This window comes from Dermochelys coriacea, chromosome 16 (assembly GCF_009764565.3).
Source record: "Dermochelys coriacea isolate rDerCor1 chromosome 16, rDerCor1.pri.v4, whole genome shotgun sequence".
NCBI lineage: Eukaryota > Metazoa > Chordata > Testudines > Dermochelyidae > Dermochelys > Dermochelys coriacea.
In genome coordinates this window covers 22212668-22501025 of record NC_050083.1, presented here as the reverse complement: position 1 = coordinate 22501025, position 288358 = coordinate 22212668, and the positions used below count along the sequence as shown (strand labels likewise).

General features: G+C 41.1%; 7 protein-coding genes, 2 long non-coding RNA genes and 1 other non-coding gene across 39 annotated transcripts in view; 6 read left to right on the top strand and 4 right to left on the bottom strand.

The window, feature by feature from the left end:
* The window catches only part of LOC119844411 (spermatid perinuclear RNA binding protein), a 93047-nt gene extending 39647 nt beyond the window's left edge, over nt 1-53400 (top strand). For 4 of the 6 annotated variants that reach the window (XM_038375193.2, XM_038375192.2, XM_038375191.2 and 1 more), the window contains exons 2-18: nt 9766-9947; nt 13234-13451; nt 18728-18893; nt 20974-21118; nt 26804-26898; nt 27308-27403; nt 27961-28072; nt 28696-28793; nt 29269-29380; nt 31870-31962; nt 32730-32929; nt 35969-36127; nt 40277-40411; nt 41653-41793; nt 44987-45110; nt 47649-47693; nt 50595-51037. In XM_038375193.2, the coding sequence (XP_038231121.1) occupies nt 9945-9947; nt 13234-13451; nt 18728-18893; nt 20974-21118; nt 26804-26898; nt 27308-27403; nt 27961-28072; nt 28696-28793; nt 29269-29380; nt 31870-31962; nt 32730-32929; nt 35969-36127; nt 40277-40411; nt 41653-41793; nt 44987-45110; nt 47649-47693; nt 50595-50671 (2019 nt within the window). In that variant the 5' untranslated portion in view covers nt 9766-9944 and the 3' untranslated portion in view covers nt 50672-51037. Of the gene's footprint in view, nt 1-9765; nt 9948-13233; nt 13452-18727; nt 18894-20973; nt 21119-26803; nt 26899-27307; nt 27404-27960; nt 28073-28695; nt 28794-29268; nt 29381-31869; nt 31963-32729; nt 32930-35968; nt 36128-40276; nt 40412-41652; nt 41794-44986; nt 45111-47648; nt 47694-50594; nt 51038-53236 lie in introns of those variants that run through there. The other 2 variants (XM_038375201.2, XM_038375196.2) reach the window with 2 other exon arrangements.
* LOC122456904 lies at nt 49369-53244 on the bottom strand. Its single transcript, XR_006276069.1, has 2 exons — nt 51275-53244; nt 49369-50588 (listed from the first exon to the last, which is right to left on the bottom strand). It is a non-coding gene; the product is annotated as an uncharacterized LOC122456904 (long non-coding RNA).
* A 28081-nt stretch (nt 53401-81481) lies between the features above and the next one.
* On the bottom strand, nt 81482-215428 carry RABGAP1 (RAB GTPase activating protein 1). 7 transcript variants are annotated; one of them, XM_038374151.2, is made up of 27 exons: nt 215290-215424; nt 214576-214669; nt 206164-206363; nt 197883-198117; nt 195315-195519; nt 194197-194371; nt 189826-189983; nt 185651-185761; nt 184482-184548; nt 179086-179188; nt 177338-177507; nt 174462-174636; nt 172414-172507; nt 169215-169365; nt 118943-119056; nt 114617-114691; nt 112079-112204; nt 111608-111751; nt 105461-105502; nt 105014-105142; nt 98808-98900; nt 97544-97654; nt 88406-88510; nt 87809-87892; nt 86819-86890; nt 85229-85426; nt 81482-83137 (listed from the first exon to the last, which is right to left on the bottom strand). In XM_038374151.2, exons 3-27 carry the CDS (start codon nt 206311-206313, stop codon nt 83015-83017), a joined length of 3210 nt encoding a protein of 1069 aa, XP_038230079.1. In that variant the 5' UTR covers nt 206314-206363; nt 214576-214669; nt 215290-215424; the 3' UTR covers nt 81482-83014. The 7 variants fall into 7 exon arrangements, with proteins under 7 accessions (XP_038230079.1, XP_038230078.1, XP_043355036.1 ...); XM_038374150.2 differs by lacking the exon at nt 214576-214669 and having other exon boundaries at nt 215290-215428; XM_043499101.1 differs by lacking the exon at nt 214576-214669 and having other exon boundaries at nt 206164-206362; nt 215266-215399.
* GPR21 (G protein-coupled receptor 21) lies at nt 136106-144231 on the bottom strand. The gene is made up of 2 exons (XM_043499107.1): nt 143895-144231; nt 136106-143413 (listed from the first exon to the last, which is right to left on the bottom strand). The coding sequence occupies exon 2, from the start codon at nt 143053-143055 to the stop codon at nt 142006-142008; it is 1050 nt and encodes a 349-aa protein (XP_043355042.1). The 5' UTR covers nt 143056-143413; nt 143895-144231; the 3' UTR covers nt 136106-142005.
* Nucleotides 215429-215484: 56 nt separating the features above from the next.
* Nucleotides 215485-223223, top strand: ZBTB26 (zinc finger and BTB domain containing 26). Of its 5 annotated transcripts, none has more exons than XM_043499104.1 (3): nt 215485-215615; nt 216517-216602; nt 221359-223223. In XM_043499104.1, exon 3 carries the CDS (start codon nt 221369-221371, stop codon nt 222686-222688), a length of 1320 nt encoding a protein of 439 aa, XP_043355039.1. In that variant the 5' UTR covers nt 215485-215615; nt 216517-216602; nt 221359-221368; the 3' UTR covers nt 222689-223223. The 5 variants fall into 5 exon arrangements, with proteins under 5 accessions (XP_043355039.1, XP_038230089.1, XP_038230087.1 ...); XM_038374161.2 differs by having other exon boundaries at nt 215535-215611; XM_038374159.2 differs by having other exon boundaries at nt 215558-215692.
* A 5922-nt stretch (nt 223224-229145) lies between these two features.
* On the top strand, nt 229146-234049 carry ZBTB6 (zinc finger and BTB domain containing 6). Of its 3 annotated transcripts, none has more exons than XM_043499080.1 (2): nt 229146-229260; nt 229796-234049. In XM_043499080.1, the coding sequence occupies exon 2, from the start codon at nt 229810-229812 to the stop codon at nt 231091-231093; it is 1284 nt and encodes a 427-aa protein (XP_043355015.1). In that variant the 5' UTR covers nt 229146-229260; nt 229796-229809; the 3' UTR covers nt 231094-234049. The 3 variants fall into 3 exon arrangements, with proteins under 3 accessions (XP_043355015.1, XP_038230927.1, XP_038230928.1); XM_038374999.2 differs by having other exon boundaries at nt 229171-229235; nt 229801-234049; XM_038375000.2 differs by lacking the exon at nt 229146-229260 and adding an exon at nt 229403-229672 and having other exon boundaries at nt 229801-234049.
* Nucleotides 234050-235383: 1334 nt separating this feature from the next.
* On the top strand, nt 235384-272379 carry RC3H2 (ring finger and CCCH-type domains 2). Of its 11 annotated transcripts, XR_005289182.2 has the most exons (23): nt 235386-235523; nt 241846-242117; nt 242842-243139; nt 244854-244971; nt 245788-246021; nt 246986-247161; nt 250184-250384; nt 250824-250956; nt 251204-251322; nt 257034-257146; nt 257748-258056; nt 259206-259420; nt 260858-261285; nt 262592-262762; nt 264031-264186; nt 265793-266006; nt 266153-266237; nt 267826-267907; nt 268347-268481; nt 269115-269222; nt 270221-270369; nt 270991-271696; nt 272036-272379. XR_005289182.2 is itself a non-coding variant. In XM_038374557.2 (22 exons), exons 3-22 carry the CDS (start codon nt 242909-242911, stop codon nt 272064-272066), a joined length of 3408 nt encoding a protein of 1135 aa, XP_038230485.1. In that variant the 5' UTR covers nt 235386-235523; nt 241846-242117; nt 242842-242908; the 3' UTR covers nt 272067-272379. The 11 variants fall into 11 exon arrangements, 10 of the variants coding, with proteins under 10 accessions (XP_043355013.1, XP_038230483.1, XP_038230485.1 ...); XM_038374557.2 differs by lacking the exon at nt 270991-271696; XM_043499079.1 differs by lacking the exon at nt 270991-271696 and having other exon boundaries at nt 241846-242294; nt 270221-270350.
* Nucleotides 250608-250722, top strand: LOC119844432. Its single transcript, XR_005289261.1, has one exon. It is a non-coding gene; the product is annotated as a small nucleolar RNA SNORD90 (small nucleolar RNA).
* LOC122456935 lies at nt 258899-270291 on the bottom strand. Its single transcript, XR_006276113.1, has 2 exons — nt 270171-270291; nt 258899-262509 (listed from the first exon to the last, which is right to left on the bottom strand). It is a non-coding gene; the product is annotated as an uncharacterized LOC122456935 (long non-coding RNA).
* A 5080-nt stretch (nt 272380-277459) lies between the features above and the next one.
* On the top strand, nt 277460-287280 carry PDCL (phosducin like). 3 transcript variants are annotated; one of them, XM_038374564.2, is made up of 5 exons: nt 277460-277554; nt 278391-278454; nt 284117-284288; nt 284832-285013; nt 286505-287280. In XM_038374564.2, exons 3-5 carry the CDS (start codon nt 284123-284125, stop codon nt 287054-287056), a joined length of 900 nt encoding a protein of 299 aa, XP_038230492.1. In that variant the 5' UTR covers nt 277460-277554; nt 278391-278454; nt 284117-284122; the 3' UTR covers nt 287057-287280. The 3 variants fall into 3 exon arrangements, with proteins under 3 accessions (XP_038230492.1, XP_038230493.1, XP_043355016.1); XM_038374565.2 differs by lacking the exon at nt 277460-277554 and adding an exon at nt 277555-277592; XM_043499081.1 differs by lacking the exon at nt 277460-277554 and adding an exon at nt 278226-278320.
* The last annotated feature ends 1078 nt before the right edge of the window (nt 287281-288358 follow it).

Genomic DNA, 288358 nt, shown 5'->3' with positions numbered 1-288358 from the left:
CTATTGAAGTCCTAAAATCATGGTTTAAGTATTTATGTAGAGTCTAATGTGTGCCTTAGAGACCATAATAAGACAAGCCCCTGCCCAAAAGTGTTTTACGTCACTTACATGTTCTGCTTTCTGTTGTGTTGAGCCCTATAGAGAGTTCTCTTTCATGGGCCCGTAAAGACTTGAAGCAGGCTGCATTGCACACTGAGCTCCTTTTATTTATCCACTTGTCACTTAGGAGCCAGTTTTGAATTCGTTCACCCTGCTTGGTCTGTCTTCAGTCTCAAGTCCAGGCATCCACCCTTAGACCTGAATGGATTTTCATGGCAGTTTCACAGCAAGTCTCAGTGTTAGTTTTCAGAGTAGCAGCCGTGATAGTCTGTATTCGCAAAAAGAAAAGGAGTACTTGTGGAACCTTAGAGACTAACAAATTTATTAGAGCATAAGCTTTCGTGAGCTACAGCTCACTTCATCGGATGCATTCAGTGTTAGTTGTCACTGATGTGTTGGGTTGCATGTAGTGCGGGTGCTGAGATACTATGGTGATGGATCTAAGAATCTAGCTAATGCTGGTATTTGGAATGCCTTTAAAACTGAGCTGGGACTGTTCCATTTCTTGTTCTGAAGACCACAGGCACTAGTCTGTTAAACTTTCTGTTTTTGGGAGCAGGAGGAAGCTAAGATTTTGATAAAGCTAGTAATGTAAACTGGTTAATTTAATTAATTAATTACATACTCTGAGTAATTTATTGTAACCTGAGTCCTCTTGAATTGCAATGTTTGTGGCAGGTGTAAGGTTTTCCATAACAAGTGTCATAGTACTCTGGTAATTACATTTCTTCTGGTCTTTATAATCTTACGTTTCTTCAGCTTTTGATCTCTCAGCTGATGCAAATTGCAATTGGTTGAAGTTCAGGCTGTAAGGGTTGATGGTTGTGTGGCCAAATCACAGCATTGGGGATTTTAGATAGGCAAAGATTTTTCAAAACCACCCAGTGGCTTTTGGGTTTTTCAGTTTTTCAGGGGACAACTTGAGTCTCCCTAAAGAGCCCTGATTTTCAGAAAGTGCTAAATAGCCAACCACTGAAAATCAGGCTCCTTAAAGATGCGCCAAGAGGGAGCCCAAAATTGGAGGTACCCAGATTCATTAGTCACTTTTGAAAATCATGACCATGACTTCTGTGCCTCAAATATCTCAGTTTACAAAATGAGGCACAGAAATCATGGTTTTGATTTTCAAAAGTGATTAGTGAGTCTGGATACCTCCTTGAAGGAGCCTAACTAGTTATTTGTAAAGTACTTCGAGATCCACAGGAGCTACAGCTGGCTGAAAACTCCTGAATTTTGAATTTTCTGTGAAAAATAATTAATTTTAACTAAAATCTTTGCCCTGAACATTTTCCAGTTTTTCAATCAGCTTTAGTAAGAACATAGGCCTTGGCAGAGTGGATCAGACCTAGAGTCCATCTAGTCCAGTAGCCTGTCTGACACTGGCGAGGACTAGATACTTCAGACGAAAGTGCAAGAAACCCCTTAGTGGGCATAGTCTACCCTTCGGGAAATTTCCTAACCCATAATAGAGATAGGGTTAAATCCCAAAGGAGGATTTAGCTCTCTTCCAAAAAAAGGTTTAGTATCTACTGTTATAACTCTAGATATTCAGGTTATCCCTGCAAATAGCCAGTCTGCCATGGTTGGAAGGGGAGGTATGAGGTGAAAACATGTTTCTGTGTGTATGTATATTGTTGCTCTGCTTGTTGCCACAGAACAGCAGTGACAACTCCCATGTATTTCCACATTGTCTTCATTTTCATCTTCGCTTCCCCTGCCCCTTCCATATCAGAACCTCGTTACGCCTTGTTGCCGTGCAGGAAAGGTGATGAGCCTCAACCGCTTTATGCATCAGGAATGGGCAATAAAAGGCAGTGATGCCAGTGTCCGGGCTGTAGAGGGGGAATGGAATCATTGCCTTGGCAGCATCTGCTGCTTCTCTAGGAGTCTTTCGTGCTGGCTGTAACACCCAGGTGGCTTGGTAACAGCCAACCTTTGGTCCCTTACATAACAGTGAGGAGTATTTACTGCAGTGTATGCTGCAAAATTTACAGCTCTATTTAATTGTAACTTTGGAAGAGAAAAGCGTTATTTGCTAGTATATAGGGGAACTGTTGGTCTTGCCTGGAGGCTGGGTACCTTAATCCTGATTTAGCTCTTGCTTCTCCTTTTATGGGAAAGTTACATAGGGGAAGGATGATCCAGTGGCTTCGGATGTTAGCCTGGGACTCAATTTTCTATTCCCTGCTCTGCCACAGCCTCCTTGTATGACCTTGGGCAAGTCACTTAGTCTCTCTGTCTCAGTTTCCTACCAGTACAGTGGGGATAATAGCACAGCCCTAGTTCACTTGAATGTTCTTGAGGCTAAATACATTAGACTGAGGCACTTGGATACTGTGGTAACAGGGGCCAGGTAAGGGCCTAACGTAGTCTGTAGAAAGATTACTTTCTCGTACATTTGTTTTTAAAGGTCTCTTATAGATTTAATAGACACTTTTCTTCAATAGAATTCTTTAGGATGCTTAGAAACCTACAGGAAGGATATTGCCCTTGTTAAATTCTGATGGGCTTTAGAGTAATTTCTGTAGAAATCCTATTACATTTCTATAGAAATGTATTTATTTCAACCCTGTTAAAATCTATAATGCTTTTCCCATTGGTATAATGTACACTTGTTCGTATGGTGGATTTGGCTTATCTGTGTGTCCCTGATTATTGTCAAATTGGGGCCGGCCCATCCCTCAGTTGGGTTATAGATGCAAAGTAGCTAACCTGTGGCTGAGATGCAAACCTTAACTTTTTGAATTTCGTCACATGTATGTTAAAATCTCAACTGTAAAATTGTTTTAAAATAAAAAGTGATACATGAAATTTTGTGAGCATTGAGGCAGTGTTCCTCGTCATCAGAAGGGAAAGGAGAGATCCAGAGAGTCAATTAAATGCACTGTTTTTGTGTTTGAACATATGACCATTAGTGTAAATGCAGCTGATTCACTGTGCATCGTTCAAGTACTGGGTATGACCTGCACTTTCATATGTTAAAAAGTTATTTGGAACTTGTGTACTGAGCATGTTCTATGAAGCTTTAAAAGTCTCCAACTTTAGATTTTCTTCATGCAGATACAAGGCACAATTCTGCACTAGGGGTTTGGAGATTAGAAAGAAGCAATTTTTTGTTCATCAGAATCTGCTCGCACAAATGGGGCTGGGGGCTAGGGGGGCGAGAGAAATGGAATTTAACCACTATCCCCAAAATCTCCTTTGGGTGGGAAGCGAGCAGGAGAAATGTTACTCAAGAGTTTTTTGGATTTTTTAAATTAAATTTAAGAACTTGGAATGGAAGTACCTGCCTAGCCGTAACTCTAGCATTGCTCTGCACACGTTCACTTGGATGGAAAATTCCAGGCTTCTCAGGGTTAACGCAGGTTTTTCTGAGAAATTGCATCCCTGGAAAATAAACTTGCATGACTTGACTAACTTAGTTGACTCCAGGCATATTATTGGTAGCCGCAAGAGCTTTACCAGTCAGTGGTATATCCCAGTGCTACAATTGCATTCCCTTTGAGGATGCTCATGTGTCTACATTGTAATTAAAAACCCATAGCTGGCCCGTGCCGGCCGACTCAGGCTCACGGGGGTCTGGCTAAGGGGCTGGGTCCGCCAAAAGTCCATCTAGCCCAGTATTCTGTCTTCTGACCATGGCCAATGCCAGGTGCTTCAGAGGGAATGAACAGAGCAGGTAATCATCAAGTGATCCATCCCCTGTCACCCATTCCCAGATCTGGGACCCTCCCACCTTGCAAGGTCCTATAGCCCAGAATCCAGCCCAAGCCCGAATGTCCACACTGCAATTAAACAGCCCTTTAGCACAACCCTGAGTCAGTGGGCATGGGCCAGCCACAGGTTTTTAATGCAGTGTAGACATACCCAGGATGTGAGAGATTTCCGCTTTTGCATGCTGTTGTAGAAGGGAGAAACCAGAGTTTCTGTGCCATTCTTTTAGGAATTAGGACTTAAAATCTTAATCATCCACAGAAGAGAAGGGTCAGAACGAGTTAGAAGATTTTCCCGTGCTGAAACCTCCTGAATTGTTGTTGTTCCCCTCAGCATGTTGATGCTTTTAAAACCAGGAGAAACTGTTTTGCTGTTTCTCCGTCAGTTATTTTGACGCTAATTAGTGCTGCGGATCTTGTTTTGATTGGTGTCTTGATGCATCATAAAAAGAGTTGCTGAAAGAGTTGAATTATAATATCAGCAGTTCTGCCAAGTGTATTGAGCTGTTCTGAAAAGCAACTTGTCTTTCCTGACCCAGATACACAGTTTCCCACTGTGGTAGATGCTGCCAGAAAGACTCTTGGCAGAAAGCCAGAAATAAAATTATACTGCAGAATTCTATTCCTTTCCTGATCCAAGCAGCGTTGTGTGTGTCGTGATGAAAAATTACCTGCCTTTTTCATGCAGAGCAGAAATTAAAACTAACTCACAATTAAAGCTCCAGGACTCTTATTTTGATATTAATCCTTGCCCTTAATTTCACTGAACATAATTTTTTTTTTTCCCCTTGTATGCTGCATAAACTGCAGCATTTTTGCTGCTGGGTCTGATCCTACCTGCAAACCCCAACCTACTTTGGGAACCTCCCTTCCTACTCTCTTCAGCATTAGTTCTCTCTCCAGTACCGGTGCTCTCAACTCTGTTGAGGTCAACTTGGATCATTTCAGGATTATTTGTGTTGCCCTTCAACCTGCTGTTTACGCTACAGTGCCTCACCTGCTGATGCTGGAGTGAAGGAAAGATTAGAAGGGCAGAGGGTGCTTTAGTGCCCCAGAAAAGCACTGCTGGCTTGTCGAGTCTTGCTGTAGCATTGAAGTAGTCGTCATGGACCCTGGACTCTCCCGACAGCCTGGCCAGACGCCCAAGCAGAAGAGAAGTGGGCATTTAGATAACTAAAGAGTTCAATGTACTGTGATCCTGTTTCCGTTCCCCAGTTATTCCAGCAGCGTTTCTCTGCACAAAGCGCTGCTTTGGGCGGCTGGGTTGGTAACAGGTACCCAAGGCGCCCTTTTCTAAGGCTAAAATGGAGTCTTAGCTGCCTTGTTCATTTCAGGCCCTGTGGAGTTTGCAGACCTGTCGCTCCTGCCTGCCGCCTTGCCAATCAGAAGTATCTAAAGACAGCTAAAGGGCTGCATGTTGGTATGTCCAAAACTATTTAAATGAGCATCTTTAAGTCCAGGAAGCACAACTGACAGCTGCAGGAATAAACCCTATTATTAAGGCCACATATTAAACTCTTCATTCATCTCATGCCCACACCAAAAGTTCCTTGTGAAGGATGGGATGTTTAATGGAAACATTTCTGGGCCCTCTGTGGCCATCCTGCTGGGCGTGGAGGCCCAGGCATGGTGCAGCCACTTCTAAATTGGCTACATTAGGATTAAGATGAGCCTCAAGAGCCCATTTCCTGTTGTGTTTTAGTTCTGTTGAGAAACTGTGTTTTTTTTGAACATCTGTGTTCTGGTTGTTCCAGACCTGCTGTGGAGACAGTTTAGAGAGACCATGAGTTACCTCGTTTAGTGCTGGTGTGTAATAACACTTCACATTGCTCTAGTGCCTTTGGTCTGAGGATTTAAAAAATCACATCAATCCTCCTCACCTGGCCCCAATTAGGTGAGGAAGTATGATGCCCATTTTACAGGTGAGGAGTGAGGCACAGAGACGGTAAATGACTTTCCCAAGGTCACTCATGGCTTTGTTTACCCTAGAGGCTTTTCCTGGAAAATTCATTGCAAGCTGTAGTGGCACTTGCTGTGGGGTAGCCCAGGAACAAGTGGCTTTTACCATCATGTTCTCTAGGGCGTAGGCCACCCCTTAGGAACGCCAACCATCCGGATGGAGCTGTCTCGGGTGGGGGTTGGTCCTAGCATAGATGCTCTGTGGTGAGTTGGTGGCAGAACAAAGCTGCTGGATTAGAAGGATTGCAGTCCGTTTTTCTGAATCCCTTCTGATGGGCCTGGTAACAAGCACAGTGCTCAATCCAGATGGCTGGGGCTGCTCTAATCTTGGCTTCTGTTTATTTTCCACTCTGTGCCTTGTTCTTAAAGTAGCATCTGAAATTTTAGAAAGCAGGCTCCATTCTGTTTAGTGGTTTTATTAAACGTTCTCTCCTGGGGCCTGAACCGCATCAAGTTTTTCTTTGTGCGGACACTTCTGAGGAGTACTGTTGGGCAATTAATAATTTGAAAGGACAAACTGTAGGACAGCTCCAACTAGAATTGTGTGGTGATTTTTCTTCTTCTTCTTCTCGAATAATATCGATAAAGATGCTGTCGTCTGTAACTCCCTCCCTAATCGGAGCACAGTGCAGCCATTTCCCCAGACCTCAATTGCTCACTTTTGGGGAAAAGGACAGGTAGAACTGGATTAATGGTGACTCTTGCCTGACTTGTTTTGCTTGTTAATGCAACTAGGAGCCTCTCTGAAAAGCTGCATTGTTCTACCCCTCTCAAGGATAGCATTGAAAGGTGTTGATGCTGCATAACATGTCCACTGTGCAGCAGAGAGAAAATAGCCCTGATCACAGCTGTAAACATTTGCTTTGAAGCTATTTCAGGTTTTCAGAGAGTATACAAGAAAGAGCTCAGTGCATGCAGAATTGCACCTTGAGGTACATTTGTTCTCGGAGCTCAAGAGGTGGATTGCAGGCTTGGCCTCTAGACAGTACTATCTGCCCAGCAATTTAGTGAAGCACCAGAATTTGCTCAGTCAGCCATTTCCATCCATCTGTTTTCAGTGTGTTGTCACCTATAACATGTAGCTTATAGCAGTCCTGGAAGGGAATCCAGGCTGGAGCGTAGCTTGGCGTCTAAAGACTGGGATGATGGGCACATTTGCTAAATCCAGATAGAGGCCTTCCTGTGTTTTTAAGCCCGTCGGCTGCTCTGGTGAAGAACATTTGACGCAATATTGCCATGCTGAGAAGTGGCAGAAAACTGCAGACTGGGCCCTGGCTGACACCCCTGTGCAGCTGAAAGTGTTGGGTGGAGGGTGTGGCACTCGCATGTTTCCCATTAGCCAAAGGACAATTTGGCTTTTTCAGAAAGTAACAAGAATCCCGACTGCAATGGGCTCTGTTTCCATACCTGGGACACTGTCTGGGGCCTCAGCAGCTGCTCGTCGCAGGGAGGAGGTGTACGAATGCCAGGGAAGTCCAAGGGTGTTCGTGAGGCCTGAGAGTTTGCTGCCTAGTGTCCCAATCTGCAATCATTTAAATGTGTATAACTCTACTCATGTGAGGTGACCATTGACATCAGTGGGGCTACACAAGTGAGTAGTTATCTGCATATGGGAGCATTTGCAAGGATTGGGTCTGTGCAAAGTAAGTCTGAGACTTCAAAAGCTGCCCCAGGGTTTGGACCCCAGTTCCCGTTGGGATTTTAATGGCAACTTTGGCATTTCAGCCTGCAGTGGGAGGGCAGGATTGGAATTTTCCGAGGCTGGAGAGCCGAGCAGTTCGTGAGTGTGTGCTATGGGGAGGCTGCATTGGTGGAGAGGAAGTCTTAGCCTGGTTGTGTGGTAGTCCCTGTTGGCCCTGCCATGGAAATAGGAACTCTAATTTGGTTGTGTTTGTGCAAATATACCTGTGTTTATTGTCCAAGCTCTGTCCCTGTTGGGCTTTCAGGGCCCTTTCTTGGCAGAGGCTCATCTCAATCCATCTCTCTCCCTGTGAACCTGTCCCGCCCAACCCTTCTTGCCCCCAAAAAGCATTTACTGTAATCACATCTGACCCCTTCATTATTTATATTCTCCTTCAACCCGTCCCCATATTTAACCATAAGTGGGGCCCGCATACCAAACCCTTTCACTGGCTGGTTGGTTGGTTGGTTGTTACACTGTACTGTATCCCAAGTACAGTAGTCTGGAGTTTGCAGAGACTCCTTTATAGACAACAAATTGCTCCCAAAGCTATTAGTCCTGTAAATCTGCTTCACTTCTCAAATAGGGGCACAGTGAAGTGGAATGTATTGCTCCCTTTCTAGGTGTGTGCGAATCTGTACGGGATGCAACATTTCAATAATTTTGTCACACCTCTGTAGTTAAAGCACCTACTATGCTTTCAAGTGACTTCTCCAGTCTCTATGCTGTTGGCAAAAGCAGGTTCTGACGTTTAACAATGTCAGGATTGTTTGATAGACAATATGCAACATATTGTTTGATGTGCAGGATTGAAAGACACAAGAAAAAGAGAGCACGTGTCAGCTGGCAGGATTTTACCAACTGGCTTTCAACCCACTGCAAATGTGTCTGAAAAGTTCACGTGGTGGTATACGAAATGAGAGGGAAACAGGAGTTCTTTGCAAGGACTGGGATTCCATAGTGCGCACTGAACTAGTTTCCTCTCCTTTCTGTCACATGGTACTTGCCCCATCACTGTGTCCTCCTGTTCTCGCCAAGCACCTATTTGCAGTTGCATCGTGGTGCCCCCCAGTAGTGGTGCCTGTTGCTCTGGGATAGGGGAAGGAGCTTTATGCTTTTATTTCAATGTTTTTCTTTTTAGCTTTGCCAATATGCACGGAACAGAAAATGTGCCAGACGGCGGTTGTTGATGAAGGTTCTGCATAGTGCTCGGCACCCAGGGGGTACAGGCCCTAGCCTTCCAGTGTGTGAGTGGGACACCAGTACATGAAGTGCTGGGGTAGTACAATGGGTTTTCAGAAAATAGCCTAGAACAGAGCCCAGCTTGGATTGTTGTGTGTTTCCCTTCTCTGAGCCTGCTGCAGTTTCCTGTCAGCTCCTAACACTGCACTTTTGGAGACTGATTTCTCCATTTACACCACCACCCAACCCCACCTCCGCCAAAGAGAGAAACTCCCTGGCTTTTGGTCTTCCCTGACATGAAATATCATGTTCCATTACAAACAGCAGACACGAGTGAAGGCTTTTTTCAGGTGCAGAGAGGGGTAACTGTTCTGTTGTAACACGGTTCAGAGGAGAAATGACTGGTATTCCCCAGTTCTGCCAAGGCTTGCTGTCCATGGGTTCTCTTGCCTGTCTGGTGCTGTGGAAAGCAGCACAGAGATCCACAGTGTCAGCTAGGGGGCTCAGACGTCATGGGTGATGTTTTCAGAGTGGCGCCAGGTGACTTAGCCATGCATTCTCCTGTGAATTTCACCTTCCATTCGATTTGGACTAAATCCCCTGCCCTGCTTTGAAAACCTCCCTGCCACAAACAGGTACAGGTTGACTCTTTCTTACTATATTTGTACAGCACCTGGCACACTTGGGGCCATCATCCTGATCAGGGTCTTGGGACACTAATGAAGTACAAATAATAAATTAAAAGTAATTCAGTGCCCAAGAATGTGATATATGGATAAAAATGGCACACCAGTTTTGTGGCTGGCTTCATTCAACTGTACTAAATACCCTGGAATTCAGAACTTCCTGGTATCAGAGCTTTTTGAATGCCAGTTGCTTCTCGGCTGATGAATCCAGATGAGGATGGCACAGGAAAGCGGTAACATGTATATGGGCATGTTTAAAAAAAAAAAAGTTGCTTTCTATAGGGACATCTGCTTTTTGTTCAGCATTGATGATTTCCTCCCCCCTCCTTTTGAAGCCTGCTGCTTTAATCAGTGGCTTGGTTTACCGTGCTGCTTTGAAAAGCAATCAGAATTAGCATGTGGTTTCTTCTCTCCAAGTTGTTTCTCTCTCTCTCTCTATTTGCAGGTGTTGTATTGCAGAAAGCGACTCCTGGAGCATCTCGCCTGTATGAACTCTTGAGCTGGCAGGGGATTGAGAGGCTTATGAGGAGGTTCTGTCAGGCAAAAACAGTGCCTAGCAAAGATACCGAGGAGGAGGGAAAAGGAGAAGGGGGAGGGGGAGCGGAGCTGAGTCTCTAGCAAACCATGGTAGGTAACTGTCTTCATTAATATGGCTGCATTAAAATTATTATCCACCCCTAGCCCGTTACGGAATCTGTTAAACCAACAGCGGAAGGATTTTCTGACTCGACTGCATTAAAGATGTCTCCACATGGTTTAAGCAAAGCAAATGAGCTTTGATTTATTGCTGGGGCTTTTTCTAACCGGAAAATTGAGCCTTGTGAGCCTGCAGCACGTGAATTATTAAACACAAATGAAGGGGATGCTCATAAATAACCTTTTCTAATAAAACTGGCATTAGCAAGCTGTTGCAGTGTGTGTGTGTGTGTGTGTGTGTGTGTGTGTGTGTGTGTGTGTGTGTGACCTTGAACTGTGGATTGCATAACAAACACTGACACTCCCCACCCACCCCTTCCTCACAAGATCAGATGTTGGCGCTCTCTATATTTTAATGTTAAAAATTAAAAGCCTGAGCTCTGTGCACACCTATTAATAGCATAGATATGATACATATGTAACCAGTACCCATCTGGGCATATTTGATGACTAAGTGAGGAGTCGCTTCCAATCTGCCTGCTTGTATCTGTTACAAATTGCAAGAGTCAGAGATGCATTGAATTTGCAAAGCTGTGCAAATGTGAAGGTCTTGGAATGGTTAGTTTTTCTAAAATGCATTCAAGGAATCCACCCAATTAACTAATTCCTGAGAGCCAGCTGTTATGAGTAATTTCAGCCTATTGATTTTTTTTTTAAGTCCTCTAAATGTTATTGCTGTGAGACAGAGAGGAGTGAATAGACGCATTATATTTACAATAAAGTACCGTATTCAGATTTGAGTAGACGATTGCTAATGAAATCCATTAAACAATAACCCAGCCAAACACAAATTATGATTTCACCCTCTGTGGTGAGAAGAACGCTAAGGGGGAAAAGGGACATCAGGGAACACAGGGCACCGATTGGACTTTAAATGGAAGCTTGCTGGGTCCAATGAATTCTTGACCCAGGTTCTCTTGCCTAGTACTTATTTTGCCATTGCCTGTTAATGAGGTAACCATGTGTTTCTAATACACAAGTTACAGGCTTATCAGTTTGCCGCTGATGGAGTATTTTCTATAATATGTGTTCACAAGAAGGGAGATTTGGGGAGAAGGGGTCATTCTTTGGGTGGACATGAATTAACAAATCCATCTCACCGATTGACGACTGAGCTGCAGCACCCTTTACCTGCGTCTTGTAACTGAGGTGAACGACAGCAGGGACCTTTGGGATGGAATTCTAGTGTGAGAGTACTGGGCAGGGCGTAGGGGGAGCACTCCTTACCTGTGAACCAATGCACTTCTCCCTGAACATGTACATTGCCTGTGGGATAGGAGAACTAAATGCAGATTCAGCAATGAGACTGCTTGGATCCATTACAGGCCCTGCTGTCTCTGAGCTCAGGCATGGTTACAAGCTGTGAAGTAGGGGGAAAGATTCCCCTTCACTGCAGGATAAATGCAGTTTATGGAAGTAAATGATTAGCAAGAGTGCACCAGTCTGCTGAGCGGCAGGGGAAGGCCCTGTGATCCACGTACTGGGAATATTTTTGATTCTCTCCCGTTTGTAGGGAACAGAGTAAAGAGTTCCCTGACACTGCATCACATTGGTCTTTGAGCACCAGGGTTGCATATGGCTGAAGGAAAAACATCTGTAGACGAGTGGCTGCCCATGCTGACTCACTAACTTTTCAGATCATACATGTCTCACCTGGATGGCATGGCAACCAGACATCTCCAATCAGGTCACAAGTCTCTGTGCCACCTATCCCCATCATGGAACTCCATGAGCCCTCCTTACAAACCCTTCTTAATTTGGGATCCTTTAACCCCTTGTTTTTTCTATTTGATGACTTTAATCTTTCCCCACAAGCTTAACCCTTCCCTTCCCGCCTCCTTTCTAGCCATTTTTCATGCTCTTTGCTGAATTCCCTCCTGTCTGTCAGGATTTTCCTGGTGATGTGTAGATGCAATATCTCAGGCTTGGCAGCACCAAACGCATAGAGCGAGAGGCTAGTGGGCTGCCTCTGTACCCAGCCCAGCATGAGAGGAAAGCTGCAGCTCTTGGCATGTCTAGCCAGGCAGAGTTGTTCTCCCAGATTGTCAAAGCCCTGTATAAAGTGCAGCTTCTCTCAGCCTCCTCCCCAGGACACCTCTTTCCAGATTACCTGCCCCAAAATAAGATGACTTCCTAGCACTTCCTTGATGTGCATGGAGCCCTTGAATTTCCTCTTTGGAACCAGATCAGCTGACCCCTTGGAGCCACTCAGCTGCTGAGGGTCTGAACAAAGGGACAGAGTACTCCAGAATGCACTATGAATTTAGTGAAGAGCCAGGAGCCCCTTTCCTTCATAGTTACTATTTACTGTTTGTATTTCAGTGGGGACTAGAGACCCCAACCAAGCTCAGGGCCTGTTTGTCCAAGGTGCTGCATGGACATAAACATGGGCACAGTCCCTGCCTAGAAAAGCTTAGACAAAAAGAGGGAGGAGGAACCAGGCACAGAGGGAAAGTGACTTTCCCAAGGTTACACAGCAGGTCAGTGGCAGTGGCAGAGACAGGAACAGAACCCAGGTTTCCTGCCGCCTCATTCACCCCCCTGCCCACTAGATCTCCCTGGCTCTTTATGCTTCATCAGAACCATGGCTGTTTTCCCAAAGTGAAACTTTCTTGGCGAAGTTATGCAAGGCAAGTACCCAAAAATACCTTTAATAACCATTGCAGGTTGGATTAGCTAGGACAGTGCTTGACTGGTATTCATACCAGCCATTGCTGTGCATGGGTACGTCTCATGCAGATAAGAGACTGCATTGTCCCTGTCCTTAGGAGCTTACAGTTGCTATTGGGTGAAGCTGATAAACAATATGGGGAATAGCAGAAGAGACTGAAAAGACTAGTTGTGGAGTAAAGGAGACGAGAAATTTCTCCTCCTTGCATTTTTGTAGCTCTGGACCCGAGTTTTTCTGCCTCTAGTTTGGGAGCTGGTACAGAGAACATTACAACCTACATTTATGATGGCCAAGTCACAGGCACAATGTGCTGTTGCACTTACCAGTTTATGCCGGTTGGCTTTTTTCAGTGCTTCACATTTAATTGGCTGGGTCTCTCTACTTCAGACAGAGAAGAGATGAACGTTCTGCCGTGATTCTAGACCTTTTTTATCCTAAAATACTCCCCCATCTATATTGGGGAGGATTCCCTTTCAAATAACGCCCTTCTCTTGATAAGCCAGTAACTCTTCTTTTTTTCCCTACTCTTTCCCACCTCTGTAACAGAGATCTATCCGATCTTTTGCTAATGATGACCGCCATGTTATGGTGAAACATTCAACCATTTATCCATCTCCAGAGGAACTTGAAGCTGTCCAGAACATGGTGTCGACAGTCGAATGTGCCCTTAAACATGTCTCCGATTGGATGGATGAATTGAACAAGTCTGTGAAAATCGAGGGAGATGGGGAAGCAAAAGAGGAAGCTGCAGAAAGTAATGCCAAGTGAGTTAGTTAAGCCTCATAATGAGCCACTGTACTACTATGAATGGATTTCTCTCCTGCTAAATAAGGGCCACAGTGTTCTTTGGCTTTGCTGGTTATGAATGTTCATAGCAGGAAGTAGATGTGTCTGGACTCCTTCTGAGATACGAACACATTGCGTGAGTGCAGGGAATGAGTAATGAATAGGAACCTCGTCAGGGGCTGTTCTCGCTTTTAAGATGAAAAGTTTGAAACTTGCAGTTAACAAATTTAAGAAACAAATGCATCTCCCTATAACTCACAAATCTGAATCCAAAACCACAACCATGTGGCGTCTGAGCTGTTTCAGTTTAATAGGCAACAATGAATTTATAAATGTGAATCGTTTATTCAACAGGCTGACTGCTCCAAAGGAGCCATTACTGTACATTGTGTCATTCTGTACTGCATCAAACATCTGTCACTGCACATCTCTCTCTATTCCCTGACATGGTGTCAGATTTTACTCTTCTAGTTTAACTCCAGCAATTTAGGAAACAGCTGGAACAACTGGCCCCTTTTCAGGCTTTTATGGTTAAAGATCTCTAACTCAGGCATTCTTGGCTCTCTAGAGCCATACAGATAATTGAGCTTCACACCCTTAGCCAGGTATGTATTATGGCCAGTTTAGAGATGAGGGAACTGAGGCACAGAGAGGCTGTTTTATCCAAAGCCACATAGCAAATCAGTGGCAGGACCTACAGGACCTGACTTCCAGTCCTGTGCTCTCATCAAACCATACTTTCTCCAGTATAATGACCTTCTTGAGACAAAATCTGATTGGATCATTAACATAACATGGTCTGAGAGCCAGTTCCTGGATTTTGCCTCTAACTCTCCTTGGTACAAGTGGTGGATTATTAATGTGGGTTGCTACTGGGTGAGTTTTGCGCAGTGAGTTCTGATCTGGTTTTAAGATTGGTGTGGAATGGTATATTGGGTAATGCCCACAGGGTCAAGTGCTAGTACTCCACACTAGATAATATATTTTGATGGCCAAATTCTGCTACCTGCCCTTGTGGTGAATATCGCTTTACTCTATCAGTAAGCTCATTGAAATCCAGGATGACTAATTCTGGAGTAAGGTACTTCTCAGCATGAGGTGAAGGTGGCAGACATTTGGCTCTGAGTCAGCAAGACTGTATCCTTAAGTGCTGCTGTATTTGTTTATGTGGGCTGAAGATTTCATTTACTGGTTCAATGTGAAGGAAGCAGTGATTATCAATCTGTCATAAAAATTGTCATAATGAACCCTGATGTGCATTGACAAATCTTAAATCTGACCATTCCCTATCATGCTGGTAACAGTAACAAAGTCTTTAGTTATTTCCAGGTCTCACCTTAAGTGTCAGTATAAGAGTGAGAGAACTGGGAAACAAAGCTCAGTTTTCCCTACTAGCTGGACAGTTTTCCCTACTAGCTCCAGTTTAGAAACAAGAAATGTTCCATGTTAGTTGAGGAAAGCTCTGTATGCGAGAGCTCCCACGATCTGCTTAAAAATCCCAACAAATATGGTGAAATGGTAGAAAGTCCCTTCCCTTCCCTTCCCTTCCCTTCACCAACATTGCTAGTCAAAAGTTTCTCCTTTATCTGGATTTGCTTGATTCTGTCCTATGCACATTTAAAGGGCTTGGGATCTCTGGGAAGAAATCTGCTTACTCAGAGTGAAGTTTCAAAGGGAAGCCCTGCTAACAGGGGCACCATTTGAATAGACTACAGTGAGCTAACTGAGATGCACTTACCAGTGTCCAGGTCAGCGCATAATGTTCTGGGCAAAGCAAACTCCCCACAAGTGGGCCTGCAATTTAGTTGCCTGTTTTCTGAGCACCCTTTTTTGACTAATAAATATTTCTCATATCCATTTCTGATCTTCTCAACATTCTTGTGCTTGTCACTTTTTGGCGCAAAATGTATGCGGAGAATAGAAATGGCAAAATATTTAAATTTCATGACTTTTTTTACATAAATTAACTGATAAATTGGTTTAAGGGTGTAGGATTGTGTGGACTCCAGGGAATAATAGCAGCAGATTGATATGCTATTTCCCTGGAGATGGGCAGTTAAGCTGTGTCATCTTCTGTGGAAGATAAATAACTTCAGGTTTCTGCTGAGCGGTGGACCTTCTTGACTCTCTGACTCTTTAGGTGGGATGCGGTGCACATTGTGTCAGTAATTTCCAAGTGTTATTGGCAGCATTTTACTTTCTGCCATGGATAAAATAAGTGCAGAATGTTTTTTTTTGTTTTTGTTTTTGTTTTTTTAATGGTTTTGATGAAAGTCTTGGCTTGTTTTAAGTGCTGTTGGCATAATCAAACAGCCTGACTTCAATTTCATGATTTTGTGTGCAGGATGTTTTATGATCTTGCTGAGTTCTAAATTTAGAGTGCATTTTTGTAAGTGCCCAGGTCCTCTCTCCAGTAAATCTCCTGTCTACAGATGTTCTGACAAAAAGTCAGCTGGCTGGAGAATAGCAGGTGTCAAGTGTCAAAGCAGAGACATGGAGGGGTTGGGCTATTTCTCTTCCTTCCTCCTCTCTCCAGCTGGTTTTTATAAATCAAAAAGTCGAGAATAATTTCTGTAGAATTTTGCATCAAAGCCAGCCGTTTGCACAGATCAGTGAGTGTTGCCTGCTGGCCTTAAAGGGATGGAGAATTTATATCCATCCCTCCTCCTACAGAGGAGGGAACGTGGTGATTGGAAGGATTCTTACAAGCAGCAAAGCAGGGCAAAACTGTGATGGAAACTAGGGCAAAGAATAATCCGGGCTGCTAGCTGCATGAATCTCCCCTTCTAGCTATAACTGGTGTCATTTCTCCTTCACACTGCTGACCCCCAGTGAACTGACATGGTGACTAGCTGGCTGCCAGCACTAGCACTGTCTGGGGGAAATGTGGGCATGTCAGGACCGTTGGGCTTGCCTGAATGCCTTTCCTTTACAGAAAGAAATCACAGTTGCGGTAGGTCTCTTTTCCACTAGTCTGGGCACAAGAATCCAGGGGGTAGCTCTGAAACCACCCTTTAGTCGGGGATTAACAAACTGACATAACGCTGGCTCTGGGACTTCTTCCCAAAATTTAGCAGATTGCAGCGGGGAAAAGTTTACATGAAAACAAGCAACCTGATTATTATTAATTGTAAAAATTTACAGTGCAGTATGCATCTTCAACATGCTGTGCAAAACATTACCAAACAGTTCCTCCTGCTCCAGAGAGAAAGGCAGGTGTTTGCCCTGTCATCTCGTATTAAACAAATGCTGTCCGGTCAGCTTAGGCTTTGTGAAAACAAACGAAGCCTAGCAGTCATAACAATGTTTCTGTGAACTTTGAAACTCATCAGTGGAAATACTTTTTTTTAGTATGTGGTGGATTATTTTAGAAATTCCCATGCAGGTTGACAAGAATAAAAGAAACAATTAAAGCTAACCCCATCACACTCTGCAAAATAGTAAGTTGGTCATTCACAAACTATTTTAAAAAGAATTACCGTATATACTCGTTCATTAGCTCTTTCGTTTATAAGCCGATCCCCCTAGATGGATAGGTAAAAATAGTAAAAACTGTATGAGCCTTTCATAAGCCAACCCTATATTTCAGGGGTTTGCAAATTTTGGCTCCCGGTCCATCAGGGTAAGCCGCTGGCAGGTCGGGACGTTCTGTTTACCTGGAACGTTCACAGGCACGGAGCCACTCAGCTCCCAGTGGCCGTGGTTTGCTGTGCCTGCAGACGCTACAGGTAAACAAAACAACAGTGTATTAGATATTCAATTCAATGATTTCATAGAGTTTAAAATCATCAAATTTTGGTGTAGATCCATTTATAAGCCAACCCCCGCTCTTTGATGTGTCACATTTTTACCAAAAATATTCAGCTTATGAATGAGTATATACGGTATACTTGTCTGCCAGATTCGCTGCTGAATGTTGCAGCATCTGGCTAATTTTCTAGAACCAGCAAGTGAAAGGGATTTAGAACCTCGGTGACATGGGCTAATGACTTGGACTCTGCAGTGGGAGTCAGGAGACCCGAGCTCTGTCCCCAGCTCTGCCACTGACCATCTGGTGTGACCTTGAGAGTGAGAGTGTCACTTTCCTCTCTCTGCCTCCTCTCTTCCCACTCTGTGTGTCTCTGCTCTGTTTAGGTAATAGGAGACAGTCCTTGTCCACCCCTTTTAAGTATATCGAGTTGTGCCCATGTAGGTGAAGGTAAACACAGGAGAGAGGCTCAGGGTGCATTATCTGATTATGGATCTCGGAGCATGTCTGATCAGATCCTGTCAGTTCAAGTGCCACTAACTGCACAGCTGCCTCTGTAGCTGAGGCTGTTTTCACCACTCCAATGCTTACAACCCTTTCCATGGGTTATGGAGCACAGTGATATGCCACTAGCTAGTGCTGCAGCGTCCAAGAGGCATCTCTGAGGAGTGCCTGTGTGTGAATGTCAGTAGGTGTGAGTGCTCCTCTTCCGTTTCCCGTGGATTCCTGCTGGTTTGTGCACTCTTGGGCTGCTCAGTTACGTTTTTGTCTGTTTTCAGCACTCAAAGCTGAAGTGTCGTTTATCTTGCTTTGAAACTTATGACATTTACTGTGGCTCTTGAGTCTCCAGAGAAAACCAGGAGAACATTTAAGTCTGATTCCCCAGCCTCTGATTCTTCTAGTTTTCAGTGGTGAAAATTTTAAAGGGCTCCTACAGAGAAGATTGCTTGAAATGGGGAGCCTTCCTAAAGTATCTAGTGTTTGCAGTATTCACAAAAACTACAGAAATGGTTTGCACAATATTTTGAAGTTACAAGCTTCAAAAAATACATGTAAAAGGAGGGATAGGCCCCCACTGTCAGGTGTGCTGGGGCCCTCAGGAGCATAAGTCTCATTGAAAGACAGTTGGGCTTAGGCTCATAAGAGTCCAAGTCACTTTTGAAAATGGGTCTGAGGCTTCTGAAAACTTGACACCAGGCTCATTTGCACTCTCCTTCTCCTGCAGTTAGGCAGTGAACTGCTTGGAGCTTCATAACTTAATCCAAATCTTTGATTCACAATTTGGTGACTACAGAAGCATTACATTCATGTTCACATTAGCTTCCATCATTTTCCTGTTGGCTACTTGCAGAAAAGCTGTCAGTGCTTTTCATGATCCTGTCACTGATGCATTGCAGAAATGCTGGAATTGTTTCCATCAGTCTCTGTTCCCTGGCTACACTTGGGGGGGGGGGGGTTTAGGCGTGAAAATATCACTGTAATTTTTCAGACATGTTTCATTTCCAGGAATCAAGGTGGTCGGACCTTATGTGGTGTGATGAGAATTGGTTTGGTTGCAAAGGGCTTGCTGATAAAGGATGACATGGATTTGGAGCTAGTTCTCATGTGCAAAGAAAAACCCACAAAGACCTTGTTATATACAGTCAAAGACAATCTCCCAATCCAAGTTCAGGTAAGTTAATTTGGGTAAGTCCTCCAGCTCTGATTGATAGTATTGCAAGACATATTCAGCTAAAAGCTGCACTGGGTAAAAGCTGAAATTTGATACCAAGAAAAATACAAGTGGTAAAGGTACAGAGAGCAAAGACTGTACTTAAAATCTAGGACAGCGGCTAGAGCCTGTGATACCTTAACCAGATGGGTAGAAAGGCTATCCTCAAAGCCTTCTTCCCTAGTCCTTGTTCCTGACATCAGTCCTGCTATGCCCTCCAGCTAACCTTCCTATTGGAGAATTCACCCATCTGGACTCTTCCCTGCTCTCACTCCTAACACAGAAACTAAATGGGATCTTAGATCTCCCTTCTCCTGAGCATGTCAGCCTGGCTCATTCTGCCCTGTGTGTTGAACTTCCCCATTACTGAAGCTTTGTCCCTCAGCTCTGTTTCAGTCTAAACTCCCCTGTGATTCTTAAGTGACAATAGGTAAGGTTCAGAGTTTGTCATGGTTTATTTTTAGAAAAAGTCACCAACGGGTCGCGGGCAATAAACAGAAATTCACAAGAGCCTGTAATCTGTCTGACTTGACTAAAAATAACTGGGTGGGGCAGGGGCTGGTGGGGAAGGAATGACAGCTGGAGCCCCACCCCACCACCAGGGGCAGGCACACAGTCCTGATTCTGGCCACAGCTACAGGGGCGATTGGGGGGTGGGGATGCACAGCCCCAGTTCCAGCTGCAGGGGTGGTAGAGGGAGGAACGCAGTGTGCCAGCCACAGTCATGGGGGTGGGGAGCGCACAACCCCGGCTTCGGTTCCAGCTGCAGGGAAGGGGTGCACAACTCTGGCTCCAGCCCCAGCTTCAGCTGCTAACAGCTGAAACTGAAGAAGTCACGGAGGTCCAGTAAAGTCACGGAATCCTGAATCATACCCTTAACAAGAGGCCATTCTGAGCGGTCAGTGGTCCCGGATCACGATGAGCCCTTGATACGTACTTAGTACTAATTTGTACCTTTTTGTTTTGGTGTGTAAAAAAAGCATCCTGTGAACAGATGCAGCCGCTACCACCTCTTTTTAAGGGAACTCAGGGTTATAGCTTCCTTTGACACATCCCTAGGCCTGAATAATTAGTCCAGCCTGAAGCTCATGGCATGCACTATTGCCTAGAGACTGTGCCACAACAAATACGTCTCGCAAGTAGCTCTTTCTAAAATAGGTGATGAAACTCATTCTCCCTCCTTTCTGGTTTGCTTTCTTGTCTCATGTTTATTTCCACATACAGCGTACACGTTTCTTCCTTTCCTGGGAACTGTACTTCCCATTGTTCATTTGTTTGCACACAAGTGTTCAGCTTATATGGAGGGAAAGTCCTACTCTGCAGACACAGCCGTGTCCAGAGCTGGGGCCTGGTGGGGACATGTGGGGTAGTGGAGAGGGTATGTTGCTTGCCTGTAACTGTTTTTTTCTGGAGGAAGCAAGTGCCCTAGATTTATCTTACTATTTGTAAAGATGTGGTGATTAGAAAGGGTAACTCTTACATGCTCTCTGTGGTTCCAGTTCTCTAAACTGGTCCATGTGGATGGACCTCATCTCCTACAGAGTCCCATTGAAGTCAGTGCGGCTCCATGTAGGTGCCGAGGTCTTGTCCAGGCAGATTGGCTGGTAGGACTGAAGCCATTTATTCGCTTGTATCCGCTGCTAATTGTCAGGATGGTGGTAGACTGCCAGGGGGTTTGCATTTAGAGGCAGCACTGCTGAGAGTTAGATACTGTAAGAGCTACAATTGCTGGCAAATAATTCACCCTTCGGCAGCTTCAAAAGACGACTGATCACTGTCTGCACAGTGAGTGGGACACTGTAGTGCATTTATGCGGCCACCATTTAGCATTTTTCTGGTGAACAGCTGTTTGCGTTTTTAAAAATTATTTACGACTTATCAACTCTTAGCTGAGGGTGGAGGGGCAGTGCTTAGCAGAGCCTGTGTATTATAGCATTGCAAGTTCACGGGTCGTCTGCAAGGGGCAAATGTTTCTTTAGGAGGTGCTGCCTTTACCATGGTTGAGTGGGGATTTTTGAAAGTGTTTCTTGATGCCTTTCAGAAACTTACAGAAGAGAAGTACCAGGTGGAGCAGTGTGTGAACGAGGCAGCTATTATTATTCGTCACACAAAGGAGCCCACCCTAACACTGAAGGTGATACTTACATCCCCTCTCATTCGTGAGGAAACGGAGAAGAAGGACGGAGGTATAGAGAGAGAGAGAGTCGTTTTTCTGCTTCCCTCAGAGTTTTCTCCTAAATGCTTTCTGACCGTGTAGCATAGGGTTCATTAGCGAGTGAGGTCTCATTTTTGTGTACTGTGTCATCACTAGCGTGGCTCACCTTGATAAGTTACGATTGTTCTTTAAACAGTCAGCAACCATTTAATTTTCACATAAATGTATGTAAAATTCCATTTGCTGTGCAGAAACAGCATTATTATAGCCTTGACTCAGACACCTATTAGATCTTGTCTGAAAGAAAGCAGAACTAGTTATTAGTTAATAATTAAATGGTGCCTCGACAGTCCTGTTTTTAAATTAAATCAGTCATAAAATTGGTTTATAAAATTATTCCTATTGTATAAAAACTGCTCTCTTAAAATGCAGTTCCTACAAAGCTGTCTCTCTTCCTGGCACACAGATTTTGCTAATTATTGATGTGTATGTATATTTCTGTCTTTAAGGTAAGAACTTCTTAACTAGGATACAGTTGAAGTTAAAGCTAAAATACTGCACTTCACTTCTGAAGTTAATGTTGTACCTACTGTCCTGAATGTAAAAATATATTTGGAAAATTATGCATCCTAATTCCTCCCCATCCATTCTTCCCTCTCTGCTGGGGACTTGCAACTTGGCCACAAGAAACTCTTAAGAAGCGTTGACTCTTAACATCTATGAGACTGGAAAGAAACCAAGAGTAACACAGAGCGAATGTAGCCATGTTTTATTTTATTGTAATCTTCTTGTCAATAATTTCTGCTTCCGCTTCCCAAACCTATGCCTAGAAACTTTCCACTGGATGATGTCAGACCTTTGACCAACTGGCCACTCTCTGTCATGACAACTGAGGCAGCTGGGCCCATGTGGGCTAGGGAACTCCCTGTTGCTCTTTTCCCATTTCTAGACTTGCCACAAGTCCCTTTGCTTATTTCCCCTTCCCACATGAAATACCAATACACTGAGAAATGTTGGTCAGTTTCTCTTCATTTTGTGGGGAGAGGGCAGGAAGGATAGATTTTTCAAGTGAAATACAGAACTTAGACAGCAGTTGGAAGTGCAAGAATCTTGCAGTAGAGATGAATAGCAGAGATTCAATAATAAAAATGTCCCAGAATTCCCAAATCATTAATGGGGCTCTTACGCAGAAACACAATTGTTTTTCTTTAAAACAAAAGCCAGATATTTGCAGACTGCTGCACTTTTTCTTCAACTTCCCGGCAAGTGCTGCATTGAGGTTTGTTTCCATTGCAACAGATACACACTCGTGAGACCGAGCACAAAAATTTATGGGAAGGTATTTTTAACATCACTATGTACATGCTCTTTTGCACAAATGTTTCTTCCTGTGTGATCCCTTACGGGAAAGGATGGTGCCTTCATCTGCTGGAATAGAAACCTGGACTTCATTAATTTGGGACTTGTCTGCTAAGCTGCATGAGGACATGAATTTTCATGCTTTCTTGTTTTATTATATTTGTCGTTTTGTTACTGATTTAGAATCTTAAAATATTTTTTTCAAAATTTTGTTCAAAAACCTTGCAGTTCAACTTCTAAGTATAAAGATAGTCTCTGCAAATTTGTGATAGTGTTGGAAATATGAGCTGTTGTTAGATCCACCCTTACCATAAAACTGATGATGGTAGACTGGTTAACACACCTGTTTCTGAAGTCCAGATTCTTTTGTAGTTGGCTTCAATTTCTGTGACGTTCACTCCCTAGTTTATCTGAACAAAGAAAACTTGTAATATTCCCCTTCATAAGTTAATCAAACATTTTTTCTTACTGTATTAGGTAACCAGCTAGAGGGGGAAAAGTGAAATTTTTTCAGCTGTCTGCAACCACTTCTAGTCACTTTGAGCCATTTTAGATTTACTAAGTGAATAAAGTTTCAAATCTAATATCAAGGGGAAATATTTAGAAAAGCTATTCAGGAAAAATAATTTAATATAAAGGGAAAATATTGCAACCCTTCTTTTGATGCTCCTGGACAAATCCCATCAAATACAGGTGTATTTCATATGCCATTTTAAAAACTATTCCTCGCTTTTCTTATTTACTTTTTTCTGATAGAAAAGCTTTTCAAGTTCTTCATAATTTGCTTTTCATCTTGCTAGTAAGAATAGCCATTCTATTCCGGCTGCTGCTTTTCTCTTTGTTCCTTAGTGGGCAGCAGACTAGTAGTATGCTAAGAGGCTGGGTGAAACTGACCAAGATTTCCAGCAGTATGGTTTGATTACAGTCACTAATCTATCCCCTAACCAAATAAGCAAGATTAGGTGCAATGGAATTCTTTCAGTGCTTCCATTTGTTCTGTAGGAATGTCGTGTGTACCTTCATGCCCTGATGTCAGAATGCAGAGAACAAACATTCCTGGGGTTCTCTTTAGTCTCCCCCCCTTTTTTGGAGAAGTGTTAATGCTTAAAATCTGGTGTTTGTTCTATTTGTTTTTGCTGCATGGTAGTAAAAACAAATACAGACCAGTGTGTGTGCATTTCAGTATTCCTTCCAAGCGATCCCCTTAGAGCCATTGTACAAGCTCTGTTTTCTCCTTGTTAATGGAGAGGTCAAACATTTGAATCTGGTGCATTCTGCGTCAGAGTGAAATTTATGTCCTCGGCAAGTTTAATATCACTCGTGTCCACCAAAGAACAGGATCTCTGTGAATTAGGCTTTCTCAGTGCCACTCTGCTAATAGTTGCAGTTACTGAACATGTACATTCAAAATAAGAAGCAACTTCGGCCACCCAAATAAGATGGTGCTGAAAACAAATGAGTTCAGTAACTGAGCAACTGCTTCATAATCAGTCTGACACCCAGGACCTCAGTGGGCAGAGAGTCCACAAGTGCCCTTGAAGGACCTGCAGCGCAAGCCACAGATTTGCCTCCTCTCCAGAAAGTAGCCATGGTAGCTATAAACTAACAATATTGGCAGGGGAGATTATTGAAGGACTCGTTCTATATATGTTGCAGGCTCTGAATTAATGGCTGGTTTTTATTTTTTTTTAACAAACTCCTCAGTGCTGAGTGTCATTTTTTAGAACTAAAAAAGGAAAAGAGCTCCTCATACATGTTGAAAACTTTGATTGGGTCTCACTTTCCTGACTAGCAGAGCATGAAGAAACATGCCATTCTAATGAGGATGTCAAAAAGGAGTGTGCTGCAAGTCGCTCACCCCTCTTCATTGCCTGTTCTCTCCATCTTTCTGTTTAACAGAATCTTGCAGCAAATGTTGACTGCCTGCAACATCTGCAAAAGCTGCCCTGGAAACTCAAGGGTTAATGTAATGAATGCACTATTTTCAACGGCATCAGTGACTCTAGCTTCTTTAAATAACCTCTAATGAGCGTCAACATGCCACTGCAGAAGTAGGCTGTTTGTTGTATTTATGCTGAGTTACACTGAAGCCTATTTAGTCATCTGTACAGTAATAGACAATACACCATGTTCTGGTTTATAAGTTAGGGTAAAATTTAGTTTGCTTCATTAACAGTTGTAACATACTCTAGCAAAATTTTGTACAATCTCAATTAGAAATAGGACTTAATGGACTTGCAAATTCACCTTAATTACTAAAATTGAACAATTTTGCAGTCAGTCAACCTTTGCCATTTCTAATTTTTAAAGAAGATTCTAATCACTCATTGACAGTAGCTGTTTTAAGCTTTAAGCAGATGTTTATATTGTCCACAGTAAAGGGTTTTGTTACAGAAACATTTAAAGATTTGTAACAAATGTTGCACTTTCGTAAGCATAAAACATAATTTTCTTCTTGTAAATGAAGATGCAGAGGAAATTTGAAAGTAAGTCTTAAATTCCAGAGACATGTGATGCAAAGTGACCTTTTGTGCTTGTAAACGAATACCTGCTAATCCCGTAGAAGACTTTGCAGCTCTGATTGGGAGAACAGGAGTGGAGATGAATCTTAGCAATACGATTATGTTGATGAGGGTAACAAGAAACAATGCAAATATCTGCTGCAAAGTTCATCAGGGTCAGAAAATAAGCATATCGCACTTCAGTCTTTCGCTGGGAGCAGAACCAACAGATACAAACTAAACCCACAAGCTATCAGGCAAGATGTCTGTTTCTGTTGAGCTTTACACTCTCTTGTTTTTCATTACCTTTTATCCGTTATGATGTAATGGCTACAGCTTTGCTAGAGCAGTCTTCCTAGCCAACTGCATAGGAAGTGAGGCCGTTTTAATATTAAAATAGCAATACCATGCAGCATAACCTGTAAAAACAAATGGCAGCTGAGACATTAGCTGTAGGGGTGTGGGTGGGTATACAGTGTATATAGTAGTATAAATTTTTCCCCTGCTTCTCCTAAGTAAAATTAAATGTTTTGCTAGATACTGATCTGGCATTCATCTACAAGCTGGTTTAGGTTCTGTATTTCAGTCAGCCCCAAACAGCTATCTCTGTACAAATCCACATGAATTAGCTGTTATGAATGATGGAAAAACAGTATTTTTCTACATTACTGCCAATTTCAAGAGAAGCAATAGAATAGATTCCTAAGAACAGTCAGTGTATTTATTCAAAGGGTTATTTTGAACTATGGGTTGGTTTGGTTCCCAGTACGTGCTCATATGTCAGCTAAATGCTATTGACTAAGGAAGTTAGCCCTTGATCCTGCAGAGATACTTAGATGTGTGTAATTCTACTCATGAGGTAGTATAATCACATGAATGAAGTTAGGCATGGGGTTTATGAGTTTACAGAATCAGGGTTTTAATAATTTGTTCCTTTAAAAAACAAGAAAAATAATTTCTTATAGAACTAGATGTGATTGCTAGAAGCACTTGGTAGCATGTTGGATTTAAAAAAGTGGGGGGAGTGTAAAACTTAACAGAAGATTTCAGTCTTTTGTGTGTCAACTCCTACTTTAGTTTAGTTAGACAACTTCTATTGCTGTTGGGAAGAGAAGATTTTTATGAAAGAAAAAAATCTTGAAATTGTTAACAGGATCTAGAAGTTTTAAAACTTCTTAGCTGCTTTCATTTGTTACCTGGTTACACACAATACTACAGTCAGAATGCAAGAACTTGTGTATCAAAATGTAAAGTGCACATTAACACAAGTTCTTTTTTTCTCCAATTCATTTATATTGGGTTAATATTGAAGAGAAATATACTTTTCCACTGTTAATTGCTGTGGTTTTGATAAAGATAAACTGGAAGTATCTTCAAATTCTCAAAAGGCACCCCGAAATCATTCCTTAATGCTTCCTGCCTCTGAGGCAAACTTTCTCCTTCTAGAAAATCTTCCCCTTGTTTAGAAGGTTGCTGTCAGTTAGTAATTCTGTGATCATTTTATGCACTTGGAATAAAACCACAAACGGGAGGGAGGAACGAAAGAAGGAAAAGTGCTACATAGCTATTTTCTGCCCTGAAATGTGTTCTACATTTTTAATAAGATCCCAGATTGTCTGTAGAGCGGCCATCGATTTTGTATAAGAAGTGAATGCCTTTTGCTTCTGTTGCACATGTGCACATTTACTACCTTTTTAATGGCTTGTTTGAATTAAATAACACCGTGCACTTAAAAAAAAAAATAATTTTTTTTCTGGGAGTCTTATTAGCTCATTGAGATGCTGCCACTCGTTATGTACTGTGACAGAAACCCCTTGGTCAAATTGTATCTGTCTCTTTTTATCCCATTTTACCAGTAGACAATGTTGCGATGAAAGATCCTCCGGACTTATTGGACAGGCAGAAATGCCTGGAGGCCTTGGCCTCTCTGCGGCACGCCAAATGGTTTCAGGTTGGCTATTTGTTCTTATCTTGTTGTTGTTGTAGCCTTATGAGGGTTAATTTGACACACTTCTAATTTTAATGCCTTTTTTTTAATTTCTGTGTAGCCCCTCTAGAATTTTGAATTCTGAGTGCTGTTCTGTAAAAGCAACGATGCTAGGTAGCTAGCCAACTGGTCTATAGTTGTCATGAGGCTACAAAAGCAATTTTAACATTATGCTTCTTTTTTACTGTTAAGCCTGCCTTTCTATAAAACGCAGTATTTTGCTTTTATGTAACTTAATTTGTTTTGCATGAAATCAATTAAGTGCTAATTAGTAATCATGTTAAAGAACCTATGCCAGGACTCTGTACATTTAAAAAGCAAAATTGAAGGCTGGATTTCAGCAGGTGTATTGGAACCATTTTGTTTGTTTTAGGCCAGGGCAAATGGACTAAAATCATGTGTAATTGTTCTACGTATTCTCCGTGATTTGTGCAACAGAGTCCCCACGTGGGCACCGCTAAAAGGATGGGTAAGTGTGGAACAAGAGTCAGATGGCAACTAGGTTTGAAAAGTCAGACCTTCACGAAATGGCCACGGTGTCTTATGAGTGCTATAGAGTGGGCATGTGGAACCCAGCTCCCTGCTTCCCTTTCCCTCATCACGCCCATTAAAACAATCTTTGGTTAAAAAACATGCCTGTGGAGCTGGGGAGGGAGAGGGGCAGCTTGTGTCCATTTCAGTAACTCTGTATGGTGCCGGGAAACCATGGTGATGGACGGTGTCAGCAGGGCCTCGTGTGTGCTTCGGAATCCACCCCTTGCCATAGAAATTTGACACTTTTAAAAGAGTCTCACTGCCATGGCTGGTGCAGGTGTAACCTTGGAAATGTGAGCTCAGTGTAAGCTGACGCAGTGGAGTTGGTGGTACCCTCCTGCTGGGAAAAGCTGCGCACTGCAGAAATCCCCAGGTTAACAAACGCCCTAGGGTCACTAGGAGCAGCACCTCATCCCCATTTGAAATGACTTCTCGTGTTTAACTGCTGCCACGCTCCAGCACCTATACTAATTCTAATTTAATGTCTTTTAGCCACTAGAGCTTATATGTGAAAAATCTATAGGTACTTGTAATAGACCCTTGGGCGCTGGGGAGGCCTTAAGACGAGTGATGGAGTGTTTGGCATCTGGAATTCTGCTTCCTGGTAAGGCCCACAATAAGTTCAGACGCACCAAAGATGGATCATGCCTCTGTTTTGAAATGTACATGTTTTCAATTCCTGCATGTTTTCAAATGCTTGTTCTCAGGAGCAGCAAGCAGGAGGCTTAGCATGTGGATTGTTTGCAAGACATTGAGAAGCTCCATGGTTAACGTAAAAATATATTGTCCCTATTAATAGTTGTGACGTTCCTGTGCTGTGGTACTAATGGTGTTACAGTGCCTGCTGGGGGTGGAGTGTTCACATGAGAATGACTATGGGGAGTTAGAGAGAAGACTATGGGCCGGACGCTCAGCTAGTATATATGAGTGTTTTGAAATCAGTAGTTCTCTCAGGTTTTAAAACTCCACTGCCAAATTCTTACCTGTTGGTGCCTCTGTCTTGTGTGCAGTGTTGACAACAACAATTTAAATGGCCCTTCTCATTTAGAGAGTAAAACCTTAGGATTAGCTTGTTCCTAAGGCTGTTTGAGTCCCCACTGAGATAGATGGGGGCTCTGCACACTCATCGGAGAGAAGAATTTAGCTCTTGTGACTTCTATTTGACTCCAGCAGTCTTTTGGTTGGTGTTTCTGATGTGTTCTGAACTGTCTATTTTCCCCCTTGTAGGTGGCCCTGGCCTACATGATCCCTGTGAGCGGGAGCCAACAGATGCTTTGTCCTATATGACAGTGCAGCAAAAAGAAGCCATTACACACAGTGCTCAGGTAGAAAACCTCTTCTTCCAGGAACCTAAGTGTCATTTCTGCTGAAGAACATCTGATTCACAGCATTCAGTTTACCCCTTTGCTCAGGATGACTTCTTTCTTGCAGTAGAATCATGGCAGCTGTTCTCATGCCCTGCACGGGAAGGATTAAATAAAGGTTTTGAGAATATAGGAGTTCTATTATGAATGAAATTTTCTCCTGGAGAAGGCCAGCTCAAAGCCTGTACTTCATGTAGGTCCCGCTTTAAGCACCTGTGGCGCATAGGTCTGTGCTGGTGCTCTGAACAGGGGTGAATTTCATACAGTGTATCCCAGAAATGGCTGTTTCTATTATCTCTCTCTAATTAACCCTTTCCATAGAGATTTGAGACCTTCCTCATAGGAGAGATGTTGATCCTGTGTCTAGAGTTTTAATCAGAAGTTCAGATACCTGGGCAGAGCATTGCAGTGATGTCTCGTTTCTATTCTTCCCTAGCACGCGCTCAGGCTATCAGCCTTTGGTCAGATCTATAAGGTGCTCGAAATGGACCCTCTCCCATCAAATAAATCCTTTCAGAAATATTCCTGGTCAGTTACTGACAAAGAAGGTGAGTGCAGACTGTCTCTTGGGGAAATGTTATTAAAAACACAAACAGGATGTAACCTGGGTGCTAAACTGAGTCTTTGGAATGTAGCTTGGTGAAATTCTGGGTTATGTGCTGTGTGTGTCAGAAGAATTTTTCTTTTTAAAAAAAAATGATTATATTATTAGAGGAAAATCTATTGGCAGTCTCTAGTCACTAAATAATAGAACATACAAAAGAACATGGAAAATATAACCGCTGCATTGTAGCATGTGGTTTTCTTCTGATGTATGTCCTCCTTGCGGCCTGGGGAGTGAAAGTAATGCATGTCTCTTATGTTAGGGGAGTAAGAACCTTTAGACAAGCCAAAATGAGCAATATTAGATCAGTGTCCTTGCTCAGATTCACTGCAAAGAATCCCTTAGAGAAAATAGTAAAGTAAAATAAAATTGTCCTAAAAAACTCTCTCTAAGCACAGTATTGTTACAGTTTTTATCTTGGACTATATTATTTTTTTTAAAAAAAAAAAGTAGATTTCCATAGTCTGAACCAGTGGTGGTCCAAATACCCAAACAATACATCAGGCAATCCTTGTAGCTCCATCTGTCTCACCCACTCTTAGACCCTGAAATGAATGTTAAGGATATTTTCTAACCAGAGTTAAAATGGTGTAGTGGTTCAATTAGGTTTTCTGGGAGGCCGAATAAGGCATTACTCAAATCTTGGCAGGCCAGAGGGCTCTTCCAGTGTTTGCTCTCTAGGGAAAGCATGTCAATTCTTTGCCTGGCTGGAAGGGGTTAGCAGCCTGTGGCGTGTGCGCTGAAGATGGCACGTTAGCTGATTTTTTTTTTGAATGGCACACAGAGTGCTAGTCCAATTAAGAGCGGTTCATTTTCCCTCTCTTTACAATCATGCCATTTTACAAGTAAAGTCTGTTTATCCAAATTTCAGTTCACCAAAAATCCTGAGTCTCTGAATGAGTAGTGTTTCCCCAAGGGTAGAGAGAAGGGAGTAGCTGCCGAAGACAGGAGCCTCCTTAATACTACTTGAGTGCAGGGAGCTGGGAAAAGGGGGGGCTGTGGGGGAGCTGGGAGAAACCCGGGGAGCAGGGAGTGACTCCCTCCCCGAGCCTGTCCCATCCCTGCCTCTTGCTTCCAGATGATGGGGACCCTGCTGTGGGAATGGCCTACTACCTGGCTCCAGCGATGGCCCTGATACTCTGTTCTGGCTCCTGCGCTCCCTACCTGATCCCAGCTGCAGTGTCCCCATGCTGACCTGCCTCTCCCCTGGGCAGGCACCTGCTGGTGTGGAGGATGCTGTGTAGCTGGAGAGGAAAAGGGATCTCCTGGCAGGGGAGCCCAGGGGCTGGAGCCCAGGAGCCAGGTAGTGGGACTGCCCTTACAGCGGAGCCCCTAGCAGGGAGCAGGATGAAACAGCTGACACCAAGCAGGCTAACCAGAAGGACGTTGTGTGCCAGATGTGGCCAATATGCTGCTAACTGAAGAACACTGCTATAGAGGTTTAGATATCAGAGATTTTAGAACAGGCAGTTCGGATCCAGGTGAGTGGAACAAGCCAAAGGACTTGCTCCCTGTCATAAAGTTGCTAAAGTCCACATTAAGGATTAATTCTAAAGCATTTTTAAAAATTATTCCCCTTTTCCACCCTCTTTGGCATTTCCGTTTCACTGGTTATGTTAGCATAATTCCTTTAGTTGGATCTGATTATTGCATCCTGTTAGACCATTTGCTCAATTCAGGCCATTTTATAATTAAGAGATCATGTCTTTGGAGTTGGAGCACTGTCACAGAAACAATAGTTTCGTGTCACTTGATAATGGTGAGGCCAGTCCTAGCCATTTATTTTTAAAGTGAGAACATTGATCCAGTGACACTATTACAGGGACTTTATTTCTATTACGGCAAATGATGGATGTAGAGAGACTTTTTTTTCCTATCTGATGGATGCTGAGCTCAGGAGAAATATTGACATACTGTATTCTGATAGATCTGTTGTGTATTTCAGCTGGAGTTAGCCTATCAATAAAAACACAATGAGATTGAATGAGGAAGACAGGTTTGTTTTGTTTGTTGTTTTTGGTCCCACAACTTCAACTGTTGGACTTAAGAAATCTCTTGCAGAGATTTCAAGATATTTACGATGATGATTAGAATAAATGTAGCAATATCTATAGGCCTTACTATTGATATTTGAGCTGGTAAGGAAGTGGAGGTTTGAATGTGATTTGACTGGCTAATGTTGTCAAGTTCAGTACTGTGGACCTCTGCAGGCAACAGTGGAAACATAAGGACTCCCCACATGACCTTCTGCTGCCAGTTATAAGCGAATGCTTTCTTCTGTATAGAAATCTTAAATACGGACCTTGTGATTGTTAATTATAAGGTTAACATCAAAGCAGAAAGTAATGGGACTAAGCAGACAGGTGCTATGGGATTGTTGCCTTGTTTTCCGCTATCTATTAAATCCATATTACAAGGAGAACTATCTTTTAGGTGCAGGCTCCTCTGCTCTGAAAAGGCCATTTGAAGATGGATTAGGGGATGATAAAGATCCAAATAAAAAGATGAAGCGCAACTTGAGGAAAAGTGAGTGCAGCTTTTATCTGTTCTGACTTCAAGGAGCCATTGTTGGTTATAGTTGGAGCTGAGACAAAAACTTCTTGGTTTTTGTGTGGAATGGCATGTGAAAGAGCTTCTGGAATGAAGTGTGTGTTCTCAATCCCACTGTGCTCAGAACTTCAAACTCCTCTGCTTAAAGGAGGGATTCAATTTCTTTGCACACATTTGACTGGCTGACTGACTCACGTCACTGATGAGGTTACTCAAGCAGGTGATATTAAAACTTAAGTTGTCCAAAGAATTCAGGTATTTTATTTGTAATGTCTGGCAGTTGTCTCAAACAGCCTCAGACCAAGACCTCAAATATGTAGAACTGATTGTTCACATCCCACATTTGGGACAGGAGATAGGTGCTGATTCCATTGACAGATCACCTATATTGTATATACAAATCAGGAGTTTTTTCTGGATTGTTGTGAACAAATCGCTCCTGGTGCCTAGTTTCATGTGGGATCCGGCTGCAGGTAGCACTCGCAGTACCGTTTGACCTATGAAATTTCATATCAAGTTGTAGCAGCCAGGAAGAACCTGACTGATTGGTACAGAACTCTGAGCTCTAAAAGGATTGAGTAGTAATAGTCATGATCCACTGGGGGAGTGGATGGCTGGAGGCCATATTGCACCAGGAGCGCACTTAACTGCTCAGATGGATGGTGCTTTAGAAATGCAAAATGTTTCCCTTCTCCATTTCTTTTGTTAATCTTTTTTTTCCTTCCCACCCTCTCCCACAATAGTCCTAGACAGTAAAGCAATCGATCTCATGAACGCTCTGATGAGACTGAACCAGATCAGGCCAGGGCTTCAGTATAAGCTTCTGTCGCAGTCGGGTCCAGTCCATGCCCCAGTCTTCACAATGTCTGTAGATGTTGATGGTACGACCTATGAAGCATCAGGACCTTCTAAGAAAACAGCTAAGCTCCATGTGGCAGTGAAGGTAAGGCGGAAATTTAAATATGAATTAAGTTGATAATTCCAGCCCCAGATCCTGGAAAACACAGAACGAATATGATCAGAACTATCAATGGGCAAACCCTCTAAGGAGAGGCAGTGTGGATCAAACCTGCTATCTTGTGCCTTTTCAAAGTTCTCTGGCACTTCCAGATCCCAGGGTGAACAGGTAAGAGGGGAAAAGAGAACTGAGCTGTCCAAGCCTCCAGAGGTCTGTGAGTGAGTGTGAGTGGGTTCTGTGTTTTGGTTTTTTTGGTTGCCCTTGATAGTTACTCGTATGATGGCTCATCCTTCTGTTGTTCCCATTCCCCTCACCTCTGCCTGTCCCTGTCCTTGGGTTGTGAGCTCCTTGGAGCAGGGACCATCTCATCTTGAGTGTTTGGAAATCACCTAACACATCTTGGGTGCAACAGTAAATAGAGGATGGTGAATCTCAATAGTCTATCGGTATGAGGCAGCCTGAGCTATACCCCATTGTTCCCCTTTCCAGAGGCTCCGTGGGAGAAAGCTGGAGTTGGTAAAAGAGTGAGACTTGAGTTAGTGTCTAGTAAATAAAAATGGCCACCACAGTCATCCCCATATAAATTCGTAGATAGATTAGGCTCTGCTGTACCAGACATTCCCTGTGTGCATTGCTGAGAAGGGAGGAAAAGTTGTCTGCAAACTGCAAAAACAAAATGAGAATTTGAGTGCGCAGAGCTACAATTACAAGAACAAACCCATCTGTCATTATCTGTGCTTCCTTTCAAGTATGTTGAGTGAACTTTCTTTTCAGAAGGTTCATCTGGCAACTTTCAGTTTTCCTTTGATTTAGGAGTTTGAAAATCCCATTGTTCCTTTTGCTTTCATGCTCAAAGCGCCCAAAATATTTGACAGAATGTAACATTCTGCAGGAGATGTGGCTTTGTATGTGTCCTCCCATCCCGTCGTCCTCACACCTACATTTTGCCCCAATAATTATTCTCTTTTCTTAATACCATTAAGAATTCTGCCTTGAAAATCAGGATCTTATTTCTGCCCTCCTCCTGCAGGGCCCCCTGTGGTTCCTGGCTGGAGCCTCTCATAGCCCCATTTTCCCAAATTTACCCACCCACCCTCTGGGTTATGCTTTGAAACCACCCTCTTTCAAGCTGAGGACCAGCTGGCAGGCCAGCCCTGCAGAGCCCAGCATTGCTGCTCGCTCGCACACCAAGAGATTGTAGGGCTAAATTAGGATGTTTCCATTTTTAGGGTTCACTGTTTATATACTTAAAGCTCTAAATCTGCAGCTGTCTTTGACAGGCAAGTGATGGTATTGCACCCCCAAACGGGGCGGGGAGGAAAGGAGCTGTCTGTGAATGCATTACTTGCCCCCGACCAACCTTCGGGGCAGGGAAAAGGGGGCTGGAGCTGCCTGGCCCTTCGATTGGAGGGGAATGCTTATGCTATTTCCAGTTCTGTGTTCAGGTTTGGCACCTGTAGGCATGTTTGCAAGCTTTGCTTTTGAGATCAAACTTTCAGGAGGGGCCTCAACTTGGCCTCAGAGTCCGTTCACACCTACATTTTTGTGCCCACTGAACACATCTGCATAGATAGATCAGGGAGTCAGTCACAGAACTGCCTGACCTGCTGTATCATTGTGTCGTGGGGGAGAGTGCCCCCTGTCTTCTGGAGACCCCTTGGGGAAAGTGTTTGGCTGGGACAAAAACAGGTTCTGTGCGTCTCTCCTACAAAGTGGCTGATTGTAAGCAGCATGGGGACAGCCCAGGAGGTTTGAAGTACTTCATGTTCATGTCCAGATAAAATAGCCAATTACTCCCTTACATCTCCATTAGCCTGGGTCTCCTTTACTGATTCACTGCCAGGCACACCTCAGATCAGGCCACCCCTACAGCACTGAAAGGGAGGTGCATCTTTCGTTATGTTTGTCAGCTGATGACCTTGGACCAGCTGTAGATGGGAAATCTTTTCAGTCCTAGATTCCAGCAGTGCTGTGTTCTAGCCAAGATTTTTATCTTTAGGCTGCACGTTAACATTTGCTTAGGGTTACCATATTTCAGCTTCCCAAAAACCTGAACACTGCAGGGGGAGGGAAGTACAGTTAGGGATGCTGGAGGGCGAACTTGTGGCAGGGGTGCTCACTGGAGGTGGGGGGCAGCGTCGTTCCCTGTCACAATAGCAGGGCCCAGCCATCAGTCAGTGCCCAGGGCACAAGGCCAGGATGCTGCAACAGTCATCGGTCAGTGCCTCCCTGCAGGATCCCTTCCCCAAGGTTGAGAGCTGGGGCCTGGGTGAGCAGGATCCGGCCGCCCTGACTTGCAGGGGAATGGTCCCATCGGGAGTCTTTCTGAGCTGCAACTTGTCTGCTCTGCAAAAACCCAGGACATTGCCTGTTGTTTGAAAACCCTGCCTGGACAGAGAAGAAAGCAAGCTCAAAAAAGACGTTCTATCTGGGAAAACTCAGGCATACGGTAATTCCTGCATTTGTTTTCACCTTGGAAACTGAAAACAGTTAACATCTGGGCTTGATGCTACATGTATAGCATCCTATATTGCAGATGGCCTGGTGCCTCAGTTCCTATTAGATGCTTTGTCCTTGCTCTGCAAACTTGTATATGCTGAGCTCAAAGGAACTTAAGATGCAAAACAGAATGTCTTGGTCACGCTGTCAAGTAGTATTACATAGTGGATGTGGTCTAACTGGAGTTGTAAATAGTTAACTACTTTACATATAGATCCTGTATTTTATAGGTTGAATTTTAATCCCATATTATACATGGGAGCCTCAGTTTGGAAAAAGGTATTTATGAACTGCTGGTTCATTTGACACTGGAAACTCTCAATTATATTTTGCAGCTTAGGAAGGTTGGGGCCCATTTTCCCATTAGTACTTGATTTTTGCTGTTTTTAACTTGGTGAAAAATGAACTTCAAAGTGAGTTACCTCCTGAAGTGTATGTGGCCTTTTTACTGCTGTATAATCAGCCTTGCATTCACTTCCAAACCCCAAACTGGTTTTACATCTTGTTTAATGTCGTTTGGTGTAGGTATTACAAGCAATGGGCTACCCAACTGGCTTTGATGCAGATATTGAGTGCATGAGCTCTGATGAAAAATCAGATACCGAAGGCAAAAATGAGACTGTTTCTTCAAACTCAAGCAATAATACTGGAAATTCTACAATTGACACCTCCTCTACCTTAGAGGTGGGTATTCACTGGAAAACACAGTGACAGAGAGCTTTCCATGCGGATAATGGCCTTGTGTAGTTAAGGCACTGGATTGGGAATCAAGAGATCTGGTTTCAATTCCCATCTCTGCCACAGACTGCCAGTGAGACCATGGGCAAATCTCTTCCATCTCTCTGTGCCTCTGTTCCTAAGCTGTAATGTGAGGATCTCTCTCTCTCTCTCTCTCTCGCCCTATTTAGACTGAGCTCCTCAGGGTAAGACAGTCTTACTATGCACCTAGCATGCTGAGGCCTCAATCTTGGCACGCTTGTAAGACAAATAAGTAACAAGTGTAACGTTTTTCTATTTTATAACATAATTCATTGTTTGGAGCTGTTTTTACATTAAAAGTACCTATAGATTGATAGAAGTACAGAAAAGTAACACAATGAATAGGGATGCATTTAAATAATGTGAAAGGCATTATCATGTCTTTAAATGTGTACTTATGAATTGACTAGAAAAATGCTACAGTCTAAAGTTACGCTAGCTTAATTTTGGGACTTGTAGCTTAATTAAGGAACTCTAAAGAGCAAATTGTGCTTCTGTTTTCCCACTGAATTTGTGGGAAATGTAGTATTTCCTGAAGGACCAAATGCCTTAACTTGACCAGTCTATGCTGAATGTTTCCAAGAGTCCAGTTGGAAGGGGTCTGCAGTATGTTATTAATTAAATATTTTCTTAAACCATTTCCATTATTTACATAGTTGTCATGAGCTGACAAACCAAGCAATTCAGAGTTCTCTCTTAGGGTGTGTCTGTACTGCGATTAAAAACCTGCGGGCGCAGAGTCTCTGGTCAGTTGACTCAGGCTAGTGGGGCTTGGGCCGCAGTGTAGGTATTTGGGCTCAGGCTGGAGCCCAGGCTCTGAGACCCAATGAGCCCGGGCCCAAGTGTCTACACTGCAATTTTATAGCTCCATAAACTAAGTCCACTGTCCCTGGCCAGCCGCAGCCATGCCGTGGGTCTTTTATTGCAGTATAGACATACTCTTAGACTCTATTCTTCCCATCTCCATTTGTACCACCATTCTTCACAATCATCTCCAGGATTCTAGAAGCATGTTTTAAGCATGGAAGCGAGAGCTTTAATTTGAATTTTCATTGCTGTAGCTGATATTTGTGATGCACTCAGGAGATTGTGCAGATAAATAGATATAGAATCTTGCCTTATTTTTAGATTATAATGCTCCTTTCAAATGTAAGTGCTTTTTTGCTATACATATAAATTTAAGTATTCTGCCTGCTCTATAGATACTTTTCAATACATTGAAATGTGGATTTCTTCATAACTTAACCAATTTAGATAATGTGACTTCAAACTTAGAGCCAGACAATGTGTAATCGCTGAGGCTGAGATTTTGTCAGTTATTTTTAGAGAAAGTCACAGACAGGACATGGGCAATAAACAGTAAATCGTGTAAGCCCGAGGTGCCCCTCCTCGGTGATGAAGTCTTGGAGGACATGTAAAATTCCGGACTTCTGAGACCAACTCATAGCCTTAATAATCATTGTGAGCCAAGGTGCCTAGCGTAGCCCTCACTGGAAATGCCAAGGTCAGGGCAGGTTGCAAAAAGGAGAGCAGAAACTCCCGAGACTGGTGGGTAACACAGAAGTTATACTCCCCAACCAGTCACAAACTGCTTCTGATCCCTACCCTGGTTACCAAGAAGAAGAAGGGGGAAAAAAAAAAATAAACCACACAGCGCCTTTATTGCATTCCAGTTTCAGGCTCCCAGTCAGCACTTAGGTGCAGTAAGGTGCGAAGTTATTTTAAAAATTCTGTTCAGTATACAAAATGTTCTTCTGACCCCAAAGGGCCAGCCACATTGTCAGGTCATAGAGTAGCAGCTGTGTTAGTCTGTATCCGCAAAAAGAAAAGGAGTACTTGTGGTACCTTTAGAGACTAACAAATTTATTTGAGCATTAAATATAAATAAATTTGTTAGTCTCTAAGGTGCCACAAGTCCTCCTTTTCTTATTGCCAGGTCAGTATTAGGTTGGATCTTTCCCAAAATCCCATGCTGCCAGCCAATCCTTTAGCATCTAAAAGTACAGGTTTACTATGAAGAAAAAAGGACAAGAAGAGTTGTTAAATGATAAAAGAATTACATACATGCAGAGACTTCAGAGTCCACGTATCAGGTTCTTAGCAGTGTTGGTGAGTTTGCTGGCTTGAAAGTCCCTCTGGAATACATCCGCAGCTTGGATGGGTCATTCAGTCCTTTGTTTAGAGCTTCAGTTTGTAGAAAAGTTACTCCAGAGGTAAGAAGGAGGAATGAAGACAAAATGGAGAAGATGCAGCTGCCTTTTGTAGTCTTTTGCCATGTGGCTTGTCTTTCCTTTGTTTCAAACACAAGCTGCCCAGCATTGCTTGGAGTGCCTTAGAGTTCTGTCCATAGGCATGCCCCTGCATGCCTTTCTGAGTCATAAGATGTAGCCTGACCCTTTCAGTTGCAAAAAGAAAAGGAGTACTTGTGGCACCTTAGAGTCTAACAAATTTATTTTATGTTATTCAAATGCATCCGATGAAGTGAGCTGTAGCTCACAAAAGCTTATGCTCAAATTTTAGTCTCTAAGGTGCCACAAGTACTCCTTTTCTTTTTGCGGATACAGACTAACACGGCTGCTACTCTGGAACAATGTACAATTGATGTCCCTTGATGAGCCATCAAGCAGGCTGGGCAGTGTTGATGCCAGTCTGTCTGGGGGTGTCACCCAGATGCACAGCACAAGTTCGGAAATACGGATATACCCTAAATATCTAAACTTACAACATAAAAATAATACAAACATATAAACAAGATTACCGTATCTAGTGAATTATAACTTTTCCGATGATACCTTACATGGTATATCTAAGGTTCATTGCACTTTTATAATATTGGTATCAACAATATTATAGGTTTCAGAGCAGCAGCCATGTTAGTCTGTATTCGCAAAAAGAAAAGGAGTACTTGTGGCACCTTAGAGACTAACAAATTTATTAGAGCATAAGCTTTCGTGAGCTACAGCATCCGATGAAGTGAGCTGTAGCTTATGCTCTAATAAATTTGTTAGTCTCTAAGGTGTAACAATGTCTCCCATATTCCATACAGCATCACAATCATACTAGCCTTTTTAACCCTGTTTTAAAAAGAACTAGAATCATTTAGATCATTTTTAACTAAAGGCAAATCGTAACTGTTTTTCATGTAAAAAGTTAGAAATGTTTACAAGTGCCAAGGTTTTCAAAAGTGACTCAGGATTTTGGGTGCCTAAATTGAGATGCCTTAAAGGGACCTTATTTTCAGAGGGCAGGTGCCTCGAGTTGGGTACTTGACACTTCTGAAAATCTTGGCCTGGCTCTCCTAATTTTCTGTGGTGTTCTCACTTTTCAGTATCTGCTTTGGTGCCTCCAGCACAGCAGACTGTAATGCAGTATGCTATACTGGTGTACTGGCTCTCTGTCTCTGCATTTCTAACCCAAGATAACAGCTATATCTACTGTGATGTAGGACCTACACTCTGTGGTTTCCCCAGTCAGAGATTGGAAGTGCCAAAGGGATGGTTAGATGAGGCAGTAGAGATGTGCGGAGCTGGGAAAGCCAATCTCCTTCTGTTTAGTAGCAGAGAGTTGCTTTCAAGAAACTTGACACCTTGATGGTCTGTCCTTCAGCCTGGGTGCCCTTTGAGTCTAGGCTCCCGGGGCAGCCAGCAGCATGACGCTCCATGCTGTGATGTGAAGGTGATCGCGATTGGTCATGGAGACACTGACTGCCTGGCTAGCTGCCTGCTGAGCTTGAAATGAGCGGGTGGCAGTATTTTATTTTATTTTTTAAATGGTTCATCCCTCAGCTTTCTTTGGGGGCAGGGCTTCATATCTGCTGTTCTGGTGCAGCAGGTTGTGCTGAAGCTCTGACAATGCTGTATCCCTGTTGCCGGTCCGTCCCTAGAGAGCCTGCTAAGGCGGATGTATCAGGAAGAACTGGCTGTTGCAGAAACACAAAAGGAAGATGATTAATACTGGCGTTTTCCAGGTGGGCAGCCAGACTGTCCAGGTGGGCAGCTGTTATAGGCAGACATGCTGTAGATGTGTGTCTGCCATTCAGAGTTGTTACGGTTATAATATATCTTGTCTCTGTAGGTAAGAACTCAGGGCCCTATCCTCACAGCAAGTGGCAAAAACCCAGTGATGGAGCTAAATGAAAAAAGAAGAGGTCTTAAGTATGAGCTCATCTCTGAGACAGGTGGGAGCCATGATAAGCGCTTTGTAATGGAGGTGAGTGAAGCAGTGCTCAGAAATCTGCAGGTGGTTTTGCTGACAATGCTTCAGTCCTCTTGGTAGCTTTCTGTTGCCACTTAATGTTATTCCAGAGCCTTACCGTTCATTCTTTTCCACAAGAGGGACGGTAACCTTTTCAGGTTTCTGTATCTCTCAGTGCCAGGATGACTGTGGGGATGGCAGGGGAATGTTCTCCTTGCCCTAAGTAATTCAGCAAGGAGGATTTGGTTATGAAAGCCCCTAAACACATCACATCCCTACCCTGCCATGGGGAGAGGGCAGCTGAGTAAACAAAACTGTGTGTCATGGACGGGTCCTGGCAGCCCTGTATGAGTGCCCTGATTTGATCCTCTTGTTGCCAGCCTAGCAGGGGTTAGGAATAATGTAACGGAGGGAGCCCATTCAGTCTCTGGTTCATTTTACTCTGCAGCAGCAGGTTCTTGGGCTGACATAGAATCAGCATTGATGGTCTCTAAAGAGAGTACGAGGCAGCTCTCTTTAGCCAAAGGGTAGCCATAATGCAGGTTCTCGAAGATGATGGGGGTGCAAAGCTGATTGATTAGGGTCGTAGGTGCCCCAAAAATGTTGTGGGGTTTGGGGATCATTTAAAAGTACAATTTTGGGTGAGATATAAAGCTAAGGTGGTCCTGCCAACCAAAGACTTCATGGCAACCTTCCCAAATGACAGTGAGTTAATCCCTGTCAAATTCCATCCCAAGTAAATGTATTTTACCTCTTTAAATTCCCTGTTCAGTTTCAAGTTGATATGGGATTCCTAACTTCTGTCCTGTTAATCGGCTGTATTTCAGTAGTGGTTAGTGGCTCAAGTGATCACTACCTATCACATGGAGCTACTGAGTTTAATTAAAAAGAAAAGGAGGACTTGTGACAGCTTAGAGACTAACAAATTTATTTGAGCATAAGCTTTCGTGAGCTACAGCTCACTTCATCGGATGCATTTGGTGGAAAATACAGAGGGGAGATTTATATACACACACAGAGAACATGAAACAATGGGTTTTATCATACACACTGTAAGGAGAGTGATCACTTCTTGATTGTGGAGTGCTTTGAACTCACTGGAGGAAATACAAGTTAGTTTCACCCATAACTGGACTTACTTGTTGTTGAAGTTTTTTTATAAATGGCTCATGATTCCAGCTGGGATCTGGTTGTAAATATGAGTTGTCGTTCCCACCAGGAAAAGTACAGACTCTAAATTAACCTCTTGGCTTTAGGTAGAAGTAGACGGGCAGAAGTTCAGAGGCGCAGGTCCAAATAAGAAGGTGGCAAAAGCGAGTGCTGCTTTAGCAGCACTTGAGAAACTCTTTTCTGGGCCTAATGCAGCCAACAATAAGAAAAAGAAGATTCTCCCTCAGGTAAGAATCCCCAGTTGCCTTTTGTAGTTAGCACCATTATCTATGTCAACACCGCCCTGGGTTAGCATTAGATAATGGCGGCAGCAGAGAGACCACATGACTTCAGTCTGTTGTTTTTCAGCAGGTCCATTGGAAGCATTGTCTTTTGGTTTTATTACTCTGTTGTTGTTAGTAATTTGTCAATTGGACTGAGAGGGCTGAGCTGATGTGAGGGCCTCAGTGTGTTAGGGCTGTACAAATACACAGAACAGTCTATGCCCCAAAGTGCTTACTATCTTACACAAAGAAGACAGAGAGAGGGGAAGTGACTTTGCCCAAGGTCACACAGTTGGTCAGTGCGGGAGTCAGTTATAGAACTCGGGTCTCCTGAGTTCAAGTCCAGTGCAATACCCTAGGCTGCACTACCTCTCTTATAGTAACAGAGGTAGACTTAAAGAATACCTTGTTTATAGCCTGGTGATAGACACAACCTCTAGCTTCTAGACTAAGTTGAATTTTGAGCCTAAATTGTTTGAGGGGTATCCCTTTTCAAATGCAGCATGTCATTGGATGAGGAGGATTTGTTTTATAAAAACTTCACTTCAATCTTCTTTTTATATTAGATTCTAATAATTCAATCATTAAAATGGTTACTGAGAGCCACAGTGATCTGTCCAGTCTATATTATCAGTGTACTGCTTCCAGAAAGCCACACACGGAAAAAGTCCTAACAGTTACGGCTTTGATCTGCATTGTGCAGATTAACTAGAATTAGGATTTCTTTTCCAGTCTTTGCAAAAATGAATTTTGTTCCATCCTGCTACAGCATAAAATATATTCAGAGAAATTATCAGCCACGTGTATTCGTTAAGTTCTGTACCTAACGATTATGTTTATAGAATTCTCCTGGGCGCACTGAGACCTCTAGTTCCTGCATCATGGAAGTTCTTCAGCTTCCATTATTATTTTAAAATCCAATTCCTGAAGAATGTTATTCCACACAAAGATGTCAGTTAAGAATATGACTCTGAGTTTTAGTCATATTCTGATCTTATTTCTTTGCAATAAGCCATATCAATACTACTCTTCTAAAGCTCTCTGATCTGCTACATGAGGTTGCCAGTTAGCCTGCAGCTGCTGACTATGCTTGGGGAACGATGCGATTTGATGCACACATGCAGACTCTCTCCCTTTATTTAAAAAGAAGGAAAAATCAGAGTTTCTAAAGGAGATTTGGCCAGCGCAATCTAGGGTTAGAACAACGGAGCTGTCTACACAAGTGTAGCTATTGTGCACTTTGAGAAAAAAAAATTAAGAAATGGCGCTTACTGAGTAGGATAAGCAGCCGGAGCCAGAAGGTAATTAAGGAAAAAGATAATTATAACAAAATGAAAAGAGAGAAGGCAAGGAATTTATTCAGACATGTAAGAGGGGAATAGATCTTACAGTGGGCCAGAAAATAAAAATTAACCAGGAAGGATGTATTCTTAACACTAGAGACACTCAGCATTTAAAATGGATAGGATCCTAATAGCCAGGTATGAAAATGGCCCATTACATCAAGTACATAAAAGGTTGTTACAAGGTGGATGGAGAAAAATTGTTCTCCTTAACCTGTGAGGATACGACAAGAAGCAACGGGCTTCAATTGCAGCAAGGGCGGTTTAGGTTGGACGTTAGGAAAAACTTCCTGTCAGGGTAGTAAAGCAATTAATTCCAGTGTTTAGGGAGATTGTGGAATCTCCATAACTGGAGATTTGTAAGAACAGGTTAGACAAACACCTGTCAGGGATGAGTGCAGGGTACTGGAGCAGATGACGTCTCGAGGTCACTTCCAGTCCTATGATTCTATGCAAATCTATCTTCATGTGAGGGCATGGGAAAAGATCTATCAGATTGAATGGATACTGCACATACTAGTCCAAAGGAAGTGTAACTCTGTGTTTCAAGTTTAATTCCTATCTAACGAGTCTAACTGTAAGCAGCCAAGGTTTCTAAAAGTCAAAATCAGTGGCCAAATTTTGAAATGTGCCAGTCGTCTGACAGCTGCCAACCCAACCTACAGGAGCTGAGTGGCCAACACTTCTGAAAATCTGGCAACCCAGTTTAATGATGCCTAAGGGCTTGTCTACACAAACAGTTAGTGGCAAGCTGAGGTGTGAATCTACCCTGAACTAGCTGGCCACAGACTAACTGTCGTTCTTAGTTAGCCTAGTCTTTTTTGAAATGGGACCAGATCAGCATGCATTAGGTGTTAATGTGTGTCAGCAGGGTCCACACGGAAACTTAGTGCATGGCAAGCTGGTGCGGGGTAGATTTACAGCCCCGCTTGCTGTGAACTAAATGTTGTGTAGAAGCCCTAAGCGTGACTTTAGGAGCATAAGGATAGGTTGGTATTTTTGAAAAATCTTACCCAGGTTTTCTTGCTTCATTTGGGGTAGAATCCTGGTCCTCTTGAAGTTAATAAGGCTGAGATTTCACCTTTGATATGTTACAGAGAAATATTACAATAAAAATACCAATGCTTCTGTCCTCATTTCTCTCTCTCTCTCCCTCCCCCTCCTTGCCCCCAACTTGACTGCTCCAGCTCTTAGCTCAGCACTTCATGGGGGAGGGCAGAGCCGGCAAGCCAGAGAGGAGAGGTGGGAAGAAATAGGGTCAATATCCTCCCCCTCTCCTCTGGGCACTTCACTCTCTCAAAAAGTGTCAAGGATTTCTGATGATGTAAAAAATCCAGCTTTGCAGCAGTGACCCCACATCCCTGCAGCTCCCCACAGGCAAGCGAGATGGAGATCAGTAGCAGAGTATAGTAGCACATTGGTGCCCTATCAGAGTCGCATCGCGCATGTGACAAAAAGATAGCTCATCCCTGCCCCAAAGAGCTTTCAGGTGAAGTAAGAGAGCTGATTACTGTGGCGTTTGAATGAACCACAGATGCCGGTTGGCACAGCTGCCAGTGCTCCACTCATTCTGTCCAGGGAAGGGGATTCTTTAAATTGAGAACTAGTGAGCTCACATATAGGTCTGTGCCACAGTCCCCAAGTCTGCAAAGCTACACTTCAGAATGGGATGAGTGAGTGTGTATTGCCTTTAACAAGCCTGGCGGGTTGAATATAGCATTAGAGGTAATTCATACAGAACATTTAGCTGGGTTTAACATGGATTGTCTTGTGTAGCATGTTCTGAATCATGCCATTTTTATTATTCTGCACAGACTAAAGGAGTTGTAAATACAGCTGTGTCTGCAGCAGTCCAGGTTGCTCGAGGCAGAGGACGAGGCGCTTTAACACGAGGGGCATTTGTTGGGGCAGCCGCCGCTACTGGATACATAACACCAGGTACGTCATAGCATTAACAGCTAAGGGTCTGTCGAGCCCAACTGTCCATGGATGAACTATGGCTGCTGACGTTCACCTCTCTATGGGTCAGACTCATCCATGCTGGTGACCTGTTTAGTTTTGTAGCATTTGAGAAGAGCCACAGGGGGAAATGCATGGGGGTTTAAATGAAGGGAAAAGTCAGAGAGTCTAAAGCTGGAAATGTATCTCGCTTGCGGTTTATTGTGCATGGAAGATGAGCACATCACTATCCAGCTCTTTCCCTGGGGCTTTGTAATTCTGATATCTGCCTTTCTCATAACTCTCATCATGGCATGATTCCCACAACTCTGTGCCTAGTTGTGAAGTCTCCTGGAAGATGCCTGTTAGTATTACGATTGGCTTTACCAAGAGTTTCTCATTCTAGATAATGCTACAGGATTATCATTAATAAGAGCAGAGGGGTATTGTTTGTGCATGCAAAATGAAAATACTGTCCTGTGCGCGTTGCTTCCCGTAAGAAGTGCTTTGCCGCCTGATGAATCTCCTCTAGGAGCAGTCTGAGTCACAGTAAGAGAGACCCTTTGCTCCTCTTGGGGAACGGCTATTGGAATGGAACTTGCTGCCATGCTGGAATGCATTCCAGAGTAGCGAACTGTAGGGATTATGCTGGCAGATTTGGAAGTCGTTGTGCTCTCGGGAGCACCCTGCACAATCTGGGGCTGTGAGCAGAGATGCCTATTAACAGCTGTCATGTTGGGAGAAATGAAGGAAGGAAATTCACATTCATATTCTGACTGATGATGCTCTGTAATGTTGGCTGCATTGCTTTGAGCAGCAAAACTGCAGGTCCAAATTAAAAGGCTTTTTGGTTCCCATTTATGCTTGGGCCCCTTCACGCAGAATTCACATCGCTGGTCAGACTGTTTTAGTGTTGATTCCCATTGGCAGGTTAGCAGCCACAATAAACAAAACTGTAGCTACAGAGACAATGAAGTGCATAGCAACTTCTGGGTTTCCTCTATATTTCACTTCATCTAAAACACTGTATCTCACCTGGTGGGTCACAACACCCGCGGAGCAGGTGGTCGTGAGGCATTGAAAATCATACTACAATCTAAAACAAAGAATATCTTGCTCCCCCATTCCCTGCATACTGTTATCCTTCAAGGTGAGGTATTCTCTGTGAACCTCTCCTGCTACACAAACAAATTACATAGGGTAATCATTGTCTATTCATTTTATGGTGTGGAATCACAAAAATTTGAGTTTGAATATGGGGTTGTCAATCCGAAGAGGTTGAACCACACTGGTGTAGAAGATAATGCGCAAGAGTTGGGGGTGGGAGGGGAATCTCCTCCATTTCTGTGTATTTTATTTTATTCTTTGGTCTCTGTGCCTCCAAAGTTCCATGGCCAACGTTCACTAGCTTCCAAAGAGTAAAACCCTGATCATTAGTGCTCAAGGTTCTTTAGGATATAGTATAGACTCCAGTTTACACCCTTCATCAGTTCCCAAACGTTAATAGTGCAGCCTGTAGTTGGATATATTTACCTCCTGGCACAGTCAGCAATGTGGTGCCTTCATTGTTCCTGTATATTGATGTAATCATAAATATTAAAAACCAGTAATTCATTTTTAATGGCCTTGAACATTGTTTCTGAAACTGCTTTTCTGCCTGAGGAGTCGTTTGAGACATTGTAACCTGCTAGAGGCACAGTCCTTGCCAGCATGGAATTCTTCCAGAAATAGGTTTAATTTCCCAGCCATCATACTTGTTAAGCATTTATTTTTCTTGGCCTACATACCTTTTTCCTCTTCAGCCTTTCCCACACCAACCTAACCCCCCCTCAGAAAAAGCTTTACCAGACATGAATAGTACTGCTTGTTATTTCAATAAGACTTAGTAATAACCAAGAACAATGCTGTCACCATTCCTTTTTATTCAGCAACTGTATGTATCCTCTAACTTTGCATGCCTCCTATCCCCATGATGGTTTGGTTTACTTTTTTTAAGCTGCTATCAGTGGCTACTTACTATCCAGCCATTCAGATGTCTTCTGTGGAATAAGTTTGGACTCTGCGGAAACCAAATGCCAGTATTCTTAATCGCCAAAAATATTTGCTGATGATTTGGACCTTTACCACAGGCCTCCAGGTTTCCCTTTTCCTAACTGGGGGATTGAGGACAATGACTATTTTGTGCATTAAGTCATATCAGTATTTTATTAAGAGAGTCTGTAAACTGGGCCTTGCCAACTCTTGCAGTGCGACAGTATTGACTGGAAAGTTTCAACCAAGAGAGACTATTAAGGAAAATAGAAAGAAAGGTGGAGCTTCTATGCTGAAGCTTCCAAAAAAGGCGGAAGATGGCTTGTTTGGGTTTTTTTGCAGACAGAATCTGGAACGATTACACCCAAATGCAGCTTGAGTATTTTAACTTAACTGAGAATGGATTTTCTGTTTTGTGTATGGCCCGTGTATTAAGTTTGCGACCTTTGATGATTCTTCATATGCTGGGGGGAATAAAGCCAAACGCTTGTTCTGTTTGTATTGTAGGCTATGGGGCACCTTATGGGTACAGCCCAGCTGCGCCAGCCTATGGTATGTATGACCTATTAATTAACTGCACTAGAAACGGTATTGAAATTATCATGGCAGTCCAAAAACAGAGATTGCCCTAGAGTTTGCAAGAGTGATCCAAGAAAATCAGAGCTCACTTTAAATATGACAATGAGGACATTTAAATTGATGCCATAACCTTGTGGTTCTTGTTTTGGTTGGAGTAGCTTTTTGCCTATGCTTTGCCTGATTGTGGAAGGACTGCTTGTTCTGACTGCCTGTTCCCTTTCATAGTGAAATTGAATATTTTTAAGTAGTTCTCCTACTTTTTACGGTCAGCTTGTGCTCCATTCAAAGAATACCTAAGGGCCAAATCTAACATCCTTGAATATTACTCTAATGCCCCTTGGCTAAACACTGGTAAAATGATAGTCCATAAGTTAGACTTGTGGGCATTTCCTCTTACTGCAATCAGTTGTTTGAAATGCCCACTGCCACAAACATCTCATAACCAGTCCAGACACATTGTATATAGTTGCAGGCTAAATATTGCTGTTTGGGTCAAGCTAACTGAGTTTCTGTAGGTTACTTAGAGAGCTGTAGCTCACGAAAGCTTATGCTCTAATAAATTTGTTAGTCTCTAAGGTGCCACAAGTCCTCCTTTTCTTTTTTCAAGCCTGCTAAGGCACCATAACTTGCACTGCACCTTTCTGCTAAGAAACCCAGTGAAATCTAAGAGGGCAGTGCAATATATTTCATATGGACTAAAATAAATGTAGGGCCTCTCTCATAGCTCTAGAGTTCTTTCTCCTGCCCACCCCCCAGCTTTTTTAAATACTAGATTAATAAAGCCTGTTTATCTCCAACTGGCCTTTTGGTTACTTTGAATGAGGTTTATGTGGCAATGGGGGCAAAACAGTTTGGAGTCAGTGATATGTTCCGACACGCTAGAGTAAAACAAGGCGCTGTCTCTCAGAACCAGTTCTGATCTTCTGTGTGTACAGAACCTGTCTTCTATTACGGGGTAAAATTCTGTAGCTCTCAAATGGCAAAACCACCTGAGTAAGCTCCAGCAGCCTTTTGTTATTTTTCAAAGGGGAAACCTAATCCTCACTGAACCAACCATTCCTGTGCAGTATTATTTTCCTAATGCTTGCTTCCATATCGAATCTGAATGAAATTGGGGGCTAACAGTAACGCCATCTGATAACACTACAGGTGTAGAAACCTTATCTGACCAGGGAAGAAATATGGAACTGGGTCACTTGATTTCTACACCTTGGGAAAGAACCGTTACCATTCTATGATGCACGCTATAAATACAGCTATCGCCTCTTGTGCTGTACCCTGATGATGAAAATTCTACGGCTCTAGTATTGGTGGTGTCTAGGAGTATCTGCCACGCAGAACTAGCTGCTACTACTCTATGCTTCCTTCTGTGGAGCAGGGCAAGGGAATTGGCCAATGAGGTGCCTTTACTCAGATAAGGAATTTCCTCTGATTTAAAGAAGCTTTTCTTATCTTAGTAGAAAGATATGAATTGGCCCTCTGTTTTCACATTGCAGCAGGTGATACTAGCATTTCCCATAAAGCATATTCTGTATTCTTGATTATCTTTCTTGCACTGTTACTGATAACAAAGGGAACCTCTACCCACTCACCCAGCAGGAAATTAACATATTTAGTTTAGGACCTGTTTCATCAGTGGCTTATTTTAAACAATCCCTTTTGTACCCTTCAACTTTATATGAAACATTAAGAAGTGGGTATTGAATATGACCCTGAGATGGTCTAAGATGGCTGATACTTGACTATCGGTATCTCTCATTGGTGGATAGGTTATATATAAGAATATGGGGTGAAGTCCTGGCCCCACTGAAGTAAGTGGTAAAACTCTCATTGACTTCAGCGGGGCTGGGAGTTTTACCTACAATCCTTTTTTCTCTTGGTTTGTTTTTTCCTTCCCCTCCATCTTCTCATGACATCTGTGTTGGAGCCTAAATTGTAATCGCTTAGATATTTACGTGTGGCATATCGCTGACTTCAAAGTCTTGTGAAATCTGCTGCCCCCATTTTTCGCATAAAGAGTTTTTCTGTTTTAATGTCTTATTGTGATGCAAAATACTGAAATAATGCTTTTCTGGCTGTAAGGTAAATATGTCTCTTTGCCTTTGTAAGCTGTTGCATGTTGGGAAGTTTCACTCTGATCATCTGGTGCTCTGGACTACCTGCTGTTGCTGCTTTGTGATTTCTAAATGGATATGTAGGTTAAATAATAGAATTTAAATAGGAACCATTTAAAAAAAAAGGATTTAAGTATGCAGAAGTTTGTGAGGCCACAAGAACGCTATAATAATTCTGAGATTAGGCAGATATTAATCTTTCCAGATTTGCCACTTCAGTACAATATGAATAAATGCAGAAAGTCTAAATGGATATAGAACTTGATTGAGTTATCAGTGCCTGGGTTGGACAGATACAAATGGAGGTTTGTCAAACCTGTGCTGTACCATTTTTTAAAGAACTTCTGGTTATGCACAGCAGCATTTACTGTCTCAAATCTTTGCAGTTGTAGTTGGCCTGTCGAATTACTTTAGGACACTGAACAAGATAGATTATCCCCACTATCTTCACAAGAATGTAAATTAACTTTCCAAATCCAGTCTGGTTCAGTGTAACATAGTATTGACTACTTCTAGAACATATTGCTCATGCTAAATTAATAAACATCAGAATGATAATAAAATCTAATATGTTATATTAAAACTCCTGTTTAAAGCATTACAAAATGTTGAAATGTTTTGCTTATGGGGTTCAATGTCCTCAAAATTCATTGACTGACTCATCTGGAAAGGGTTAATGAGAAAATTACTGTAAGCTTTTACATGAATTTATTGGATCATTGAACTTATTTGGAGTCCTCTCCGTTTCTTCTCTCTGTAGGTATACCCAAGAGAATGGTTCTGTTACCAGTTATGAAATTCCCAACATATCCTGTTCCCCACTACTCATTCTTTTAGCAAATGGCAGAAGCTAATTCCTATTGATTGAACAACACAGTACAGTACAGAATGTTAGAAGAAAAAAAGCCTTTTTATCCTGTTTTCTTTGAACACATACTTGAGCAAAGTCATTTGTAAAGAAACATCTTTTCCTACTTTTTGATTTTAACAAAATGCAAATTTAGTTCTCTAAAACTTGAAAAAAAAAATGTTCTGTGAAATGTTACCTCATTTTCAAATAACTTATACCAGCCTTCTGTTATAGGGAAGAACTAGAAGCTTAAACCTTACGTTTTAAATGAAGTATCCGATTATGTAAAATTAAATTTGTGAAGGATGTATAGAATATAAAACACTGATCACAAATAAACTGTTTTGTCGTAACACAGAGTACTGCCTGTTTCCTAATGCAGTCATACAGAATCTCAGTTAATGACCTGTATTTGTTGTAGGGCTGCTTAAGTCAGAGTATAGTTATTTTAAAAAAAACAAACCAGTAATACAATAGAAACTTTTCAATTAAAATTTAACTTTGAAAATATTAAGATGAATAAAGCTAGTAAAATATGGGTTTAAGTATTGTCTTAGCTTATTATTTTTGATGTATCTTAGCATCAGTACCTTGAAAGGATTCCCTTAGCATCTTTAAAACCAAGGAAATTAGCATATCATAAGGCTCAGTAATGTAGACCATCTTCGTTTTCCAAGAAGCCTCTTCATTTGTATGCAAAATGCTGAAAAAGAAAACAAAGGGAATTATTAACACTAGTTGGTCTCTTTGTATTCAGTTATATTTTGTGAAACCTGTGTTAAACAAGGGAAATTTCCGTGCAAAGACTTTTGTTTTGTAATTGGGGGAATACATAGTTAAGTTTGTATTGCCCAGAGAAAGGACAATCATAACGTTATGCTTAAGTTCTTCAGTGTTCCAAAGATGTTTTTACAATGCCCCCCCACAACCCCCCAAAAAGAATAAATTGCACTTGTTCTTGTGGCCTTCTTCACTCTGTAAGATTGTCTGCCCACCCTTGATTTTCCATGTAGCATTTTTACAGTTATTTCAGTAGTCAGTCTCTAATTAAAAAAAGGGTTCTCCTTTTCCCCTTACAATTATAAGAATCTAAAGCAGCAACAAGGTCCCCATGAAAACTTGCTATTTAATGGTCCCAGTTCTTGTTGAGTGCTGCTGTGAAAAGTGACACATTTCAGCCATAGGCCAGTATTCATTTTTTGATACGAGTTGGTGCCCAAGTAAGGCGACATCTATAATGTGAGGACTGCATGCGCCCTCTGAGAGCATAGAGCAGAGGACATGCTCTGTACTGTTGCCAGGATATTTCCAGGCTTGTGTATAAAGCTATTGTGCTTTGGACTCTCAGACGAAGGAATAAAGTGCTTTTTATTAAGGTATCACCCTCACAAAATAAGCAGTGTTGTTGGTTGCACTTCCTCATTCAGAGGTCACCGGTTCCTTTTCAGTAGGTTTGTTCTGTTTTGTGATGTCTTGAAGATGCCTTTATACACTCTGCTCTCTTTCAGACTCTATTCTTGGGGGAGGGTGGGGTTTTTTTAGATGACGTGGTAAGAATGGGGCTTAACGCAATGTATGTTTCTCATAGCAGGGAGAGTAACTATAGAACAGCATGATAAGGGGGTGAAGTGTATAACAAGCTGCTTTCCTTGGAATTAACTACAGCAGTTGTTCTTAAACCAAGCATTTGTGCTTAGGAATGAGCTTAAATCTTTTCATAAACATTTCTCTTCCTGCTGTAGCTCTTGCTTTCATTTGGTGGTGGTGATACTTTAATAAAGTATGTAGCCTTTATTGACAGTAGCAGTGAGTCTGACATTAGCATCCCTTGAATTAGCACTGAGAGATAAACAGCAGGGTTGGGGGTGCCTTCAAATTGAGAAGTGTTGATAAATCATTGACTTGTTTTGCTGGCCTATGGATGAAAGGGAGCCATCACGGAGCAGAAAAAGCATGGCTGATGAGAGCCCATTTTTGGGTAATACAATATTCATTAAAAGTTCCCTGCCTTTTTTGGAGTGTTCTTGATTGGCAACTGCTAATAATAAAGTTTTTGTTTGTTTGGTTTTTTTAATCCATGAATTTCTGAGACTTTAAATTTTAAACTACAATTTGTTCTGAAAGTATTTATTTATTGAAAATTTACTTGCCCAATAACTTATTCCTCCCCAGCTCATTAAACAGAGGGAGCTATGCTCTTTTCCAACATGATGGCCGTCATTTCAGATGATTTATATGAAGTCATTTTTTCATTTTTTGTCATTTGTTGGGAGTTACTAACCACATTGTAAACTTGCCCCGTTGCTGCATATTTTACATTTCTCTGCTTTACTGAAAATATGAATGAGCGGTTGGTTCTTTGTTTAAAAAGTGATCACCTTGGAAGTTTAGATGTTTTGATAGTTTTAAAAGTGCCCACGTGTGTCCCTTTTACAATGAAAATTCCACTTACAGCTGAAGGAGCAGAGAAATTTAAATGGAGCTTTAGCTTCAGCCAATCCCTTTGAAATTAACATGAAGTTTTTGCTTCTCTGCTCTTTTCTCCACTGTAGGTGGTTTTTTCATTGACAGTCCCTATTGCCAGCCTCTCAGCATCGCACCTTTTATTGTTCACTTGGGCCCTCAAGATTTCTTCTCTGACTTCTAGAACCATCAGGTTGTCTGGCTCGAAATGGCTATTGTAGATGTCTTAAAAGCAAGAACAAATGTGACTCGTTTTGAGGGGGTCTCAGCTTCAAATATGGAACTCTGAGCTTTTCCTTTTTGAAAAGATATTTTCCCTGAACTCAGACCTTTTAAATAAAAGCAATACTTATTGCAAGCCACAGTTCTCCTTTGGGATACATAGCAATAAATGTGCATACATGTCTCTTGGTTATTTCTTCACGCCAGAAAGAAGAGACCAATGTATAAAACTTGGACTTCATTAAAAATTGGTGGGGCTCCCAATTTAATCAGTTAACTCCGCCTTAGCTTTCACCACTTAAATCAGAATTTTAACTGAACAATTGTGCTCAGCTCTTTAGTATCAAAGTTCACCTAGAAACTGCCACCGTGACTTACAGTGGCCATTATTGAACCCAGAGCTGCTACATGCCAGAAGACATGAAAGGCAGCAAACATTCCACCTTTTCTCCCAAGTATAACTGAACTAATGTGTCTCAACCATGCCTCACAATAATATGGTGAAACGGTGGAAGGATTAGGTCACTTCACTTCTTAAATGGATATTTTTCCCTAAAATCCTCATAAAATAACGGATATTCTAGAATCTGGCAAATTTCAGAAAAAATTCGCTGTTCTAAGTTCACATTTTTTGTTTTGTTTGTTTGTTTTTTCGTTAAACTGTTTGGGTTAATGTTTGAGGTGTTGAATCAATTATCTGTATTGTTAACTGAAGTCAGAGATGCCTCTGTATGAAACTCTTTTATTTAAATGGTGTTGGAACCTCTATATATTGCAGGATAAGAGTTTTAACCAGTTTTCAGCAGGTTAATATCATTTTATTCTCATTCTCTCCGAACCTTCGTAGCCATATGCACTTGTATAAAATAAGCTGAAATGTAATGACTGTAAGCAGAGATCATGGTATAAAAAGGTAAGAATTTTTATTCAGCTTGAAGAATATGTTAATTACTGTTTTTCAACTCCCATATACATATGATGAATCATATATATGACATGAGCTTTTATTATGCCTTTATTTAATTTCAAAATCTAACTGTTTAAGGAAAAAAATCAACTGGTCTTATTTTCAATCTTTTGTGTTTTTTAAAGGCCACTGAAATTATTTTAGTTTAAGATAAACTATTAATGTTTAAAAGATATTAGTTTATAAGAAAAAAGGAATCCATTAGTCTTGCCAATAAATCATTCTGCTCCAAACATCTCTTCTTGTGTAGTCTGAAAAGTTAATCATATTGATAATCTTGAGTATCAAGCACTGCATTCTTTCCTTTCTAGTGGAAAAATTTAGCTGTGTACCAAAGCCAAAATGTCTGCTAACCAACATGGTTTGTACACAAAGCCATAACATGGCTTTCTATAGGTGTATAGAATAGAAATGTACTGTTGACTACATGATATTGTCTAATTAATAAGAAAGTAATCTTTTCCCAAAACTATTAATGCTAATCTCCAAAGGAAGGAAGAAAAGCTTTGGTAATATTTGGAATATTGAAGTTAAAATGTACGGAGACCAAATTATATTAGGCCAAATTAATTCATAAAGGGAAGTTCGGGGGGGGGCCGTGCTAGTGATTAACTCAGCATGAATAAATTGCTTGGTCATAGTTTTGTAACACTAGGAATTAAGACAGAACCATTAATAAGTAATTCTGTATTTTAAGTTTACCTTACAAAAATTTACTTGGATTAAAATGATTCTGGATTGAGGCTTAAGTGTATGTAATGTGTATAAATTTTTTTGAATAGTCATTTTAAAATTTATTTTACATATTCTTGCATATTATAGCAATGTACTGTAATATAAAGTTGCTGAGAACTCTTTTCATATAAAAATTGTACTTAAAATGTGACTTTTAAATGCAGAATAATATTGGCCCCATAGTCACTCTTAATACGCAGACGTGAAAGGTACAAAAGACTTGATTTACCACTATTCTACTGCTGTAAAACTGGTAAGCAAATTGAATAATGTAGTGGTAAACCAGGCTCAGAGTATAGTATTTTTTGTAGTAAGCAGGTAAGTCACCACACTATATAAACTAAATGCATTTGATTTAACAACTGAAAAAAATCACAATTTCAGAAAATGTAATCTTAGATATAGGTAGGTATAGATTACCCTTAGTAACTCAGTCCAGCAAAGATCTGGATAGAATTAATAGTCTGTTACTGGACAAATTACTAACTATAAACTCCACCAATGTCAATGGGAGAGCCTGGTTTGACAAGTGGCATCTAATTTTGCAACTGGAAAAAACTTCAGACTCAATTTTGCAAAAAAGTTGTACATTATAGCACTTTAACCTCTAACTACATTGTGGGTGCAATCAGTGAGCTGTTGAAATGCTGTAAAATGCTCACACAGTTATTACATAGTGCAGATTTGGATCTACAGTTATCGTTAGGCTCAAATTTGGGACTCCTTCCCCTGAGACCCTCTTAAAGTCAAGGTCTGAATCTTTCACTAGCAGAGGATTGCTTAGTCTTGTATTGAGAATGGGCAGCAATAGCAGGCTGCTCTGTTAGGCTTTGGAGGAGGAATGTTATATACATTTCACATCCGAGATAAGGTATATTATAATTAACTGCTCTTCAGGTTTCCTCTGAATAGCTCAGGTGGTGATAGGCACTGTCCAGGTCAGGTACTGATTAATAAAATGCCTGGCTGCTTCTCACTCATTGAGAGAGTTTGATTTTAAATGGCCTTATTTGGCAGTTTATTCCATTTATTGACTGCTCTTCAACAAAATAGTTAAGCCTGAATTTCCTTATTTGTCCATGGTTACCCCCATTTAATTGCTCCAGTCCCTTATTCGGTTCCACTGATGCCCTTCTGAAATGTTCACCACTTAGGAGCCTACTTCTCACTGAAAGTCGGTGGAACTTAAAGTAAAACTTTCAAAAGTGCTTAAGTGACCAAAGATCCTAAGTCCCACCGATTTTCATTGAGACGTAGGCTCCTCCTCTTACTTTTGAAAATGGGACTTAGGAGCCAAAGTCACATAGGCACTTCTGAAAATTTTCTTTTACGCTCTCATTCACAGTTCTTAAACTAGTTGGAATGTCAGATCACTCGACCACTAGCATGGGTTCCATCTACCTGATATGCAGTTGGGACAGGCAGTAGTCTGCAAGGGGAAGTAGAAAGTGCTCTCTTCTGCATCCATATCTACATGGTGTTTAAATCACAGGTAAGTCAGCAGAGGAGAGGGGTATACATTGCCCTTAGCCTGCAATTCTAATGTTGCTGAGTTTCTTAGCTTGGAATGCATTTAAACAGGCCTAGATGCAAAGTTGACTCCATAAGCGTTACTGTGTAGCTGCTATTCTGTTGGATCTTTAAGAACAAGAGAGAAATACTGTTATTTGTAGCTTGGATTTCTGGCTCAGAGTTCTGAGGAAGTCCCTTTCGATTAGCGACAGACAAGGAGACACACAGTTTGGTGTGTTCCCTTCCTTCATTAACCCCTGGAGCTAGTTGATTTGATTCGAATGTGTGCTTTAGAAATTACTCCTAGCACCAAGAGATTAAGATACCAAATCCCCCAGATAATTGACTGGCCCATTAGCGTGTTCTCTAGATTGGAGATGGGTGGGACTGACACTGACTCTGGCAGGATTACTGGGCAGTTTGGACATTGGGTAGATTCTTGACTGAATTAGAGAATAAGTGACAACTCCTACAGAAAGAGAGGTTAAGATATGGGTAGAAATAATTCCCTCGGGGATATTTCTTTGGTATAATAGCATAAGCCTGCCTTTTGCTGCACCTCCATACAGGATGGTGATCAGCTAAGACACTACTGAGTCAGTCTGTAGTTTACTGTCTTCTCCATATGTCCCCAAAATGACATTTAATCCCAGGAAAGGGAGAACAGAACATGGTATTGGCTTGGTGGTCTGCTGGTGACCTGAAAGTGTGTCTGAAAGCCATGCAGAAGCTTTGCAGTATGTCACACCTATGCTCCAGAGAACAAACAGGCTTCCACTTCATTTCCAGCATTTGTCTATAATTTGCTGTAATTCCTAGCATTTGTCTATTTGGTCTGGATCTACAAAGCTCTGTATGGTTTAGATCCTGGATACCTTAAAGTCTCTACCTTTTTCATCATATTCCCTGCTAGTGGTTGAGATCAGTAGTAGTGCTTGGGTTAATGTCTGTGGTGTAGGATATTTGAAGGACTCTGTGACTTGCTTCCCCAACCACCAGAGATTTGTTCAGTCAGGCTCTTTCTGAGAGGATGTTGTAAGGGAGTTGGCTTAGTTTGAAGGGCAACTGTTGTCTGTCAGTCATCTTGTATTAATGCTGTTGTACGTGCTGGGGATATATAATTTTTTTTAAAAGCTGCCTGTGCCTTTTGAGGTGTAGGTCGCACCCCATCACGGTGCTAAACTGCTTGTGTCCAGTAGCAGTATAAAGAGTTGTAAAGGGCCATTCTCTTAGCTAACAGAAAAGTTGTGATCCTGCCATTACATTATCTCTGTGCCAGTTCTAGCGATCTGTGTTCTTCTTTTAACATGCATTCAGCATTTGGAACAGGGCAACCTTATTCCTGGGCATTGTGCAGTTCAGATGGAGAGTGCCTCCTGTGGACATGCAGTGAATGTGTAGCAAGCAGCTTCTTGCTGCAAGTGATTCCTGTACTCCTTTTCTTTCTGTCGGATGGAGTACACAATCCAGCCTGCACCAAAAAAAGGCAATTTAGTGCCTGTGTAGGTGGTTCCTAATTTGTCTAATTTGCTGTCATGCAGCCAGCAGGAGTTAATTACATGATTCCAGCAATCATGATGGCTCCCATTTAATGTTCTGTTAGTCCTGCTGCCAAGAGTTGCACTGGAGTTAAATACCTTTTGCTTTTATGAGATTCTCTGTGAAGGAGCTTGGGAGGAGCAATCTATTTCAACATCCTAGTAAATAACTGAATGGGGGTTTTTTAAGCTGTGGAATCTTTACAGCAGTAGGTTTGTAGGCACTTTCTGGCATCACATTCTAATGGCCTTGATTAATCTTTTGAAAAGCTTTAAGAAAATGGTGAATTTTGATGGAGAATTTTAATTTATCATTCAGGCAGTTGTGACTATTGCTCCCATCGCACGCAGATACCCAGCTCAGCTGTCTTCAAGCTGTGGAGAGAAAAGGGATCCTTGCACTTGCCTTCTAGCAGAAGGGTGAGGACCTTAGATAGGTAAAGGCCTATAACACACAAAAAACCACTCTGAGTCTGCGGTTTTCCTAACAACCACTGAGTGAAAAAAATCATTGACCACAATTCCCCTCTTGGGCAGGACAGAAGAATAGGGCATCAACACGAAGAGATTTCCAAATGGGCTAGGAAGAAAGCTTTCCCTATGGGCTGGCTGTTCTGTAATGGTACATTCATTTCTTGTGCCTTCTGAAGTGTGTGGCGCTGGCCACAACCTAAGACTAGATGGAGTATTGATCTGATCCAGTCTGGCAATTCCTACGGACAAAGAGGACAACATATGGTACCAAGTTCTGCAGCTGTCATTGTACCTTCTCATTCACAACTCCTCTGATGTGGAGGGAGCGTGAACATATGCTCCACCCACTTGTATCACTTATGGAGCGTTCGAGTCTGGAGGAACTTCTCCAGAATGTCTGTTACTTCACTTCAGACAGTGACACTTTCAATTAGTTTCCCAGACCTGAAGAAGAGGTATGCGTAAGCTCGAAAGCTTGTCTTTTTCACCAACAGAAGTTGGTCAAATAAAAGATATATTACTTCACCCACTTTGTATCTTTAACTACAGGCACTGAGGGGATATGTCACAGGATTCAAACTTAGTCCTCAAGTGGTATCCAGAGTCCTTGTTGACCACTCTCTAGCAAAAGTGATCTTTCCTCTCTAGGGCACTGGCTTAATAGTTACTCTTTGCCTCCAGGTACCAATAACCAAAGGGTGAGATTCTGCTAGATAGCAGCCTGCGCTAAATTCAGATTAATCAGGCTTCTTCTGTGGAGGAAAGAAACCCTAAAATTTCAGACTGGTTCAAATGAGGTCTCAGAGACAGCTCATGCAGAGAAATCCAGTATGTGTGCCTGAGCTAAACAGCTCAAGGGCAGTGTCGCTTAAAAGCAAAAAATACTGACTTTCTTGGATACATGATAATTTGCAAACACAAGGTAAGTGTTGCTGTTTCCAGGCAGGGGAGGACCTGTGTCTCTGACATCAGGAGATTGAAAACTACCTACCTTCCGGACTCAAATGAAGACTATTGATATGTGCAGTCCTTTTGCCTTAAAAATCCAGTAGCAGCAGTTTTAGTATTCAGGGGGCACCTATCCTTCTTTAATCTCATCACTGAATAAATCTCTTGAAAAAACATGTTTACAATCTCTAATAGGTACAGCTGGCTTGTCTTAACTGCCCAGTGATTTCATTTTTGTGCTCTTTTAGCAAATCTAGTTTGTTGTGAAACTGATCTCTGTAATAAAGTGGAAATTTTATTATAGCCATTTCAGAGCAATTCTCAGGGGAAACTCTTGCTGTCAGCCACACGGAAATCCACGCCCAAGGATTGTGGCATCTGTTTTCATCCTTAGTTTCTTGACAGATCACATTTTGGATGGTAACCATAGAGTCTGGTAAGTTAATTGACACTGCGTGTTGTCATAGGACAGAAATCTGATCAGGAATGTTCTCTGCCATTGTTCTACTACTTATCCACACCTGTTAATGCTTCATACCTTGGTATATCTCAGCTCAGTGCATAGTTTCATTAATGACCATGAAACCCCTCTTTTTTTCCCCCAAGCACTGGAACAGGAGCACCTCAGCATACAGGTAAGTGGTTCACTTTGTAACTGATTCTTAGTGGAAAGCAAAACCAGGTGTGAAGGTCAAGAATGTCCATCTCTATGATCTGGGGCTTTTTGCTAAGAGAGTTGGTGCTGTCTATTACTATGTGACACTGTGCAGTGTTTTGCAAAATGTAGCTGCATCAGCTCTAAGAGCCCAGTTCATCTCAGCAGAAGTTTAAATTCAGTGACTGCATGAAATATTCAGATAAAATCTTTAGCTTGGGAGTCTAATTGGAATTGAATGATTACAGGAAATAAATAGGAATCTCCACGCCCAAAATCTATTTTGGATTATTTTATTCTGTTGTATTTGGTGTCCTGCTCTTTACATTTTAGTACCATATATTGTGAGGCATAGGGAGGGTAATTTAATGCTTCTTTAAGTATATTTTTTTAAAAAATTAAATGAATAGTCTAAAAGGAGTCTGCAGAAAAATTGGCAAAGTCTGAAGGCCTTTTCTCAGCCATGGAATTCTGAGCCATCTTATTATTAATGGCTGAATTATCAACAAGATTTGTAAGAAACAAGGCATCTGAAATATGTAATAACTGCAGAGCCACATATCACATTATGTAATACTCGACCTAAATGCCTGTGGCAATTTGACTGTTAAAGGTGCAATCCTCTGTATGTTGTGGTGAAGGTTAAGAACACTCAGATGTTTCATGATTGATGGGCTAGAAGTGGGTGTGTGTGAAAATAGCTGGGCTGATGTGTCTGCAGGAAGATGCAAACCCAACCACTGCTAAAGGGAACTAAGCAGCTGCAAACTGGCTGGAATGAGTCAGACCTTTTTTTAATTTAAAAAAAAAAAAAACTGTGTGGACATGGGAGAAAAGGACCCCAGTCCCTGCCCCTCTAGCATGGTTCTGTTGCTTTTGAGTTCTTACCACTTCTGATGGACACAGTTTCTAGCTGCATGCTCATCCACTTACAGAAAGCACCAGGTTCCCTGTTCAGCATTAGAATGAACTGAGGGCAGGAAGAGGCCCGGTGGCAGAAATGGACACTGAACCTCCCTTCTCCACCCTTGAGTGGTAAGGCATATTAGCAGGAAGTTGGAGGGAGGCCTGCACTACCTCTGCTATAAATGTTGTAAAAACAGGGAGTCAGCCTCTATGGCTGCAAATCTGGTATCTGTCACCAGAACTATTTCTCTTCCCTCTCCCCCTGCCCCCATTCTCCTCACACCCAGTATAGTGTGTCAAGGCTCATCTACACTACCTGCCAGATCAGCGAGCAGCGATCGATCCTGTGGGGGTCGATTTATCGCGCCTAGTATAGACGTGATAAATCAACTGCTGAGCGCGCTCCTGTCGATTCCGGTACTCCACCAGACCAAGAAGCACAAGCCAAGTCAATGGGAGAGGGTCAGCTGTCAACTTACCATAGCTGAAGTTGCATAACTTAGATCGACCCCACGCAGTAGTGCAGACAAGCCCTCAGTATTTGTCAGTGCCTCAACTCAAGACTTTAAAATATCCAGGGTAGTGAGGCTAAAGACTTCTGGGTACATCATTGCAGCAGATTAGATTATAAAGCTGGAGGCATGCTTTAGGGTTGAGCACACAGAGACAGAATGGAAAGATTTCAGAAGTCAGTGTGTGAGATCCCATGAGAAGATGAAATTCCCCAGTGCGTTCTATGCACTGTTACCATGAAAATGAATTTTGAATTAACAGCAGAACCCTGTTAATCTGGATAGTGCTCAAGAGTGGGACACTTTGCTTATACTCTGAACTCTTGCCATAGAACCTGGCTGTAAAAGCAGAGGGGGTACTGTTGTAACAAACTGCAGTTGCATGGTGAGAGGCACACTCTTTCAGTATAACTAATAGTGACAAAACCACAATAGCTTCATCTGATCAGTATTGAATGGAATGTCAAAATATTCCTGTCTAATTCTCTCCTAAATCAACAAGGAAGTTAGAGATAAAACAATACCATAATTAATGGAGTAAAGCACAAAGTGATTTTCAGCTTCGCTCCTCAGAATTGCCATGCAGGGAAATTTCATATGAACACTGTGTCTGATTCTTTTTTTTCCCCTTTAGTTCTGACTTTTCTGTTCTCAAAAGCACAAGGTTGTGTAAGCATAAGCAATACAGAATTACTCAGGGCCACACAGGGTCAGCTTTGCAGTGGACAGCAACTGCATCTTTAAGATAATAGGCACAATTCAGAGTGCTGGTGAGACCTGCAACACTGTATTACTGAATGAAGGGCTGCAGAGTGGACAAAGGTAGCCAGCCTAGCACTGTTAATCTAATGCTGTTTGCATGTGAAAAATTTCATGTTGGAAAAACCTGCATTCTCAATCATTAATCTTGCAGCTTGATAGGTATTTTAGAAACTGACCTCAAAAAAGTAGAATTAACCAATGTATGTTGCTTATTCAACATTTCTTGCAAAGAGCCTCCTATTTTCCAACCAGAAGAAAGACTATTGCACGTGACACAAAGCAAAATAATGCAGGGTGGTACTCAGTTGTGCTGCTTTTAAAAAGTGGGATTGAATAGTGAATATGAATACTGTTTGTTACAACTCTTTCTAGTGATTATTTCTGTGCATCTGAGCATCGTGATAAAGGCTGGTGCAGATTTCTAATTACATCTATTGTCTAGGAAAAACATTTTAAATTGGTAAGGTGGTAAATCTGCCCTCAAAGCCAAAGCAATTCAGAACAGCTACAGAAAAAACTCTGAAGTTTTGTCCAGTTATCTGCCCTGTTGGGGACAGAGAGATCCTTAAACACCTGGCTAAAAAACTAAATAGTGGAAAACATGACAGTCCTTAAGGACAAATAGTTTAAAGTTTAAACTATTGCCCTGCTGGAAAAGAATGGGGAAGCTGCCTCAGTGTTTTCTGCTTCTGAAAGTACAGTGTCAAGATTTGTGATCCTATCCCTAATCAATATTTGACCAAACTGAAGATTATCTTGGATCAACAAATTCTCCTATTGCATGAAGATGATGGATTCCACCTAATCTAGGCAGAGACCAAACTCTGGTCCCTCATTTCTTTCTCTTGCTAAAGGGTCATCTGATTTCCACCTAGACCAGAATTTTGGGATACTCAGGAACATTCACATTCTAAACGGGAATTCTGACACTGGCAGTGGGTGGGATTTTCAAAAACACCCAAGTAACTGACACACATGTTTGTCCCATGGCTCCCTCTCACGCCTTTTAACTTAGCAGAGCATTTCTGGGAGAAGGAGACCAAGATTTTCAAAAGTGGCCAATGTTTCAGGTGCCCAACTTGAGACCTGCTCTCCAAGCTGTCTCAAGGTGAACAATCTTGGCTACGCTATCCAAAGCATGGCATGAACTGTCAGCTACAATTCTAGCTGCAGGATCTTTGGTGAAGATTTAGGAGGCAGAAACTCAGCTGGAGGAGTTACACTGAGCAAATTCAGGATTTGGAAGTCAGAAAAATTCTGGAAGCCCAGTTGTGATTTTAGTCAAACGTATTACAACTCCACTTGCAGAATGTAAGAGAAAGATGGAGGGGAAACTTTAAACCAGCATTTCATGCTCAGGCAGGCCCCACTTTCTCTCTCTCCATTTTAGTTTGGAAACCTCTTTGATTTAGCTGCATGTCCGAGGAATCTGACAACTCTGTATTGTTTGCTTTTTCATTTAAATTAATTTGCTAAACTCATTGCTCCTGTCTCCTAAGGAGTGAGTTGCACTGGAGAATCCATGGCTTAGAGAGGCGCAGAAGCCAGTTCAAAATAACAAAACCTAAGTCACTGACTCAGTCTGGCCATGCCCATGTTTAGAACTGAACTGAATTAAATGAAAATTAATTTATTATTGGGGGGAGAGCTCTCTGGAGTTGGTGCCACTATGACCCCACCCCATTGTTGCAGTCTCCAGCAAATGGGGGTCTGTACAGGATTATTTTGCCTCTAGATAGGAGCTAGTCTCTAGTGTTTATAGGGAGGTTCCGGTTCTCTTCCTTTAGCCTTTGTGTAAACAATATGCACACATACTGGAGATAGAGAATGTAATCCTATAAATCACTTGTGTACTTCTCTTTCTAGACTTCAATGACTGTTTTTCTTTGTGGGTCAGGATAGTAAACAAAAGATCTATTCTCCAATGCCCCTTTTCATCCATAGAGATCTGACCTTTGGCTGACAGATGCACTTATTCATGCACTGAGGCTAGAGCATTTATTTTTACCCTAAGATTGGATCTAGCATTGATTTATAAAGATCTAAACTTTTGCTATTCAATCCATGAACACTTTCAGTAACATGCACAATAGATAACACACTGGACAAATCCATCTATTTTTTCCAGTAATTTGCTCTATTAAAAGAAACTGCTGAGAGAGAAACTTCTGAATAAAGTACATGAGATCCCTGTGGCTTAATTATAGAATGCATTACAAAATATACGATTTCTCCTAGTTCACATAAAGGACACTGATGTTGAAACTTTTCCTGAATATTATATTGTAAATAGTGCAAATTTGAAGTAGGAAGTAACTTGGCAATAACCTTAGCTGTGTATATTGTAAAAAGTGTAATGTGAATACTCCAAATGGTGTTTTAATTTGGGGGCAGAGTAACTGCACACTGAATTTAAAAATAGGGTATGTTTACCCACGGCAAAGTAAATAGAATGCTTTTATATGTTAAGTTGCCTCATTATCTGTAATGCTGTATCTACACTACTTGATTTCAGCTGGCTTCTCTGTGTGTGGTTTGTGTGTTAACTGTAGAGAGCACTGATATTTGCACTGTAATCTTGTCTCACCTGCCCCTGAATGTAACCTGGCACTGCTGCATTCTTGGTATGTAAAGCCCTCACATGTTTCATTTGCTCCCAACAAAGTACAATAAAAAGCTTCTCTCTGCAAACAGGATCTGTGTTGCTGTGACTAATTTGTGTGTCCAACTCTGTTAGTAAACCTTGCTGACAGGTCTAATTTCCAATGGGAAACTATTTTTGCTTTTTAGAGCATGAAGCGTGGGAGACTAAAACAAGGAAGAGGCCAGTCTCCTTTGAATAGTGAGGCCATTGTCTGGGCAGACAGGTGTGACACAGCTTTTCAGAGGCTGCTGGCAGCCTCCTTGTGTTGGGGATGGGAGCATATACATGGTACAGAATGAGTGTGGACTGTAACGCGTTTGCAAAGGCAACACTATGTTGTGTGCATGTGACTGAATCCAACACAAACTAGCCACAGGGGCTCTCTGAAGATTATCACAAATGTATGTGTAAAAAAACCCTGTTTCTGGCAGGGAAGCTGGCACCTTTTATGGCCTATTAGGAATGGCCACACTAAGCTCAAACAGTAAAGCCAAATGCAGAGGGGGCTGTTTGTAGCTGTGATAGGATCCTAAACCCCAAGCTGGAATTTCCTGCTACACTGTTGCATATTTAGATTTTTTATTAAAAATTGGGAAATATCTTTGAAGGTCTAAGGCGAGGTATTCTGCTCAAAAACACACTCCTCAGTAGAAGAGGAGCAAGCACCTCCATTTCCTGAGGGTGGCAGCCTGGTGACTACTGTAGTTAGTTTCAAATTAAATGCCCAACCTCCTCCTCTTAACTGATTTTTTTCTATGTTTAATATTGGAAAGGTTAAGCCAAAATTGTGGCTCTGTTTTGAATTGAGGGTGATAAGTGCAGAAGTCTTTCTACAGTAAAAGCAGTACATGTACTCAGAGGTGAACATTACTAATTACCTTGAAAGTTTCAGTGTGTTTGCGACTACAGAGAGGAATCTTTTTTATATTTTTAGATGTGAGGTAATAAAACAAATGCTACAGGTTGAATGTTCAAATAGGTATGTAGGGAAGTTGTTTCTCACAGTAACTCCCCTCCATTTTAGAGCCTTGTGAATTCCTAGTCAAACTGTTAATATGGGCCAGTACCTGTCCTCTGAGGTCATGCAGTAGACTTCAGTGTCCAGAGAAATCTAAGACAAAACTATGCCTTGTGATTAAGGTTCTTTGAGAACTTTTGTATCTTTTCATGTGTTTAAGGTTACAACTTTAAAACTTAGTCTAGTGCAATATATTAATAGCATAATCTGCAAGGTAGTTCCTTTCAGAGGCTCTGGTTGGCTCAAGGTATGTTGGAGAGATTCCTATGCTAGATGGCTATGCTGGAAAGTCACTGCCCTCCATGCCTCCCTGCTAAATTAACAGGAAAAACCTTCTTTTCTTTGAAGTGCTTTTCTGATCCTGCTGTTCAGCCTTTTCATTTCAGGAGGTTTGAGTGGTGAGCTTGCCAATCAAATTCAGAGGCTACCAACCTGAAAAAGGATTAAAATGCAGCATGATCTGACTGCATTTGAGTCTGAGTTAAATAAAATTACCTCCCTGATAACAGTACCCAGGAACCCAGGGCTCAGCATGTGAGACAAACATTGCACCTGACCATTTCACAGAAATAACTTTTATTCTCAAACACTGCAAGACTGGAATTCACAGGAGCAAGGGGGTGAAGATACGACACATGGTCAATGGTGGCTGAACTGAAGCATTCTGAAAGGATTATTAACTACTGTACCTACAAATTAGCCTCTTTGTGCTTCACCTTGATGCTGACATCTGTGAGCAGGAGCTTTAGCGATGGGCCCTATTTTAACAGTCCTTTGTCTATCAGCATTGATAGCATCTGGGGGTCAATTCAGTTATTTGTTTACAGGGAAGCCAATAAAGTGATGCAGAGAGAGAATCTCATATGGTGGAAGTGGGCAAAGGTACAGGATGTTGCAGGCTGCAGAAAGGAATTAATTACAGTCTGTGTGTGGTTTTCCATGTGGGACTGGTAGTGGCAGAGAAAAGCTCTCCTACTTCAAAGGGGGTGTATGATTGATGGATATTTGTGTTAAATCAATGTGCAAAGATCACAGCCAGACAACTGGTTGGTGACCAGTGTGGAAGAAGCCAGGCTCACTGCAGATCCTAGTGAAGATCATGTATCCCCTGTGTGCTCCTACAGGGATCCAGCTGACAATCATTCATCCATATTTATTCCCCTATTTTAAAAGGAGCTTTACAGGGTTCAGAAGGGTTAATAAGATAGAACAGACAGGCAAAAAGGTGGGGTGGGGAGAATTTGCAGGCTTCATTTTTTAAAGTATTGCTGAGTTAGAATAACATACCGTGGATGTTTTATCTGCTCTGGGGGAAGCTGTTTCAGTCAGAGCCTGCTCTGTCATCCTATCTGGTCAGTCACATGGCACCTGACTACCCATACCCCAGCTTGCTTAGAGCAGGGTATGACAGGTTGGATCACAGAAACCCCCTTGGAGGCTGCCAACTTATGTGCCAAGACTACTTCTGCTCCTGCCCTGTCAGCTTTGGACTTCAGGGCCCTGCCTGGTTTGAGCCAGACCTGCTAGCCTGCTGCAAACCCAGACCCAGGTCTGAATCACATCCCCTAACAGCTGTAGGCTTAACTAAAAGCAGCTTACAGAAGTGTTCCTGTCCTTGACACTCAGATGCCCAACTCCCAATAAATCCATTTTACCCATATAAAGCTTATACAGGGTAAACTTATAAAGTGTTTGCCCTCTGTAACACTGATAGGCACAGTTGTTTGCCTCCCCTTCCAAGTATTAATACATACTCTGGGTTAATTAATACAGAAAGTAGGATTTAATTGGTTCCAAGTAGTAACAGAACAAAGTGAATTATCAAGCAAAATAAAATAAAAACACAGAAGTGTATGTCTAGTACAGTAACAAAACTGAATACAGATAAAAACCGCCCCATTCCAGCAAGCTCTCTCTCACAGACTAATCTCCTTCTATTCTGGGTCCAGCAATCACTCACACCCCCTGTAGTTACTGTCCTTCGTTCCAGTTTCTTTCAGATATCTTTGGGGGTGGAGAGGCCCTCTCTTTAGCCAGCTGAAGACAAAATGTAGGGGTCTCCCAAGGGTTTAAATAGACATTGTCTTGTGGGTGCATAGGAGGGGATCTCTAAAGTCCAGCTACAAAATGGAGTTTTGGAGTCACCTGGGCAAGTCACATGTCCAAGCATGGCTGAGTTCCTTACCAGCCAAGTCCAGATGTGGATTGGCATCTCCAAGTTCATTGTTGGCTTAAGGGCTTCTTGATTGGGCACTTACTGAGAATAGTCTTTTCTCAGGAAGTTGACCAACTGCTTCACTAAAACCTACTCAGACTCAAACGAAGTATATAGCTAATATTCATAACTTCAAATACAAAAATGATACATGCATACAAATAGGATTAATAGATTCAGTAGATCATAACCTCTACAGAGATATGGCATATGTAGCATAAAACATATTCCAGTTATGTCATATACAAATTCATAAGCATATCTCCATCAAGCCTTATGAGGGCACTGTCACACAGGGTTTCTCAACCTGGGGATCTTGATCCTCCGAGGGGTCATAGGACAGGTTTAGGGAGGTCATGGGCTCAGGCTGTCAGCCCTGGGAGGCTTCAGCCCCCTACCTTTTCAAGTCTTGGGGGGATGTGTCAAGACAAACAGGTTGAGAAACACTGGCTTAGAGCTCAGGAAGCAGCCATTTATAGACCGGTTGGAACATAAGAAACCATAGAAAAGAAATTAAAATGTTCCCCCTTAGTCCCTTCTCTGGCTCCTGGTCTCTCCTTGCTGTACCTGAGCGCCCTGCCATATACTTCTATGCCCGGTCAAACCTTGAAATCAAAAGGTTTGTGATGAGCTGTACAAAGAACGGACATTCCTATCAGTCACTCCTCCCACGCCCCCAACTGGACATGTGACTGTCACGTCACTTATTAAAGCTGCTATTAAAACGACCAAAAGATTCAGGTTGAGGCATCAGGGCTGCATGCTATCTTCTCTGGAAAGCAGGGAGCCCAGCTTTCTCCCACTGCAAATGCCAACACCTTGGAGAAGTGTGCACTTAATTACAGAGAAATCAGAAGGAACTGATGTGTTAGCTGTGTGCACCTCAGTCAGTAAACCAGCCCTTCATTTCCACAAGTAACGGAGCAACGCATCTACAAGCCAGGCTGAGACTCTAGAGACAGCTGACCTGCAGCCTCCGCGTACTTTATTAATGAGGGATCTGTACAACAGCAAATAAGGTGACTTCTGCTCCTTATCTTCCCTAAAGCTTTGCAGCCCGGATTCACCAAGGGCTGAGCTCCTCTTTCTTGCCAATATACAGCACTTGTCAAATGAGCTAGTGGGTGGTTTACTGTCCCCACAGACACTAAGGACAGACAAAGGCCCCTGTTCACTCAGCGTCCATACAGCACGCACCAGCCCATTCCTTCCTCTTGTCTAGTTTAAGAGATTTGCTAAATCTCTTAAAGAGATAAGCCAAAGGGGAAAGCAGGGCTGAGGATCACCCCCAGAAGAGACAAGGAAGCACAAAAAGGCGCAATAAATGCATAGGGATCTGTACAGCTATTTTCTTTTTAATTGTCCCACCCTACAGCAAACTCTCTTGTCAGGTGTAATTCACCCAAGTAGTCAGCAGGAAGCTTTTCAATCCCATTACAGCACACTCTGCCTTTTCTAGATAATACTGTTCATACAAAAAGAAAAGGAGTACTTGTGGCACCTTAGAGACTAACAAATGTATTTGAGCATAAGCTTTCGTGAGCTACAGCTCACTTCATCGGATGCATTCAGAATGCATCCGATGAAGTGAGCTATAGCTCACGAAAGCTTATGCTCAAATAAATTTGTTAGTCTCTAAGGTGCCACAAATACTCCATTTTTTTTTTTTTTTTTTTGGCAAATACAGACTAACACGGCTGCTACTCTGAAAACTGTTCAGACAGGCACTGCCTATGCTCACCATTCAAGGCAACTCCAAGCGGGAGCTTACTCTTGCTGTGAGAGGGTTAGTAGAGATCCCTTCAGGCAGCACTTCACCCCTCCATCTCACCTCACTCAGTTGCTGGGTCTGAAATGCTGATTAGTCCTTCGCTGCAGGCCTGAGTGTGAGCAAATCAGCTAGAGAGAGAGAAAGTTCATCCCCTCCCCATTTACTGAGCTGGAAATCACCCCCTTCCCTTTGTCACCAAGATCCTCCCTGTGTGCAACAGCAAGAAATTCAAGCTCCTGCCACCTTTAAGGCATTGGATGAGTTTTTACTCCACCTTACACCTCCCTTTATTTATAACACTGTTTAAAGGCAGTGTGGGTTTCCCTTTCAATAACATCTAAGACTCTTCCACATCCCAGGTGAAGATGAGGAACCAGGTAGGCTGGGCAGAGAACAGGAAGTTTCGCAAGCTGTTGGAGGGGATTCCCTTTAGAGATCTTGGGGAAAGGTCACCTACCTCCTTCCTAACCCAGAGTCTGTGCCACTTGCCCAGCTCCCTGTGTGCATACAGGGGGGAGCAATTCCCCACTCAGAGAAAGAGGAGAATCCATCTATGTTTAGTTTTAATTAATTGGACAGACTTTTGCTTGGAGAGGAGAGTAGATGTTGCAGAAGGAGGGCAGATATGGGGTGAGTAGAGGGGCAATCCCGAACTAAACTGGACCGAGGTAACCTGCAATGCTGATCCAACACATACTCCTACAGTAGTGACGCTGCAGGCTGGGGGCAATTACTGAATTTTCATAGAGGGTGTAAGGGGAGCACATGGGAGGGGACCTGGAGACACATGGGTAGGATTACCTTGGGTCAGTTATGTTAGTGTGAAGAGTCTGGTTCACACTCTGTATGGCGCCTCCACATCAAAGAGAAAGACACACAACTTCCTGCATCTGTCTAAACCAAGGAGTGTGACAAGACCCTGCTCACCAAGATCGGGCGTGGGGTGGCTCAGCATGGGCCGTGAATAATTATAAATTTACCAGGTGAGGAAAGAGACCGGATCCCTGTGACTGGGGGTGGTGTGAAAGGGTTCTCTCTCCTAAAGCCTTTATAAATACAACTGCTCCAAAATCCTCCTGCCTGGCTTAGATGAAAGGCCTCAAAACCCAGAAAATAAAGCCAGCTGCAGGAAGCTCTGATCCCAGCTGTACTTTGGGGATTTTATTTCCAGACAGCATCTCAGCAGAAAGCTGCTCCTGCAGAGACCCCCAGGAGCTCAGCCTGCCAGCCCCAGCTACAATGACTGGTCTTATTCAAGAGCATTTCATTTCAACTTGACAAAAGCCTTGGCTTCTGAATTCAGAGGGATGCACTGCACCCCTGTTAAAAGAGAGAGATTGTTCCTACAGATCACAGTGTTTCGAGATGGAAAGCACACAGATCAGTCAGCCCTTCGCTGCTGCCCATGATTAAAATTGGATCTATACCTTGCAGCTCTCTCTAGCTGACCTTTAGGGAGAAGGGCAGATCACAGCTCCTTTGCTATTATACCATCACTTGCTGGAAAACGTGCCTTCTATATGCAGATGAAAAAAACAGAGCTACTCAGCAAAAAAAAAAAAAAAAAAAAAATTCACAGACATCTGTCTTGCAAAGGAAGCACAGCAGAATTAATCCAGGAATCCTGGACCGCATGAATTGATTCTTAGTATATTACATGGGGGTGATGAGAACAATGAAATGGCTGCTTTATTAACCTGAGCAAAGAGAAAAAAAAATCCACACCACATTTAAAACACAAACTAGGCTGCATACTCACGATAGGAAAGTCCAGAAACTGTTCAGAAGAAAAAGAAGCCTAGTGAGAAATACCCCAATTCAATGGGGGGTAGGGGGTGCCTCATACTGGAAATTATAATGGTTGGAAGCTTTTGCAGTCTCTGAACTTTACTGCTGAAACAGCTATTACTGGACACCTCTTTCCATGCTGTCTAATCACTGATATGAGCAACATCTGCAGTCTTCAGACACAGTAAGAACATGGGGCCAGGCTACAGAGCAGCTAGTGATTACTCAAAGAGACATTTTAGTATCATAACCAACAAAGGTGCCTAGAGGCTGCAGTTTGTGCTGCACATGTCTGTGCTAGAAGCAGAAAGCTCATCCATAATTCAGAGGAGGTCAGCATGGGCTTCCACAGTGCCCCACACGCACACCAGGGCTTTCACCACATCACACAGAGTGCCTCCAGGATGCCTGGATGTGCACTGATACCATCCCTTTCAAACACCGTCGAAAGCATCCATTCAGAGTCCTTTCAGCTGGGCATGCTGTGCTCCCAACAGGACTCTCTGGGGGGCAGAATTATGGGTGGCTCTTGATCACCCCACAATTTGCCTTTTAAAGCTCAAAACAGTACTTTATAAGTAGCCACCCATCATCTTCCTCCCCCACCCTTTGGACAGGAGAGGAGAGTTGTTAAATACCAGTATTTCCACTTCCTCCTTTAAAGGCTATTGGGCTCCACAGTGCAGAAATGCACCTCGCCCTGTTTCCATACCCACAGTCTAGGTTCCCAGACTTACACCATCAGTATTCCTGACAGAAGGGCTTGCAGAGGACCTTTTCGCCAAGTCCTGAACGCTGCCATAGGCACAGCACTCTCTGTCCCCACCTCACCCCGGTGTACCTCTCTCCCTCCCTCTTATGGACCCAAATTGGGAGGAATCTGCATTGCTGTCTTCCTTGCTCTACCTCATGCTTGCCAGAGAGTAGATTTTTCTCTTCCCTCTGAGACACCCTTTCCAGCTACACCAAGGTCACAAGTCATTCTAGTTTCACCTTCTGAAGTTACCTGTGCAAGAGACTTGGAGCTTGTCCTTCACCTTGGATCATACACACAGAGGCTCCTGCCCATCAGCAGTAGGGGGTTTAATGCTCATGCCATGTGCTCACAGCTAGGGCTTCTGCTTCATAACTAGCAGGCTGCAATTCTCACCACCTTTCCACTTGTTACTATGCTGTCATCTCTAATCTTTACTGGGACCCAGAGATTCTCTATCCCTGGGCAAGCTCAGCAAGGGCCCTTTCATGCCAGCATTGCTCCAGATCCTCTCATCACAGAGTGCTCTATAAATACCCGAGGCAGATAGTTTAATGGGGCTGTGATCACACTAGTTCAGGGGTCGGCACCTTTCAGAAGTGGTGTGCCTAGTCTTCATTCATTCACTCTAATTTAAGGTTTAAAGTATCTAATTTAAGATAAATTGCAAGAGCTGGGATAGAGGCTCAGGACTGGGATAACAGGAGCTACTCATGGTCAGGAGTGAGGTGCACCAGCCAGTGAGTAGGGCAAAGTACCCTGCTCAGGACATATCATGGTGCCTATTGCTGGAAAAAAGTTTTGCACATGCAAGAAATGGCCCTTGCCTCTTTTGGATTAACATATTGGGAAGCCTGGCTTTCAGACTCCAGGCTGGATCCCCTCCTCTCTTCTGGGTATCAGTGAATTTCTGAAGGGGCAGCTGACAGCATCCCTCACTTGACCCAATAGCTGCATAAGGTTGGCTCTCTCCAGATGTGACATTCTATGATTCTGCCAATCCTTCTCCAGCAGCTTTTAAAAGCTGACTGCATGGACTGTCATCTTCTTTAACTATCTGTCCTAAACTGATTTTCATGCACCGTGAATACATTGGCAGCTGCCTACTAAGCCTTCCCCTCACCCAGAAAACCTCCCTCTGCTCCCAGCAGCTGAAGCCTGGTGCAAACACTTGGGAATAACTCTGTGCTTTAAATAGTGATTCACTCTTAGGCTTGACAAACTCTCTGGCTGTATTCATCATTTAAAGAGAAGCCAAGCTACTTCTCCCTAATGAACCAATGAAAAATGCATAATTCTAGCAGTTCTGGAGCTCAGACTGGCAGCATTTCTATGCTGGGGGGTTTAGGATCTTGCTCATTAGAAATCCCACCCCCTGACACTTAGACTGTTGACTCAGAAGGGCTTGGCAATGGTACAAACAGAACATTGCCACAGCACCTTCCGTAAAAAGATCTCAGCTTCCTTTACAAAGACCTCTCAGCTCCTGGGAGATGGTATTATCACCCCCCATTTTGCAGACTGGGGTAGGGGGAGAGGGAGAGTGAGGCACAGATTTAAGTTACTTGCCCAGGGCCATGCAGGGAGTCTGTGGTAGGGGCTCTTCCATCTTCTCTTTTTTGCTCTATTCACTAGACAACAACCCCCCCACCCACATTTGGGTTTAGAAACATGGGTATTTATAATATTTTCCTTGCCACAGCAATTTCCACCCCATTCTGATAAAAGAATTTTCCAACTTTCAGGAAAGTCTGGCCCCGCTCCTCACCCCTTGCGAAATAGGCACGAGTCACTGCAATCATTTTGCAGGTGGGTAAAATGAAGCACAGCAAGGTTATGTGACTAGAGAGAGGCAGTATTGTCAAGTGGCCTAAGTACTGGACTGGGAGCCCTAAGTTGTAGCTCAGGCCACTAGAGCTGGTCAAAAAATGCAACATCTTTCCACCAGTGCTTGTGTGGATAGGACACAAATCAGGGGCAACAGTTGAGTTAACTTTGCAGTAAAACCAAGCCTTTAGTGCAGTCTAGTGGGCCACCATAGATGGGTCCAAATTATGTGTTTAAAAAATGGTTTGGCCCCTGCAACACGGTTTAGGAAACCATGTTTAAAACAAAGCAGTTTCAGGTAACCCAGCTTAAAAACAAAAAACAAAACAAAAACAAACATGCAGATGGCTCATACTCATTAGCACAATTTAGAGCTGGCTCTGACTAGCTCATCGGTCTCCTTTGCATTTTCTGACCCACTATTTTAGTAGGTGAAGATGCAGCATAAAGGGACAGATTTTCATGAAATCTCAACTTCTACATGTCATGATATTTTCAAAAGATTTTAGCATATGGGGGCTGAGCTGTTTTGAAAATCTGCCCACAATGTCACCAAGGGGAGCTGATGGATACACTTTGAAAATCTGGCCCTTGTTTATGATGCCTAAGTAGGAGTTGAAAATCTGGCCCAGCTTATGGGTGATGAACATTTCAAAATCTGACTCTACTTGTCCCCCACTGATGCTAGCAGGCAAACACAAGAGGGAAACCCACAGAATTAGGAACTGAAAGAGCCTCGAAGCTTGTGTGTTCAGCTGAACCTTCTACAGTCTTCAGAAGCAGAGACCACAAATTACATTCTCTCTCTCACAATGGGAATGGGAATCAACAAAGCTTTCACGCCACAAGATGAAATATACAATATGCATGTGTGTGCACGTGTGTATATACATGTGTGTGATTATTTACACTGTACACATACATACACAGGTTTGAGCCCAGAAATGGAATCCTCCTGCACATATATGCAAGCACTATACAAATGAGTCTCTTCGCTATCACTCTGACAAGAGTGGAAGTTTTCTCTTGTTCCGAGCCCTATTTACCCTTCGCATCAGGGCAATGGCAATATTCAGCAGATCCTATGGGAGGCAGAAGAAAGCCAGCGACTGCCTTAATCTTTTCAGCAGTTAGTGCTATGATTGGTTTCTTATTGTACTGGGCCTCTGACAGGAAGAATGGGACCAGACAGCCACTCATCAAATTACAGATCAAAAAAGTCTAATGAGTTGTGTGTTATTTTTCACATCCTATATTACAGCTTTTAATTTCAGGAGGCCTCACTGCCCCACAACAAAGGAGGAGCAGAGTAACAAGCCAGTCCTGTGACAAGACAGGAAGATGGTACAATCTGGGCCCCTAAAAGGGAATGGTGGGGGTATTAAGTAGAAATTCTCTAGAAATTTCATTGTCATTCAGGGCAAAATTCACCCCATTCAGAGGGCCTGCTCGAGGCCAAAGCATGATTTAAGCCCCACTGATCTCAGGGGTGAATTTTGCCTTATCCCCTGCCAAAGTAAAGCATTTAAAGCACTGCCAGGTGCCAGCTATTTAAAAGCACAATTCCCGCCTCCATTACTAACACCCAACAGACATTATTAACAAAACCATTTTTGTTTTAAATCCCAGAATTTCCTTTTCCCTGCTGGTACTATCCAAGCACTATTGCTCACCTTGGAGACGGAGAGCAGAGCAGTTCACCAGTCTGGATCCCCAGGCGGTTCTGTAGGACAAGAAGAAGAATGTCAGGTCCCAGGGCGCTCACCAGTGCCCTATTCTCTTTAACACATGCTCCTGGATGCTGAGCAGAGCTGGTGAACAGACCCTAATGCTGATGCCACCTTGGCTGGCCCCAAGGACACCCAACAAGGAAACTACCTCCAGGGTCCCCCGACCCATCTCCACTGCCCTCCCATTTCCGGCTCCACTCCAGCCCCCCCCAAAGTGCCCCATCCCAGTCTTCCCACCCCGCTTTATCCCTGTCCCCCCAGCCCCGCAGCTCTGTCCCTACCCCCCCAAAGGTTCATCATCCCCATTCCACAACCCCCCAGACCATCCTCCCACCCTACTCAGTCCCTGTCCCCCTCTGTGCACCTGCCCCCTCCTCCCCAAGATCCCCCAGCCCCATCCTGCCCCCGCACTCCAGCCCCATCCCCACAGGGCCCCTCGCTCCACCTCCAGGTGCCTCCCGGTGCCCCAGCCCCCAATGTCCCCCCACCCCCAGCTCCCTCCCTCACCTGGGTGGGGGCAGCACCTGCTGCAGCCCTGCTTCCCTCAGTCAGGCCGAGCCGCCCAGCAAGGGCCCAGCCAGCTGAGCAGAGCTGCCCCAGCTGCCCGGCCAGCCCCGGCAGGGGGACGGAGCGGTGCCTAGCGGCAGGAGACCACAGTGCAGCAGGCTCAGCTCCCCCTTGCCTGTGCCTGGCCCGGGCCCATCTCCCACTGCAGCCCAGCTGCCCCAGCGCTACTGCCCTGGGCATGGAGCCTGGGCTCCCCGAGAGCTCAGCTTCTGAGGAGACAAAAGGATAGAGCCCTGTCAGACCCCAGGGCCCTGGCCCCCCAGCCAAGCCCCCACCACAGCGCGGTTCTCGCCCCGCTACGCTGGAGCATCAGCAGGGGCAGGCGCCAGGTTACTGGCAGGGCTCAGGTACCTCGGGCAGTAGCCCATGTTAGCGGCCTGGGACCGGCTGAACTGAGGCCAGAGCTCAGCCCGGTGCCCCAAAGTTGCTTCTTTGGCTTGAACCTTAGACCGAGTCTGGTCCTGTTCACCAAGTCTTCAGGCCATGCCCCGGACCGGGGTTCACACAGCCCGTGGCCACACACGGATCAACGACTTGTGCACAGTGGCTCAGTCGAGTTAGCCCCCAGCTCCGGCATGCTAGGTGTGGATGTAGAACGTCCTCTTATGGAGGTGCTCATGCGACCAGAGTATTCAGTTGGTTCAATGGACTAAAATGGAACCAGGATTTGCGCTGTCCAGAGCCAGTTCAATTTGGAAATCAGGCTGAGCCAGTTTAGGATACACACATTAATTATACAAGGGATGAAAAAAAGAATTAGCTGCACTGGGATGAGAGGTTTCTTATTACACTACTCGTGTCTTACCATCCAAATCACAATAGCAGAGAAAATATGAGCTAAAAATACAGTTTACACTTGCAGGATTATTTAGAGGCTCTGTTCTCCTTTCAGCCAGTTGGCCGGATGAACACTTGCTGGTGTCTGAAATTGCGAAGTCTGGAGTTCACTTCTACTATGGGAAAAAAGTGTTCTACAAGAGCGTGTGGTAGTGCATTAGAACACCTGTCACTGTCAAAGTCAGCACTGGGTAACCAATGGAGATTCAAACTTTCTCTCTCCCTCTCTAGTCCACAGAACAGGTACAGTTGGGCACAAACAGTGCATGCTTCCTCACCAATGACCTAGCCACACCACCCTCTTCAAAGGGTACAGGAAATTGAGCCCTGGCCTCTCACACGCTAAAGATATGAAAACTTCTACAGTGGGCATGGAATATAGGGTACAATGATTTAGGGCTTCAAGCTGGACTTTAATTCTGATGCCAGAACCAAAAATAGTCAATCTAATAATTAACTCAATTCTTTTAATCAAAAAGAAAAGGAGTACTTGTGGCACCTTAGAGACTAACAAATTTATTAGAGCATAAGCTTTCGTGAGCTACAGCTCACTTCATCGGATGCATTTGATGAATGCATCCGATGAAGTGAGCTGTAGCTCACGAAAGCTTATGCTCTAATAAATTTGTTAGTCTCTAAGGTGCCACAAGTACTCCTTTTCTTTTTGCGAATACAGACTAACACGGCTGCTACTCTGAAACCTCTTTTAATCAAAGATCTCAATCACTGGCATCCAAGGCTCTAGTTCCCAAACTGGTGCAAAATGATGCACCAAAAACTGGTGGCTGGTCACAGATTCTAAATTAACGTTTGTAATGTTAGTTTTCCATGTAAGCAATAGCTGTAGCTGTCACAGGGGCCGTCATGCGATTGCCAAGAGGGGAGGCAGTGCATGAGGTTCTCTCTCAAGCCATGGAGATGACTGCTCCCAGGTGTAAAGTGAGCACAGCTGATCAATATTGTTTAAAAATTCATTAACATCTAGGTACAACTAGAGCTGGAGCTTTACAGTCTGCTTAGTTTTACTGCACCGACAATGTTTTCTGATAGCAAGTGTGAATCTAATTTAAGAATATGAGCAAGGAAGGCAATTTACATTGCTGGCAGAATAAAAGCAGCAACACCTGAATCACCTCAACACCACAGACTTAAGTTGGATGTAGTAGAAGATTACGAACAGTTTAGCTGTGAAATCCACCACCATTAATGTCCTTCAAAAGCTGATGTAATGGTATCATGGAAACTGCAACTGTACTCCAACTTCTTTCCTAATTGTGACAGGTACCTGCCAGCCCCTAGAAGCTGAAGCAAAATATGAACTTGCAGTTAAGGGAGTGAAGCCAGCCTAATTCATGCAAATTGGAACTTTTACTAGGATTATAATGTTATTATGAGATCATTGAGACTTTGCACTTTCACTGAGAGGACCAAAGTACTTCACAAACATTAGGCCTTGATATACACATGAATTTTATTCCCTTTTTACAGACAAAAGCTGAGCCAATGGAATTGTTACTTTCCTAAGGACACACTTCAGAATCCAAGTGTTCTGACCCTAGCTATTAGACCACTCTTCCTCTGGTTTTCTGCCAGGATGAAGGAAGTGTAAGGTGTAGGGGAAAACCCAGAGGAGAGGTGGCAGAGCTGTTTCCCCCCCCCCGATCTCTCCCCCTCCTTTTCCCTAGAGTTATGTTCTAAATTCCATCTATTAATTTTTCAAAGGGGAAAATCAGACAATTCTTACCTAGCCAGGCATTGATCACAATAGCATCTGAGTGTATTCCCCTTACTATCCTAGGATAATGCTTTCAACAGGAGCATGACCCTATCACTAGAAAAGATTGAGTTATTTCAGATTTGACTAATGTCAAAAAACCACCAGCTCAGGCAGGAGTGAATCCTCATTCCTTTTACTCAGCACAAATCTGTTACAAACTCTGTATGCACTTTAAAGGTGCTTGTTTGTAAAATCTCAGATTTCTCAGGGCACTAGACAAAGGAAGCACTGAGCACCAAGTGACAGCGTACAATTTAGAATGAAAAGCAAGAGTGAGTGTTTGTCACATTTTGAACGAGATTTTATATATTTTTAAGACAAGCTGAACAGATGGAGTGAAATCTTCCTCCAAATGGCAAGAACTTTACATCAGCAAACCAGATGGAAGGTCAATCAAAAATCTTTGAGAGACCGATTTAAAAAAAAAAAAAAAATCAGTTTCTCAAAAGGAGGCATGGAAGATATACTTAGAGATGGGCAAACTTATGGGTGAACCTCTGGAATGTTCATTTAAGATTAAGGCATCTGAAGACGCTGAATAGCTAAGCAGTTAAAGACAAAGTCATATGATTCGGTGTTACCATGCTGCAAAGAACAGAAACGTTAAATTGCAGACTATAGAACCTGCACATCATAGACAGTGGCAAGCACTAAGAGGCTCATATATGGAGTACATAAGATTCTTACATAAGAAGCAGAAGAGTTGAACTTATTTTACATTTAATGCACAAAACTAGCTGAGAGACTGAGTGAATAGGACAGAGAGGATTCCCCATTAGGCAGGTAATTAACAGCTCATTAAAGCCACAAAAATTACTATTCTCACTGCTTTTACTACCGCAGGTCTGTAAAGTTAATTTTCATTGCAGAAACTCCGGCAAATGAAAATTAAAATGTTTCTTCTTTGGTTCACTTGTTCCCATCACCTTGTAGGCATGTGTAGTCAGCTTCCCTAAGTCTAAAAACAATCTGCTTTCTTGTCATATTTTATATATAACCTAGTGTCAGAAAATTTGGATCTCAGCATGGGACCCAAGTTTTTGAAATGCTGTGCATATTTTGCATGAGAGTGGATTCAGGACTGCACTGGGAATTGGGTAATATTTCACTCCCACATTAAACTTTAAAATACATCAGTGTGATTGGAAAATGTGCCTTTCCCGTAAAATGTGTCATGGGAAATGTGTGAGGAGCTTAGTGTACCTATTGTGCAGGTTTTCCTGTGTTGATACAAAAACAAGTAGTATTGTTTCATGCAATCCCCGATGCAATAATTACCTGGAGCAATAAAGCAAAGTTTTTTCCTGAATAGTCAGTTATTTTTTAACCTTTTCTTGAAGGGATGGGAGAAGTTGCATTATTTTCCTCTCACTGGGAAGGTGGGAGTATGAGAGGAAATTTTTACTGGTTACCTTCAAACCTTATCCAAATTACACTGACAATTATTGATAAATTGCAGATCTGAATTCATTCAGGAAGGCATTTCTGTAAAACAGAAAGCAGCAAAGTCTGCACATGGTTAAGAACCTCACGATGTTACTCCCTGAAAGCACGCCTACTGTCAGAAAAGTCGCTATGCAATACGTTTCTAGATTAGGTGTGCTTTCAGAGTTTGCCTTTACTCACTTCAGTGACAAAAATACGTTTACTTCTGCTATTTCTGCAGAACTAATAGCGGTGGGAGCCTGAGATGTACTGTGATCTAGTTCATATAGTCATGCAGTTGCAATTAAATTTTGTCCTCCGTTATAAGTGGGCATCCCCCAGTGAAGATAGCATGAGTAGAATTTGGCCCAAGAATTCTTGTTACCGATGATGATGTACAAACCATAGAACATAAGTCTGTTTCTCAGATATAACTGGAATTTGGAGGGGTGACAAAAAAAACATTTTACTTGTAAACTGAGCACATTTGATATGAAAAATATTCAGACCCAAGCATGGAGCCCCAGGAGACCATTTTTATAGTCACTTTTCAGAGCAGAGCCATACTTTTACAATATAGATGGGCCTTCTGCCACACCAGGAAAATCCAGTATCTTTTACATGTCCTTTATGTATTAATGATTTTGACCTTGGGGAGTTTGCAGATGCTAAAACTGTGTTTTAAGAAGAGAACTGTTTTTTTATTGCAAAATATTTAATTCACTGTTAAAATGAAATGAAACAACAAAATAGTAATACAATTTTACTAGGTTATATTTCAATTCATGAAGTATACACACTAGCAACTATCCTACCACCATGTCCACACATCTAATATTGATGATGTTACAGCATTTTTTGGTATTAAACAATAAAGATAATGTATGCAGTTAACAAAAAAGGCTTAAGCATAGCATGTTATACCCCATAGTTGCAGATTACATCAGCTAGCATTAGTACAGTAAACAAGAAGAAGGTAGAAATATAAAATAAACCAAATATCTTTATATACAAACCAGTGCCTCTTATGGTAACCAGCTTATACTCACACTGCACACAAAATTTATCCACTGATGCAATAGATACTTCAGCATAACACAAACCATTATAAATTAAAAAAATTACAAGGTGCAAAACCTCCATTCTACAGCTTTCTGGTGAGAACTTCAGGACAATCCAGAGGCGGCGAAATCCAAGCACGTTTAGCACCTATTAGTGCAACTGCACTGAGCATGGAAAAAGACCTACAGAACCTCTGAACGTATTACCAGGAAAGACAGTTAGGACACACAGCAATAGATGCTCGCTGCTATACTCACGCAGTGATTTTTGCCTCTGAAATATCTCAGTTTATTGTTTCTTTGTCTCATTCATACCTATGTGCAAAACTAAATCCTGGAAGCTCTCACAGAACTTCACAGACGACTACAGCCAGGTAAAAAAAACAAAGACTTAATTAAATGTCAAACATTCACATAATTAGTACACATTAGCAGTCCTGGTGTGGGGATTGAAACGCTGTCGACGCGTGTGGCTCAAAATATATGACACAGAAGTAAAACAGAATTTGCCAAGAATTCTGATTATTCTTATCCATCTCTCCGACAAGCCTCCCTACCTCAGCTTGTGAATTCATTTGGCAGCCCATGCTAAAAAACCCAGAGTTGCATAGAATTGATTAGTAACACAGAAAGAAATGGTGAACACAGAGCGATGGATAGGGTATGTATTAAAACAAAATGGGGTTGCTCCAACCGGAACTCTAACCATCCCCCTTCATAAAGCAAAGCCTACCATCTCCTTCTCTCCAAATCCTCCTACCTTTGGGGACTGCTTTCTGGCACTGATGTAGTTCTTGCTAAGAGTCATTTTCTTTTTTGTTAGTGACACTTTCTTTTCAAATAAAATATCAAAAAATATTCTAACTGTAAAAAAAAAAAATCTATCGTATGTAAACTTAACAATTAGGATTTGATAAGTTCTCGTACCTAGTCTGTGAAAAGCCTCCAGCCAGACCGCAGAATGGAGTGTTTCTTTGAAGAGCATCAATCTAGCTACATCACCTGTTAAATATCAGTAGTATGAAGATCCCGTGTCTAGCAATAAAGCCTCTTTTTGTGTTTCCATCCACTTTACCACTGACCTATTGAAATCCTGACATGCTGTGTTTCTATTTTATGTACATTCTGGTCCTCTCACATGTCACAGATTTAAACATCTGGCCACGGAAGGCAACAAAAGGTATTGTGTTTAAGAAAACTGTGTTTGACGGAGTTTTGCTTTTCAACAAGTCTCTTTCCCTTGGACACCAGTCACTGTTTTTATAGAACTTATTGTTCTGTTGAACCAAGTCTTCTTTGCTGCTTGTACCTCGTTCAGCGCCAGGCCCAAATGGTGCTCCAGATCCTGCAAAGAGAAGTGTCAACACCTGTGATCTGCTGTCTAGTACAAAATGGTTTCTATAAGGCTCAGAGGGAACCAGGAATTCTCTAGTCTGTTGGCAACTTTGCTTCTGAAGAGCTTTTCTATGTATAAAACCATCAGTACAGCATGCAGATTTTCTATCTGAATGCACTTTTTAGAGAGCATAGTGATTCTTGTATCATTGCCATGCAGACTCCTCCAGGTTTCTTATTAGTGCATTCACACACACTAATTCAGCACAGACAATGAATGAGTGAGGAATTCTCCCTCCAGGAACTGGACTTTTCCTTACTAACTTTTGGCAAAAAGTGCTCTGAAATCACTAGATTAAAAATAACCTAAAACCCAATAATTGCCCCAAACATAACCCCTAGCCCTTTGGTTTTAATCAATTCTATGTGCAGTCTGCAAAAGAAAAGTTAGTATAAACTCGTATGTCTAGATTTGCTGAGTTAAGAATGAGGGACATGTATTGGAAGAGATTACACATATTGGTAGGGCCCTACCAAATTCAGGGCCATGAAAAACATGTCACAGACTGTGAAATCTGATTTCCCCCTGTGAAATCTGGTCTTGTGTGTGCTTTTACCCTATCCTATATAGATTTCATGGGGCAGACCAGCATTTTTCAAATTGGGGGTCCTGACCCAAAAGGGAGTTGCAGGGGGGTCACCACGTTAATTTGGGGGGGGGGGGTATCATGGTATTGCCACCCTCACTTCTGCATTGACTTCAGAGCTGGGTGGCTGGAGAGCATGGCTGTTGGCCTGGCGCCCAACTCTGAAGGCAGCACCCCTCCAGCAGCAGTGCAGAAATAAGGGTGGCAATGCCATATCATGCCATCCTTACTTCTGCACTGCTGCTCTCGGTGGCTCTGCCTTCAGAGCTGAACTCCCAGCCAGTAGCTGCCGTTCTCCAGCTTCCCAACTCTGAAGGCAGTGCTGTTGCACAGAAGTAAGGGTAGCAGTACTGCAACCCCCACACCACACACCTTGTGACCCCCACTCCCAATTCCTTTTTTGGGTCAGGACTCCTACAATTACAACACTGTGAAATTTCAGATTTAAATAGCTGAAATCATGAAATTTACAATTTTTAAAATCCTATGACCATGAAATTGAACAAAATGGATCGTGAATTTGTTGGGGCTCTACATATCAGAAATGCATAAACGCAAAGGAGGGAGAGGAATTTTGGTTGGTTCATGGGCAGAAAAATGAGCAAAATAAAATTTAGGCTAAACATCAGGAAGACTTTCCTCACCGTTAAACTATGGAACAGATTCTCAAGGGAAGCAGTGGAAGCCTTCTTGCTTGGTACATTTGAAAACAGACTGGACAAAGAACTGGAGAATACATGGAGGGAAACAATCATCCCCACTGAGCCAGTGCAGGGTCTACAGGAATCTTGTATTTCTGACTGCTAAAAATCCATGATAATCAAGAATGAAGAGCAAGGTAGCTAAAAGTCTAAGCCACATTCTTTAGTAAATGCAGCTTCTATAAAAACCACTTCTATTTAGGGTTATATTTATGGGGTTTTTTCCCTCCGTGCTTTAATTTTAATCCCTTCAGATTTAAATCAAATGGCTATTGAACAGCATCCCTGTGGCAACTATTGCAATGAATGCTTTAGTATCTGAAAGCCTTCCGTTAGTGTTTTAAGCAATATGACCAACATCTGTCATATGGTATTCATTCTATCAGCAACTACAGTATTGTACAATAAAGGAAGAATATATGATTCATCACTTGGTCAGAGTTAAAAAGGGAAGCAAGGGGTTTACTTTTCCCACCCGGGCAGTCACATCAGATCAGCCTGAAAAGGCTAAGAAGCAACTGGGCAGATGTCTGGATTTTGTGACAACAGACAAAAAGGGGCTCATATGATTTTAATTATTTTATCTGCATCAGCTGCATTTTCCAAACTAAATGTTTTGTTAAATCTCCCACACAGGAAATAGCAGATTACAGTTTCAGCCAACAGTATCTGCTCTAGTCTCCCCATTTGAAATACATTTTTCTACAAATATAGGGCAGCTCTGCTGAGTAACAAATAACCCCCAAGTATTACCTGTATTTTACACTCTGCTTCGACTAACTGCAGTTTGGTTTGGGCCAGCTCAAGCTCCATTTCTCTGAGCTGGTTTTTCAGACTCTCCTTTTCCTCATCCGTGTCCTCATCAGAAGCCTCCTTGGCAGAGTTGGCGACCTTCACACGTCCTTCTTTATTGAAGAACTCTCGGCAGTGTTCACAGTCATCCACTTTTTGCTAAAATCAAAAACATATGACTGTGCATTTCTGTTAAGGATGCTGGTAAACTTACCAGAGACATTTCCTGCCCCTGCACTGGAGTAGTAGGACAGGGGTGAGGGTGGAGAATCAATGACACACACACATTTAGGCAACCCCCTTTATTCACCTGTGTGGGCAGACAAAATAGCGCAGGCAAATAAGAGCTTGTGTCACCCATTCATCCCCATTCCTGCTGTGGTTTGTAAACTACAGATTTACTCATACCATTGCCATGGATGAAGAATGGGCACTACCACAGCACAGCTGTATAGATCTTTCTGAGAAAGATGTCAGTGATAACAGAAAGCACCCAACTCAGGCCAGGTTCACCGAGTGGAGCTTTCTGTGAAGTGTTTTGTAACACACACATCACTTTTAAAGCAGCAGTAATGGGAGCGAACAAGCAGGTGGCGCACTCTATACTCAACATCCATCCCCATTGGAAAGGTCTCTGTGGTATAACTCCTCCCACCAACATAAAAGTCAGGTTCAGGATAAGAAGATAGATGCAATTGAGCAGGCACTAAGAACCAGGGAATCAGAGATCTACTCCCAGCTCTGCCACTGATGTACTGTGTGATCCTGAACAAATCACTTAGCCATTCTATGCCTCAACTTCAGAGGCCCATTCTACAAATGGGGGGATTGATACTTATCTTACCCCTGAAGGAATTCTGCACCAAAAAAAAGTAAAAATCCATACACAATATTTTAAAATTCTGAAAAATTCTGCATATTTTGTCAATAAATAAATGTGAAAGATCCAGCATGGTAGTGGGGTGTACAGGCTGATCTGTGCTGAAACGCAATCAGCTTTATCAAGGGGGGAAATTTTCTGTGGAAACTCCCTATTGTTTAGATTTGACAGACACGAGGCAAACAAAATACTAAAACACACACTGAATAGTCGGATGACCACAGGACCATTGGCTGCACAGGGTGACTGTACTAAGCACAGAGTCCAAGGGCTTGTTATTGGTAAAACTCTTCTTGGGATAATTATTTCTGCCTTTCCCTCAATGTTACATTGTGGTCAAAGCAAGCTGGTGGTGCCTTCTCCTGCTACAGCAAGAAATCCCTCTTGACAGCTAACATCAGTTATTGAACAGTAACAGCATGTTACAGGATGGTATGATAGGGGGAGCTGAACTAATTGTCCCTTCCTGAAGCCATACAGAGCCAAAGAATGCTGTAGGTGCCATTTATTTAATCTGTACTTGTGCCAACAGTGAAACATGGAAGGTGCTGAGTGCAACACATCATTCTAGCTAATTCTTTAAAGAATTTTTAAAAAGATCATAAATGCACTGATTCATTGGGCCGATAATGTTTAAACAGTGAAGATCCTGGTAACATGCAACCTCTTACCCGTATTTTCTCAATTTCAGCTTTATTTGCTGTTTGTTGCTTCTCCAATCGCTCGCTCAGCTGGGAGCAAATCTAACAAAGCAAAATTCTGTTACCACGCAGCAGTTCCTTAATAAATATTAAAAACCAAACTCCTGTGCTACAGCAGCATTAAAGTGGAAATTTTAAGGGCCCCAGAAAAGTCAGGAAATTCAGAGTCAAGGTTTCTGAAACAACCTGGACCCTGCTGCAGGCACATAGGCATTACACCAGGGTTTTTCACTGCAATCACACAACATACATGCAGTAATGCGTGGAATTACATATGTGCCTCTAAAACTGTAGCCAAAGGTGCAGTTTAAGCAAGTAAGTTCATAGTTCAGCCTCTCTGGGAGGAGTCAAGACAAATTGAGAGGAAGCACAGTTCCTTCCATTGCCTTGGGAATCAAGTAAACAACCACAACAGTGCGTGTGGCTACCCACACCTACCCCTTGAGGTTTGTTTGATGCGGCCTAAGGATATCTTTAGGCTAAATTCCTAGTAAATTGAGCTATGGGTTGGATACCATGCACTGCAGGATTGTGAATCCAAACCCAACATTCTGAAACAGTATCATAAGGCTGAGTCAAGCTAAAGGGCTTCTTTATCATCACCATCTGGTGGGAGAAGGGAAGATGGGGGAGAAAAATTTTGGAATGAAGTGAACAGCCAAGCCTTCAGATTGAAAGACCATAGCCCGTTCAAATAACTTTATACTCTTCATAATGGATACGATGGGTAATTGGCACCTTATAAAGATTTAAGTCAGAGATAAATAGAACATCGTGATCTCAGCCAAAAAAGCATAAAAACCACCACAGCTAATCCACTTAAATATCTCAGAAGTCCCAGAAAATGCATGGCAAATATTGTACTTTATATGGGGATGTCTGGAAAATAAATCCTAAATACCAGAGAATTCCCTGGCATGTGAGAGCAGTATGTCCATTCCCTATCCAAGCTGCACTTACCTGCTTATAGTCACCAATAATAGAGCTGTTCTTTTTAATCTCTGACTCTGCCTTGTCTAATTCCCTACGACACATTTCCTTCAGCTGCAGTAAAATAAAAGAGAAAGGTTACATATTTACAATACCTTAAAAAATAATCTGACAGCATCTGCAGAAGACAACCCACCTTCACTCCTCTAACTCATAACCCTTCAGAGATGACCAGCCTTGAACTCTGAGGAGCAATGGGCTAGTCCAGCCCCACTGCAATCTAAGGTGTAGCTATGAAGCTAGTTTGAGACACTGATGGGCAGGCATATCAGGAAAATTGGGTTGGTTTGTGGCAGGATATGTACGAGGAATTCACTGGGGTAAATGGTGACAGTTTGAATCCTATGTTGCTTCCATCTGTAGTAACACTGTCTGCATGCATCCATGCTTCCAAGTTAGTTAAATATTAAATTACAGTAAGCAACAGCTTTCCTCTGCTTCTCTGTGCTCTTTACACTGCATGAGAGTGTAAGGATAACTTGGAAAGATAAGCCCTTCCTATACAGGTCTCGTTTTCTTAATTTCCATGCTGTACAGAAATGTGAAAGCAACAGAAATGCCCCTAACCTGAGCAGACTCCTCTTCCAGTCGCCTTTTTTCTTCTTCTGCATCAATTAACTTCTGTTTGGTCATTAGCAATTCCTTATTCAGAGCATCTGCCTTTTCCTCTGCCTGAAACACACACCGCAGAGCACAGGATTTCTCATCACTGAAGAACTGTATGTGCCATTGTGCCTATGCTTCTTGGCATCCAATGGCACATCAGACCCACGGGACTCTCCCAAGGCAGCAGCCTCATTCTACACTTCGTTTTCATTACAAGTACCATCAAAGGAGATAAAGGGACCATTTTTGATATCAGTTCATTACAAGAACAAATTTATTATCTGTCATTTTTGGTGCTTCCTACAGCTTCGATATGAAAAAAAGAGTTCCCCTGGAAACTGCATGCCTGCTGCACAATTATCCTTATTCCCATCAAGCAGACCTCAGTAGCACTCCCCACCCTGACCACTCTCACAGGAGACCCTGATCCCCACTTCTTAACCATCATTTAACAGAAGAAACACCGCAAAATCGAGACCTTATTACAAAGACTCGGTGACTGTTCCTAGTATATTTTGAGAGTCTGTGTAAACCATGGAGGTGAAAATTAAAACGAAATTACCTTTGCTAAAATACATGAGCAAAATACATTGGGAGACTTTCTATTTGCATCTATTCACTTGATAACCAACAAAACTCAGTAAACCACAACTGGTCTCCTAATAAAAAAAAGAAAAGGAGTACTTGTGGCACCTTAGAGACTAACAAATTTATTTGAGCATAAGCTTTCATGAGCTACATGCGATGAAGTGAGCTGTAGCTCATGAAAGCTTATGCTCAAATAAATTTGTTAGTCTCTAAGGTGCCACAAGTACTCCTTTTCTTTTTTGCGAATACAGACTAACACGGCTGCTACTCTGAAATCTGGTCTCCTAATGTGAGTGAATGGACAAGTCCTATAGTCTTATTCTTATGAAGGGGGAAATAGCACCTGACAGATGATTAATCGCATCAATATAAAGGCAAAAATTAATCATTTCTGGGGGGTGGGAGAGTGAAAAGAAGAAAGTCCTTAATGATTTAGCTTTCTGGGCCATATAACATGGGAACAGGGGAGAGACTGCAGAATAGCACCATCACCAGGAAAAGGCAGGTCTATGTGATCGGGGACTCTTTATTGAGAAAAACAGACAGGCCTGTAACTAGAGCTGATCCAGAGAATAGAAGGGTGTGCTGTCTTCCGGGTGCTAAGATACGGGATGTAGACCCGAGGTTGAAAAGGATCCTAAAGGGAGCGGGAAAGAATCCCCTAATTATCCTTCATGTGGGAACAAATGATACGGCTAGATTCTCGCTGGAAAGTATTAAGGGAGACTATGCTAGGCTGGGGAAGACGCTTAAGGAAATTGAGGCTCAGGTGATCTTTAGCGGGATCCTTCCTGTTCCTAGAGAAGGGCAACAAAGGTGTGACAAGATTATGACTGTCAACAGATGGCTTAGGCAGTGGTGCTATAAGGAGGGCTTTGGGATGTATGGCCACTGGGAGGCATTCACGGACAGAGGACAGTTCTCTCGGGATGGACTTCATCTGAGTAGGGAAGGAAATAGACTTCTAGGATCGAGGCTGGCACAACTGATAAAGAGAGCTTTAAACTAGGAATTAGGGGGAGATGGTTGGGAGATGTCCATGAAATCTCCAAGCCAGATTTTAGCATTGAGAGAAAAGAAGACGAAGTAAGAAAGGATACAGCCGTGGGTAGGAGAATGTATATAAGGAGCGAGGGCGGTGTGGATACTAGTCTAATAGGTAATACTGGCTGTAGAATGACTGTGCCTAATAGGGTACAAAATGTGAGCGAGGCCAAATAGCAAAAATTAAGATGTTTGTACACCAATGCGAGGAGCCTAGGTAACAAAATGGAGGAACTAGAGCTACTGGTGCAAGAAGTGAAACCAGATATTATAGGAAAAAGAAAAGGAGTACTTGTGGCACCTTAGAGACTAACAAATTTATTAGAGCATAAGCTTTCGTGAGCTACAGCTCACTTCATCGGATGCATCCTCTGTATTTTCCACCAAATGCATCCGATGAAGTGAGCTGTAGCTCACGAAAGCTTATGCTCTAATAAATTTGTTAGTCTCTAAGGTGCCACAAGTACTCCTTTTCTTTTTGCGAATACAGACTAACACGGCTGCTACTCTGAAACAGATATTATAGGGATAACAGAAACATGGTGGAATAGTAGTCATGACTGGATTACAGGTATTGAAGGGTATGTGCTGTTTAGGAATGACAGAAACAAAGGTAAAGGTGGTGGAGTAGCATTGTATATCAATGATGAGGTAGAATGTACAGAAATAAGAAGCGATGCAATGGATAAGACAGAGTCCGTCTGGGCAAAAATTACATTGGGGAAGAAAACTAGTAAACCCTCTCCTACGATAGTGCTTGGGGTGTGCTATAGACCTCCGGGATCTAAGTTGGATATGGATAGAGCCCTTTTTAATGTCTTTAATAAAGTAAATACTAATGGAAACTGCGTGATCATGGGAGACTTTAACTTCCCAGATATAGACTGGAGGACCAGTGCTAGTAATAATAATAGGGCTCAGATTTTCCTAGATGCGATAGCTGATGGATTCCTTCATCAAATAGTTGCTGAACCGACTAGAGGAAATGCCATTTTAGATTTAATTTTGGTGAGTAGTGAGGACCTCATAGAAGAAATGGTTGTAGGGGACAATCTTGGCTCAAGTGATCATGAGCTAATTCAGTTCAAACTAAATGGAAGGATTAACAAAAATAAATCTGCAACTAGGGTTTTTGATTTCAAAAGGGCTGACTTTCAAAAATTAACGAAATTAGTTAGGGAAGTGGATTGGACTGAAGAACTTATGGATCTAAAGGTAGAGGAGGCCTGGGATTACTTTAAATCAAAGCTGCAGAAGCTATCGGAAGCCTGTATCCCAAGAAAGGGGAAAAAATTCATAGGAAGGAGTTGTAGACCAAGCTGGATGAGCAAGCATCTTAGAGAGGTGATTAAGAAGAAGCAGAAAGCATACAGGGAGTGGAAGATGGGAGGGATCAGCAAGGAAAGCTACCTAATTGAGATCAGAACATGTAGGGATAAAGTGAGACAGGCTAAAAGTTGAGTAGAGTTGGACCTTGCAAAGGGAATTAAAACCAATAGTAAAAGGTTCTATAGCCATATAAATAAGAAGAAAACTAAGAAAGAAGAAGTGGGGCCGCTTAACACTGAGGATGGAGTGGAGGTTAAAGATAATCTAGGCATGGCCCAATATCTAAACAAATACCTTGCCTCAGTCTTTAATAAGGCTAAAGAGGATCTTAGGGATAATGGTAGCATGACAAATGGGAATGAGGATATGGAGGTAGATATTACCATATCTGAGGTAGAAGCAAAACTGAAACAGCTTAATGGGACTAAATCGGAGGGCCCAGATAATCTTCATCCAAGAATATTAAAGGAATTGGCACCTGAAATTGCAAGCCCATTAGCAAGAATTTTTAATGAATCTGTAAACTCAGGAGTAGTACCGAATGATTGGAGAATTGCTAATATAGTTCCTATTTTTAAGAAAGGAAAAAAAAGTGATCCGGGTAACTACAGGCCAGTTAGTTAGACATCTGTAGTATGCAAGGTCCTGGAAAAAATTTTGAAGGAGAAATTAGTTATGAACATTGAAGTCAACAGTAAATGGGACAAAATACAACATGGTTTTACAAAAGGTAGATTGTGCCAAACCAACCTAATCTCCTTTTTTGAAAAGGTAACAGATTTTTTAGATAAAGGAAATGCAGTGGATCTAATTTACCTAGATTTCAGTAAGGCATTTGATACCGTGCCACATGGGGTATTAGTTAAATTGGAGAAGATGGGGATCAGTATGAACATCAAAAGGTGGATAAGGAATTGGTTAAAGGGGAGACTGCAACGGGTCCTACTGAAAGGCGAACTGTCAGGTTGGAGGGAGGTTACCAGTGGAGTTCCTCAGGGATTGGTTTTGGGACCAATCTTATTTAATCTTTTTATTACTGACCGTGGCACAAAAAGTGGGAGTGTGCTAATAAAGTTTGCAGATGATACAAAGCTGGGAGGTATTGCCAATTCGGAGAAGGATCGGGATATTATACAGGAGGATCTGGATGACCTTATAAACTGGAGTAATAGTAATAGTATGAAATTTAATAGTGAGAAGTATAAGGTTATTCATTTAGGGATTAATAACAAGAATTTTAGTTATAAGTTGGGGACGCATCAATTAGAAGTAACGGAAGAGGAGAAGGACCTTGGAGTATTGGTTGATCATAGGATGACTATGAGCTGCCAATGTGATATGGCTGTGAAAAAAGATAATGCAGTTTTGGGATGCATCAGGAGAGGCATTTCCAGTAGGGATAAGGAGGTTTTAGTACCATTATACAAGACACTGGTGAGACCTCACCTAGAATACTGTGTGCAGTTCTGGTCTCCCATGTTTAAAAAGTACGAATTCAAACTGGAGCAGGTACAGAGAAGGGCTACTAGGATGATCCGAGGAATGGAAAACTTGTCTTATGAAAGGAGACTTAAGGAGCTTGGCTTGTTTAGCCTAACTAAAAGAAGGTTGAGGGGAGATATGATTGCTCTCTATAAATATATCAGAGGGATAAATATAGGAGAGGGAGAGGAATTATTTTAGCTCAGCACCAATGTGGACACAAGAACAAATGGGTATAAACTGGCCACCAGGAAGTTTAGACTTGAAATCAGACGAAGGTTTTTAACCATCAGAGGAGTGAAGTTTTGGAATAGCCTTCCAAGGGAAGCAGTGGGGGCAAAAATTCTATCTGGTTTTAAGATTCTACTTGATAAGTTTATGGAGGAGATGGTTTGATGGGATAATGGGATTTTGGTAAGTAACTGATCTTTAAATATTCAGGGTAAATAGGCCAAATCCCCTGAGATGGGATATTAGATGGATGGGATCTGAGTTACCCAGGAAAGAATTTTCTGTAGTATGTGGCTGGTGAATCTTGCCCATATGCTCAGGGTTTAGCTGATTGCCATATTTGGGGTCAGGAAGGAATTTTCCTCCAGGGCAGATTGGAGAGGCCCTGGAGGTTTTTCACCTTCCTCTGTAGCATGGGGCATGGTTGACTTGAGGGAGGCTTCTCTGCTCCTTGAAGTCTTTAAACCATGATTTAAGGACTTAAATAGCTCAGACATGGGTGAGGTTTTTCATAGGAGTGGGTGGGTGAAATTCTGGGGCCTGCGCTGTGCAGGAGGTCGGACTAGATGATCAGAATGGTCCCTTCTGACCTTAGTATCTATGGAACATGTCTTCTTTCATGTCCTATGTACTGCCAGGCACACTGCACATGCTTCACAAATAGCTAATAGTGGTTAATGTAGAAGACTGGGAGTCAGTGTGGCATCTCTGTTCTGCATAGATAACCCTCCCTCCAAAAGCTCTTCTTTAATTTCAGTGACCAGCCTCAGCAAAGTCAGCATCTGAATGATTGCTCCCAGGAAGAAATCCAATTAGAGAAATAATTACTCCCTTTTCACTTGGGCCTGGGACCAGAATAGTAAACTAAAGGACAATGGAAGACATAGAACAGATAACTATTTGAAAGAAGATCTGTAATAAAATACTTTAACAATCCAAATCTCATGTTCACTTTGCAAATGTCCAAGCTGTGGTGGGAATACATTCATTGAGAAAGCCCCAGGAGAGCTTCACCAAATCAAAATAGACATGACACCTGCCCATGAAGGCAGTTACTCCCCTCATTTCTTAAGCCACCCAGAAGAGTATGTATTAAAAACAGCATCTAACACAAGAAAATGAGAACAGTCCAATGAAAATCTGCTCTACTAAGTACTCAATACTCAGGCAGAAAATGTGTACGTTGAACAGAAAATTGAAATGATCTTGGAGTACAGTACTCCTTGCTCCCATGAAGAAGGTACTGAGTTCCCTTCTATCTGAGCCCAAGGGACCAGTGCGGTACTATGCCAAACCACTTCACCATAGCTGTACATTAACTCAACTTTCTGATCAGGTAAGACAGAACACATTTCTTCACTTTCCTTCCGAGATCTGCTTTGATGATGAGTCTGACCTTGATAAATACATTTTGGCGATGTAAAAATACGAAGGATAAATTAAACTGGAAAAGACCAGAACTGACAACAGCCTTGAAAAGCTCCTTAGGTTGATTTAAAAAAATCACATAAGATAAATCACTCAATACCATTATTGCTAAGGTATGCGTCTTTTCCAGCGTTGCTGTTTAAATACAATAACTCAGGCCTCAGTTAGATTTACTGATATCTATATATGATATGATATATATATATGATCAATAACTCAAAAGGTTTAAAGACTTTAGAAAGCAACTGTCTCAATCCCTTTCAAAGGAAGAAAATCAAAGTGAATTTTAGTCCACTAAAGTTTTGATGATCCTTAAAAATAGGGGCACAATCCTAAGAGACTGACTTGTCGATATCCATTGGCTCCTAATTGTTTTGAAGTTGAAGAAAACTGGACATCTGACTAACAAAAGAAGACTGAAGCTTAATTTCTGGACTAGTATACAGGAAATGAAGGAAGCTGCTTAATTTCCACTCTTTGCTTTGATCTATCTAGAGATTGCTATCTATGAGATTGCGAATGTGCCTTTAAGGTATAAGAAAAGGTGTATTACACAATGTCTTTTAGTATTTTTCTTCCAGGTCAGCTGACTAGTTGAAATGGAACATGATCTCAGGGCCCAATTAGAAGAATTAATCCAGGGTCCTAGAGTTTAAGATCAAATCACGTTAGTCCCCTCAAGGGCAATTCTGTCAACTTCATTTAGCCATTTTTGGAGGAAGGACAGATTATAACAAAATCCAATGGGCTACCTCAGAGGTTTGGCTTAATTCTGCTTTGTATAATCAAGTCAACATTAGAGCACAGCTAAGTCTCATCTGGGTTCAAGTGGTCACAAGGGAGTTACTAGAGAATATCAAATGCAACAAAAGATGATCCCTTCAGTGCATTTTATGTTGGGGCCCATCCTTTGAACACAACTGCTCAGCTGTCCTCATATTCCTCTATTATGTCTTTGCTGAAATGGAAAAGGGTGTAACAAGGTTAACATGCTGGTATTTTGTGAAGTCCCTGCTCAGAACAAAAGGGTAATGGAATTTATTACTCATTTATAGCAGGTTTTAATAACATTCATCCACTGGTATAAATTCTCACTGTGAAACAGTAAGAACTTCTAATATTTTTCCTGAAGAAACTTTCCCAGTAAAGAGTGGGAATCCTTATTCACTTAGGTTGCTAAGATGAAACACTTTAAAGTCGGTCAAATCCTGCTTATACAATTTCCAAATGCCAGCTTCCGCTGGGATTCACAAATGCATGTATCTTCATACAGAATGAGAATGGTATGACACAAGCACTTTCTCTCTTTCTCACATATTTCCACGTGGATTGGTAATATCTACGTCAGTTCAGAGGCAGCAGCAGAAATGCCAGGTCATTTTGCCCTACTATGTGTGCTGTCTAAGGCAGTGTTTCAGTCCTTCTGTGTTTCTGCAAAAGTATATCCTCGCAAAACATCCCCAATGTGATTATCTAAATATGACATGAAGGGAAGAGACAGCAAAGAAAAATTCAAGTAACAATTGGAATCGAAGCACCTGTGCAAAATGAACATGGAACAAGAAGACAACTGAGTTTTATAAGAATCTTTGAAGATGTTAATTTTTAGCATCAAGGATATTCTCTCATCTTAACACACACGTAAATACTTGATCAGTACAAGAATGTACCCTCCAGTGCATTTGCCTTTAGAAAACTATTGATATGGAAATGACCAATGTGACTGCAAATACATTGGGGGGCGGGGGGAAGGGAAGAGTCATAATAAATTCAATCCATATTGGCAGACTTCAGCAAGCCAAAACACACAGGATGAAATTTTGAAAAGCACCTAAGAGACTTAAGAGTCTAAGTCCCATTGAAAGTCAAAGGGACTTAGGGGTTCTTAAGTGCTTTGGTGACAGCGAAATGATATACACAGACTAAACGACTGCCAGGAAGTCAGAATACAGAAACCACCATAATTTCATGACGGATCAGAAAATGGGCTTTCTAGACTCCAGCTACATACGGTCTCTTATCCAACATAGTGGCAAAAACAATAAAGAGCGAGAAGCACCTGCATCCTGCAAGACCAAGATGGGCTTTACCGTCTATACATATAGCAATTGCTCAGCCATGCCTGTGGTAAACACAGAAGCCATCTTGCACCAGTTACACTACACAACATGAGGGGAAGAACAACGTTGCCGATTTACACGCGAGGGGATATCTAGGAAGTCAGAATGCAACTTTCCAAGTAGGAATTTGGCTCCATGAAGGAGCCAATACCTCTTCTCTCCCTCAGATGATCTTGGGCTCTTTTCATAACCATAAAAAGAAAAGGAGTACTTGTGGCACCTTAGAGACTAACAAATTTATTAGAGCATAAGCTTTCGTGAGCTACAGCTCATCACGAAAGCTTATGCTCTAATAAATTTGTTAGTCTCTAAGGTGCCACAAGTACTCCTTTTCTTTTTGCGAATACAGACTAACACGGCTGCTACTCTGAAACCTTTCATAACCATGCGTGTTAGAGCCTCAGTTTTAGGTATCCTTCAGATGGGACCTTCAGCACCATAGTGCAGCCTAGTACCACGCTGGGATAATCATCTAGTAATGACTTGGAAAGAAGAATCGCGCTTACATCAATCAACACCACCACTTGTTGAATGTCCTTTAAGGGTCTCCAATTCAATAAATGGCCAAACCTGCCCCTGCTTAACTCGTGAGACCTGACAGGATCCTGGCTACGGTAGTAGGCTTTCCGTTATAAATGTATAAGCAATCCATAGGCCCGAAGGCAAAAGATAAATGGAAAAATATCCCAAGGTAAAGAAATAATGAGAGATTTATCAATCTCATACGTGGAAAATGCAGGTTTACAAAGTAATTGTAAGAGCATGATCCATCTATGGACACCAGCAATGAGACATTAAGAATTAAATGAGAGGAGTAAATAGAAATTAAGTTTTGCATTATCTGCACCCAAAAGCAGAGGGAAATGTTTTGCCTTACATTATCTAAATCCTTTCGCAGTGCAATCTTGCTGGTGACCAATTCGTGTGCAAGATCATCATTTTCTTGTTCAAGCCTCATATTTGCTTCTTGCAGTCGCCGGTTCTCTCGCTATTGGAAACAAAAAACCTGAGTTTAAAAAAAGCTCTCTCAAGGAGTTTTGTACCATTTTGAGTGCCTCTCAGCTCACAAAAAGAAAAGGAGGACTTGTGGCATCTTAGAGACTAACAAATTTATTTGAGCATAAGCTTCATCGATGAAGTGAGCTGTAGCTCACAAAAGCTTATGCTCAAATAAATTTGTTAGTCTCTAAGGTGCCACAAGTCCTCCTTTTCTTTTTGCGGATACAGACTAACACGGCTGCTACTCTAAAACCTGTCATCTCAGCTCACACATTCACACTATAAGACCAGCCTGGAAATCCAATTCTGGCTGCATGTATTTTAGCTAACCATATTATGAATATAAAATAGTTAGTTAAGCAAAAAATGACCTTTGAGAAGCAGCTATTTATTAGCAACTCTGCTTAGCCATTGCTGGGAAGCTCACTGAGCCGTAGAAAAGCTTCGGGCAGCGGAGAGGTGGGGGTGAGAGTCCACTGCCAATATTCCCACACACATTCCCCTCCAAGGCTTGGGATAAACGTCGTGTGCTGTGAAAGGATGGGTGAGGGGGGTGCTGCAGAGAACAGGGTGGGGGGGGAGTATGTGGAGACTGCTCAGCTGTTTTCTCGCTTAAACAAAACTGCTCTGTCACAACCATAATCGAGAAGGGAGGCTACAGCTCCTGGCAAACACATGGATAGAAACTTCACTTGAAATGTTTATACCCTGAAAAATAGACTCAGTATTTCACAGCATACAACATGTGTCACTGGGGGAGGAGAGCGAAGACTTTATAGCAGTGAGCCGGCTTATACCCACCAGAATTGATTGATTGATTGTTTGAATATCTGGCACTTGGTGCAATCAGCACATTACACAAATGGACTCTTCTGAGGCAGTTTTATGAACCCAAGTGCAAAAGTATGTATCTGCACTATCCTGCCCTTCTATTTAATGGAAACATTTTATGAAGGGGCTTGCCCTGGAACGTCCCTGCTGATCAACACAAATAGGCATTTCCTTCATGTTCATTTGGCAGAATTAACCTGTCCTATCAAAATCTCTGCATGCTGGCAAATAAAGAGAAACAACTGAAAAACAGAATTTGGAGCAGGACTCTCCTGAGAGGCTTCAACTGACCTACGTGTGCAGGGTGTTACCTCAAATCTTTCTATAGGATCCTCCTGTTGTGCTTGTTGCTCTCTTATGGTATGATATTCCTTTTCATATTTCTTCAACTTCTTCTGACCAATCTAAATTAAACAAAACATGTTAGTTCCTTGCCAGTTCCATTCTTCTCTCAGGGGAAACAATACACATTTCACAAAGTGTCAGTGGTGCAAACCTCAGGCAACACCTGTCTGCCACAAAATATGATTAAAATGTTTCCCATCTATTCTGAGAGTGAAGTAATTAGAACTGGCCAAAGAATTCTGACTTATTCAGTGTATTCAAATAAATATTCTCTCTCTTCCTGCCTTCTTCAGGGCACAGGGCGTTTATTTGATGAGGTTGAGGTTTTAAGGCTGCCTCTTCAGCTGTAATTTTTAACCTCGTGTGTAACATTTTCTTTGCTTTTTATGAAACTGCTAAAAGGGGAATGGCCTGAGCAAGGTTCATCACACAGCTCTGCTAGCTTGTACCAGACTTAAAAAATCTCCAGTCCCAGGGTTGCCTGTGCATCTCAGTCAAGCCACAACACACTACATCAGCACCAAAGGGAGAGGAGGACAGAGAAAAATGATGGTCTGGTAACAAGCAGGTAAGGCACCATTCTGGAACTCAGCAGATCTGAGTTCTCCCCCCAGCTCTGTCAGACATTCCCTCCCTTTGTGACCTTGAGCAAACGAGAATCACTGCCCCAGTATTCCCATCTGTAAAACGGAGGTCAGAATCCTCCTCTTCCTCACAGAGGTGTTGATAAATTCATTAATGCATACATGGTGCTCAGACACTACAATTACAGAAGACACAGAAAAATCTTTAAACAAAACCCACTCCACCAGAGCCTCTCCTTGTGTTGAGGCCCCGAGACATGCCAAGCACTGTAGTGGATTAGCAATACAGCCTATGTTGAGACCACCAGACTCACTTCACTTGTGGACTAGCACTGATTTACAATGGGTCTCCAATGATTAAAGGCTGCTGGGCCTTACTATTATCTCAGTAAGCCAGCTAAATGATAAACAGGGATGGCTAACTTTTTTTAAAGTACTTGTTTGACAAGATTTTAATGTTTAACAAACAAATATTTTGCAAAAGAATAAGAAACATATGAAAATTGGTTTATGGTTATTTCCTACTTTGACAAAGCTCTGTCCTTGCCTCCATGGGTCCCGCGTTTCCTGGTGGATTTCGCTAGCCTCAGAGGCTCACTGTGACCCTCCACGTCACCCTTCTCTCTCTAGAGGCAAGGGTCACAGTCTACTGAGCCATTTTCATTATAAGCCAGTGAGGGAGAAGTTATCCTTCCTTGCACAGTCTCTGTTGTCTCCCAGTCTCAGTGATTAATCGGGGGCAAAGGTGGGGGGGAGCCCGGGCCCACTCTCTACTCCGGGCTCCAGCCCAGGGACCCTAATAGTATCAGCTATGGTAGCTGACCTTTTAGAAACATGACATGTACAATTCCCTGGGCTACTTCCCCCACAGCAGCCCTCACTTCCTCAAGCTCCATTTCACCCTTACCTCAGGGCCTCCTTCCTTGTGCCTGATATGGTGTGTACTACTCAGCTTCTCCAACAGCGCAACTTCCTCCCACAGCTCCTGACATGCCCCCCCACCTGACTGACTGGGAAGCTTTTAACTAACTAGTTTCAGCCAGCCCCTGATTGGCTTCAGGTGTCCCAATCAACCTAGCCTTCTCCCTGCCTTCTGGAAAGTTCTTAATTGGCACCAGGTGTCTTAATTGACCTGGAGCAGCTGCCATTTCACTTATCCTGGTACCAGGGATTTGTTTAGCCTGGAGCTAATATATCTATCTCCCACTACTTTTCTATAGCCATCTGGCCTTGCCCCGTCACACTACTTTATCATTAACAGTCTTGCCCGAGATGAACAAACTGCAGAAAACTGAGAGCTAGGCTCCCTCTAGTGAGATTCATATAGAAATGTTTTAGCCAGATTTCAATTGAAATTTTTCAACTTCCTTAGCTGGCATCTCTGAATAGTACAATTACAGTTATTAGAGTTAATCAGGAAAAATACAGAGTAAACAGCTTAATAAACACAAGGAATCTTTAGGAACTAGCTTCATTCTCAGGAAAGGGTTAAAATCTTAATAAGTAGTTTGTTTCACTGTATTAGGACTTATTGAAACATGTCCTGGCTTTTAAATGCTGAATGTCACATTAGTGAGAATGTTAAACATTGAGGAGGGAGGCACCCAGCAACACGAAAAGGAAGGAAATAAGCACACACCCCATGTATTCAACTCACCACACTTCTGAGTGTATCAGAACCAATCTTCGCTCTAGATATGAGCTACTGGGTGATCACAAGGATCTTTTTGTGATGATCACCAATATATTTCATAACAGCCCCAGTGGGAACAGCGCAAGGGGAACGGCAATAAAAATCTTGGAATTTGCATTGTGAGACACAGAGGAGGCAGGAATCCCAAATTCTAGTTTTTCTGGGGCAGGGAAGGTAGCAGTGGCTCTTTTTACATTTCACTGTAACAATGAAGTGGGACCTTAAGAATCTAGCATTACTTCACGCTCATCATTTGCTGACCTCCTTTTCAGCAGAATGCTGTTGTAATCACAATGCCTCAGCCAGGCTACATCCTATAAATGATTCAGCTTGATATCAGGGCCTTTTCTGTTCAAAAGCATTTTCAGGTAAAAAGCAAGAGATTTTTTTTTTTTTTTTTTTTTTGACAGCAATGGGCTTATATTTTAAGTCAAACCAATTACATGCAGCATTCCAATTAAAAAAAGAAAAGAAAAGTGTGTGTGGGGGTGAGAGCTGCACGCATTGGGCTGTTGCTCAGAGGCCAGTGTTGCAACCTGCATTCTCTCCAGCAGCCTTCCATATTCTGTTAACCCTTTCAATGCAGATTGCATTTGGGAAGACTCTACAGTACATCATATATGCTGTGCCATTAGTTCATGGTGCACTGGAAACAACGGGAACCTAGGCAGCAGTGGGAAGAGGAAAACGAATGAAGTTCTTGCTGTGAAAAGTGAAAGGTAAAATGTGTGAACGCACTTTTGGCAATGCAAGTGGTGCACATGATATTAGCCAGATGCATATTTAATGTCAATGCTGTCTGTAATCAGCAAGACTGGGTCATCTTCATCCTGCTTATTCCCTTTTCTTACATAGGTTTTTGATCAGAACTGAGTACAAACCCATTAATTGCCATTTTGAGGTCTATGTAGAGACCCTGCAATGGAGTTGGCAAATGTGGAGCAAAGAGCTCTGGAAAACCCAAATGCCCAGGAACGTTTACATACTATGCTTAGACTCTAGCAGCATACTAAGCTCCTTTAGCCATGTTTTAAGTATAAAGAAGTTTTGTGCCAACACCAGTGGTTTTGCCCAAGAACTTGGCATATATAGTTAAATTATATATATAAATATATATCTAAAACTGTCATAAGAAGTTAGAAAGTTTCCTTTAAAAACATAAGACAGCTCTATTTCAGAAACGAATGATCACAGCTATAAAGGGGACACTACAGAAGAGGTTTTTTGGGAATCTAGTTTAAACGTCTCTTTTAAAGTGGTGGTTTAAAGGTTTAGTTGCAATATTCACAGTTTGATTTGATTAAAGAGAAGCTGTTGACTTTCACTGTGAATTAATGCAGAGTTCATTACCAGTAACTGCCAGGATATCCTTATTCCCAGTGTCAAAGGCTACATCCATTTTACATAATTACATTTAAGTAATAGTGTCTGGTGGACAATTTCTATCGAGACATTTTTGTTCACCTCAAGTGATAGAACTGTTTGAAATATCTCCTAGAGAAGCACTTTGTCATACAGCTATTATTAAATAGGAATTATTAATTAATACAAAGGATACATTAATAGTAAGGCAATTACATTTGCGGACCAGAGCCTCCTTTATAATGACAGAGTTGGAATCAATTTGCAGCACAGTATTTGATCCCCTAGCAAACCTTGATGATGCTACAGTTAACTAAATGGGAGTGTGATGGATCTCAATGTGGTTCTATGGCAGAGACCAATTCTAAGTTCTGGGTTTCAGAATTTGGTATCTTTGCTATTTTTATTTAGAGTGTTGTTCTGATTGGAAGGACCTTCTCTAATGAGTCACATAGTTCCCTTTTTGCATTGTGGCAGTACAAATTTCATTATTCACAAAGCATCCCTGATAACTGGTGTCTATGCAGGTTTGAATCAAATTTTGGCTGAATGCTTTTTAAAACTAATTTTCTTTCAACTCTTTTCTGGAATTTTAAAGCCAAAAAAAAAAAAAAAGTGAAATTCTCAAGGTTTTAGCTGTGCCTTTTACACTAAGGTAAACTGGCTTTGTCTTAAATTACTGAGTAAAAAAAAGGCAGAGGTTGTTTATCAAATTGAGCCACTTAGTTGAAACTTAGCAATGTTAAATTATTTTAAATGCAAAAGTTTGATGAGGAGTTAGTCTCCAGTACAGTCAGAAAGTACAAGCCTAGGTCAGCATTGTGGGTTTTTAATAATGATGCAAGCTCCTTGTCACTTGAAAGGAAAGCAGGGCTTCAGTTTTCTGTCAATGTAAGCAATCGGTTTTTAAAAAGCTACTAAATAGTGTTTATGTTAATCCTCCTGGCTTTTAAACACACAAAACTTTTCACTTGGGCTGGTTGTTGTACAGGCCCTGAGGGCTCCACAATCTTCTATCAGGGAGCTCAATATTAGGTGGCTATTACATACCATTCAGACTTCAGGGTCTAGGCCCATGTGGCTAGAATTGATGGTGTTCCATAGAACCTCCTTGGTTATGTTTGATACAGTATTTGGGTGTTCCATCTTAATGAGACAAGGTGGGTGAGAGAATCTCTCTCTCACCAACAGAAGTTGGTCCAATAAAAGATTATTACCTTGCCCACCTTGTCTGTTTAATATCCTGGGACCAACATGGCTTCAACTGCATTCCATCTTCATGTTATTGTAACCCCTACAACTCTTTGGATAGTTCAGCTCAGCCTACTTAATGTTAAATAATTTTCCATTAGTGCTTTCACAACTAACCATAAGTGCAAGCATCAAGTCTGGCCACCCTCAGTATTTCCCAAACTTTTGATAACATTGTATGTCAAGTGCAATCTTATTAGCTTATGCAGCAACTCTGGGGAGAAGACAAACAATAACTACACTCGCGATAAGAGAAACCTTAGGTTAGATGGTTACTCCACAGAGAACAGCACTCTTTTTAAACTATAAGGCACTTATGAAAGATTCAGAAATACCTACACACAAAACATGTGTGGTACATGCCAGAGCACTGGTTTTAAACAGCATGTCTTATACACTCAGTTAACAGTCTACAAATGAAGAGCCAAAAGGAAGAGTGATACTGTGAGCCTCCCACTTGGGTTGCTCAGAGAAAAACAAAGCTTTCTACATTATTTAAGAGTTTCAAACGAGCTGCAGTGCAGGTGCAGCAATTTCTGCAGACAGCACCACACACAGTTTTGCCAGCACTTAGGTTAATTTCACTATAGAGGAGACCTTTTTAAGAGTACAAAAGAGCATAAACTCAATGCTTATAGTGTAAAACTTCCCTCCCATTACCCTGCTACTAGCCCACTATAGTCTCAGGTTTAAAACAGTTTCAAGCACGCAACTTGCGAAGGATTTTTAACAGAAGCTAAAAAAAATTAACATTAGGAACATAAAAGCTTCAGGATCACTTGGCCAATCTTGATTAATTTGGGAAATTTTAAATGCAGGGTCATCTTCCATTTACCTCCCAAGTAGATATACAGAATTTATAGTACCTATCAATGCATTTTTAATGAGATCCTTGCTGTAGTATACAATTAAATATAGCTCTGTTCCATCCAAAAGGACCATATTTTCTGCCTCTGCACTGTTTACTTTGTTTCAATGTGTTATTCCCAGTTGTTTCCAGGAGAGATGCTGCTGGCCATTTAGCAGAAATCACTGGAGAAAGACTTGAGCAAATAAATGCTTTTCTGCATATGCAATATGTGTAGTTTTACGCAGATTTTAAACTTTATTGGAGTGGTTTTAGTCAGTCACTTAAGCTCTATTTGTTTCATTGCAAAGCATCTAGAATATTTGCATTTAGGGGTAGATAAATCAAAATTATATGTGAACTCCCCCCCCCCCCCCGCCAATATATATGGGATAGACAAGTGCTGAGAACAACTTGCTGGCCTCACACGTTTACCTTCATATTGCAAGCTAACTCCATCAGCTTTTTTGCATTTTCCTCTGACCGATATCTCTTGGGCAATTGTACACGGAAGAACTTTAAAGCTCCTTCAAAGTCTGTCAATAATAGGTCATCCTTGGTAGTCTAGAAACATACAGAACGGAAACAATATTTGCAAAACGGATTTTGAAAAACAGTTTCAATAATAGATGCTAATAAAATGAAACAGCTATTTTGTTAAGATCAAGAGAAAGCATCTTTTAACCTTCTTAAAATAGCAATATGCGTTTCCATTTGCACAATAGGACATTTTCCACATGGCACAGCCGCAGAGGCAGTGCATGCCAAACAGCAACGAGAACAATATTGAAGAATCAGAAGATTTCTGATTATAGTATTTTTGTAACACAGCCAGTATATGGAAATATATTAAATGAAAAAATTTTAAAGTTGGATACTCACTTTTAATAATCCCAGTGCAACATTAAAAATAACACTTATTCCCTAAAGAGAGAAGAAAGAAAAACAGGAATAAGTCAACGTTTTCAATATTTACAAGCCAGGCTATTACTTTATTCCCACACCTTACATTTACATATTTTTACTTGTTCGTATTAAAATGGCAATGTAGCATAAAAATGTAAGCAGTATCTTCATCAGATCAAAGCCCTGGAGACTAAACTCACAAACAATAAGGCAAAAATCCTCTGTGCATGGTACTTTGCAGATAGCAAAAGGATCTGCCTCAAACACACACTCCAGCCTCTCCTCGCTAAGCTTCCCTTTGCCTGATGGAGAAAAGAATTCTTCCAAACTTCCTTTGTCTTTATGGTTCAGTCTAATAATAAAAGATCCTTTTAGGAAAACTACATAGTTCAGTGGATTGTGGGGAGCTCAGGGAAGGGCTCCAAATGCAATTCATGCATTTAGCAACATAAAATAGTAACCAACAACAAAGCTTCAGGTCCCACCAAAAGCTGCTGTAAATTAATAGCCGGTAAGAAGCTGACTATCTTCATATAATGTGGAGTTGTGTCACCTTAGTACATTGAATTCCGCAGGTGGCAGAGCCACTGGCTAAAGGGGACCTAAACCACACAAGAAACATGTCTTTCACTTGTCTAAAACTCAGTCAGGAAAACATTCCTCCTGTTACATCCTCCCTTTCACTTCAAAGAGGGGAGAAGGGAGGACAGGCAGACACTACTACGTGGTACCTGGCGTATAGCTTGGAATTCTGTGATCTCTGAGGGATGGAAGGACTCCATATGACCTAGGAACCTCTTTGTGCCAACTGACAGAGTGCACAGAGTTTTACAGGGATCCCTTGAGTCAAGTATATGCACAAGTTCACCAAAGGGTGGCATGTAAGGTCTCTACCAAGAGCCAGTAGCCCACTGGTCATCCTAAGCACTGCAAAATGTAAATATGTAAGAACGGCTATACTGGGTCAGACCAATGGTCCATCTAGCCCAGAATCCTGTTTTTCAACAGTCACCAATGCCAGATGCTTCAGAGGGAATGGACAGAACAGGGCAGTCAGCAAGTGATCCATCCAGTCGTCCACTCCCAGCTTCTGGCAGCTAGGGACATCCAAAGCATGGAGTTGCATCCCTAACATCTTGGCTAATAGTCATTGATGGACCTATCCTCCAGGAACTTACCTAATTCTTTTTTGAACCCCGTTATAATTTTGCCCTTCACAACATCCCCTAGCAACAAGTTCTGTAGGTTGACTGTACGTTGTGTGAAGAAGTTTGTTTTAAATCTGCTGCCTATTCATTTAGTTAACTCACCCTTGGTTTTTATAGTCCTCTATCATATCCCCATTAGTCATCTCTTTTCCAGCTGAAAAGTCCCAGTCTTTTTAATCTCTCGGTATATGGAAGCCATTCCACACCCTTAATCATTTTTGTTGCCCTACTCTGTACCGTTTCCAATTCTAATATATCTGTTTTTGAGATGGGTTGACCAGAACTGCACGCAGTATTCAAGGAGTGGGTCTACCACGGATTTATCGTGTGGCATTATGATATTTTCTGTCTTATTATCTCTTTCTTAAAAGTTCCTAAAATTGTTAGCTTTTTTGATTGCTACTTTACATTGAGAGGATGTTTTCAGAGAACTATCCACAATGACTCCAAGATCTCTTTCTTGAGTGGTAATAGCTATTTTAGACCCCATCACTTTGTATGTACAGTTGGGATTATGTTTTACTTTGTTAAATAAACTCTTGCTTGTTTTCATTATGAACATGTCTAAGTGCCGTGTGTTAAACCAAGCAGTGATCTGACGTGAAGCTAGTAAACTAGAGCGCACTGCTTCTTTGGGAACAGCGAATCTGTGAATGCTGTGTGCCCAGTGGAGCAGGGGCTAGACCCTCCAGGGAGTCGCTTGGAGGACTCCTGGGTTGGATTGCACCTATTGCTACCTTGCAGAGGGACAGCGGAGCCTGCGCATGCTGAGTGCTTGTGTTGTCTGTGGCCAGTGGAGTCAGGGAGCTGACCCCTAGCAGGCACAGACAAGGCTTCCTCACAAGGGCAAGTGATAGCGAGGAGCCTCAACCCCAGGTACCATTGAGAAGTATAAGACTCCCCCCTCTGTATTTTGTAATGTCCTCAGTCTAGGGACACATCTTTAGTGCAGTTTCTTTCCATCAGGATGGTTTGGGAGCCAGTTCTCTTTAAAGAGTAAGCATCTCTCCACCTCAATCTGGTACACATTTATATTCTCCCATTTGCTTATATTTTAGAAAAGTAGTTTTTCTGCTGTACAGCTTCCCCTGACAAAATACTTGTTACGCTGTATTTGATTGTACTGTCCCCCTGTTCCAGCACACACACACACACACACACACACACACACACACACACTGCAGCGGCTGTTCTGCTGTTGTCAGCTCTGCTCTAAAGTCTCTGAGGGGGAGTTAGTTTAGACAGAAACAGTCAACATTTTACAATAATTTTGTGTTAATGAGAGTTGCTATATTGACAGTCCAATGAGCTTTCCCTACACACCACTCAGGAAACATGACTCTAGCCTCACTAGGAGGGATCACCTCTATGGCCTATGCAATCTCTGGCCTCTTGGGTGATAGTACCATCAATGGGTGTAATCGGTGCCATCTGCTGTTGTGAGACCTCCGACACACTTGATACTGGACATACAGATGGCAATCATTTTTGGTCACTATGGTCAGGGCCTAGTTGTTTCAGAAGCTCTGGAATTTGCAGCAGAATCCACTTCTAGCCAAAGAATCATGCTCTAGATTCTAAGCTTTTATGTAAGAAGAATTAAATCTCTAGCTCATTCAATGGCAAAGACAACCTTCAAACTTTCAAAAACCAAATCTAAGTCAATGCAATGTTGCCTTCCTGAGTCTGCAGATAACACTCCATGTTTATTGTTTGAGGCTAACTCCAATACATAAAGACGACAGCTTAAATAGCAACATAGTCAAGTCGTTCACTGGTGATCATTTTAGCATAAACAGCCAGCTAGAGTGCTTATAGCCCAAACACCAAGCCACCTTTCCAGCCCTCCTTGGGTGCCAGAAGCCATAACTGCTCTCTACTCAGGTGCCAAAAACTCCAACTTTCCCCAGGCAATTTCTACAAGGCACACTGTCAGGACAAAAATCTGCAGCCTCCTGGAAAATTAAAATGTGGGGCTAATGTATTGAATTCAATACTTTTTTTTTTTTTATAATTTAGAGGAGGCTGGCGGTGTGACATCAGAGTGCCCAAGAAACCAGGAGACCTTGCTATGGAATTCAAGTTCAGCTTGAAACCCAGCCTTGAGTACAGGACTGTCTTGATTTTATTTTTACGAATGTATTGGGCTACCTGCCACAAATGGGTGCTCTCCAATCAGTACTATGTGCTGTAGCAAATTTTATAGTCTGCTACAATCAGAGTATCAAATGATCAAGATAAAAAGTGTTCAGTATGTATCATCAGCTCTTCTGATCAGCTGTCAGTATCACCAGATTTTATTATAGTTGGTTGATTGGATATTTTCCCTTCTTGTGCCCTCTCTCAAACAGAAATCTATAACCACTCTATGCTGTACACACAGCAATACACCAACGTGCTTTTTAGCTCCAGGAGTGATGCTCAGCTTGGAGGAGACATTTTTTTGTCTTCAATGGGAGGTGTTCTAGGAGGGTTCCTATACTAGCTGGGACTTGCACTTATTGTTCAAAGAAAAAACCCTTGATACATGTCTACACTAGAAACCTCAGAATGGCAAAACTCAGCATTATTCTGATGCATTTTAATTTTTATTTCCTACCTGGTCAATTCAAGGCTGTTTAACATCTCAATATAGTAACCTCCCAAAAGCATCAGATTCAAATATAGCAACAAGAAAAGGAGTACTTGTGGCACCTTAGAGACTAACAAATTTATTAGAGCATAAGCTTTCGTGAGCTACAGCTCACTTCATCAGATGCATTTAGCAACGTAATAGTTCCTTTGGCCAATGTAATATGTTTGTTTTCTATCTAAACAGGAATTACCCACTCTGCTGATCTGTGTGTAAAACATCTTATTTATATGTATAGAACACCCCCCCCGCTAACATCCTTTAATAAACCCCAAAGGCAAGCTGCCATTCTCCCTACTAAAAAACGAACAAAAACTATGAACTTTTAAGGTCAGACACTACAGATGAGGTGGTGTTATGGATAGTTAATACTTCCTCAATGTCAATACTCCCTTTGCCATAATGAATAGTACACAAAGAAATACAAAGTTGAATCCTTTCCCTTTTGTTAACAAGGCTCATTTAGCCACTTTATCCTAAGGGGCAAGGGACTTTTTTTCTTAGACCCTTTTCTGATATTGGAAAAATTTTATAATTCCTCTAGTGGGAAAGGAGGGCAAAGATGTGATGACTGAGAAAGTCAATCCCCATGCACTTCTCCCCAACCCCCCCAACCCCAAATGGCTACAGCATAAAAAAAGATTACAGATACTGAAGACTGGAAAAGGAAAATATCAGTTATGCATGGGGGCGTGCAATATTCTGGCCAACAGTTTAAGCACGTATGCAAGATTTCAATTTGTCCTTCCACTCATTATTCAATGCCACATCTTTTATGGATCCTCTCTTATTCTAGATTATATAAAAGGGGGAACCTACTCACAAGCTCAATACTAGAGGATCTGGCAGCTCCACCTCCTATATGTAGACTTTTATTGACATTACCGGTTAAGGGCTTGGTTTTCTCTCCATCCCTTAGGTCTTTGAGTTTTGACTTTAACAGCAAAAAATGAAGACTAAACTTGGTTCTATCACTTCTCTTAGCAGTAGAGCTAGCGTTGTGGTACAGTGGTGCTCTGGATTTAATATCTGATTAACTTTCTCACTTTTAAAAGCCTGGGAAATTTTTGCTATGGAGAAAAAATGACTAGCTCTTGAAGGCGGTTCTATGTCAATTATTTGGCTACTCATTAATTGAACTGCAAAAGGTTTATTAAAATAACTGATTAATTATTTAAGTGTCCCTTATATTCAACAGTAGAATCTACTTCCGCTTTATAGGATATCTTCGCTCCACATGCAGAGATCACTTTTCTGCCATCTGTTGCTTTTTTTATACTAGTATCTAGGCAAAGCAAGCAGCAGGTTCCAAAGAAGCATAGCTACATAGGGGCAAAACACTGACCAAGAGATTTATGAATGCAGCAATCTTAAACGAAAGAAAGAGAGCAGAACTTTACTATTTCACACTAATGACTAGGAGATCCATTGAGAAATCAGGCATTTTAGTAGTTATCAAGTAAGCAAACAAATGATTAAAAAACTCCAAGGGCACTGCATTGCAAAACGTACTCTGTTCATTCATGTTTACAAAGGTAGTTTAGATTTAATTTAAATTACTTCCTAACTTACTGCTAAGTATACTGTTATAAAAAACAACTAAGTCGTCTTAATACAAGATTTCACTACAAAGAATTTTGTTATTAAATATATGTGGAGAAATTGAATGAGACCTCAGTATCTTTGGAGGGAGAGTTATCGGGCCTATGAAATTACCAAAGTGAAAATTAGCGTATTCGGGCTGTAAATGCAGAGTACTTCAGTACTCTAGGGATGCTCTAATATTGTCTATCATTACATGGTTCTTACACATAAAAGTGGCAAAAAAACCCAAAAAAAGTTACTTGGTTAAATCTAAAAAACTAGAAACATAAAATTATTTCCTCCATAATGCTGTGTTCTTTTTATATAGGATTTACAACTGTTAAGAGATTACATGCACAAAATTAACCTCTTTAGCCTGTAACTAATATACAGAATGACAAAAGACAATAATGATGCTCTAAGAAATACGAGACTTCAATCTAAAACCAAAAAATGCCATCAACTTTAGTTTTAGAATGTAACATCTGAAAAATGCTGAAAAAACACTTCCATTGCTGCATAACAGTTTTTATGTAACAGTTTACATTTTTATATGGGAAATTGTCCGTCAAGCCTCAGTTGTCCAGCACTCAAAAAACAGACATGAACAAAGAATGCAAACAAGCTAGACTTGACAGGAAGCGTCCATCAGGAGTTGCTGCAGATACAAAGTTGTATAATTATATGTGTAATACATACCTCACATAACAGTAAGTCAATAATATGGAAGACCATGTAGAGGGGGAATTTTGCAGTGAACAGGGTTAGAAACCACTGGGAGGCATACATGTGGGCTTCAAGGCTGATGTCCAGAAAGTGATTGTAGAGGTCAGGAATGCACTCCTTAAAAAAAGGATGCTCATTAGTTTTGGCTTAAAAGCAGCTGTTTATATCATACTTATAATTCTCAAATCTACATGAAAACAGTATAGTAGAAGAAATATTTAATGTTATCCTATGGCATTTTACAAGTAGCAACTGGAATAATTATGCTAAAGGAAGTTCTTTCTCTGGAACAATGTTGGTGCATAGCTATCCTCTATCTCAATCAAGGGTATAATAAGATTGTGCAAAAACTATTCACTTGTGATCAAATGCTGCTCTCAAGCAACTAAATCTTGGGTTTTGCAAGCCCTGACCTGTTCACCTCAAAGCAACCTGGATGCTTACCTGCATGAGGCGCTCCAACTGATAAAACTTGCAGTGCAAATCTTCAAAGTTTTGTTTGAAAAGTTCCCTGAGTCCATAGTCAAACATGATTTTGACCAGAACACTAAACGCCTGCTCTTCAGGCATCTGTCAAAGAGAACAAATCTTGTTGACGTTTTTATATTATTCTATTTCCTTCATTCATCTTGCTCTTAGCATCAAGATACCAACCATTTTTCATAACAGATAAGGATAATTGCACACATCATAACAACTGGATGATGTGTGACAAATTCCCTCTTAGTTCCCCAATTTAGAAACACACCATTAACCTTAAAGATCCCCAAGGGTTCTATTTCATGCAGTAGCTGTCCCAGATCTGGTCAATGACTTCAGAATCAAATTATACTCCTACAGATTGTGAGCCCAACCTGTCCAGGTCCTCAGTGTAGTCAGCTAACACAGTTCAGATATGACCAGTACTTTTACAGTATTACTACAAGATGCTAACCACACAGTAGCATTTTTTTATTTTACTTTTTAAAAATGCTGTTACTACATTTGATGGTCTTTTATTCAAACTGATTAAAAAGGGAGAGAGTCCGTTATTACTACCCAAAGTTCAGATTTGGCAGCTCTCTACACTGTTGTGGGACACTTCGCTCTCCCCCTTCTGCCAGCAGTTGGAGACAAAAACATCATTACTTGTCAGTATTTATACATCTTTCATTGGCATCATAAAGCAGTTCTGTTCTTTCCACAGCAGTAAAGACTGACTCTTCAGGTCAATTACTTGTTCCTGTAAAGGTCAAAATATCTAACTCAAGCACTCTATTATTCATCCACAGATGCAGTCAGTGAACTCTGAAAAATTTTCAGAGATGTTCCCATACTGGCAGTGAGGGACTTGCAGAAACTACATTTCACTTTATTGCTCAAGGACTGCAGGGTGTATGCAGCAGTACCTTCTCCAATAAGACAAGGTAACATGAATTCCGTCACAGCCCGTAATAGTCACACTCCAAAGACTGCCTTTCAGGAGGCTCAAAAAATGAGAGAGAAACAAAAACTGAGATTTTAAGTTGCAGCCTTCAGTTTAACAGAGCTCATTCTCAGAAGCAACAACTAACATTAAAGAATGATCTCTAAGAAAATGTATGAATGATCTTTTCTTGTCTCTATGAGTCTCCTTAATCCAGCGGGTGCCAAAAAGGTAGGCAGATAGCATTTTGGCAGCTAAAAGAAAGCATATCTATTGGTGAGCAGAGTTCGGTCCCCTTACTAGCAGAAACAATAAACCTTTATTACTGATTGGGTTCAGAACAGTGCTGAAGAATTAAATTTCTCCATCAGTTAATAGTTTTATTATACAGGTTACAGAGAATCAAAGCATTACAGTTAGATACTATCAGTCCATTTGACTTCTGTTTATAAAGAGTGTAGTTTATAATATATTTCTGTGTCCTCACAGAATTATGGAAAAATATTGCTCTGAAAACCACACATACTGTCAGCTGGACAGAGACGCACAAAAATCTTTATATTTAGGTCTGCATGGTAGCAGCAATCACTCAAAATTGGCTGGAGGGGTAGGGGAGATCACCACAAAATCCTACAGGGCTTAGGAACTGCAGTTTCAAATATGGACTTATGACAAAAAGCAGATGACATTCTTCCAATAAATAAATAAATAAATAAATAAATCTAAAAATAGCACGTAGCTGCAGAAATTTTTATTTTTTCACACAAGATAAGATGTTTCACACAAACATGAGTAAGTCTCAAAACTTTCTACTCAGATGTACTTAAAGTATAAAACAGATAGCAACAGCTGTCGTAAGTTCAGACCACTCAATGCCTTGATAGAGAAGGGATCATTACACTAAGCACAGTGCTAATAATTGAAAAATAATACATTTGAGATTCAATCTATTTTAATCTTTGGTCATTGACTAACATATAAACCACAAAAAACAAGGCCTAGAATATACTGCCCCAAATAAACACATTGCAATGTTCAAACCATTAAGACTTAAATTCCCACACTACTAACATGCTGCAGATTGTGTTCTGTTTAATTCAAAGGCCACGGCAGCCCTGGTTTGTCCTTATGATCAATACCAATAAAAGCTCTTCTAGATGCTTAAATTGAATCAAAAATGCCCTCCCCCTGCCCGGGTACCTTTACAAGGAGTTCCATAGGTAGCCTAAACCCTAAAGTAATTTCTATCCACATAGCCTACTTTGCATAAAGAAAGCAAGAGAGTCTGATTTGAACTTAAGACAGCTTGAGGTAGAAAGGAAGATAGAACCCAAAGGAAAATGAAGTGAACACTGACCACAAACTCATTATTGATGCTGCAGTGAACTTTAAATGGAACATGCTCCTCTTTCCCCCAAAGTCATAATTATGGAAAAACAAGCATTTGAGTAAATAAGCATGGGACTTGCTACTGCACTAATATGAGTGAATCTGAAATGAATTATTCTGAATAAACTTGAGCATTGTTTTGTCTGAGGCTTACAATAAATTGGAATGTGGGGAGAGAGGGGACTTACATGCAGAAGCAGCACAGCGGCAAGAAATGACTGGCCTTGACAATAGCCAATCTCTTCATCATAGACTGAATAGGCCTGAAAAGAGAATCAGTATTTTAAGATTAATTTTTAACTCTGAAACCTATTTTAAGATGTACACTCTACCTAGAGCAGAACTGCATGAGAAAAAAAAAACTAAGTACTGAAGTGCTAACCTTCAGTCATGACTGAACTGTGATTCCAGGATATGCTTTAGCTTCTATGTTACTGCACAATGATTAAACCAAAAAAAAAAAAAAACCTGTTTGCAGAGCAATTGTTGGTGGCCAGCAGATATGTGGTTGGTCACATGGTGTTTCCAGCTCCTAACTCACACTGAAGGCTACTTAAAATACATGAAACCACTTTCCTAAGATTACTTTTACAGAGCAACACTTGCTGTAGTTGCAATCAGGATGTCAGGAGATTATGAATCACATGAACCCAAGTGAGGAAGGAGTAAGACAACCTCTCTATTAAAACACAACCTGTACTATGAAAAAATTTGAAAACCTTTGGATTAGCCTAAAATTTCTTCAGTAGCCTCAGGGACTACACACAAAAAATGACCCATTAATTTTCAATATGGGTCCTATGCAAGAAAAAAAAAATGGCAAGCAAGTAGTATTTCATATTGTATAGGAATGCCATGGACACATTCTGTATGTAGTGTAGTAGCCATATCAGTCCCAGGATATTAGAGACATGGTGGGTGAGGTAATATCTTCTATTGGACCAACTTCTATTGGCGAGAGACACAAGCTTTCGAGCCACACACAGCTCATCTTTCAAGTCATTTTAAAATGGAAACATTTTAGTCTGTATCAAATCTCAAATGCGTGGAATACCCTCAACCATTATTGTGCTGGAGACAATGCAAACTCATCATTAGATAGCAATTCTAAAATATTTTAGATCAACACAGTACACAGTGCTGTCCCACCTTTGGATTCAGTATCATGGTCATCTCAACTAGGGATGTGTGAAGTAGTGGCTTTTATGGACAAATCAAGGCCCTGTTGGGGGCCTCTTTAAATTATTACTGCCACAAGTCTCTAACAAAAGTAAGGCAAGGAAGAAAGATATCTAATTGTGCAGGTGAACTTTATAGAATAGATTTACCCTCCATTTCCTAAGCGCAGTGTGTGGGCACATGATGTTCCTCAAGGTTACAGAGTTCAAAGTCTATGGAGAGTTCTTCCCTTGGATATATATACATGGCTCCAACTGACTGCAGTGGGAATGGGGGCATGCATATGTACACAGTATTTGGCCTTGCAATTACAGCATGCACCAATTTTGTTGGCTGACAACCCCCCACATGGAGATGTCTCATATACTTTAAGGTCAGAAGGGACTATCATGATCATCTAGTCCCCACTTATCTCTTCTTATGCCCCATGCCCGCCTCTAGATAGTCCTGATTCCAGTCAAATTTGGACCCAAATACTTTTTCATAGCCTTTAGCCCAGGGATTGACTTTCATCTACCAATCAAGAATCATTAAATATTTTCCCCACTTAATCTTTAGTTCATTATTTTATAGTTATTTTTATACCATAGACCCATCTGTTCAGGAGGGGTCCCTTTACAATGAAATGCACTACAATCCTCTTTTGCCTTTGTTGCAGCATAAGATGCTTAAGTTCTAAAATGACAGCATTACAGTGGCAGGAACTCCTCTTGCACATGATACCATGTCAATGTGCTCGGCAGTCACATATACAAAAGGAGCTACGGAGCTACCAACAGACAAAGGCACATCTGAAACCCCAATTGAAAAAGGAGAGCTGCTGGACCTAACGTGGATAAAAGTAATGTCATAAAACAGAGTTGTTGCTGAGGAGAGAGATACTGCAAGGTACAAGACTAAAGAGAGTGTTTGGGTGAGGATGATTTTGAGCACCGTAGTCTGCTTCCAAAATAAAGATCACATGGAAAACTATCACCACTAAGGAACAGGAGAACAATTTCACATTGACTCTGAAGTTATGGAACGGGTGCAAAGACTGTCAGTCCAGTTCCTATGCTAGCTTAAGAGTGATCTTGCTGGTATGTTACTGTTGCAAAATATACTGGATAAACCATCAAGATCAGACAGATGTAACCAAAGGATTATATTTCCAAAGCATTTTTTACAGCAACATTTGAGATTTTTGGGTGCTATTTCAAATTACTGGGTTTGTGCAGCTGTACAGAAAAAAAAAATCTTTTAACTGGTTACCAAGTGTTTGATTTTAGGTTTAATTATACACAAGAAATGCACAAGCATTTCCTTCTGCGCAGGACAGTCCCCTGTGCAAAGCACATAATTTTTAAATGATATCCTAAATGAAAAACTATGTGCCAGGAATTTAAGCTTCAAAATGCAGAAACGTCTCCTGCAGGATAGAACACATGAAAAATTTCTAAATGCAGAATCAGAGTGCTGAAAACTTGAGATACTCTGGTCAAACAAGGTAATTGGATCAAACAGAAAACAGTCATTTGTACCTGATAATTATCTTCTGCATTTTAATGAGCACTTAAATGGGTGCCTGCTGGTTTATAATGCTAATGAGAGATGCATAATTATCTTCAACTTTACAGATACTTAGATCTTTTGCAAGATCTTTACTCTTTATTAGACTAATTTCAGAGTAGCAGCCATGTTAGTCTGTATCCACAAAAAGAAAGGGAGTACTTGTGGCACCTTAGAGACTAAAATTTATTTGAATATAAGCTTTTGTGAGCTACAGCGCACTTCATCGGATGCCACAAGTACTCCCTTTCTTTTTGTTAGACTAATGTAGCTCTTATGAAAGTTCCACAAGTATTTGTTGTAGTTTGAGAACACATTTTAAAAAAACACTTTAATTTAGCATTGTTTAGGGTTGTATCTCAATCTTTAGATGTGATGGACAGAAATGAGGTCATCCCCATTTGCAGTGTTCTGATATCAATGGAAATAAAATATCAAAACCGTGCAGAAATATTTGCATCATTTAACAGATCAAAGATTTCTAAAGTTTTTGAGAGGAATAAAAACGAGATGTCCCTCTTTATTCTTCACACTTTGCTGTACCTTCCTCTGTTTAGTGTGTTGCCAGTGATCCTATAAAAACTGAGTCTCTAATAGCACTGGCCACAGACAGGTCAAGCTTCCCACTATGCAGCTCTATCACCACACAATAACTCTGATCAGCAGCCTCCCTGCTATTCCAGAGGTAGGCCCCTCTAGACTATTCTGCTGATGCACCTTAACCGTCACCTGCAGCTTCAATCCCTTCCTTTATATTCCTTTCTTCAGCAGAGACTACAAGTTTTAACAACTCAACTGCAGTTTGGTTTAGTTTTCTGTATCTCACTGGAACCAAAACTCCAGACATTTTAGCACAGAACAGACAGACAACATGAAAAAGGTTCCAACCCAGTGAGCTCATTTATGAGATTCTTGGTCATTGTTTCTCTCTGAAGTGTGGGCACCTGGCCACATAAAGCATCACGTCTCTCGGCAGGAGCAGAGCAAAAGACTACACAGAAATAAAGGGACAATCGATCTCTCGGCTTAGTTTGCTCATGTTGTGCCCCAACTTCCTCCACTTCAGTTTCCAAACTAGCCATGAAAAATTTGTAGAAAGTTGAACCAATGAAGAAATAATCATTTATTTCTGGCACCTAACAAATTTATTTGAGCATAATAAAGTCTTTAAGGTGCCACAAGTCCTCCTTTTCTTTTTGCAAATACAGACTAACACGGCTGCTACTCTGAAACCATTTATTTCTATTTGCATAATTCCCTATAAACATTCAGTTTTCACAGTTTACAATGACAACATAATTCACAGGGGTGGATCTAAATCAGACATAGAAACCTCTCCCTTTGAAGAGGACACTACAACGTTATCTGCAGTAGGTTTACTCCTACATAATTTATTTTCCTGTGTGTGAGAGAGAGAGAGAGAGACAGAGAGACAGACACACACACATAAGCTTTCCCCCACATGACCTATCCAACATGCCCTGGGTTTTAGGTTTCTATCCCCATTCAGTCCTGGCCTCACTGCTGAGATGGCCATCAAGGATGCTAATACCCAGTCTGAGGGTGGTTGTAGTGTTGTGGACCCCAGTCCACTAGGAACTGGATTAAACTGAAGTTATTTTGTATGAGCCGAAACAACCTTTGCACTGTGGCAACTTTTCAATTCAACTGAGCTTACAGAAAAAATAAGCAAACAGGAAAAATGACCAATTTAAATCCAACATAATTATTGCAAACATAAAAAGTGTGTGTTGACCAAGACCACTACACACAAGGTTATAAAATACCTTGCATATTTTGTACAAGGAGTCCTGGCCATCTCCCCCAGTATCCTTAAAGTAATCATGAGCTGGGAATGTGCGATTGATGTCCCGAGTGATTGCACTGTCCTGGGGAGACTCCTGTTAAAACAAGAACATGAGAGAAAAATCTGTATGTTAAAAGTGATGCAGTTTAAAAATCAGCACAAATTACAATGTGCTGGAATGAATGGCTGATAGTCTATCAGTGTATGCTGTGCACTTCACTCAATATAGACTAGGGTAGACAGCCTGCAGCCCAACCACCTCAGGTCACAATATGGTAACCTAAGCAGGTCTGGGCATGGTCAGCACTTAGCTAGGAGACTGCCAAGGAAAATATAATCAAGTGTTACAGGATGTGGTTGGTGGTGATTCACTAGACAAAAAACCCTACCCTTTCAGTCTGTATTGAACCCAACTGCCACTACACAAATTCTACTTCCTCTTAGGTAAACTGAGGGTGCCAGGCAAATAATCTTTGGTCATTGTAGTCTGCCACACTAAAATTCACCCCCAGGTTAGACTGGAGAAGTCATTTTTCACCTCCCATCAAAAGGCAAGACACAATAAGGGTGAAAACAGACAGGAAATGGGATCCAAGCCAGAGCAGGACATGATTTCACAAAAAAGAAAAGCCATACTCTACTGGCTGCATACACAGAGGCATCACATCCTGGCTCAAGGAGGTGGCAGTGCTGTGTGTATATGGCTCTGGTGCAACCACCTTTAGAACACTGTGTGCAGGAGGAGATAGAGCGAGGCTACAAACAGCAGGAGTAGCTGGAAATGAAGAAATCCAGTCCAAGAAAGGAACTGATCCTACTTGAGAAGGCCCTGAACAAATCCACCCTGGAAAAGGGGGTGTCTAAGATCAAGAAGGTGGAGGTAGCAGAGGCTTTTTCCAATATCTGTGTTTGCACCAAGAACGGGACCACAGGATCTTGGGGTAGGGAAAGAAGGGCCAGGTATTACAATGGGCTCAGGAGGGGCTGTTGAACTGGCTGATATCAGTATGTCAGACATATCAGTATGTCAGTATGACACTTGCCTTGTAAGAGAAACCAGGGCCAGTGCACCTGTGCCCCATCTACTGACCCAGATTAGGCTTCAAAAGAGGGCATCGGAGGGGAGGGGAGGCAGGAGGGCCAGTGAGTCAGAGGTCGGAAGCTACAGGAAGCGGTCAGAGCCTAAAATGTAAAGGGTGAGCTGAGGAGCTGTTTTAAGTTTGGACACCCCCCCAACCCCAAAAATCTGCCTGAGAAAGACCGTGGGTGCGCCAGCAAATCACCAGGAAGTGGGGGAGAAGCCCTGTCTTGTTACAAAGCGTTTCTCTTTCTAGAAAAGCTGTGGAAATGCTATGCTAGCACCTTTCGTTTTCATCTAACATGTATAGATCTACTTCAAACACACCTCCCTCAGGAGATCTAGACTCAGAATGCTTTCCCCTCTAGCCTCTCATCTGAGGGTGCTGGAGTAGCTGGCAAACAAAACTAAGCTTCACAACTACTTCATTGGCAGCAGATGCTGTACCCTCTGTCTAGCAATTAAAGCACAAGGGCAGAAGGCAGGATTCCTGCATTCTGCTGCCTCTCATATTGACCCTATTGTCTTATTGTTTCCTTGTGCTCCTCCGGTCGGTTGGCTGGCCTGTATCCACCTGCTGTCTCTTGTTTTAAACTTAGATAATACGCTCTTTGGGAGCGAGGACTATCTCTTTGTTCTGTGTTTGTACAACGCCTAGCACGATGGGGTCCAGATCTATGACTAGAGCCTACATAAATACAAACAACAGTTGTGGGCATTTCAATACCAGAAAGATGACAAATGGGATGAAATTCAGGAAGAGCAACAAACATGATAAAAGGACTCATAGAAATGATCTGAGGAAGTACACAGTGAATATGTATATCTTGTTGAGCAAGTGAGTATATGACCACTGTAGATGCAATGAATCAGTATTTGAAGAGTGTCACCAGCTAGAAAGGAAAGGAATTTGACAAAGTATAAAACTAGGAGTAATGGGATAAAACTAAAGGGAAAACCTGAGATGAACATCAGGATATTTTTTTCTAGCAGTGCGATCTATTAAACTGTAAATATCCCTGTAAAAGGCCGGCAGTGACTGCCTGAAACACCCCACTCTGTTACCAAGTGTTGATCTTACCGGTAAAGGGTTAGGAGGATTTTGCTCATTCCCTGAGGCTGGTGACTTGTTACCTCACCTGAATTTAAGGGAGGTGATGGGGATGTCTGGGGAGAGAGGATCTAGGACAGGGGTTCTCAAACTGGGGGTCGGGACCCCTCAGGGGGTTGCAAGGTTATTACATGGAGGTTGACCAGCTGTCAACCTCCACCCCAAACATCGCTTGCCTCCAGCATTTATAATGTTGTTAAATATATAAAAAGTGTGTTTAATTTATTGGGGGGGGGGTCACACTCAGAGGCTTGCTGTGTGAAAGGGGTCACCAGAAAAAAGTTTGAGACCCACTGATCTAGGCTTGAGGGAGGAATCATAGGAGCAGCCAAGCCTGGGAGGTGGTGTGATCTGACCTGTTAAAATGTATTATTTATTAATAAAGCCCAACACCAGAAAGGGGTGAATTTGTATTCTACATACTGGTTCAGCATTCCTCATAGAGCAGATTGGGATTGGCACCTGCACATACTCCCAAACTATAGTGGTCAGTATTCCCAAGTGCAAAGACAGCTGAACTTCTTAAGTTGTTTTGCGGGCTCCCTCTACCACCTCATTCTGCAAACCATTCCTACTGTATAAGCTCAAGATAGAGCAAACAACACTGAAAAGCTGAATATGGTTTTCAAACAGGGAAGCCATGCAAAAGTATGCTTTGGTTTTTATGTATTGGTAATTAGGGTATTTTATTTAAGGAGTTATTAGAAATGGCTCAACTTACATATGCTTTGCTTTGCACAGAAAGTGGCAGTAAAACATTTTTATTTTTTTAAAAGAAACATGCATGGAAGAGAAGAATAAATGAGGGCAGGTGGAGAATGAGGTTAGAAGCACAGTGGGTTGAAGAGAATTCTTGGCTCCCCAAATCCTCAGATCAGAAAAATGGGAAGCTTTTCTTGCAATAGACACCAATATGACTTGGAAGGCCAATTAGCTAGTGCTTTGTGGATGGAGTAAACAGTAGTAAAAACAATGAGGAGTCCTTGTGACACAATTTATTTGGGCATAAGCTTTTGTGGGATATAATCCACTTCAACAGATATGAAGTGGGTTATATCTCATGAAAGTTTATGCCCAAATAAATTTGTTAGTCTCTACAGTGCCACAAGGATTCCTCGCTGTTTTTACTGATACAGACTAACACAGCTACCCCTCTGAAACCTGTAAACAGTAGTAGTACCCAGAAGCTGAATGCATCCTCTCAGCAGAACCATGTGAACCTACACTGCAATTAGACAATGAGAATCGAGCTCGCTTCAAAATGCTTTACATTGCATAATAAGCTAACAGCAGTTTTATTCCCTCTTCTGAATCTGTACTTGTGACTCTCTCACTGATTTTGATGTTTCCTAAAGGGAATTCCAAAATCTTTGTTTGATCTCAACTTTGGTTTAAAGTAGGAAGGTTGCTAATTCTGCCCAGTTTGTCTCTGTGTAGAGATGATGTATTTTGTGAACTTCTCTTGCTGATATTAGTTCAATCAGATAAAGATCAAAATCTTTTAAATATGTACTCATTTAAAATATAATAGCTTACATCAGTAGTCATATTTGTTCACCCTCAGTCTTGTATACGACTTTATTGCTCTGTAATCCCATTGAAACAAGAAGGATGCCATGAAATCCACTGAGCTCAGTGCAGTACATAGTAGTAAAGATCAGCAGTGCAATTGTTAAAGGAAGTTAGATATAGACATAAGGACCAACCCGTTCATTCAATCTCACGTGATAACTAGCACATCATAAGCCTTTAGACACCCTCTCCAAAATAGAAACAAGTGTGCTAAAAATGTCACAGTAAGAGTCTGAATTGAATCAGAGGCAAGGGGGTTAGGCTAATGATACCATATGCAAGTCTCCAGAGGAGAGCACATTCTCCATATCCAGGTTTTTATATGGGCACTCATCATATGGTATCTTAGCACCTGTTGGGGGTAGTCATGTCCTAGCATTTATTTAGCTAAATACCATGACTAGTATCACTAAAATGCATGAGACTAAACATATGTTCTTATTCTTGGTTGATTTCCATTTGACTATATAAATTGTCTCATTTCGGAACTGGAACAAGGGGCTTCATAGGCAGCTAATGAGATCAGATTTCCTCACTAGTAAATGAGGCCTCTGAATAGAGGCTTCTGAATTCATTAGGCAGCTTGTGCTACTGAAAGCATCAAGTGCTCCCTTCATCAGGTGCTACTGTGTCAATGACTGAGGTGCAATTAAAAGATTATGTCCTTTTTACATCTAAGTTACGGAATTTTGCTCCACGTAAAGGCTGCAGCATGAGAGCAAGATGTAGTGTGGAACCACAAGGGAAGAGAGCTTGTTTCCAAACAGGATATTTTTAAAATAATCACTTTTGCTAGAGAGACAAAAAACAAACAAAAAAACCCAACAGGAGGCTCTTCTAAACACGTGAAACCTCAAGTGCTCTACAAAAGTGATGCTTATACATTAGGCTGTGCTACCAGCCCTGCCTATATTACATTAAAGTATAATTTCACTTGATCTTTTGCTCTGGAAAAATCCCCTTGATAAAAAATGGGGACAAAAATTCTCATTCTGTATTTGATCCTCGCTTGTGATTTTAATCCAAGTTTAACACTCTTCTCTGTGGCTTGTCACAACCATATCATTACAAAGGCAATTAAACTATCAGTATCAAGTTATTGGATTGTCTTGCAAATGATCCGTGTACCATACATCGCTGCAAATCTGTAACAATTTAATGTGTCTAAAGAGTCTATCACATCATTAGGAAAACAGAAGCAATCATAATGCAAAACTAAAGAATTTTAGCATACGAATAAGCTTTTTAAGTTAACAAAGGCAAGTAAGGACAAGTGCAGAGTCCTGCACTTAGGACAGAAGAATCCCATCTACCGCTACAGACTAGGGACTGAATGGCTCGGCAGCAGTGCTGCAGAAAAGGACCTACAGGTTACAGTGGACGAGAAGCTGGATATGAGTCAACAGTGTGCCCTTGTTGCCAAGAAGGCTAAAGGTATTTTGATCTGTATAAGTAGGGGCATTGCCAGCAGATCGAGGGACATGATCGTTGCCCTCTATTTGACATTGGTGAGGCCTCATCTGGAGTACTGTGTCCAGTTTTGGGCCCCACACTACAAGAAGGATGTGGAAAAATTGGAAAGCATCCAGCGGAGGGCAACAAAAATGATTAGGGGACTGGAACACATGACTTATGAGGAGAGGCTGAGGGAACTGGGATTGTTTAGTCTGCGGAAGAGAAGAATGAGGGGGGATTTGAAAGCTGCTTTCAACTACCTGAAAGGGGGTTCCAAAGAGGATGGATCTAGACTGTTCTCAGTGGTAGCAGATGACAGAATGAGGAGTAATGGTCTTAAGTTGCAGTGGGGGAGGTTGAGGTTGGATATTAGGAAAAACTTTTTCACTAGGAGGGTGGTGAAGCACTGGAATGGCTTACCTAGGGAGGTGGTGGAATCTCCTTCCTTTGAGGTTTTTAAGGTCAGGCTTGACAAAGCCCTGGATGGGATGATTTAGTTGGGGATCAGTCCTGCTTTGAGCAGGGGGTTGGACTAGATGACCTCCTGAGGTCCCTTCCAACCTTGATATTCTATGATAAGGAGGGTATTTATTGCCTTTAATTAGTAGATGAGGTAACCAGAGAAATGTATTGCTTAACGGCCCAATCATGCAAACATTTAAGCACATAAGTAACTGTTTATTCATGCAAGTAATCCCATTGATTTGACTATGTGCTTACCTGTTTGCATCACTGAGATATAATAGCATAGCCAGCTTTTTTTTGGGGGGGGGGGAGAATTACACTTAAAAAAATGATCTGTTCTGGTATCGAAGAGGTCACCGATGTCCTAAGTACGAAATACTAAGTACTTTGTCCTGTTGCAGAGACAGAGCAGGGAGGTAGTGAAAGTAAGGCTAAATTCAAAAGGAACAAATCTCCCATTTAAGCCACATATTTAATAGTAATTGCAAAGGCATCTATTTAGAAATTATCATAGATACATCTTTCAGGCCATCATTTCCACCCCTGTCAAAAAAGTGGGATTGGACATAGAGTTGGTCTCTCCCTGGATTTGCGTGACTCTTCATCCCTCAGCTCCTTATGTTTTGGTGCAATTCAAGTATCACTAAAGTTGGTTCCTGCTGCTAGAACAGTTTGGGGAGAGAAAAATATACGGAAGTGATAAAGCTTTAAAAATGTTTTTCAAAAAACACAGCTTTGAAAGCTACCCGTTAGTACAAACTGTTGCAACTCAAGCATTGTGTAACCTTTCCTTTACTACTATTTTTATACCTTGCTGTGAGAATTGGCTCACTGGGCAATTTCTCATGCTTTCAGGGGACTGGGAACTGAAGGAAGCCCTTCTGAGTACACACCCTTCACAAACCGGGATTGAAAAAATAGAAAGCTAAGAATGACAGGAAGAAAAAGAAAGTAATAGAGTGGAAAACTGCCATGAGAACTGGAGCAAGTATTGTAAAGATAAGAATTCCCATAACAGCTCATTGCACTGACTAACAAGGAGGAAAGTTTGGAAGCTGGAACAAATCAGTCTTTTTTAAACAGGGGAAAAAAATTCTAAAAAACTGAACGAATAGCGAAATACCACCAGTATAGATGATTTGTCAGTTTTTAAAAAAAGCAAAATAATAAACAATGGAAACCAATTTTCAAGCTAGTAAATACAAAATTATCTATGCAGATAAATACAACATGCAGGCTTCAGCATTAACTGAACTGTACATAATGTCTTACACCCTTGTGCCATGTTTCCCCCCAAATATAGCATATCTGCCAAAAATGTTCATCGGGTTGGGCCATCTTTGTGCAGTTACAGTCCTGACCAGTGTTCCAGAGAATGAGGCAGGTGCAACCTGAAACATTTTTGCTACAACGCAGGATTTAGGGCTGCCATGCAGAGAACGTAGGACACTGACAAGTGGTCTCTCTCCCCATGTTGTTGATCTTCTTGCAGAGCTCAGTAGGCCCAAGTCCTGACACAGGACTTAAGGAACATAAAAAGAGAGAGAGAGAATTAATGCAAGAAGGAAGGTGATGCCAAAGGATGAAATGGGCACCCCTCACAAGGGTAGAGAAAGTGAGGGAGAAGGTGGCTAGTAGGGCTTGAAAGAAGCCTTCCTGAACCCAGGGAGCCACTGGGCACCACTCCAAGAATGCAATTACAGGTACAAAGGTAGGAGGGAAAGCTGGGAAAGGCCCTTTAAAGGAAAGGAGGATCTTTGGGTCTCATGGAAGCTCTATTTCCAGACCAGCACCAAAATTCTGAAGGCTTCTCTGAACTCCAAACATTTTGAGGTTCTCTCAGGACTGCTCCAAAGACATTTGAAAGACATGACAAATTTTATGGTTTTTTTTTTTTGTTTTTTTTTGAGGCAGGACAGTCATTAAGAGTCATTAAAAATAAACTTCATCAGAATGTGCACACAGACTCTGGTTAGCCCCCTAGTCCTCCAACTCATTTGGAAAAATATCCATCCCTGGAGAACTTTATGATGCAGATTTGAAAGGGGGAAAACAAAACAAAAAACAAAACAAAAAACCACCACCATCAAAAACTTTTGATATCACAAGAAGGTTGAAGTAGAAACAAAGATACAAAACAAACAAATAGCATACAGAAGCATATGGACTTTAAAAATGACAGTGCATTCCTTTTAACAGACTGGTGAGACCCAAACAATGCAAACATTTTTCAGTTGCTAGTAAAGACACGTATACATGATTTTTCAGACTACAAGAATGCAAACTATAGAACCTTTTTTTTTTTTTGGCTTTTGACTTTATTTCAGATCCTGAAAGCTCATTCACTTGTTAAATTATCTTACATACTCAGTACACCAGGGATTCAACTTGCAAAATAATCAAAAAGCTTTACCAAAGCAAAACACTTGAAGGGCTAAAGCACAACAAGCTTACAAATGCCAAACAAGGTAAGCGTAGGGTAATTAAAATGAGACATGTAATCTACATTAATTTTTGCACATTTTAAAATGTACTTTTTATATCTGTAATTCCAAATACTATGTTTAAGATTATTTTTCTTAGAGTTTAATAAAAAACTGTCTCTATGGCTAGTATTAAAAGGTTAGGGGAGTCTGCAGCCTGCTTGCACATCATTGGCTGCTCTTTCTACTACTTGGTGAAAATGTTTGTTTAAATTATTTTTTGTCCTGGAAACTGCTTTTTGGAAAAAGGTCTGATCCTGAGAGCGCCACTTCTAACTGGGCAAGACAAACAGTCAAGGATGTCGTACAAACAGTCAGTACACGAACAATAGAGGTGGTCAGAGCTTAGGTCAAAGGGTGCAAGAGGTGTCAGCAACACACAGAATTGTTTTATTAGCAGAGAAGTATCAGAGATGTCAGCAACTGAGCAACTTAACAGCACACAGATCCCTGCTGAAATAAGTGTGGCAACAAATATACTGAATACTGCCACGATCTACAATACTATCCTCAGGAAGGCATGAAGAGCAAAGTGAACACACAGGATAAACTGGAAGTGTCAGGAGGAAGCGCCCATCATATTGTAACCATTTGCAAAGGTCAGGTGTTTTTGTTTAGATCAGACAAAACGTGAAGTTCTTGTATGTCTGCCCAGAACAGTACACTTATTCCTATCAAGAGACTGCTACATCAGCTCTGTGAGAACTTCATGTTCCTCAAGGACCAACAAGCACCTGTTCTTTCTTAAATTTGTAACGCTTTGGTCCAAAGATTGTGAACAATAGCTGTCCCATCATTTCATGATCTCTTGGAATACTTCAGGTTTAATTTATGAAGTGATAAAGGGAAGGAAGGCAATTTTCAGTATAATAAAACTCAGACAACTTTCCAATCAGGTTTTGTAAAATCCGGAATTTTCTGCTAATATAGATCTCCAAATATCAACTTCGCACCTCATGGAAAGTTTTCATAGCCTATTTTTCCTCAAGAAAAACATTTAAACTAAAAGTAAAATAAAATTTGTTTCAAAGCAGTAAGTGTAACAATTCAATATGTAGAACATATCCAAAATAATGTACTTAAACTTAGGGTGAATATTAAAAAGATAATTGTAGTATATTGTTGAATATTTTGCATGTTGCACATTCTTGGTATCCCATTTTCTGTTCACCTGGTCTGTATTTTACATTTAATTAAACTCAATCTCTCAGTGAAAAAGAATGCAGCCTTAGAAATAGTGTCATTTCACATATCATGGGATTTGTCCCAGAAATGTGTTGGGGAGAGAAGAGAATATTGAGAATATTTTAAAATTACATTTTTATATTGTGCAAACAGTTTGATGTTTATCAAAACATCTTTAATACAAGAAGGTTTTCTACAATATTAGCCTCAGCTATAATTTAAATGCAGTGGACAAGTGCAAAAACATCACAGAATTTTGAGGTAACCTAATGTTCGTGATAGGTTATCTTGTTTTTCATTCGTTCTCTTAAGTTCCATTCATATTTGCATACAAAAAGGCGTAGGTGCCATTTACATTAGAAATTCCTTTTTATTTCTGTGTTAAAACTATTAAGTCCATCAGAGCTTGAGTTTACCTCTGGAAGTGATTGTCCAAAGTCAGGCTAAGAACTTCTGGCTATTTACCGGTTGCGACGAATTACAGTAAATTATATTTCTTAAACAATAATTCTGTATGACCATATATATGAATTCCCTTGGTTCCCACTGCCATCATAACAAATCCATACCTTACACTGATATTACTTCCCACAGAGGTGCAACTGCTTTTACAAAGATTTTGTAACACAATTCATGAAAAAGATTACTATGAAAGAATATGAAAGTATGAGGGTGTAAAGCAAAGATCCAAAGCAATCAATGGGATTTTTATATGCTATTCAGACTTTGCACAGAACATGTGGCATGTAGTTGGAATGCACATGTAACATGTAAGAAAGAAGCCACTTTCATGTCAAGTTTCAGCCTTTTAAAATGAGTGAAATAGGGTTACTAGCAGAAACACTGGCAGACTAGTGACTTCAATACTATTATGTGCCACTGGTAAGGTAAATTATTTTGGACAGACCTTCACATTTTAAACACATGCCAGCATACTAAACATTTCTGTGTTAATATAAAATAGTTATTCTTTGTTAGCAGGATGCCCTGTTAAACTACTGCCAGATTTATCCTGTAGTGTCCAAATTCAGTGGCACTCCCAAGTTTCTTTTCTATACATTAAATTCTAACTTTTCATTGTCTTTGATGTTGAGCACATTTCCTAGATTTGTCTTGGACCAAACCTATATTTTTAGTAAGAAAAATTACACCTGTTGCTGAGATCTCAGTGACTAGTATAAATCTCAGCTTTCACAGCTAATATTTACTAATGAGAAATATTACGTTCAGACACAGTATACAAGGGTTATTTGGTACTAGCATTTGCTAAACACATTTGCAGAACAAATATTCTTTTTCACACATTTCATTGACTACTTACTGCAAGTTGATTGAGACCAATTAAGAATGGGTGGACAGCTGCAATATGATACAATAATTCAGTGATATTGCATATTTTCCACCCAAATATGGCAATATAGTAGTACAATTCTAAAAATAAAAGTGAATCCCTTGTGGTAGCCAGCCCCTTTTGCAGTGTTCATTTCCTTTTAGGGCTCAAGTTTCCCACAGGAAAATTATAAAGATGAGTTTGGCAAAAATGTCATACATCATGAGTATAAACAAAAATTGCTTGGTCAAGGTTTTCTTGCCTTGGTCAAGTACACACAAACTAGTCTCCCTGTAAGGCATTAAAGACAGGAGGAAAAACATCCACCGTGCAAGAGAAACACACTTACCAGCACAGAGTCACATACAAAGTCACCCAAGACAAAAATGAAACAATGAACTGTAATTTATTTTTTAAATGTATTTTATGAGCTACTCAGACCTTTGAAATAAAGTGTGCAAGTGCATTTAAGAATAAAAACTACACTCTTAACAAGGCTCTGTTGGAATACTACATTAAAGAGATCAAGAAATTCTGAAGCAAAAAACCTTCCAGTATCACCATCCATACAACTTCTGGCTAAAACATCTCTGATTGACAAACAGGCTATTGAGTTCTGAATGTCCTTTTGGAAGAGAAGAAATACCTTGTCACAATATCTCCTTTAAAACTACCTTGTACAAGTGATTATATTGTGCACCAAACCTAGCATCCCTTCAAAGAACAGTGTTATACAAGTTAGGTTTCAGGCAAACAGTATGGTTATTTTATATTGTTAATACATGATCTGTATATTAAGAGAACAGACAATCCTAAACTGCCATGTCAATAGTTTGAAATGCTTCAATAGCCCTTTAAATTGTAATATGTATCAAGATTACATTAATCCAAAGTAAACAGCAAACAAAAAATGTAACCCAGTGGAAAAATGATTGAAATTTCTGCAGTTTTCTCAGGAAGGAAAATGTTGGTAATGGATTCTCCAAGTACCGTATCAACATACTTAAAATTACATGTCCTACTGCAGCTCCACATTTTATATTGGTGCTTTGATTTCCTTTTGTGTTTTGTTTCTTTCTTTAAAAAAAAACCCCCAGCATACATGCACTGATAAAAAAAGTTAACAGGCTAAGAGATGCTTTCCACTGCAGCAGCACAGAGCATCTGAGTGTGAAAGATACATTTGTTTCTGAGTTCTCTCAGTAGCAGATATAATTCACTTTTGGAAATACATAAGGAATTAGGATCAAGTATTTTACATGCTTCAGTTTATTCTATTCCCATTTAATATCTGAAAATATTTGTACTATTTTAAAATCAGTAATATTTGTAGCTTTGCCTAAAATCTTAAGGTGTCCTATTATTAGCCTTAGTTGAAAAGTCAGCTACAGAAATCCCGATTGAAATAATAGGTTAAAGTACTCTTAGGGTGGTTTTTTTTTTTTTTTTTTTTTTTTTTGAGTAGTTTCAACTTGGCACAAAATACACACACACACACACACACACACATATATATTTAGAGTCACAACAAATCTTTAGCTGTCTCCTTAGATACCAAATGTCCCATTTCGGCACACAAAATGGGACAAAACCAGGGAAAGATTAAGAATGAAAGATCCAGGGCTGAAACTAAAACCATGTCTACACTAATGAGCTTACAGCGGCACAGCTGTACTGGTGCAGCTGTGCTACTGTAAGATCACTCATGTACCCACTCTATGACGATGGGAGAGAGCTCTCCCATCGACATAATAAAACCACCTCCACAAGCAGTGGTAGCTCTCCCGCAGACATAGCACTCTGCACAATACCACTTATGCTGGTGAAACTTGCATCGCTCAAGATGGTGGTTTTTTTCCCCCCACACTCCTCAGTGGAATAAATTTTACCAACATTAAGTGGTAGTGTAGACATGGCCTAAAACCTTTACACTGCATCACAATCAAAACACTGCACCTTAGGAAAGTCTCAAACACAGGGATTGGACTGATCCCAAAATCCACTTGTGTGTTTTTCACCTCAATGTTTAAACTGCATTGGTTTTGGTTTTTTTTCCACATCAAGGCTCTTTTTCTCCCTTTTATGTTAACTATTTTCCAGCACCTAAAAAAGTATGCAAAATGCTTTACAAAACACATTTAATCTATTCTTTGCCTTGCTCTTCACACTTTAAAAAAAGAGTGCCAATTGTGACAGCTTTTGTGAGGTTAACACCTGTCCCCAGGGAACCGGACTCAGACCCAAACGAAATTCCACATGAAGACACTAAACCGATACCAGATGGCAATTCTCCACAAAACATACTAAAGTTTGCCTTGCCCACTACTACCTTGAAGGGAGCAGATAGGTAAACCAAGAGGCCTTTAAAATAATGCTTTATCTACTGTATTTTCCTCAGCAAAGCATCCTGAATGGGCATACATGAGAAGTCATTCATGCTTGTAGTTTAACAGTATGCGAAAAATCCATTTTTAAGTTACTTTTAAAATTTCTGAACCCATGCAGAAAGAAAACATCACCGGTATTAAGAGCCAGACGGAAGCACAAGGTTAGAAACTGCAAACTAGTTTCCATTCACTGTCAGAATAAGGAGGATGAATACTCAATTTTTACCCTACAGAGTTTAGATGGAAGCTGAATTTCAAAGGTAATACATGGAGAGCAACTTATCAGCCCAGCAACTTGCAGAATGCTGTACAGCATTCTTTTTAAATATGGAATTCTGGAATGACAATATACATGTATTTTGCAAATCCTTCCAGGTAGACTAGGACTGAGGCTGAAGGCAACATTGCTTTCTGTTATCTGAAAGGACCAACCGTGCCATTTCTTTCAGTGAGCCTGACTAAGATTCTTAAGTGATGCAGCATTTTATCTTCAAGAAATACCATATCCCACCAAATGGGCAAGAGCAGGAAAATAAATGTTTCTTAGACGGCTAGCATGCTCAGAACATTAATCTATGTATTTTTTCTTTCCCTGTGCACTAGACAAGTTCTTTCTTGACAATTGCTACGGAAAACATTTTAACAGGTCTTTTAACAGAATACTTGTAATAGTATGTGATGAAAATATCTATTAATTTTTCACATTGTAGTACTTTCACAACCTTATGAAATTAGCAATTTTAAAGTCAGCTAAAGATCAAAGCCTTACTTCATATTCAAACAAAAGATTTCACAAAGAAAATCACTAGCACTATATACTAATGCCACTCTAGCAGAATGTTTATTTATACTTCCCCTGATGAATCGCTTTATACTCTTGCCAACTAAAGATTTGGTCTTCCATTCATCTAATTATTTATTTTCATGGATCCATTAAAAAGCTGAAATCCCAAAAGAAAAGTTTTGTTTTCCATTTTGGTAAAAGTAGTGACTTATTTTGATTAAGCATATGTTTTCTCTTTGTATCATGTGAAACTTGCAATATTTAAGAATAACTCGTATGTGTATGGATATATCTGTACATATTCATCTCATCTTTACATGGGCTTTGCATTATATGCACTTCTCTAACCTATTCCATCTAAGGATATCAAATATTCATTTAATTGCCTCCATTTCCCTCTGAACTGGAAATATTATCCTCATCTCACAAATGGGTAAAAAAAAACAGAAGTGAAAGAATACAGAATCCAGATTCCCTTCCCCAACTTTAACCACTGAGCCACACTCCCACATCATACCAAACAGGCACCTTAATGAAAAGGAAAGACTGAGATGCAGTACAGTACATAAACACAGTTAATGATCAGTATATTCAAATATTTTGTTGAATCAAAATCTAGGATTTTAAGTTTAATATAACAATATGCATCTGTTTGGAATTTCAAAGTTATTTAAAAGAGCAAAAGTTTGATAAAGTGTTGACCAGCACAAATACTAGAAACTGAAGATTGAATAAAGCTAATAGGTCAGATCAATGCAAGACAGTTTCCTATCAACGTCCCTTTGCAAGTACAGATCCCTGTTGCAGCTTCCTAGACCTGCTCAGATTTTGTCACCTGTTGAGAATTCCTGACATTGCTCTTCAAATTCTCAGACCAAGACAATGAAAATTTTAACAAAGTGTCTGGTCTAAATTGATTCTTTAGATATTTAGTCAGTTAAATTAGCAAACAGATTAATAAAGTGCCCCAGGCTGAGGCACCAAGTTAAATCTGGTTGCAAGCACACAACTGATTATAATTTAAATGCTTTAATTCAATTTCAAAACTCAAGAGGTTTAATATTTAATTAAATACTGATTACATGGCCAAATTAACAGACACCTTGAATACACATCTACAGAAATGTTTCTATTTGCCACTATCATTAAACAAACAATAATGCAGATGTGGACCACAACTTAATTTACATTTAAGTAATACTTTACTCTCAACAAATAAAGACTCTTAAGTGCCCTAGGAGAAGGGGGAGAAGGGGAGAAAGGAGGGGGAAGCAAGTATTTCCTTATAGCAAAAGAATTCAAAATCAAACTGGGAATTTGTCAAGTCAAAAGAAACAAGCTACGTTCAATAAGAGAGGTGGCCTCAAATCATACAGATGAGGAAATAAGAGTAGAGATGGGAAAAAAATCACCAATGAGTCAAGTACTGGTATAAGCTACCTCCCATACGCTTAGCTGACAAAGATTTGCTCATCAAGGGAAACATAACAGATTAATTGAGAACAGAAGTGCTAGATCTATCTAGGGTCTTATATAAACCCCCCTTTACCCTAATAATCATAGTAACTGAACACTTCACAATCATTAATTACCCCCCTTTTACTGGGGGCAAAGAAAGGTCACACGGTGCCAGGAAATTAATGTAGATTTCTTGAGCCCCTTTTCAGTGTCTTAACTACAAGTCTATCTTTCCAAGTCACACAAAAGTTGCTACCAGAGGGGTTTCACAGTTCAAAATTTTTGCAGAGTAAGCATGTAGACACTAAAACACACAAAGGCAAAGCGCAAATTAACAAAGAAGGATGTTCAGAACTGCATGGGAAACGATGACATTTAGGGAATGGAGTACAGATGGGGAGGCTCTGGGGTGGAATAGGGAACTAGCTTGCTATTTGGGATTTGACTGTGGCTGGATTTTGTTCACAAGTGAGCTGACTGGGGTCTGCACACTACATGCATGGAGGACACCCAGAGCTTCTGGATGGGCATCTTTGTAATGTCATAAATCCAAAATGAAAAGAGTAGATGTCATCTTACAAGAATTAGTATATGGTATACAAGACAAATTCTACAACAGAAAGAACTTTCCTGTCATTCACCCCACTCCAAATGAACTATTTCATGGCACTGATGTAACTGCATATTTTATATCCATTCTAGCATAATATCTTTCCAGTAATTACTTAATTATAAACAGGTTTCAGAGTAGCAGCCGTGTTAGTCTGTATTTTCATATGCATCCAATGAAGTGAGCTGTAGCTCACGAAAGCTTATGCTCTAATTAATTTGTTAGTCTCTAAGGTGCCACAAGTACTCCTTTTCTTTTTAATTATAAACATATTTTATTTTGCTAGCTGGTCATGTCCTTTAGTTTCTTTCTTTAAATCCTTTCTGCATACATGTGTATAAACAATAGGTTTTAAATTTAGACAGCTTTCATCTCACAAAATTATGCGGACATAATTTCAGCACCATCCTGCATTTGCTCATCTGCTGATATGGAGGTCTCTCCAAAATGATCACAGTGAAGTGCTAGCACAGACCAGGTACACAGAGCACAAACACGGAGGCACCATAATTTATGCATCTGTGGTGTTACTAAGGCTCATGCTTAAAAAGGGGATTACGTGAGAATTATTATTTGTACCTATGCAGACTAAGCTAAGGGAAACTGGATCTCATGCAATAGGAGAATAGTCTATAACAGTCAGGAAACACTCCCTCTCTACACTTAAAAGTTTGTGGCTGATACCAAACTGGGAGGCGTTGCAAGTGCTTTGGAGGATAGGATTAAAATTCAAAATGATCTGGACAAACTGGAGAAATGGTCTGAAGAAAAGATGATGAAATTTAATAAGGACAAATGCAAAGTACTCCACTTAGGAAGGAACAATCAGTTGCACACATACAAAATGGGAAATGACTGCCTAGGCAGGAGTACTGTGGAAAGGGATCTGGAGGTCACACTGGATCACAAGCCAAATATGAATCAACAGTGTAACACTGTTACAAAAAAAGCAAACATAATTCTGGGATGTATTAGTAGGAGTGTTGTAAGCAGGACACAAGAAGTAATTCTTCTGCTCTACTCCGCACTGATTAGGCCTCAACAGCAGTACTGTGTCCAGTTCTGGGCACCACATTTCAGGAAGGATGTGGATAACTTGGAGAAAGTCTAGAGAAGAGCAACAAAAATGATAAAAGGTCTAGAAAAACATGACCTATGAGGGAAGATTGAAAAAAATTGGGTTTGTTTAGTCTGGAGAAGAAACAGCCGAGGGACATAGTAACAGTTTTCAAGTATATAAAAAGTTGTTACAAGAAGGAGGGAGAAAAGTTATTCTCCTTAACCTCTGAAGATAGGACAAGAAACAATGGGCTTAAATTGCAGCAATAACAGTTTAGGTTGGACATTAGGAAAACCTTCCTAATTGTCAGGATGGTTCAGCACTGGAATAAATTGCTCAGAGAGGTTGTGGAATCTCCATCAATGGAGATTTTTAAGACCAAGTTAGACAAAAACCTGTCAGTGATGGTCTAGATAATACTTAGTCCTGCCATGAGTGCAGGGGACTGGACTAGATGACCTCTCAAGATCCCTTCCAGTTGTATGATTCTATGTACAGCACTGCACAACTGGTTAGGCGCACTACACGGGATTTTCACTTTCCTCTAAAGGACAAAGTATTGTTCTTGTTGGAGTCAACCTATGACACTTGATGGCACAGCGATCTGATCAGCTATAACTAAGGCTGAGGAGCTATAATCTGTGCTCAGTCAAACCTCATGTAAATCACCTAACATTGACACAAAGAACTGGAGAATCTCTGAAATGAATACCAGATTGTAGCACGCTTGGCTTCTCTGAGGTCATTTATGAGCAATACTAGCGCCTGGAACCTAAAACCAGCCATGTGATGGTTGTTCCCTAGAGACCTACTGGATTTCTGGAGACACACTGTTCATTGATGTGTATGGAAAAGTAGTGCAGTGTACAGGTTAGGAGCCACAGGCATACCAAGCAAGTGGGAACAGGCACTAATTCTATGCTGAAAACACAAAGGTAGAGTTTCTGTTCTTCTCCTAGTATGCAGATGGCTCTGACTCTAAACAGCAGTTTACTGGGGAAAGGGTTTGCAGAAGATCTTAGTTTCACAAAGTTGCCTAAGAAGGGAAGATTCCTACTTATCTCCCTGTTTCTAATATTAGAAATAGTGATGGCCTTTACAATCTCTTGTACTTCAGTAGAAGTGGGGTTCATAATTTTTCATATGGCACAGGGTATAGCAATATACATCAAGTCGTTGTGATTTTTTTTTTAATTGAAATCAGGTTGAGGTTTTGTAAAACTAATTTGAAAATGTGTTACTGCCTCTTTAGATCAAAATTTATATTTAACTAAATTATAAGTGCTGTTTTTATTTAAAAAGCCACTACTGTAGTGTAGTTTACTGAATTTTGCAAAACTGTTTAGTGTGAAAAATAAAATATTGAAAATTAAGACTCTGAACCTGCAAACCTCACCTGGTATGTAACTTTACTTGCATAAACAGCCCGATTGATTTCAATGGATCTATGCACATGCATAAGTGTTTTCAGCATCAGGATCTAAAAGTTTTTATTAAACTTCTTGGTGACAAAGTCTTTGTAATTCCAAAACAAAATGGCCTTGGGGTTTACAATAATTAATTCAGACTTTCAATACATTAAACAAAACTATTAACTTTTAGAGACATGGGCCAAAGTGTTCAAAAACGAAAGCTTAAAGCTAATCGCATAAACCCAAACAAACAGTCTCCTGAGGGCTGGATTCTCAAAAGCACTTTAGTCACTTCGGAGCACCAGTCCCAGTGACTTCAACCTGCAAACTCTGATGGTGGAGTACTGCTGAAGCACTTCAGCTTTTCTCGACTTGTGGAAGTTCAATGTATCAGATAGTGTGGCTGTCTGCAAATACAGCAAGGGATATTTGCTTATCAGTGTTGGGTATTGAGTTGGTGGTGTTCTCACAGGAAGGATGTTAATTGGGGCCCTGTGTTTGTCATTTTCCGAGTAGATGAGCATCTTACCTGTGAAACTTTCTACTATTTTTTTTTAAATGACAATGCCATGGTTAGGGTCTGGGAGTTGGGAGACCCAGGTTCAATTCTTTGCTCCTCCAGCTTGGCATTACGTAGGTCATTTATTTTCTCTGGGTCTGAAGTCTCCATCTGTAAAATGGATTATTTCCCTATCTCACAAAGGTGGTGTGAGGATATTAAAGATTGTGAGGTGCTCAGATACTATAGTAATGGAAGCCAAGTACCTACGGAAGGTATAAGTCTGAAATTCTACTAAACAATTAGGACCCTAAAGTACAAAACATGCACTAGTAAATTAAGACTATAAAATGGGGAGTGAAGAAATATCAACATGTAAATGCAAAATTTGATAGCACAAAGCTATCATCCTCTTTTTACCTCCCCTAGAAAGGAACTCTCCATTATAAACAAAATTGTCACTGGATTTGAATTAGAAGATTAACAATTTGCACATTTTCTCCCTTCAAAACTATTTTAAAATAGCAATACACTACAACCTCAACCTCCAATAATTTAAGTCTTTTCTTTTTCAGTATGAGAATACTGGATGAGCTACATAAATTATGTCACTTTCTGAAAAGCTATGCATGTGAAAATGCTTCCCCATGGGACTCAAAAATGCCAAGTGAATTCCATCCAGTAATTAAACAAGTTATAAACCCTCACCCGGCTGGATCTGAAAATGAGTCAGATAACCTATAAAAAATAGAATTTATAGCCCCAGATACAAATTTGAAATTAAAGTGAATTCATTTAACCACTTAAACTCATGGAAGTTTCATAGAAGACTTAATATTTTTATGAAAATACAAATAACGTTTACATCTATGCTCTCTTCATCACATTTGTTCGTGCAATGGTCCTGGTCAGTATTTACTAATTTGTAAAGTATTATGGGAACTCAAACAAGTATAGCCAAGCACAAGGACTAACTTTCAAATGTAGCGATGAAAACCATCTGACTATGAAGTCTGCCGTGTAACAGTTCCTAGCATCAATAGAGCTGACAGTCCCTGAAAACAAGCACTGTGCTTCATGTCAACTACATACCAAAGGTTAAGTGAACTTCTGACAAAACAAGGTAATAGAGTGTAAAATTATTTCTTCCTCACTTGGTCTCAAGCACACTGGGACCGATTCATCTCTGATGTAACTTCACTAAAGTCTAGTTATGTGTGATATGAATGTGGTGCAGCAGCTTTTAAACTAAATACAAATCTACCATTGTGTCAAATGAAAGGAGTATATGAAAGATATTTAAAAACAAAAATTTTAAATACTAGATGCAATTGAGACAAGACCAGCCTAATGCTAACCATGCAGCCGGAGACTGCTTCACCTTTCAGAAGCATATGTGAAAGATATTGCATATGAAACTAAGATGCATCTAAAATTTGTTCTGATTTTTAATTCCCTAGAAGTCCAGGTTCCGCTTCCTGTGTCTCATCAAAAGCAACTTAACTGACAAAGATTTTGAGATAAAATGAAACTGATGGTGTATTTGAATATGGTAATTCATAGGGAGCAAAAGCCTAGTTTTTAATAACCTCTTTGTAAGTGAATCTCACAGCTGTAAGACACAGCTGCGCTACCTTCCTTCTAGCCATCAGAATAATGTTGTTCAGCTGTTCCCAAGTTAAGTTTTAAAAATATCCACAGCTGTAAACTGTTGTATTTTGAATACAGCTCTGGGCCAGCTGGGTATAGCTGGCATCTGCTCCAATATAAGCTAAATACTAATGTCAGCATTTAGGCTCCCCACTTTTGCTAAATTCACGTATTTCCAAATATATTGTACACTAAGTCACATTCAACTGCTTCTTCCTGGTGCACAAACTGAAAGATGCAGCAATATTTGCCCTCAGACCTCCACTTACGCCTAAAACCTTACTGTGATGGATTTTAGGAACCAGTGGGCAAATCTGATATAAATCATCTTGATGTTAAATGCTATTTTAATGCTTAGATTATATCTGCTCAAACACTTTGAACTTTAACTACAGCTTAGAACCATAGAAAAACAGGGGTGTTTTGCATGAAAGGGTATTTCAATAATACTGAGCATAAATGCTAAATATGACTGACTTCAAGCTTTAAATCTCTCCTTAAAAACCACCTATGCTATAATGCTTACAAAACACTTGAGAACGATGAGCCAGCTGGTGCAACCCTTGCTTATTACATCTTTCATAACTGTCTCACTGTTACCCTCAGCTCCCCACTGCTGTCAGTCATATCCACCTGTTGTCTTTAGCCTTAAATTTAGATATAATGCTCTTTAGAGGTAGGGACGGTCTCTGTTTTATATTTGCACAGTGCCAAGCAAAAGGGGCCCTGGTCTCTAGGTGCGCCACAATGCAAATAATTATTAATAAAGTGGCCATGAAGGCATCTGGATAACAACAGCCTTTGTTCTTACATTTTGGAGGATCTACAGAAGGAAGTTATCTTTATAAGTTTTTATCATGGATGACATACTATGGTAGAAAACCAAGATCTGATTTAAATATATTTTATAACACAAACTGTGATTTTTCCCTTGAGCTGGAGAGACTTCTCCAGGTCTTAGGATTCCTACAGTCCCTCTGTGCACTGAGAGCACACACTGACTGCAACTCCTACACATGTGGAGAGCTCAGAGAATTCCCCAGAACCCATTCCTATTGCACACAGAGATTGGGTGCATGCTGAAAACAATGAGCTGTAGACAGGTTGTGGTATGTATTATATTGGGAGGGGGGGGAAATCCCTGTATTGAGGACACTGAGATGGAAAAATATAATCCATTACTGTTAAGAATTTATACTTTGCAGACACTTTAGCTACTAAAATAGCACACCATGCATCAATAAAGAGTTAATGGCATTTTTAAAGAGAATTAATTAAGTTGAGGGCCACAGTGCATTCCTGATGACATTACAGAACACAAAAAACCTCCATTCTAAATCAGCCCTAAAAAGTTGTAGTCACTGAAACTTTGTTTTTCAGATAGTGTACTTTGATCAGTTTAGGACAGATGCTTGCCAAAAGGAATTAGCTCCTGCTATATTCAAACCTTCTTTAAGCTTCATGGGATTAAAGATAAATGCCTGATTTAGCTGTGTGTTCAGTTATCTATAACTCAAATGCTGTAGTTAAATTTAAAACATAGTTTCCTTAGCTGATTAGACAACAAATTTTCTCTTTTCCCCCTTAAGTTCCAGTATGTGAAATAACAGAACAATTCAGATAAAAACGTGTCCGTTTTTTTAGTTGTTCTTGAGTAATTTCCAAACAGAAGTGGCTTTTCTCTAGTGTTTTGAGAATAATTTTCACAATTAGGCATCATCTTCAAACCATTGCCACAATTCTGATGTCATAAAACAGCAACTATTTTTTCTTAGCTTATAAAAAATGTTTTATTAAACCGCTAAATTTGGTCTGATCCAAGTTGTTCTTGTTACTACACAAACAAAAAGTAAAATGCCAATACTGTACTCCAATCACATACAAGTATTCTACTGGTAAAATGGGGCACAGAGACCAGATCAGTTTTCACAACTGTCTCACTGTTTTGATCACATTCCTGCATTCATGGCTCATTACAAGTTTAAGTTAATGTTAAAGTATTCACATTATTCACTATATTCTAGAGCTCTGTCTACTAGAGCTGAAAGACAAACCATTTGGCCCCTTATATTGCGGTGTAAGAACACACAGAGTCAATATGCTTTGGCATACACAAAAAAATCCCTGTAATATACCATTATACTATAACACTTCCACTTGAGAGAAATCATTTCTATGTGATGCATAAATCTTGAAACAGCCTCGTAAAGCTGCAAGAAAAAAATTAAACCATTTTTGCTGAAGCTCACACACCCACTACATTCAGTCATGCCGGAAAAAGTGTCAGGATACAGCTTTATTCTTAAAATGAACATGGAGGTCACACGCCACATACCCTAACACCACGATGAAATTTTAAAGTGAAAACAATAATACCCGCTCCTGATTTTTTGTCAGCAGCATTTCTCAGAAACCCTTTTGCTAACCTGGACATCTTAAAACAGTATAACTTATTTTGCAATTTACATGACTGCCTGCATTTCCCAGTCACTGCGATCTGCTCCTTAGACATGGAATCCATTGGAAGGTCTTTTGCTCCTAGAGGTTGAGGAGTCCTTAGCTACCCTCTGTCTTGCACAGGAGGTACAAATAACCCCCGACAGGTGCTTGAGCCCCTTCTGAAAAACACTGTTGGAGAGACTGTAAATGACACAGTTGCAGAAACTGTTGCTAATGGCAAGCCAAGTGGTCAAAAAGGATGCAGTGTGGTTTCTATAGACAGCAGAGCTCTCCAGCAAAAAATAGATGATGTAGGGCAACCAGAGGATGTAGAAAACACTGGTGATGCGGAAGAGAACCATGGCATAGCGCTTATCAGGGCAATGCTGTGCCTCCCCAGCCTCCCCATCCTGGGAGCTGAAGCGCACTCGCCTTTCATTGATTTCCTTGGTGTGCTGCTGGCAGATGCGGAAGATATTGAAGTATGTGAAGCAGACGATGAAAGCAGCAGGAGCGTAGAGCATCATCACGATGAAGAGAGTGAAATAGCGATCAGTGTACCAGGAGTTGGCGCACCACTGAAACACATCCCCATGATATCCAGGCTTTCCCCAGTGAAAGAAGGCAGGTAAGAAGACTACACAGGAGTACAGCCAAATGATCAGGATGCAGATGCGGAGTCTCCAAGGGGTGACCAGAATATTGTAGGTCAGTGGTTTGGTGATGGCAATGTATCTATCAACGCTAATGCAAGCCAGAGAGGCCATGGAGACGCTCTTGAGCACAGATACCACATAACCAAAGACCTGGCAGACCAAGGACTCTCTCAAAACAATTGGATAGTGGAGTAAGGACAAAGAAGGCACCAGACAGCTCACACCCACCAGCAGGTCAGCATATGCCATCGTCTGGATGAAGTAGCTGGTGGTGTGGTGGTTCAGTAAAGGTGCACAGTGAAAGACAAATATCACTATAATATTGCCTGAAATGATCAGCACAGTGAGAAACACTATTATAATCACTTCCAGGAGGCAAAAATTGACAGTCTCCAAGTAGCTAATGGCCAGGAGGCAGAATGGCTGCCCGCTCTGGTTGCCAATCAAGGTGGAGTTCATCTTGAGCACTGCAGTGATCCCTTCACTTCATGCTCCCCGCCTGCTGCCGGCAGCCACTCCAGGCAGCTGTTGTCATTGTGCCTGGCTATGTGTGTAGCAATGTGTAGCTGGGTCCCCAGAGCTGCTCCAGATGCTGCTGCTGAGCATTGTCTGCAGCACAATTCCCCTTTAAATCCAGCTCAATCGACAGCCTCCTTCCTGCTGCTGCTGCCCTGGGTCCCAGCAGCAGCCATGCCAGCAAGTTCACACACAGGCAACAGAGCTGGTTAACACTAATACTCCAGCTGGCTAAACATCTGGGCAGAGGATGCGGCGCGGGGGGAAGAGGGAGAAGCTTCGGCAGGAGTCAGAACTCGAGCTGACAGAAGAAAAGGGGAAAGTGTTTTGCAGCATCTCTCCGGCCACTGGGCTTCCTGCCAGGCAGCCCATGCCACCAACTCCATCACTCTTTCATTCCCCACCCCTGAGTGCAGCCTGCCTCTCTCACAGTGCAGCCCCTCCTCTATACAGCCTTATTCCCCCTTCCACACCCCACCACCCATGGTCTGTGGACACCCCTTCTCACAGAGCTGGGCTCTCAGCAGCAGGAGGGGAGGTTTAGATGCATTTCATGGGCTTCCCAAGCAATTCCGCCTGCAGGTCCCTGGGGGCAGGGGATATTGGGGGGAGAGGGGGTGTTTGCAGCCCTCCTCCTGGCTCCATTTTGCAGGAAGCTTTGTTGATTATTTCACTTTATCTGCACTGATCCAGCGGTCCGGGTGCTTGGCTCGCCCCCAGCTCCCCTGACACAGCAGGGGAGCGTCTGACCCAGCCCCAGCTAACACCCCCCCCCCACTCACCTGCCCCTGTGCCTGGCGCAATGGGAAACAAAAGCCCGGGCGCATCCTCAGCCCCGAGAGCCTGCGAAGCCGGCGTGTGCTTCAGCCCCAACTGCTGCAGAACTGCGAGGGGGAGGGGAAAGCCGGAGGGGGAGGAAGGGGGGGGAGCGGGAGATGGGGAGGGGAGGAAGGTGGGCGGAGAAGGGAAGGGAAGGCAGAGCGCAGGGGCAGCTGCAGCACCATGGCCGGAGCTCCGGGGACGAGGTGGATCCAGCTCTGAGCCTGCAATGGGGGCGCGCCCCCTCCCTGCTAGCCTACCCCCATTCCAGCAGCCGCCCGGAGGACCTGCCCTCTCCAGATGTTCAGCAGCAGCTGCTCCTTATTTGGGGGAGGAGCCCCCGAGTCAGACAACACTTGCACGAGCTGCGGTGAAACACGTGGCCAGCAATCTGGCTGTGTGATGAACCGCTCTGAGCTCCCCCAGCATCTCAGCCGCCTTCCCGGGGCGAAATGCAACACGCCAGGTCCCAGCAAACAGTAACCGAACCCTGCGAAGGCAAGGAATGTAAAGGGCAGCAGCACAACAGGTTCTGAGGAGGATGCTGGAAGTGGATGGCAGTTCACCGTGCCTGTGCCAGGTTTCTCACTTCCTCTCCTTGGGAGCCCTATTCTAACACAAGCATCATGACGCCACATTACCACACACAGACCGGCTCAAAGCACTGACGTTGACGTTCTCTTCCAAAAAGGTTAGAGGATCAGTACAGAAATGAGAAAAGTAAGAGGCTTCCCTATAGCTGAATGCTGGGGTGTACTTAGTTCCGTTTAGTTTAAAGATACAAAACACTTGGTTAGAGAGATTCCAGTACAAGGCCCTTCTGACAACTCAACTGGTATTAAAATCAGATGGAAAGCAGATCAGGGTCTGAAAACACTAAACTCCCCCCTATACTCTTACAGTTTGTTTGCACACGAAACTTAATCTGGAATAATGTAGGGTGCATATTTAAAACAGATTAACTATTCCTGATTAACTCTCTGTATTGATGCCTTTACACTGGAACAGGAGTGGCTTATTCTGAATTAGTTCTCCATGTGGTCAGTGTGATAAACACTGGTTTTTAGCAACCCTACCCCCTGAAAGCCTCAGAAATGCAGATTGGTATTAAAAACATTAATTTGAAACCTATTTCACCGTTTGCACATGACAAGAAGTGCTTCTCCTCCTATGAACACCATGAACTCCTTGTAAAACAGATTTCAGAGTAGCAGCCGTGTTAGTCTGTATCCACAAAAAGAAAAGGAGGACTTGTGGCACCTTAGAGACTAACGAATGCTCAAATAAATTTGTTAGTCTCTAAGGTGCCACAGGTCCTCCTTTTCTTTTTGTAAAACAGATTGACTCCCTTATACTGTTACACGCAGCTTACTGTCCATATCCAGTATATGATCTTGCTCAGCAAGCATAAATACACATTCACATGCTAAAGGCTTGACTACATGGGAAAGTTACAGCAGTATAAATTAGGGTGTGAATTTAAAGCACTACCGTTATACTAGTATAACTGCCCATATTCTGGTATAAGAGAGAGCCTTTTTCCAGGTTAGTTTATGTCCCTTTGGAAGTGGTTTAAGCTAAACTGAAGAAAAACAAAAACATTCTTATCTGTGAATAAGAGAGAGTGTCCACATGAGGGAGTTACACCAGTATAACTAGAGTGGTTTAATTATACTGGGACAGCCGGAAATATCTCCCACATAGACAAGCCCTAAAATGTCATACCAGAACTCCAGCACATCACTGGGTATGGGATTTAGGAATGAAAACAAAAGTGTTTTTCCCCAGGGCAGACTCTAGATTTTTGCCACCCCAAGCAGAATGCCGCCAAAGCAAAAAAGGCTGGAGTGCCGCTCCTTGAAAAGTGCCACCCCAAGCACGTGCTTGATTTGCTGGTGCCCAGAGCCGGCCCTGCTTTTCCCCTTTTCCTCACTCAGCCACACTGAATGCATCCGATGAAGTGAGCTGTAGCTCACGAAAGCTTATGCTCAAATAAATTTATTAGTCTCTACGGTGCCACAAGTACTCCTTTTCTTTTTGCGAATACAGACTAACACGGCTGCCACTCTGTAAACTGAATACTTACATATTCTAAATCCAACAGCACAATTCATATCTTGAGATATCAGGCTCCTGTTCCAGAACAACAACTTGTGACATGAGATTTGCCAGCTACCAAAGAACAGTCTTTAAACTGATATAGTTAAGCCAATGTAAAAGGCTTTTTGGCTATTTTTATTTGATATAAGAATGACTTATTTCAATTTAAAAAAAGAAAAGGAGTACTTGTGGCACTTTAGAGACTAAAATTTATTTGAGCATAAGCTTTCGTGAGCTACAGCTCACTTCATTGGATGCATTTGGTGGAAAATACAGAGGGGAGATTTATATACACGTACAGAGAACATGAAACAATGGGTTTTATCATACACACTATAAGGAGAGTGATCACTTAAGATGAGCCATCACCAGCAGCGGGGCGGGGGGGGGGGGGGGGGGGAGGAAAACCTTTCATGGTGACAAGCAAGGTAGGCTATTTTCAGCAGTTAACAAGAACATCTGAGGAACACTGGGGGATGGAGTGGGGGGGAGAAATAACATGGGGAAATAGTTTTACTTTGTGTAATGATTCATCCATTCCCAGTCTCTATTCAAGCCTAAGTTAACTGTAGCCAGTTAACTTGTGTGGATCAGTCCACACAAGAGATCCACTTCCTGGACACTACGCTGCTAATAAGCGATGGTCACATAAACACCACCCTATACCGGAAACCTACTGACCGCTATTCCTACCTACATGCCTCCGGCTTTCATCCAGATCACACCACACGATCCATTGTCTACAGCCAAGCTCTACGATACAACCGCATTTGCTCCAACCCCTCAGACAGAGACAAACATCTACAAGATCTCTATCATGCATTCCTACAACTACAATACCCACCTGCTGAAGTGAAGAAACAGACTGACAGAGCCAGAAGAGTACCCAGAAGTCACCTACTACAGGACAAGCCCAACAAAGAAAATAACGGAACGCCACTAGCCATCACCTTCAGCCCCCAACTAAAACCTCTCCAACGCATCATCAAGGATCTACAACCTATCCTGAAGGACGACCCATCGCTCTCACAGATCTTGGGAGACAGGCCAGTCCTTGCTTACAGACAGCCCCCCCAATCTGAAGCAAATACTCACCAGCAACCACACACCACACAACAGAACCACTAACCCAGGAACCTATCCTTGCAACAAAGCCCGTTGCCAGCTCTGTCCACATATCTATTCAGGGGATACCATCATAGAGCCTAATCACATCAGCCACACTATCAGAGGCTCCTTCACCTGCGCATCTACCAATGTGATATATGCCTTCATGTGCCAGCAATGCCCCTCTGCCATGTACATTGGCCAAACTGGACAGTCTTTACGTAAAAGAATAAATGGACACAAATCAGACGTCAAGAATTATAACATTCAAAAACCAGTCAGAGAACACTTCAATCTCTTTGGTCACTCGATTACAGACCTAAAAGTGGCAATTCTTCAACAAAAACAGACTTCAACGAGAGACTGCTGAATTGGAATTAATTTGCAAACTGGATACAATTAACTTAGGCTTGAATAGAGACTGGGAGTGGATGAGTCATTACACGAAGTAAAACTATTTCCCCATATTATTTCTCCCCCCCCCCACTGTTCCTCATATGTTCTTGTTAACTGCTGAAAATAGCCTACCTTGCTTGTCACCATGAAAGGTTTTCCTCCTTCCCCCCCCGCCCTGCTGCTGGTGATGGCTCATCTTAAGTGATCACTCTCCTTACAGTTTTCAGAGTAGCAGCCGTGTTAGTCTGTATTCGCAAAAAGAAAAGGAGTACTTGTGGCACCTTAGAGACTAACAAATTTATTAGAGCATAAGCTTTCGTGAGCTACAGCTCACTTCATCGGATGCATTTGGTGGAAAAAGCAGAGGAGAGATTTATATACACACACACAGAGAACATGAAACAATGGGTTTATCATACACACTGTAAGGAGAGTGATCACTTAAGATGAGCCATCACCAGCAGCAGGGGGGGGAAGGAGGAAAACCTTTCATGGTGACAAGCAGGTAGGCTAATTCCAGCAGTTAACAAGAATATCAGAGGAACAGTGGGGGGTGGGGTGGGAGGGAGAAATACCATGGGGAAATAGTTTTACTTTGTGTAATGACTCATCCATTCCCAGTCTCTATTCAAGCCTAAGTTAATTGTATCCAGTTTGCAAATTAATTCCAATTCAGCAGTCTCTCGTTGGAGTCTGTTTTTGAAGCTTTTTTGTTGAAGTATAGCCACTCTTAGGTCTGTGATCGAGTGACCAGAGAGATTGAAGTGTTCTCCAACTGGTTTTTGAATGTTATAATTCTTGACGTCTGATTTGTGTCCATTCATTCTTTTACGTAGAGACTGTCCAGTTTGGCCAATGTACATGGCAGAGGGGCATTGCTGGCACATGATGGCATATATCACATTGGTAGATGCACAGGTGAACGAGCCTCTGATGGTGTGGCTGATGTGATTAGGCCCTATGATGGTATCCCCTGAATAGATATGTGGACAGAGTTGGCAACGGGCTTTGTTGCAAGGATAGGTTCCTGGGTTAGTGGTTCTGTTGTGTGGTGTGTGGTTGCTGGTGAGTATTTGCTTCAGATTGGGGGGCTGTCTGTAAGCAAGGACTGGTCTGTCTCCCAAGATCTGAGAGAGCGATGGCTCGTCCTTCAGGATAGGTTGTAGATCCTTGATGATGCGTTGGAGGGGTTTTAGTTGGGGGCTGAAGGTGATGGCTAGTGGCGTTCTGTTGTTTTCTTTGTTGGGCCTGTCCTGTAGTAGGTGACTTCTGGGTACTCTTCTGGCTCTGTCAATCTGTTTCTTCACTTCAGCAGGTGGGTACTGTAGTTGTAGGAATGCATGATAGAGATCTTGTAGGTGTTTGTCTCTGTCTGAGGGGTTGGAGCAAATGCGGTTATATCGTAGCGCTTGGCTGTAGACAATGGATCGAGTGGTATGATCTGGATGAAAGCTAGAGGCATGTAGGTAGGAATAGCGGTCAGTAGGTTTCCGATATAGGGTGGTGTTTATGTGACCATCGCTTATTAGCACCGTAGTGTCCAGGAAGTGGATCTCTTGTGTGGACTGGTCCAGGCTGAGGTTGATGGTGGGATGGAAATTGTTGAAATCATGGTGGAATTCCTCAAGAGCTTCTTTTCCATGGGTCCAGATGATGAAGATGTCATCAATGTAGCGCAAGTAGAGTAGGGGCATTAGGGAACGAGAGCTGAGGAAGCGTTGTTCTAAGTCAGCCATAAAAATGTTGGCATACTGTGGGGCCATGCGGGTACCCATCGCAGTGCCGCTGATTTGAAGGTATACATTGTCACCAAATGTGAAATAGTTATGGGTCAGGACAAAGTCACAAAGTTCTGCCACCAGGTTAGCCGTGACAGTATCGGGGATACTGTTCCTGACGGCTTGTAGTCCATCTTTGTGTGGAATGTTGGTGTAGAGGGCTTCTACATCCATAGTGGCTAGGATGGTGTTTTTAGGAAGATCACCAATGGACTGTAGTTTCCTCAGGAAATCGGTGGTGTCTCGAAGATAGCTGGGAGTGCTGGTAACGAAGGGCCTGAGGAGGGAGTCTACATAGCCAGACAATCCTGCTGTCAGGGTGCCAATGCCTGAGATGATGGGGCGTCCAGGATTTCCAGGTTTATGGATCTTGGGTAGCAGATAGAATACCCCAGGTCCTGGCTCCAGGGGTGTGTCTGTGCGGATTTGTTCTTGTGCTTTTTCAGGGAGTTTCTTGAGCAAATGCTGTAGTTTCTTTTGGTAACTCTCAGTGGGATCAGAGGGTAATGGCTTGTAGAAAGTGGTGTTGGAGAGCTGCCTAGTAGCCTCTTGTTCATACTCTGACCTATTCATGATGACGACAGCTAAAGCACAAGAACAAATCCGCACAGACACACCCCTGGAGCCAGGACCTGGGGTATTCTATCTGCTACCCAAGATCCATAAACCTGGAAATCCTGGACGCCCCATCATCTCAGGCATTGGCACCCTGACAGCAGGATTGTCTGGCTATGTAGACTCCCTCCTCAGGCCCTTCGTTACCAGCACTCCCAGCTATCTTCGAGACACCACCGATTTCCTGAGGAAACTACAGTCCATTGGTGATCTTCCTAAAAACACCATCCTAGCCACTATGGATGTAGAAGCCCTCTACACCAACATTCCACACAAAGATGGACTACAAGCCGTCAGGAACAGTATCCCCGATACTGTCACGGCTAACCTGGTGGCAGAACTTTGTGACTTTGTCCTGACCCATAACTATTTCACATTTGGTGACAATGTATACCTTCAAATCAGCGGCACTGCGATGGGTACCCGCATGGCCCCACAGTATGCCAACATTTTTATGGCTGACTTAGAACAACGCTTCCTCAGCTCTCGTTCCCTAATGCCCCTACTCTACTTGCGCTACATTGATGACATCTTCATCATCTGGACCCATGGAAAAGAAGCTCTTGAGGAATTCCACCATGATTTCAACAATTTCCATCCCACCATCAACCTCAGCCTGGACCAGTCCACACAAGAGATCCACTTCCTGGACACTACGGTGCTAATAAGCGATGGTCACATAAACACCACCCTATATCGGAAACCTACTGACCGCTATTCCTACCTACATGCCTCTAGCTTTCATCCAGATCATACCACTCGATCCATTGTCTACAGCCAAGCGCTACGATATAACCGCATTTGCTCCAACCCCTCAGACAGAGACAAACACCTACAAGATCTCTATCATGCATTCCTACAACTACAGTACCCACCTGCTGAAGTGAAGAAACAGATTGACAGAGCCAGAAGAGTACCCAGAAGTCACCTACTACAGGACAGGCCCAACAAAGAAAACAACAGAACGCCACTAGCCATCACCTTCAGCCCCCAACTAAAACCCCTCCAACGCATCATCAAGGATCTACAACCTATCCTGAAGGACGAGCCATCGCTCTCTCAGATCTTGGGAGACAGACCAGTCCTTGCTTACAGACAGCCCCCCAATCTGAAGCAAATACTCACCAGCAACCACACACCACACAACAGAACCACTAACCCAGGAACCTATCCTTGCAACAAAGCCCGTTGCCAACTCTGTCCACATATCTATTCAGGGGATACCATCATAGGGCCTAATCACATCAGCCACACCATCAGAGGCTCGTTCACCTGTGCATCTACCAATGTGATATATGCCATCATGTGCCAGCAATGCCCCTCTGCCATGTACATTGGCCAAACTGGACAGTCTCTACGTAAAAGAATGAATGGACACAAATCAGACGTCAAGAATTATAACATTCAAAAACCAGTTGGAGAACACTTCAATCTCTCTGGTCACTCGATCACAGACCTAAGAGTGGCTATACTTCAACAAAAAAGCTTCAAAAACAGACTCCAACGAGAGACTGCTGAATTGGAATTAATTTGCAAACTGGATACAATTAACTTAGGCTTGAATAGAGACTGGGAATGGATGAGTCATTACACAAAGTAAAACTATTTCCCCATGGTATTTCTCCCTCCCACCCCACCCCCCACTGTTCCTCTGATATTCTTGTTAACTGCTGGAATTAGCCTACCTGCTTGTCACCATGAAAGGTTTTCCTCCTTCCCCCCCCTGCTGCTGGTGATGGCTCATCTTAAGTGATCACTCTCCTTACAGTGTGTATGATAAACCCATTGTTTCATGTTCTCTGTGTGTGTGTATATAAATCTCTCCTCTGCTTTTTCCACCAAATGCATCCGATGAAGTGAGCTGTAGCTCACGAAAGCTTATGCTCTAATAAATTTGTTAGTCTCTAAGGTGCCACAAGTACTCCTTTTCTCCTTACAGTGTGTATGATAAACCCATTGTTTCATGTTCTCTGTATGTGTATATAAATCTCTCCTCTGTATTTTCCACCAAATGCATCCAATGAAGTGAGCTGTAGCTCACGAAAGCTCATGCTCAAATAAATTTGTTAGTCTCGAAGGTGCCACAAGTACTCCTTTTCTTTTTGCGAATACAGACTAACACGGCTGCTACTCTGAAACCTGTCATTATTTCAATTTAGTTATTCCTGCTCTTAATTGACTAAAGCTAACCCAAAATAAGGTATTCTTTACAAAAATAAGAGTGTCCAAACAGCCGTTTGAACTGGTTTAACTATATGGATTTAAATTCACTCAACTTAAATCAATGCACCTTTCTTGGAAAGACAAGTCCTAAAACAACAGAAACTAAAATGTTATGCCAAACTCAGGTGTATTTAATGAAATATGAATCGCAGCTGGAAAGCGTATAGCCCAAAGCAGTCATAGTGCAATGCTTACAATTTATAGTGACCTTGAAAAAAAAGCTGGTTAAAATTCCAAGACGGATGTTTGCCATAATTTAAAACCTTCTGGCTCAAGCTGCCATATAATCCCTGAAAAACACAAACTTGATTTTTTTTCTACTTTCTTCTAGGAAGATTGATTTAATATTATTATTGATTTGTACAATAACTGATGGAATTTCTACTCAAGTGGAGAAGAATACTAAAACTATGGCTAAGAAATGTTATAAACCTTCACATTAAAGTTAGGCACTCACACAAATGTAACACAAGTTACACAGAAATAAGGCTAATGTCAAATTACAATGGGGAACTGATCCCAGCAAATTGTTAAGTTCTTTTTTCTAAAGGAAAACAGTTTTAGTGGTATCAAAATAGCACCCGATTAATAAAATACACGATGCCTGACAACTGACAATATTAACAAATTTCAAAGATAAAGCCAATAAAATAAATACAAAACCTTTCAAGGATATTTTCAGCTCAGTTCAACACTCCTGCCCCCCCACTGTTTATGCATAATTGATATATATACTTCCCAAGACCCAACTTTCAGAAACATTGCTACACAATGATCAGAGAAACACTTGTGTGGTTCACTCTCATATGCCAGTGTTCACCTTGATTGAGAAAAGTACAATCATCAAAATATTTTCCTTAAAAAAATATAATTCTTTTCATTAACATGCATTTTAATTTACCACCAAAACACCAATGAATGCTCTTACTAGGTCAGTTTTAGTAAAAAAAACAAAAAACAAAAACAAAAACAAACAACCCAGCCTGAAGTCATAAAGGTTTTCAACCCTCTTCAAATAAGTTTGAGCTGGGATTTATTGTATAGCCAACCCACCCAGCTGAAAACAAGGCCTGTGGCAATGACACTCAAAGAACTTGACAGGATTTTAGCAGACTGCCACTTGGCAGATTTGATGTTTTCATCACACTAAAACCAACCGTTTCTTATCACTCAGGAACCTTGCTTCCAAAAAGTGAGCTAGAATTTTTGAGTGTTGAATATAATGAATTTCATACAGAGTGGAAAAATCCCCACTCACTTCGTAAATCAGTTTGAAAAATGCTATGGATCATCCCAGATGCATGGTGCTATATATATATATATGTATATGTATATGTACATGTATATGTATATGGCCACCTTTTGTCCAGACATTTGGATCTGTAATTCTACCTTCAGATAAATACCCAAACATGAAGTGCGGAGATGAGAATATTAGGAAAACAACCTCAAAACAGTATTTTTCATAGAAATTAACTTCTTTTTCTGAAGCAGAGAAGAATTCAGATACCAAAAGAGTCCAGTGGTGTTTGTAGATCCTGAGGGAATATTTACTACTGTGCCATTCAGTCCTAAGAAAAACAGCAATGCATCAAACTTTTAATATTTCAGATATTTAAAAACAAGTTAGGTTCTCTCAGGATTTCTAATACTAGGCCTCAATAACAACTGGTTAATAAAATTTCAGGACAGAGCAAATAGCTACAGCCAAAAACGTACAGATTTTTAATAGAAATACAAAAAACTTAACTCCAGCACAGAGAGAGACAGATTCCACTATAATAATGGAAGAGAATTCAATTCCACCCACCTTAATTTTCTAATTTGTATTCTATTTTTTCTGAGTTAATGAATTTAGAACAGAATTACTGCTCATGAATTTGACATTACACAAACTCTGTCAATGCACTTCAGTCCCATTCTACAGCATCCTCCACTCCCCCAGATCTCCCAATGCGTCCTAGTCCAAAACAGCAGCAACCCATGCTATCAGCGTCCTAAACCCCTCTTCATCAGAAACCATCAATCATCATCACGGTTTTGTGATGTGCACAAACTGGGATCAAACTGATATTCCAGCAGGATTTAAACTAGTTTTCCCACAGGTGAAAGGTCAATGCACTAATTGACTATAGCACCAACCTTCCATCAAGAATCAGAACCATTAAAAACTTTAATTAGAACCATATACTGAATTACACCTGCTCTCAAACAGCTGAATTAGATTAAATACCCTGAAATGAAAACTTCTGTTTTAAAATGTTGTCTTTCCTTTTCAGATCTAGGGTGTAAATTATTACAAGAAATGATTAATAAAAAACTCTAAATTTCTGTCCATCCAATAAAAGTAGTATATTCCTGTAGACAGTACCAATAAATGATTCACTTGCTAATTTTTTGAATTTTATAAACAGTATTTGTATAAATGTATATACCAGTATAATTGCAAGTGCCTATCTCATGCTGCTTGGAAGGGTTTTTAAGAAGCTATCCCTATAGCTAAGGCATATCTATTAGGAATAATATTCTCCATAAATCTTATTGTCCACCATAACCACAGTGAAACTGTGTAACACAGAAATAGAAAATCGGAGCACACAGTCACAAGTATGTAGATCACAGCCTCACAGGCCTCAATACCACTTCCATACTTATTACAATCAGATTTGCATATATGTATCTAAATTAATATTTACGTACTTAATTTTCAGGAATGCTGAGGATCCACAATTCATAACTAATTACATGAAAAACCACAATGAAGACCTATATACAGATGGAGGACAGTGAAACACCACGAGTGCAGAGGAACAGGGGTTCCAGCTCCAGCCATGCAGCAGTAATAGTGGACTGGGGGAGCATCAACCCACAGGCTATTATAACCTCGGCTAGGAGCACGAAGAGACACATGCTGCATGTGTGAATCAATGGACATGGCTACAAAAATCTTCTGGATCCAACACCTGGCACGCATGCACACCCCCACGATAGGAATACATATGGGGGCCATCACTCGAAGAAGATCCCACAATTCCAGATGAAGTCATTGAGTTGTGGTGTTAGGCGCTCTTGAAAATTAGACATATACACCTAGTTTAGATGCGTGTATGCAAATCTAATTGTCATGTATATAGAGAGGGAAATCAAATGAGGCCCATGCCACGTTTTGCTACTGTACGAGTCCGTCTTCCCACCTCAGAAGTACTTTTATATTATGAGACTAAACACATTTATTCAGTCAAATACTCTTACAAAAAACTTTTTCATCTAGCTTTTTAGTGAAATTATTATAACATTTGCACATGCTACTCTGAAATGGAATCCTTCCTGCACTGTCAGATGTCACTTAGGGCACAAAAAAGCCTTCACCATCCCTATCTACCGATGAGAGGTTGGTGGCCTCACTCAGCCACCACCCTGGAGGGGTGGACTTCTTTTCATGTGGTTCCTACCCTATGATCTGTTCAGCCTGGGTGGCCCTACCAGGAATTAAAGCTTCCACCAGCCTAACTCCCAGGATCATTGGAGCACACAAGCCTTCTCACCATGTCAAGATGTAGTCGCCAGGGAATGCACACGCTATTAAGTTTTACATTTGACAAAGCCCTTTATCGACAAAGTTATTGCTCTCATGGGGAGAAACACACGCCTTACAACAGTGGTGGGCAACCTGCGGCCCATCAGAGTAATATGCTGGCGGGCCACGAGAGAGTGTGTTTACATCAACTGTCCACAGGCATGGCCACCCGCAGCTCCCAGTGGCTGGGAACAGCGAACTGCAGCCACTGGGAGCTGCAGGCGGCCAGGCCTGCGGACAGTCAATGTAAACAAACTGTCTCACGGCCCACCAGTGGATTACCCTGATGAGCCATGTGCGGGCCGCAGGTTGCCCATCACTGCTTTACAGGGAAAAGAGAAAGTAACTAGAGAGAATCCTGCATTTAAAGATTTCTAAAAATAGTTGATGCTGATATATTTGTTTAAATTGGGAACTGCCTTAAGGAGTAATGAACGTAGGATTACTCTTGTAGAGCATGCAAGGGACACCTGTGCAGCTACTGGATTTTTCTGATGTGCCCCCAAGATATCCCTGTTGTGCCAAATATATTTTTTTGATAATGCAATTATCTGGTACACACTAATGCTATAAGCCACCTCCCCACACATAGTCCCACATAAACTAACCTCTCCCCTTCCTAATCCTCTACTTTCCCTTCAACATTATGAATGCTTGATTCTTAATCTTTTGTTTTATGAACCACTAAAACACAAGCCACAGCCTGAGACCTATTGACTGATGTTATATAGTAGTCCTTTAGAAAAGCTTGATTGGGAAGTGCTAATTGCGTGTTTTCAAGAAGTTTTATTAAAACAGTTCTTCCCCTTCACTGGCAAGGATGTTTGTAGGTTACTTTTTAGAAGTATCTCAGCTCACAGAGTGCTACAGCAACAGAAATAAATGTACATAAAAAATACAAAATTGTTCCACAGCCTGATATTAAGGTTAGCTGTGATCTCCTAAAACAGAAGGCTTCAAAAAGATGGGGGTCTGCATTAGGCAATTCTTAGCCATAAAAACAATGTAAAATCATCTCTCTTCTCGCTGAATGGGAAATGATGTGGGGTCCCATACTGCATAGTTTTGCAGCACAAAAGCTGCATTGATCAGAGATATTCCTATTCCACAACACTAGTGTTCAGGAATATCTGAGAACCTATGACCATGCAAAATGCATTCTTATGGAGGTTCAACAAGAAACATGCAACTCCCATTATTGTATCATTAATCTAAAAACCAGAAGCACTTTACCTGTAAAGTAGTGTAGCCCCCACTGAAATCAATTGGAATTTTGGGTACTCAGTGCCTCTGAAATTCACAGCTCTGTTAGAGGGGCATTTCTATGAAGTCTAAATAAAATAGGGTTCTCTGAAAAGTGTTTTAACCTGTCCACTGAAAGCAAGGATCATTTTTACTCCAGGAGAAAAAGCTAATCTTATATTATCTTAAAACAAATCAATGTCTTGATTTAACTAGTTCCTAAAGTCAGGATTAATTGTTTTCCAACTGTTCATTATTTACTGAATAGAATCAGTGTTCACAGCAGAGTATAAAAATAAAGGAACAATTCTAAAAGCAAGATAGTACAAAATAGGCAATTTTCTACTTGCTAGTTTCCTATGTGACATCTGATCATGACCTTGCTCCTTGTAGATTGGACTATACAGCCACAAGAGATGTCGAGACATCATCGGATACAAGAGACAGCCTTTAGTTTCCTATGCACTGAGCACTTGTTCTATTGGGACCAATGCATATGGCTTATAAAAAAGGCAAAATTTTGTATCCGCTTATCCATTGCTTAGAAATAACTGAAAGAGTACTTGCTCCCTGCCACTTGCTACCAGTTGCTATGGAAACTATTGCTTTTTTCCATTCAACCTAACTTTATTGCTGAAGGCATTTCACAGTTATTAAAATAACTTATGGAATGCTTAATGGGAAATCAACGCTATCTAGGACACTACAAATGTTATGTACCAATAGTTTCAGCTAGCCACTATATTTTATAAATTACTTTTTGTCACCCATACACAACTCCCAGGAAGAAAACAAACTTTCCAGTTTTGATTGTTTAGCACCCTAAGAAGTCACAGTCATCTTCTTCCCCAATTGAACTTATGAAATAATTTATCACAGGAACCTGGGCTAACGGAATGATCTCTTTAGATTGTTTTAAGTCCAGTATGATAGACAAAGTTTTGTTGGCATAACAATATCAGTCAGGGGTGTAAAAACTCCACAACCACTACCCAACAGAGCTATGCCATCAAAACCCCCAGCACAGATGCAGCTATGCTGACAGAAGAGTGCTTCTATTGGCGTAGCTAATGTCATGTGAGGCAGTGGTGTTACTATGCCGATAGAAAAACTTCTGTTGTCATAAATCAAGTCTACACTGTGGGCTTTGCTGGGATAGCTATACAAGCAAAGCATTTGTAGACAAAGCCTAAGAGTGGGAGACACAGTACAACCAAGCCCTAGACTTCTGTCCCTAACAGTTGAGCAAGCAGCGATAAGGCTGCGTTTGGAAAATTGTTTACAAAATGCTTTGCAAACAAAAGTTCACTCAAGGCAAGTCAATAGGAGTCTTTCTGGTTATATCCATGGGCTTTTGATTATGCACAAAAAATGTTACCTACAATAATCACCATTAAAGAATAATTTACTGCGTTGTCATCTCCAGCGATTTTATATCGAATCTTGCAAGAACGGTAGTTTTCTTAAAGGCCCAATTGCTGAAATTGTGGGAATAACTGAAAATCGCAGTATTCATGAAAAAAAACTTATATCTAATCATTGCACAGAAAAGTTTGAAAACAAGAATAAAAAGAATCTCCTGATTTTTAAGCCAATCTCATGATTTTTTAGTAAGTGACTCACTATTTTTTAAACCTTTGGGGCTGCCAATACTCTATTCACCAACAGCTTCCATAACACAGAATTTCTCTGTCCAAGGGTGACCCCCCAAAAGTGTTGAATAATGTTTCTTAAGGTACCCAATAGTGTCTTCTCCCTTAGATTTCAGAATGCAGCTGAGAGCAGACTAATTTCATGCAGGTGCCTCTGTCTTCCCCTCCAGGGGCTGGAGTCCTGTAGAGAAGTTACCAGCCATTGCTACCACTGCCAAAGTGATAGAGATTTCTCTTTATCCCAAAGACCAGGGCTACCACATTTGAAGCAAGAAGTCCCTCTTTTGAAGTTCCAGCAGAAACAGATGCTTCTCATAATTGTCTGGATCTTTTGATCTAGAGTTCCATTTCTGTCCCCAACAGTGATATGACCTTAATTCTTCTGGCTGGCTTTCTTCCATATACCCCCATGAGCGTAACAATCTGGGATTGCTAATAGCTTTGGAGATTCATGCAGATGGTGCGCAAATTCCCGACCAAAAGTAATTTGGAGAAGTGGGTAAAATCTAGACATTACTCACATAATGAAAGAACAGTATACAATGCTGGCCAATATTTACCAAAGGCAATAAACCAAAGGGTGTACACCTCAAGGCATGGTTTTCAAGTATCTCCAATGTCACAATGTAGATTCAAGGGAAAGGAAAAAAAAACAAGGTCTCCATTTGGAAAACAGTGGAAGACATTTTGATTTCACTGTTCAGCAGCCACATGGAATCAGGCACGTAGCGGCAACAAGCCAGGGGCTGCTCTTACAGAGATGTTTAACAAGTAGAAGAAAGCAAAACACAGCTTCTGAAACCATAAAGGGTCTGAAGCGCACTGGGAAGTAAACTTGAATATCAAAGACTATTGATGCAGCTCATGTCCACCACTCTGCTCACAAGAAACAATCCACTGAAAGAGGCCAAAGACTTCCAATGCAGCTGTCAACACAGATCCGTATTAACACAGGGCCTCGCTGCCATTTGGGGGTCACGAAAAGACTGATGGAAATCAAATGCTGTTACTGAAACAAAGAGGTCAACATCAAGACAGAAGAGGGGGCACAGACTTACTATGAATACTTAAACAGGCCTATTGCATTACCAGCTTTGCACTGGAGAGCTGGGGATTGCATTAACTCCTTTTGCAGCTCTGCTATAATGAGATTACTCACTCCTGGATACACCACCTTCAGAAAACTGCAGTGCCACCGATTTGGCATTTCCATTAGCAGCACTGCTAGCAATAGTCTTGCAAAAGCAGTACTTCTAGGAATGGCTTGTAAAACATGGCACAGCATTATCAGGAAGGTAAAACCATGGCAGTCAGAGTGCCAGGCCTCTCAGATGATTAGCAGACACTTGTGTATTGGGAAGTATGACTACTTGGGGAATCTAGCAGTGCAATTTATGAATTCTCTGTGAGATTATAAACTCGCTGTATGTATCTTTATCAAGCTGAAAACTCTATTTTGAAAGAGAAGGCACACGGCTGCACAGTGGTCCCTTTACCTCCAAGTTGGACTAAAATTCCAAAGGGTAAGATGCAGGGCTGACAACAGAAAGTTATTAAATTGGGATGATCCTCTATTAAAACACAGACATTCTAGGCAATAGGCTAGCTCCCACCCAGAAAAACTGGTTGTCAGGGGAGAAGTAATAGAACCTGATAGAGGTCTGTGATCACCTGAGGGGCCAGATCCTGAAGTCACCTGAGAGGGACTGGAAGGTTATAAAAGGGCAGGAGTTGACCTATTTAGGGTCTTTGGCCTTTTTCACCAGCTTGAGCACAGGGAAGCTGATACAGGAGTCTGAAGAGGCCAAGGAAACCCTGCCTACCTGAACAGAGAGGGCCTCCCAGGGACTCCAGGGAAGAGTGAACAAGAGGGAGGGGCACTGCAGCCAAAATATTTCTTATTTTCTAAATTATCTATATTCTCTCATGCTATTAAGTAAAGAGCAGTTGGTGTTTTAGAATCCTATGCAAAGTGAGACAGTGACGTGTTAGACCTATCCAGTTGCCCTGAAGAGTAAAGCGGAGAAAGACCCAGACAGCTAGAGTTGTGGGAGAGGGTATGTTTAAGCAACAGGGGAGGAAGCAGCACTCAGCAGCACCCAGGAGCTGGGCAGTTGGACTGTGAGATCTACACTCTCCAGATGGGATGTTAGGCAGAGGATCTGCACCCTAACAGTGTGCTTAGGCACCCCCAGTTTTGGGCAGTGCCTGGTCTCCTTTCACCCTCTGGAGCCTTAACACACATGGGATCACAGCAGTCTGGCAAGCACTAAGTAGGTGGAGTTCAACTAAGTTTGCGGAGATCTGAATTCCTTCTGTCCTTCCAGTCTGCCTAAGACATCTGACCAGTTCTCTTCAGAACAGTTAAAACAGCTTATGTCAGAACTCCATGTATAGTTGTCAGAGTTAATCAGGAATAATGAAAACCAAACACAGACCAAAACGCAGTCCACCTCTACTATAAATCTACTCACTCATGCCCTTTCGCTTAGCAAGCATATGATAGAATTGCAGATGTCTTGCTGGGTCAGTGGAGCAATTACTCATTTGGAAGGAGAAGCAGAAGTGCCAGCTGCTATTTGTGTGTGCTGCACTGAACAATCTCCAAATGTTATTTTTTAAAAGCGTCAGCATGAAAGAAGTTGATCTAGTCACTTAACCAAAGCAGTTGATTGAAATCTCAGTGAGAAACCTACCTTTTTTCTCTGCCCTGAAGCAAAAGACAAGGCCAAAAGACTACAGTGAACAATGCAGTCTGATGCAGTGACTAGAAATTATAGTTCACTGCTCACAGCTCTCTGGCAAAGAGGAGCATACCTGAAAGGCTGCAGTATTCTTGATCACGAGGAAAGCATTTAAGTCATTCTTTGGTTTTAAAATAATTTTTGGTAAAAGGCTGAACACCAGTAACTAACACATCCTCTCTGTTTATCATTTTTTGCCACTACTAAGTGGAACTGACGCTTCTGCAGATGCACATCCACCACATGAGATGAAGTGTTCTGAAGTGTCACATGTTGCTTTACAGAGAAGGCAAGGCTTGATGTCAGCCAGCACAGCACTTGATTTTCTATACTGCTCGGTCAGGAAGCAATATTGCCAAGCATTTGACAGGTACATCAGTACTATGAGTTGATTTGAGCAGCTACACTGCACCATTTTCAAAGATATTGGTAAGTGCTGCAAAGGCCAAAGTAGTGAACTTGCTGCCTTAGGGTGCTGAAGTCCTCAAATAAGAAGCATGCTGATTAGAGCAAACTGCATGTAAACCTGAGATTTCTTCAATCTGTTATCATTGTTTCCTTTTGCAAAACAAGTCTGATGATTATATGCCAGCAGCCAGCTGAGCTCCCTGTAGGATGGACTGTGCCCAAAAGATTAAGGGTATGTCTACACTACAAAAATAGGTCAAATTTATAGAAGTCGGTTTTGTAGAAAGCGTTTTTATACAGTCGATTGTGTGTGTCCCCACAGAAATGCTCTAAGTGCGTGTAGTTGGCGGAGTGTGTCCACAGTACCGAGGCAACCATCAACTTCCGGAGCGTTGCACTGTGGGTAGCTATCCCACAGTTCCCGCAGTCTCCGCCGCCCATTTGAATTCTGGGTAGAAATCCCAGTACCTGATGGGGCTAAAACATTGTCGCGGGTGGTTCTGGGTTCATATCGTCAGGCCCCCCCTTCCCTCCCTCCTTCCATGAAAGGAAGGGTAGACAATCGTTTTGCGCTTTTTCTTGAGTTACCTGTGCAGACGCTATACCACGGCAAGCATGGAGACCGCTCAGTTAACTGTCACCATATGTCTCCTGGGTGCTGGCAGATGTGGTACCGCATTGCTACACAGCAGCAGTTTATTGCCTTTTGGCAGCAGACAGTGAAGTATGACTGATAGCCATCATCGACGTAGTCCTGGGTGCTCTTTTAACCAACCTCGATGAGGTCAGCGGTGCCTGGGGCAAACATGGCAGTGACTCAGCCAGGTCATTTCCCTTTTAAGTTTCGTCTCATGGCGATTGAGTCCTACCAGCAGGGCACTGTCTTTTAATCAGCAGCCAGCAGAAGATGATGGCCAGCCGTCATACTGCACCGTCTTCTGCTGAGCACCCATGAGATGATGATGGCTAGCGGTCATACTGCATAGTCTGCTGCCAGCAAGATGTATAAAGATAGATGAAGTGGCTCAAAACAAGAAATATACCAGATTTGTTTTGTATTCATTTTCTCCTCCCTCCCTCCGTGAAATCAACGGCCTGCTAAACCCAGTTTTGAGTTCTATTCCTGAGGTTTTGAATTCTATCCTTGAGGGGGCCATTCTGTTTCTTGCAAAGCCACCCCCTTTGTTGATTTTAATTCCCTGTAAGCCATGTCATCAGTCGCCCCTCCCTCCATCAGGACAACGGCAGACAATCGTTCCGTGCCTTTTTTCTGTGCAGATGCCATACCACGGCAAGCATGGAGCCCGCTCAGATCACTTTGGTAATTAGGAGCACATTAAACACCACACGCATTATCCAGCAGTATATGCAGCACCAGAACCTGGCAAAGCAAAACCATGCAAGCAGGCGACGTCAGCGTGGTGACGAGAGTGATGAGGACATGGACACAGACTTCTCTCCAAGCACGGGCCCTGGCAATGTGGGCATCATGGTGCTAATGGGGCAGGTTCATGCGGTGGAACTCCGATTCTGGGCTCGGGAACAAGCACAGACTGGGGGACTGCATAGTGTTGCAGGTCTGGGATGATTCCCAGTGGCTGCGAAACTTTCGCATGCGTAAGGGCACTTTCATGGAACGTTGTGACTTGCTTTCCCCTGCCCTGAGGCGCAAGAATACCAAGATGAGAGCAGCCCTCACAGTTGAGAAGCGAGTGACAATAGCCCTGTGGAAGCTTGCAATGCCAGACAGCTACCGGTCAGTTGGGAATCAATTTGGAGTGGGCAAATTACTGTGGGGGCTGCTGTGATGCTAGTAACAAACGCAATCAAAGATCTGCTGATATCAAGGGTAGTGACCCTGGGAAGTGTGCAGGTCATAGTGGATGGCTTTGCTGCAATGGGATTCCCTAACTGTGGTGGGGCCAGAGACTGAACCCATATCCCTATCTTGGCACCGGAGCACCAAGCTGGCGAGTACATAAACCTCAAGGGGTATTTTTCAATAGTGCTGCAAGCACTGGTGGATCACAAGGGACATTTCACCAACATCAACATGGGATGGCCGGGAAAGGTACATGATGCTTGCATCTTCAGGAACTCTGGTCTGTTTCAAAAGCTGCAGGAAGGCACTTTATTCCCAGACTAGAAAATAACCGTTGAGGATGTTGAAATGCCTATAGTTATCCTTGAGGACCCAGCCTACCCCTTAATGCCATGGCTCATGAAGTCATACACAGGCAGCCTGGAGAGTAGTCAGGAGCTGTTCAGCTACAGGCTGAGCAAGTGCAGAATGGTGGTAGAATGTGCATTTGGATGTTTAAAAGCGCGCTGGCGCAGTTTACCGACTCGGTTAGACCTCAGCGAAACCAATATTCCCACTGTTATTACTGCTTGCTGTGCACTTCACAATATCCGTGAGAGTAAGAGGGAGACGTTTATGGTGGGGTGGGAGGTTGAGGCAAATCGCCTGGCTGCTGGTTATACATAGCCAGACACCAGGGCGATTAGAAGAGTACAGGAGGGTGCGGTGCGCATCAGAGAAGCTTTGAAAATCAGCTTCATAACTGGCCAGGCTACGGTGTAAAAGTTCTGTTTGTTTCTCCTTGATGAAACCTCTCGCCCCTTGGTTCACTCTACCTCCCTGTAAGCTAACCACCCTCCCCTTCTCCCTTCGATCACCGCTTGCAGAGGCAATAAAGTCATTGTTGCTTCACATTCATGCATTCTTTATTAATTCATCACACAAATAGGGGGATAACTACCAAGGTAGCCCAGGAGAGGTGGTGGAGGAGAGAAGCACTAGGAGAGGTGGTGGAGGAGGGAAGGACAAGGCCACACAGCACTTTAAAGGTTTAAAACTTTAAAACTTATTGAATGCCAGCCTTCTGTTGCTTGGGCAATCCTCTGGGGTGGAATGGCTGGGTGTCCGGAGGCGCCCCCACCGCGTTCTTGGGCGACTGGGTGAGGAGGCTATGGAACTTGGGGAGGAGGGTGGTTGGTTACACAGGGGCTGTAGCGGCGTTCTGTGCTCCTGCTGCCTTTCCTGCAGCTCAACCATACGCTGGAGCATATTAGTTTGATCCTCTAGCAGCCTCAGCATTGAATCCTGCCTCCTCTCATCACGCTGCCGCCGCCTTTCAGCTTCAGCCCTCTCTTCAGCCCACCACCTCTCCTCCCAGTCATTTTGTGCTTTCCTGCACTCTGACATTGTCTGCCTCCATGAATTCATCTGTGCTCTGTCAGTGTGGGAGGACAGCATGAGCTCAGAGAACATTTCATCGCAAGTGCGTTTTTTTTGCCTTCTAATCTTCGCTAGCCTCTGGGAAGGAGAAGATCCTGTGATCCTTGAAACACATGCAGCTGGTGGAGAAAAAAATGGACAGTGGTATTTAAAAAGACATTTTATAGAACAATGGGTACACTCTTTCACGGTAAACCTTGCTCTTAACATTAAATACATAGCACATGTGCTTTCGTTCCAAGGTCACATTTTGCCTCCCCCCAGCGCATGGCTAGCCCCTCCTCCCTGCCTCCTCCCCGTGGCTAACAGTGGGAACATTTCTGTTCAGCCACAGGCAAACAGCCCAGTAGGAACAGGCACCTCTGAATGTCCCCTTAAGAAAAGCACTCTATTTCAACCAGGTGACCATGAATGATATCACTCTCCTGAGGATAACACAGAGAGATAAAGAACGGATGTTGTTTGAACGCCAGCAAACATACACTGCAATGCTTTGTTCTACAATGATTCCCAAGTACATACTACTGGCTTGGAGCGGTAAAGTGTCCTACCATGGTGGATGGAATAAGGCTGCCCTCCCCAGAAACTTTTTGCAAAGGCTTTGGGAGTACATCCAGCACAGCCGCGAATGCCAGGGCAAATTAATCATTAAATATGCTTGCTTTTAAACCATGTATAGTATTTTAAAAGGTACACTCACCAGAGGTCCCTTCTCCGCCTGGAGGGTCCAGGAGGCAGCCTTGGTTGGGTTCGGGGGGTACTGGCTGCAGGTCCAGGGTGAGAAACAGTTCCTGGCTATCAGGAAAACCGGTTTCTCTGCTTGCTTGCTGTGAGCTATCTTCCTCATCCCCATAACCTGCTTCCATGTTGCCTCCATCTCCATTGAAGGATTCAAACAACACGGCAGGGGTAATGGTGGCTGAACCCCCTAAAATGGCATGCAGCTCATCATAGAAGTGGCATGTTTGGGGCTCTGACCCGGAGCGGCCATTCGCCTCTCTGGTTTTCTGGTAGGCTTGCCTCAGCTCCTTAAGTTTCACGCAGCACTGCTTTGGGTCCCTGCTATGGTCTCTGTCCTTCATGCCCTGGAAGATTTTCACAAATATTTTGGCATTTTGAAAACTGGAACGTAGTTCTGATAGCCCGGATTCCTCTCCCCATACAGCGATCAGATCCCGTACCTCCTGTTTGGTCCATGCTGAAGCTCTTTTGCGATTCTGGGACTCCATCTTGGTCACCTCTGCTGACGAGCTCTGCATGGCCACCTCTGCTGATGAGCTCTACATGGTCACCTGCAGCTTGCCACGTTGGCCAAACAGGAAATTGAAATTCAAAAGTTCGCGGGCCTTTTCCTGTCTACCTGGCCAGTGCATCCGAGTTGACAGTGCTGTCCAGAGCGGTCACAATGGGATAGCTCACCGAGGCCAATACAGTCTAATTGTGTCCACAGTACCCCAAATTCGACCCAGCAAGGCCGATTTCAGCGCTAATCCCCTTGTCGGGGGTGGAGTAAGGAAACCGATTTTAAGAGCCCTTTAAGTCGAAAAAAGGGCTTCGTCGTGTGGACGACGAATTCGACCTCAACTCCTAGGGTAGACCAGGGCTGTGCAAGTTTCAACAAGTGTCCACAGAATCACCCTTAAGAGCAGCCCTCCGCAACCATAGAAGAACAACAATGCTGTGTCTGCACTCTACCAGAAGGGGCCATCAAATTTGGTCAGAGATGCTTCAGAGATTTTGCCAGCTTTGGCTACCTGAAAGGATGGTCACAGCAAAGCCCTTGCTCCCGTCCTGCAAAACCCACTCCCATTCCCACCAATTCCTGCATTGTTTCTTGCATTTTTATCCCACTCCCACCCGCAAAAACCTTAGATCCCGCAAGACCCTCCATGCTACTAAAAAAACCACCCTGTCAGTTAACATATTATATAACATATTATATATATAAAAAATGGAATTCAGACAATTTTTATCACTAAAAGACAACAACAAATCTTACTTAAACCATGTAAAAATACTTTCTGTTATGACAAATTTTTTTTCCATCCCTCGCTTAAATTTAAAGTATTAAAACCTTTATTTTATTTTTTAAGAAAAACTTGCTTTACATTGCTGAAAATACATATTACCCACTAATATGGGAGAGGATCCTGCAGGACCCGCAGGATCCCACTCTCACTGCAGAAGTGTAGGTCACAGCCCTCTCTGCAATAAGTGTCCTTTGCTCCTCACCTCACTCCTTTTAAATTCATCCAAATTTCTTCCAAAAACCACACAAACAAACAAAATCCATACTTCTCTCCTTCACTGACCAGGTCACTTCCCTCTTTTAATCCTCTTCCCTTCCACTTCAAGGTCCTTGTCCTTCTTTAAAGCTGCACACAATTCTTCCCCTGCTGACATCTTTTCTCTCATCTCCTCCTCCTAAAGGACTCTTGAATTCATCTCGTCTCTGGACCTCTTTCTATGCAGCTCCTTATCCTTTTTTCTATGTCTTCCACCATTCCTCACTCTATGCAGACTATAGAAAATTCAGTATACAAATTGAATAGATTTTTTTCCCTCCAGACCATCACCCTTTTTCTACTAATACTATAAACACATTCCTGTCCCATTTTCATTTAACTGACATTTAGGTCACCACAACCAGCACCACAGCAATTCTCAAATACGGCATTTATATTAAAAAGCATACTTCACTTTCGTTTGCCTAAGTCAATTACTCTATGCGATCATATGCCAAAGAGGCTCATTCAAAACTAATTGTCTTCAAGAGATTAATTTTGTAGTATTTTCTGAGTGGCCAGTCCCTATATCACAATGCTGAATCAGCCAACTCTCCCTGCCTGGAACTCCAGGGAAACTTCCAATGCATCACAGCCAGGTTATTTCCTCTGCTTCTGCCAAGAGGTGAAAGAATGGAGGGATTTCACAGATTTAAGAAGGAAAATGAAACACCCTAGTGCATTTACTCACTCACAGACAGGAGGAGTGTGTGTCACGCACTATACTGTAACTACACACTCGTTCCTTCATTCCAGTACCCAAATACTGGAATGGAGACACAGTTCCTCACTTAGCAGCTGAAACAATATAACAGAAGCACTCAGGAGATTTTGCTTGACAGATACTACTACCTTCTTAATTTGTGTTATCATGCACCCTAAATCAAAGCTTTATTTCCAACTGGGTCTTACTTCAGATGCCCTTCTCCCCTCAGAAGAATGTTTGTAATTATTCCTGGCAAATCAGAGTCAGGTTATGTGTAATCAGACCATGGATATCCAAAGGCTGACTCAGACTCATTTTGCCAATTATCTTTTGGACAATGAATTTACACTCAGAGGACTTTTGCAGTGAACTCTCACCATCAGTCATTCCTTACACACTCTTGAAGTACTTTATTATTTGATTAACACAGTAAAATAGGATTGCTTGTGCATAGAACAATCATATCCAAACTCAGAACACTGATTGTGGAGAAAAGATATTTCATTCTTATTTCTTGAGCAACTGTTATATTTTGAATTTTGAGAAGCATGGTTGCAGGATGTCTGAGCATATAATGACTTTTCTTTTTCTTTATTATCGTTGTCAACACTGATGTCAGAAACTTCCATACACTACTGTTGCTCTTAAGAGCCAAGATTTGCAAAATTAAACAGCTGGACTCAACCCCCCCCCCCCAAATATGCACTTTAAAACCAAACAAACAAACGTTAACAGATCAATGCAAACACCAGATCACATTGACTTGGTTATGCTACTAAGAAACAAGTTAAATTTCAACATTTAGGTCTGGATTCTCATTTTAGCTGCAAACAGATTTGAGGGACAATATAACAGAAGTTACTTTTCCAAACAGGAAATCTGAGTAAGCCGAAGAATTTAACCAAATAAATCTCTAACAATGGCATAAAAAGCAAATAGCTGAATATTCCTAAGAAGCAAACTAAAACAGGTCACAGTTTTACAAAATATTAGTGGAAATATTAAAGGAAAATATGCTTTAAGTGGAGGTAACTCCACAATAAATACTCCAGAAGCTAGGGTCGGTTTTTTATGTTTTTATTTCATTATATTGACTTTTTCAGCTTCTGTATTCAGTTATACCCAATAACCTTTAAGCAATACTGTATTCTTGTAACTATCCACCTTTCTACCAATAAAACATTAAAAAAATAAAATGCATCACTTTACCTTTGTGATGAGAATTCGGTACTTTTCCACTAAGTGGTCATTGTTATGACATCCTGCTAGCAGCTGCCACACCTCTCCTCTCAGTGCCTCGGGAACACCACTTCTCACCAACGCTGACAAAGGCTTTGGCCTCACACTCAAATTGAGATGCCTGGGTGAAGGGAGGGCAAGAGGGAAGTTATGCTCCATCACTGTGGCCCAAGTACAAACAGATAACACATGTGTAACAACCAAAATGCAATGTGGAATGTGAGAGACAGTGGAGAAAACTTCAAGACAGCCTGTGTGTTGCTGGAGTATCTTTCTAGTCCATAGGAGGCTGTAACATAATGACAATGTGGGAACATTCAGGAGCCATGAAAGAAACAAAATTAATGGGACACATTTTCCAATGTATTTCCATAAACCCTATTAAATCTAGTTTGAAGACAAACATGTCCTGGACCTGATGTAAGAGACTCAACAGCACAATATACCAAAGCAGAAAAGACTTAAACACAAGTACAGAAATACACCACATTCTGTATGATCTAAACCTTCACCCAGAGTTATAAAATTAGAAGACTGATAGACCTAGTTATCTCAAACTGCGAAAATGGCAGACTTGGACACGAGGGGGAAAAGCTTATGGTAGAAATGCATATTGCTCTCTAGTCTTTCTACAGTAATCAGCTGGCCTTCTAGGATTAGAATGGCCACACACCAGCTTTCAAGAATCCAAAGAGCAATTCCAACTATAAGCATGTGTTCGAATAATTTCCAGTGTTATCACTACTTGCCTTGTGTAGCTAATTTACATTGAATTTTCACAGATTCTAAACTGCTCTACATGCTGGTATAGTTTTTCTGAGCAATAACCCCCACATTTAATAATTCCCCTTCTTGACACATAACCACATAGAGTCAAACTATCCATGCATATAATATTTAATATAATATAATATACATGGATAGTTTGACTCTATGTGGTTATGTGTCAAGAAGGGGAATTATTAAATGTGGGGGTTATTGCTCAGAAAAACTATACCAGCAGTCTAGAATTATATAGCTGGCTTCCTTTCCTGCTCTTCTCCAATCTACAGTAGGATGATTCCATTACAATCATCTGGGGCCGCAAAAGTTAGTGTGTCAGACATTTAAAACAGCAATTATTCCACAGGACCCTTATACTATAATCTGCTCTCTCTCACCCTTTATGTAAATTCAGTTCTCCTGAATTTAGCATCTTGCTAGAAAGCTTTTTAAATACCAGGATTTCCCCCATTACACCAGAGATATAACAGAGCTTGATACCAGGGAGCTCTAATCATTTATAATCTATAAAGGAAATAAAATCTGTTCTCAGAACCAAGCTTGGGAGTTAGAACATCTACAACAAATAGAAACCCACTGAAAAGACTATGAACTGCCTTACCTTAATTTATGACCAGAATTAGTATATATAGTAGATTTAATAAAACAATGTCACACAATATAACCTGTGTACTTCATGGGTAACAGGTTACCAGATATTCCCAACTACTGGATTTTGGAGTGGGAAGAGCATGTGACTCATTTGTAATCATACATGATAAAAAAACCAACAAACAAAAAACCATACACGGTAAAAAAAAAAAGTAAAAGAATACCAACAAATAGCTAATTTCTATAAAAAAATCTGAATATGAGACCATAAAACCATAGCATTTAACCACCTGAACTCTCCTTTTTAGGATTTTCAATCCTCTATTATGCTAAAAGCTCAAGGATCATTACCTGCAATATTTTTTTTAAGTTAAGAGGGAAACTTTAACACCATAATAAAGTTGTAATTGCCAGCATTAGCATAGAAGCACTCCATATCCTTAGAGCTGCCAAAACATTTTCGGTGCGAGTGTCAGGTGGCTTAATTACCTTTCAGCCTTGGAAGAATTACAGAACTGAAATATATGAGAAACATTCTTACTGAGAGAGGATTTGTAGAGCTAATCTGATCAAGCTGCTTGTAAGGGGGTGGGGGAAGAGAGGACATCATTTTGTTGCAGTCTTTACACTCTTTTTTATATTAATGCGACAATTTCATATGTCCAGCACTCCTATCAAATTAGCATAATGTATTTGTATTAAAAAATTGGAAGTAAAAACCCTATCAAATTTGAAACGATGGTATTAAAGATCAATAGATCCCCATATTAGGCTGTGATTAGCTTAATATCAAGAAAATCTTTGCTAAAATTCATTATGTTAGTAAATTTCCTACCGCTTAAATGTGGATTTAATCTGATCTCTACTGTACTGTAGCTTTGTTTTCTCCTTCTTGGATGTAGTATTTCATTTGCCCTCAGCTTTCTGGATGTTTCTTGCTCCGCTTTTCAATGGTGTTAGGAAGCACAGGCAAAGAACCAATGCTAGATGGAGATCAAGGGCAAGTTTGAAATGCTCCATTGGAATTGTGTTTGTGTGATCTCTTTGTGCAATGTTGGCAGCATTTTGCAAAGATCCCAGTACCAACCTCTTTGAGGGAGGCTCATCTTAGTATGCAAAGCTGGCTAGTTGTTCCCCCTGGAAGGGAGGGTAAGGGTTGCATCAGAATCTCTACTATTTAGAAATTCTGTGCTAGATAAATCAGCACTTCCTAGAAAAGCAGAATGACTCATATACTCCCCTGATGGACCCAGAGCCTATCTTTCTTTAATGAGGTGGACACATCCTCATAATCCAAGTTAGATCCTGCTGCATTCTTAAGAGCCGAAGGCTAAGGATACTCAGAGGGGTAAGTGGCTCAGCTCTGATTGACCTTGGAGCTGGAAGGAGGTAACCTACCTGGGAAATGATCTCTAGGGAGCCAAAATGAAGTAAAAGCTGCAGCTTTCTTATTCTTTTGATAGTTATATTTTTTTATTAGCAAATGGAGAGCAAAGTAATACTAGGGTTTCCAGAACACTAACCCCAAGAAACTAACATGTTCACTGAATGATTTTAAAGAACACTCAGACATATAAAAAAAAGTAGAAGTACAAAATATATCAGACAAAACCTGAAATCAGATAAGAAAATAAGGGGCATTCTCAGTAACAGAGGATTTAATCCACCCTAATATTTTCTCAATTTCCAGAAACAATGACCACTCTGCGAAGAACGAACACACTTAGCTGTCAACCTATCATGTTTGAGAAGACTCAGAAGTACCATTTTCAGAATGCATATTCTTGCTTCTTACCATTTGGACAGAAGATCTCCCCATGTTTCAAGAATTTTTTCAGCACATTCTTTGGAAACATCTCCAGAACCACTCAAGAGAGGCTCGTCATTATCTATAATGAATGAGAAGAGAGGAGAAAATGTAAGAACATTATCCTACTAGGAGATTAGCATTCAACTCTCTACAACGTGAATCAGTTCTTGGTGTATCTGTGTAAATTTTAACAAGGAGGAATACAACATTTGTAGACTCAATCCTTATATAATCATTACCAGGCACCTCACAATTCAGTCTAGAACAAGTCATAATGCAAAGTAGGCGTTAACCTAATTGCTACCAATGCAATCATATTTCAGATGTTATCTTGAAAGAAATTTATGGTATTGCTATCAGTGAAATGCTGCACCTCTAGCGCTGCTAAAGCAAGTGTTTTAAAGCAGCAAGTACCTGACAAACAACTGAAATATTGCCAATGATAGATAATGTAACATCTTCAACTCTTGATCTTTCAAATGAAAGATTAAGAGATCTTGTTCCTTTATGAAATATAATGAAAGGCCATTATAATGTCATTGCATTCATTGCAACCTGAACTGCTTTGCACTTTTCCTTTGAATGCTATTACTTTTTTGATAGCTCCCAAAGCTTGAATTATGTAGCTTTTAGAATGCTGTACATTCCATCGCTAAAATGAAAGAGTAGGTAAGCACAAGCACAATAAGAAGTATTTGGGTAAAACCAATCTCATAGCTGATATATTCAATCACGGATATTTTGAAATGCTCATGACAAGTAATGTAGATAAAAGCTCCGCTGCCATTCAGTATTTCTCTGATACCATAACAGTAGTCTGACAGTGTTGTTCCATTAAATTATTTATACCAAATAGTATCTGGCTGGTGAATCTTGCCCATATGCTCAGGGTTTAGCTGATCGCCATATTTGGGGTTGGGAAGGAATTTTCCTCCAGGGCAGATTGGAAGAGGCCCTGGAGTTTTTTCGCCTTCCTCTGTAGCATGGGGCACGGGTCACTTGATGGAGAATTCTCTGCTCCTTGAAGTCTTTAAACCACGACTTAAGGACTTCAATAGTTCAGACATAGGTGAGGTTTTTCGCAGGAGTGGGTGGGTGAGATTCTGTGGCTTGCGTTGTGCAGGAGGTCAAACTAGATGATCATAATGGTCCCTTCTGACCTTAGTATCCATGAATCATTCATTTTGAATGGACCTCAGTTATTTTGGTTCATGTGTGAAAAATCTAGAACAGCACAAGCAGATATCTGAAGTGGTAGATGCTGTAATTCAAGCTCACTGATTACTTTTCTAACAGTTACTCAGAAACAGTTCAAAAAAGTCTGTTCAAAAAATGAAATGGCAACACAGCCTGCTGAAAACACACAGGTCTCAGAATGAACAGCATCATCAAAACAGTGAAATAGCTCTTGGTACGGCATTATGCACTACAGAAGCCTATGCTCACTTTTCATTGCAAACATGCCACTTATAGGTTTCAGAGTAGCAGCCGTGTTAGTCTGTATCTGCAAAAAGAAAAGGAGTAGTTGTGGCACCTTAGAGACTAACAAATTTATTTGAGCATAAGCTTTCGTGAGCTGAAGTGAGCTGTAGCTCACGAAAGCTTATGCTCAAATAAATGTGTTAGTCTCTAAGGTGCCACAAGTACTCCTTTCCTTTATGCCACTTATAGACATCTCAAACTCCCCATTTCTCACTGCTGCAGCTGTTTACATTTGTTCAAGGAGGGACAAACTCCATCTCAGGTGCTACTGCAGGTCAGATTTTTCTAAGAAGCCGATCAGCGTTTTCAACTTTTTCACAGTGTTTCTAACTCTTCACAGTCTGTCCCCATACAGATTCAAATGAACCCAGGAGACGCATTTAACTGGTTCACAGAAGTGTCCAAGAAAAATGGAGTGGCAGCTGCAGGAACAGTTTAAAGCTATGAGTGTCTGATAACTAACATTCAGAGGCTTTGTTAGTTACCTAGTCTATCTTCCATTTCCTTCAAAGCATGCAAATAACACAAACTGTACAGGACCAGCTTCTTACCTTCCTCTTCATCATCCTCTGGAGGGGAAGGAATCATTGAGCTCTGGGATCCAGACTGCGGAAGTCGAATAGAGGGGCTTGCTGTAGTTTTTCTTCTCTCCCTTTCTGATTCACTTTCTAGACACACAACTTCATATAACGTATCTGTATTGTTCTTCCTGTCCTTTTGTTTTATCTGGATTAGAAAATATAATTGTGAATGAGGCGTTACATAGGAATATGTGCTTCACAAAGTTCTCTCTACATCCTCTCCTTGGGGTAGGGGAGATGGAGAAGAGGAACTATTTTTACCACCATCTACATAGGAAATAGTGAAGAACTGAAATTCCTATTACAGTCCTTTCAGTGCAACTTCCAGGGCAGTGAATACTTGTGGTGTTTGGTGTCTGCCCCTATTTCATGGGAATGCATAGCAAATATAATCCAAAAGACATCACTCAGAGTTGTATAGCTCCTGCAAGTAAGATGTACCCCCCCTGGGACAAATGAGTATATTTCAGGTCCAGGACTCATAAGCAGGCTCATTTTTTTTCCACAGGAGTGGACTGGGCACACAGGTAGCATGTATTTCCACAGTATATGAAATGTTTGCTCTGGAGAAGTTCTAAGAGAGGAAGTTTGGTGAACTCTTGACTACCTGACGACCTTTTCATTACGGGGGAAAATACTACAAATGACAAAAACCTAGAACTATAGTTAACTTCTCACCAGACTAATAGTGCAGTGTATGACAATTTTTTCTGTAATCTTTTAGTGATAAAATTGTTTATTCTTGTTTAGTGTCCCAGCATGGCTACTGACTGTCTATTTGCTGCTTCAAAAGTAAGATGTACGTGTATTCTTGCTGAGAACAAAGGTAGACAACTTTATGGGTTCCAAGGTCCATTGTGTGGCCTTATTTCCTCTATTAATTTTCAATGCTTCTGTTCTGTTACAGGAAAGTTAAAGTAAAGACTTTCTATGTAAACACTTCACAAAATTCTAACTTAATTCAAGACTATTAAAGAAGCTTTACTTCCACCCAGTCAAAATCAGAGAGAGAGAGAGAGAGAGAGAGAGAGAGAGAGAGAGAGCGCGCGCGCTAGTTTTACAGAATTCCACTGTAAAAAATTCCCAAAGCTCCATTTCATTTTAGTATTTTAAATTAATGGGAATTCTTCCAGACTGAAGATCACTAAGTCAATGAATGTTATCTGGGAAAATAAAATCCCTCTGCTTCCACCATTTCCAAAACAAGAAATATTGGCAAACTAAGATAAGCTAATTCTACATAGTTGTATCTTTTAAAGACTAATCACCTCTCTGTAGAAACAAGTTTCCCTTCCATGCTTATCAGGCATGACTCTCTATAGCGGTTACTTCAATTATGAATTGTGCTAACTCCTCCATTAGTAAACACTGGAAGTTGGATAACCTGCCAGTGCCTGTGAACAAGGCAGAATTAAGTGAGATAAAAGTTACAATGCATGCAGAGTTTGGTAAGACAAAAGATACAAAATTTGCTAAGTAAGATAAGCTTCCTTACATTACCAGGCAGAAAAGCAGCCTCTATTCCAAGATTAGTGAAATATTTATAGCTAACTGCATTAATTGTTCAACATCTCCACAATCCACCTCAAAAAGATCAATCCAAACAGGGAGAGGATAAGACTAATCTCCTATATGGAGGGATTTTTTTGAAGCCTGTATTTTGAAGGAAGGTTTCCACTACATCTCTTCATATCAGGCGCTTATGGAATGAGCTGGTTCAGCAATGTAACAGGTTACACATGAAATTAACTTTAAGTAAAAAAGATAAATGCAGCAAAGAAGCCCCAGAGAAACCATGCCACTATTTAAAAACCACACCAACAAGTGCAAAAAAGAGAACATTAGGGAGAAAGTTGTTCATTTAAGTTGAGCCTCTTAAAGAGGTTACTCAACATAATTCATGAACAATAAGAGATCATCAAGCCCCTTCCCTCACTATTCTTGACTCTACTCAGTGCTATTGTACTGTGTGAATTCACCAACGGGATGGTTTGTTTTCATATGCTCTCCATTTCTTCTAAAGAATGGTTTTGTTTCAGGGTGACCATTTCATAAGCAATTTAGGGAATAGCTTTTCTCTATGAGTCATACTAACTCTTAGGTGGTTTTCACCATCCATTTTCAAGCCTTTGATTGTTTCTGGCATGAGTTATTGCCATATATTATTCAAGTGTAGAAAGACTTTACCTTTTTCTTTCCATGGAAAGAAAAAAGCTAAGATGTTAGCCTTTTTGACACTGCTTCCCAATTCCGTTTTTCAACAGGAAAAGCTGTGGTATTTGGTTTGTTGAAACCTCTGTTCTAACCATGTAACACAGGGGGAAAAGGGAGCAGTGCAGTGACACTTCTACAATTCTTAGACATTAACAGCATTATTGAAGAAAAATAGCCTTTCTAGGTTAATTGTCAGATTTTTCTGGGACCTGCACATTTAAATCGTGTTTGAAGTACTGTTTATCTTTGCAAAAAGTAACCTACCTTTTCTATGTTTATATTACGGCATGCCAAGGAAAAGAAAAGCAGGTCTTGTATATTAAGAAAATTTTGTAAGATCCCAAATACCAGGTTTGAAAGTACAGAAGTTAATTACACATAACAACCTGCAGCCCTTATACATGATTCATTCCACTGGCTTCAATAGGACAACACATGTATCAGGGCTTCAGGTCTGGGCCTTTAAACTGCACTGACAGTTCATCCTTGTCCCTAGTATGTTTACATTTAACCTGTAATGCATCCTAATCTACCTCTGAAGTCTCAAAAGAATTTAATTATAGGGTGGTTACAGTCAGTCAGTTAAGCCTGCCAAGCCCCAAATTTAACTGTAGATAAAAAGACAGTGTTACCTGTTTTAGTTTTAGGAAGAAGTTTTCAGTAGAACTACGTTTGCTGAAGGGCCAGAACAATCTCTCATTAGGTGAGCAAACTCGGACTTTGGTCTCCAGAAGGAATCGGACAGGTTCCTGAACCTCTGTTATCACCAAATCAACAGCTGTAGTCATGAATAGCACTTTATCTACAGAGAAAAAAAATCAAATCAATAGTACAATCTGACAAATCGTGCTGACAAATCTCAGTGGAAATGCTCTCTAACCTGTTTACCTTGTAGTAATGTTACTGTAAAAGCTAATTCTGCAGAAAAGTCTCTTTTAGCTAACCTAACACCCCAAATTGGAGGCTACCAGTACAAAGCTTTCAGTGACTGGCACAGGACAATAAGATGAGCCATTTGCTAGAGAGAGAAAATGCCCTATCACAGTCTTTTCATAGCAAAGGATGCCCCTATTACAGAGGATAAAAATCCTCTGTCAGGTTTTTTGAATCCCCATTGAAAACTAGCAAATATGTCCTTAAAACAATTACTAATATTTAATTAAGGATTTGATTTGCATGGTGACCTCTGCTTTGCAAGTATGGTCCCACCATTTTTTTTTTTTAAATGAGTCATTTGGATGATGGATAAATCCTACCACGTTAAAGAGATTCTGAAACATGTTTTCAAGACCACCACAGCTGTGAGAAATTCTCTTCTTGATAGAAAGAAAAGGAGTACTTGTGGTACCTTAGAGACTAACAAATTTATTTGAGCATAAGCTTTCATGAGCTACAGCTCACTTCATCAGATGCACCTGTAGTTCACAAAAGCTTATGCTCAAATAAATGTTAGCCTCTAAGGTGCTACAGGCATTGGATTTCTTTTTATTAATTTAAAAGGGCTCTTGCTAAGATAGGTCCGAGTGGCATCCTTCACTTTTTCTCTTAGTAACATAATGTAGTAAGAATAATGTATTCTTTTTTGAGAATACAGACTAACACGGCTGCTTCTCCTTGATAGAGTAGAGCCACCAATGATAGCAAGCAGGACTCTTCACAAAATGGGAAAAACACTAGGCCAGACAATTTTAGGACCACTGACATTTCTGACCTTCAGGCAATTCACATTCAATTCCCCAATTTGCGCACACAACTATAATTGTGAAAATCACTTAAAATAATTGGAAATTTTATCCTTCAAGTTCCATCATTAGGCTTAAGAATCGAGAGTCATCCCCCAAAACTGACGTGGAGCCCCACAAATCTGCCAGTTTAGTGTATTTTTCTCTGCCACATGTAAAATTTTCTTATAGTGGTTTTCCCCTAATAACCATTGTGCAACACTTGTTGGATTTACAGCAGAAATTAAGCACATACAAAAGGGAAATCCTGTAGTAAATGATCTGGTGCAATTCATAATGAGAATCTGCAGAAGCTAAAGGGGAGCAGCTGGAATGAAGTACTAGACCTCCTCATCCTCTCCTACATCCTGTACTGCCATTCCTTTCCCTATTAGAATGTCTGATTACCCTTATGATATGCTAATACTAGAAAATGGACTCGTCTTCTGTTCTATTTAGTTTACACAACCCATGTGTAACACATTCAGAAACCACAACACTATTTTTACTACATTATGTTACTAAGAGAAAAAGTAAAGGATGCCACTTGGACCTATCTTAGCAAGAGCCCTTTTAAATTAATAAAAAGAAATCCAATGCCTGTGAAGTCAGTCACACATTCCTGCTGATAATAAAGTTAAGCGTGATAAAGTTAATACCTTTAGGAGTTTCTTCATTTACAATCTGGAAATGTGGAGATTTTGGATTCCAACTCCCAGTGATGACATACGATTTCCCATCAGAGCTTTTGCCCATGGACTCCTAGAAACAAATGGAAGACCAAACATATTACTATTAACATTAAAATAATTTAACTAAACTAAAGTGAACTGTGTGCTCATGAAAGGTGTTAAGAGTCCTAGCCCTAGAGAGACACCTGATGCTTATCCACAAAACAACTACTGCATGGGCATCAGCAGTGCTAACTCCCCAAGTCCACGTTACTCAGTTCTAACCAGGTTTCAGAGTAGCAGCCATGTTAGTCTGTATCCACAAAAAGAAAAAGGAGTACTTGTGGCACCTTAGAGACTAACAAATTTATTTGAGCATAAGCTTTTGTGAGCTACGGCCCACTTCATCGTATGCACGTAGTGGAAAATACAGTGGGGAGATCTTATATACACAGAGAACATGAAACAATGGGTGTTACCATACAGACTGTAACAAGAATGATCACGTAAAGTGAGCTATTACCAGCAGGAGAGTTGAGGGGGAGGGAACCTTTTGTAGTGATAATCAAAGTGGGCCATTTCCAGCAGTTGACAAGAACGTCTGAGGAACGGGGGGGCGGAGGGGGGAGAGACACACAAACATGGGAAAATAGTTTTACTTTGTATAATGACCCATCTGCTCCCAGTCTTTATTCAAGCCTAAGTTAATTGTATCCAGTTTGCAAATTAATTCCAATTCAGCAGTCTCTCGTTGGAGTCCGTTTGAGTTTTTTTGTTGAAAAATTGCCACTTTTAGGTCTGTAATTGAGTGACCAAAGAGATTGAAGTGTTCTCCAACTAGTTTTTGAATGTTGTAATTCTTGACGTCTGATTGTGTCCATTTATTCTTTTACATAGAGACTGTCCAGTTTGGCCAATGTACATGGCAGAGGGGCACTGCTGGCATATGATGGCATATAACACATTGGTAGATGTGCAGGTGAACGAGCCTCTGACAGTGTGGCTGATGTGATTAGGCCCTATGATGGTGTCCCCTATGTGGACAGAGTTGGCAACGGGCTTTGTTGCAAGGATAGGTTCCTGGGTTAGTGGTTCTGTTGTGTGGTTGCTGGTATTTGCTTCAGGGTGGGGGGCTGTCTGTAAGCAAGGACTGGCCTGTCTCCCAAGATCTGTGAGAGCGATGGGTCGTCCTTCAGGATAGGTTGTAGATCCCTGATGATGCGTTGGAGAGGTTTTAGTTGGGGGCTGAAGGTGATGGCTAGTGGCGTTCTGTTATTTTCTTTGTTGGGCCTGTCCTGTAGTAGGTGACTTCTGGGTACTCTTCTGGCTCTGTCAATCTGTTTCTTCACTTCAGCACAGTCTCTGGGGATGAGAGGAGAGTTCAACCCCGATGGCCCATGAGACCTTTGACCTCCAGGCTGAGACTGCTAAGAAGAGGCCAGTCACTACTAACAGCAATGAGTTTTTATGAAGTGAATACTGTCCAATAGGAACTGTGGAAATAATAGTTCATTTCACAGAGGCCAAAGAGCCAACTGCACCCTGGTGACTTTCAGGTCACTACTAATCTGGGTCAGACTGAAGCCCATTGTCTACAGGGGAAGGGCTCCATATTGCAAAACCATACAAGCTTCCCTCAGATTTCTTCTTTAACATGGCCCTAGAAGATTCAAGGCAATTCAGTTATTCTGGCCTCATTTCATACTATGCAGTCTCTAAATGATAGCTGTTTGAATGGTACATTCACTCAATTGAAGTATGTGAATATATAAGGCTTCTAAATTGTTTGCTTTAGGGATGCATTTAATTGTCTCTACTATATTGAAACAAATTAAATCAGAATACTTCCTTACAAACTGCTAATCCTAAAAAGCTTTCCAGCCATTTCACATTAATGTATCTTGATACATTGCAATGTTGTAATAAACAACATCTGACACTGTGAGATTGTTCTATCCTCAATGTCCTTGATATCTAAAGGACATTAGAGTGGGGACTCTTTTATACTGATCTTTTTCTAAAAATATATACATAATACTCACAAAACACAACATTAAAAGTTAAGAAATGCCAGAAGTAAGGTTTCACAGGCAACCTTTATTAATCCCCTTCGTCTGTACGCTTGATAATACAATCTTCACATACATACATACTATTCTCTCCACAGGACCCTTGTCCCGTTCAGTGCACAGAACAAACAGTATTCACCTAACAACCAGTTAATTCAATATTTTGTTTTATCCTCATTGTTCAGCACGTGGCCTCTGCTCTGACACCAAAGTTATTAATTTACTAATGGGATTTTCCTACGGTGCTTACCACGACAGAATCTGGGTGCTTCACAAACATTAACAAATATATCTTCAGAACACCTTTCCTGAGGTCAGGAGGTCATATCTACATTTACAGATGTGGAACTAAGGCAGAGATGAAGGTCAGAAGTCTTCACTAATTCTGCATGCCCAATTTGAGGCACCTCAGTCCTGATTTTTCAGAGTACATTTTATAGCCCTTTATATGTTCAAAGGATAGCTCCCTTTGACTTGTATATTTCAGAGCCCACATCTCATGTTAGGCATCCAGAAAATGAAAACTCTACTACTGGCCAGGTGTATAAAGCTAGCAAAAAGACTGGAAGCTGTACATTAGAGATGATTGAGGAAGATATTATCTTTCCATGAAATACGTAGTATAAAAAATGTGAAGAGTATGGGAGCTGACAGAGCAGGACATGTTTATAACGAAAGGAAGAACTTCTCCACACAACGCACAGTTAACCTGTGAAACTCACTGCCAGAGAATGTTGTGAAGGCCAAAACTATAACGGATTTCAAAAAAAGAATTAGGTAAGTTTATGGAGGATAGGTCCATCAGCGGCTATTAGTAAGGCTGCAAGTCTGTCACAGAGGTCATGGATTCTCTGATTTTATGGGACCTCCGTGACTTCTGCAGTGGCAAGTGCAACTGGCCTAGGGGTCGCTCAAGTAGCTTGGGTAGCTCCTGAGCCAGCCGCACCTGGTGTTGCCGGGGCAGTCTTGGGCTGCAGCAGCCCTCCCTACCCCTTAGCAAGAGTGGGAATCCTGGGCCTGCCCCCGGTCACTGCCCCCTGCCCCAGAGCCCCCACGGGGCGCCCCCCCAGTTGCCGCCCCCTGCCCCAGAGTCCCCGTGCCTCCCCCCGGCCGCTGCTCCCTGCCCCAGAGTCCCCGCGGAGCCCTCCAATTCACCCCCTACCTCGGAGCCCCTGTGGCACCCTCCAGGCTGCCCCCCACCCCACATGATTTAGTCAAGGATATATAGTACAAGTCATGGACAGGTCACGGGCCATGAATTTTTGTTTACTACCCGTGATCTGTCCATGACTTTTACCAAAAATAACTAATAATAAAAAATAAAAATAAAAATGGAGCCTTAGCTATTAGCCAAGATGGGCAGGGACGCAACCCCATGCTCTGGATAGCCCTAAGCCTTTGACTGCCAGATGCTGGTAATGGAAAACAGAGGATGGATCACTTAATGACTGCCTTGTTCTGTTCATTCCCTGAAGCATCTGGCATTGGCCCCTGTCGAAAGACAGGATACTGGGTTAGATGGACCACTGATTTGACCCAATATGGCCGTTCTTATGTTCTTCCAGCTTCTGCAATAAATGAGGCAAGGGTCTGACAGAAAACCTCCAGGTCTGGCTCTTGTCTCCTCCATATTTGAAGCAAGCTGTTCTTCCTTCCCCTTGCTTGGGTGCAGGAAGGCAGAGCACTGAGTGTACAAGAGAGAGTCTTCCCTCTTAGTTCCTGTACTCAGTACACAATACAGACAATCTTTACTACAATTTGGCTGCTAAACCTCCAAATCTCTGCTGAGTATGTGCACACTGGGCTTTTTCAGAGGCCTATAACTTGGCCAAATTCAGAAACAGCAAAAGGCAAATTGCTGACACAAAGGCAAACTTCCAACTCCACCCAATTTCAAGACCCTGCTCCAAATCCTGCATGTGCTACAGCTTCTCAAGAAAACATTTGTACATTTTTTTTTAATATGAAAAGGAAATATTTTCCCCACTCTATTTTTGGAAACAGCTGAACTATTTTTGTCACAGCTTTCCAAAGAACTTCAGACTTAGGAAGACACCAAACACAGAAAATTTCAGCCTTAATGGTTAAAGTTTGGCAAAGTTATAAACAACTGAAATCAGGGTCTTATCATGGGAAATGTCAGCCAACTTTAACTCTAAGTGGCACTACCCAGCTCCATTATAATAAAGAAAGAATGACTTTACTTTACATAGATAATTGACTATAAATGGAAATACTATTTGCACAGTGCAATGCAATGAAACACTGTGGAACTTTCATTCTGTTTCCCTTTAAAAAGTGTCCCTAAGTCCAAGTTCTCTCTGCGGTCTCTAATTGAGACTATCTTGGAGAGAACATTAACCACAATCCAAGGCATTTCAGATGCACGGCAGAATTTAATGATAGGCCTTTGCAGAGCACAGAGGAAGCAAAAAAAACTCTGTTAAAAAAACACGCTAGCATGTCTGCGAATGGATACACAGGAGATAGTACATGTTCATTGACACTGTTCAAATTTGAGTAATAACTGGTGTGCTTTTAAGAGGGTGTATGATTGCATTCTGAAGCAATTCAGCAATTAATTTACGTGTATAAAGCACACTGGCAAGAGAGAGGTTTAGAAATACTTTGTTCCAAATCTCTATTTTATTTTAAAATTTAATTTGTACTTTAGAGTCCTGTTACTTTGTGCTACCCTTTCAATATGAATTAAAATAGAGAAGTTACTCTTTTACAGATGTTCACAGAACACTACTAAAATGCAGTTCAGGTAAAAAAAAAAACAAAAAAAACACAAATTATGTCTGTGATACCTACCACCTTAGCAATTACTACTTCATTACTTTGCAGATGTCAGATCAAAAATGCAATAAGCCACCTGTGAAACACCCATAGGCCAATTAATACTGAAACTTTGTCTTTGTACTGAAATGATTATCCAGGTTCCCTATAAAACTTCTCACTTTGTTCTAGCTGTAGAGGATAATGAAACATTTAAGGCAAATTGGGCTGCTCATCTGAAACACCAACATGGATTAAACCCTTTAAAAATCTAAGTCATAAAACACTTTCCTTGTGCTGTAAAACTCCATCTTTCAGAGTAATGCAACATTACACTCCAGCTGAATCCATCTTAAAACCTGGTGCCAAACAGGTGAGAGGAGCAGGGTCTATTCTGGTGTGCAGAGCACATGCTGAAGAACAGGACGCGGGTGACCACACAGCCAGACCTTTCCAGCCTGTTCCCCAAGATCAGACAACAGTGCTGCTAAGAAATACTCTTGTTCTTTATTTGTTAATAAAAATCCATTTTACCAAATCTAAAAGATGCATGTCACCGCTCCGAACATCCTTCCCAGGGCTCAGGAGGAGACCAAAACATCTGCAAAAACACAAATAATTAATCCATAAAAAATTAATATTACACTTCATGGACAAGCTGCTAACACCTCCTGCAAAACACCCCATTTATGTATATCTCTGCCTGCGTATCACACTGGGCCTTTGGATATTACAAAAGAGCCTGACTGGATACCAACGTAGAGCATATAGAGCACAGTTTTGTGAACTGGTTTAATTACATGGTTCTCTTCTGTCTACAGTGGTCCAGGAAGTTATTTAAGAATTTTCCCTGAAGGAACAGCACAAATGTAGCTGTGACTAATAAGGTTAGCTAATTGACCACGGTCTTGTTGAGTGGCTTCCTCTATCTCATTTTCTATTACTAGGGATATTTGCATAAGGAACTTGCTATATCCTTCCATGACAGACAACGACCACAAAATCCAAAATTAAGTGCAAGTGTATTTTATGCCTTTATCTCACAGTAACAATATTTAGGGCTGAAGTACCACACTTGACTTTATCTTCTTCCTGTTTGCATCAAAACCTCAATTTGTTGTATTTAATTTCAGACTGCAAATTCCACAGGGCAGAAACCCTGCCCTCCTCTGTAGTATGAACAGTGCTGAGTCGACAGTCAGTGCTTAGATAAAGAATCTCCTTCTGGTCAATGGAAGGCATAAGATTTCCTCTCACCTCCTCACTTTACATTCTAGACCATGGCAGATTCAGAATATATGTAGTGCAGTAAATAAGGTGCTCAGACACTGCAGGGATGTGAGCAAGGTAAATACTCAAATTATGCAACCACTGATGCTAGTATAAACCCAGATTTACATATTTTTCAATAACTCTAAAATAGACCACCATGTACACTCAAGAGTCCAAGATCTTTCCATCCATGACCTGAATAGGCCAGTTATTTATGAAGGATGATAAGAGAGACCATAGAATGGTCTATGTAACAGACAACAGACTCCAAAATTATGTTTTTTCAAAACAAAATGTTTTCTGGTTGCATACCCAAATTACAATCCCATAAAAACAGGTGTTGATAGAGAGATTACTGATCTGTTGCCTTGGAACTAGGAATAACGAAACTAAATAGGACATGGTTAAAGAATTAAAAAACACAGGGTTACCTCTCAATGGCAAGTTCTTTATTAGTTGTCTGCTGGACGTAAATCACAATCTTCTTATCAATTCCTTGGCGGAGCTTAAAGCATTGTCTGTCCTTGTCTTTGGGAACTGCACTGTTATTTATCAAGAAGGGGGAAAAACTCAGATTGTTATTTAACTGTATTCCTCCTTTCAATAAATCAAAACAGCATCAGACATTTGGTGAAGTCAGCTTTTTATACAAACGCACACTGACCTTTCTTCCTTGCCCACTACAGTCTGTAACAGAACAGAGATGGCAATATAATCAGGAGACGGTACTCCCTCGGGCTTTGAAATTAACTAACATAACTCCTTGTATTATGTAGCTTGTTCTTGGATGCTTTCAGTGGCATTTAGACAAGAGGTTTTAAAATACTGAGGTTTAAAGCAATTTTCTTACATATTAGAAACTGTGAATCACTCGTGTGCACAATATGGCAGTAGGGCCTTTGGAAGCATGTAATAAGCACCTGAGCAAAGAAAATGCCCACTTAAAGCCCTTATCGTTCTACCTTAGATTTGTATTTTTCTAGACAGTTTTCTTCAGCTAGATACTGAGAAGGGCTTCTCCTAAATGCTTACCAAAGCACTGGACAGCCTGCTGATGTGGGAGCAGGCAGCACTGCGCTAAATGGCCAACATGGATATCTAAGTGATAGAACTGGACTGCTTGCTCAACAGTGAGATGCAGCTGAAACAGTTGTTGGAGGGAACTGATGAACAGATGGTTTCTACTATACACAAGTCCATGTTCCTCTGAGCATAGGATTAAATAAAATAAAAGGGAGGCAAGGGATTAAGTCTTTAATCTAAAGACTGAGAAGAGAGAGAGGCTATGTAAACACAAAAAGAAAAGGAGTACTTGTGGCACCTTGGAGACTAACAAATTTATTAGAGCATAAGCTTTCGTGAGCTACAGCTCACTTCCGATGAAGTGAGCTGTAGCTCACGAAAGCTTATGCTCTAATAAATTTGTTAGTCTCTAAGTTGCCACAAGTACTCCTTTTCTTTTTGCGAATACAGACTAACACGGCTGCTACTCTGAAACCTGTCATTATGTAAACACAAACTATGACTGAGCGGTCTTATAAGGAACAGTGTGGAGCGGCTAACACCAAGTGCTTAAAACTTAACAGTGACTTGCACAGCCACGTATGCATGCACATAACATACAAAGGAGTCAAATTGCCATGCGCTTTGAAGCTTTCAGATCTTGCAAGCTAAATAAGGTTGAGGTTGGACAATTTCTGAGTGGGAGACCACCAAGAAATAGCTATAAGGTGGCAATTAAACAACAGACACTACTCCCTGAGCTCAACTACTCTAGCATGATATTTGGTGATGCTTTCACTTAAGACTTAAAACTGACATTCTAATCACGCATGGTCATTACAGATCTCACTGACTCTGTTTAAGCAAGGAATAGTATTATTAATCAAAGTGCCCTCACTAGGCTAATTACATTCTGCTCCCTCCATACCACTCCCAAACATCTGAGTTGGGTAAGATTTTCTCTTTTACTTCCTTTTCCTAAAATAAGGTTGCTATGTCGTGCTAAAATAGCTGCTGTATTTCACCCCAGGGGAAGCCGCATTTCTGTAGCTGAAAAGATCCTTGCATAGGGCCCGACCTTGAGAGGTGTTCAGGCCCTGAATCTGTATATCACTTTGTTACATTTGAGCAGTGGTTTGGATGTTTCCAGATGGAAGATGCCATAATAAAAGAAGGAGGAAAGGGAATTTGTTTTTAAACAACACTTCCACTGGACATAAAACCAAGGAGAGAAACATCTCTGTGCCTATGGCCAGCAGTCAAACTGCTCTACAACTCCAAGAGCATATGGCAGTCCTGCTACTCTGAGATAAAGGCAACTCAACAATTATAAAATACTACAAATGGTTACATAAAACACTTGAGGGCACTGTGTATGGACTAACCAGAAACTGAAAGAGGCCTTTGAGGAATCAAGATTATCCAGTGTCATACACAGTGGCACTCTAGAACTGCTACATTGTCTGTGGACATAGGAACACACACAAAATCCAGCAGCACTTGGATTAGAAGACAGAACAAAATTAGCTGGCTTTGAGAACCAGAACACAGAGGACAAGCATTTAGGAATAGATGCAAGCTCCATTTACAAGGTTATAATTAAATATTTGTAGCTGGTAGCGAAATTTAGCTGCATAGATCACAAGCAGAGATTTGAATTTCAATTAAACAGATCACATGACAGAGATGAGTTGTTAACATTTGAGCCCTTTGATAATGAATTTGAATTCAGCCTCCTTCCCTCCTGCTCTCCCGTAACAAATGCTGGGACCAATCCTGAGGAAGTCCCTGAGAAGCCAACAAGAGCGCAGGAACTTTGCCCCTCTCTAGTGTAGACTTTTGGGCTCATACTGGAGCCCAATCTTTGAGACCACGCGAGTGGGGAGGGTCCCAGAGCCAGGTTCCAGCCCAGCATCTACAGAGCAATTTTTAGCCTCACAGCCCTAGCCCCATGAGCCCAAGTCAGCTGACCTGGCCAACTGAGGCTGTGACACAGATTTTTTTGTTCAGTGTAGATGTACCCTTATGAAGGCAACAATTACAGCTATTGGTATACAAGGCATGGGGAGGGATGGAGTGCGATCTCGAGATTCCTGCTTAGACTACACAACTTCATAGTCACTGCATCTTTACCAAAAAGCTCCAATCTTGCAGCGAAAGCATCTCTCACATTGTACTTGGCACAATGCTTCCCAGGAGAGAGATTTCTGCTGGAAAGATTCTGACGTGTAAGCACAGTTTAATTTCTTTTACCATGCTCAGAGCAAGAGCAAAATTAATGACAAGCGTTCGAAGCAGGAAACGAGCTTCCAAATACACTTCTAGAGGGGCCAAAGGTTCAGATCTACAGGAACATACTAATTCCTTTTAACATGCAAAATCATTCCTGGCTTTTGAAAAGTTACTCAATTTAAGAATATTTTCACATTAAAATCCAAAGTCCTATTGAATAAGAATCTGTATAGAAATATATTCACTGTTGGGTGGTTGATTTGACAACATGTGGTGCTGCAGTGCTAGCTCTTCAGAGATGAAGTAGTGAAAGGGGCATATGTTACCAGATGGGAAAGGGGGCAAGAAACACATTTTTGTGCCATGTTGGTATACTAGTTTGAGCAGGGGCTTGTGATCTTGGTCATCAGACTGCTGGCTGATGAAGCAGTAACAACACTGTACTATGTGGTGAATAGTTAGGGTATCTTTGTGACAGGAAACTTTGTCAGGATAATCTCAGCATCACATGGAGAGTAATTTTTATCTTTTCAGTTCAATTGCATGCTTTTGAAAATTCTGTTCTGTTTTCTGGGTTAGTAGATAAATGTGTTGGTGCACTAATAAATATACTGAAAACCTGCAACCAAGCAGACGGTATATCCAAGTATCAGAGAATAAGCCTTCTAAATACCTCCATCCTCACCTCTGGTCTCTGATGAATTTTGAGCATGAAAGCCCTTGTTTGCCACAAGCCCCCTCTGATGAATCTTGCAAAGTTTTAAGTCCAGCTACTTTTCTGATTTACCCAGACCCAAGGTTTTATGTCAGGAGCCAGAGTGGGTTTAAAACTTTAGTAAAGTATACTGATGGCAGCTGATGTATCATGTCCTTTCCATCTTTTTTTGAGGGGAGCTTTATGCTAAGCGTATCGCCAGATTTTCAAAAGGTGTTTAATATCTGCTGCTCCCACTGACTCTAGCAGGATCTTTGGTGCTTAGCACCTCTGAAAATCTGACCAGTAATATTTGACACTAGAATTTAAGTGTTACATGTTTAGTCTCAACCATGATGCTGTTGAATGCAATTAGCTGCTTTTCACACAGCGTTTTAAAGACAAGAGAGGTATATAAAAATACAGAAAACACCTGGCAGATGGACTCAGACTCAATGCAATGAAAACTACAACAACAACAACAAAAAGAAGAGTCCAACAGGAGGGTCCTGAGCAAAATAAGAGAATCCAGAAATTACACCTGCGCCTGGTTTACTCTACAGTATGAACTCTTCAAAAGGAGAATTTAGGCATAAGCCTTCACCACTTTTGTTCCTCTCCAGCCACCATCCAACACTACACCCATCTGATGGATAAGTAGAAATCAGGAAGCAATACCTGAAATAACCTTTCCCATCATCTTCCTTGATTTCCAGGGATACAGAGAATGTGAAAATATCGCTGTCTGGAGTCTGTGGGGCTTCAGTGGCTGAGAGCGGAGTCTGTTTGGCAGAACGACGGAAGGCAGTGGCAAAACTGTACAGTATTCGACTCACCTGCATTCATACAGAACCAGAGAGATTAGAAAAGATTCAAGTAGGATTGCTACCTGTGCTTTCATTAACCAGTGGGATGAAAAAATATTGTGCAAGAATATGCAGATATATTCTGGTTCTACTTAAGATACTAAGATAAAATAGTGAACGTGCATGCTGTCACCTAATATGGTAGCAATTTCTATGCATTTACCAACTTCTGAGTTATGAAGAGACCATTTCTTCATAATATTCCACAGTGCCTTGAGTGATTGTTTCACAATTTATGGAAATAATCATACTCTGATTCTCTAATGCATAAGTAGTAATTTATCTATTTAAAGGCTCTGAAAGGTTTCTAAAAATAGCATTGTGGGGCTAGCTACATGTTTATCATCTCAATGATTCTGTACCAAATTTGCTCATTTTGTATTGCAACATTATTTTTCCCTAAGGATCTGCCTACCTACAGAAGTTGCACAGATGTAACTAAGGGCTTGGCTATTCTTACATTTTATAGCACTCTAAGTTCCTGGCTCAGGGGTGTGAAAAATCACCCCCCTGAGCACAGCAAGTCTGAGCATTTTAAAGCGCTAGCATGGGAGCATTCCCGCGGCAGTGCTTTGAAGTTTCCAGTGTAGACACACCCTAAGGGTGTGATGATCTTGCACTGATTTAGTCAAACTGGTGGTCCTTTGTAAGCATATACTCTTGCATCAGTTTAACAAAAGGTATGATCTTGCACTGTCTTAGTTATGCTGGTATAACACTGCATGCATACCTTCTTGCACCAGTTTAAACCAGGTTTACATCAATTTAGCCTGTTTCTGTTACGCTAACCTGATGTAAGACAGGTTCAAATGGATACAAAAATACACACACAATGTAGCACCAGTTTAACTAAGGAAGTGCAATATCACACCTTTAGTTAAACTGATGCAACTGGGTGTGTAAACAAGGTCCATCTGCCAGCGCCACAAATTCTCTGTGTGTTCTTTCTGCACTTCAACAGAGATTCTGCAATTGAAATTTGATTAGTGTGTTTGCTACTGTTCAAGTCCAGAGTAGACTGTGTCTCACTCTCCCACAGCCATGTTGGCTCTTCAGGGTTAAAAGGAAAAGGCAAGTTTCCGAAGATCCTCCAGGAGCTTGACAAATTGCAAAATCATATTTATGAGGTTCCTTTTTTAAACTATAACCACAGTGCCTTGTACACTGCAGCAAGCTTCACCTAAAGTCTGCATCTCCCTGGTGGAATTCTAGGGTAGCTTCAGATGCAGTATTAATTTTAATATTATTAAATTTTATTTTTAATTCAATGAAACCTATGCATTAGCCCTTGTTATTTCTTTTTATATTAAATGCAGGTTGTTTTGCATTATCTCCACATTTTCAGTTTTTTATATGGTGTAAATTTTTATAAAAACTATTTCCCCATGCTAATTTTTTCCCCTACTGTTACTCACACTTTCTTCTCAACTGTTTGAAATGAGCCATCCTGATTATCTCAGGTTTTTTTCTCCTGCTGATAATAGCCCACCTTAATTGATTAGTCTCATTACAGTTGGTATGGCAACACCCATTTTTTCATGTTCTCTGTGTGTATATATATATATATATCTTCTTACTGTATTTTCCACTGCATGCATCTGCTAAAGTGGGGTTTAGCCCACAAAAGGTTATGCCCAAATAAATTTCTCTAAGGTGCCACAAGTACTCCTTGTTTTTTTTATAATTATATCTACAGCCTAGCAGCTGTCAAGGGGCAGATAAAGGTTAGCAGCTGGGAAGGTGAGACACACATGTGGGTTTGTGGAATATACACAAGATATTTCTGCTAAAATGATCAGCAGTGAAGCAGTTAAGCTGACATTGAAACTATTCTCTTTTGCTTTCAGAGGTAACATCCTACTGGGCAATTCACACTCTTCAGAGATACTGTTTCAGGCTGTCTGCTGTCAGATGTCACTGCCTCAGACTGCACTTAATTCAGATGTTGAGGTTTTCTTTGTAATCATAAATGCTGAAAAACTTTAAATGAAAGTTTAGATTTTGGAGCACAATTATTCAGCCAAGGGTGAATTAAACAGCTGTAGAATTATGGAAAACACAGAATCATAGAAATGTAGGTCCTTGGAAGGGACCTTGAGAAGTCATCAAGTCCAGCCCTCTGCACTGAGGCAGGACTACATAAACCTAGATGATCTCTGACGGGTGTTTGTGCAACCTGTTTTTAAAAATTTCCGGTGACTGGGATTTCCCCTTTAGAAGCCCATTCCAGAGCTTAGCTACCCTTATGGTTAGAAAGCTTTCCTAATATCTAACCTAAATCTCCTTGTGACCCGAACAGCACACCAACGCCAGTTGGCAGACGTTTGTTATGATATTTACGTAAAGATGGCATATAAATATATCATTGGAATACTAATAATTCACTGATCATTAATATTCTGGTGTGATATATGTACAGTAAATCCACAAAGGACTTCATATTTTTGCTGGAAATATGTGACTAAAATGTGTATAAACCAGGCATGTCAAGGAGAGTTGATAAACAAGTTTTCTCCAGACATAGGAAAGAGGCCAATACCTCAAACCAAGTTTGGCCAAATTCAATAGGCTATTCATTTTTTACAGGTTTCAGAGGTTGCAGGAAGAGATTATTTGCATTGTAAAAATCACTAGCAGGGGAGAAACCAGCATGGAGACAGAGTTTAAACCAGACAGCATGGCATCTATACCTCACAGGGAAAAAACTAACTTTATCATGGGATACTCTTCACTCAGAAGAACAAATAAATTTGTTAGTCTCTAAGGTGCCACAAGTACTCCTTTTCTTTTTGCGAATACAGACTAACACGGCTGCTACTCTGAAACTCAGAAGAATGTCTTTCAAAGGTTTACTGGACCATAAAGAGCAGGGAGAGAATCCCTACGTTATCCTTCATCTGAGAAAACAGATACCCAGCACTCTGAGCTCTGTGAAGGGTCCTGGCCAGAGAGTATGATCAGCCATGCTGGAAAAAACACTTGGTCAGAACCACTTCTTCAAAAAGAGACTCGTTTGTTAAATCAGGTTTTAGTCTTAAAAGCATATTTTTACTTTTGTTTGCTCATAACCTTTTCTATCTTTATTCTTTATACATAGTACCACTTAAACCTCTGTCTTTTTGTTTAATCAACTTGTTTTATTATAAACCAATTCAGTCCTTTGATTAAAATAGAGTGTTTGTTAATCCCAGCTGAGGTAATAAGATGCTGGGTACTGTCTCTTTAAGGGAGGCACAAGCAAGCTGAGCATTCAGTGACAGGGCTGTGCATAGCAAATAGATTTGGGAGCTGGAGTCGCTGACTGCTACCTGCTAGGCAAATTTGGGCTGGCAGAGCCTGAAGAGTTTGCTTATAAAGCGAACAAGCTGACGTGTCAGTGAGCTGTCTCACAGCTTAGCAGCAGTTCTCACTTGAGGCTGAGAGGGGGGTAACAGTTATTTACATTTCTGGGAACCCCGCAGATTAAGGTGGTCCCTTGCTGCAGTCTAAGCCCATTACTTCTTGTCCTACTTTCAGTGAACATGGAGAAGTAATGATCACCATCTTCTTCATATCTGAAGACTTATCAGGTGCCCCTCAGTCTTCTTTTCTCAAGACTAAATATGTCCAGTTTTTTAATCTTTCTACAGAGGTCAGGATTCCTAAACTTTCAATCACTTTTGTTGCTCTCCTCTGGACTCTCCAATTTGTTCGCATCTTTTCTGAAGTGTGGTGCCCAGAACTGCACTCTGTATTCCAGCTGAGGCCTCACTAGTGCTGGCTAGAGCAGGACAATTACCTCCAATATCTTACATACAACACTTCTGTTAACACACTCCATAATACATTAACCTTTTTTGCAACTCCATGACATTGTTAACAAGGAATCCGGTGGCACCTTAGGATTGACATTGTTGACTCATTCAGTTTGTAATTCACTATAACCCCTATGCGATCCCTATTACATGCGACCCTGAGTAAATGAGACACTTTAATAAGATTACAAGCAACATAAACAAATTTAAATTGAAGAATAAGTTTCATTTGTTGCTGTTAGGACCAAATTCTTAAATCAGATGTTCAATCTCACTGATGTTAACGAGAGTTATGAGTACTGAGAATGTAGCTGGTCCAAAAGAGATCTAAGAAGTATTACTGGAATATGCTCTGAATGCCAGTAAGGTCAAGAAAGGATTCAACTTACAGCTTCTTGGATTTCGCATCGGAAGACATGAATCCTGAACAGTTCTGCATTGTAGTGGCTTTCAGTGAAAGCAAAGCAGTCACTCTCGGGGGTCCCATCATGCCCTCGCACACAGAAGAGAATTTTATAGATTGGATAATTTGCTATTTCTGTGTGTGTTTGAGGATCTAAGAGCCTGTTTAAAAAAAAAAGTAAAGTAAAGTTTTGGGCTTTACAAGGATTACTTTGGCCAACCATTTATTTGTGAGCTTGACGGATTTCAATGATATTTAGAAAAAGCACACTACATAGACCCTATCCCCGATTGTCATTTATCTCAAGACATTAACTATATGTGAAATACTGACCCATCCCCAACCCCTGTGTAAATGCCCCTCTCCCGCAACAGAGTACAGTCAGTCAACATTAAAATGGAATCCTATTAAATGGGTCAGGTATTTCCATCTTGCCTGAACCACTTCACTCTGAGGTGACGAGACAGGAAAGAAAAGCAGTGCTGGATTTGAATGCAAGTTATTTGTTTGACTTTTTTCTCCTTATGCCTAAGAAAAAAAGTGCAGGTACCTGAAGTGCAAGACACTTATGTCTATAAATTTTCCTATAAAGCTCAGACCTTCCCATTCAGAAAGCTGACCTAACCTACAGCAGTTCACACATATTTCAGGTCACACAATTCTCCCATTCTCACAATAGCCCTTGCCTGCCCTTCTGTGGCATTCTTTGGGGAGGAGGACTACAGCTTGCTCCCTGCCTGAGACTTTGCACATCAACAGTTTTACAGTCCTGGCTCTGCCTCCCCTGGGATTAGAATTCAGTTTCTATTTCCAAGGCACCAGTAAGTAACTGCCCCAGCTACCATTTCCAAGAAAATTCAGATATTGAAGAAGATTCTGTGTTGCCCCTCGTGCATAAGAAGTTTGTTGCAAACTGATCTGTAAGGCCACTTGACCATCTCATCTTTAAAATCCCTCAAGACCCACTTCTGCCACATTTAAAAGAAATCCCACATTGTTCATATCTCCTCCTAACTGCGATTAGTAGCTTGCTCTCCTTTGATAGATGGAACTGATAAGACTGACTGCAACAGACTTCAGAGTGTTCCTGAACGAGCTTCATACCTCACGGTTCCTTCAGACACATTAGGCACTGAGAGGGTCACATCTAAAGAAATCTTGCACTGGCTTCGTAAGATAGACATCATTCTCAGGGCTTCAACTTCGCTCCTGGGGGCATTCACTGAGGCACAGCCCAAGTAGGTAAGCTTGCTGAACACCACACTATCCTCATCTGCCACTGGTGTAAAAGGGCTCGAATCATCACAATCTGCAACAGGGCACAAAGTGACAAATGAAGAGGCAAGCCAGATGGTATGCGTTAGTGAGCTTCAAGGCAGGCCTCGCAATAACCAGGGGTCTGAAATCATACAAACGACATTCATAGAATCATAGAAACACAGGGAAGGAACCTTGAGAAGCCATCAAGTGCAGCCCCCTGAGCTGTGGCAGAGCCACTATGCCTGACAGGTGTTTGTCCAGCCTGTTTTTAAAACTTCCAATGATGGGGATTCTACAACCTTCCTTGAAAGCCTACTCCAGAGCTTAATTACCCTAATAATTAGCAAGTTTTTCCTAATACCCAACCTAAATCTCCCTTGGTTCAGATTAATCCCATTACTTCTCGTCTTACCTTCAGTAGTCATGGATAACAATTGATCACCATCCTCTTTATAACAGCCCTTAACATATTTGACCACTGTTATCAGGTTCCACTCCCCCACACTCTTCTCAAGACTAAACACGCCCATTTCTTTTAAACCTTTCCTCATAAGTCAGGCTGTCTACACCTTTCATCATGTTTGTTGCTCTCCTCTGGACTTCTCCCCAATTTGTCCATATCCTCCCTATACTGTGGTACCCAGAATCGGACACAGCCCTTCAGCTGAGGCCTCACCAGTGCTGAGTAGAGCAAGACAATTACCTTCCGTGTCTTACATAGGATGCTCTTGTTAATACACTCTAGAATAATATTAGCCTTTTTTGCAGCTGCAGCACATTGTTGACTGCATTCAATTTGCAATCCACTATAACCCCCCCCGACTCTTTTCAGCAGTGCTGTCACCTCGCTATTATCCCTCATTTTGTAGTTGGGCATTTGATTTTTCCTTTCTAAGTACCTGGCACTTCTCTTTATTGAATTTCATCTTGTTGAATTCAGACCAATTTTTTAATTTGTCACGGTCATTTCAAATTCTAATCCTGTCCTCCGAAGTGCTTGCAACCCTTCCCAGGTTGGTGTCACTTGCAAATTTTATAAGCACACTCTCCACTTCACTATCCAAGATATTAACAAAAATATTAATAGTACCAGACCCAGGACTGACACTTGTGGGACCCCACTAGATACACCCTCCCAGTCTGACAGCGAGCCATCGATAACTATTTTTTGAGTATGGTCTTTCAACCAGTTGTGCACCGCCTTATAGTAATTTCATATAGACATTACAAAAAGCCAGGACAGACTAAAAGGAATATGGAAAGCCCGTGATTAGAAACAGAAAGAGAGCCACAGGGCTATCCAAGCTCTTAAGATTGATTCTCTCCATGGGGGTATACTCTAGCATATTGTCCGAATGCACTCATTTTCACCAAGGCAGTAAAAGTCACAGGCATTCTAATTGGACCAATTTAACAGACAGCACATGTTTAAAGCACTCATCGTGGTCACACTGTGAACGAACCACCATTTTCCTTCAGGACAGGGGTTTCCAAACTTTATCCATAGTTTGAACAATATCTTAAATAATCTCATGGGCCACCTCCCCTCCCACTGGGAAATCACATCACATCTCTCTGGCAACTACAACATTACTCAGACAGAAAAGTGACATCAGAAGTGTACTTTTAAATTCTTTTAATGCTATTTAGCAGCTAAAAATAAGAATTAGGAAGCTTGAGTTGGGAGAGGATTTTATTGGGGACCATTTAAAAGAGAGAGAGAGAGAGAGAGCGCATGCTAGCTCTGAGTGATATCAGAACTATTTATTGAATTCACAAATTTTGTGCAAGCACATTTTATAAGCTAAACCTTATGAATGAATGCCCATGGGATGGAGCATCTTCACTCTTTATTCTCTGTAGACAAATAAGTTGAGCATCAGACACTTTTCAACCCATGCATGTGGGTTTTTCAGGTGAGACTGCAAAAACAAGATCCTGGCTAAAAGATTTTAAAAGCACCCAAGTCACCTAGGCATTTTTGAAAATTTCACCTCATCTGCTATGCAATACCTTTTAAGACCCTGTGCCAATTTTGTAAGAATAGGAGCTTTAATCCAATATCTTTAGACAAAGTTCCCTTTCCTCTCACTGTGCCCCAGCTGTCTCCTGACCTCTACCCCAGAAGCAGCTGTATTTCAGTGGTAACATACATATGATGGTGAAGTACTTTGGGATCCCTCTGGGTGAAAGAGACCCAAACAATGTAATACATTCACCCTGTTCATCTGCATTACAGCATATTGTTTTGAATAGCTAACTTACTTCTGAAGTAGTAAGTTTGACTATACTATTGATACCATCCTACTATACGAGCAGACGACATGACAAGTGCTTCATACATTGTGCATCACACGTAGAGAGACAGAACTTCTGATGGCTGCTAGTAGGTACTCCCCAGTTTTTCCTAACCTCCCTGTGTCGGTTTCACTGGCAGGCTCATCTCAGGTTTCTGGAGTCCTGTCATCGACACCGGGTTAATAGTAGAGGATGCTGAAGCCTCAAGAAGGATGGGATCTTCCCCTTCTCCATCAGTCCGGCTTTCTTCCCCATGTTCCCGGTCACTGGACAGGTCTTCCATGGGTGGATCCATCAGTACATCTTCAAGTTCCTTCTGCAGCTGCTGCTCACTTCCATTCCCTACAATCTAAGGGTCATAAACACAATCAGGACAGGGGTTAAGGAAAAAGGCTTGTTCAGTTGAAGAAAAACTCACATATAAATAATTAAAAAACAACTAGCATAAATCCAGACTTGCCACCAGTTACAACTGCACAATCTAAACACACAAAACTTAAATGAAATCCAGACATGCAGCAACCGATTTCCCTAGATTTAGTTCACGAGCGCTTTTCTTCAGAAACAAAGCTGGCCTTGTTTAATACTTCAATATAGCTTACAAAGAACTCTGAGAGCAGGAATTACTTGGACATGGGAAAAGAGTGAGGTGAGTGTCCTCCAAAACTAGTCAGACATCATATAAAGTAGACGCAAATAAAAGTATTAACAGAAGTTAGTACTATTATGGCTTCTATGGAGGCCTTCAGTGGCAACAGCCTAATAAGTGCTTAATATTCGATACACTATGCTGTTTTTAAGGAGGCAAAGACCTCTGTCTACTGATAAAATAATAAGATTACACAGGAAGAGGGCTCAGGAGAGGGGAGTAAGAAATAGATTTATACCCTCGGCATCAAAACCAGAAACCATTTAAGTGAAGTATTAAATGCATGCAGTTGTGTTGCTTGCGAACACTGACCCTGCACCCACTTAAATGGTGCAACATCAGAGCCTTAGGTGGTAAGAGGATGGAGCCAGCATTTAGTACTCTGCAGTGGCTAAAGTAAACTGAAAATCTAGCCAAGGAAGAGGAACACTGCTGGCTCGGACGTCTAGAGGGATACAGAGGAGCTCTATGGAATGAGGGAATAGAATAGAGGCATATTATGAGGTACAAGGTGTAAGTGTTGGTCTCTACAGCCATGCTTCCAAAGTGTCTAAAACTTTTCATGAACCCATTACATAATTTACCAATCAGTATCTCTACCTGTCACAATGGTATTTAGATATAAAAGTGATAAGTGTATCACAAATACCATAGAACAGACAAAGAGATGCAAAAAGCATCTTGAAAGCATTTTGCCAAGTGGCAGCCAATGATATTTACTAATGTTTACTAATGTTCTAACACTTAACTTGTTGGTAGCCATACCTATTCCTGTTGGCATTGTACCCCATACCACACCCATCTTTTTTAAGATACTGATGCAAGACACTGCCCATAAATTAGAGTTATATCAGTTCAGTTATATCAGATCCCTAGCACCTTTTATTAGTCCTTTTTGTTAGAATTTTTTTTAGAACTTGTACTCAGAAAAAAGAATCTGGAATTAGTTCCTGATCTCCTCCTCTCCTTTTTGCTTGGAAACTAGACAGTAAAGCATGAAGAAAGACTCAGTTCACACAGAAGTCTGCCCAGAATACCTCTTACATAAGGAAGCATATAATGCTATCTGCACCATAACCAATGGTGCTTAGTGGAATATCAACTCATCCTGAAAGCTTTTGAAGCAATGGCCTATGTCCTCAGAGTCAAACAGTAACTAAGTCAACTCACAATCCAGGTAAGACACTCAAAATAACACACCGAATCAGATACTGGGAGAGCTTCACATATTACAATTAGAGCCTTGAAATGAAATCTACTATGAGAGTAAGAAAAAATCTGGACTAACAATACCTTGTTACATGGATGTCTATACGAGTCTACACAATACATGCCCTCTAATTAAAATTACAGTAAAATTCCCAGCAGGAGATAGTCACTTCGTTACTGGTTCTCTTATATCACTCAAAGTTATTCCTGTTGAGCTGTAATTCTGACACACAGCAGCTGCCACCTGCAGGTCTTCAAGGATCAATCCCCACCCCCAACCTATCTCCAAATTTCAAACACTTAAATTCATAGATATTAAGGTCAGAAGGGACCATTATGATCCTCTAGTCTGAACTCCTGCACAACACAGGCCACAGAATCTCACCAACCCACTCCTGAAATAAACCTCTCACCTATGTCTGAGCTATTGAAGTCCTCAATCATGGTTTAAAGACGTCAAGGTGCAGAGAATCCTTCAGCAAGTGACTTATGCCCCATGCTACAGAGGAAGGCGAAAAACCCCCAGGGCCTCTTCCAAGCTGCCCTGGAGGAAAATTCCTTCCCGACCCCAAATATGGCGATCAGCTGAACCCTGAGCATGTGAGCAAGATTCACCAGCCAGATACCCAGGAAAGAATTCAGATCCCACCCCATCTAACATCCCATCACAGGCCATTGGGCCTATTTACCATGAATAGTTAAAGATCAATTAATTGCCAAAATCATTTTATCCCATCATACCATCTCCTCCATAAACTTAATGAGTTTAATCTTGAAGCCAGATAGGTCTTTTGCCCCCACTGCTTCCCTTGGAAGGCTATTCCAGAACTTCACTCCTCTGATGGTTAGAAACCTTGGTCTAATTTCAAATCTAAACTTCCCAATAGCCATTTATATCCATTTGTTCTTGTGTCTACATTGGTACTGAGTTTAAATAATTCCTCTCCCTCTCCAGTATTTATCCCTCTGACATATTTATAGAGAGCAATCATATCTCCCCACAATCTTCTTTTAGTTAGGCTAAACAAGCCAAGCTCCTTGAGTCTCCTTTCATAAGACAGGTTTTCCATTCCTCGGATCATCCTAGGTTTCAGAGTAGCAGCCGTGTTAGTCTGTATTCGCAAAAAGAAAAGGAGTACTTGTGGCACCTTAGAGACTAACAAATTTATTAGAGCATAAGCTTTCGTGAGCTACAGCTCACTTCATCGGATGCATTTCGATGAAGTGAGCTGTAGCTCACGAAAGCTTATGCTCTAATAAATTTGTTAGTCTCTAAGGTGCCACAAGTACTCCTTTTCGGATCATCCTAGTAGCCCTTCTCTGTACCTGTCCCAGTTTGAATTCATCCTTCTTAAACGTGGGAGACCAAGGGGAAATGGAAAAATCTCAAAACATGTCTAACTACTTCCCCATACTTTCTAAACCTTCATCTGTTATCCCCACAAAACACAGAAATAAATATTACCTCTATGTCTGAAAACCCCAAATTGTATAGCGATCAGATGCTTCGGGTTTAAACAGTTCCTTGATTTCCTAGCCATTTATCACACGTGAAAAACAAAAATGAAAATCAACTGCTCTTCCCCCCTCTATACTATTTAAACTGAATTTAGTTCTGATCAAAGGCATCACTTTGACAATGCAGTACTAAGTTCTCTATCTTGTGAAGCACATGCAGTGGCAGGCCAAGCTTTCCACACAACTGCCACCACTATGCCTTACGCCTGAACTTACTAGCCCTAACGGCTCATTTAATCCTTGACCTCAATGCTGAGCCTGCCAAAGGTGCCTAATAGTGCCGAATGTGGTGGCAGTAGCCTTGTTTGTGACCTGTATACCTTTTCACTAGTCACTGAACTGAGACGTACACAGCATTTTACATACGCCACTGAATACCCTTCTAATGATAAATTTCAATTGTTAGTGACCTGGGCCAGAGCCAAATCAGTGACCTAAGAGGGGGAAAGCTCTAGCTTTTCTTAGCACAGTGGTTTTCATCCTTTTCTCATTTGCAGACCCCTAACATTGTGAATGGAAGTGAGGACCCCCTAGGAAATTCCACCTGTTGTCTGCGGACCCCTAATATAGAAGTCTTAGACTGAAAACTGACTGAACAGAACTCAGCTACACATGTTATAAGTGCTCAGCACGGCATTTGACACAGAATGAGAAAAGGTGCTAAACTGTGGGCTTCTATGGTAACAACAACACTTCCGGGTTTTGACCTGTAAGTGGGGGTATTCACATACTTTTGACTGATCAGAAAAACAGAATGGCTCTTGTGGAATCTGAAACTTTATTTTCGCCTTTCGCAGACCCCTTAGACCAGTGGTTCTCAACCTATTTACCACTGTGGGCAGCATATGCAGCTCTCTATTTGTGGATGTGGCCCACATAACACAATATATATACTACCTGTGTGGCCCAGAGCATATCACATGGGATGAAGCTGTGTGCTGATTGGGCCGCAAGTGGCCTGCGGGCTGTAACCACTGCCTTAGACATAGTCTGTGGACCCCCAGGGGCCCACAAACCACTGGCCGAAAACCACTACCCTAGCAGATGGTACATGAGGAGTGAAACAAATCAGCAATAAAAGCAACATAGAGCACATGAAACTGAAAGCAGGAAGAATCAAATGAGTATTATTGTAGAGTCCAGGCCAGCAAAAAAATCCCCAAGCGCGTCCAGAGTCAGGCTGCCGATGCTGTGGAATCACTCACAGAGAGGAGATTTTCAATACAGTTTCAAGGTTTCTTGCATTTTATCCTGGATCATTTGCCTGCAGCAAAGGAAAGAAACCACCTCACCAAGACGTATGGCCTTAGAAGCCTCAGTAACTTGTGGTTGTCTATGAACAGTCACAAAAGATAAGGCAAACAAAAGCCAAGTAAATACCTGTGCGCCTCATTCCAGACTATGATTAAAAAAATGGAACAAGAAACATCAGTACACTTGAAACCTGGACACAGGGCAGGACTCTTACCGCTGCATTCAAAAGCCCCAATGTGGTAAACACAACAAACATGCTGTCCAGGGGCCAAGATAAAAAAAAAAACACTGACTTGTATGCAAATTGGATGCCAAGGACAGGAAGACAGTGATTCAATGGTGCTACTAGTGAGCCATATTCTAGGAACAGTGGGGGGTTATTTAAGGTGTAACAGTTCTGTAGGTTTGTTGGGAACACAAAAATGATCACTAAGAAGCAACCTCTGAACCCTGAAAAGTTGGGGTGCAGAAGGGAAAGGCAAAGAGATTAATGATCTGGTAAACGTTTGTCTGTCTGTTCAGGACAGATGCTTTCTCTCATTTTAACAAAAACTGGAGCCTAGCATGATCCCAAAATCATTAACTATAAGATGTTGCAGCACCACAAAACCCATTTATGTGGGCTACCATTACCTGTACCCAAAACAAACCAAGGGTAATTTTTATATTTTATCTACCCCCGCTACCCTCAGGTGTGTGCACATGCATACAACCCACCAGCCTTCTCTGCCCTCTGAGAGCTTATGTACTCTGCTATTACAAAACACCCATTCTACAGAGTGCTCCAGGAATGGGATTTTTGTAAATTCAATTCCTGCCAACTCACACAAGCAAAGTGACAAGGGGGAAAATGTTGACAGCAGAAACCGCTGATAGGTGGCATTTTTGGCATACGCTCAGTGAAAGCACCCTTTAAATTGTGTGAACCATGTACGACAGCACATATAAAAAGCAAAAAGAAGTTAATAGTTATGAACAGCTACAGAAAGATACAGGCCATGACTACATTTTCAGGAGCAAATGTATCTTGCTGGATTTTATACAGATTTTTACAAAGAAACAAAAATAGCTAGCTATTGGCTCAGACAGAGGTCTATATCAAAGGAACATAAGATGAAGAGCTCCTCAGGCTCAATATGCATCTTATGCAGTTCACCAAACAAAGTGTGCAAAGAAGCTTAAAACTCAACAGGATGCGTGGTGAGGAAGCAGGAGAAATAAGATCCGCAAACTGCAGTTCTAGAATTACAGAGATAAAACAACAATCTCAAAATCAATGCCATTCAGATTTTTTTTGATCAATACAAATTTTTGCCTCCTTTGGTGGCAACATGATGGCAGCTGGACTTAGAGCAGTTACAAACAAATGAGATTAGTCATACATCCTGAAACAGTTAGTCATTCCTGAGAAAAGTCTTCTCCTCATTTCTGCCTCTGACACATGATTGCAGTTATAAAGAGACAGCATGCTCTCTCAAAAGACAGAGAACAACAGGAAAGGTTCAAGATGATTCTCTTTGTTCAATGATTGTACCCAGCCTTTGCCTGGAATTCATGCTGAAGTTTACTCATAAAGCCCAACAAAACTATTGTAGTGTTTAGTTCCAGATCAGGAAACAGCATAATTTTGTTTGACAATTACTCTTAACCTAGAATTAAAAAAAAAAAAAAAGACAGCTATACAGTAGTTCCAAAGTTCCAGTTTTCTGAGTTAGAAATATGGAACACACAAAAGATTCTGAATGATTTCATTATTTGGACTCCACTTTGGAAGTAAATATATCCGAAAAGCAAATCTGGGTCATAAAATGGTTGGTTGAAGAGGATTACTGTTATTATTCTGCAAAAAGAAAAGGAGTACTTGTGGCACCTTAGAGATTTATGTTCTCTGTGAATATAGAATCTCCCCACCATATTTTCCACTGCATGCATCCGATGAAGTGGGCTGTAGCTCATGAAAGCTTATGCTCAAATAAATTTGTTAGTTAGTCTCTAACGTGCCACAAGTACTCCTTGTTCTTTTTGTGGATACAGATTAACACGGCTGCTACTTTGAAACCTGTTATTACTCCATTATATATTTGTAAACTTTGTGAGGTACTGTATTTGCCTTGCAGGGTCACTTCATTTCTTATGTTACAAGCCCAAATGTTACTGCACTAAACATAAATGTGTGTCCTGAAAATCAAAAGCATCGAACACCCATAGCTGGGTAATCATTACAACTGCACTAGGAATCCAAACATCTCAACCTTGAAGTAATACTTGCTTCAGAACGAGCCATTTCACATCTCTAAACGTTATTTGGCACTAACAGAGTGGAAGGGATTCTGGTAGTCGTCTCTCTTCTGTAGACTCAGATAATCCTCAATAGTTTAAGAAACTGATCATCTTCTCTCACATAACTGTTCTTAAGACAAGGAATTCTTCTGTGCAGTGTGCTGAAATTCTAAGACTCAGTAGTTACCCAGGCATGGATTCTAAAGCAGACAAGTGAGGCTACTATTCTTCTTTTGGAGCTAAATTTATGGATAGAATCTTGTGAATCATTCAAGGAAGTCTCACTTGTTGATATCATTTTGAAGACTATTCCTTTGCAAGGGGAATTGTCGCGGAATCTTTTGCAGTTGCAATACAACTTCATAAATCAAATTTTTCACCAGATGAAAAAGTTCTTAAGGAAAAAGAACTGTTCTTCTGCTAAAGGCTGTCTGTTGCATCATCTATAATAATGCATCCATTAAATGACTAGTACATAGAGATCAGAAAGGAATTCAAGAAAGCCAAGTAGAGCAGCTGGAGATACAAGAAAGCTGTGGAAAGGCATCAGGAAATCTGCAGTGAAGTCTTTGTTCAGCCTCCCACCTCCTAGCAACAAAGAAGAAAACAGTCCCACAGAGGGAATACAAGATCTCTCTCTCCCTTTGAAATTTGGATTGGACATTCTTTGCATGACAGATCTAACTGACCTGAGATCTCAAGGTCTCTTACATAGGTGAGAATTTTTCTTTCAACTCCCATATAGAACATTCTAACTTAGATCAGCCCTGGAAAAGATCCACTTTATATTATAATATATGAAAATACAGCTACAGGTGCAAGAGAGTTTAGAGTGCCCATCATGTTTATCACCACATTTTAAAGCCACTGAAAGGTTTCCTTTATGTTAGACAGCCTAAGTGCATAACTCAGGGAAACAACCTACAAAAATCCCCGAGGGTCTTTTTCCAGGATAGCAATCCCAGAAGCGAAAAGAGAAGGCTGATGCCCGTAGAGTTCACATAACTTGCTCCTGGGCCTGTGTTCCGATGTCCATGCTACACGTCCTGGGTGTAAGGTTTCAGGCTACTCCCAAATTTCTTAAAGAGAACCTTTCACGTTGAGAAACTTTAGTACATAGCAGAACCAATGGGCAAACTGACGACATATGTGCATTAACAAGGGCTTTCTTCCCGAAAGCTGCAGTGAAGTTGTAATTCTAACTGTCTGAAAATCATAATTTATGATTGTTTCATCCTAAACACTGGGTGACAACTTCAGTGAAGGATTCATCAAAATGAAAAACCAAGTAGTGATGGAGAGAGCACTTATTCAAAACATAAATATCTACAATGACAGCAGAAGTAATTACAAGAAATATCAGCAAATGACATTGAGTCTTGAATAAGCTCTCTTCTTTCAAGTTTTCAACAACAGAAGTCCCTCTTTAAGCTCTTCTATGGTTAGTTCGGGTTAGAACGAACGAAGTCATTTATGGATTCTTACCTTCAGTCCTGTTTTTTCATCATCACTACCATTATTTGTAGATGGCGTTTCATCCCCTTGCCTGGAAACCAAGACAAAATCTTCACTGTTAAGAGTGGATACCGAGTCTGAAGATACACTGATTTTTCCAACAGAGACCTTGTCATCCATGACTTAAAAAGGAAGTTCGACTCATGAATGAGATTAAATTTTATATACTCCTGAAAAACAAAAATCATAAAAATACTTATATAGAAGTTTGTGCTTGAAGCTCAAATGTTTCTTTTCAGAAACTTGATGACTATTAAAGATCAACACATCTGACTGCATAGCTAAGCAACAGTTCTCAGTACATCAATGTGCACACATGGTCCTGGCTTTTCAATTTGCTGTTAAACTCTTTACTCTGAAAGTGCTGAACTGGTTTTGATAGATCACAAAACAGTTATATTTTGAAGTGTTTCATGATCACTTTTCCCAGTGAAGGCCCATCTATACTACAAATAGATTCACATCTGAGGACCTGGTTATAACGCTTTCATTGTGCAGTGTAGATGGGGTCTAAAATCATACTCCCAAGCAGTGCTAAAGTTCATCTTTTTAAGGAAAATGGTTAAGATCTTGTCTACACTGCCAAATAAGCATTTTAACTAAATCCCAGACACAGTACTGTCTGTGGTGTAAAACGGGCTCTTGTGCTGGTGGTGAAACACATTATTTTAGGGCCAGCATACTTCCAACCATAAACCCAGTCATAACCTGGCCTTCCCTTCATCTATGTTCATGCAAATATCATGCTAGGGTTTTGTAAATATCAGGACAAGCCAATCATGAAATTCCACTCACAAATAATCTCAACATTATATGACTTAACTCGATATGCTGTTCTTGAGACACAATGGACTCCTGAGCTGAGCAATATTTTATGCATCACAAACTCACAAAAACTGGCACTGAGATACACTTTAGATAAAGGGAACAAAAGGTGGAGTTCAACTACACACCTCCAACATCAAAGGTTCTTAGAATCCCTGGCTAAAAATAGAATGCCATGGTACAAAGGGCCAGTTTAATGCCTTAGTGAGTCCTGATTACATGCTCATCACAAGAGTCCCAGTCTTTACTGACTCCAAAGGATGACTACCTGAATTTTTTTGTCCATTTGAATTGTGCCCTTTGTCCTGTGGGGAACTGACCTCACTTGGCTGCCAAAATTGCAGCCAAACAATGAGACAGCTTGGCACAGATACATTTTTCCAAGTGCACAGAGTGGGTACACAAAGGACACACAACCACCTGAGAGGACTGCTTTTTGACTTGGTGCCCTACAAAGTCCATAAGCCATGCACAGGAGTTACTTTGGAATTAATGTTGGACGGATTTTCAGCATCATTTTAGGCATGAATTTTTTAACAGTGAGGGTAATTAACCATAGGAACAATTTACCAAGGGTCATGGTGGATTCTCCATCACAGGCAATTTTAAATCAAGATTGGATTTAAGATGTGTGTTAGTTCAAAAGGAATTATTTTGAGCAAGTTCTATAGTCTGTCTTATATAGAAGGTCACACTAAATGATTGAAATGATCCCTTCTGGCCTTGAAATCTATGAATCATCATGCCTGATGAATGGGAATTGTATTGCTGGCAATAGGCCTAGCCCCCTCCACCAATGGGCTGGATGCACACTAGGACTCAGTATATAGCCAGATGACTACTCCTTACTCTCAGAACGATTTTCTCCTCAATGGAAGGAGCATCTGAAATTAGAGTAAGACAACCTCACGATAAACTTTTACTGCCCCAATTCGTGCAAATATATTGCCTTCTATTTTTCCACAAATGGACTGTACGATTGCTCTTAACCTCTTATGAAACTTCTCTCTGAGTGCCAAGTATTATTACAGCAGCATTTTCTTCCAAACCATACATGCAGACAGAAACTGAGTCGTGAAGGTCACTGAAGGAAGGAGCATTGTGTGATTCTCCTTTGAGAGACATGGAATTCTTAAAAAATGCAACATCCTACTCTTGTTATATTCAGGCAATTTCACACTAATGAATAAAAAGGCTGCAAATAGCAGCCTAAAAGCCAGTTGCTGTTTTTTCAGTACATGGCAAAGGCCTTGCATATCCCCACAAAGGCTTCTAGGTTTGATTTTTCTTAAACCAAGTTAGAATTTCTTGAACTGTACCCAACCTACTGCTGCCAAGTAATTAATAAAACTGCCACTCATGACTCTCTGCCCTGTCACTGAACTGAGGGAACAGTGTAAATTTAAGGAAGATTGTAACAGTAAGAACTGGAAGATCAATTGGAATATCACATCCATCATCATGTGTAGGAAGGCTTGAGGATGTAGTATATCAGAGTGACCCTTGTTCTTAGAAGCCACATTTTACACAAAGTACACTGCTTCTGGACACAAACAAAGGTTTATTCATGAACTTCCTCTCTTCTGACCCACATTGGCCCTATCTCCCCTAATCTTATCTGCTCATGTGCAATGTTTTCCTGCTGCTCTATATAATAGTAGGTTTGGAGAAAGTACTTAAAAATACTCTCAAGTCCAGATGATCCCCAAAATTTGCCCAACTAAGGAGTTTAGTTACATGAAATAGACAGCAGCCACCTGTCTTTAAGATGGGTTGTGACCCACAGAAATAACCGGTCCCAGTTTATAATCTTCCACCTTCATCTAAGCAATCTTTCTACAGATTGAGACTTGCAGACTTTGCGAACAGCACCTTAATAATGAAGCCGAGGACAGTGCAGACGACCATGCTCTAACAGCAGTAGATATAGCAGGGAGAGCTAAGCATCACAGAGATGCTGATCCAAGGAAAGAGCTTTATGAGTGACAAGCAAACAGAGAGAAGGCATGAAAGGAGTAAAAGTCTCATTTCAATTCTATTATCTAAGCATGCTTACCAGCAAATAGCATAGGATTACTGCCAAGGGCTTTCTGATAAACCGGCTCAATACTATCCTCACCTATGCCCAGGAAGGATGACATCAAATTTAGCATCGCCTGATGGAAAGATTCCTTTATTACCTTTAAAGATTTTCCACCTTTATCTGAGCAATACATTTTGCCTTATTTCTGAGTTTCCTCTGCTGTGTTTGTATCACTGGACACAAGGTTAAAAACCCTGTCTTTGCTTTTTGTTTCAGACATCAAAATTCCAGGGTCAGCTTCAACCTGAGTTTGTCAGTTTAAAAAGTTGAAAGTCCAACATTCTTTCATTTTATACCCAACAAGGAATATTGGATAGGAAATCAGTAATAATCAGTAAATGGTTATTAGTAATAATTTCTGAATTCCAAGTACAAATCTATTATGAGAGGCTCATTTCTATACCACCTACAAAATTTGCAGCTCATCTGAAAATAACTAAATTAACAAAATGTAAAATAAAAATAAGCCCCCCCAAATCTTCTCAAAATATTTTTGCCAATACCTTGCAAATGAAGTGTGAATGAATATCTACACTCCTGAAAGACAACAGGAATAGAAGAGCTAGCTTTGATCATTAGCAGCCATTAAGGTAAGGTAAGGTAAGGAGCAGTTTAGCAATTTATTTTGGTATAGCGTGTCTAGCTTGAAGTGCTAAATTTAATCTAATTTTCAAAGCCTGACAATCTGGCACCTTTCACCAGCCCTGAATTCACTTTTAAAAAAGAAAGTATGCTGTGATTTCACATACTCTCTACTCTTCAAACAGGCATTACACACAATAATCAGGGAATGTGTGTTATTGGCTAAATTTATCTGCTACAGTGCAACAATAAGAGATCCAAATAAGCCTGATTTTCCTAACCATATACTGAGTGATACCTTGCTCTGCAAGTAGTCTCTGAAATCAATGGGACCAAGTATGAGAAAGTTACTACTCTGCACAAGAAAGGGTAGCAGGATCTGGCCCAAAGCAAGAGGCTTTAATGTGTAATATTAATGTAAATTATTGGCCTCTCACAAATCACTTGACGAGCAAAAATCTGTGTTCTGCATACAGAAAATACCAGATTTTCAATTCAGAGAAATTCCTTGAAGGAATTTTATCAATTGTTTAAAAGTGTTAGTATTTTTATCTGACCATTGATGCTGAGAAAGAAAAGGAGCGTAGCTGCCATAATTGAATGAGAAAGAGCAATAATGAATTCCCCTGGGTTTTTTTGTTGGAATATTGCCATGGTTTAACTTACATGAATTTCGACATTCCCCTACTTTTCCTTGCCTCTTTCAGCACCTTCTAGATCTAGAGTTGCTTTAGATCAGAAAGCTCCCTGTAGAGCACCCCCTGGGCACTTTACCTGAACCAGAGAACTTGATGGCTGCGTAACAGGAAGTCTATGAGCTCACTAAAATAGGAGCCCATCTAAAAGAACTCACGTCAAAAATTTGCAGAGCAATTAGAGGTGGCAGCACCATGAATCTCACAGAATCAGAGAGCAAGAAAACACAGCAGTAGGGACAACACTAGCTATGATGCTTCCAGCTTGTCTAAGAAACACAGGACATGTATACTTTGCATCTGGGAGTGAGCCTCTCAAGCCCAGGTCCCCAGACTGGTGGTAGCAGAGCTCACACTAATGCTATAAAAGTATCTAAAAGTAGCTGTGCAGACATTGCTTTGATGTCATGGCTTAGGCTGGAGCTCAAGCTCTCAAGCCCACATCACACACCTGGCTTCAGAGCCCAAGCCGCAACACCTACGCATCGATTTTTTGAGCACTAGCGCAAGACCTGCTAGCATGAGTCTGAAGACTCAGGCTGGAAGCTCACTCTCAGATGCAGTGTAGCCCTTATGGTTTCCATTCTCACTATTGAGAGGTTTAGGAGAGAAGGTCCCCACCAAGCACAAATCTCAGATTATGTGCCACATCGCAGCTCAGAGCTCTCCCAATGACAACTCTAAACACCAACCATGCCCCTAGGCTTGTAACTAAGGGGTTAATTTCAATACCAATAAAAAGTAAATTTTCAAAAACAGAATGGGTAACTCCTAAGACACCAGAAACTGCCCCACAGAATCTGGATCTTCAGGTCACAGGGTCTCCAGTAAGGGAGGGAGAATATCTAGGAGAATCACATCCCACAAGGCTCTGTTATAATTTATGGATCCTTTTTTGTTTGCTTTTGATTTTTGCTTTTCATTCCACTCTACTCCGTGCTGATTAGGCCTCAGCTGGAGTATTGTGTCCAGTTCTGGGCGCCACATTTCAGGAAAGATGTGGACAGACTGGAGAAAGTCCAGAGAAGAGCAACAAAAAAGATTAAAGGTCTAGAAAACATGACCTATGAGGGAAGATTGAAAAAAATGGGTTTGTTTAGTCTGGAAAAGAGAAGACTGAGAGGTGACATGATAACCATTTCCAAGTACATAAAAGATCATTACAAGGAGGAGGGAGAAGAATTGTTCTTCTTAACCTCTGAAGATAGAGCAAGAAGCAATCAGATTAAATTGCAGCAACGGATGTTTAGGTTGGACATTAGGAAAAACTTCCTAACTGTCCGGGTGGTTAAGCACTGGAATAAATTACCTAGGGAAGTTGTGGAATCTCCATCATTGGCGATTTTTAAGAGCAGGTTAGACAAACACTTGTCAGGGACGGTCTAGAGCAGTGCTTCTCAAGCTATCTGATGTGGGGAAGCGGCAATTTTTTTTTCCAATATGCGCGCAAACCGGCAGCCGATGGCTCGCAGACCGGACCACCACCTTGAGAAGCACTGGTCTAGATAATACTTAGTCCTGCCATGAGTGCAGGGGACTGGACTAGATGACCTCTCAAGGTCCCTTCCAGTCCTATGATTCTATATGGAAATGAAGCATCTAAACCCCTCTTGCTTCAAGGGAACAAAGAATAATTGTACTCCTAATTTTTTAGCTCCTTGTAAAGAATTGTTCTCAAAGGAGTATCATGGCCATCAAATGGTGTCGTTTTCCCATTGGACCCCTCCTCTCAGTCAATCTGAATTCAAGGGCCAAATGAAAACAGGAGATTCATTTTAAGATTAAGCTTCATCAAGTTGCCCTACCACTGCAATTCTCATGAAAGAGAGAAGCATGACAAGTAGAGATCTCAGGAAAGTGGCTGAATCACCCACAAAGCCAGCTATCAGAAAAAACATAAAAAAGAGTTCAAGCTAACACAACCTTAAACCTGTTAATGATTATCAATATAGCTGATTCGATAAGGATTTTATTTTTAATCTCAAAAATGTGCTTGGGACAAAATGCTTATGTCAGGCTCCAGCAAAGCAATTGCTCCAACTGTGGAGACAGACTGTAAGCCCAGGGAAACAGTGGTTTATAAAAGAAACGCTAACACTGCCTTATCCAGAGCAGCAAAAGAATGTCTGAAATGAAACCCTGAAATGAGTTCACAGCGAAGAGTCTATTCTCACAAACCTGAATGACATTCCAATAGCATTGTGCACATCTACAGGTCTCCCTCTACAGGCAGACATAGGACATAGAGTCGTAAGTACAGAGAAGCAGTTAGCATGGAAGATAATGTATTCCAGCAGAGGTTAGAGTGACCCTTATAAGGGTGCAGTGTGTATTTATTTACACAGCTTACATCATTCACTGGGGATTCAAACAGAAATGTATAGTTACATTTATTGGACCAGCATGGCTCTTTGAAAATATAATTTGAAACCTTCAAGCAGCCGCAATGACCTTAACATACTCATATGATACATGCTACTAAAAACTGTCTGTAGCTGGACTTGGAAAGCAGAAGGAGATTCTCATGCCTAACTCAGCTAACCTGTTCACCGTATAACTATAGCCAAGTTTAGTCAGGGCCTTGACCTTCTAATGTTAAGCAGGGACATAAGGATCATTATGGAAAACATGATAACATCCACAAAATTTAAACAGTTCCGCAGAATTCTATTAAATGAGGCACTCGACAACCATGTAGCCCAGAAGTCTTACAGAATTCCTAAGTCCAAACAAGTGCATTATTTTGTCTATAAAATTTCTACAGATAAACAAATTTGGGAATACAGACCAGCCTATGACAGGTTTCAGAGTAGCAGCCATGTTAGTCTGTATCCGTAAAAAAGAAAAGGAGTACTTGTGGCACCTTAGAGACTAACAAATTTATTAGAGCATAAGCTTCTGTATTTTTGCAGCATGAGATATCTAGACAGAATCTGATCTCCAGCTTTGTATTTCTTCAGCACGAGGCAAGGTCACTTGCTGGTTTAAACTAGCGTAAATGGTGTATTCTCTGTAACTTGGAATCTTTAAATCATGATTTGAGGACTTCAGGTAACTCAGCCAGTGGCTATTGGCCTATTACAGGAATGTATGGGTGAGGTTTGTGGCCTGCAATGTGCAGGAGGTCAGACTAGATGATCATGATGGTCTCTTCTGGCCTTAAAGTCAATGAGAAAGTCATAATTGTGAGTCTATTACACAAGGAGAAATTAATAAAAGTCCCTAAAATATATAGCATGTGAGTAACTTTACACATGTGAGCAGTGCACTTAATAGCAGTGCAATAGCATTATTTATGTGCAGATAGTTACATGCATTCATGTTTGGATGGTTCCAACTAAATGGAAAAGAGTGAAAGACTATCACTTTGGTATCTGAGCACCATTATCTTAGTGTCTAACTTGGCTCAATTAGTTACTCTCAGACACTTTTTAAATGCTGCCTGAAACATAGAGAGAAGGACAAAATATTATTATTAGAAACTACATTTTTTAGCAAGTGCCTCCAATTCCCACACCAGTTAACATGTGTGGGCAACAACTGTCCCACGCATACTGGATTCCTCGGCATAGTGAGGGTATCTATTCATATGTCCATGTCATCCATCACAATATCTAGCACCCAAGCCATGTGTGAAACATCCCAGGTGCAGCCACCTCATATCTGAAGGGAAAGGTGGGTCTCTACCCACTTCTAGATCACACTGCCCCACTGCTTTTCTCCCTCCCTTTGCATGCACAGCTGTCCCTATACAGAACATGCAATAAGGGTACCATCAATAGCTGGAAAGCTAGTGACAGCTATAATGAACATTGCACATGTGCTTCTATTACAAACACCAACTTTCAGATGCTCAACCCTTCCAGATATTTTGCAGGCTGTATTTCTACCCAAGAGTTTTTGTAAAGTTCAAGCAAAAGTGGTCCAGAGGCTTGAGTGTGACAAACAGTGAGAAAAATACTGTCCCATCAGTCAAACCAAACATGTGACTAAGAACAAAACAGATCTGGCAGGAAAACAGCCAGGGGTAGGATGGAAGAAGACATCTAGCCAGAAAATAGATGTGACTGAGAACTGTATGCGCACGTTCCAGTGAAAACTGTCTGGCATTTTGCCATGTGATTAGAGAGGGAACAATACTTGCTATACATGCAGTACACTCAGTAGGATGGTAAGACACTTTTACCAATATTGTACCTGCGGATGAGTGAGGAGTGCAGAGATCAAGACAGGGCCCCACAGAAATCTAGTCTCATGCACGACAGAGAAAGGTGCTCAGAGATCTCAGGTGCTAAAAAAAAAAAACTTTGCAAGAGAGCAGCGAAAGGTGGAACGCTGCAGGCAGAGAGGGCAGCTGGCGCGGGGATGCTGCGGAACGCCCCGGGGACCTCACGAGGGGGCCCGGGCTTCACAGGGCACGCACCTTGCCCGGGACGGCATGCGCCGGGGGTGCCTAGCCCAAGACTTCCAGGTTCTGCCGTTTCCTCCTCGTCTTTTGAAACTCCAGCAACCAAAGCAGCCCCGAGGCGATGGTCGCGCGTTCTGCGGACCCTGACAGCGCGGGGCGGGGCTCGGCCCCCAGGGGCGGGCACCGTGCAGGTGAGGGGAGCCGGGTACCCGGGGCTACGCTGCCTGGCACCGCCGGGCTACGTGGGGAGCGGCCTGGGCCCACCGCCGGGAGACCAGGCCTAGGCAGCGGCTGCCCGCCAGGCGAGGCCCAGGCCCAGGCCCAGGCCCAGAGGGGGGTGCAGGAAGGCTCAGGCCCGGGACGGGGGAGACCAAGCCCAGGCCAGGCGGGGGAGCGGCCGCTCGGCACGGGGTGGGCGACGCGGCCGCTGGGTCTGGAGGGCTCGGGGACCGGAGACCCCCAGACGCGCGGAGTCTGACCCTGGCGACACGAACCGGACCTACCCGAGCCGCCGCTGCCTCCTCCGGCCGGGCCTCGGCCGCCGCCGCCGCCCCCACCACGTGACCCAGGCCGGAGGGGAGGGGGACGGGGCAGGGAGAGCCTTCCGGGTCAGAGGAAGATACACTTCCGGGGCCCCGGCGGGGGAGGGGGGGGGCGGCTGCTCCGGCGGCGGCCGCGGCAGCTCGCGGTAGGTTCGTGAAGACACCGGGCCGGGGCAGGAGCCCCGGAAGAAGATTTCTGGAGGGGTACTTCCGGTTCCGGTGTCCTCCTGCCAACGCCTCCGCCCGGGGCCGGATCCGGAGAGTGGCTCCTTCCCCACCCTGGGCGAGTAAAATGCGGGGAGGGGACAACGTGGGGGCGCCGGCTAGGGAGAGAAGGAGAAGGAGGAGGCGGGGGTAGCGTGAGGTGAGTGGGGAGGGGAGGAAGGGAAGCTGCGGTGGGGGGAGTGGGGACGGGACGGGACGGGACGAGAGAAGAGAAGAGAAGAGAAGAGAAGAGGGGAGGGGAGGGGACGGGATGGGATGGGATGGGATAGCCTGTGGGGTGAACAGGGAAGGGGAGCCTGGGGGTGTAGGACTCAGCCCCTCTTGTGAGGGGTGGATTTTTAGACCATTTTTCCTCAGGGTCCTGAACCAACTACTAAGCCAAGGGGGGGCGTGGAAGAGACTTTCTATGTGGGCGAATAATCCCATCATTGTCCCCATGGGACTTTTTGCTTTTCCCTCTAGCAGCTGATAGTGTGAGTGTCAGACCCAGGACACTGGTCTACATGGCCACTGGGCTGATCAGGATTCGTCCTTTTATATAGTGGAATTACATAAAGTAAAAAAACTAGGAAAGGTCTAATAGCGCATCAGCTGAAATTACTTGTAAGAGCAAGGTGCAGCCACCCAAGAGGGGATGAGAAAAGGAAGAAAATGATGCTACCCCTTGTTATTGGTTGCAAAGCCCCAAAGAAAGATGGAGCCAAATGCAGGTAGGCAGGTGCTTTGGGGCCTCTGCAGGCCTAGTATTTTTTAAATCGGAGAGGAATTCTGACTAACCCCCATTAGTCTTCCAATACTGTTCTTTCTCGGTATTGGAAAAATGTTTTTCAAAACACATGTATAGTAGCGTGGACATAAACACAGTTAATTACTTTCAAATAATTTTTCTTTCTTTAAAGACATTTTAAAGTTGTAAGGCAAACAAGCCTTTTGCTAATCATGGTTTTTCTTCTCTTTCCTTAGGTAATTCATCCAGAATCTTTTAAACTGGTAACACATTGAGCAATTTACAGAAACCTTCTCGGTGATGCTTGAACAAGAAAACTAAGGTACCATATCTAGTTAATTTTGAAATGTCTCTGTTGAACTAAACTGGAGAAGTACGACTCCTCTGTTAGACCTAACCTGTTTTGAATAGAAGTCACATCTGCCTGACAACTAGAAGGATGATTGCTGTGATGCATGATATTGAGTGGAAATAGCATGTAGAACTCAGAAAGATGCAGAGAGCTTTCTCCTTCCCTCCTCAGGCTAGCCAAGAATACAAAACTGGAGGATACACAGATCAGGAATTTACATTTACAGTATGATCTACTTCTTTTGTAGGTCAAATTACTTGAAGGGTATGCTGGAAATCTTCACGCACCTTTGTAGAGTGTTGTTTCTGGAATATCATTCTTCTAACAATGAGGAATTTTCCATTTAAGCTTTAATAGCCACCTAAAAGTAATTACAGTTTAGGAAGCTGTGTGTTTCATGTGAGAAAGTGTTCTCTGGTGAGACTGCTTATTATGTGGTGAATGTGAGAGAACAGAGCTATCTAGCAGTTTGACTTTATTTCTCACCTTTAAAAACCCTCAAAATAAAAATGCATGTTTCAGTGCTCGATAATAGATATTGGACAAATGCATAAAGATGAATGAGATCCCAGTGACTTGTTAACAAAGACTTAGTGTGATAACTCATTGGCCTCCATTAACTTATAATTTTTAGACTTGCATTAATTTGTAATAGTTGCAATGAGCAACTAGCATAAGGTTCAGGGAGGTATCTGTTCAGTAAGTTGGGCCAGTCTGCATCAGGAACTTCAACTCCATATGCCTCTCCAGAGCATCACCCAGTGCTATTTCATTGTGGATACTTTAATGGTTTAATTATATTTGAACATCATAAAAGACTATGTAACATTTGAAAAAGTTACACACAAAGTAGATTTATTTTCCTACTGGAAAGGGAAAGCAAACAAAACCAGTTTAAGTGCATCTGAAGTTTCTGGAATGTATTGCTTGATGTTTACTTCTCTCTGGTTTACCTTCACCAAAGGTTATTACCTCCTAAATTTGGTACTGTATTTCCCCTTTGGAATCAACATGGTGTTAGAGCACAATAGGTTATAATTCCATTGTATACAGCAAAAAGAAAAGGAGTACTTGTGGCACCTTAGAGACTAACAAATTTATTAGAGCATAAGCTTTCGTGAGCTACAGCTCACTTCATCGGATGCATTCGAGTACCTTTCAAGTACTCCTTTTCTTTTTGCGAATACAGACTAACACGGCTGCTACTCTGAAAATTGTATACAGCATCTCCTTCTCTTTAGCTCCAGCTTGACCAAGTTGTAATATGTAATGTAATAAGAAAAGGAGTACTTGTGGCACCTTAGAGACTAACAAATTTATTAGAGCATAAGCTTTCGTGAGCTACAGCTCACTTCATCGGATGCATTTGGTGGAAAAAACAGAGGAGAGATTTATATACACACACACAGAGAACATGAAACAATGGGTTTATCATACACACTGTAAGGAGAGTGATCACTTAAGATAAGCCATCACCCACAGCAGGGGGGGGAAAGGAGGAAAACCTTCCATGGTGACAAGCAGGTAGGCTAATTCCAGCAGTTAACAAGAATATCAGAGGAACAGTGGGGGGTGGGGTGGGGGGCAGAAATACCATGGGGAAATAGTTTTACTTTGTGTAATGACTCATCCATTCCCAGTCTCTATTCAAGCCTAAGTTAATTGTATCCAGTTTGCAAATTAATTCCAATTCAGCAGTCTCTCGTTGGAGTCTGTTTTTGAAGCTTTTTTGTTGAAGTATAGCCACTCTTAGGTCTGTGATCGAGTGACCAGAGAGATTGAAGTGTTCTCCAACTGGTTTTTGAATGTTATAATTCTTGACGTCTGATTTGTGTCCATTCATTCTTTTACGTAGAGACTGTCCAGTTTGGCCAATGTACATGGCAGAGGGGCATTGCTGGCACATGATGGCATATATCACATTGGTAGATGCGCAGGTGAACGAGCCTCTGATAGTGTGGCTGATGTGATTAGGCCCTATGATGGTATCCCCTGAATAGATATGTGGACAGAGTTGGCAACGGGCTTTGTTGCAAGGATAGGTTCCTGGGTTAGTGGTTCTGTTGTGTGGTGTGTGGTTGCTGGTGAGTATTTGCTTCAGATTGGGGGGCTGTCTGTAAGCAAGGACTGGTCTGTCTCCCAAGATCTGAGAGAGCGATGGCTCGTCCTTCAGGATAGGTTGTAGATCCTTGATGATGCGTTGGAGAGGTTTTAGTTGGGGGCTGAAGGTGATGGCTAGTGGCGTTCTGTTGTTTTCTTTGTTGGGCCTGTCCTGTAGTAGGTGACTTCTGGGTACTCTTCTGGCTCTGTCAATCTGTTTCTTCACTTCAGCAGGTGGGTATTGTAGTTGTAGGAATGCATGATAGAGATCTTGTACGTGTTTGTCTCTGTCTGAGGGGTTGGAGCAAATGCGGTTATATCGTAGCGCAAACAGAACCACTAACCCAGGAACCTATCCTTGCAACAAAGCCCGTTGCCAACTCTGTCCACATATCTATTCAGGGGATACCATCATAGGGCCTAATCACATCAGCCACACTATCAGAGGCTCGTTCACCTGCGCATCTACCAATGTGATATATGCCATCATGTGCCAGCAATGCCCCTCTGCCATGTACATTGGCCAAACTGGACAGTCTCTACGTAAAAGAATGAATGGACACAAATCAGACGTCAAGAATTATAACATTCAAAAACCAGTTGGAGAACACTTCAATCTCTCTGGTCACTCGATCACAGACCTAAGAGTGGCTATACTTCAACAAAAAAGCTTCAAAAACAGACTCCAACGAGAGACTGCTGAATTGGAATTAATTTGCAAACTGGATACAATTAACTTAGGCTTGAATAGAGACTGGGAATGGATGAGTCATTACACAAAGTAAAACTATTTCCCCATGGTATTTCTCCCCCCCACCCCACCCCCCACTGTTCCTCTGATATTCTTGTTAACTGCTGGAATTAGCCTACCTGCTTGTCACCATGAAAGGTTTTCCTCCTTCTCCCCCCCCCCCCCCCGCTGCTGGTGATGGCTTATCTTAAGTGATCACTCTCCTTACAGTGTGTATGATAAACCCATTGTTTCATGTTCTCTGTGTGTGTGTATATAAATCTCTCCTCTGTTTTTTCCACCAGATGCATCCGATGAAGTGAGCTGTAGCTCACGAAAGCTTATGCTCTAATAAATTTGTTAGTCTCTAAGGTGCCACAAGTACTCCTTTTCTTTTTGCGAATACAGACTAACACGGCTGCTACTCTGAAACATGTAATGTAATGTGATTCTACTCTCTGGTTCTGAATTTCAAGGGTCTGGCAATTCTGGAACTTTTCAAAATCCTGTTGTAGATATAGTATATTACAAACTGGTAAATATGGCTAATAATGCAAGAGGGCTAACCAGAGAGATTCCTTGCTGTTGAGAAATTGGAGGTAAGAATGTCAGCTGGGCAGTGGATACTGAAATCTTTGATTACCAGCATCTGCATCGTTTTAAGTGCTAAAAAATTCTTTGCATTGAACTGTTGCTTTGCATTTTCATTCATCTGATCCCCTAGCTGTGGCTCCAGAGATAATAGGTTCATATCTAAGTGGATAGTGTTTCTATTTATCCTCCTAAACTCCACAGTTTTTTCTGTTTTCAAACCATCTGTAATCTTTCAGTAAAGGTGAAGGTGGTGTGGATTGGGGTAGGTGGGGTTTTGTTGTTGTTTCACCAAGCCTTCTGGGAGTTTAAATCTCCTGTGATTCCTTCATTTCCTGCAATCCCAATTCACAGCCAGGGCTGCATGAACAACTTCTTATAGAAAATCATGGTTGTCTTAGACCATGTCTACATTAGAAGTGTTTTATAGAGGTGTTTAAAGGTATCTGACAGTGTGCCTTTTTAGAACCTCCTCATTGTAAATGACAGGTGGGTGAAGATAGAGTCCCTTCCATTGTGACTATATCTGGTCTAAAAAATGAAGTTCAGTACTAGAATTCTGCACATTTTAGATGTGTAACAGGCTGTATTTTAGAAATGTAGAAATACCGTCAGGTGAGCAGGAGGTGTTGACGGTGGAAGAATTTTAACTGTTTTTCTTAGTTTGATTCATAGACCATTTTTCTTCTATTAAGTACATTAATGTTAAGAAGCTTGTTTTAATATTACACTGTCCTCTCTGACAGGTGCTTCAGTGTAACATTGAGAGATCAATTGCCTATGGAACTTGTTCATGCATTAAAGCAAAAAAATTGCTAAAACTAAAGGGACATTGAAGGGTCAAATTGAGCCAAAAACTTTTGGTTGTTAATACAAAAGTAAACATTTACAAAAGTTTAAACCAGTAGAAATATTTCTATGGTTTTATTTTAAATTCCAAAGAAATAGTGTATCTGTATTACTATAATATTTTAAATGTTCTGCTGTAGCGTTGGGGACATTGCAACATTATACTAGTGCATGAGAATTAGAATATGAAATAGACTAGAAATCAATTAGGTTATTGATTGTCCAAGTTGTGTGATATGTGAAAAAGTAAACATCATTAAGATATTCAAAATAAACTTAACTTTTTTAAAATTCTTTCATTTTTAATAGTATTGGGTGTTTTTATTAACATAAGAAAATGTTTTGTAAAATATGTACATTTAACCTGTACTGTTGGCCCCTTTTTAATTTGCATGATTACATCCATTAGTTTTCTCATATACTGTTTCTTTCTTTTTGTTTGCTTTTGTTCTTTAGATCTGCCAAAATGTCCGAAAGATCAGATATCCTTCACTTCAAGTTTGACAATTATGGAGATTCAATGTTACAAAAAATGAACAAACTGAGGGAAGACAATAAGTTTTGTGATGTTGTAGTTCACATAGACAATGTTGAGGTTCATGGGCATAAAATCGTGTTTGCTGCAGGCTCCCCCTTTTTAAGGGATCAGTTTTTGTTGAATGACTCCAGAGAGGTTAAAATTTCCATTCTGCAGAGTTCGGAAGTGGGGAGGCAGTTGCTTTTGTCCTGCTACAGTGGCATTCTGGAGTTTCCTGAGATGGAGCTGGTAAATTACTTGACTGCTGCAAGCTTTCTTCAGATGAGCCACATTGTGGAACGATGTACACAGGCTCTCTGGAAGTTTATAAAACCTAAGAAGTCATTGGAGAGCAAGGAGGATTGTGAACAGCAAAGCGATTCTTCTGAGTTGAAAGAACACCAAGGAGATGAGGACACTCTGCAACAGGATTCACTATGTATTCAAACCTCAGAAGACAGCATGGACATGGAAGATAGTGACATTCAGATTGTCAAGGTGGAGTCTATTGGGGAGGTGTCTGAGGTTAGAAATAAAAAAGATCAAACCCAGTTTATTTCTTCTGAACAAACTGCTTTACATTCATCAGAGCCTCAGCACTTTTTAATCAATTCCACTGTGGAAAACAGAACGAGTGAAATAGAACAAAATCATCTCCACAACTATGCCCTTTCTTACACTGGCAGTGACAGTTTCATCGTGGACTCGAAAGACATGTTTGGTCCTAACAATAGAGGTATAGACAAAGGTCTCCAATGGCACCACCAGTGTCCCAAGTGTACCAGAGTATTCCGGCACTTGGAAAACTATGCTAATCATTTAAAAATGCATAAACTGTTCATGTGTCTGCTGTGCGGTAAGACGTTCACTCAGAAAGGCAATCTCCACCGACATATGAGAGTGCATGCAGGGATCAAACCTTTTCAGTGTAAGATCTGTGGGAAAACCTTCTCTCAGAAATGTTCTTTACAGGACCATCTAAACCTGCACAGTGGAGACAAGCCTCATAAATGTAACTATTGTGACATGGTCTTTGCACATAAACCTGTTCTGAGGAAACACCTTAAACAATTACATGGAAAAAATAGTTTTGACAATGCCAATGAAAGAAATGTTCAAGATATAACGGTGGACTTTGATTCTTTCAGCTGTAGCACTGCTACAGACAGTAAGGTCTGTCAACAAGCTGATGCAAGCCAGATACTGGATGCAGGGAAATTGGCTCAGGCTGTGCTCAATTTAAGGAGCGATAGCACCTGTGTCAATTAAGCATTCCAAGCAGCCCTTTGTAGGCATCATGAAGAAAGAAACAAAAGGTTGGATTTGGGCTTTCACCAGAGCAGATGGTATGCCCTGAAAGGTTGTGTACAGATTGAATTACAAAACCTAGCAGGTTGTCAGCCTTCATTCTAGTCTTATTCTCTGTGACTAGTAATCCTCATACAGAGTTTCTGTGTGTCCCTACTGGTGAGCATGGGATTAAATTTTGGATTTGTTACATTTTGGATAATTTAATCTGATTTGGAGTTATGGGACTGTCACCTTTTGAAGAACTCTTGCTGTGGGCAGTCACTAGTTAAACTATGCTGTACAGTTAAAGGCCTGTGTATGTCTGGGCAGATAGAAGAAACAACCGAGAGGATGAGTCTGTGAGATAAAACCTGACATTTTCAAAAAGCACTGGATAACTGAGAATTATGTAGTTCAACTGCTAATTTGTTTTTCTGTTAAAACTTCAGTTATTTGCCTTCCAATCTTACCCAAATCCCTAAAGTTAAAATTAAATACTTTTTTCCATGTGTCACTTTTTTGTCCCTTCTAAACTATGTAATTGAATTTTCTCTGCTAATCAGCCCTACCCCAACCGATAGCAACTTTCAGGGGTATTAACATGGACGTATGTTTATAAAGAGCTAAAGCCCTGAATGATCTATGTGGGTCAGGTAGTGATTACATGGTACTGTTTGTAAAGAAAATGAATTGAAGATTTTTAGAATATGAGGCTGATTGCCTAAAGTCAGGGTATGAGTTATTCATTGATATAGGGCTACTGAAGGTATGCTTTCACAGCATAATTAGTTCAGGTAATAACTGGAATGTTACCCCTAGCTCAACTCCCATCCACACACCGAATTCTCTAGCTAAAGTTAAGTGGTGCTTTAAACTCTAGCTAGCTGGTGCGGGGGGTGTGGGAGTTTGAAACTTAAGTGATGTTGATGCTAAAGCTAGTAACTCTCTGGGGATGCAACAACTTGAGTTACAGCAAGCATGTAGAGAACAACGAGAGAATAAGTAATATCAGTGTGGAATTCTCAAAAATCATGCCAAACCAAACTAATTTCCTTCATTGACAGAGTTACTGTCCTCGTGGTTAGGGGAAGCAGTAGACGTATCTTCCCCCATAGCGGTATCTTGATTTTCAGTAAGGCTTTTGACTTTGTCTCACATGATTTTTTTTTTCATAAGAAAACTAAGGAAATGTGGTCCAGATGAAGTTACTATAAGGTGGATGCATAACTGGTGGAAAGACTGTATTCAAAGAATAGTTCTCAGTGGTAGCTGTTCAATTGCGAGGCAGTACCTAGTGGGGTCCTGCAGGAGTCTTTCTTGCGTCCAGTACTATTCAAAATTTTCATTAAAGACTTGGATAATATAGTGTGAGGATTACCACCAAACTGGCAGGGATTAACACTTTGGAGGATCAGATCAGAATTCAAAATAATCTTGCCAAATTGGAGAATTGGTCTGAAATCAACAAGATGAAATCCAGTAAAGTCAAGTGAAAATTTACAAATAAAAAATCAAAAGCTCAAATATAAAACTGGGAATAACTGGCTAGGAAATGCTGATGAAAATGATCCAGTAGTTATAGTGGATCACAAATCTAATGAATCAACAATGTGATGCAGTTACAAAAAAGGTAAATACCCTTCTGGAGTGTATTAACAGGAGTCTCATATGTAACATACAGGAGGTAATTGTCTCACTTTACTCAGCAGTGATGAGGCCTCTGTTGGAGTACTATGTCCAGTTCTGAGCATCTCACTTTAGAAAAGAGGAGGACGGGAGAGCAACAAAAATTATAGAAGGTTTAGAAAACGTGACCTATGAGGAAAGGTTTAAAAAAAAGGGGGGGGGGCACGTTTAGTCTTGAGAAAAGAAGACTGATGGGGGGATGTGATCATAGTTTTTAAATGTGTTGAGAGATGTTATGGAGAATAATGTCCACTCGAAGGTAGAACAAAAGTAATCTTAATCTGCATGCAGCAAGGGAGATCTAGGTTAGATATTAAGGAAATTTTCTAAATACAAGCTGCAATGAAATAGATTTCCAAGGAAGGTTGTGGAATTCCCATCATTGGAAGTTTAAGAACAGGTTAGACAAACACCTGTCACAAATGTTCTAGGAGGTTTATTTGGTCCTGTCTGAGCACAGAGGGATGGACTAAGTGATCTTTTGAGGTCCCTGTCTTCCCTACAGTTCTATATTGTAACTCAACAGCAACTCATCAAATCAGGCTGTGAAACTTCCATTTTGCTTTGAAGTGTGGTTGCTCTCACTCAGGCTAGGCTAGCTTGAATGCAGTAACTGAAACACGCTAACTTGTAGTGAAGACAAGCCACTAAAGGACCCACCTATCACTGTATGTATGTACTAAGACATGGTAAAGGATTCAAAATTAAAGTATTGTTCTGTCTCCTATCAACATTGCTTCACATAAACCACAGCAATTGTGACCTTCATATTTGGTTTTAAAGCAAAGCTGGAATGGGGAATATTGCTTTATTTATGGCATTGTGAAAAGAATCTGTTTCAGCAGCTGAAATGTATAATTCCATGTTTTGTTTTTTAAACTCTTCCTAGAGCTCTACTAGGAGCCAGGTATGTCAGTTAATGGGGGTGAGAACTGCCATACTGATGCAAACCCTATATAAAGTTAGATCATAGTCTCTGTTCCTAAAAGTATGCACTTCATCTTGAAAAGTAGACTTGAATTTAGCTACCACCCTACATAGCTCATGAATCTTAGAGCTTTACAAGGTAAGAGTTTAGAGTAAGATACAGTGTCACTGGCTGTAGATTAATACATCAGTTACTGACTGTGCTCAGCAATAGCTCTTTTATACATCTTTGAACATCAACCTAGAGGGAATGGAATGTTAACTGGGGGTTGAGATTATGCTGTACTTGTTTTGAAAAGCATCATGGAAGTTTTCATCTAGATGGTTGCCATTCTAGTTAGAGTGAAAGGACCATGCTTTAATATCTCATCTGAAGAATACAATTTACAGAAGAGCAGCCCTCTTACTGAACTGAAATGCAGTGTGGTCTAATAATTTGCTTGAGCCATGGTAAAGAACTGCTTTTCCATTTGGATCAAGTATTACTTCTAATGCAGCTGTTTAAGTCTAGTACTATAACAATGCTAAACTAAAAGTATGACCAAAGCATTTTATTGCAGAAAATAATGTATATTTCATTATCAAAAGATAGCTTGGCCTTGAAAAAAGGGGCATACAAAAGTCAGAAATTCCCAAAACAAGCATTACAGTGAATGAAGTGTTTAATGTTGCAAAATTTTTTGAAAGGACACAATCACCTTTTCAGGTAAAAAGGTTTAAATGGCTATATTTGACTGTCATGTGTACAGTTTTGGAATAAGTAATGGCAATGGGGAGGAAACAAATAGCAGATTAATTTAGTTCTGAAATGTAACTATTTAGGAAAGTATTTCTTTCAGAATCTTGGTTCAAAGACAGCTTGCATGGAAAAATAAACTAATTTTTTTAAAGAAAAATCAAAAACCTGCTTACAGAATCATCTTGAGCTGTTACCCCATGATGGTTAGGTCTGAAATATTGCATGTGGATCTGATTTCAGGCAGAGTCTTCTATATTCAAACATTTTGATACTATAATATTCATTATATGAAAATGGGTTATCATAGATCTAATGTGGACTAGAGAGGCAGAAAATCTTGTCAATGCTTTTTTCCCTGAATTAAAAATTAAAAAGGAGCCTGGGACTATTGTTATCAAATCTATTTATACAGACTATCCAAAGGCAGCTTTGTTATAGAGTTAAATGAATTTAATCATGTATGTATAACTTTATTCTAAATCACTTTTTATTGCAAAGTTCAAACCGGACTAGATCCACTTGAAGTTGATAGTGCTGTTACTTGGTCAGATAAATTCTATGGCAACTGTCATAAACTTAATGTTAATGTGTCAAACACCATTGACTAATAAATGGATAATCTCACAACTGAGTGTAATGTACAACTTCCTGCCTATCCTAAAAATAATTAGGGGAAAAGTCTGCAATTACTAAAATATTAGATACTTTGGCCACATTTGTAAGGATTATTTTTGCTTTTAGAACCTATTTACTTGATGAGATAAGAGAACTACTCTAGGTTTGTCTTATCTTTTTATAGAAGAATTTTACAAGTTAGTCACTCTGACATATGTGAAGTATCGGTTTTTTTGTGGGTTTTCCCCCCCCCCCTCCTCCTCTGTGGAAAAACTTATAAACCTATACAGTTTGTCACAACAGTAGTCTTATTTGATTTGAACATAGAACACACTGAATGCAAGAGTACAGAAAATGAGGACTGGTGGTGAATACAGGAGTCATTTTGAGAAGGGATGGAGAGCAGGGAGTGAGAGTTTAATTAAAAATGTGATTCAAAGCAAAATTGCATTTAAAAAAATTACTGGTACCCTGCTGCCCTGTGTAGTCTTTCTTTCCTTTTTTTAATTATAAAAACAATAATGGTGCAGTTGAAATGAGCAAATGTACAGAACTGTAGTTTGCTATACTGACCTGATACCAGAGCCAGACAAATTCTCCATGGAGAAGGGATATATTGAACATATATTTCCTTTACCCCAGCTTAAGCTCCACTGAATAATTAAGCACTTCTTCAATGATTAGGAGGAAGTTGAATACAAATGTTTATTACAAAGGTGGTGCATCAATGGCTTTTTAAACTCTTTTTAGACACCTTTCTGCCTACTCTTTCTTTGAGGTTTGAGTACTGTTTAAGGGATGAGCCAACTTTTGCATCACTGCTACTAATTTTTTTTTTTAGGGTCCATTCTGTACAGATCACAAGGATTTCTAATGTCTGTTACTCACTTTGTGATCTAAAAGGAAAACCAAAGTCATCTTAAATATCCCATTTAGGGTGTAGGGTTTCTGAATTTTTGGCCCCAATAAGCAGTAATTTTGTGAGTGGTAGTAAGGGTGCTGAGAAGTAACTATTTTTTTTCCCCTACAACTACTGAACCTAATTCTGCCTTCTACTAAAATGCCTGAATTAGGAGCAGACCCGTGTTTCTAAATCTGGAATTCTTTACTGTTGGACAACCTTGGAAGATATCCCAAAGGGACTTAAATAAATGTCACTAAGAGCCTGCCATATGCAATATGACAGGTTTCAGAGTTGCAGCTATGTTAGTCTGTATCTGGAAAAAGAAAAGGAGTACTTGCGGCACCTTAGAGACTAACAAATTTATTTGAGCATAAGCTTTCGTGAGCTACAGCTCACTTCATCGGATGCATTCAGGGGAAAATGCCACTGAATGTATCTGATGAAGTGAGCTGTAGCTCACAATAGCTTATGCTCAAATAAATTTGTTAGTCTCTAAGGTGCCACAAGTACTCCTCTATCCCCTCTGCGTTACTCTTTATTACTACAACTGTCTCCATTACTCTGTCGTAAAGGAATCTAAATGGCTGGTTTTGTAGTTAAAGGATAAAAGGCATTGACTTTCTTAAGCTTATCTTCTGGATCTGGCATACTCTCGGGCTTTGGCTAATTAATTGATTGTCTTTCTGCCTCATTTTCATCGGTTGCCTTGCTCCCTGGAGCCTGTATTCCATTTTTGTGAGGCTAAATCTGTTGTTAGCACAATGCTGGGAGAGCCTCAGCTGAGAGGAGCTGTAGCAATTCCAATGCTCGTTCTAAACTTCCTCCTAAGCCCCTAGCCTGTATGTGTTTTTCAGCCATAACGAAAATGGTCCATTTATACACTAATTGTCTTGGAAAGGGTCGGAGGCTAGGCTGGCGGCAGTAATGTAGAATTTCGTATACCACCTTCGCCTTTAGAGCAGCAGCCGTGTTAGTCTGTATTCGCAAAAAGAAAAGGAGGACTTGTGGCACCTTGGAGACTAACCCATTTATTAGAGCATAAGCTGTGGTGAGCTACAGCTCACTGCATCGGAGCCTGCAGCTCCACGGGGAGCAGGGCTACCAGGCTGGAGACGCTGCCGTCACCCACAGATGATTTCACGACCAGCTGCGAAGCTTGGTTTTTGCCTGGTGGAGCCACCGCACCGGAGCCTCCCTGAGCCGGGCAAGCGATGGGGTTGCGGTATGTGTGCGAGGATCCCTGCCGGGCTTCGTAACCCCCCGCCAGCTACGCTCGTCCCTGGCAAGGGAGTGGGACTCCCCCCCCTTCTCCTGCTGTGGGGGAAGGGCTCGTCCCCCCCCCCACCGGCGCCCCCGTCCCCGTCTGGGGGATCACGGCGCCCGAAGACTCCGCCCCGGGGCTCGCGTCTCCCCATCCGCCTGCGCATCCGAAAAGGAAACACACCCGCCTCCCGCCAGAACCACTTCCGGGATCCCGGAAGCAGCGGCCCGGCTGCGGCCTCGTCCTATTGGGCAGGGGAGGCCGGTAGCGGGGGTCAGCGACTGACGGAGCGTCCCACAAAGGCCTCTTCCGGTGGAGGGGGCGGGACTTGGGAATGTGCTTCCGGCTCCTCTGTGGTGGTGGCTGGCGCTTGCTCTCAGGGCCGCCGCTGCCGGTGCGGGGCTGAGGAACGGGGGAGGTTCCGGTTCCGGTTCCGGTTCCGGGGTCTCCTGCCGCCTTCATTGGGGGCCGGGGCCGGGGCCGGGGCAGCCCGGGAGGGCTCCTCCGAGTTTGGGCAGCGAGGGAGCTCAGCACGGGCGGGCGGGCGGGCAGGTGGGTTCCTTGGGGTGGGGGCGCTGCGACGTAGGGCTCGTCGTAACTGTTTTAAATAGTTTTCCGACCCTGCTGTGGCCAAGCCTGGCTAATGTTACTTGTGTCCACGGGCTCTTGTAGACACTGTACTGAGCGTAAGGGTTTATGAGGGACTCGGTGTTTTATGGGGGAGCCCTGTCTAGACTGGAACATAAAACCAGGCCTGTTGCAAGCACCTAGTCAGCTTTCCAGCCGTACTCTGCCTAAACACTTCTCGGCACTTGCATATGTAGTGGCTCGGTGGGTACCTTGAAACTGCTGATGAAATTGTATTCAGTAAATATCCGATCAGAAGATTGAGACCGGAAAGCTGCATCCAGAATGATATGCTTGAATTGTAACGTTTCTGTCGTGTGTTTTTCCAATAGGTTGTCAACATGGCTACTGACTCAGATGTGCTGCATTTCCAGTTTGAACAGCAAGGGGATGCTGTGTTGCAAAAGATGAACCTCTTGAGACAGCAGAATTTATTTTGTGATGTATCAATATATATCAATGATACTGAGTTTCATGGACACAAGGTGATTTTTGCTGCCTGCTCCACATTTATGAGGGATCAGTTTTTGCTCAATCAGTCGAAACAGATGCGAATCACCATATTGCAGAGTGCTGAGGTTGGCAGAAAGTTACTATTGTCTTGTTATACTGGTGCTCTCGAAGTTAAAAAGAAGGAGCTTTTGAAATATCTCATTGCTGCAAGTTATCTTCAGATGGTCCACATTGTAGAGAAATGTACCGAAGCATTGTCTAAATATCTGGAAATTGATGCTTCTATGGAGAACAGTAATCAGAACACAGAGAAATGTCATTCTTCGGATATTGAGCTGAGAAATAAAGATGACAGTTTAGATAAAGACTGTGAAATAATTGAAATTTCTGAAGATAGCCCTGTTAATGTAGAATATAATGTAAAACGGGAGAAAGGGGATGTCTTACAACCTGCAATGCAAAGCTTAATATCAGAAAGAAAGGACATGAAAACTCCAGAGATTTCCACAGTTGAAATAGGATATAAAGATGATGAAATTTGTATCTTCAGAATGGATTCCATGAGCACAACCAATGTGGAAAATGATCATTTTCCACAGCCTTGCACTTCGTCTAAAACAAGCTTGTATTTTCCAGAAACACAACATTCACTGATAAATTCTACTGTTGAGAGTAGAATTACAGAAGTACCTGGGAGTCAGTTTCAGGGCTTTGTCAGTGACAATACAGAAGGAACCTCGAGTGTAATGAGTGGGTTTCAGAGTTTGGAGGATTCTGGTTATTCATGGCGGCACCAGTGTCCTAAATGTCCCCGAGGTTTTGTCCACCTTGAAAACTATCTGAGACACCTAAAAATGCACAAACTCTTCTTATGCTTACAGTGTGGGAAAACATTTACACAAAAGAAGAATCTCAACAGGCATATCCGAGGGCACATGGGTATCCGCCCATTCCAATGCATGGTTTGTCTGAAGACATTTACTGCTAAAAGCACGCTTCAGGACCACTTGAATATTCACAGTGGGGACAGACCTTACAAATGCCATTGTTGTGACATGGACTTTAAACACAAATCTGCCCTAAAAAAGCACTTGACTTCAGTTCACGGAAGGAATGGTGGTGACAAACCAAACTTTGACACAATTACACAAATCAAAATAGACTATGATTAGTGGATCTCTGGATAGATGTAAAGACGTGCTCTATTTAAAACCCTGTTGTGGTGAAATGCCAGAATTTCACCAAATCTTTATGTAACAGAGACAAGTGCAAATATCTAATTTTTGTTTACTGTGTTGAAACCTAGTATTGTGCAATTGTTTGGATAGTTTGCTAGTTTAAGGTAAATGGCAAAATATGGGAACAAAATTTGTGCTCCTTTACAGGTACTCACGGTATGGATAAAAGACAGCTCCTCACACCTTTTTCTTGCTTGTGTTTCACACATCCTCCTCACACTGCTAATATTTGCAGGACCCTTTATCTCAATGAGCTGAAACCTGAACTGTTGCTTTCCCATTCTTTAATAGAGTGGGGAAGGGGATGTCAATCCCTATTCAGGGAGTCAATCATTCTCTTTCAATTGAGCATTCTAAGAGCGATAGTTCTTGTTTCAGTTTATGGTGAGGTCACCTACCTCGTTCACCAAATTGTTGGCTCTTTTAGCAGCAAAGTCATGGCCTATTCTATTCTATATAGATTTTTTTCTACCACTCTCATCAAATCTGATTCTCAAGTTGTAGGTTTAAAAAATAAAAACTGGAAAACTCTCTAATGAAACTTTAAAATTGTCTTTATAAATAGGGGAGGAGTAAAAGACACAAACACGATTCAGTTCAGTTTTAACTGAAGAGGGTCTCATTTTATTCATGTTCTAAAATTTTCTAACCTGTTTTTGACAGTTTTGTTCTCACTGATACAAATTGTCTGGTTGAACACTTGTTTTAGTAATCAAACCCTAAATTAATTCTTTGCCTTCTGATTGTATTTTACAAAACTAAGACACACATAAATCTCAGATGTGTACTGCCGCTATGAAAATCTGAGCTACAAGCTGTCACGTATTAGGAATCTATATCTATTTGAAAGACGCTCTTTCTGTATAAGGAGCAGTTTGGATACTGAGGACTCTTCAGTCTCTAATTGTATGATATTGTAAAACACGATTGTATGTGTCTGGGTAGATGTCTTGCACTTCATGGTTTTACCTGCAGGCATCAAACTGCCCTATAACTCAAACTCTTTTATCTTGTGCCTGTCTTTGAGTGGCATATATGTTTCTTCTGTTTAATGTGGTATAAATAAAAATCTTTATATAGTTATTGGAGTGGAATAATGCCATTTATTCTAGATCCTCTTGAATTAGAAAAAACAGCAGCACTCTTTCTTGTGTATTTATAGTGCATAAGGATATATTTCCACATTGATCTTATGTCAGTTGCAAAGGGATATCTTTAGTTAACTTCCTGTATATCTTGTAGTACAAAAGCCACTCATTTGGCTTTCACTCACCAGCCAATTAGGTGGGGTTTGTGTGAGCAGTATATACTGTGTAACTTCCTATTATTCGTCTGTAATAGCAACGTTCAACTGTACTGGTATGATGGCTGTTCTCTCTCCTGGAAACCCAATTTTGGCAGGTTTAATACTTTAGCCATTTTACCTTTGTTTCAGGATGAGTTTGTAATAGGTTCTTCACTTGACAGTTAGAATCATGCTTTGAATAACTAATTTACCAGTCACTTATTATAGTCCCTGGAGGTCTCAGCTGAGTTCAGGGTCCCATTATTTTAGGCATTGCACATGAACATCAGAGATAATTCCTGTCTCAAATGGTTTACAATCTAAATAGATAAGCTAGAGGGTGATAGGAAGTACTGCTATCTCTATTTTACAGATTTTTACAGTACCCTCAGGCTACTGAGGCACAGAGAGACTAATGAAGAACATGCTTCAGTTCATTTTACATAGTGTGAAGTAGTCCTAGTGAAGTGAATTGGTGGACTAGTCCATGTGTAAAGTTAAGCATGTATATAAGTCTCTGTAGGAATGGGACCCAAATGATATGCCCAAGGAAGGCATAACTGGCCAACTGAAACAATATCCTAAGTCCCAGTCTAGTGCTTTAAGCATAAGATATCTTTCATCTCTCTGTTCTGGCATTCTTAACTATAACAATTATATTTGTCAAATTAAGAGTTTGGGTTTTGTTTCCTTATTTGCCGGACACTGCATAATGTATTTTGCGATTTTTAAGTTTGAAACATGGCTGTTTTACAATTGTGATAATTGCTTTTTATGGCATTTTGTTAGTTTTGATTTGTATTCCTTGGCTACATCTGTGTTTGCAGTCTTGTTGAACTTGCATTTAGTGATGGGTGTGCCCTCACACAGTAACAAATGTAAAGGATTCATTTTTGGTTGTGTAAATGTCTTTACTTAGTGGTAACATTAACGGCTCACCTGACTTCCAAAAACATATTCTTACTCTGCACTCTTGGTTAGTGTAGTAACAAATGTTAACTGGGGTGTATGTACAGGTTTATATCTAACTGTTTATTTATGCCTGCAGATTTGCACACTTTTTTTTAAAAAAATCAGGTTCTTAGGAGATGTCAGAAAACATTGGAGAACTGTATTAAACTAACAAATTAAGGAAAACTTGATACTCCTTTTAAATTGGACCCTTTGTAATATTGTATAGAAGTTAAATGTATTGTGCTGTTTTAGTGCAGATAGAGCCTTGGTTTGGCTGTCTTAGGCATTTTAGTTGAACCAACTCATTCTGGCAAGTGCATGAGTCTCAGCAATATGAATGTAAACAATCATTGCCTGATACAGGTGTGTTACTCATATTTCCCTAACTGATAAAAGGGAAATAGAGGCTATGATCCTGATATGCACTTTCTATGTGAGGATTGGTAACTCTTTTTTATTCAGCAGTTGTAGTGCATGTACATCTGAGAGGAAGCTGTGTGTACCGCTTTGGTGGCTAGAATTTCTTATGTGATGAATTTTGTTATAAGAGAACGGGACTCGGGCATATATATGCATATAACTCCCCTTGTACCACTTTCTTAAATGTAACCATTTGCTCTATTTATAACATAAATAAAATGGAATGGAAATCAGAGGCATTGTTTGTATATACACACAACTTTGAGGAAAATCATTGAGAGTCTGTAACGGCCTTAAAGTTTTGGATATTGTGTTAAGAAACTGTCTGTTTATTTCTGACTCTATATTCTAAGCACATTCTCAAGTGCTACTCATGTTGGGAACCATAGTACCTTTTATGTATGTATGTAACAATCACCTTTTGTGGTAGTCTGCAAGATAAATGATTTCTCTGAGCACCGGATGCAAAATTTATACTGAGTCAGTCTGAATAAAGAGTTGTCAACCTTTATTATAGCTCTTTAAAGCTGCAAACAGCCTACTTAATTGTCAGGGGCCTCTAGAAACATAGATGCAAGAATGTAGCAAAAAATGGAAGTTGTTGCAGATCTTTTCTGAGATGTCCCTGGGTGAAGTTTCAACTGAGAGTAACTGCTCCTTAGAGTTCTTCATTGTTATACAGCGCACAAGGCCTGCCTTCTTTTTTGTGGCAAAAGAGAAAGCAGGCTTGGAGTTTTTATTTCCAGTAACACAGCTTTTCTTTTGGGTTTATCTACCAGGTAATTACTGAGGAGGAAAAGAAGGCGCTAGCCAAGTAAACAAACATGCTCAACTTGCACCATCTGTACCAAAAGTCTTCACGATTCCTCTAACTGCAGCCTTCAGTTCTGCTCCTGAGTTGTATTAAGACAAGAAAGGCTTTAAGCAGATCCAGGGCTACAGCCTGGGGGCAAGGCTTCTTCTCTGAAGGCCAAGTAATGGGGTAAACTAGAATATAAGACCACCCCCCCCCTTCCTCTGGGGCAGCTGCGCTCCTGGGCAGGCTTGCTCACTGCCAGTAGAGTCTAGGGCTATAAACGCTCAGGGAGAAAAGTCATCGCCCTAGCCTGGGGCAGGAGGAGGGGCTGCTCCGTCAAGGCTGGGAGCCTGCCCCAGGGGCGGGGGAAAGGATACCTTTCCCGTTTAAAGAAAAGGAGGACGTGTGGCACCTTAGATCACTTCATCGATGAAGTGAGCTGTAGCTCACGAAAGCTTATGCTCTAATAAATGTGTTAGTCTCTAAGGTGCCACAAGTCCTCCTTTTCTTTTTGCGAATACAGACTAACGCGGCTGCTACTCTGAAACCTTTCCCGTTTAGCCTCTCTACGCTACCCCATCCTCCAGGGGTGGGAGAGCTGGGGCTTGTCTGCTCCATCAGTCCTGTCCCGCCCACAAGGCACTAGGTCCGCCCCTCTCTCGCCTCTCACCCAACCGGAGCGGGACTCGCTGTCATGTGATAGGCGTGAGCGGGTCCCCTCTCACGTGATGCTGGCAGCTCTCGCGATAGTAGCGGGGCGGAGGGGCTGGGCTCCCGTCTGTCACCGCGATGAGGAGGCGCCGCCGAGGCCCCCGCCGCTGCCACCGCCGGGCCGCTCCGGGCTGCCCGCCCCATGGAGTGTGAGAGGCCGGTGCCGCCTCCTGCTCCCGGCCCGGCCGCGCCTCGCAGGTAGGGCCGCTGGGTGGGCGGCGCCTGGCCGGGGAGAGCCCGGCGGCCGGGCCTGGCTCGGCCGGAGGGGAGGCGGGGGCCGTGCTCTCGGCGGCTGGCCCGGAGGAGTCGCTCCCCCGGGCGGGAGAGCCAGGGCGCTCCTGCAGCAGCCCCGCCCCCTCCCCGGGTGCCCTGCGGCAGCGCCGCGGCGGAGGGTCTCTCAGGCCGGGCCCCTCGCTCGGGGCGGGGCTGCCTGCGTGCGGAGCAGGCTCGGAGGAGCGGGGCCGTCAGCTCCTTCCCCGCCCCCTCGCTGTCAGGGGCGCGCTCAGACTCTTCCCCCCCCCCCCGGCCCAGCGGCGGGTGCGCTTGGCAGCCCGGTGGCCGGGTGGTGGTTGATCCTGCGTGGTGCGGCTTTCCCCAGCTTGGGTCTGGCTCGGCTCCTGGCCAGGCTGCTGGAGAATCCCAGCTGCCTTTTGATGGCTCCTGTGCGGTGAGCTGGGGGAGCTCAGCCCTGCTCCCGAGGGGCGGGTGTCTGCATTGCAAAACCCCCGCCACGGCTGTCGCTGCTGGGCTGCACGCAGAGGTCACACACGGATTACAGTGGGACATGGACCCGAGGCTGTGTCTAAACTAGCATCCTCTTCTGCTTGTCTGCTGTTGCACCGCCACCAGTGGGAGCACTAACACATACAGACCACTGGGATTTTTAGTCACCCCGCCAACTAACCTGCTCCTAGCCTGGGAAGTCTAGACATCATGAACTAGTGCTTTCCGGTGTGGAGGGGAGTCCGTCTGACTGCATGAGCGTTCCCACTCTTACCTCTTCTTGTGGAGCTGCACCTGGGGGGAAACTTGAAGAAAAATACTAGTGTAGACAAGGCCCTAGAAGTGGTTCCATCTGGTCATCCTTGATGCGGGATGCTTAGTAGGCACGCTCACCTTGCCTCTTCTCTTCCTGTAGAAAAATTGAGGACTTTTAAGTACAAGAGTCAGGAGGAAGTTTAGAGAAGAACTGCAATATGACTGATTGGTAGGACTATTGATTTAGTAGGAAGGGTTAAAGGGGGAGAAGTTTATACCTAGAAATAAGCTAAAATTAAGACAATGTCTAGACTGAATATCAGGAAAGAATCTGATAGCAAAATCTGCTAGATGTCTTTTCTGTGCCATATGTGTTCTGTAGATGAAGAAGTTGGGTCTAACCATAATTTGGCTATTTTTGTAGCCCAATTTATCCTCTTTATATTGGTTAGAAAAATAGACCTACATCCTTGTAATTAATTATCATTAAGAGGAAAAACAGATGATATAGTGTGTTAAATGAAACCATACTAGTGAAATTGTAAGTAGCCATTTGACCCAAATAGATCTCTATTTGACCCTCTGTCTTTTTTTGCTTAAAAAACATCACTGGAAATTCTAGAGTTTAAAACATATACTGCTGTCATGCTGTACTGTTCCATTAAACATCAAATTCTTATTCTTAGTAACTAACTATGCTTTCCCTAGATCTGTATGCCTTTCTTATGTAATATGAACAATATTCTTCAATATTAACAAGCTTTTTCAACAAGTAGTAATATTAATTAGCATTTCCATCTTGTGTGGAATAGTACAGTTCCTTCCAAAAAATAAAATTCTGTCAACCTAATGGCAATACTAGAGAGTGCTTAAAGTGCACTTCCGTTTGGTCTTGAGTATTGATCTTTTCTGACTTATGGCAGAGGATGTAAATATTTACATCTAACATGCTTTCTGGAAAATCAACTATTAGATGTTAAAATGTAGCTTGCTGCATAAAATCTTTATAATTATTAATGACCTGAACATTAATTGTATCTCTATCTTTGCTTTTCTTATTGGATAGAGGATCCCACTGAACATAACTTGTATCCTTGTACAAGTTTTACTATTCTAAAAAGTGTCTTCATGCTACTCCCAGAAGCCCTCTGCTTTCATGAAAGTCAGTGTTTAGGGAATTACTAACTCTCTTGCTCGAAAAGTTATTTGTGAAATTTGTTAGTGTGTGGACTGTTCACTTGTAAAAGTGGTGGTTTAAAAGGTGCAGCGGGGTGCTTGGGAGAAGATTCAGGATAAACACGGAAAGAATTGCCCCACATGATCCTTGGTCCTCTGTTCAACCTTTAATATAACAAAAAAATGGCACCCTTTAAGTGCAGATCTACTCCGAAAAGTAACTATAAAAATAGCACCTTCTTAATCAACAAACATACTTTTTTGATATTCAGAATATTCTTAACTGATTTTAGTGACAAACATTTTTGCCATTTTGTCCTCCTGTTAATTCTGAAAAATCAACACAGCTCTGGGAGATGGATTTTCACCACGCTTGTGGGAAAGCCAAATTTGGCTTTCAATTTCACCCCTGAAACCCTGCAGAAAGCAGATGTATAACTTGGGAAACATCTTAACATGCAGAATTCTTATTACTGGTGGTGATGCTTGAACAGGAAATAGAGCATCTTGACTGACCTCCTGGGTAATTAGAGCTCTGGCATTTACAAAAAGAAACAAAAAAAACCCCATTTATATGTGAAAAGTAATGTTTATCTCGAAGTCAGAGTCATTATTATATTATATTAGTGCATTACATAGTGTAGCCATGTTTCAACAAATAGTCTTAGAAAAAATGTCTTTTTTAAAGTTTTTTTTGGGTACTGGGAAAATAGTAACAGTGTTGCAGTTTCCAGATCTTCCAGTGGGTGCTTGGCAAAGGATAAAGTCTAAGTAGACAATTTTATAAGACGTTATGATAGTGATGATCACCGTAGAAACATGCATAAATAAATCTAGGAAAAGTGTTAGAGCAGAATACAAGACTAAGCCAGGTTTTTAAAAATGATTACCTCAAGTCCATAATATGAGGAGCCGTGAAAACAGTAGCTTGTTTTGGTCTGTTTTAATCTTGATGTGCTGTTTCTTAAATAAAACAAACATTTCTTCCTACAGTATGATTCTTTTGCTTTCCCCAGAGATAAATGCAGGTTTCCAATTAAGAAGTCAGATCAGAACAGTATCTTGGAATATTGTCCTGTAGTGGTCATTGAACAACTCCCTTCACATTTAGGCTGTTTCTCAGAAGATTTAAATGTAATGGACATTATGCAATATGCAGAAACAAGCAAGTCTGTTCTATCTAAAGAGAATTTATTTTTGCTTCGAGTCATCAGAGCTAAAAGATGCAAAGCTATTATTGGGACTCACTTTCACTTCCTGGGCCTTTAATATGAACCCAGTTTCTTAGATCTGCATGTGATGGTTGTTAGAGTAATAAATGGAAGACTAAAGTCGTTGTAGGAAGTAATTTAATACTAATAATTTGATAGCATGGACAATAAGTTACTGAGCTAGATGAGATGCTTTCAACTTTAAGTAACTTCAGAAGGAAGGCTTGACAAACCTACTCATTATAGTACAAACAAGTGATTAATCTGCTTGTACAAATGGAAAATTGCAATGGATGCCTTGAAGTTTACCCATTTTAAGATCCCATGTTGTCTGCATCTAGCTATTATGTAAAGAACACAGCCTCAGAAGCATGGTTAAAACCATAGTAAGATTGTTTAATATTAGAACTAAATCCATGTTGTAATTTTTAATGCCTAATGCACTCAATCCTTAATAGTTCAAAGTGCTTAATAGTAGAATTAAAAATTGGGCTGGATCAAGACTTCAGTGGGTTTTGAATCAAGTCCATAAGGAAGGTTACAGGATCCAGTAAGCATACCAGAATTGGTTTAAAATATGAGCCCCGTATACCATATCACTCCATTGTGAATCAGCTTCACAAATTATAAAGTTTAAAAAAATGTAAGTTTTGAAGGAAAGTCCAAGTACACTTATTGTGGCTGATAGGAAAATTTAAACATTCCCTTGCAGGGTTGTGAACTCAAACTCAACAGCATTTTGCTCCCGCAACAGAAGCAGAAAGTGAAACTTGATTATCTGAACTAGTCTGTCCTAAATGCACTAGTTACATAATAAATAGCAAATAGTATATTTAGACTTCTAAAATCTTCAGCCTTAGTACTCTAAGATGCTGCTCTTAATAAGACAACAGCTGAAAAATCACATTTGTCTGAATATTTTTACCTGTTAAAAATAAAAAAAAAGTACTCTTTGTTTACTTTGTATTTGGCAGCACTTTGTGCTTAGTCATTTTTTATATTGTGTTTGTGGGTTTTTCACACAGAAAGATCGGGGCAACTCCAGGGTAATGGTAGCACCTGAAAATACTTTCAGTTCATCTCTTTAAAAAAGACTAGATTTTTAAGTTGACAATTCTTGTTGGAATGATTTTTGGTAGGGCACTTTTTTTTAATTTTGTTCAATTTTTAGAGTATCAGAGCAATTTATTTTTCAATAGGACATCCCTAAATATGTTCCTTGTCAGAAAAAACAGGAGTTTGTACAAAAATTTCTTTATACTTTTCTAAGAAACTGACTTAATTCGGAGACTTTAGTTAGAATCCTTTTTGAACATACTGGAGAGCAAAAATATCAGAATAGTTGGCATGACTCTTAGCTTGTACACACTAGCACTTATTTCAATATAACTTAAGTTGCTCAGGGATGTGGAAAAGCCACTCCCTGAGCAATGTAAGTTACACCGACAATGTGGACAGTGCTATGTTGGTTGGAGAAGCTCTCCTGCCGACATAGTGACTGCCGATCTGGGAGATAGAGTAATTATGCTGATGGGAAAGCTCTCTTTCATCAGCCTAGAGCATCTGCTCTAGCTGCACTACAGTGGTGCAGCTACATTGGTACAGCTGTGCTGCTGTAGTGATTCTAGTGTAGACTAGCCTTTATTTAAAAGCCTGGAAAATGAGCTGGTACTGTTACCTGCAAGTTTCTGAATTAATTGTGGAAACTAAGCATATATATGCTCTCTGAATAAAGATTACTGCCCTTTGAATCTATTAATGAGGGAGGAGGGAATGGAGACTGTTTAGTCAGTGACTCGTGTCATGCTGTTACCTAGATTGTATGTATACTAGACTTCTTAAAATTTCCCACTTGCTACTTATGACAGAAATGGTGGAAATTTAGAATGTTACCTGTGTTATCAAACCTGACAGAGATGAAAATGCTATTGGTCACCAGCAACCAGTCTTCACTGGCATTAGCAGTAGTATAGCAGAACCAGTGGTAGCAAGGGTGGGAAGTCTTAGGAGCTATCTACTTTAGATGTTTTCCTTTTCTCTACAATTGCATTTTTGTTTGCCTACCTTTGGATACTCAAGGGTTGAGGTGGACTAAATGGCATTATACATTTAAATTCATAGGGAAATCAGGATGCTTTTAGAATTTTGTTCACTCTTGCTTATTGTACTTTTGAATATCCATGTCTGAAGATGCATGTAACAATAATAATCCTTACAGGTATGCAATGTTTTGCCTAAAAAAGTTGTGTGTGCCCTTCCCTAGTAAATTGTGTGCTTTATGGTAGGGTTAAAAATATACTTCACCGTGTGACTATGGTCACTTAGTATTGGATCCACATTTAGAGTCAGTGGGATAAATCCAAAGTTTAATTTCTGCATTGTCTTACTTTTTTCTAATATTTGTATAAAATGTAATTCCCAAATGATGTTGAAAATCTCATTGAGATAAGAACATCTTGTACAAGTATCCTGTTGCTTAAAGAGCACTGGATGTTCAGTGCTAAATAGAATTTCTAAACAGATGGTCATAATTAAAATAAAATACATCCACCTTTCAAGTCTTATTCAGTGTTCTAATAAGTATTTTAGTGGTCCAACATATACTAACATCACTAACTAAACAGTAGAACAGCAAACAATTGGTTCAAAATGAAAATGAAAAGTTGTTGAATTCAGATGGGACGGGGAAACAGCTGGCTTCCTCAAAACAATAACTTTACCTTATTTCCACTTTTGGAAAAGAAAATATAGTATTGAGTCTTTAACTCTTTTTATAAATATAGCAGTATAGGGAGTAATGTGAGTTCATTTGCATTTTTAAAAGGAAAAGTGCTAATTGGGCAGGTTAATTAATAGCACTTATGCAAACCATCTGTTTTCTAGGATTTCGATAGCATCAGAGCCAACAGGTAAATTGTTATACAGTAGTTATGGGTGTGGCTGTTTAGCTTTAACCTTTACAAGCACCTACCAGTTTGATAGTGTCAGTGTTGAAGGCTTGAATTTAAATAGTTTAGCTGAAGGTCTTAGCTGGAGGAGCCTTTAAATATTTGGGCTTGTTTTCTTTTTATTGATTTTAAATTATGTAAGATGGGATGTCTTTCAGAATACATGAGTAAATTTTCCCTTTTCCCTTCAAACATATTTCTACATAGGATTTACGTGGAACCTCTGCACAAAGTGAGATATTTCAAAGGAAAGACCTGCTAATAATAAACTGAAGTTGTTGCTTGTTGGATCTAGATGGCGTTTTGGTGACATTTTCCATATTGTAATTTGGTCTCCATATTTTGTACCTTTCCTTGTTGTGGAACCAGCTACAGTGCTATGCTCTGCAAACAATTGTGTGAACAAAGTAGCAGCTGTGTAATTGCCCCCAAATACCTGGATTTCCAGTACAGCAGAGAGATTTCTGCCACAGACTTACGTACGTGGAGTTTCACTGTTATGAATATGAGGTAGCGAATGTGTGAAATGCAAATAGAGAAATGTACGCCCCTGGGAGCAAGTCCTCTGATGGGCTGTTACAAGGGAGGTGATGTGAACACAGATTTACTCTCCCATTCCAGCAATAAATGTTTTACCACTTTTAAAAACAAAAAATGTAAGTGTATAATGGATTCTATTTCTATAAAGCAATGTTTATACTGACACCTGTTTAAATTTGAACAAGATGGGTAGGATGAAACATCTGTGATCATGTTGCACTCCACTTTATGTGATAGTAAAACAAATATAATATTTCTTTGACTTCTCACTCCTGTTCCATTATTAGGGAGTGTTCTTAGTTTTTGAAAACTGTGAGCTTGATTTCTATCTGAGGTTCTGCCTTTAACCTTTTATGTGCCAACCAATGTTTTTCCCTAAAGTGTTTTAATTCCATGAGTATACAAGAAACCCTGATGACGTTTACTGAAGATAGGCTCACGAACTGGATTAATAGCTGGAAGAATATGATGGGATTATAACTGTTACTGTAGATTGATATAATAGAGGCAGGGTTGGATTCATTATGTGGGGATTTCAACATTAGTTTTTTAGTTTTATTTCATAAAATGTTAAAATCTTGCTTTTTAAATTAAAAGCAACTAATTGTAAATGACTGCAAAATGTTGTGTAGAAACTACATCCTTTGTTCATTTACTTTCCAGCTGCCAAAATACGGGGACAGTGAAATAATGGTCTTCTAGTCTGCTAAACAAGCGTCCAACTTCCACAATGCCTGTGCAGGCAGCTCAGTGGACAGAGTTTCTGTCCTGTCCAATCTGCTACAATGAGTTTGATGAGAATGTGCACAAACCCATCAGCTTAGGTTGCTCTCACACTGTCTGTAAGACCTGCCTGAACAAGCTTCATCGCAAAGCATGTCCTTTCGACCAGACTGCCATCAACACAGACATCGATGTGCTTCCTGTAAACTTTGCACTTCTCCAGTTAGTTGGAGCCCAGGTATGACTTAAGGAGCTCTTTACTTTTTCCAACATTACCATTTACATTTTACCATTGCAGCAGGAATACATCCTCACTGTTCCAGTCTGGGATAAGAAAAGGTCTGATCTTTATAGCATCTGAAGGCCTGTGTACGCTACAAAGACAATTACATCAGGAGACCAGGTTACCAGACAGCTGTCCCTTGTCACAACTAAAACAATATTTCATCATGTTGTGTAGACAGGACTCTGTTATAACAGTGACCCTGTAATGTGCCACAGTTCTGGACAAAATATGTCTGTAAAATGATTTTAAGATTGTGTTCCAGTATAGTTGGGTGTACAGCTGTGTGAGTTTGTAGATAAATACCTCCTGGACCTAGAGGACAATCAGCAGTGTCATTAGAAAAGTTAATCTACAGATTACACTCATTCATCCTTCTCATTGGGAACTAGTTGCGTCAAAACCTCATGTTACTTCTTACATTGAAAAGAATCTGACCTCTGAACGCAGGTACAGACCTCTGTTCTTTTGAAGCACCCATGATGAGGGCGTTTAGGTTTGAGAGAGTGTTTCATCAACTAATTGAATTAGAAATTTTTCCCTCCAGTACCTCATAGTGGTGGCACAGGAATGTTAATAAAGTCAGCATTGCACTTCAGGAAACTTGTAAGTAAATAATCTATCTCTCTCTTGTGCCCTTTCACATGTGTGTTCAAAGAGTTTTTTTTATCTTTTTCAAGTTAATAATTCTTTAAAAGAATTGGGATGCCACCTGCAGAGGGTGCATTTTATTGTGAGCTGCTTAGTGTGTTGCTTATTTTAATTTGTCATCCAGACAGATGTGACAACAATGGATACATTAAAAAAGTCATTGTGTATGTTATGGAACATAGTGTCATACACTAGTATGTTTTCCCTTCTCAACTTCATATTTATTTTATTCTCTATTGCTAATATAGTGTTTGTAATAGTCACCTTGTCTGCCTATTGCAATCTTCACTTCCTATGATTGCCCCACTTCTCAGAGTACACCTTAGCTTGTTCAGTACATTGTAACTAAAATCACCTTTGTTTTCTGCCACTCTGACCAGATCATGCCCACGGTGAGTCATGCACCAAGTTCAGATTCACCATTCTTCTCTTTTAGGACTGCAGAACATGCTGTGCTTTGCTACATTTCTATCTCTAATTTCTCCTTGTTCACCTTTTCATGTTCTGTTCTTGGCCAGTTAATTGCATCTGGTCACTTCCTTGGTCTCCTACAAGCAACTCTGCACTTCTTCTTATGCTGCCCCTATACATTGATCATCCTCCCAGGCCCTGTGTACCATGCACCTTACCTTTCAAATAACCCTTCATAGGTCCGTTCTTTCAGCTGGTCTTCCATCACAGACCTCCCCTCCTGCCCTGTTTTCCTCTTTTTAATCTCCAAATGTTAATGTGTCAACCCAAAAGCACCACAAGAAATGTTCAGATAATAACCCATAATAATATCGTAATCTTTCATCACTATAACAATCATCCTCTATAATCCCTTGCTGTATTATGAGTATTACATGCCAAACACCATGGCATTGAAACTGTCTTTCATTTCTCTGTGAAGAGTAGTGTAGATCTGTGATGTTGTATAATTAGCTTATACTGTGATAAGGTGAGTAAGGCAGGTCATGGGAAAGATTATGGACACTGGCTACAACTCCCTTTTTTCTTTTCTTTGCAATTTTTGTAGGTACCAGATCATCAGACAGTAAAGTTAAGTAACTTAGGAGAGAACAAACATTATGAGGTAGCAAAGAAATGTGTGGAAGATTTGGCACTCTACTTAAAGCCACTAAGTGGAGGAAAGGGTAAGTCTTCTTAAAACTCTGCAATTCTTGGTATATCAGACAAGCTTACTCTTAACAGAAGTATGTTCTCAGTGCTAACTGGTTTCAGGCTGTGAAGTGATAGTTTTACGAGAAAGATAGCTTTTCCTTTATGTCTTTACTGGTTCGTGCACATCTATAGTGCTTTGTAAATAACAGTCTAGCAGCTATATTGTTTTTGCTTTTGAGGGTAACTAATATGTGCTTTTCATTTAATAATGTTCTCACCTAAGCATAGGAAAGGAACCCAAACTCTTCAAGCTAAACAGGTGGTTTGGTTTGACATAGTTAGATGTAAGATTTTAATTTAAATTCCTTTATTAGTCAGCTATCCATGTATGATTGTAATGACAAGGGATGGACTGAAATAGACAAGTGCCAGAAAGCCTTTATGGTGATCTGCAGGGAACTAAGGAATGTTCTGTAGTCCATGTTGAAAGCTGCCCGAAGTGTTATATGCTCCAAAAGTGAGGTGGGGATCCTACATAAAATCTAAAAATGGCATGGCTTTATCAGACATGGCACAGAAAAGGGGCATAGAGTGAAAATTGACCAATTTAGTACAGATCTTGATAAGCACTGGGGGGCTGAGTGGGAGATACTTCAACAAGAGATATCAGTAGTGTTGGATCAATGTTGTGATGGCGAGTGGCCTCTTAGGCTCAAAGAGTTCATGGTAGGGTATGGCATGGGTCTGTGACTTAAGCCTATACTAGAAATGGTGGTTTGCCTTTCGCTTAGTTGATCAATCTGTCTTATTATTAAGTCTTAGTTGACCATTTACCTCTTTCTTTAAAGGAGTTGCTAGTTTGAATCAGAGTGCCCTGAGCCGTCCAATGCAAAGGAAACTGGTGACGCTAGTGAACTGTCAGCTGGTGGAGGAGGAGGGTCGTGTTAGAGCCATGCGAGCAGCACGCTCACTTGGTGAAAGAACTGTAACAGAACTGATTTTACAGCACCAGAACCCTCAGCAACTGTCTGCCAATCTCTGGGCTGCTGTCAGGGCACGAGGATGCCAGTTTCTAGGGCCAGGTAGGACTCTTGCAGAATGGATCTGGCTGTTTCTTTTCTTACCAGGAAGAACATTACTTGGGAGTCTTGTCATTGCAGTTTGGAGGTAGATGTACTCTTGTTTTTCACGTTTATGGGAAAGAGCTAAGGGAGGGGGGAGGAGGTTAGGTATTCTAACCAGTATACCTCTTGGTTTTGTTATGGTCTATCCCTAGATACTGCAGGGAAATGTTCCACAAATCTCAGCCCATTATAAATAGATGTATTTTCCTTACTGTCTGTATTATTATGTAACATGCTGATAGTACTGAGCACTATGATTGGTGCATAGGCACAAGGTTTCTCGTTCAGATTTAATGTTTGTGCCTATACCTTAAGTCATAGAGTCCAAAACCACCAGCCCAGGTTGCATGGTAATACTGAGTTTTAAAAGCAGTTAAGTTAAAATTTATAGCTTTGGAGTCTTTTCTATAAACCAGCTATTACCAGTAAATTGATGCCAAATTGAGTGTATAGTTCATCAAAAGATTCTGTTTAAGTTGGCAACGCAGTGAACTTGTAATTCTGATGGATAGTTCTAATATTCCTGTGCCATTCCTACCACTAGATTTCATCAGCTTCCTAGTATAAAATTGGCAAGCTACATGAAATGGCAAAGGCTGAATGTTGAGACTGTGCAATGTAAAACCAAAAGTTAAAAAGTGCCAATGTTGTTGAAAACAGGGAGCCCTGAATCGTCCAGTCTTCTTTCAACTGGAACCACTTCCTGCATTTCTGTGTACTGCTTTATATCTGGACTAGCAGATTTCTTAAAATGGGGCACATTTTCACTGACTGTGTTTTGCTATGGTTGATTGTTGGACTAAAAATAGTTAAGATATTGTGGACAAGAACTCTCAAACCAAATGTTCCTGTGTACGCTGTTAATGTGTGGTAGTCTTACTTTTCTTATGACTTTTTTTTTTTTTAAAACGTCTGTTTAAAGCTATGCAAGAAGAGGCTCTGAAACTTGTGTTACTGGCACTTGAAGATGGCTCTGCACTCTCAAGAAAAGTTTTGGTACTTTTTGTTGTGCAAAGACTAGAACCAAGATTTCCTCAGGCATCAAAAACAAGCATTGGTCATGTTGTGCAACTACTGTATCGAGCATCATGCTTTAAGGTAAAAGAATGGATAATTTAAAATGAAAACTTGCTTTTAATTTTTTGCAACTTAATACCAGTTTTATTTTTTTAAAACTTTTTGATACATAAGCAATGTTTAGCATATAGTTCTGAGGAACAATATGGCATGAATATCTTTCACCTGCAACGTGCTACTCAAATTCAGATCTTACCCATTCTAAAGATACAGTGAAGCATCAAGAAGTGATCTAAAACCAATTAATCATCTAATCCCACTAACTGTAGCCTCTGCGTACACAGAGATGGTGAGACGGAAATATATGGAGAGAGTCCTAATGAATTCGGTACTGATGCGTGCATTATAAAATGGACATGAAATGTTTAAACCTCTCATTTATTATACCATACCTCATTTCCACTGAATGCTTCCAACTCTTGATCTTTGAAGAGTAAGAGATTGGGAGTAGGAAGTGAACTCTGCTTTCCTGTATGGTAGTATAGAGCATGATCATTAAGAAATTAATCGGCCCAGAAAGGCAATAAAATAACATGTTAGCTGACAAAGACAGTCTGATCTAGACATCTTCAATAGAATATCAGTATTTGATACAAAAGCTCTTGCATTCGATGACATGGGAAGATGGTTACATTTTTATTTCAACATACGATTTCTTCTAGAAGGCCTAGAGTACACTTGATATACACATAATGTAAGCAGTAATTTGTTTTGTGACCCATTAGCAACAATGCATTTTTGCCCAAAATAAGATTTGTGGGATGTTTTTCTAGACTCTCATAAAAATACAGTAACTCATCACTTAACGTTGTAATTATGTTCCTGAAAAATGCAACTTTAAGTGAATCCAATTTCCCCATAAGAATTAATGTAAATAGTGGGGGTTAGGTGCCAGGGAAATTTTTTTTTTGCCAGACAAAAGACTACACACACATAGACTACACACACTGTATAAGTTTTAAACAATTTAATACTGTACACAGCAATGATGATTGTGAAGCTTGGTTGAGGTGATGAAGTCGGAGAGTGGGATATTTCCCAGGGAATGCCTTTGTGCTAAATGATGAACTAGCAATTGGCTGAGCCCTCAAGGGGTTAACTCATTGTTAATGTAGCCTCACACTCTACAAGGCAGCAGAAATGGAGGGAGGGGAGACAGCACAGCAGACAGACACACATACTGTGTGTGTGTGTGTGTGTGTGTGAGAGAGAGAGAGAGAGAGAGAGAGAGAGAGAGATGTGATTTCCCTTTTAAGTACACTGACCCACTCTTAAGTACACTGCCTGCTCCCTTCTCCTGAGCCCTGTCATGTGTCCCCCTGCTCTATGGAGATGGGATAAGCAGGGGGACACCCTGACATTAGCCTCCCTCTTCCCTCCCCCCACCCCCCTGCACCTTCCAGCAAGCAGGAGGCTCGGGGAGCAGCTCCAAGGCAGAGGGCAGGGACAGCACATTGCAGTGGGGGGAGGGACAACTGAACTCAGGCAATTGATAGCCTGCCGGTCAGCTGCTGCACAGGGAACTTAGGGGAGCGGGGAGCTGATGGGGGGAGGGGCCTGCTGGTCCACCCTGGTTCCAAGCCCCCACCAGCTCGCTGCAACGGGCTGCTCTTCTGCAAGCAGTGGACAAAGCAGGTGGCTGCCAAACGATGTTATAATGGAGCATTACACAACTTTAAACGAGTATTTTCCCTAATTAATCAGCAATGAAACAACGTTAACCGGGGCAACTTTAAGTGAGGAGTTACTGTATGTGTATTTCATCTTTACTTTGCATCTTTATAAAAAGAAAATTAGCGCTGCACATGAGTTAAAGGACTAGGAGCCAGGACTTGTGGGTTCTATTCTTGTCTGTATCACTGATGAAGTTACAGGTTTCAGAGTAGCAGCCGTGTTAGTCTGTATTCGCAAAAAGAAAAGGAGTACTTGTGGCACCTTAGAGACTAACAAATTTATTAGAGCATAAGCTTTCGTGAGCTACAGCTCACTTCATCGGATGCATGCTCTAATAAATTTGTTAGTCTCTAAGGTGCCACAAGTACTCCTTTTCTTTTTACTGATGAAGTTAGTGACCTTGAGCCAAGATATTTTGCTTCACTGTGTCTGCCCATCAATAAAATGGGTTAATACTGACTATGCCAAAGGTGTATTTATGAGGCTTAATATGTATATAAAGTAAACTCTGATCCTCCGATGAAAGGTGTATGTAGCCAGGTATTTTTGTTAAAACTGGTACTAATTGTCTTTCTGTAAAGTATACTCTAAATTATAGAGTGCTGTGCAACTTTTTGATCATCCTTTTCCCCTCCTCATTTACCAATTAAATTCTGAACTTTTGCTGTCTCTCTTTGAGTTGTCTTTTAACATTGGGTATATCGAAATGATAGTGGAACTGAAGGTCTAATCCTATAGCTGTATATCCTGCCAACCACATTATATCTTCAGACTTAAGCAAATCCAATTTCTGACTTAGCTGAAGTGATTTGACTTGATGTCATGTCGTCCTCATAATGACTATCTATACAACACTGTATTATCTGGCTAGCCCACAGTAATGCTAGTACTCTGCAGGGGGATTAATTTTTGGAAGAACTAAGTGTTGATTCTATATACCAAGGGTTCTCAACCTTTTTTTTTTTTTTCTGAGGCCCCCCCCCAACATGCTATAAAATCTCCATGGCCCACATGTGCCACAATAACTGGTTTTCTGCATATAAAAGCCAGGGCCAGCCTTATGGGGTAGCAAGCAGGGCAGTTGCCTGGGGCCGCATGCCACAGGGGCTTCCGTGGAGCTACATTGCTCAGGCTTCGGCTTCAGCCCCATGCGGTGGGGCTTCAGCTTTCTGCCCTGGGCCCCGGTGAGTCTAAGGCTGACCATGCTTGGAGGACCCCCTGAAACTGCTCCCGGCCCGCCAGGGGGCCCCGGACCCCTGGTTGAAAACCACTGCTATATACCATAGCACACTTGTTTATACATCTGATGGACTCTGCTGTAATTAAAGAAAAATGAAGTTTTCAAGCATTGTTGAATTCTTGTTTTTAGGTCACCAAAAGGGATGAAGATTCTTCTCTGATGCAGCTTAAAGAGGAATTTCGGAGTTATGAGGCTTTGCGAAGGGAACATGATGCCCAAATTGTCCACATTGCTATGGAAGCGGGACTTCGAATATCACCAGAACAATGGTCTTCCCTCCTTTATGGTGACTTGGCACATAAGTCACACATGCAATCCATTATTGACAAGGTTTGTCAATGGGGTAGATTTAGTATCCTTTTCTTGTTAGATTTAACAGTTAAAGGGTATAATACTGAAGCAGTTTTTAAACTATTATAACCTCTAATTTTAACTAAGTTTTAATATGACTAGAGAGTAGGATGGCTGTTTTTTTGTACGTAATCTTTATGTACAAAGCCCTTTCAGAATTTTTAGTGTTTACAAAGGTCACAGAGAAGCAGTGCACAAAATTACTTTTCCTAGTTATGTGTCTTATGATGAAGCTTCATAGGGCAGATTCTGAGCTGAGAATTGTAATCTCTCACCACTGATAATCACTATATGCAATCTGAAGACACTACCTGTCTCATTTTGGAGCCCATCTCTCTTGAAAGAAAATGAGAATACTTTTTCTGTTAAAATGTCCAGTTTATAGAATGAAGAGCATTATTGTCACTTTTATTTTCAGCTCCAGTCTCCAGAATCATTTGCAAAAAGTGTACAGGAGTTGACAATTGTCTTGCAACGTACAGGTGATCCAGCAAACTTAAACAGACTTAGGCCTCATTTAGAGCTTCTGGCAAACATAGATCCTAATCCAGGTATGTGAATGGTGCTAATAAACGTAAATTTTTTTCCTTTCCTTTTTTTCATGAAAAATATAACTCTACTGGTAACAAATTCTGTTTCTACTCTAAACAGTTCCCATCAATTGATGTTTTTAACCTGCTGTTCAAGATTTTCCTCTTAATCCTTGTAGTGCATGTTTCTGGTGTAATATAAAAGTTGTCTCATTTAAAATGATATTGGAATTACTGTTAAAATGTGCTTTAAATTTATCAATTGTAGATGCAACTTCTCCAACATGGGAGCAGCTGGAAAATGCAATGGTGGCAGTGAAGACTGTGGTACATGGGCTAGTGGACTTTATTCAGAACTATAGTAGAAAAGGTCATGAAACACCACAGGTGACTATATTTAATTACCACCTGTATTTCTGAGTGTTCTGTGATGCTTTAACAAAAGGTCTTAACTTATTTTGCAAAATTAATGTTGATGTAAAACATTTGTAGTCTACTCAGGCTTTCCACTGCCATGAAATAAAGTAGAATTAATATCTCAGGCCCATGTTCCCTGAGCAGGGAGTATCTAATACCATTCACCAAAATACCTTCTAGCCAATTAAAAATACATTGAATTGGATTCTCTGTGGTATTAATCAATCTTCCTTTTGTAGGAAAAATGGTATCTATTTATTAATAAACACTTTAAGGATGGACTTGGGTGGAACCCCTAGGGTTCTAAAAAGAATGCATTAGGACCTCTCCTGATTTCACTGGCAAATTAAAACAAGCCAAAATTATGTGATATCAGCTTAGAGTAGACTCCCTGCACATGATGCTGTAGTTAGTAAAGTATACCCACAAGGAACACTTGATTTAAATCTTAGTGAATTTTATCTGTTATGTGTAATATAAAGCTATACTGGGACTATTTTAACCTTTCAGACCCCAGTGGTGCCACATTAGTTAGCTCAATACTTGCTCACTGAGGTTTCTTGTCTTGCTTAATCAAGACCATTGTTGTTCTGGTATCTTTTTAAACAAATGAAGAAAAAACATACAAGAAATATTAAAATTATAAGAACTCCAGAGTCAAGGTGTCCATTGTATATAGGTGATATAATTTACTTGTAATGGGCTCATTATGCAATCTTTTTATAAATGTATCTTTTAGCCCAATTGGTTGTGTTCCATCCATTTTTATACATGTATATGAAATACCAAAACTTTGAAGTTAATTGTTTAAACAACAGAGAAGAGCAAGAATAATTTTTTAAAATGTTAGTTTAAGGGATAATACGTTACAAAAGAACCCTAGACCATCAGCATATAGGACCATCAGCATGCATATCCTCCTGTATCCCTTCTATGATCTGAATGCCCATACTCTGATCCTTCTACAGCCATCCAACCAAGCACATAGCATCTTAAGTAACTGCCATCCATTCAAAACTCTCCCCTCCATATAAAACTATGAGCCAGGATCAAGGATATCTGTATAACCCAATTATAAGAACCTATTTCACATAAATCACACAAAAGGATTTTTGTATACAAGTTACACAAATAGCTGCCAAATCTTAACAAGGTAGACCATAAGTGCTGATCATGGCCTTCTGCATTTCATCATTTTCTAACTTAAACTTTACCATTCTTCCAGATTTACATTGTCTTTCCCACCCTGCCGTCTGGCAATTATTCTGTCTGTGCTATGTAAAAAAAGTGAATTGATTGTTTCTCAACCTTACTTAATGCTACAATCCCTGGACAGATGGAGAAAAAGAGGGAAAATAGTGCAGCTCATTTGACTAAAGAGCACAAACTTTTCTCAGAACATTTTGCTTTGACACTAAGATAAATGTATCCATCAATTTCCTTTCTAGTGACACTTCTAGCACTGGAGACAAGGACACTCCTTCCTCTGTCATACATCCAGTGTGATCTGTGAGAAAGCTGACATTAGGGGTCTTCTTTCCTTCTTTCTAATCACTGGTTCGCAATCAATGCTGGAAACATGTACTGGTCCACCAGTGTGTTCTTCAGTATATTAAGATCTACAGATCTGACCATGAGTCTCTTGCCTGCTTTCAGGCTACAGCTTGGACCTGTGAATTGTTGGTTCAGGGATTTGCCCCTCCTGGTGAAGAGCTGGCCAGTTTATTTGATGGAAGGATTGATCTCACTGCTGTTGAGTTTAAGGATTGTTGGATCTAAAACTTTTCAAAACTAAAATGAAACCTAATATCTGTTGCAATTGGGCTTAAATTTGGCTGGATCTGTCAAGCTTTGCGGTTGGCTTTTAGGACTGAGCACTTAATTATTTGCTTGCCTTCATTCCTGAGGCTTTGAGCATCACACTTTGTGGCATACCTTTTGCTGCTTTTCTTTGATCCCAGCATAACAGACGTACAGATAGAGAAGCCTAAGGTGAAATTCTGCTTCTCCTGCATCTCTTCCCCCATCAGAGTGTATAGATAGTGAACTCTGCTAGCTTTGTGGCCAAGGTAGCCCCCCAACAAATCTCCTAGGTCATCTTCCTTTGGACCAGGAGAGAATCAGGGCTGCAGAATCAAGGAGGTGGCGAGTGATGCACTCCTTCGCACAAGGCGGGAAATAAGAGAAGCAGGGTGGTTTCTCTGAGCCAAAAATCACTACTGCCAAACTTCTTGAGTGCTTTGTAAGCTACTGCTCCATCTTCTCCATCTCCCACTGCAAAGATGGGGAAGGAGGACTGAGATAAAAGGCATGGTGGCACCTGCGCATCTACCAATGTGATATATGCCATCATGTGCCCGCTATGCCCCTCTGCCATGTACATTGGTCAAACTGGACAGTCTCTACGTAAAAGAATAAATGGACACAAATCAGACATCAAAAATTATAACATTCAAAAAACCAGTCGGGGAACACTTCAGTCTCTCCGGTCACTCGATTACAGACCTGCGGGTGGCTATCCTTCAACAAAACTTCACAAACAGACTCCAACGAGAGACTGCTGAATTGGAATTAATTTGCAAACTGGATACAATTAACTTAGGCTTGAATAGAGACTGGGAATGGATGAGTCATTACACAAAGTAAAACAATTTCTCCATGTTATTTCTCTCCCCCACCCCACTGTTCCTCAGATGTTCTTGTTAACTGCTGGAAATGGCCTACCTTGCTTGTCACCATGAAAGGTTTTCCTCCTTCCCCCCCCCCCCCCGCTGCTAGTGATGGCTCATCTTAAGTGATCACTCTCCTTACAGTGTGTATGATAAAACCCATTGTTTCATGTTGTGTGTGTGTGTGTGTGTGTGTGTGTGTGTGTGTGTGTGTGTGCGTGTGTATATAAATCTCCCCACTGTATTTTCCACCAAATGCATCTGATGAAATGAGCTGTAGCTCACGAAAGCTTATGCTCAAATAAATTTGTTAGCCTTTAAGGTGCCACAAGTACTCCTTTTCTTTTTATGGTGGAAAGAGGCTTATCCAATGAGCCTGCCTTGGGATCCCGTGCTGATGACAGTGGTTCCAACAGTGGGTGCCCTCCATTTCAGTGGCCAGTGCAAGGCCACAGAAAGCAAACAAAAGATCTAGTTGACAAGATTACATTGAGCACTTAACTTTCTATGCCTTACTTACAGGCATTAGCCAACCCCCCTTTTTTTAATGGGGACTTCTCACCTGGACTTCTCTCATCCAACAAGTTCCTGGCATTTGGAGTATACAGAGGTCCCCCCACTGGCAACCATATGGTTGGCTGGTATGCACATCCTCTCATCCAAGACTTGTTTCTAACTGCAGTGACAAGGGGATCAAAGGAACATGGAGCAAACCAAAGGGAAAATCCTTGAAGGAGACCTACACCTCTGGCTCCCCAGGACATTACTTAGCTCTGCCTCAGATATCCTTATCTCATATGGACAAAAGCTTTAAAACAAAAACCAAAGAGGGATCTGATCTTCACTGCCTTCCCAAGAGGCTGCACGCCCAGAATGAACCCTGTTATTTTTAAGTTCAGAGTCAGAATCTTTCAGTGTCTTTCAGACTCTAGTTAAAATTTCTGTAGGGTGTAGGCTCCCTGTCCAAAGCACTTGTCTAGAAATAAAATGGCAAAGAAAAGCTATTATGAAGAGGGCTGAGTCTTCTTCATGGGAAGAAGTTCAGCTCTCCAGGTCAGAACTGATGAGATAAATAGGGAAATATAAGAGAGACTCTTCTTTTGGGAATACTTGAAGACCAAGCTAAGGCGAATAACTGCTTCCTGGGACCTTCCTACAGATGAGCCTTCTATTTTAAAAGAATTGGAAAAAAGACAGGCAGCAAAATGAAAAGAATGAGAGGGCCCAAAAAAACCCAGACTCTGTGGCATGGTGGATAGTGCTGCGAGTTAAGTGTTGTGGGTTTGTATCCAACTAGTTACCAACAGAAAGGTAAGTAAGTGGATTCCTGTCTAAGAAAGGCATTACAAAGCAGCTTCAGCAACACTATGGACCTCCGCACTATCCACCGCCTCCACTTGAGTAATTGTACCATGAGTAGACATGTCCAGCTTCCTCTCAGGGGAAGTCAAAAAGCCATGGGAGCTACCAGCAAACGTTCAGAAGATATCCCTGGTTTCATTGTTTATCTTGGATGCCTCTTTCAGTGCTTTTCATTTCTCAGGTAGGGTCAGCAACACAGGCATGTTCTTGGAAAGCAGACACCCAAGCAAAGCAACTCCTGTCAGCATCACTGTATGCTAGAAAAAAACTTAGGGAGAGCTGATGGACAGAGGTAGTGGCTGAGACCGAGGGTGGGGAACAGAAGGAAACTGGCAGTATGGCAAGGAATAAAAGCCCAACTGTACGGTCAGTCCTCCCAAGGCCATTCTGTGAGCAGGTACCACTAAAAAAGAAAATCAGTACAGTAAAGGAAGGTGTAAAAATAAATTTAAAAAACCCCAATTCTTTCCTGTCGCATGACTCCTGGCACATCCATTCAGAAACAATCTCTGATTGGTAGCAGACTCTTCTCCTTTACACACACATGTCTACCTGTCACACTGGGCAAATAGGTGTTGGACACACACTCTCATTAGAACTAAGCGGAATATCGGGCACAGATTTGTTTTATCCTCAGTATTAAGTGTTGATATATGCATTATATATGATGTAAGGATAGGATTTTCAAAGCCAGCTAAGAGATTTGGATCCCAAAATCTCCACCTAAAAATATGTATATGAGGGATAGGGATAAGAACTAAATCCTATCTCCTTCAGTTTTGGGGTGATAAAGGCAGTTCTTAACTCATGGGAGGCATTCCTTTTCATCTGAGAATTGGTTGGAGGATGTTAATTGAGTAGTTCTCTTGCTGCCCTCTGGATTGGAGAGTAACAGAAACCTACTATGTGATCAGCCTGCAGGAATTTTACCCTGGTATTATGGGTAGACAATACAAGTCTGTCATAGTTTTGCTTTAAAACAACTGAACACAAATATGTTCCTTTAGAGCTTTCCTCTGTTCCCGTGGTTCCCAAACTGGGGGCTGCGACCCTTCGGGGTGAGGGGGAGGCAGAGGTGTTGCAAGAGCCCTGGTTATATTGCATTAAAATTAAACTGAAAATTTAATTTAAAAACATTTTTAATTTATAAGGGGGGGGAGGGTTACACTCAGTCTTGCTGTGTAAAAGGGGTCCCAAATACAAAAAGTTTGAGAACCACTGCTATATTCCTGTTGATTATGACCCCTAAAATAAGAGAGGGTATTTTCCTGAACAGAAACTTTTACGGGGGGAGGGAAGCGCACACTCAAAATTCAGATGTGTGATTCCTAAAAGGTTGGGGTTGAGGTGGTGTTCAGGATTATGAGGGATTAATGATCTTGAAAGACATGGCATCTTGTAATTAGTACCTGACAAATTCATGATTGTGAGCAAAATTTTCTGAATGCAGTCCACAGCAGAGTTAGCCACGATGACCTCAATGCAACAAAAGGGTATTCGTAATGTCCGTGAAAAACTTCCTTATCTAAAGGGGTGATTGAGAGTGAAAAATGTCAACTTTTGCATGTCTGTATTTATATATTTTTTTAAAACTACTTATATTTAAACCTATATTGGATCTTAAGTGGGATTTTTTTTTCTATTTTTAAGCCGCAACCAAATAGCAAATATAAAACGAGTATGTGCCGAGATCTGCGCCAGCAAGGGGGATGTCCACGAGGAACTAACTGTACGTTTGCTCACTCTCAGGAAGAGCTTGAAAAGTAAGTCTGGGGATGGTGTTGTTCTTTCCATCAAATCAAGGCAGCTTTCATTAAATCCTGAAAGTAGCTTCCTTTGTGTGTGAATTCATTTCTAGGGATCCTCGAATTGCAAGAGAGCTGTTTGTGCAAATTAGACCTCTTAAAAATAGCATCTACAAATAAATTGCCAGAATTGCCTTTTACTTAACTCTCAGAATATAGCAGAATCAAAATTTTCCTGCACAAAATTATTGACTCTGGGCCTGGCACCTTAAGAGATCTGCAATGGCGCAAACTGAGGAATAGTACCCATTAATCAGCAGTTCTTTATTCCTAACTCAATTTACCAAATATCTCATGTATAACTTCATAAAGCTATTTCCCCCCACACCCATCTCCAAATTAACAACTCAGATGCCTCTCAGAGGATGAGTTGGTCTTTTACTGTAGAGTGAAATGTCTGATGATCTACTTGTTTCTCCAAACTAGTGCTCCTGGTTTAAGTTAAATTGTGAAGTGCTGTTAATGATATCCCGCTTATCCCTTCTGTCATGTCAGTTTTACAAATGCATTAGATTGCACAATGTAAACTCATTTATCAGATTTATCTTTGTAAATATAGGTATCGTTTGAGGAACAAAAAGATCAGCGCGACTGTGAGAACATTCCCTCTCCTAAATAAAGTCGGTGTCAACAGCACTGTCTCAACCACAGCAGGAAATGTAATCTCTGTCATAGGAAGCACTGAAACAACAGGAAAGATGGTGCCGAGTTCCAATGGGATTGCAAATCTGGAAAGTGGTGTTCCCCAATTGATTTCTCGCTGTGCTGAAACCTCCTTAAGAGTTCTGGAGAATGTCAAGAAGGGGGGAAAGTCTGGAGCCAGTGGTCAAAATGCCTCTGGGTCTCCTACAGAATCGCTATCTGAAAAGTATGTATTCCTATGGGCTAAAAGAATTGGGATCAAATATTCTAATGTCCACATTTTGCATTTTTTCCTATCCTTGCAAGCAGAAGAGAGGTGAGAAAGGTCTGAATGATGTTCATGAGTAGTTTCTGTTTTAGTCTTTGCTACTGAGTGAGTTATAGATACTGAACTCTGGTTCTGTTTTATGCTGTCCACACCTTGAAGGGCATATGTTTGTTTTTCTTTTCCTCGTGACTGAAGAAGCCAATTGCCCTTTAAAGGGTAATATATAAGCCATGCATTTCAGAAAATCTGCTGTAGCTCATGTGCAAGCCTAATAGAAGACTTTCCAAAGGGCACAACAGTGCATTTTACCTATTGAAGTCCAGAGCTGAGCTTGAAGAGGGAATAGCCTCTTCTATGTGAGGTGTTAGCAGATGATATATCCAAGTAATGTGTCAGGTAGAAGAAAAATGGGAGATGCATTGGAAATGCTCCTTGGTTGTGTAGCAATGCAAGGTCTGATTTACCATTGGAGATGTAATTTGTTACTCAGAAGGTCAACCCCAGTTGTCAGTGCTTTAATTTTTAAATCTCATATAGAATGGCTAAATTGGTACAGCTCTCCACATCCCCTCTCTTCCCCTGTTTCCTGCACAGTATCTAATCTGTCATTGGGGTTATTCAGTTTAAAAACAATTTGCATACATAATTTATTTCTTTATTGTAGAGTTGTACAGTATAGTCATTGCATTTCCAGTTATCAAAAATATTATTTTGTAGTCCTGGAGGTTTTCCAGGTATCACACCTTTTTAAAACTGTTTGGGTATTGTCCAAACAGCACTGGACCTCAGACCAGCTTTTCAATGCCTATCTGTTGTTTCCAGAACATGCTTTCAGTACTGGTATCTGAGCTCTAGGTACAAACTAAAAGGTTTAGATCAGCTTATGAGTGCATGACGTTCTCTTGAAGATAGTCTGCTTTTTAATAATAGCATCAATGTTGTATTTAAAAAATAATTGAAGTCTTCAGAAATACCAGTGGAGATAATGAGGAATTTGGGCTATGTCATACTAGAGTGTTTTGTGTTTGAGTTAGAAATGACAAAAGATGAATACAAATAATAAGTAGTAAATGCAAATCCATTTGATTTCTTTGCAATTCTTTTCAGTAAAATTTGCTCTCCACCCAAGACTCCTGTAAGCCAGGCAGCAGCTACCTCAGCTGGTGGTCCTAATATTGGAACAGAGATGAATTCTCTGCCTCCAAAATCCAGCCCTTTTGTAACCAGAGTACCTGTCTACCCTCCACATTCTGATAATGTTCAGTATTTTCAAGATCCTAGAACACAGTTGTCCTATGAAGTTCCACAGTACCCACAGACAGGTGAGTGACATGGTTGCTGAGCCATAGGCAATCCTTCACTTTTGCCTGTATAAACTTGAATGGGTTTCAGTGTTTGTGCTTTCTAAATTTCTTCAAATCCCAATGGCACCAAGTTCATATGGGGCTTATTTGCTGGGCCTCCTGGTTTCAGCGGAGCCCAATACGCAAGCTTTTGAACTCTGAATATTATGATTGAGTAAAGAGAAGGCCGCAGAATGCAGGAGCATTGCTACACTCTTTGCATTATTTCCATATTTAACTAGAGAGGTCTCCAAAATTCTTTAAAGGAAGTTTAGCAACATTTAAACCATGCCTACTTATTGGAGAGGGGACAGATGTGTTGAAGACTTGTGTTGTGGAGAAAAGTTGTTTGCTTTCCTTGTGTGAAACATGTGAGACTCCATCTTGTTTGCATCCTTCATGGAGCTAGCTTAGCAGTCTCCTTTTATAATATCTTACTGGAAACACCACCCTTCCTCACCCCTCCATGTGTACAGTTCTTTACTGCTCACCCACAATGAGAGCCAGTCTCTGCACCCCAATGTGTATGGGTTTGACTTCAGTCTGTCTGCATCCATGGGTGGAATTTAGTTCAGGTTGTGCATTTCCCACTATATTTACAGTCCTGAATAATTCAAGCTTTTCCCAAATCTTTTCTAGCCATCTGTGTACACAGACAGTCCCAGCGTGCCTCTCATAGACTGCACAAATGTCTGTATGCCCTTGAGGAATGGTTAGTTTGAGTATTCATCTAGGCAGAGACCTGGGAGGCAGACACTCCATGTACCAAGTGCTTCTGCATACTGTGCTTGGTATTTTAGGACGCTAACGAGCACCATGTTAGGTAAAAGAAAGAGGGTTCTATTAAGTGCAGCCAAGAAAACTGCTGTATCATTGGTTCTAACTTCAGGCAGGTCCCAGCTGTCGGAGTAGAGTATAGGAGGGGGAAATGATCTATTCGGCAATGTAAAAAAATAAACCACTTGCCAGCTGATGGCTTAAAGACCCTCAGAATTCTTTAGACCCAAAATGTTGGTATATAAACAGATGACAGACCTTTTTCTTTAAAAGTATTTATGTAACCTCCATATATAAAAAATATACACACGCATGTTAGGTTTGGAGAGGAAGGGCTAAATTGCCACCTGTTCTTGTAAAAGTGCTACCATATGGTGGAATATACCGCTCCTCTGTCACCCCTCCCAACAATGTCCGTTCCTGTGAACACCCTGTACAGTGTTAGTACTGCCCCTGCAGACCCAGTTTTCAAACATGCAATGCTCATCCACAGAGAAGTGATGGAGTTAACAGGGGACCTGTAGAAACAAGACACTTTACTCTGAAGTCAGTATCAAGTGCTACTTAAAATTTTAGAACTGTTTTAAAATTCTGATCCTATTGAGACCAAATTAAATACGCTTTTTTCCAATTTTCAAGGATACTACCCACCACCTCCAACAGTACCAGCTGGTGTGGCTCCCTGTGTTCCTCGCTTTGTGAGGTCCAGTAATGTTCCAGAATCCTCCCTCCCACCTGCTTCCGTGCCATATGCCGATCATTACAGTACATTTCCCCCTCGAGAGCGACTGAATTCTCCTTACCAACCTCCTCCTCCGCAGCAGTATGGACCAGTTCCTCCCGTCCCTTCTGGAATGTATGCTCCGGTGTATGACAGCAGGCGCATCTGGCGTCCACAGATATACCCAAGGGATGACATTATTAGGAGCAATTCTTTACCTCCAATGGATGTGATGCACTCATCTGTCTGTCAGACATCATTGCGTGAAAGATATAATTCGTTGGATGGATATTACTCCATGGCTTGCCAACCTCCAAATGAACAGAGGACTGTGCCTTTACCAAGGGTAGGTGAGAGTGGAAAAGAAAAGAATATGATTTACTTTAAAAGTCATGTCAGAAATCATACTACCTAATTAGTCCAGAGCTCTTTTCCTTCCTTGGGTTACACTTGTCAAGCAGCAACCCCTAAACAAATTATTTTTCAAACCATAATAGGCAGATCTTTGTCCTTTTGGGTAGGGCTATCTTAGACCCCTTTGCTCCTCTGCTTACAAACACACATCAGCTGAATCAATTACACACATCCTAGACGTTGCCTACTCCCATTTCTTTGATTCACATTATGACATGACTCTATGCATTGAGGAAGACACTTTGGATCCAAGATGCATCTCCCTCTGCTTAGGTCCTATATTGACACCTAAAAATGGGACTCCAGTCCAAAGGATCCTGACCCAGGGATGTTAAATGCATGGTCTGCGGGCCAGATCCGGCTTGCTAAATGTATTTTTATAGCCCAGAGGATATAGTCAGATTGTTCAGAATCTCAGCTGTCTTTTTTTTTTAAGTACATTTCTAGTCCTTGTGGTTGCAGAGAAAACCTTTAAAATGTAAACTTAATGTACTCAATACAGTAATGTTTGCTTGCATGTGCAGATGGCTTCTGACAATAACTCGGGGGTTTGAACTCTCCTGCCCCTATTAATCTCATTGGAGTGTCAGCTCCAGTGATGACACTTCAGTTGCAACCTTAACTGTTTTATTGCAGAGCATTTAGCATATGGACTGGGAAATAACAGGAAGTTAAACCCAAGGGGAGATGGGAATTAGGAGTTGCTGCAGAGAAGGAAATCCAGAGGAAAGAACAAAGGAAATGCAGAGACAGGAGGATGGAAAAGGAAGAAAAACAAAGGGAAGAATTAGTGGTGGTGATGCAAGGGAGCAGATTTTCACACCGAGTGATGCTGGTGTGGTGGTGATGTACTGAATAAAAAAATACCTAAAAGTTGAGTTACTGTGTAATGGCCAGATTATCTCCTGGATCGCACTCTGAGTCTCTCAGTGACATCAGTGGGAGATCACAGTGGGGGTGAGGGGCAGATGGCTCCTAAATTTATAGCAGGGCCTACGAACCGTAATTAAACATGGACTGAATGAGATGCCATGCTGTACACATTCCTTACCTTGTCTCCATTGTTTTCTCTTCTGTATACAAATATATGCCTTCCGACTGGTATTTGGTAAGGTAGCTGCGACTCTTCCTTGCTTATTCTTCCATGTGTTGGCAGCTGTGAGACACCTATAAATTACCTGCATGATCCTGCTGTGAATATTCATACATTGATGCCCTCTTCCCGTTATTTACTCTAGGAGCCTTGTGGTCACTTGAAGACCAGTTATGATGATCAGTTAAGACGGAAGCCAGAGCAATGGGCACAATACCACTCTCAAAAAACACCTCTTGTGTCCTCAACCCTTCCTATGGCAACACAGTCTCCAACACCACTTTCTCCTCTCTTCAGTGTTGACTTCAGCACAGAGGTGAGAAACCAAAGAATTTCATGGTACTTTTGCTTCCTTTTTCTGCACTTTCAGGAGAGCTTTTCTGTCTCACTCTTCTGTGATTCTATTAGATCAAGTTCATTCCCCTGCAAGTACAAGATATAATCTCCCTAATAAAGAATATATTGGATATTAAGCTGATGTTGCACTTGATCACTGACAGAAGGCCAAAATTAAGTGAAGAATTGGTTTAACTTAAAGGCAGCTTAACTTTATAGCATAGTGTTAATTTATTAAGACTCTTATACCACAGTATGGAAACTGGTATAGAGTTTCACACAGATCTCCTATGCAGTTAGAGTAATAAATCATATCAACAGCATATCACAGATACCAATTGTAATTAACTGTGATTGGAGCCTCTTATGAACCGCTGTGGAAAGCACAGTGGATTCATTTTTTCCATTAGGAAGAACCCTTCCATTTTATTTTCTTGTTCTTAATAGCGCTATCACGTGATGAGAAAGTTCATATGTGCCTGTAATCCCAAAGAATGTGCATACTGAAATGAAAAATGACAAGGCCCTTGTAAAACATTTAGCTGTATGGTATGACAGTAGCAAAATGGAAGTGAGACTTAGGAAGCAAGATATAAAAACTGGCAGTGTGTCTTGGAGGAGAAACAGTCTTGCATTCTCTTTTTCTATACACCTAAGAATGAAAATATTCAAAATAGATTTTAGCTAAAAAGCCCCTTTGTTGGTGTTTATTTTAAGTTATCGCAAATAGTTATTTTAAGGGTTATGTATTGTCACAGATCTGCCATCAAGTCTTGGTTATGGCCTTACTCAGGGTGGGGATTTCTGAGTTTTGTTCTACCAAGGTTTGCTTGATATAACTTTAGTACAGGAAAAAGGCATTTCTTTCTTTTTGTTTTCACGACCCTAGTGATTTGCCCCAAATACAGCCATTAAAGTGTACTGGTGCCAACCCAAAGTGTCAGGAGGCAAAGCAACTATTTGTACAGGTGAAGCTTACTTCTGCATGGAAGCAGTAAGCTTCTCGGGTTCAAAATGTGGCTTACAGTGGTTTGTGCTAAGGGTTGATGCAGATTTACCAGTGGTTGGCTGCTGATGGCAGAAATTGAGGCAAATCCCCAGCATGGACACGGCCTTAGACTACCTGCTTCATGTCTTGAAGCAGATTGATTTAATAGCTCACAGTAAGCAGTTTTTCCTGTATAAACACTTAAATACTAAATTCCCTTTGTTTTTTGTACCTTTTTTTTTTTTCTTCCTTTTCAATAGTTCTCGGAGAGTGTTAGTGACTTGAGTGGTACTAAATTTGAGGAAGACCATCTTTCACACTACTCACCCTGGTCCTGTGGTACTATTGGTTCCTGCATAAATGCCATCGACTCAGAGCCCAAGGATGTAATTGCCAATTCAAATGCTGTGTTAATGGTATGGCTGTTCTGTGCTCTGCCTGCTCACTCATGGGATGGAAAGTGCTGCAAGTGTTTCCATTTGATTGCCAAACTTAATTTGATTGCCAGGCCTCTTGTAAATAAACTTCTATTGATTATAATAAACTAAAATTCTAAGTCTTGAGGTTAAACTGGTTCAGCTCATTTTAAACTGTTTGGAACAAACTTTTGCCGAGCTATGTAAACAAACTATCCTCTTATCAATGAAAAAAATGCAGAGGTGTTTATAACATTCTTAGATTTAAGACAAACTACTTAATACCAAATCAGTGTAAATTTACTGTTGGCCATAACATCTTCAGTAAATAATTTATAATTCAGGACTCCTATTCCTCAGACCTTTTTGTTGCATTGAAGGGATGAATGGATGGACTACTATGAGGCTGTATAATAAGGATTTCCACTTTTGGTCCGGTTGCTTGCAAAACTGTGCACCTTCAGCTGTTTCTTCCTCCACTCATGGATAGCGCTTCCCATTTAAGAGATGTCTACAATAGTGTAATAGTGACAGGACAATCCTGTGTGGTGGATTTGACAGCCTAGCATGGGCCAATGTGTCAGTTAGGCAGACATCTCCATTGGATTAATAGGATTCCAGCTAATTTAAGTGAGGTTCTCAGAACTGCTTGGCCTTGAGCAAATTATTTTTTTCTCTTTGGGGATCTGACCAGATTTTCTATTCCATCTTTGTCATTATTTCAGATAATTTTTATTTTGAAGTGAGTGCCTTCATCAACGTTGGCTCTACAGAGACGATATGAAAAAGCTAAAACTTGCACTACACACCATAGAACAGAGTATTCTTCATGAACTTTAATCATGGCTGCAGGGCACCCACAGGTCACTTATATAAAATTAAAATTTTATTTCGTTTGTGTAACTTCCCTTAAACATAGCTCTCGCTCTGCTAAAAGGCTTTTGGAATGTACGTATCCTACAGTAAAAATAACAACAAAAAAACCCAACCATGAAACCTTGAAATATATGGAAATATAATTGAACGAAAATACAGCATATTTTACTTGTTTTATTTGATTGAATTTGGGTACACAAAATTAATTGAGGTTTGAATAAACTGGAGACTAAAACCTATTTAATGCACATCCAGGGAGATGACCTCATTTTGGATAAGTAAGGTCTCATATGCATACTGGGGATTACCGTCCTACTCTGGTATGATCAAGTAGCTGCCACTCGTACATCCTGCATAAAAGGGTAATCATGTCTGTTCTCTGCTACCTGTACCCCACCTTCCTCCAGTATTAGCAAGGATGTTGAGGGTGATGCTGTGGAAATGTGTTTTACAGCAGCTGGGCTTTTTTTCTGAGAGGAAATGGTAAAAGCTTTAAAAAAACAGTGTGTTCTGTTCCACTGTTAATCACTGTCTGGTGCCAGCTGGCCACTAAATCCCAATAGGTAAGAGTCATTATGTCCCTTCCCAGCTTGCTGGTTGGTCAGGTTGGCGCTAATCACCTTGTGTAATAGTGGTTATTTAATGACTCCTGGCCTTTTGAATGACCCAACCAAACGTGTTGAATTGCAAATCAGCCTCTTGTACCTTCTTGTCTCTCCTAAACGTATAGGATTTGGACAGTGGAGATGTTAAGAGGAGAGTTCATCTATTTGAAACTCAAAGAAGGGCAAAGGAAGAAGATCCTATAATTCCCTTTAGTGACGGACCGATCATCTCCAAGTGGGGTGCAATCTCCAGATCATCCCGCACAGGTTATCACACGACAGATCCTATTCAGGCCACTGCTTCCCAAGGAAGTGCTACTAAGCCCATCAGTGTATCAGGTACAGTAAATGCTTCCTATTGCCAGCACCGCATAACACCACCCAGGCATTTAGATTACTGCAGTGGACAGTTAATAACTCTGTGTATATCCATATTCTCTTACTGAAACTGGGAAGACATTGAATTGTACCTTAATTCGTTATAGATTATGTCCCTTACGTCAATGCTGTTGATTCAAGATGGAGTTCCTGTGGCTCAGATTCTACTTCATCAGCACGCTATATAGAACGGTATGAACTTTCCCTAGTGGCATTTGTTCAGGCTGTTGTTCTATAATTTACAGCTACTTCTAAAAATCCCAGGTAGAAGGGGAAAAAAAATCTAGAATGTGAATTACCTAGTAATTTTAAACGTGGCAAGTGCTTTGGCTTTATGCAACATCAAGCATTGGAATTACCAATTCCAATAATTAAACTAGGGTAAATCTGATGTAGCTATTGTTAGCATCAGTGTGCTGAAGTGGACCGGTCACAGAACTGGGAACCAGCGACTGTTGAGCTGTAATCCCAATCCAAATATTGATTGCCATGTGCGGCCTTCAGCAAGTCACTTAACTTCTCTGCCTCAGTTTCCCTCAGGGTGGATTTGATTTAAATAATCTTTTAAATCATTTAAATCACTAGTCAGGAAGACTTGATTTAATCATGGATTTCTATATAAAAGTGCATTCTTGTTGGTTGTTATAACCTTATACATATTCTTCACAACTCGGAGATAGATGAAGGTTTCGTTTTTAGAAGATACACACTATACATTTTTAAAGTGATTTATTTTGAAAACTTTTCAGGTTAGTTTTACAGCTATATCAGAAAATGAATGATAGATTGGTTATTTCATTTACCAAAGGTAATTGAAGCAGATAGTTCACTCCCAATGACTTCATAAATATCTCCAATTCAACAGGTTAATCATTAATATTTGTAGGATTTTCTTGCCATGCTGTATTAGGAGGAGAACATCACCAGACAGACATTTAAATTGTTTTATTTAACTAAAACAACAACGTTACATATTCTGGGTTTTTTTCTTCAACAGGAAACACATAATATTTTAACAAAACAAGCATATGAATTTTTGAATTTAGTTAAACATTCAAGTTTTTTTAAATCAGGTTTGTTTTTGTTAAAATTGTTTTTAACTAAAATAGTTTTTTTAAAAAACACAAAAATTAAATATACTCTGTCAGCCAGGTCAACATGAGAAACTTAAAATATTGGCTTCTGTGGCTAATTCAGTCGTCTTCACCTTCATTTTCCTGTTCATTCGTAATCTGGAAAAGAAAAACAACCTTTCCTGCTTTTTCAGGTCCCAAACGATTTCTCAGTTTGGAATGAATTAGTCCAAAGGAAGAAAATATTCTTGTGTCCCTAATCCATGAACTTTTCTTGAACATTACATGAACGTATTGTCTTATACTATAGAATTAGAATTTATAATCCCTATTCCATGATGAGATACATTGTAGCTCAAAAGGTATCTTAATTAAAACTATCTTTATATAGATTTTTTCCTCAAAAAGCATTTTATCAAAAAATCCGATTTAAATAAAAAAAAATCTGATTTTTTTTTAAATCATTTATTTTTACCCACCCTGGTTTCCCTATATGTAAAATGAAGGTACTTGCCTACCTCACAAGGGTGTTGTGAGGACTGACTAAGTAATGTTTGTAAAGTGATAAGTATTATTTCATGCACACCACTTTTATACAGATGCCTAAGTTGTTTAGAGCTAAATTGCAAAGCTTGAGGGATCACTGAGAAAACGATTCATTCTTTTATCACTGTGTGTGACAATAACAGCTGCTTTTTTCTTTATAGGGAAAGATTCATAGTTACTGATTTATCTGCTCACAGAAAGCATTCTAGTACTGGAGATCTACTAAGCATTGAACTACAACAAGTAAGATGATGTGCCATTATTACAACTTTATATAATACAGTGTTTTTCATACAAACTATCTCAAAATGCTTTGCAGAATTTAATTGTACAATTACCAAAGTGACTAATAGGAATGAGAAAGCTAGAGCGTGTTCCTATTAACACTTTACACCAGGTATGGTGCTTATTAACCTGAGCAGTCCCATTTATTTTAATAGGATTGCTCATGGCAGAAAGTGCCTTGTCTGTTAAGTATTGGTATTTGCAGGATCCAGCCCTGGGATTGGGGAAGAAATTTTTTCCTTGATATGTATTCTCAGAATACACTGCATACAAATATATAATTTCCCGTTTAGAGAGAGCTGTTCTTTGTGTGGGGAGGTTTGTTTTGCAGTCTAACAATACAAAGTTTTTAAATGTAGTTGAGTAACTATTATGTTTTTTCCCCCCCCCCACACAGGCCAAAAGTAATTCATTGTTACTTCAGAGAGAGGCTAATGCACTAGCCATGCAACAGAAGTGGAATTCCCTAGATGAAGGCAGTCGCCTTACCTTAAATCTTTTAAGCAAGGAAATTGATTTGAGGAATGGTGAGGTAAAGAAAAGGATGATTGGGATGTATCAGATCACTGAGGTTTTTGGGGTATATATTTGGATGTGTGACATTTAAAAATACTTATAACCTGCTCTTTTGGGTTAGTTACTGCTGCTGCACGTGGTTGTGTCTGAGAGCAAGCAGATGCATTTGCTGTACTGCTTCTCAGTCCGGAGGTGGCTTGATCATGGAGGGACTCCACAGAAATGAGTTGTGTTTTATTACACCCTTATGGATTGCCGGGCAGGGGTAGATACACTTAACTGGAAGTATACTTAAACATGGAAGATGGAAAGAGTCCATATTCATCAGTTCTCCCACCCAGCTATTTACATTATGTCAAGAAAGCGATCTCTGTACTCTGTTCCAGTTGTAGGTGATACAAAGCTAAAACCTCTGCTAGTCTGCTCTGAAAAAAGATTGCTTTCCAGTACGAACTTACTTTACACTACTCTGCAAGTAAGCAGGAAGTATCTAATCTTTTCTGTACCCATAACACCATTGGTATCCAATTAGCTGCCCATTTCTTATTCCCCCCTCTTATCCCAGGAATGTGGATTATGATGTTGTTTTCTATTTTGACTTGAATCCTTGAGGATTGTATACAGAAAGTGAAGTCTCCTGTATTTGCAGACTGACTATATTGAAGACTGTGCAGACACAAAGCGAGATCGGGACATTGAATTAGAACTTTCAGCCCTTGATACTGATGAACCTGATGGGCAGGGTGAACAAATAGAGGTATGTACAAGAACTGCATGTTTGAAGAGGTCATAGAATTCTTTGATTAGTTGTTCAACTGTTTCTAGAAACTTTCTTGTAAAATCAATCATTTATTCATGTTTATAATGGGAAAACCTTTTTAAAATAAAAAGGTAGGTTTTATATTGATCTCTAAATCTTCTTTGGCACCATTTTAGTATAGAACTTGGGCTGCTTTTGTGCTAGTCCGAGTCATCTCAGGTTGTCAACGTTGCTCTAATTGCAAAAGTTTTTTAAACTTTTTTAATTTTTGTTAAATACAAGATAGCATTAGTAATTTTCCCCAATATTCAAAATGGAAACAAAGTATTTTAATAAATGTAAAGTCTATTACAGTATGGTTACTTAAACAAAACTTTTAAATCCCCTCATTTCTAATGCTAAATTCATTAAAAAATTGTCCTTGCTCTTTATATTCCTATTGTTGCCAGTGCCTCTGTCTTTTATATTTTGCTTCTATTAATAGTCTGCGTTCAGTTCCTTAAACATTATCTTTCACCTTCGTTGTGCAATCATAAAGTGTTCTGATCTTTTCATATCACACAAAAGGATCATCACAGCCCTTCTCTAAAGCAGTCATGCATTCAAAAAGAATAGATATCTCTGTCATTAAGGCATTGCATAATGCATACTGGTTCTCCTGGTTTCCATACCTCTTTTGTTGCGCCACTTGTTAACTATAAAATGGGTTAAAAACTGGTTGAAGGACTGTATTCAAAGAGTAGTTATCAATGGTTTGCTGTCAAACAGGAGGTGGATGTATCTAATATAGTCTCGCAGAGTCCATCCTGGGTCTGGTACTATTCAGCATTTTCATTGATGACTTAGATAAGGGAATGGAGAAACTTCCAAAAGGAGAAGAAATTCTAGGAGTAGCCTTTGACCCCAGAACCATTATATAAAATAAATGGAAATCGGAAGACTTACCAAAGCAAGTAGCCACAATATTGATGGACAATTCTTTCTTCTTCCCATAGGAGATTCTGGACATACAGCTAGGTATCAGTTCTCGGGATGATCAGCTGCTCAATGGAACAGCTATAGAGAATGGCCATCCACTCAAGAAACACCAGAAGGAACCTTTGGAGCAGAAGAGACAAAGTTTAGGTGAAGACCTTGTGATTCTGTGAGTGTTAGACAAAACAGCAGCATCAGAGTGGTTAAAACATGACTATTTAAAGAGGAACTGTTTAGCTTCTCATACTTGGATGAGATATCTGCACTGTGTGTGCATGGTGAAGTGGGAAGAGACTGTTGAGAACTAGGAAGGATTGGCTTGTGATATAAAACCCATCAAATGTACCATTGCTGAACCAGTTTTTATGCATTTGTGTTACCTATTTTTCAGTATATATTAGGTAACAATTGATATAAACCTAAGTTTTATGTATTCCCACACTGCACAGCAAATATAAAAATATTTTTATAATTACCATAATTCAGGGAAACTAGTCTCAGCAAGGTTGGCATTAAACTTAATTTCCCCTAACCTCTTCTTGCCAAAAAAGTGCAAAATACTCTATGCTGGAATCACCCATGCTACTGTATTTTAACCATGTAATAGTGCCTTTGAAAACGAGGCAATCTGCATTTACTCTGTGAGCATATCCTTCTATAGTAAAATATTCTGCCTTTCCACTAACTACCATTTAATTTCACTATTTGCATCATTTAATGCACAGTTATTCTTGATATTTTGCATTAAGCTGAAGTTTTTAATATTTGTATGATTTATTTTTCCCCTCAGGGAGGAGCAGAAAGCAGTCCTGCCCGTAACTTGCTTCAGCCAGCCTATCACAGGATCCTTTAGCAATGCAAGCTGCCTGCCCATCAGCACATCAGTCAATGTTGGCAGCCTCATTCTGAAAAGTGCTCACATTATGTCTGAGGATAAAAACGACTTTTTAAAGCCCATTGCGAATGGCAAAATGGTTAACAGCTGAAAAGCATTCATCTTTCCAGCTTGTGACCACGCCGTGAAAGCATTTACACTAGCTTTTTATATATATAATATATATTATATAATGTATATTTTTTTTAAAAAAAAAATAATATTGGGGTCATCCATTTCCTGTGGACTCTTTGATACTTCAAGCCCCTCTTGCATTAGCATTCTGAAAAGATAAATTTACTAGGGTAAGGCGTTCACTTTCCACAAATTAATGGAATTTGGACATTGTTTTACTTAAGCTTAAAGCAGCTTTTTATGAGTTTGTAGCAATCCAGTGCAGTAACTGAGCCATTCTTATTTAAAATGGCTTCTTAATAGAAAATTAACAACTCAGTTATTTAAACTAGCAGGATCCTACAATGATACATCTAGTGAAAGTAAAAACTAATTTATTTGTCTCTATTTTGTTTAATGAGAAAGGAACTTGCATCTTGTTGCAGCTGCTTTTTCTTTAGTTGTGGAACTTTGCATGGAATATTGCTTCCTGTTTGAAGAGTGAGAGGTAGGGATTCGTACTTTAGACTTTATTACAGGGTTAACACACTTTAGCTTCGAACTACTGCATTATATGCAGGACTGTGGTGCAGTGCTTCGCTGTAGTTTTTTTATTTCTTATTGTTTGTTTTTTCTCATTTCTGCTTTAGTACTGTTGATAGTTATATACAGGCTACTTGTCCAAGTAAAGTTACAAAAAGTAACCCAAGTGCCTAAATCCTTCAGCTAATGTTTTTGGTATTGATTTCTCCAAGTTATATGCACATCCATTTTTAACCATTTTGATAAATTATGCACTAATGTAACAGTGTGTTTTTGTTTTTCTTTGTTTTTTTTTTTAATGCAGTCCTCCACCTGCATTTGTAGAATCCAGATGACTTGGCAAAAGAATCAGGTGCTCTTGGCTTTCCCGTGAAAACCCTGTATGTAGTGTTTGCACTGACTAACAATATGGTATTGCTGGTGGTTGTTGTTTGTTTGTTTGTTTTTTTTAATTTAAACTAATTAGTGGGTTTTTTGGATACTCATTACATTGTCTTGGTTAAATATTGTTAATCATAACTTTGTATTCAGGTTTAATTTTGCTTGTTCGCTAGCTATTGACTGAACCTACAGTAATATAGCATTATCAGACCTACAGAGTTGTGCTGAAAATTGTATGAATATGTGCCCTGCTAAGATGTGACAGAAAACTCATATTAGACATGTCAACTGAAGATAGAGTGCACACACAAGAACTCTGGGCATAGTTTTCTTTAAAGTTTAAAAATTCAGTCACCATTTTGGAAAAGAAAGCAAGACCTTCCCTCCTGGTGATTTACTATCTTATCGTTTGTCCTTTTCAGTTTCTTTGGTACATGTTTTACTTTTTTAATGTTTTTATTAACTTCTGTGAAGTTGGTTACTCTGAAAATGTACTGGAATATTTTAAGCCAAGCTAACCTTTCACCAGGTGTACTGTATGTAAGGGCTTTTCCTGCTAGCAAAATGCTTAAAAAGGATCATGTTACTGGTCGTCTGAGTTATTTTACAAAATCACAGCGATGTGTCAGATAAGATTTTGATAACTGTTTTGTGCACGTTTCTGAGGGGTGGGGGATGGCATTTCCCTGAGGGTTACTGATTAGACTGAGAAAATATTGGTGTTTGATATCTCTTAATGAACATGTCCATGAAATAATTATGTTGTAAATATATCTGAAAATCCAAGGGTTAGTTTTGATATTCTAGTGTCAGTATGGAAGATCTTACATACTTATTTAATACTAAAATGTAAAGAAATATTTGTAGAATAACAGTAAAGTAGCCTTTTCTTGGTTTCTTCGGCTATTTACTGTACCTTCCCTGATAGGCAGTGCCACCTCATCTCTGGAATAAGACTGGTATTTTGTTTCTCTTTGCAGCCTGAAATGATTAGGAACAAGAATTAGACCACCTTGTCACCTTAACTCATTTCCTGTTGATGTTACAAATTAACATAGAATGCTAGACATGAACATGATTGTTGTATATTTTATATCAAGACCATTCTGTAAATATGAATTTATATTACTTTTGAAATGCTTCCGAAGTACTTTTATTTGCTGTATGTAATTCCAAAAGGATATGCAAACCAGTATGTCTATTTCATGGATATTTAAACAGTGAGATCTTCCACGTTGAAGGTAATGTAATTTTTTTAAAAAGATTTTTAAATTTTAAATTGCTATTTTGTTACAAAAATAGAGAAAATATAAAGGTTTGAGAAGTCCTTATTCGCCCTCAGGGAAAGAGCCCTCTGTGCTCCAGAACTCCACAGAACATCTTCAGCATGATCTGAGGGTGAATATATACTACATAAATTGATCTTGTGTATTTACCTTACCTTTTTAATTTTAAAATCGCAATTTTAAAACTCGATTGTGCTCTGCTGGAGGGGGATTGGGATAAGCTGCTTACACACGTTCGTTTGTTTTGTCCAATGAAAATACATCAGCCTAACATATTCCTGCCAACTTTACTGGCATGTCTAAGAACAAATGTATTTATATATGCTTGTCTGCAGCAGAAGATCCCATGATATAGTAGCTTTCTAGAAAGACCACATGCTTCCTCTGTAAAGGAGTCAGTTCTGGGTTCAGGCTAATTTGTGTTTAACCTTTAATATCTAGAATGACGCACACAAGAATTGAGGGATTTTTAATAGTGTGCCAACATTGTCTTACAGTTTTTAACACTGATTATATTCTTGCCATTAAACTATGTCCTCTGGTGCCCCAATAAGTGGAAGCTACAGATGGGAATATAGTTCTGGTTGTTCATTTTTGGCAAAGTTTCGTTAGTTGACCTGATACAAACCAATATGTGTTTGTGTATCTAGTTGCAAATCAGGTGCCTTTTTGGGCAATGGAAGGGCTAACTTTCTGACATTAAAAGTAGTGTGACTAATCTTCATGTGTAGTAGTAGTAGAGAATCCCATTTAGGTTTTTGGCCAAATATATTACGCTGTCAGAAAAAGGCCCATAGCAGATTAGAGAGAAGTGTGTGGTTCCTTTGCTCTGTGCAGACGAGCATATTTTTTTTCAGGAGAGGTACAGCGGGGGTACATGTCAAGGATACAGAAATTGTATCAATATCTGAGTTAAAATGTGTTGCCTCACAACCTGGATTAATTCCTTGTTCTGTCTCATTTCCTACGTGGGTTTTAGGACTAGCATTAATCTCTAATTTGATATGTCATGCTGTCTACTTTTTTATGACAAAGTAGTAACATTTACATTCTTAAGATATGGATTATAGTAGAGGGACTACCCTGCTACTGATATTTTGTTCCTGTTACAAGAAATGAATGAGTTAGTGTTCATACAGATTGTGCATTGTAGAATGTATACTAGACCTTTCAAAGAATAGGTTAGACTCCTTTTGCAAAGCAAATTGGCATTGGTTCTTGATAGACTAGTACAGAGTGATACTAAAGTGTGATACTTAAGGACACCAGTTGTAGACATATAATTTGAAAAGGTTTACTGCTTTGATAACACACTTGAAATTTTAGTTTAAATTCATGCTGATAAACTGAATGCTGTTCTTGTGTGTTAGTGCTCTGGGCTGAGTGAGGTACAAAATTATACACAAAGAAAGGCCTGGGGAAAGAATGTTTAAAAAAAATCTTGTCAAAACCCAAAACAATTTGATAGTGTGTGGTTTTATTTTATTTTATTTTTTTTGTTAAAGCACAATTTGTCAGATATCAGCTGTTGTACATAAACTCTATTTGAGAGGTATCTGCTAGCAGCTCCTTTATCATATTTATCAACAATTTTTTTTCACCATTATTAACCTGTCTGAAGGAAAATGTGAAATTTTAGATCTTAACCAAATAAGAAGTTAATGAATCATCCACAGTACTTGGAGCGCATTACTTGTTATAGTTTAATCCTTTTCTGATAGGAAATTCCTCTAATGCAAGGGCCTCTCCTGCAAGCAGAAAACAGTAAATGTGCTCTTTAAATGACCAGTTCTTTCCAGTACAAATGCACAGCTAACTCCTTGGTACTTGTGGTCACAATGCACCTCTTTGCTGGCAAGGGAGTGTTCTGACAACTCTTAAGTGTCAAGGGTAAAATAAAGACAGCAAAATTATGAAAATTCTTCACACTTGAGCAAAAACCTTTTATTCAAGGAAGACTGTCACCGAAGCTCTTTCTTGGCCTTTCATGTTTAACAAAGTTTGAAATAAAATAGAGCCTGGCTGCATTTATAACTGTCAAAATCCAACATCATTTGCACATATCCCATCAATTTTATCCAGTGTAGGCCTCAGTTAATCCAAGGCATGAAAATGCATGCATTTTCTTCGCTGGGCAAACAAGTACATTATACTGTAGTTGTGATACAACACATGTGGCTTTTATTTGTACTGCACATACCCACTGTACAGCCACTCAGAGTATTGTGGTTAGCTTGCAGCATCTGCTGTCTGCATTTATACAGTTAACTGCATATTCTTTTCCCTGGAAGTTAAAGAAATTTTTTTTCTTGTTGCATTGATTACGTTTTATAAAATTGCTTAGCTGGAAAGTTGGGAAAAGAGGCCTGTTTGTCAATTGTACAACCGATTGTGAAGCTCTAGTGTGAATATTTTTACGTCTGTATTAGACATTTTCTTTGCAAATCTATTGTTCGATTGAAATGTAAATGAAATAAAAGATGGTGTACACCCATCATGTATAAAGCAGGCACCATCGCTACGATGGATTTAATGCTCATTTTTATGGTGCATTCTCAGCTTCTATTTAAAACTATAATTTAAAATCTGTAAAATGAAATGGGGATATATAGGGGAATAAATTCTATTCCATTTATTTCAATTTTGAATTTCCAAATTGTAATGTTTCCCTTTGTGTTATAGGAATAGGATTAAATGGGAAAGCTGGACCATATGGTCTGTATTTGGGGTGGGTTGGGGGAAAGATGGGGTGGGGTGGGCTTTGTGATAATACTGAATAGCGGAGTGAATTCTGTGTGTTGTTTGCTGTAGCACTGAAGTAAAGAGATATTAGCTTTGGCTGGTCACAGAATAGAGCATCATGGTTTTCAGTGTTTTGAGAGAAAATTGATGGAATAAGTTTGCAGTACTTGACATGTATTTGCATGCAAAAAATAAAATGATTTGTCCACCTTAAGTGTGTGTTTGTAACTTGTGAGACCAAACCCTACTTCGTGTCCCCTTTTCGCTGCCCCACCTCACTCCATTCCTCTAGCACAATAGTTCCCAAACTTTAACAACCCGTGAATCCCTTAAACTAAAATGTCAAGTTCATCAAAATGAATATTTCCAGGGATTTTCTCCTTTACCTGAGTATAAATTATAAAAGCAGTGATTTTGGAAATATAAAATTTGTTTTTATGACAAATTGCTTATTACACACTATTACTAATTATTTATTTATAATGGAAGTATTTTTATTACATCATGAAAACGGCAACCCTCGTCCAAAATCTCACTTTCATAGCTTGTATCGCTTTGGAGAAGCCTGTTGTAAGAGGAGGCTCCTGTTTCAGCCCGGCGTATCCCATGTGCAAGAGCCGGAAGGGCATTGCCGAAGCCCAGGGGAAGAGCTCCTCCTACACAAGCCTTCGGCTCTTGAGCAGTCCAGCCACCCCACGCACCTTGCCACGAAGCTTAAGCTTATTCTTCATAATGTTAAAAAGGGGGAGGGGGGGAAGCTCTCCACCTCCCTTTCCCCTTTCTTAGAAGTTGCAGAGCAGCCGCCGCCTTAGTCTGTATCTGCAAAAAGGAAAGGAGGAGGTGGGGCACCGTAGAGACGAGCACATTCCTTTGAGCTACGTGCATCGGATGAAGTGGGCCGTAGCTCGGGAAAGCTTATGCCCCAAATAGGGGGGTTGGTCTGTAAGGGGCCACGTTTCTTATAGCGCGGCTGGCGGTTTAAATCTCCTCAGGGTGCCAGGGGGTCCCCGCGGCGGGGACTTTCCCCGCCAGCCCCCGCGACAGCCCCGCGCTGCGGCAGCAGGGGGCGCTCTAGCTGCGCGAGGCCTTGAAACCCGGCCCGCGGGGGACCCCCACTCCCTCTGGGCCCGCGGCAGGGGGGCGCAGGACGCCTGGGTCCCTCTTCCTGGCGGAAGGGGGGGGGCAGCGGGTCAGAGCAGGGCAGCTCCGCTGAGCGCGGGCTGCCCCCCCCCCCCACACACACACACACACGCTCCCGTTGGGGGGTGGTTGCGCCCCCGCCCGCTCAATGGGCCTTGGCGCCGGGTTGTACCATTGCCAGCAAGGGGCCTCTCCCTCCCGCCCCTCGCTGAGTGGGGCCGCCCTGCTCTCCCGGCCTCCTTTGCGCTGCTCCTCCTCGGGAAGCGCCGGAGAGGTGGGTGCGGGGGGCGCCGCGGCGGGGCCGGCCGGGAGGTGACGGAGGGGCGGGGCCGGGGGGGCTCCCGGGGCGGGGTTCTGGATAGCGGGGGCGCCCAGGAGGGCAGGGGGTCTGCGTGGTGGGTCGGGGGGAGGAGTCGGGAAGGGGGATGGTCTGGGAGGGAGGGGGGGCGCTGGTGGGTCGGGGGGAGGGGTCGGGAAGGGGGGTGGTCTGGGAGGGTGGGGGGCGCTGGTGGGTCGGGGGGAGGGGTCGGGAAGGGGGGTGGTCTGGGAGGGAGGGGGGCGCTGGTGGGTCGGGGGAGGGGTCGGGAAGGGGGGTGGTCTGGGAGGGTGGGGGGCGCGGGTGGGTCGGGGGGAGGGGTCGGGAAGGGGGGTGGTCTGGGAGGGAGGGGGGCGCTGGTGGGTCGGGGGAGGGGTCGGGAAGGGGGGTGGTCTGGGAGGGAGGGGGGCGCTGGTGGGTCGGGGGAGGGGTCGGGAAGGGGGGTGGTCTGGGAGGGAGGGGGGCGCTGGTGGGTCGGGGGAGGGGTCGGGAAGGGGGGTGGTCTGGGAGGGTGGGGGGCGCGGGTGGGTCGGGGGAGGGGTCGGGAAGGGGGGTGGTCTGGGAGGGAGGGGGGCGCGGGTGGGTTGGGGGGAGGGGGCGGGGGGGGTGCTGCTGGGTTGGGAGAGCAGGATCGGGAGCCCAGGATCCCTTCTGGAGCTGCTGTGCCTACAGCTCCATAGCTGTGCCTGGCACTTTCCAGAGCTGATGGGGTTGGAGGCTGAAGGTAAAATATCGGCTACACAGAAAGCTCTTCTCGGTCCCTTTGTGACATGTTCCTACATCTGCATTTACAGTCAGCAAGACCAGCATTGGCGGAGAGGTGGCCCAGAGGTCAGCCCTGCAAAAGAGCCAGGAACCGTGAGTCTCCTGATTTGTTTTTAGTTTATGGGCCCAGCCCTCTCTCTCTCTCTCTCTCTTTCTTTCTTTAAAATGTTTGTACAAAACAAGGAAGGAAAAAAATACTTTTCCCATTATTTCTTCTACTGAGACCAGCTCCATGTGCATTTATTCCATTCAGGTTTTCTTGTAGGTACAGGCTGTGTATACTGGTTTCCTGTTCCCTTTGCTCAGGTAGCATTAATAAATATGGAAATTTATTTGAGCATAAGCTTTTGTGAGCTACAGCATCACTTCACGAAAGTTTATGCTCAAATAAATTTGTTAGTCTTTAAAGTGCCACAAGTCCTCCTTTTCTTTTTACGGATACAGACTAACACGGCTGCTACTCTGAAACATTAATAAATATATGTTTGTCTTCAGGGCTACCTTTGTTCTTCCCTGGTACACATGACCACTCTCATTCCAAGGCCCAGATGTAGGCCATATATGGGGCAAACAGCCAGAAACAGTGGAGGCATAAACTTGGTTTGATTAGAGATTCATTTTTAATAACATTAATCTGAGTTTAGTAATTCTGTAATAAATCCATTGCATTTGAATAGCAGAGAGCAGGAGACTCTTGCTTCATCTACATTCATATCTGCAAAATGTCAAAACCATTGTATGGTTTCCTGCTGACGGCAAAATCTTCAGGTGTGCTAAAATATTCTGTCTTGAAATTAATTTTTAAACAAAAAGAAAGTAAAAAGGAACAACAGGCCAGTTTGGGATAGAGATACCAAATATAGAAGTTGAGCACAAATTAGATCCCTGTGAAACATTATAGCTAAGTTTGGCAGAATTTGATTTTTTTTTTTAATCATTTTGGTAGATGACATCAATAAGATCATTTTGGTAGATGACATGATAAGCATTTTTTTTATTTTTATCAGTTTAAATTTTCACAGTTGCGGAAACTTATGGGTGTTAATCTTTTTTTTTTCTTTAAATTTTCAGAGTTGCAGGAAGTTATGAGGAAGGTCAGATATTATTATTTAATGATATTAGACACAGATTCAAAAAGTTAAAGCATTATAACCATTAAAACCCAAATTGTCAAAATATGCCAAGTAAATATCCTTTAATAAAAGTTTTCAAGCAGTATTTTTCTGGCTTTGCCTAGCTGTACATTTTTATTATTGGTGGGAATATGTTTCTCAATTTGTGTTTGTACAATGAAATCAACACTTGCCAGCATTTATTGATAAATAAGTTAACTATTAAATGTTGTCTTATGGTAGCACAGGAGTGATCTTCTAAAGTTTTCCCCTATGTACACAACAAAAGCACCATACTAGAGAGGGACTTGAGATGCTTTTTGTTATCAACTCAAAGAGAAATGAACCACCTACAGAATCACCAAAATGACTTTTTGCGGAACTAGGGTTGTACCGTGGTGGTCTTGCAACTGAGAACTGACCCAATCCAACCCTATTTAGCTTGCAAGAACTGAAGTGATCAGTTTGAAGACATATAGTTGCAGACTTGCTTTATCATGTTTGTAACTATCTCTGAGTTAATTTGAAATAAACAGAATTTCTCTGTTTTGTACAAAGAAAAGGAGTACTTGTGGCACCTTAGAGACTAACAAATTTATTAGAGCATAAGCTTTCGTGAGCTACAGCTCACTTCATCGGATGCATTTGGTGGAAAAAACAGAGGAGAGATTTATATACACACACACAGAGAACATGAAACAATGGGTTTATCATACACACTGTAAGGAGAGTGATCACTTAAGATAAGCCATCACCAACAGCAGGGGGGGGAAGGAGGAAAACCTTTCATGGTGACAAGCAGGTAGGCTAATTCCAGCCGTTAACAAGAATATCAGAGGAACAGTGGGGGGTGGGGTGGGAGGGAGAAATACCATGGGGAAATAGTTTTACTTTGTGTAATGACTCATCCATTCCCAGTCTCTATTCAAGCCTAAGTTAATTGTATCCAGTTTGCAAATTAATTCCAATTCAGCAGTCTCTCGTTGGAGTCTGTTTTTGAAGCTTTTTTGTTGAAGTATAGCCACTCTTAGGTCTGTGATCGAGTGACCAGAGAGATTGAAGTGTTCTCCAACTGGTTTTTGAATGTTATAATTCTTGACGTCTGATTTGTGTCCATTCATTCTTTTACGTAGAGACTGTCCAGTTTGGCCAATGTACATGGCAGAGGGGCATTGCTGGCACATGATGGCATATATCACATTGGTAGATGCGCAGGTGAACGAGCCTCTGATAGTGTGGCTGATGTGATTAGGCCCTATGATGGTATCCCCTGAATAGATATGTGGACAGAGTTGGCAACGGGCTTTGTTGCAAGGATAGGTTCCTGGGTTAGTGGTTCTGTTGTGTGGTGTGTGGTTGCTGGTGAGTATTTGCTTCAGATTGGGGGGCTGTCTGTAAGCAAGGACTGGTCTGTCTCCCAAGATCTGAGAGAGCGATGGCTCGTCCTTCAGGATAGGTTGTAGGTTTCCCCCCCCCTGCTGTTGGTGATGGCTTATCTTAAGTGATCACTCTCCTTACAGTGTGTATGATAAACCCATTGTTTCATGTTCTCTGTGTGTGTATATAAATCTCTCCTCTGTTTTTTCCACCAAATGCATCCGATGAAGTGAGCTGTAGCTCACGAAAGCTTATGCTCTAATAAATTTGTTAGTCTCTAAGGTGCCACAAGTACTCCTTTTCTTTTTGCGAATACAGACTAACACGGCTGCTACTCTGAAACCTGTTTTGTACATAAATCTGCCTGTTAGATGGTGCTCTATAACTAGAAAATACCTGTAAAGTAATCGTTGTTAATTTGAGTTCCATTTGATACACGGGAAAGAATTGGAATTTTGTGTCAGGATACAGGCCTCAGGCATACATGGTACTCACTTTTTTTTTTCCTAGTTTCTTTTGCTCTACCTTTTCTGTGTATTGGAAAATAGTTTGCTTTGTGTGCAAGCAGAAGAGAAGGCAAAAAGAAATCAGAATTCTCCCACAACCAAGCCCTTAAGCAAAACTAATTACCTCTTGCAGAACAGGGAATCATCTCCAATCCCAGGTCTCCTGAATGTAATTGAACACTTTAATTTCTTGAGCAGACATAATGCTAAGGATCTCTAAACACTTTCCAGTAGTACATGGAAATAAAATAGAATATCTAAATTCAGCATGACAGAGCAACTTTCTGGCTCAGTTTAAAGCTGGCAGGGGGTTTTAAGGGCGTGAACTTCTTTAATTCCTTGGTTTCCATTCTCCATGAGCCCTGTTTCATATATGGATGAATACTTAGAAAAATACAGCTGTCTTTTGACAGTGTGCTGTGTTGTGCTATTAGTCAAATTTGACAATGTATCTTATCCAATATGCTAGCTGGTTACCTCTGTGTTTCTCTAGGGTAGATACAGGCCATATTTTCTGTGTCATTTTTCTCTACTCTGAAAAATAATCTCAGTAATCTTGTTTCATCACCTTTTAGCCTGAATCATCTGGCTATCTACTCATTAATCTGCATAATCCTACTTTCAACAATTTGCAGATACTGCTAGATTGATTGGTTGATAGAAAATCTAAAAACACTACTTTCTTCTTACACTATAGATTGTGCCCTTGTCATAGAAATAAAGACTATTAGGTCTACCTCATCAACATATAATATAGTGTCAATCACACACACTCATATCCCCCCACCCCCTCAAAAAAATTGGAAATAGGTTACTCAGTTTTATAGCAGGCTGTTCAGTTCACACCAGTGAAGGGTTTGCTTTTATTCCATCAGCCCTGGAGAATTGTTGTGGAAACTGTTAGTGGAGCACTGAACTCTCTTTATGGCCTGAGGCAGTAATTCAGCTTATGGTCTCTTATGTTTGACACTGTTTGCTCTTACACCCATTTGGTTTGAGAGGGTGTATGTAAATTACTAATACCCCAGATAGCTTTTTCAGGGAATATCCTCCTGCTGCTGTCATTGGCTAATCTCTAGCCAACAGAAAGGTATTTAGATGGAGAAATGGTGCAACTCAGGTCAATTGATGGATGTAAGGGCAATTGTGATTAGTACATATTGGCTTGACAAATTCAATTTTTAACTTTTTTAGTTTTGACTGATAATATTGATTATTTTTAATCATTTTTAAAATATATTTATCTATTTAAATGTTCATAGTTGTGGGAAACTACCAGAGGGTCAGACAATAATGGTTTAATGATAGAAGTTAAAGCTTTATAACCATTAAACCACAAATTATCAACCTCATGTACAAAATAAATATCCTTAAATCAAAGTAATAAGTTTTCAAGCAGTATTTTTCTTATTTTGCCTATCTGTATGTTTTGATTATTATCAATGTAAATATTTTTTGCTGGTTTGTGTCTGTGTGGTGAAATCAATATTTTCCAGTAAAAATCTAATTCTTCCAAGCCTTGTTGTAGCACTTCTGTTAGTATCTGAGGTGCCAGCATTATCAATTTGCGTAATATGCTACAACTGAGTTTTATTAAAGTGAAAATGAGCTTTGTGAAATGTTAACTGCTTGCCAGTCCTGCATAGGCAGATTAACAAAAACAACTTATTTGCCAAATATAATTATTTATTTGCACACTGGTATTATATAAATTATAAATATAATTATATTTTGTAAAAATTGCAGACTTGTAACTACACGGACTAATGCCAAAAGCGGAGTTCCCCTCTTGCTACAGAGCTTATCCTTATTGTGAAATGACCTGTGAAACTGACAGTTGTTAGTACACAAAGCACCATTGGTTAAAATATATATCTTTCTTTTTCCATGCTTGCATTATATAAATTTGAGAAAAGAGATTTGCTGGAGGTTTGCTGAGATTCTGTTTGATTCTGGAAAGAGACCAGGTGCCAACTTTGAGCCTACATAGAATTTTTCATGTTTAGTAATAATCTCCTAGAGATAAGCTTCTAAAAGAAACCCTGAAAGATATTTCTTGAGATACAGCTTGATACTACGCACTGTCTCCTTTTCTTTGTAAGGGAGGGTGGGGGTAAGGAATAAGGGTTAGAATTTAACTTTTAAAAATTTAAAAAACTGTATTGTAACATTCCTGTTTTTTCTGTATTTTCACTGCAAGCTTTTAATTGCGTTAGTGGCTTTGATACCTTATCAAAAGTGCATACAACTATTAATCTCATTGATCATGTTCCAATCATCATTTGCCATTGCTAAAAGATTAGTAATTGTGCGCACAATACTAGAAGTTGAAACTTAATAAATGTAAAAAATCCAGAAGGAAATATAATTGGCGCAGGTTTTACGTTTGGGTATGTAGTGATCTTGAACCGTTGTTAATGAACAGAACTATCCTCACTGAATAAATATTTTGAACGCCTCATACTTTATCTATTGAAGAAAAAACTTTGTAATAAAGAGCTTTTTGTTGTTTGTTTTTGGTTTACTCATCATTTCAGATGTGTTTATTATCAGTTCATTCACAAAGAGGTTGGCCAGTTGTAGCATAGTCTTGTTGGTAATGGTTTATAAACTGTTCTCATCTGAATAGCCAATCTTCATGTTTTTCTCTGGAGGAATATTGGGCTAATGCTATACATTTGAGGTGATACTTGATATTGTGTGTGTGTGTGTTTGTATAATCAGAGAAGTATTGATGCTGACCTACCCATCTCTTTTTAGAATACAATGACTACTTTAGATGATAAACTGCTTGGTGAGAAGCTCCAGTACTACTACAGCAGCAGTGAAGATGAGGACAGTGAGAAAGAAGATAAAGTCAGAGAGAGCACCGTTCCTGACACGATTGGTGGGGAGGTGGAGCTGAGTAGCGATGGCACTGCAGTTAACACAGGTACTGTGACCTAAAATATTTTATCCTCCTGTGCATGCCTGTCCAGTACTGGGAGAGAGGAATCCATACCCAAACAACTGGGACATACCTAAATAGGACATTCAAGAATAGCACTTTTCATTAGGCCCCAGCAACAGGATAATAGCAAGGTGAAATTGATGAGGACACATTTCCATACTAACTGCTGGAAGATACCTCTAAACCTGGATGGTGCTTGGTACAGATATTAATCTTCACAACATCCTTTTGAGATTAATAGGAAAGTAATATAGGTAGGTAAGTTTTATGACTATTATACAGATAAGAAAACAGACACACTGAACTTGAGTGACTTGTTCAAGTGACTTGTCAACTGCAGAAATGGGGAATTACTTGCTACCATTCCTATGCTTTATTATAGCGTATTGAGCAATATATAATAAGCCTAAAACATGGTCTGTCCTTTAACTGCTATTTGTAAAGGACTCTGAGATCCTGAATGGAAAGTGGAATAGACAAAGATGGTTTCTGTCTAAGCAAAATACCTGCATGTTTTACCTTCAGGTCCAAAGGGTGTCATAAATGATTGGCGAAGATTCAAGCAACTGGAAACGGAGCAGCGAGAGGAGCAGTGCAGAGAGATGGAACGACTTATAAAAAAGTTATCCATGACTTGCAGATCTCACTTGGATGAAGAGGAGGATAAACAGAAGCAGAAAGAACTTCAGGAAAAAATCAATGGAAAGGTAACCTAGGAGCACAGTGAGACACTTCTGTGTTAATAAATTTTAGCAGTTTCTGTTTTTCAGCTGCTTTGCAAAAAAATCATGAATGGTAGTTGCATGGTAGTTATTTATTATTGCTTTTAACAGGTGGAAAAATTGAGATAGAGGACAATGATTACCTACCTCACAGAAGTAGTGTCAAGATGATTTAATGTTTTTGCAGTACTTTGAAGATGTTATACACTTAAGTGTTAAGTAATAAGTGACTGGCCCAAGACCACTGATGGAGTCTGTATCAGACACTGTGTATTTTCCTTGCATGCATTCATCAAATTTATTTCCAAGTTTGTGAAACTGTTTTTAAAAAAAGGGGGTGGGGGGGCAATGCAACAACTCTGCCTGAAAAATAACTTCATCTTGTAAGTTAATGAGAGTTGTGTAAGACTGTCTGCTTTCCAGGAGGCCTGATTGATTATAATGAACGGTAAATTAATGTTAAGAGATCAGCTTAGTCTTCAAACTGATAGGAGAGCATTAGACATCAAAGGTAGAAAATGGCAGAGGTGGTAAATTATTTAAAAACTAAGTGGGATGTTTTGATCAATTGACTTGTATTACCAGTTCCTATGAATCTGATTGAAGAGGTTGCTAAAGTTTATACTTGCTGCTATTGACAATAAACCAGTATTATGTTCATGAGTTGTTAGTTACATTTGGTCACTCATGCCCAACAATTTAAGATCATAAAGTGATAATGGGGGGAAATTGCTTGAATTTTAGGTATCTGTTTGGTTTTAATTTACATGAACTTCACATTTCCTAAGAGATTTTCTCTCTACCTGAAATAATCACTGTTTTTCACTGATTTTTTGTTTTCCCCTGCTGACTGCAACAGTACTAAACTAACAAACCCTACACCTAGAGCATGATGACTAATTCTTAATGAAGCAAGATGTTGAAAGATGATAACCACAAAACCCAAGTTAATTCCAATTCCAGAGAAAACATGGGAACATTTATTTTTGCCAAAGAAATAAATCTGGTATGGAAATAAATGTTCAGTTTCTAATAGAGATTTACTCTATTTACTTAGGAAAAAAGGATGAAAAAACAAACTAGGAATCTGACAGTATCCACTCAAATTAGAAATAATGTCCAAGCTGCCCATCTCAGAGCAGTATTGGCAGCTTACTTGGAGCATGTGGCCATAGCTAATTTGAATAAAATAGGAGCACATTATAGTCACTCACTTTTAATCTAGCCTATGGAGGCTAGAAGTCCCAGTGTAGGAAACTCCATCTTTATCAGATGTGCTTTCCGGATGGATCAAAATGGAGTATCTTATGGTGGGAACTCTAGCCTCCATGGTCTGTACCTGGGTATTAAAGATGAAGAATGATGCAGGTCAAACTCTGTCCATCCTTGATTTAAATACTAACTGCACGTAACATTTATGGAGTTCTAGATTTCTCTCTCTGGTGCATTTATAACATTTCTTTGTGCATGTTATAGATGACTTTACAAGAGTATAACATGATTCATGATGGCGAAGATGATGAAGCGTTTTTACAGCAATACAGGAAGCAGCGAATGGAGGAGATGAGGCAGCAGCTGCATAGTGGGCAGCAGTTTAAGCAGGTTTTTGAGATCAACAGTGGGGAAGGGTTTTTGGACACAGTTGATAAAGAACACAAGAACACGTTGATCATGATCCACATCTATGAAGATGACATCCCTGGCTCTGAATCTGTGAATGGCTGCATGATCTGTCTTGCTGCTGAGTACCCAACAGTCAAATTTTGTCGAGTAAAGAGTTCCCTGATTGGTGCCAGCACTCGCTTTACTAATAATGCTCTACCTGCTTTGCTCATCTATAAGGGAGGGGAGCTAATTGGCAATTTTGTCCGAATCACCGACCAGCTTGGAGAAGATTTTTTTGCTGTGGACCTGGAGGCTTTTTTACAGGAGTGTGGTCTGCTCCCAGAGAAGGATCTGCTGCTCCTGACTTCCATATGTAACCCATCTGCATGTTATAGTGAAGACAGTGATTTGGAGATAGACTGAAAAAAGTGAACAAAGGGTTCAGTAAGCTGGGGTTGCCCTGTGGGGTCTCTTGTTGCTGTAGATTGTTCATTTGTTCTTTTCCGTATTTTTTTGTATATTTTTCCTCTCCTTCCCATGCACTTTGGCTTTTAGCCCATTAGTACTTTAAGAGCCTTTATTATATGTAATGTAAAGAATTCTTAACATTTTGTTAAATTACTTCAATAAAATGGAAACTAAAACTGTCTTGCACCTAGTAAAGTGTTTTTGAAGTGTATAAATGTGAAGCAAATCTTAAATTGATTGCCAGTGGTTATTCAGCAGCTCCTGTTACATAGTCAGTCCTGTTCTACATATAACCTCATCCTTTGAATTATATAGACCAGTGATTTCACAAACTTGTTCCACCGCTTGTGCAGGGAAAGCCCCTGGCGGGCCGGGCCGCTTTGTTTACCTGTCGTGTCTGCAGGTTCGCTGCTCCAGGCCAATGGGAGCTGCTGGAAGCGTCGTCCAGTACATCCCTCGGCCTGTGCCACTTCCAGCAGCTCCCATCGGCCTGGAGCAGCAAACCGCGGCCACTGGGAGCTGCGATCAGCTGAACCTGCGGACATGACAGGTAAACAAACCGGCGTGACCCGCCAGGGACTTTCCCTGCACAAGCGACGGAACAAGTTTGGGAACCGCTGATATAGACGGTTAATTTGTGCTGGTAGAAAGTCCTGGCTTGGTGGCCTGGGAACTGAAGTCCTCTGTTCAGGGAAGAGATGTGGCACAGGAAGCATCATGTGAACCCTGACATGGAGGAATCTAATCCCTGTTTGTTCATTCAATCAGGCTTTTGCTTGTTTGCTTAGAGTCAGCAGGGCTACCAATGGAGAAGGTGATTTATTTGTTTTTATTATTCTTATTATTATTATTTATTAAGTGGACACCTACACAAAAGGAATAGGATTGAGACCATGAGCTTCTAAGACGGTCCATTACAAGAACAGCTTTACTCATTGCTAACCTGAAGCTGGATTCACACCAGTGAATCAAAAGTGAAAGGCCCCATATCCCATTCCCTGACTCTTACGTGTTCCACTCTTCAAAAGTCTTGTAGTTTTGACAGTGTAGAGTATTTCCCCCCTCACTTGATAACTAGCACAATTCACCACTCCATCCTAAAAGTTATTCTTTAGTGGGACAGCGGTCTTCATTATTTAACCCTATATTGGATCTAAATGTGAGAATCTTTCTTAATTCCGAACTCTCTAAATGATGCTCCCTAAAGCCTTTTAAAATATTGATCCATGGTTTTGCTAATGGTTACTTGAGCAGAGG

Excerpts from the sequence above, each read along its gene's own strand:
- GPR21 (XM_043499107.1), bottom strand. The coding sequence starts at position 143,055 with ATGAACTCCACCTTGATTGGCAACCAGAGCGGGCAGCCATTCTGCCTC.
- RABGAP1 (XM_038374150.2), bottom strand. The coding sequence starts at position 206,313 with ATGGATGACAAGGTCTCTGTTGGAAAAATCAGTGTATCTTCAGACTCG. Across the intron at positions 105,503-111,607 it reads TTGACTTACTGTTATGTGAG|GGAATAAGTGTTATTTTTAA; the intron begins GTATGTATTACA and ends TTCTCTCTTTAG. Across the intron at positions 98,901-105,013 it reads AGTTAGCTTGCAATATGAAG|ATTGGTCAGAAGAAGTTGAA; the intron begins GTAAACGTGTGA and ends TGTTTAATTTAG.
- ZBTB26 (XM_043499104.1), top strand. The coding sequence starts at position 221,369 with ATGTCCGAAAGATCAGATATCCTTCACTTCAAGTTTGACAATTATGGA.
- ZBTB6 (XM_038374999.2), top strand. The coding sequence starts at position 229,176 with ATGTGCTTCCGGCTCCTCTGTGGTGGTGGCTGGCGCTTGCTCTCAGGG. Across the intron at positions 229,236-229,800 it reads TCTCAGGGCCGCCGCTGCCG|GTTGTCAACATGGCTACTGA; the intron begins GTGCGGGGCTGA and ends TTTTTCCAATAG.
- RC3H2 (XM_038374555.2), top strand. The coding sequence starts at position 242,909 with ATGCCTGTGCAGGCAGCTCAGTGGACAGAGTTTCTGTCCTGTCCAATC. Across the intron at positions 257,147-257,747 it reads TCTCAGGAAGAGCTTGAAAA|GTATCGTTTGAGGAACAAAA; the intron begins GTAAGTCTGGGG and ends TTGTAAATATAG. Across the intron at positions 268,482-269,114 it reads TTGATTTGAGGAATGGTGAG|ACTGACTATATTGAAGACTG; the intron begins GTAAAGAAAAGG and ends CTGTATTTGCAG.
- PDCL (XM_038374564.2), top strand. The coding sequence starts at position 284,123 with ATGACTACTTTAGATGATAAACTGCTTGGTGAGAAGCTCCAGTACTAC. Across the intron at positions 284,289-284,831 it reads TGGCACTGCAGTTAACACAG|GTCCAAAGGGTGTCATAAAT; the intron begins GTACTGTGACCT and ends TTTTACCTTCAG. Across the intron at positions 285,014-286,504 it reads AGGAAAAAATCAATGGAAAG|ATGACTTTACAAGAGTATAA; the intron begins GTAACCTAGGAG and ends TGCATGTTATAG.